Source organism: Leptodactylus fuscus, chromosome 2, assembly GCF_031893055.1.
Source record: "Leptodactylus fuscus isolate aLepFus1 chromosome 2, aLepFus1.hap2, whole genome shotgun sequence".
NCBI classification, from domain to species: Eukaryota; Metazoa; Chordata; class Amphibia; order Anura; family Leptodactylidae; genus Leptodactylus; species Leptodactylus fuscus.
The window spans coordinates 134,469,047-134,742,102 of record NC_134266.1 but is presented as its reverse complement, the minus strand read 5'-3'; the positions used below and the strand labels follow the sequence as shown (position 1 = coordinate 134,742,102).

The window sequence follows — 273,056 nt, the reverse complement described above, 5'->3', positions numbered from 1 at the left end:
GGGTAGAAAACCCCTTTTTCAAGTGTACTTGGACAAGCACTATACAGACATACACACTATAGGATTATAAATAGACAAAGACAACAGGAAGACACTCCCACCTGACCAACAAGTGTGTGTGTCTCTCCTGCTGAACCAAAATCATCATTGGTGATTTTCAAAATGGGAAATGCTCTTCTTATTAGACAGATAGTCATACCACCAAATTACATTAATAAATATTATCTACCATATTTCTACTTTGTATTATTGTCATATTTTAATTACATTTAATTTTGGATGTTACAAACCCATTTTTTAGGAAGTACTTCAGTTCTGAAGGGAATTTTAAAACCCTATATATTAGGGATACCCCTAAATCACCCCATGTTCAAAACTGCACCCATCAAATAATAGCATTTGGGAATTTTATTAGCCTTTTAGGTGCTTCCCAGGATTTAAAACAATGTAGGAGTGAAATTTAAACATTCCATTTTTTTTAACAGTACATTCATTTAGCCCTAAAATTTACACATTCACAAAGGAGAAAATACCATCTATTTATTAATTTGTTGCACAATTTCTCCCAAACATAGAAATACCCCATATGTAGATGTAAACTGCTGTTTAGGTAAATGGCACCACACCAAAATGGAAGGCGCAACATTGGGAGTTTCAAAAGCAGATTTCAGTGGAATATTTTTGAGGTTCCATGTCTCATTTGAAGAGCCCCTAAAGTAGGGGGTAAACACAGGCTGTGTACAAGGGCGGCTTCCGGGTGCCACATTGGTCATTATTAGAAGGTATAGTAGTCTGCAAACTAAGAGCAGCAGAGGAGGAAACTGGTGTCTACTAAATTGCTCCTTTGCCATGGCCCCAGGGTATGGGGTATTGCCGTGTTCAGGAGCAATTGTTTAACAAACTGTGGGGTGATACTTCTTCTTCAACCCCTTGTGAAAATTAAAACTTTGGGAATAATGTGACATTTCAGTCATTTTTCATCTATACATTCCAATGTTAATAAAATCTGTGAAACGGCTGTGTTGTCAAGATTCTCACTATACCCCTTGATAAATTTTGTCAAGTGTGTAGTTTACAAATTTGAAGTTTTCTTTTGTATTGGTACTCTAGGGGCTGTGAAAGATTGTAAAACATCCAGCACATCCCAATAAGTTAAAATATAACTTTTACTTCACATATTTAAAAAAGAAAAAAAGAAAAAAGTTTTTTTCTTACAGCATGGATCCAAGAATAAAAGCACGGAAGCCTACGCGTTTTGAGACCTGTATTGTGGTCTCTTAGTCATGACTCTAGGGGCTCTGCAAATGAGACATAGCGCCTGAAAACTATTCCAGCTACGTTTGCTTTCCAAACGTCCAGTGTTGCTCCCTTCCATGCACTGCCATGTGCCCAAACATCAGTTTACATCCACATGTGGGGTATTTTTGTGGTCAGGAGAAAATGCATAACAAACTGTCAGATGCATTTTCTCCTTTACCCCTTGTGAATGTGTTAATATTAGGACCAAACTAATGTAATATTATTATTATTAATAATACTAATAATAATAAATGTAATCTCTATATTGTTTTAATTCCCGTGAAATTCTTAAAGTTTACAAACTTACCAAATGAAGTTTTGAATTATTTGAGGGGTGCAGTTTTGAAAATGGGGTGATTTAAGGGGGTTTATAATATGCTACAGAAATAAAATGTTCCCTAACAAATGGGTTTGAAAATTTTCTTGTAAATCTGAAAATCGCTGTTATATTTGTAAGCCTTCTAACATCCAAAATAAATTAAAGGATGATTAAAAGATTATGTCAATATAAATCAGAGATATGGTAGATAAAATGTATTGATTTATTTGGGTGGTATGACTATCTGTCTGAAATGAAAAGCATTGCACATTTTGAAAATTGGGATTCTTCTTCCAAATTTCCTATTTTTTGTATAAATAAATACAAAAATGTTGATCAATGTTTAACACTAACAGGAAGTATAATTTTTTCACAAAAAATGAGTTAGAAATATTATAGGTAAACAGAATATTGACTTTATTTTGGTTTAACATCTTTACAGACTCAATACACATTTTTTTGGTTCCCTTGTACTGATACCGCTTGAGGACATGTTTTTTTTTTTACAATTCCATTGGGTACACGCGAGTCTCCTCTCTTCTGCATAATAACAGGTTGACGTAGGAGGGGGCACAACATGCTTCCATTGCAGTTCCTGAGATTTGTTTTGTAAAAGGACCCATCAAACATTAAATAGTTATGCCTAGAGATGAGCGAACAGTGTTCTATCGAACTCATGTTCGATCGGATATTAGGCTGTTCGGCATGTTCGAATCGAATCGAACACCGCGTGGTAAAGTGCGCCATTACTCGATTCCCCTCCCACCTTCCCTGGCGCCTTTTTTGCTCCAATAACAGCGCAGGGTAGGTGGGACAGGAACTACGACACCGGTGACGTTGAGAAAAGTAGGCAAAACCCATTGGCTGCCGAAAACATGTGACCTCTAATTTAAAAGAACAGCGCCGCCCAGGTTCGCGTCATTCTGAGCTTGCAATTCACCGAGGACGGAGGTTTCCGTCCAGCTAGCTAGGGCTTAGATTCTGGGTAGGCAGGGACAGGCTAGGATAGGAAGGAGAAGACAACCACAACAGCTCTTGTAAGAGCTAAATTCCAGGGAGAAGCTTGTCAGTGTAACGTGGCACTGACGGGCTCAATCGCCGCAACCCAGCTTTCCCAGGATCCTGAATGGAATACACTGTCAGTGTATTCCCGTATACCCGATATATACCCCGATACCCGTTCCAACGGTGTGCCCCCCCACCTTCACCCCAGAAATACCCTGCAAGTCCCCTAGCAATAGAATTGGGGCTATATACACCCACAATTTTTACTACTGGTATACAGTGCCATTGTCTGACTGGGAATTCAAAGAATATATTGGGAATACAAATACCCTCATTTCTTGCTACTGCCATATAGTGCCAGTGTCTGACTGGGAATTCAAAGAATATATTGGGGTTACGTGCACCCACAATTTTTACTACTGGTATACAGTGCCATTGTCTGACTGGGAATTCAAAGAATATATTGGGAATACAAATACCCTCATTTCTTGCTACTGCCATATAGTGCCAGTGTCTGACTGGGAATTCAAAGAATATATTGGGGTTACGTGCACCCACAATTTTTACTACTGGTATACAGTGCCATTGTCTGACTGGGAATTCAAAGAATATATTGGGAATACAAATACCCTCATTTCTTGCTACTGCCATATAGTGCCAGTTTCTGACTGGTAATTCAAAGAATATATTGGGGTTACGTGCACCCACAATTTTTACTACTGGTATACAGTGCCATTGTCTGACTGGGAATTCAAAGAATATATTGGGAATACAAATACCCTCATTTCTTGCTACTGCCATATAGTGCCAGTGTCTGACTGGGAATTCAAAGAATATATTGGGGTTACGTGCACCCACAATTTTTACTACTGGTATACAGTGCCATTGTCTGACTGGGAATTCAAAGAATATATTGGGAATACAAATACCCTCATTTCTTGCTACTGCCATATAGTGCCAGTGTCTGACTGGGAATTCAAAGAATATATTGGGGTTACGTGCACCCACAATTTTTACTACTGGTATACAGTGCCATTGTCTGACTGGGAATTCAAAGAATATATTGGGAATACAAATACCCTCATTTCTTGCTACTGCCATATAGTGCCAGTGTCTGACTGGGAATTCAAAGAATATATTGGGGTTACGTGCACCCACAATTTTTACTACTGGTATACAGTGCCATTGTCTGACTGGGAATTCAAAGAATATATTGGGAATACAAATACCCTCATTTCTTGCTACTGCCATATAGTGCCAGTGTCTGACTGGGAATTCAAAGAATATATTGGGGTTACGTGCACCCACAATTTTTACTACTGGTATACAGTGCCATTGTCTGACTGGGAATTCAAAGAATATATTGGGAATACAAATACCCTCATTTCTTGCTACTGCCATATAGTGCCAGTGTCTGACTGGTAATTCAAAGAATATATTGGGGTTACGTGCACCCACAATTTTTACTACTGGTATACAGTGCCATTGTCTGACTGGGAATTCAAAGAATATATTGGGAATACAAATACCCTCATTTCTTGCTACTGCCATATAGTGCCAGTGTCTGACTGGGAATTCAAAGAATATATTGGGGTTACGTGCACCCACAATTTTTACTACTGGTATACAGTGCCATTGTCTGACTGGGAATTCAAAGAATATATTGGGAATACAAATACCCTCATTTCTTGCTACTGCCATATAGTGCCAGTTTCTGACTGGTAATTCAAAGAATATATTGGGGTTACGTGCACCCACAATTTTTACTACTGGTATACAGTGCCATTGTCTGACTGGGAATTCAAAGAGTATATTGGGAATACAAATACCCTCATTTCTTGCTACTGCCATATAGTGCCAGTGTCTGACTGGGAATTCAAAGAATATATTGGGGTTACGTGCACCCACAATTTTTACTACTGGTATACAGTGCCATTGTCTGACTGGGAATTCAAAGAATATATTGGGGTTATAAATACCCTCATTTCTTGCTACTGCCATATAGTGCCAGTTTCTGACTGGTAATTCAAAGAATATATTGGGGTTACGTGCACCCACAATTTTTACTACTGGTATACAGTGCCATTGTCTGACTGGGAATTCAAAGAATATATTGGGAATACAAATACCCTCATTTCTTGCTACTGCCATATAGTGCCAGTGTCTGACTGGGAATTCAAAGAATATATTGGGGTTACGTGCACCCACAATTTTTACTACTGGTATACAGTGCCATTGTCTGACTGGGAATTCAAAGAATATATTGGGAATACAAATACCCTCATTTCTTGCTACTGCCATATAGTGCCAGTGTCTGACTGGGAATTCAAAGAATATATTGGGGTTACGTGCACCCACAATTTTTACTACTGGTATACAGTGCCATTGTCTGACTGGGAATTCAAAGAATATATTGGGAATACAAATACCCTCATTTCTTGCTACTGCCATATAGTGCCAGTTTCTGACTGGTAATTCAAAGAATATATTGGGGTTACGTGCACCCACAATTTTTACTACTGGTATACAGTGCCATTGTCTGACTGGGAATTCAAAGAATATATTGGGAATACAAATACCCTCATTTCTTGCTACTGCCATATAGTGCCAGTGTCTGACTGGGAATTCAAAGAATATATTGGGGTTACGTGCATCCACAATTTTTACTACTGGTATACAGTGCCATTGTCTGACTGGGAATTCAAAGAATATATTGGGAATACAAATACCCTCATTTCTTGCTACTGCCATATAGTGCCAGTTTCTGACTGGTAATTCAAAGAATATATTGTGGTTACGTGCACCCACAATTTTTACTACTGGTATACAGTGCCATTGTCTGACTGGGAATTCAAAGAATATATTGGGAATACAAATACCCTCATTTCTTGCTACTGCCATATAGTGCCAGTTTCTGACTGGTAATTCAAAGAATATATTGTGGTTACGTGCACCCACAATTTTTACTACTGGTATACAGTGCCATTGTCTGACTGGGAATTCAAAGAATATATTGGGAATACAAATACCCTCATTTCTTGCTACTGCCATATAGTGCCAGTGTCTGACTGGGAATTCAAAGAATATATTGGGAATACAAATACCCTCATTTCTTGCTACTGCCATATAGTGCCAGTTTCTGACTGGTAATTCAAAGAATATATTGGGGTTACGTGCACCCACAATTTTTACTACTGGTATACAGTGCCAATTTCTAACTAGGAATTCCAAATGCGCAAGGCTCCCGGAAAGGGACGAGGCCGTGGGCGAGGTCGGGGGAATGGTTCTGGGGAGCAAGGTAGCAGTGAAGCCACAGGGCGTCCCGTGCCTACTCCTGTGGGGCAGCAAGCATTGCGCCACTCCACAGTGCCAGGGTTGCTTGCCACATTAACTAAACTGCAGGGTACAAACCTTAGTAGGCCCGAGAACCAGGAACAGGTCTTGCAATGGCTGTCAGAGAACGCTTACAGCACATTGTCCAGCAGCCAGTCAGACTCTGCCTCCTCTCCTCCTATTACCCAACAGTCTTGTCTTCCTTCCTCCCAAAATTCCGAAGCTTTACAGAACAATAACCCAAACTGTCCCTGCTCCCCAGAGCTGTTCTCCGCTCCTTTCATTGTCCCTCAACCTGCCTCTCCACGTCACGATTCCACGAACCTAACAGAGGAGCATCTGTGTCCAGATGCTCAAACACTAGAGTCTCCTCCATCTCCGTTCGATTTGGTGGTGGATGACCAGCAACCCACCCTCATCGACGATGATGTGACGCAGTTGCCGTCAGGGCATCCAGTTGACCGGCGCATTGTGCGGGAGGAGGAGATGAGACAGGAGTTGGAAGAGGAAGTGGTGGATGATGAGGACACTGACCCGACCTGGACAGGGGGGATGTCAAGCGGGGAAAGTAGTGTGGATGTTGAGGCAGGTGCAGCACCAAAAAGGGTAGCTAGAGGCAGAGGCAGAGGTCAGCAGCTTAGGCGAAGCCAGGCCACACCCGGAATCTCCCAAGATGTTCCAGTTCGTACCCAGCCCCGAAAAACTCCCACCTCGAGGGCACGTTTCTCGAAGGTGTGGAGTTTTTTCAAGGAATGCGCCGAGGACAGATATAGTGTTGTCTGCACAATTTGCCTCTCGAAATTGATTAGGGGCTCTGAGAAGAGCAACCTGTCCACCACTTCAATGCGCCGTCATTTGGAATCCAAGCACTGGAATCAGTGGCAGGCAGCAACGGCAGGACAAAGGCCGCCTACCGTTCACGCCACTGCCACTGCCTCTGCCACTGCCTCTGCCTCTGCCACTGCCACTGCTGACTGTGCTGGCGATGCACTCCAGAGGACGAGCCAGGACACCACTTCATCTGCCTCCGCCACTTTGTTGACTTCTACCTCATCCTCCCCTGGTCCTGTCTTATCTCCTTCTCCTGCACCATCAAAGGCACCATCAGGCGTTTCTTTACAACAACCCACCATCTCTCAGACATTGGAGCGGCGGCAGAAATACACTGCTAACCACCCACACGCGCAAGCCTTGAACACCAACATCGCTAAACTGCTGGCCCAGGAGATGTTGGCGTTCCGGCTTGTTGAAACTCCCGCCTTCCTGGACCTGATGGCAACTGCGGCACCTCGCTATGCCGTCCCTAGCCGTCACTACTTCTCCCGGTGTGCCGTCCCCGCCTTGCACCAGCACGTATCACTCAACATCAGGCGGGCCCTTAGTTCCGCGCTTTGCACAAAGGTCCACTTGACCACCGACGCGTGGACAAGTGCATGCGGACAGGGACGCTACATTTCACTGACGGCACACTGGGTGAATGTAGTTGAGGCTGGGACTGCTTCCCAAACTGGCCCGGTGTACCTCGTCTCCCCGCCTAACATTCCTGGCAGGGACACGAGAAGAACACCCCCCTCCTCCTCCTCCTCTACCGCCTCCTCCTCCGCCACCGCCTCCTCCTCCGCCACCGCCTCCTCCTCCGCTGTTAGATTGACCCCAGCTACGAGTTGGAAACGTTGCAGCACTGGCGTTGGTAGACGTCAGCAGGCTGTGCTGAAGCTGATCAGCTTGGGGGACAGACAGCACACTGCCTCCGAGGTGAGGGATGCCCTCCTCGATGAGACGGCAATATGGTTTGAGCCGCTGCACCTGGGCCCAGGCATGGTCGTTTGTGATAACGGCCGGAACCTGGTAGCAGCTCTGGAGCTTGCCGGACTCCAACATGTTCCATGCCTGGCCCACGTCTTCAACCTAGTAGTGCAACGTTTCCTAAAGAGCTACCCCAATGTTCCAGAGCTACTGGTGAAAGTGCGGCGCATGTGCGCCCACTTTCGCAAGTCGACAGTAGCCGCTGCTAGCTTAAAATCTCTCCAGCAACGCCTGCATGTGCCACAACACCGGCTTTTGTGCGACGTCCCCACACGCTGGAACTCAACGTTTCAGATGTTGAATAGAGTGGTTGAGCAGCAGAGACCTTTGATGGAATACCAGCTACAAAACCCTAGGGTGCCACAAAGTCAGCTGCCTCAGTTTCACATCCATGAGTGGCCATGGATGAGAGACCTTTGTGACATCCTACGGGTCTTTGAGGAGTCCACAAGGAGGGTGAGCTCTGAGGATGCGATGGTGAGCCTTACAATCCCGCTCTTGTGTGTTCTGAGAGAATCCCTGATTGACATCAGGGATAACTCAGATCACACAGAGGAGTTAGGGATAGCATCCGATCTGTCACAGCTGGAGAGTAGGTCCACACATCTGTCCGCTTCACTGCGTTTAATGGAGGAGGAGGAGGAGGAGGAGGAGGAAGAAGAGTTGTCCGATGATGTGATGGTGATACAGGAGGCTTCCGGGCAACTTCGAATCGTCCCATTGTTGCAGCGCGGATGGGTAGACATGGAGGATGAGGAGGAAATGGAGATTGAACTTTCCGGTGGGGCCAGAGGAGTCATGCCAACTAACACTGTGGCAGACATGGCTGAGTTCATGTTGGGGTGCTTTACAACCGACAAGCGTATTGTCAAAATCATGGAGGACAACCAGTACTGGATCTTTGCTATCCTTGACCCCCGGTATAAAAACAACATCTCGTCTTTTATTCCGGTAGAGGGGAGGGCCAATCGCATCAATGCTTGCCACAGGCAATTGGTGCAGAATATGATGGAGATGTTTCCAGCATGTGACGTTGGCGGCAGGGAGGGCAGTTCCTCCAGTAGGCAACCAAGTTCTCACCGGTCCACACAAACGAGGGGCACACTGTCTAAGGTCTGGGACACCTTGATGGCACCCCCTCGCCAAAGTGCCGCCACGGAGGGTCCTAGTGTCACCAGGCGTGAGAAGTATAGGCGCATGTTGCGGGAATACCTTTCCGACCACAGCCCTGTCCTCTCCGACCCCTCTGCGCCCTACACGTATTGGGTGTCGAAGTTGGACCTGTGGCTTGAACTTGCCCTATATGCCTTGGAGGTGCTGTCCTGTCCTGCCGCCAGCGTCCTATCTGAGAGGGTGTTCAGTGCAGCCGGTGGCATCATCACTGACAAGCGCACCCGTCTGTCAGCTGAGAGTGCCGACCGGCTCACTTTGATAAAAATGAACCACCACTGGGTAGAGCCGTCATTTTTGTGCCCACCTGTGTAAAGCACCCCAACATGAAACTCCATGTCTGTACTCAACCTCTCCAATTCCTCCGCATCCTCATACTCATCCACCATAAGCGTTGCACAATTCTGCTAATACTAGGCTCCCTCCACCCTGATTTCCCCCAACTCTGCTGGTTAGAGGCTCCCTCCACCCTGATTTCCACCAACTCTGCTGGTTAGAGGCTCCCTCCACCATGAATTGGTCCAAACTGGGCTGTTTAGCGGCTCCCTCCACCATGAATTGGTCCAAACTGGGGTTTTTAGAGGCTCCCTCCACCATGAATTGGTCCAAACTGGGGTTTTTAGAGGCTCCCTCCACCATGAATTGGTCCAAACTGGGGGTTTTTAGAGGCTCCCTCCACCATGAATTTGCCCAAACTGGGCTGTTTAGAGGCTCCCTCCACCATGAATTGGTCCAAACTGGGCTGTTTAGAGGCTCCCTCCACCATTAATTGGTCCAAACTGGGCTGGTTAGAGGCTCCCTCCACCATGAATTTCCCAAAACTTGGCTGTTTAGAGGCTCCCTCCACCATTAATTGGTCCAAACTGGGCTGGTTAGAGGCTCCCTCCACCATGAATTTGCCCAAACTGGGCTGGTTAGAGGCTCCCTCCACCATGAATTGGTCCAAACTGGGGTTTTTAGAGGCTCCCTCCACCATGAATTGGTCCAAACTTGGCTGTTTAGAGGCTCCCTCCACCATGAATTGGTCCAAACTGGGGTGGTTAGAGGCTCCCTCCACCATTAATTGGTCCAAACTGGGCTGGTTAGAGGCTCCCTCCACCATTAATTGGTCCAAACTGGGCTGGTTAGAGGCTCCCTCCACCATTAATTGGTCCAAACTGGGCTGGTTAGAGGCTCCCTCCACCATGAATTGGTCCAAACTGGGGTTTTTAGAGGCTCCCTCCACCATTAATTGGTCCAAACTTGGCTGTTTAGAGGCTCCCTCCACCATTAATTGGTCCAAACTGGGCTGGTTAGAGGCTCCCTCCACCATGAATTGGTCCAAACTGGGTTTTTTAGAGGCTCCCTCCACCATGAATTGGTCCAAACTGGGGTTTTTAGAGGCTCCCTCCACCATGAATTGGTCCAAACTGGGCTGTTTAGCGGCTCCCTCCACCATTAATTGGTCCAAACTGGGCTGGTTAGAGGCTCCCTCCACCATGAATTTGCCCAAACTGGGCTGTTTAGAGGCTCCCTCCACCATGAATTTGCCCAAACTGGGCTGGTTAGAGGCTCCCTCCACCATGAATTGGTCCAAACTGGGGTTTTTAGAGGCTCCCTCCACCATGAATTGGTCCAAACTTGGCTGTTTAGAGGCTCCCTCCACCATTAATTGGTCCAAACTGGGCTGGTTAGAGGCTCCCTCCACCATGAATTGGTCCAAACTGGGTTTTTTAGAGGCTCCCTCCACCATGAATTTGCCCAAACTGGGCTGTTTAGAGGCTCCCTCCACCATGAATTGGTCCAAACTGGGCTGGATAGAGGCTCCCTCCACCATGAATTTCCCAAAACTTGGCTGTTTAGAGGCTCCCTCCACCATTAATTGGTCCAAACTGGGCTGGTTAGAGGCTCCCTCCACCATGAATTTGCCCAAACTGGGCTGTTTAGAGGCTCCCTCCACCATGAATTGGTCCAAACTGGGTTTTTTAGAGGCTCCCTCCACCATGAATTGGTCCAAACTGGGCTGTTTAGAGGCTCCCTCCACCATGAATTTGCCCAAACTGGGCTGTTTAGCGGCTCCCTCCACCATTAATTGGTCCAAACTGGGCTGGTTAGAGGCTCCCTCCACCATGAATTTGCCCAAACTGGGCTGTTTAGAGGCTCCCTCCACCATGAATTTGCCCAAACTGGGCTGGTTAGAGGCTCCCTCCACCATGAATTGGTCCAAACTGGGGTTTTTAGAGGCTCCCTCCACCATGAATTGGTCCAAACTTGGCTGTTTAGAGGCTCCCTCCACCATGAATTGGTCCAAACTGGGGTGGTTAGAGGCTCCCTCCACCATTAATTGGTCCAAACTGGGCTGGTTAGAGGCTCCCTCCACCATTAATTGGTCCAAACTGGGCTGGTTAGAGGCTCCCTCCACCATTAATTGGTCCAAACTGGGCTGGTTAGAGGCTCCCTCCACCATTAATTGGTCCAAACTGGGCTGGTTAGAGGCTCCCTCCACCATGAATTTGCCCAAACTGGGCTGGTTAGAGGCTCCCTCCACCATGAATTGGTCCAAACTGGGTTTTTTAGAGGCTCCCTCCACCATGAATTTGCCCAAACTGGGCTGGTTAGAGGCTCCCTCCACCATGAATTTGCCCAAACTGGGCTGGTTAGAGGCTCCCTCCACCATGAATTGGTCCAAACTGGGTTTTTTAGAGGCTCCCTCCACCATGAATTTGCCCACACTGGGCTGGTTAGAGGCTCCCTCCACCATGAATTGGTCCAAACTGGGGTTTTTAGAGGCTCCCTCCACCATGAATTTGCCCAAACTGGGGTGTTTAGAGGCTCCCTCCACCATGAATTTGCCCAAACTCTGCTGGTTAGAGGCTCAATCCACCCTGATTTTCAAAACAAATGTTGGTGCCAACCTCAACTTACTACAAGGGCCAAATTCACTGCTGGTGACAAGCTCTCCTCACTGCAAGTGCCAAATACACATGTTTCAAGGTGTTTTCCTACTGTCAGAGATGTGGTATTGAGTGTGTAAAGTGTGTAGTTGTTAGGCTGTGATGTTGGGGTAATAGAGGGTCTTTGGTGTGTTAGATGCCCCCAGACATGCTTCCCCTGCTGTCCCAGTGTCATTCCAGAGGTGTTGGCATCATTTCCTGGGGTGTCATAGTGGACTTGGTGACCCTCCAGACACGGATTTGGGTTTCCAAGCCAACGAGTATCTGTTCCCCATAGACTATAATGGGGTTCGAAACCCATTCGAACACACGAACATTGAGCGGCTGTTCGAATCGAATTTCGAACCTCGAACATTTTAGTGTTCGCTCATCTCTAGTTATGCCCCAACGTTGTAATATATCAATAAGGATGGAGTCATGCAGTGGGTTAGAACTTTTTTTTTTTTTTTTTTAATCAGGAAATATTGGGCTGCATTTACGCCAACTGTGTGCTATTCTCTTACACAGATTCCACATCCAATATTGCCAACAGTAGATTTTGCAGTACCGCCAACTTCGGCAATATTTGTAACAGTTGCATCAAGTTCTTTGTTTTTATTTGTGTTTAACCAAAATCAAGTGTGCCAACAAAGATCCTACTAATATTAATAAAAGTGTGTGTGTTTGGATGTTTGTGTGTTTGGATGTTTGTTACTCAATCACGCAAAAATGGCTGAACCATTTTGGATGAAATTTGGCACATAGATAGTTTGTAACCTCAATTAACACATAGGCTACTTTTTATCCACATGCTGGGAAAAAGATAGCCAGAATTCAACAGACTTATCCTCAAGTGGAGTTTAGGGGGATCATTGACGCCCACAACACACTTATTATATGGCATATAATAAGCCAAGCTGCTGAGATGCCAGAACAATCACTGGGACACAGTGCAAGGAACAAGTTCAGCGGCAGACCAGCTTGAGAGCTGCCGAAACACCGGAGCAGGCGGATCATCGATGCCAACAACATGCTAATTATATGGCTTCCCAGCTGGCTGCTGAGATGTCAGAACAATCATGGACACAGCACGAGGAACAAATTCAGCGGCAGGCCAGCTTGACAGCTGACAAAATGCCGGAGCAGGCGGATGATTAACACCAACAGCACGATCATTATATGGCGTCCCACCAAGCTGCGGACATGCCAGAACAATCACAAGCACAGCGTGAGGAACAAGTGCAGCAGCAGGACAGCTTGAGAGCTTCCGAAACACTGGAATAGGCAAACCATCGACGGCAGCAATTTGCTGAATAATAGCATCAATGCCAACAACACGCAGACAAAGTCGCAGGCAGAGGCTAGTTTCGTATATATTTTTTTCAAATACTGGGTTGAACGTCTCTAATATATGTATGCAACTTGCTCTTGTAAGCTTCTTTCTGTTTGCTATTGGTGGAGAACACACTGAACGACAACACACATATGCATACACAGAGACCTGGGAGTCCTGATATCTAAACATAACAAGCTCAACCACGGAAGACTGACTATTGACTTCTACATCTACTATACTATTTATTCTTCCTGTATCTGTTTTTCATGAAGACTTTAATAATTTTCCATTTTTTTATAAGAAACTGTGAGTCCTCCTGACATACCTCATGGGCCACATGTGGCTATGAATTGCGATTCTACATATTATTTTTTACATTCGTATGTCATCCAAAATAGGAACTGTTAATGGCAAAGCTGTTAATACTTGCTTGCTTTCCGTATATGCATAATAAAATTGTATTACGTTTAACCAGCTAAAGGAGGTTTTCATAAAATAATTTTATAATTCTTCATAACTAATGCTTGTGTAAGAGAGTGCAGCTATGATGACAAACCAATGATAGACAGTTCATCAGGATGACTCTTTATTATCAAAACTGAGTAGTTGAATAGTATATGGAACTGGTGAACAACGTGAACAATAATATATGAAACCCCAAGATCCAGATGTCTTAGGTGGTCACCTGCAGGAAGCAACGGAGGTATTGCATTGCTTCAAAGAGGTAAACAATAGAGATGAGCGAACACTAAAATGTTCGAGGTTCGAAATTCGATTCGAACAGCCGCTCACTGTTCGAGTGTTCGAATGGGTTTCGAACCCCATTATAGTCTATGGGGAACATAAACTCGTTAAGGGGGAAACCCAAATTCGTGTCTGGAGGGTCACCAAGTCCACTATGACACCCCAGGAAATGATACCAACACCCTGGAATGACACTGGGACAGCAGGGGAAGCATGTCTGGGGGCATAAAAGTCACTTTATTTCATGGAAATCCCTGTCAGTTTGCGATTTTCGCAAGCTAACTTTTCCCCATAGAAATGCATTGGCCAGTGCTGATTGGCCAGAGTACGGAACTCGACCAATCAGCGCTGGCTCTGCTGGAGGAGGCGGAGTCTAAGATCGCTCCACACCAGTCTCCATTCAGGTCCGACCTTAGACTCCGCCTCCTCCGGCAGAGCCAGCGCTGATTGGCCGAAGGCTGGCCAATGCATTCCTATGCGAATGCAGACTTAGCAGTGCTGAGTCAGTTTTGCTCAACTACACATCTGATGCACACTCGGCACTGCTACATCAGATGTAGCAATCTGATGTAGCAGAGCCGAGGGTGCACTAGAACCCCTGTGCAAACTCAGTTCACGCTAATAGAATGCATTGGCCAGCGCTGATTGGCCAATGCATTCTATTAGCCCGATGAAGTAGAGCTGAATGTGTGTGCTAAGCACACACATTCAGCACTGCTTCATCACGCCAATACAATGCATTAGCCAGTGCTGATTGGCCAGAGTACGGAATTCGGCCAATCAGCGCTGGCCAATGCATTCTATTAGCCCGATGAAGTAGAGCTGAATGTGTGTGCTAAGCACACACATTCAGCACTGCTTCATCAAGCCAATACAATGCATTAGCCAGTGCTGATTGGCCAGAGTACGGAATTCGGCCAATCAGCGCTGGCTCTGCTGGAGGAGGCGGAGTCTAAGGTCGGACCTGAATGGAGACTGGTGTGGAGCGATCTTAGACTCCGCCTCCTCCAGCAGAGCCAGCGCTGATTGGCCGAATTCCGTACTCTGGCCAATCAGCACTGGCTAATGCATTGTATTGGCGTGATGAAGCAGTGCTGAATGTGTGTGCTTAGCACACACATTCAGCTCTACTTCATCGGGCTAATAGAATGCATTGGCCAATCAGCGCTGGCCAATGCATTCTATTAGCGTGAACTGAGTTTGCACAGGGGTTCTAGTGCACCCTCGGCTCTGCTACATCAGATTGCTACATCTGATGTAGCAGTGCCGAGTGTGCATCAGATGTGTAGTTGAGCAAAACTGACTCAGCACTGCTAAGTCTCTGCATTCGCATAGGAATGCATTGGCCAGCCTTCGGCCAATCAGCGCTGGCTCTGCCGGAGGAGGCGGAGTCTAAGGTCGGACCTGAATGGAGACTGGTGTGGAGCGATCTTAGACTCCGCCTCCTCCAGCAGAGCCAGCGCTGATTGGTCGAGTTCCGTACTCTGGCCAATCAGCGCTGGCCAATGCATTCTATTAGCCCGATGAAGTAGAGCTGAATGTGTGTGCTTAGCACACACATTCAGCTCTACTTCATCAGGCTAATAGAATACATTGGCCAATCAGCGCTGGCCAATGCATTCTATTAGCTTGATGAAGCAGAGTGTGCACAAGGGTTCAAGCGCACCCTCGGCTCTGATGTAGCAGAGCTGAGGGTGCACAAGGGTTCAAGTGCACCCTCGGCTCTCCTACATCAGAGCCGAGGGTGCGCTTGAACCCTTGTGCAGCCTCGGCTCTGCTACATCAGAGCCGAGGGTGCGCTTGAACCCTTGTGCACACTCTGCTTCATCAAGCTAATAGAATGCATTGGCCAGCACTGATTGGCCAGAGTACGGAATTCGGCCAATCAGCGCTGGCCAATGCATCCCTATGGGAAAAAGTTTATCTCACAAAAATCACAATTACACACCCGATAGAGCCCCAAAAAGTTATTTTTAATAACATTCCCCCCTAAATAAAGGTTATCCCTAGCTATCCCTGCCTGTACAGCTATCCCTGTCTCATAGTCACAAAGTTCACATTCTCATATGACCCGGATTTGAAATCCACTATTCGTCTAAAATGGAGGTCACCTGATTTCGGCAGCCAATGACTTTTTCCAATTTTTTTCAATGCCCTCAGTGACGTAGTTCCTGTCCCACCTCCCCTGCGCTGTTATTGGTGCAAAAAAGGCGCCAGGGAAGGTGGGAGGGGAATCGAATTTTGGCGCACTTTACCACGTGGTGTTCGATTCGATTCGAACATGGCGAACACCCTGATATCCGATCGAACATGTGTTCGATAGAACACTGTTCGCTCATCTCTAGTAAACAACAATTCCCTCATTGCTCCATAGAGCTTGTTTGCATCTTAGCAAAAACAGAAACCCTAGAAAAATGCTGTTTGATTCAGGTGACCCTAAAGTATTTATCTGCTGGGCTAATATTCTGAATTTTGGTAGTATCCTCCCAGTTGTGCTGCCATTAGTTGCTCTAGGCAACTGCAGCTGCATTGGTGTTCAAAAATAAGAATCATTCTTCCCATGAGAGTGTCATATACAGTATATCCAGTACCAGAAGCACAATAATAGTGGTTGCTTATCTAATGCCATGTTTGTAAGCATTCTAGGCTGGGGTCGCACTCTCTCAGATGTCCTGACAGTTTTATTGAGTTTCTTTTTACTTTAGTTGAGGATCTTGAGAGTGAGAGGAAGTGTCTGGGTCTCTCCTGACACTGTGAGTCTAATGTTATGCAAATGTCTTCATCGGTCCTTCATCAGACCTTTGCTTGAGACCGAAACGTTCGGACTTTGACATCGAATATCCAGATGCTCTATTTTTTGATTGGCTGTGTGTTTAATTTTTTTATATGAAGATTATGGAATAAAGTTTTTTCATACATTGAATTTTGGTGTGCTAAAGTATTATACTACAATTTGTGACAGGACTTCCTAAATACTTTTTGACACCCATTTACAGAAACAATTGGTTCCCTTGTAAAGACTGCATATGTTTTGCATATATTTAATGTCTCTCTCCAGCTGCCCCTGTTTAATGTTCCCTTCTAGTTGCCCCCAGTTTAAACTGGGGAATCTGGAGGGGGACATTAAACTATGGAGCAGCTGGAGGGTGACATCAAACTGTGTGTGTACCAGGAGAGAGACCATATACTTTGGGGTCAATTTGAGGAGCATTATACTGTGTGGAGAGCACGAAGATAAATGGATGGGCGGAGTCAATTTAGAAGTGGGTGGGGCTAAAAGTGCCACAGCACGCTATGCATGCCACACATTTTGTCCCTCTTTCTGTCCTTTGAAAGTTGGGAGGTATTTATAAAGTTATAGAAAAATAAAAAACCTATGTATCACCAAATAAAGACATAAAAATTATTTAAATAATCTGAATAAAAAAAAAATATTATAGCCTTCAAAACCACATGTCCAAAAAAAAAAAGAACCAAAATGTGTCCAGTCATGACTGGGAAATGGTCTGGTCATAAAGTGGTTAAACAAAAAAAAAATATCAAAATGAAAATGAGGGAATGTTGCTATTTATTTCCAATATTTGTTCATTATTCCCTCTATGAAGAGTACTAGGATCAATGAAGAGGACCAGGGTCAAATAATGACTGCTACCTCTACTTGCCCTTGGTTGCGCCATTTTTAGCTGCACATAGAAAGCTGACATTGACAAGGTTAGAAAGAGGAAAATACACAGAATGAGGAATATAGATATTACTTAATAATGACGTTGAGTCATATACTGTTCCCTATTTTTTATGCAACACTTCTGAATCAACTTAGTATGTGCTGATAATCCATTTTGTGACGTGTGTATAGGTAATTCATAGGAAAATGTGATATATAGTGTATGAATTCAAAGTTCACAATTCAGAATAGCATGGATTAAAGATAGATTTTATGAAACTTTGGAAGAATGCTCCCTTTCTCTTTTCATTTTTTAAGAAAATGCACACAACCATTGAAAAGTTTCAAATTGCTCAGACAATTTGACAGTTTCCATGGAAAACATAATTTTTTGCCCTCAAAATTTGTAAAGTTGTTAATTAATAGAAAATGAAATTGGGACAATGATATAACCAGAAGTAATGATTCAATGCTTCCCATTATGGCAGAGCTTTGGCATTGTAGCTGTCAATTTCATAAGCTAATTTTTTTAAAATGTCACCCCATTCTGAATGTCCTACCAGTTGAATAGGCATATTTGAGACTTTTTTTTGTACCATAGTGGTCCTACAAAACAACAGGGTTGAGGTCTGATAACTAAGATAGTTGGAAAGCATCAGAGTTGGCTTTTCAATGTTGAGGATGTTAGTACTATTTGATAAAGCTACGGTCTGAGGACCTGTGGGGAATGTGTTTGTTAGACTAGAGACTCTGATATGTTTTAACCTGGTTAGATTCAGCATGTGCTGTCCTGTGAAGAACATAATGCCCAAATTCAGTTTATTGGAAATGTGTCACATTAACAGCCTTCAGAAAAAAGCTTTCTAGCAATTTGGAGACTGTTAAAACCTACAAATGCTGATGGTTCAGATACCTATGTAGGCCAAAACAAGGCCAGATTCATTGTTTAAATCAAAGGGCAGAAAATAGGGACACTAAATATAACTTTTATTATAATTTACTTAAAATAGGCATCATAATTAGTGTTGAGCAAATGGTATTTGATCGAATACCTTGCCGGCATAGGAATGCGTGTAATCCGCCGAACACCAAGGAGTTCAATGCTTCGAATATTTGATGCGTTTAACCCCTTGATGTTCGGACGATTCCTATACCGGCGAGGTATTTGATGGAATACTACTCACCCAACAATAAGCATGATGCCTGTTATCAAAAAACATGCAGAGAACTGTGAGTGCAATAGGCTCAACAGGATAGGGAATTGATTTACCATCCATCTAGTAATAAGTCTCCCTGTAGCCCAGGAGCAAAGCAAAAGCTCCCGCATAAATATCTATCACCAGTGCAGTTGGTCTAACAGTAATAGATGAAATTATCCTTAACTAGTTTGATGCATGCTATGTAGGTAACTCCAGGTAACAAAATTACGTTTCCGCTAGGTAAAAACTTCATCAGAGGTAAATAGTAGTGCAGCTTGATGTTGGTATTAAGGTATTTGTCCACTCTCATAGATCCCTGGCACTGATATCTGGCCATACAGAGTCCGGGTGAACGCCAAGGGACTATGGGGTTAATTAGACAAAGCATAGGCATTACTTAACACTCAGGTGGCCTGCAAAGTAAGTGCAATAAGTGTGGTGTTATTTTGAAGCAAAAAAAATTGTGGTACTATGAATTTAAAAAAAAATCTTCATAAAAATAAGGAGTGTGTGTGTGTGTGTGTGTGTGTGGGGGGGGGGTTATCTGATTTTTTTTATCTTGCCAACCGTGGCACCAACAGTACAAAACAGAATTTGATGGAGATATGGTGGTGGTAATGGCAATAATGGCATCATCAGAAATCCAGCTGTATAAAAGAGTAGCATCATCGGCATTAAGGCAAATGGAAATTGATAGGCAGGGAGACAGTATCAGTGGCATCATTGGGTTGGTGATAAATAACTAGTCGTAACCCCTAAATGTCACCAATGGCAGATTTATGAATTGGCATCAGCCAACATGAATATGGGAGCAGAGATGGAGGGGACATGAATCTGGGGGAAGAGATGGAGAGGACGGCATGACAATGGGGGCAGAGATGGAGGGACATGAATATGGGGGCAGAGATGGAGGGACATGAATATGGGAGCAGAGATGGAGGGGACATGAATATGGGGGCAGAGATGGAGAGGATGGCATGACAATGGGGGCAGAGATGGAGGGACATGAATATGGGAGCAGAGATGGAGGGGACATGAATCTGGGGGCAGAGATGGAGGGGACATGAATCTGGGGGCAGAGATGAAGGGGACATGAATCTGGGGGCAGAGATGGAGGGGACATGAATATGGGGGCAGAGATGGAGGGGACATGAATATGGGGGCAGAGATGGAGGAGACATGAATATGGGGGCAGAGATGGAGGGGACATGAATATGGGGGCAGAGATGGAGGGGACATGAATATGGGGGAAGAGATGGAGAGGACATGAATATGGGGGCAGAGATGGAGGGGACATGAATATGGGGGCAGAGATGGAGGGGACATGAATATGGGGGCAGAGATGGAGGGGACATGAATATGGGGGCAGAGATGGAGGGGACATGAATCTGGGGGGCAGAGATGGGTGACATGAAACAGGACAGAGATGGAGGGGACATGAAACTGGGGGCAGAGATGGAGGGGGGGACATGAAACTGGTGGCAGAAATGGATGGGCGGACATGAATCTGGGGGCAGAGATTGGGTGGGAGACATGAAACTGGGGGCAGATGAAGGGTGTATATGAAGCTGGGGGAGAGATAGAGGGGGGACATATAATGTACGGGTGACTGTAGGAGGATTATACTGTGTGCGGGCACATGAAAAATTAATGAGAATGGGCGGAGTCAACATAAAAGTGGGTGGGGCTAAATTTGCCGCAGCGCGCGAAGCGCGCCGCACATTTTGTCCCTCTTTTGGTTCTTCAAAAGTTGGGAGGTATGGGTACAGGGGGCAGTGGAAAGATGTTAGAAGGTGGACGGGGGGGGGGGGGAAGGGGGATTGTTGGGGCATCGGGTGTGCGGCACTGCGGAGAGGGAACGTCTGGGGCAATAATATATAATATATAAGTTTTTAGCTGGAGAACTACAAAGCACACAATAGCTCCAAAGGTATGTGTGCTTTGTATTAATAATGATGTAGGCTGCTATGTTACTAGCATAGCAGCCTGTTTGGGGGTGGGACTTTCACTTTAAAGGAGTGTTCACATTGCGTTTTTGGCCTCCCTTGCTGGGATACGTTGGTAACCAGACACAATCAGCTCCCCACTTATCCCTGCACAGAGAACTGCAGGCCCCCCTTTTTTTTAATGACCAGTTCTTCGTGCAGGGATAAGTTGACAGCTGATTCTGACTGGATACCAACGTATCCCGGCAAGGGAGGCCAAAAACGCAATGTGAATAAGCCCTGAGGATTTATTAGGAGGCTCTTATAGATGGTGTCGGCTCTCTATAGGCGCTGTCACACGTAGCAGATTGTACCTGCAAATAGAATCTGATTAAGCCTTGTAAAGCTGCTAAATAAAGGAAAATGTAATACATAATGGGTATGTCGCAAATTAAAGTAGTTTTAAAATGGTGGGGGGGGGGGCAGACACTTAGGCTGTATGGGGCCCCAAAATTCCTGATGGCGGCCCTGCAGCCAAAGGTCGTGTACAGTCAAAGATATGTGAAAATCCCCGTGGATTCAGGTGGACAGTTTTGACACCATCTGCAGTGCACCTAGTTCAATAGTGGTTGGCAGTGCCAAAAAAAAAATCTTCTTGACAATTTTGCCTTCCTTTCAAAGCAGGAAAAAAAAATACTTCATTTTGGCTTTATAGTGAGAGTGTAAAAGCACGGAGATCCAGTAGTCATGCCTTTGGTTAATGGCAACAATACACTTCTCCCAATGTAAGTAACAAAATAATGAAGGCTCCAGCTTGCCATGCTTGGTAATGGACCAAGCGGCCTGTCATTTTGGTTTTGGCAAGCATGGTTGTCACCAATATCACCATTATTATCTCCACACAAATAAGGGTCTCCTTCAGCCCCTTCTGCATCCACAATAAAGTTCTCTCTCTACTTTCCCTCCTCAGGTCCAAGACATGAAAAGGAACACCAGATCGTGCAAAACCATTAATAATTTAGAGGCACCAGATATTAAAAATGAGAGAATGACCAGTTGGCCTCTCTCCTGTGTTGGTTGTGACAATGACACAGCCACATATAATCAGCTGCATACAATTACTTATATTTTTAAAACATAGTTTGATATATTTTGCAGAAAAAAAGAAGAAATAAGATACATCTCAACTCTGTTCAAAAAGGTAAGCTGCACATAGTCTTAGCTAACTTTACTGCCATAATAACAAGAAGGCTTACTCTCAGATATTTCATGTTTTAATTTGGGCTATGTACAGCATCAAGACCTCTTAGAAAGAGTCAAACATTGAATTCTTTGTATGAGATATTTCACAGTGCATTAAAGCTGCTTGGTGTAAGGCGATGTAACTCCCAGTTACGGCAGTGTAAAAGTTATCCATCTGCCACTCTTTATATTTCAGGAAATAATCTCTTATAAAGACTCCTGTGAGACATCAGCATTTTCGTAGTTCAGGATTCCAGTGCAGTTATTTAATATTTCAGGAAATTACTAAATACATTTTTTGTCATCAGTCACGAGTGTCCTCAGTTTACTACAAAAAGACTCTGTGACATACTATACCCACTCACCAACTATGACTCACAGAGTGAAAAGGTTGTGAAGGTCAGCGTAATCTAGCCCCTTATATGATTCATACGTGTGTGCACAGTCAGCAAATGTCAGTGGAGTCATTTTTATTAATTCTATTGTACATTTCACATGCACATTTCCTGCCATCAACAAAAAGATACTGGCAACATTTCCTTAATCATGAATAAAACCACAACTACCATTTTTTATTATTATTATTATTATTATTATTATTATTATCATCATCATCATCATTAATATCCAGGGCAAAGTACATATACAGACAGTCTAAAGCCTGGTTCACATCTGCGTATAGAGGCATTGATAAATTTGCCCCAATGTAGTATTACACATTTTAAGATTATGACAGGGGTATTGTGTGCTAGGTCAAAAAAAAGGGATGTTATCCTATGTGAGGGCCAAATAAGGGGATTTTATGAACTGCCAATGGTAGGCATCTTTCGACTAGTTCGGCAGCAGAGAGGCTAGGTTCACCCTTGGACCCATGTGACTGCTGAGGTCCAATTACAGATTGTGGTGTCATTCAAGAAGCCTAAAGACACACACTAGAACCCATGAGAGGTGAGTAACGTTATTATTTAATGTTTGGTCACCTTCCGTGGACAGGGTTGGACACCATACATAACATTTTCACGATGTGATGTGCAATGCACAGGGTTCGGGCTGAAGAGAGAAGTGGAGAGGCCACGAGTAGGAGTGATGCAGCCAGGTTCACCACGGTTTTGCTAACAACTGGATCGCAAAACGAGTGTCCTGGTTCTGCTACTAGTAGAGCAGGAAGCCTGAGGCTACCACTCACAGACCTGTAGGCCACAGGCCATATTAAGCTGGAGATGGCTGGGGCCCCGGACCACTATGGTAGCGGTCACCTGACCGCTATAGATATTGTAAATAAAAAGGGGCCCCTGCGTGTCGTCGAGCCCCTTTCCAATACATGCTAGCCAAGAGGAGGTGACTTAAAATAATACTTATTCACACCTCTCCTGGGCTCAGCACCCTCTCCGGTGCTCTTCTATCATGTGACTGAGGCCTGTGATTAGGCCCCAGAGGTGACATGCAATGTAGTGGCGTAATGATGCCCCTACATGACCACTGACGGCCAATCACAGGCCTCAGCAGGGACATCTGAAGGTGGTTGAAGATGCTGAAGACAGCCGGAGTGAGGATGCCCAGGCAAGGTGATTATTAGTGTTTGTTATTTTTATTCACCTTCACTGAGCCTCTGATTATTATACTTTGGGGTCTGAAGAGACCCCAGAGTGTAATAGAATCGGAGCAAAGTGGAGCTGTTGGGAGCATATAATACTGTGTGGGGGCCATTGCTGAGTATATAATACTGTGGGTGGGGGGGCACTGCTGCGCATATAATGCTGTGTGGGGGACACTGCTGAGCAGATAATACTGTGTGGGGGATACTGTGGAGCATATAATACTTCACTATTCACATCACATGCCATCTGTTTTATAGGAGTCATGCACTCTTATTACAGGCTGTAATAACATTGTTTGGTGCTTATAAAACTGATGCTGTGCAATGTAAAAAGGTGAGACATAACTGAGCTCACAAAAGCACCACAGTAACTTCAAAGAATTGATCAGCAGGGGCCCCAGGTGTTGGACTCACTGATCTTTATATCTCTTAGACTGTTAGTATCCTACAGATCAGGTATTTCCCAAAGCACGCAGCCTCCAGTATGATTTTTATATGCCGGGCACTGTGCTGCTCACTCATCATATTCTTGATAACTGCAGTTGTGGGTACTACAGCTGTATCCCTTTCAGATACAGTCCTATGAAAAAGTTTAGGCACCCCTATTAATCTTAATCATTTTTAGTTCTAAATATTTTGGTGTTTGCAACAGCCATTACAGTTTGATATATCTAATTACTGATAGACACAGTAATATTTCAGGATTGAAATGAGGTTTATTGTACTAACATAAAATGTGCAATATGCATTAAACCAAAATATGACCGGTGCAAAAGTATGGGCACCTCAACAGAAAAGTGACATTAATATTTAGTAGATCCTCCTTTTGCAAAGATAACAGCCTCTAGTCGCTTCATGTAGTTTTTAATCAGTTCCTGGATGAAGGTATTTTGGACCATTCCTCTTTACAAAACAATTCAAGTTCAGTTCAGTTTGATGGTCGCCGAGTATGGACAGCCCGCTCTCAAATGATCTGAAAACAAAAATTGTTCAACATAGTTGTTCAGGGGAAGGATACAAAAAGTTGTCTCAGAGATTTAACCTGTCAGTTTCCATTGTGAGGAACATAGTAAGGAAATGGAAGACCACAGGGACAGTTCTTGTTAAGCCCAGAAGTGGCAAGCAAATAAAAATATCAGAAAGGCAGAGAAGAAGAATGGTGAGAACAGTCATGGACAATCCACCGACCACCTACAAAGAGCTGCAGCATCATCTTGCTGCAGATGGTGTCACTGTGCATCGGTCAACAATACAGCGCACTTTGCACAAGGGGAATCTGTATGGGAGACTGATGAGAAAGAAGCCGTTTCTGCAAGCACGCCACAAACAGAGTCGCCTGAGGTATGCAAAAACACATTTGGACAAGCCAGCTTCATTTTGGAAGAAGGTCCTGTGGACTGATGAAACAAAGATTGAGTTGTTTGGTCATACAAAAAGGCGTTATGCATGGAGTCCAAAAAAAACAGCATTCCAAGAAAAACACTTGCTACCCACTGTAAAATTTGGTGGAGGTTCCATCATGCTTTGGGGCTGTGTGGTCAATGCCGGCACCGGGAATCTTGTTAAAGTTGAGGGTCACATGGATTCCACTCAGTATCAGCAGATTCTTGAGAATAACGTTCAAGAATCAGTGACGAAGTTGAAGTTACTTCGGGGATGGATATTTCAGCAAGACAATGATCCAAAACACCGCACCAAATCCTCAGGCATTCATGCAGAGGAACAATTACAATGTTCTGGAATGGCCATCCCAGTCCCCAGACCTGAATATCATTGAACATCTGTGGGATGATTTGAAGCGGGCTGTCCATGCTCGGCGACCATCTAACTTAACTGAACTTGAATTGTTTGTCCAAAATACCTTTATCCAGGATCCAGGAACTGATTAAAAGCTACAGGAAGCGACTAGAGGCTGTTATCTTTGCAAAAGGAGGATCTACTAAATATTAATGTCACTTTTCTGTTGAGGTGCCCATACTTTTGCACCGGTCAAATTTTGGTTTAATGCATATTGCACATTTTCTGTTAGTACAATAAACCTCATTTCAATCCTGAAATATTACTGTGTCCATCAGTTATTAGATATATCAAACTGAAATGGCTGTTGCAAACACCAAAATATTTAGAACTAAAAATGATTAAGATTAATAGGGGTGCCCAAACTTTTTCATAGGACTGTATCTGAGATACTGTTGCAGTACCAATAACCATCACTGTCAAAAATTTGCTTTAGGGAGGGGGTAGAAGGCCCTGGACAAAAGTTTTCACCTGGGCCCACAAGACTTTTGTTACGTCACTAATTGAATAAACTAGCCAAGGCAAAATGACTTTTTTTTTTACACTGCATCGGGTACCCAGAGCACCTCTATCCCTTAAGTTTCAATTGACTGTTTTATTGTTGTGGCATGTGCTGGTCTCTAAACCCACTGATGTTTACTTCACTTTTGCCTACTAAAAGCTTTATCCGATTTGGCCTTGGTATGGGCATTCCTATTGTACTGCGTAGGTAAGAATTTATCTAGACTTTTTAGAGATGGCATCATTAGAAGGGCATCCTTCTTAGACCTTGAGTCAAGGGCTCAAATTTGTTTTCATATTGTAACTGGGCACACAACATTGTAGTAATTGGGCTGGCTGCATGCTTGTTTATTGTAGACTAAACTGAAAAAGCTTGGCAAATTAAAAGGGCTCTATCATTAGATTTTTGTAATTTCAGATAAACATATGCCTGAATAGCCCTTAAAAAGGCTATTCAGGTGCTACTAATTGTTTTCGAAACGCCCCCCTCCCCGCTTTTATCAATCACCGTTAAAACGTATATGCAAATCAGTCCTACAGTGCACCCTGGGCGTTCCGTGTACCCCCCGCATCATAGCTTGTTCACGCCCTCCTCTCTTCTTGTGCTCTGTAAGACTTCCTCCTCCTTGTGATTCATCTCCTCCAGCCACTGTATTCCTGGCGGTTTCGATTAAATCTCGCGCATGCACAGTAGCGCTCCCGCGTGATTTTTGTGTAGAGTCAGGTTAGTGATCACACCCTCCATTATACTACATTATGTTCTGCTTTAAAGCGGAGCCTATACAAAATATCCACAGGCATTTCATCCAGTTATGGCCCTCATAACTATTGCCAGGGTGACTGGAGCTACAGCGGGGTAACATGAGTTCCCCTAAGAACTACGCGAGTGTGCTGCATATGTGCAGTACAGTCACACAGTTCTCTACACAAAAATGGCGAGGGAGCGCTACTGCGTATGCGTGAGATTTCAATCAAAACTGCCGGGAATACAGTGGCTGGAGGCGGTGAATCACAAGGAGGAGGAAGTCTTATAGAGCACAAAGAAGAGAGGAAGGAGTGAACAAAATAAATTTATTGGAGTGGCCATATTCTGACACCCATAACACAGGATTGCATAATACAACGGTGAATGTTAAAGGGGTTATCCCATCACAAGGATCCTATCTATACTGCTTGTTAATGTGGATGTAAGACTTTTCCTAAATACATTGCTTCAGCAAAATTGCTTTGTTTGTCCACTATCTTACTTTATTTGACACAGCCCTTGACTTATCTGCTCAAAAGTCAAGTGATGTATCTGCTGCTCTCAGGGGGGAGGGAAGAGGGGCTAAGTGCACGGAGCGAGCCGGTGTATCTAGCTATTCCTGTGTCTACACCACGTGACCTAGCTTCCTGCTATCAGATAGGGGAGAGGAGCTGCTTTCATTTCTTCTGTTCTCCCAGTTATCAGGCTAGCTAATTCAATTGTGTTCATTATGGCAGAGACAGGCAGTCTATGTATGTAACACAGAATGGAGTTGCTGCTGCCTGTAATTCATAGTCCAATATGGGTGGGCGGAGTTACACACCAATTTGGGGGTGGAGCTAAACGGCAGGTTGCATGTGAAACCCCGCCCACCAAATGATGCAAGAAACCAGGAAGAAAGAAGATTTTACAACAGTGAAGACTGGTGAGTATGCGACGTGGGAATACCCCTTTAACAATGGGAAGCGGTTAATGTAGACAAATGTAAGGGTACTAATTTTCGTGGAAGAATTAAAATATATGTACTTGGTTGTTAGGAAATACTATTTTTTTCCTGGAGGCTGGGGAAGGTGAAAAAACAAAACAAAAACACTCATCTGTCTCCAATGCTCATGTATCACCCCACTGCTGTCCAGTTCCACAGCTCGCTGGGGCTTATTCTAGCAGAAGTCCTCGCTGCATGTGACCGCTGTGGCCAATCAGTGACCTGAGTAGCCTAAGGAAAAGACCTAGGACATCACAGCTGACGTATGTAAGTAAACAAGCCCTGCCCTGCCCAAGCTAAAAAAGACTTTGGGCAAACAACAAGGACCGAAAGTCTGGGGCAGGAGATCCGCGCATCTGGCCCGACATGACCTGTCTATTTGCATTTGAAAAAGGGCCTGGATTCAGCCCGAAACACGTCATGCTGACTTGTTTTATTTATCTCAATAAAGAGTTTTCTTCTTGGAAATTTTGGCTTGCACTTCATTTTCATTACCAGTGAACACGGATCTCCTGCCACGGACTTTTGGTCCTAGTTGTTTGCCCACTGTTTTTCCATCCCTCCGGTGCACAGGCTGAACCACTGCCACTTTCACCTGGAAATTATATTTACAAGGGCTATAGGGGGTTGTGACTTTTTCTCAACCCTTTCAGGCGAGATGCCAACTGGTTGCTACACCATTTATGTATAACACTATTGACTTGTATGGTTAAATACTACACTTAGTGCGCTCGGTGTCTCCTCTCTTCTGTTTCCCTCTGAAAAAGACTTGGGGATTTTGGTGGATAATAAGCTTACCTGTAGTGATATCGTCGATCCTTGAATCACCGCTGTAATTGAGCCTCAGGGATCACATGGGGTGCGCCAAGCTGAACACCCAGGAGAGGTGAATATAGCTGTTTGTTGTTTTAACTCATCTTCCCTGGTGCTCCAAAAATTCAGCTGCTGTCTATTGGATTATTCCACCTGGTAGCCACCAATGTTTTACTCACCAATACAAACTCCATGTCTGACCTCTGCTTCTGCCTCCAGGGCAGACACTAAAAAATGCTGCAGTACCATCTTCAGGAAAAAGTGAAGGCCCTGTTTTTCAGGGACCCAGAGGCATACAAAGTATAGAAAATAAAGCAAAAAAAAGTTTATCTGCTTTTCACAGACCACATAGAAAAGTGGAGAACGTGTGAATGAGACCATAAGACTGGTATACATAATTCCAGGCTTATATTTCCTCAATTATAAATCTGCATATGAATCCAGAGATAGACGAGGATAGTTTGCAGTGAGAATCACTGAGGATTAACCCACTGCAATGTACAGTAGTGCATAGGATTTACATAAATGCCATCTACACACAGCAAAAAACTGTATGATTCTCCTGGATTTGAACCCCCAGTATGTCAGTTTTTGCACAGTAGCACTTGGAAATTCATTTGCATACTGTGAGAAGGTGTGAGATGGTGACAGGCAGAATGCTGGAGTCACGCTATATATACCCCAGATTCCTGGTCCAGGGTGGGTCTTGAGTAGGCCTCAAACTCAGGTGCGGGTCCTAGGCTCATTACTGGCCCATAAAAGACTGCAGAGTCTACACTTCAGGGCAGATCCTGAAAGTTGGGAGGTGGTGCCTTGGTCTATCCTGGAAGCGGAGTTTCGGTGAGATCAGACGTGAACTTGTTGTGATTTGTTTGATCATGTGGCCAGTAATCAACATGCACAGTTAGCCTTATTCTGTTTTAGATAGAGCTCGGACGAGCAGGAGTTTTGTTTTGCTTTTTGCCTGAAGTTAAGGCTGCATTTTATTTTGCTTATTTTTGCCTGAGGTGAAGGCTTATTTATTTAGCTGTTTTTACTAAATAAACATGTTTGCACCAGATTTTGTGTCCTTGTCTCTGACTGGTTGGGCCCACACCTTTGCTGCTACCGAGCTACCTTCCCCACAATACTTAGGAAAAGCAGGTTTTTTTCAACATAGGAGGATCAGTGTGAAGCGCCCTACAGTACTATGGGGAGAATTAAATAAAGAGATCACACCAGTTTTCTGCAATAAAAGAGGAACATTTTTGGTGCTCTTTGTGGCTAATTTACTAATACTGTCTAAGGGTATGTTCACACAGCGGATAATGAAAAGGAATTACTCTTCATTTTCTGCCACTTACGGGCCTAATCAGAAGGGAGTTTCAAGTCCCTTCTTGGCCCAAATAATGCCAGAATTCTGGTACGCTTTGCTTGATAAATTGTCTTTTTTATCACCATGCATCCCACTGAAATATATGGCAGTCCCTGACTGGTGTCCCTGGCAAGATGTGCCAAACTTATTAAGAGGGTTGTTCACACGGGGCAAGAGGGGGCGGATTATGCCGCGGAATCCACGTCATGATCCGCCCTCTCACAATGGTGGTTTATGTAGACCACTAGTGTTCTTTTTCTCCGCCAGCGGCATGTTGCTGCTAGCGGAAAAAAGAAATGAGCTGCCCTTTTTTCAAGCGGAATCCGCGGCTGATTCAACGCAGCGTCTTCCTCGTGGCAGCACGCTCCAGGCTAGGCCCATTCATTTGGGCCTACTCCGGACTGGAGTGCCGCAACTGTCGGAAGTCGCGGCAGGCAGATTTTGGCCATACTCTGACCCGACTTCCGGCGTCAGAATCAGGACCAAAATCCGCCATCTGCGCCCCCTGTGAACGGGGCCTAATAATTCTGGGGCATCCCATACCAGTAAGGGAATTAAGACTGGTGTAGAAAACCCTAGTCTTAATAAATTACCCCCTATGTCTTTGTTTACAACTAATGTTCCTGCTTACAGACAATCTTTAACTCTTTCCCATCGCAATTATTTTTCAATTTCCTCCCTGGCTTCCACAATTTTTTAAATTTTCCTTTCACAGAGCTGTATGAGGGTTTAATTTTTGCAAGATAAATTGTATTTCACAATAATACCATTTAATTTTCCCGAGAAGCATAAAAAAAATCAGATTGAAATAGAGAAAAACTGCATTTGTACTTTTTTATGGTGTTCACTGTGCAGTCAAAATGACAAGTTTCCTCTAGTCTTCAGGTCACCAAGATTACAATGTAGTTTTAGGTTTTAACACCATAAAAAAATCGAAAACTGTGAACAAAAATCGTTGGGAAACAGTCCATGTGTGGTCAGTAGGACCATGACTGAACTAATCCATGTGTATAGGAGCCACTACAGTTATAATGCAGTGTGCAAAGGCCCTAAATGTGGTCATGTGCAAGGGCCCTTAGGCTCCAATTTTTTTGGGGGGGGGTTTAAAGAGATTTTTTCACAAATGACATTCACGGCCTTTCCACAGGATATACCATAAATTTCTGATAGATGTGGATCTCACCTCATGGACCTGTCTCTAAATTTAGCTCTCCAGTCTTCATGTTCTGCTCCTTACCTGACTGAAACCTCAATGACTTTCAGCTATGGTTAAACTGTATAGAAGCAATGTAGCTGTTAGCTACGTTGTTCCCATATTTTCCATAGATGTGAATAGAAGTTACGGAAACACCATAGCACAGTGACCTACGTTGTTTCCATGCTTCCTACTCTCTTCTATGGGAGATTCAGAAACATCTTAGAACTATGCTGTTTCTGTAAAGTCTGAACATATCTAAAAGCCTTCTCAGCGAGGTCGTTCCTTGGTAAGTAGCAGGCCATGGATTCTGGTGGGATTATTTTAGCCATAGATGTGGGTCCCTCATCTATCAGATATTTATGGTATATCCTGTGAATATGCCATAAATGTCTTTTGTGGGAAAGTGCCCAATGTATTGTGTAAGTAAATGTAGCGTTCAGGGCTCATTACACAATTTTAGAAAATTACAGAACCATTTTTTTAAGTTGCCATTCTGCTATTTATACCGTAGGCAAGGTCATCCACTTCCCCTACCAACAGTTTTTTACATGGTCATTGTCACACTGATCCACACAGCTATAAAATGTGCTTCCTGTGACCTCCCTGCATTGGTCACCGTAGACTCTCTTGTGTAACCCACATTCACGTACAACTTCTGCCAGAACTGCTGTAGCTTAACCAACGTACCTTTATTACTATGTGTAAAGTAGAATGAAATATAGTCTATGGACAGTAGCTGTGCTTATTTGTCCACTTAGATTAATGAGACAGCCATTGTACATGTATGAAAAAGCACAGGAAAAACAAATAACGCAACTTCAAGAGTAATCAGAAATTCATAAACTTTCCAGGATCCAAAATCTCAGTTGTGACGACTGCGGTAACATACAGTAACTTGGCCTTGGACCATGCTACAGACTTTATGCTTGAACTTTCTAGTGCTTGCTATGCTGGGCATAGAGCTGATAAATCCACAGTACAACAAAGATTAGGATAATTATTAAGTATCACAACATTTATCATAAAACAACATACAAAAGCTAGATTTGCTACCATAATAACCTTCGGGCCCTTTCACACTAACTACTTTTCTGTTTGCTAACCATGACTACTCATCTTAGCCAGCCAAGTCTATGGGTCAGTGAAAAAAAAATCTGCGGATATCTTCATACAAGATGTGTGCACCACTGCACTGGACTAAAGCCTAGAAGATGAATACATCCATCGGCGCTTGTTTGCATCGCTCTATTGCACAGGATGATATAAGCTAAATGGGGAGGAATGATCTCTACTGTGATAATTCCTCCCACATTTAACTACACTAAATTTAGCATTCTATTTGGCCTCAATGCATGTAAAAGAAATATAGCAATTTTTCAATTAATTTTTATTACAAATATCCAACCATTTCTGTATCCATTTCCTGTGCAAACTTATGTGTCTCCTTGCTTACAGACAACAATCCGTCCCCTTCTTCTTGGTATCTTTCAGATGTAAGCATGCCAAAAGTAGGGGTTGGATGGAATGGCATAGGATTAGACTACAGTGGGTTAACAAGTGAATTTACATGTTCAGGTTATGTTGATGTAGTTTATAAAACACAGCCAGTGGGTGAGAAAGTAAATATTACATGCACTCCTGGTTTTAGGCTAAGTTCATATCTCCAACAGAAATTCTGTTTCAGTATAAAAACAGCAGACCCCATTATAGTCGTCTGGTGGTATGGGGTCTGCTGTTGTCCAGGGGTAACAGCTATTTTGTTGGTCGGGCATTCTCTGACCCAAGCGATGGAGAGCCAGCACAGATATGAATCTAGCCTAAGCTTCAAGAATTGTATGAAAAAACCTAAATATGAAAAATGAACCATAACTGAAATCTTTAACCATAAAGATAAGAGAAAATATGCGCATCAATATTGTGCATGTCAGTTTAGTAAAAGGAAAGAAGTAACATGATGTTATGTGTTCTAGTATAAAATATTTCATACACGGTGGATTAACCAGCCATTGCTTCCCCATATTAATCTAGTTTGATCTTCAGCCTCTGGGGAAGGAAGAAATAAATCCGTAATCTTGTCCACTACAAAATATAAGTCCCTGCAGAGTTTTCCCACAGAATTTGCTGACTGATCATTATAACTCATGCAAACATACGGGGGGAGTGTTTGGTGTGCAGAACTAGGGGATACAATTCAGTCATGCATAAACATTGCTCTACACTGATGAAAATATGTCTCATGGATTCCCTTATTTGTTGTGGTGCCCACAGTCACTGTACTCATTCTGTTTGCCTACATGTAGGGGAAGCTATACAGCAGAAATAAAGCATTGTTAGTAATCACTTAGTATTATCAGGACAACCTCATTGTTGGTATCTCTTCTTCATCTTTCTGTTTATATTCAGTTCCTCACAATAATATCAGGAGTTATTAGTTTACTTGTTGGTCTAAAATTCTTATCTCCTAGTAATTCCATTTGTCTTCACTTGTCTCCAGTTATTCCCCATCGGGAACAGAAAATTTGGCTTAGGACAATTCCAAAATGTCTGAATATTTTACTACAATTTTGTTGCAATTTACCCTAACGTTTTTACCATTACATTACTAAGTGATACAAGTGCTGTGAAAACCATTCCTCTCCACTACTGAACTCTCAGGTCCAGGAATATTAACAGCATTGCATTGCACTTTCACCATGTGTCCTAGGGGTATGCTGCCCATGTTCTGTGTGCCTGTATCTCACACTGACATATTATGTCTTTTGTAGGTTCAAACTAGCTTTCGGGTGTCTGTCCTTCAGGTCCATATGGGAACCCGAAAGACGGAAACCCTGTCTGCAGTGTTGTAACTACCAGGGTAGCAGGGGTAGCAGCTGCCACAGGGCCCGGCGACAGCTGCTACAGCTGCGGTTTTTTTCTTTTTCTTAATAGGCCGGTAACGGGCCCTATTTACTTACCTGACAGGGGCCGGGATCAGTAAGTGATGCCACGGGCCCCACAAACATCATTATTATACTTAGGGGTCTTTCAGACCCCCGAGTATAATGATCGGAGGCCCAGCGAGGTAAGCGAACATAAAAAAACTGTGTTACTTACCTCTCCGGGCCTGTGTCCCGGGTCATGTGACGTCTTGGTCGTCATTGAAGATGGCCGACACCACCAAGGACTGCTGCAGAGCCGGGGATAGGTAAGTAACATTATTTTTTATGTTAGTATTCCCCCTTCGGTTTCCGATTATTATACTCTGGGTTCTGAAAAGACCCCAGAGTATAATAATTGTTCATTGGTGTCCACAGTGAGGCATAATACTGTGTGTAGGGGCCACTATGGGACGTAATACTGCGTGTAGGGACCACTATGGGGCATAATACTGTGTGTAGGGGTCACTATGTGGTATGATACTGTGTGCAGGGGGCACCATTGGGCATAATACTGTGTACAGAGGCCACTATGGGGCATAATAGTGTGTGCAGGGGCCACTATGGGGCATAATAGAGAGCGCAGGAATGTGGGGGGGGGTAGGTCGGGGTCTTCGGCAGGCGTAGGTCTCTGTCTCTCTAGCTATTCCGCCCACTACTAGCCCTTCCCTACCTACTCGGCCCAACCCCCAACTCCATTATGTATATATATATATATATATATATATATATATATAACCGTCTTCAGGGTCGGACTGGCCTACCGGGGAACCGGTGAATCCCCTGGTGGGCCCCGAGCTCCAACTGTTAAATCCTCATTGTACTAATGCAATCCAATCGAGCACCTGGCCAATGCATCTGCATTTGCCTCAACACACACGGGCCCCCGTTAGCGGATGCTGAAGCTGCACATAATGTCCTCCTGATATATAGGGAAAGTATATATGTGAGAACACATGTGCAGCTTCAGCATCAGCTATAATGGCTGCTCGTAATCCTCTCACTGATCTGCTTCAGCTATGACTGCTTTCCTGTGAGGACCTGCTGTGCTTCCTGGACTTCCTCCCTCCCCCTCCCCCTCACAGTGAGTCGTCTCTCACATCGAGCGTGTGGGGAAGACTGGAAGCAGTCTGCTGTGATGGTTCACTCTTCTGCAAAATGTGAGTATATTATTTTGGTAAAATCTGTCTATTTAATATGTATATATGTTTACATTTGTTTAATGTTTGTGTCTTGTATATTGTGTGAGTACTGTATGTTTGTATACAGGTATGTATACAGGTATGTATACAGTATACTATAATAATGTGTAGGAGTGAGTGTATGTATATATGTGAGTATATATAGTATTCATAAATTCATATAAGTATATATATGACATATATGGTATATGAATGTATATAAATGTATATGTGTGTGTATATATGCTATAATAATGTATATGGTATATGTATAAGGCCTGGTTCACATCTGCGTTCGGTAATCCGTTTGGGGAGTCCGCATGGGGGCCCCCCCGAATGAACTACGAAAGCATTAGCAATCAGTGTGCAGTGAAAGCACATGGACCCCATAGACTATAATGGAGTCCGTGTGCTTTCTACGCGGTCTCTTTACAGAACATGCGGACAGGAAAGTAGATCATGAAGTACTTTTCTGTCCGCATGTTCCGTGTGGATACCGCACGGAAAGCACACAGACTCCATTATAATCTATGGGGTCCATGTGCTTTCACTGCACACCGCTTGCTAATGCGTTCAGTAGTCTGTTCGGGGGGGTTACCATGCGAACTCCCCAAATGGATTACCGAACGTAGATGTGAACCAGGCCTGAGTGTGTAGGTATATAGTCTGTGCAATCCCATCCACACATTGCAGAAAAATACACGCAGTGGACACACTAAAATTTCCAAATCTGTTGTGGTTTTGGAAATTGCAGCATGTCACTTATACCTGCATAAACACTGGCGGTTTCCCTATAGGTATAATGGAAGCAGAAAGTCCTCAGAGGAAACCTCTCCGTAGTTTCTGCAATAAATGCTGTGGGAAAAACTGATGCCTTACCGCCAAGGTTTTTCCACAGCATTTTTTTCTGTGGGATGCTATATGGAGCCTTAGCCTTATAGTGTAGTACACAGTGTATATATAATTTTTTTATTTTTTTTTTAACGCAGATTGTGAGCCCCATATAGGGCTCACAATGTACATTTTTTCCCCTATCAGTATGTCTTTTTGGAATATGGAAGGTAATCCATGCAAACACTGGGAAAACATACAAACTCCTTGCAGATGTTGTTCCTGGTAGGATTCAAGCCCAGGACTCCAGCGCTGCAAGGCTGCAGTGCTAACCACTGAGCCAACGTGTTGCCCCTAGTACACAGTATATTGAGATGATCAGGATGAGGCCCAATAACGAGACGCAGCTCAAAAACCCTGTGGAATAAATAGCGGCGGATCTCAATGTATTTTTTTGGTCTTGTAAAACACAGAATTTTTTTTTTCTATAGTAGCCAAAGACATTGTGTTTCTGCAATGTGAGGTTTGAGGTATTTTTGGCTTATTCTGAGTATAGGCCATAAAAAAGATTAACCCTGCACAACCCCTTTAATATGCCCCACACATTTTAACATCCCCCTTCCTCAAAGGATGTCAGCCCCATCACTGCTCCAACACAATATAATGGCCCCATCATTGTACCCCATACATTATGGGGGACCAGTGAAGAGACCACTGTATTGAGGGAGACCAGTGAAGTGGCCATAAAAAACTTGGCCCATACATTCCCTTAAAAGAGGTTGTCTATAAACTGGAGTGATCACTGTGGTGGCCGCCAGGGAGGTGTAAAAATAAAAAAACAAATTTAAAAAAAAAAGTATATTCACCTGTCCCCAGCACCCCGTTGTCCCCCGACTGTGTCTGTTCGGTCTCATGGTCTCATTTCTGGAAATTCTTTACCTGACTAGTCTCAGCGATCACATGAGGTGCAGGACTCCCAGCAAGGAGGCACCAGCACGAGACCGAATGGACACTGGCAGCGCACAACACAGCGCCGGGGACAGATGAGTGTGCTTTTTTATTTATTTGTTTTTGATTTTACACTTCCAGCCCGGGACATGAGTTGCTCCAATTCCTGGACAACCATTAGGGCTCGTTCACACGGGGAAGTTGGCAGAGGTTTTTTAGGCAGAATCCGCCTCAAAATCCGCTGCCAAATATTGCTCCCAATGACTTCAATGGGAGCTGCTCGCTAGCTAGTAGCGAAAAAAAGAAGCGAGCTGCCCTATCTTGCCATGAATTCCGTGGCTGAGTCAGTCTCAGCATCTGTGGCACGAGGCTCCGGCCCATTCATTTGGGCGTAATCCGGAGCGGAATGCCACAACGGGATGCCTGGCATCTGCGACGGAATGTTCACACGCGGAGTTCATGTATCTCCGTGTGAACTAGCCCTAAAGGATTTATTCATCTTTCTAATATTGATGGTCTGTCCTTAGGATTAGCCATCAATATTACGTTTGTGATGACACAACAGCCAGGACCTCTGCAGATCAGCCTTTTCCAGGACCGAGCAGCTACAGGTAATAGTAGCATCTATAGGAATCATGCTGTTCACTTGCCATACAAGGTGTAGCAATACATTTAGGTAGTCACCATGGTATAGTGGGTGAGCAGCATGGCTCCCGATATGTTATTACCTTTAGTCGTCGTTTCTTGGTACCGCCGCTGATCTGCAGGGTCCTGGCGGTGGGCCCCTATAAACAATTCGACTGATGGGCCCTAGACACCCCAGTCCGACCCTGACTGTCTTCCTTCCAGGCTTCCTCCTGCGTGACGGCCCATCCTTCTTTACTGATTCTGCTGGTGTGTGCTGCTGTCCCAGTGCTGCTCTGTGCTCTGCAGCCGACGAGCCACCTCTACTGTGCAGGCATAGGAACTGTGAAGTAAAGAGGAATTATCAGCTGCAAAAGCACAGACCAGAGCTGGGACTATAGCGTGCCAGCAGTCAGAAAAGAGGGAGGAGAGGTCCCCGCAGGAAGAAGCCTGGAAGGAAGAGAGGCAAGTATGATGGAGTGGTTGGGGGGGAGGAGTAGTGGTGTTCAGTTTTTGGAAATGGGGAAACGCATTGTCACCAGATAACCAGCAAATGTGGGTAAATATACATTTTTGATAGATTATGTTATTTAGAAAGTACGCAGGGGGAGGGTGTTTAGATTAGTGTATGAAATGAAAGAATTTTTTTGAGAGAAGTCCTCAGTAGTTGATACCTTTTTTAATGGCTAACTCAAAAAGTTTTTTGATGACATATCGAGCTTTCGAGACTCTATAGAGGTCTCTTCATCAGGATGGTATAACACAATTTCTGAAGGTAGGCATATATATATACACAGAGAAATGGAGTGTTAGATGCAAAATAGATGGAGAACAGAACACAATGTAAATAAACATATATACCAGTTCCCAGGAAAGTTCTCTGGGTTTATAGCTTCTTTGATCAGTGACATGATGTCTAGTGGGTTGTAAAACGTCATAAAACCCTGGGCCTAAGATCTAAGATCTCATTCTTAGTGCTGGCAATCCCCATCAAAATGGCAGCGCCCAAGCACTGGAGGCCTTAATGCCTGTGATCAGTGTGGGCACTGATCATGGACACTACCATTGTGTCTTTGATGTATAATATATTTAAAAACCTGATACCTGCCGTACTATTAGGGCTCGTTCACACAGAGTAAACGCGTGTGTATTTTGGCAAAATACACGTGTAAAAATAAGACTCCCATTGACTTCAATGACATTTTACATGTGTATTTTGACGCGTATTTTGACGTGTATTTTTTTACACGTGTATTTTGCCAAAATACACGCGCGATTACTTAGTGTGAATGGGCCTGGTGGATGTCGGGAAGGGGTTAAGCATTGAAGGCAATTTGCAAGGTATATGCAGTGTAGTTTGACATATGATGATGTTTAGTCAGCAAATACAAACTTTACTACTTTAACTGGTATTCCCAGCTCAGCATTTATGGCTATATCCATATTAGGTACCTGTATCTATCTCAAGAATGAGGGTCTCTTGGTCGACATCTCACAGCTGTAGTGAAGGAAGACAAAGGCCATGCAGTAAAGGAAGAGATGGCCAGGAGTGTAATTTCAGATGATTACAGTCTCCAGTAGAGATAAGCGAGTACTATTTGAAACAGTAGTTTCGAATAGCACGCTCCCATAGGAATGAATGGGAGCGGCCGGCGCATAGGGGGTTAAGCGGCAGGACACCGGCCCCGGCTGCGTTTCGGCTGCATCCCTTGATTCCTATGGGAGCGTGCTATTCAATACTAGCGTTTCGAATAGTACTCACTCATCTCTAGTCTCCAGGAAGTGATGGGGTTCAGCTGCATTCACTATAGATCAGAGAGTGATAGTGGAGATATAGGAGATGTATTATTTATTTACTTAATTTGCTTACTTGCATAGCGCCATCATATTCCACAGTGCTTTTCAGCCATTGTCAGTCACTGTAGTAGGGCTCACAAACTGCATTCCCTATGTCTTTGGAGTGTGGGAGAAAACAGGAGAACTCGGAGGAAACCCACTCTGTATATATATGGTATTGTTATCTTGTTGCCTAGGTATCAGCCATACGATGGAGCTGTCATTATCTTGGCCATTGTTTAGATACTACTGGTCATATGGGTCATTTTGGCTAATCCCATCCACACACTGAAAAAAAATGTGCAGCGGAAATGCTGCAATTTCAAAAACAGTCACATTTTTGTAAATCACAGCATGTCAATTATAACTACTAGAGATGAGCGAACAGTGTTCTATCGAACACATGTTCGATCGGATATCAGGGTGTTCGCCATGTTCGAATCGAACACTGCGTGGTAAAGTGCGCCAAAATTCGATTCCCCTCCCACCTTCCCTGGCGCCTTTTTTGCACCAATAACAGCACAGGGGAGGTGGGACAGGAACTACGACACCGGGGGCATTGAAAAAAATTGGAAAAAGTCATTGGCTGCCGAAATCAGGTGACCTCCATTTTAGACGAATAGTGGATTTCAAATCCGGGTCATATGAGAATGTGAACTTTGTGACTATGAGACATGGGCTATGGGATAGCTGTACAGGCAGGGATAGCTAGGGATAACCTTTATTTAGGGGGGAATGTTATTAAAAATAACTTTTTGGGGCTCTATCGGGTGTGTAATTGTGATTTTTGTGAGATAAACTTTTTCCCATAGGGATGCATTGGCCAGCGCTGATTGGCCGAATTCCGTACTTTGGCCAATCAGCGCTGGCTCTGCTGGAGGAGGCGGAGTCTAAGATCGCTCCACACCAGTCTCCATTCTGGTCCGACCTTAGACTCCGCCTCCTCCAGCAGAGCCAGCGCTGATTGGCCGAATTCCGTACTCTGGCCAATCAGCGCTGGACAGTGCATTCTATTGGCGTGATGAAGCAGTGCTGAATGTGTGTGTTTAGCTCAACTACTCCACCGGCGTAGTTGAGCTAAACACACACATTCAGCACTGCTTCATCACGCCAATAGAATGCATTGGCCAGTGCTGATTGAAGCAGAGCTGAATCTGTGTGCTTAGCTCAACTACTCCACCGGCGTAGTTGAGCTAAACACACACATTCAGCACTGCTTCATCACGCCAATAGAATGCATTGGCCAGTGCTGATTGAAGCAGAGCTGAATCTGTGTGCTTAGCTCAACTACTCCACCGGCGTAGTTGAGCTAAGCACACACATTCAGCACTGCTTCATCACGCCAATAGAATGCATTGGCCAGTGCTGATTGAAGCAGAGCTGAATCTGTGTGCTTAGCTCAACTACTCCACCGGCGTAGTTGAGCTAAACACACACATTCAGCACTGCTTCATCACGCCAATAGAATGCATTGGCCAGTGCTGATTGAAGCAGAGCTGAATCTGTGTGCTTAGCTCAACTACTCCACCGGCGTAGTTGAGCTAAACACACACATTCAGCACTGCTTCATCACGCCAATAGAATGCATTGGCCAGTGCTGATTGAAGCAGAGCTGAATCTGTGTGCTTAGCTCAACTACTCCACCGGCATAGTTGAGCTAAGCACACACATTCAGCACTGCTTCATCACGCCAATAGAATGCACTGGCCAGCGCTGATTGGCCAGAGTACGGAATTCGGCCAATCAGCGCTGGCTCTGCTGGAGGAGGCGGAGTCTAAAATTGCTCCACACCAGTCTCCATTCTGGTCCGACCTTAGACTCCACCTCCTCCAGCAGAGCCAGCGCTGATTGGCCGAATTCCGTACTCTGGCCAATCAGCGCTGGCCAGTGCATTCTATTGGCGTGATGAAGCAGTGCTGAATGTGTGTGCTTAGCTCAACTACGCCGGTGGAGTAGGCGGAGTCTAAGGTCGGACCAGAATGGAGACTGGTGTGGAGCGATCTTAGACTCCGCCTCCTCCAGCAGAGCCAGCGCTGATTGGTCGAGTTCCGTACTCTGGCCAATCAGTGCTGGCCAATGCATTCTATTAGCCCGATGAAGTAGAGCTGAATGTGTGTGCTTAGCACACACATTCAGCTCTACTTCATCGGGCTAATAGAATGCATTGGCCAATCAGCGCTGGCCAATGCATTCTATTAGCGTGAACTGAGTTTGCACAGGGGTTCTAGTGCACCCTCGGCTCTGCTACATCAGATTGCTACATCTGATGTAGCAGTGCCGAGTGTGCATCAGATGTGTAGTTGAGCAGAACTGGCTCAGCACTGCTAAGTCTCTGCATTCGCATAGGAATGCATTGGCCAGCCTTCGGCCAATCAGCGCTGGCTCTGCCGGAGGAGGCGGAGTCTAAGGTCGGACCTGAATGGAGACTGGTGTGGAGCGATCTTAGACTCCGCCTCCTCCAGCAGAGCCAGCGCTGATTGGTCGAGTTCCGTACTCTGTCCAATCAGCACTGGCCAATGCATTTCTATGGGGAAAAGTTAGCTTGCGAAAATCGCAAACTGACAGGGATTTCCATGAAATAAAGTGACTTTTATGCCCCCAGACATGCTTCCCCTGCTGTCCCAGTGTCATTCCAGGGTGTTGGTATCATTTCCTGGGGTGTCATAGTGGATTTGGTGACCCTCCAGACACGGATTTGGGTTTCCCCCTTAACGAGTATATGTTCCCCATAGACTATAATGGGGTTCGAAACCCATTCGAACACTCGAACAGTGAGCGGCTGTTCGAATCGAATTTCGAACCTCGAACATTTTAGTGTTCGCTCATCTCTAATAACTACGGAAACGTTAATGTTTTCTGTATAGGTATAAAAGGGACAGAAAGTCCGTAGAAGAAAACTCTGCAGTCTTTCAGCAAAAAAACACTGGAAAAAACTGCAGTGCATTTCCGCCATGTTCTTTTCAGCAGCGCTTTTTGTCTGCTGCTTGCTACATGGGACCTTAGCCTTAAAGATTTAATATATAGCGACAATACTGCCAGGGATTGACTATAACAGCACCACAAGAGAAAGTTGGAGCAGGGAAAATCTAATCTGTCAACTTTTTTCCTGGTCCCAGTAGAGCCATTTGGTGTAAAATACAAATCACGCAGATGAAATCCCACAATTGTTCTTTATATGCCAGTACTCATGCTTGTCTTTTAAGCATATTTCAAGATGTGCCCCACCTCATTGTCTTTGCAAACAAGTGTACAATAGTATTCTGTTTTGTTTGGGTGGGAACGATTATAAGACTTTATTGTAGTTCAACCTTTTATCACATTTGGATCAATTGCGCTATGTGTGTTTTCTTCTAAAATATTGTTTATGCATTTTTGCTCATCTCTCATGTTCTCTAAAAATTTATAATCTGGGGTCTGTTTTGTTGTTTGACAGAGTCCTTCTATTCAGGGCATGTTAGGGTTTTCCTTGTTTCTAAAGAACTGACACAGAGGGAACATTTTATTTCCCTGACCATTATTTTTATTTTTTATTTTTTTAACCCTGAAGGTCCCATGTTTTGTTTTGATCCATTTCTTGATTCTAAAACGAGACACTTTGGCATATAAACTAATGAAAATGTGGCATACATGTCTTACACCCTATTTATGAATTGTTTTAGATGCTTTTTGTGCTTTGTGCCACCAAAAGATCATTCCTTAGCAGAAAGTGTAGTAGGGGTATGGTCGGCTCCTTAAGTACCAGAGCTCACCATCAGAGCTCCTGGAAATGCAGTTATCACTGCAATCCTTTATCCTTGAATAGGTTTACAGCATTTTGTCCTGTATACATAACCTGAACATTTATGCTCCTGATGAGCCCTGTCATCCTATTAATATTATAAATGTGAAAGTTTGTGAGTTTGGATGTTTGTGGGTTTGTGTGTTCGGATGTTTGTTAGTCAATCACGCAAAACCCGCTTGACCGATTTGGCTGAAATTTTCCACAAACATAGTTAATACACCCCATTGCGCAATAGGCTACTTTTCGTCACAATAGCGCACATACGTTTTTCCCAGGACCCCCACAAACCCCAAACTCACATCACTATCTCTGCAATCTCACACACTTTGGACCCCGATTTGGCTGAAATTTTCCACAAACATAGTCCCTACACTCGATTGCGCAATAGGCTACTTTTCGTCACAATAGCGCACATACGTTTTTCCCAGGACCCTTTGGATGTTCGGATCTTTGGCGGTCAATCACGCAAAAACCGCTCCACCGATTTGGCTGAAATTTTCCACAAACATAGTCCCTACACTCGATTGCGCAATAGGCTACTTTTCGTCACAATAGCGCACATACGTTTTTCCCAGGACCCTTTGGATGTTCGGATCTTTGGCGGTCAATCACGCAAAAACCGCTCCACCGATTTGGCTGAAATTTTCCACAAACATAGTCCCTACACTCGATTGCGCAATAGGCTACTTTTCGTCACAATAGCGCACATACGTTTTTCCCAGGACCCCCACAAAACCCAAACTCACATCACTATCTCTGCAATCTCACACCCTTTGGACCATAGCAAGCCACAAAATTCATATTACCCCCTACAGCAGAGGTCAGCAACCCCTGGCACACATGCCAAGAGTGGCACTCCTGCCATATTTCACTGGCATGCCAGCAGCACAGGACCTGCAAGAGTTAAATAAAGTCTCTGCTAGAGCTGAGGCATAAGGACACTCCCCTTTGAGAGGGGTGCAGGAAACCCAGGGGGTGGAGCTTAATCGCTCAGGTCTCTGCCTGCTATAGTGATAGCTCCTGCCGAAGCTGCTAGCAAACTGAAAGCAAGAAACACACAGCTCCCTTCCTTTACTTCCTATTCTCATTACTGTCAGGCATTTGGGGTTATTAGTTTAGTGTTAGTAACTCCATGTACCTCACATTAATAGGAATAAACCCCATCATGTCCCTCATATTAACCCCTGTGTGCCCCATATAAAGGTTACTAATATGTGAGACATATGGAGGTACTAATAAAAGACCTCAGTAATGAAGATACTTAATTACCACCTCCAAGTCTCTCACATATCAGTAACTAGAGATGAGCGAGTACTGTTGGGATCAGCCGATCTGAACAGCACGCTCCATAGAAATGAATGGATGCACCTGGTACTTCCGCTTGGACATAGCCAGCGCGCTTAACCCCCCACGTGCCGGCTACGTCCATTCATTTCTATGCGAGCGTGCTGTTCGGATCGGCTGATCCCAACAGTACTCGCTCATCTCTATCAGTAACTCTTACACTGGGGTTAATGTGAGGGACATGATGGGGTTAATTGCTATTAATAAGAGACACATGGAGTTACTAAACTGTCATGCACAGGGCCAGACTTTATGTTGCTTACTCAAGAGTATCCTGTGCCCAAAACTTACATGTACTGGCGGAAAATAACAAATCATACAATGTCGTATATCGAAGTATATTAACCTGAAATACCTCTGTCCCAAAGTCACTATGTACAGTTTATACCAACACCGTATAGCGGCTGAAATACAAATTACATTCAACACAAAAGTCTCATGTGCTCTCAGAATTACAGCAACAACAAGATACACAGTTACATTTTATATCCCATACCTTATACACAGTACGAAAACCTTACCCGCGCCTGTATATACCCACTTCTACAATCACCGCAGACGAAGTCGCGGGTACCAGCTAGTATATCTATATAGGGGGAAACGTGTTGAGCAGGGATTATTTTGAGCGTTACATCGGCTCTTGTGTATTGTGGGGATGACTGTGTTGCCAATCCACTTATGGCAATTCATTTTCATCAGTCTCCCTATCACTTTATTTCTTCTTCCTTATTATCAATAGCGGAAAACTGTATAGCTTAGGGGTGCAGCGGTTCCTAATTGAACAATCGGGGAAGACTGCCTTTCTCTGGACAGACTCCTAATTAGCATTGCTAGTTAATTATTTCGTGAATGATGAGAAAACCCTCTGGTTATTCACCTTTCTGGTGGTTTGCCTATGAAATTGTTCTGTGATGTTTGGTTTGAGCCATGATAGTGTTATAGTGGGGTAGGCACCATCACCCTGCTACCATCATCTATACCCTCCTCCTAGTTTCATCTGCCTCTATAGGGGCCATTAGAGGGAGGAGCTTGGTAGGTGTGAACACCTACCTACTGCACCATCATGACTCTAGCACCATAGAGTCATACAACCGTTATTGATCAACTAGCTGGTACCCGCGACTTCGTCTGCGGTGATTGTAGAAGTGGGTATATACAGGCGCGGGTAAGGTTTTCGTACTGTGTATAAGGTATGGGATATAAAATGTAACTGTGTATCTTGTTGTTGCTGTAATTCTGAGAGCACATGAGACTTTTGTGTTGAATGTAATTTGTATTTCAGCCGCTATACGGTGTTGGTATAAACTGTACATAGTGACTTTGGGACAGAGGTATTTCAGGTTAATATACTTCGATATACGACATTGTATGATTTGTTATTTTCCGCCAGTACATGTAAGTTTTGGGCACAGGATACTCTTGAGTAAGCAACATAAAGTCTGGCCCTGTGCATGACAGTTTAGTAACTCCATGTGTCTCTTATTAATAGCAATTAACCCCATCATGTCCCTCACATTAACCCCAGTGTAAGAGTTACTGGTAGAGATGAGCGAGTACTGTTGGGATCAGCCGATCCGAACAGCACGCTCGCATAGAAATGAATGGACGTAGCCGGCACGTGGGGGGTTAAGCGCGCTGGCTATGTCCAAGCGGAAGTACCAGGTGCATCCATTCATTTCTATGGAGCGTGCTGTTCAGATCGGCTGATCCCAACAGTACTCGCTCATCTCTAGTTACTGATATGTGAGAGACTTGGAGGTAATAATTAAGTATCTTCATTACTGAGGTCTTTTATTAGTACCTCCATATGTCTCACATATTAGTAACCTTTATATGGGGCACACAGGGGTTAATATGAGGGACATGATGGGGTTTATTCCTATTAATGTGAGGTACATGGAGTTACTAACACTAAACTAATAACCCCAAATGCCTGACAGTAATGAGAATAGGAAGTAAAGGAAGGGAGCTGTGTGTTTCTTGCTTTCAGTTTGCTAGCAGCTTCGGCAGGAGCTATCACTATAGCAGGCAGAGACCTGAGCGATTAAGCTCCACCCCCTGGGTTTCCTGCACCCCTCTCAAAGGGGAGTGTCCTTATGCCTCAGCTCTAGCAGAGACTTTATTTAACTCTTGCAGGTCCTGTGCTGCTGGCATGCCAGTGAAATATGGCAGGAGTGCCACTCTTGGCATGTGTGCCAGGGGTTGCTGACCTCTGCTGTAGGGGGTAATATGAATTTTGTGGCTTGCTATGGTCCAAAGGGTGTGAGATTGCAGAGATAGTGATGTGAGTTTGGGTTTTGTGGGGGTCCTGGGAAAAACGTATGTGCGCTATTGTGACGAAAAGTAGCCTATTGCGCAATCGAGTGTAGGGACTATGTTTGTGGAAAATTTCAGCCAAATCGGTGGAGCGGTTTTTGCGTGATTGACCGCCAAAGATCCGAACATCCAAAGGGTCCTGGGAAAAACGTATGTGCGCTATTGTGACGAAAAGTAGCCTATTGCGCAATCGAGTGTAGGGACTATGTTTGTGGAAAATTTCAGCCAAATCGGTGGAGCGGTTTTTGCGTGATTGACCGCCAAAGATCCGAACATCCAAAGGGTCCTGGGAAAAACGTATGTGCGCTATTGTGACGAAAAGTAGCCTATTGCGCAATCGAGTGTAGGGACTATGTTTGTGGAAAATTTCAGCCAAATCGGGGTCCAAAGTGTGTGAGATTGCAGAGATAGTGATGTGAGTTTGGGGTTTGTGGGGGTCCTGGGAAAAACGTATGTGCGCTATTGTGACGAAAAGTAGCCTATTGCGCAATGGGGTGTATTAACTATGTTTGTGGAAAATTTCAGCCAAATCGGTCAAGCGGGTTTTGCGTGATTGACTAACAAACATCCGAACACACAAACCCACAAACATCCAAACTCACAAACTTTCACATTTATAATATTAATAGGATGAGGCTCTTTTTTTGCCTGTAAGAAGGGTACCAACCATTTATGTGTGAATTTACTTATCATAACAGATATGTGGTCAACTGTATTCAGGCCATATAGAATGTCGGTTGATTTTGACACTATGAGGTTTTTAGCAATTATACGGACCACAGTGGAATCTATGAACTGCCATTTAGGCCCTGATGGACCTGCTCTGAGATTCATCGAATTTGTCTTGCTATATTAGTCTTTTACTCATACTCGCTTTTTAGTAGATGGCAGTATATTTACATTTTTACTTAGCATAATATGTTAAGCTTTATCAGTTTATGTTGATTAGATCAATAGATGCTATGACATGTAGTAGGGGTATGATTTAAGATGCCACACTGTGTAACAATGTGTGCACTGTCTGATATACTATAGAAACAGCTTGTATAACAGTGTAAATTTATTGTGCCATCAAAGTCCTCCTCCATGACAAAATCACGGAACTGGTGAATGTTAGAGACCTTGCATTCCTCCACCTTTTGTACACTGTCGACAAATAAGTATTTGAACACCCGTGGCAGAATAATAAAACAACATTTCTTCATATTCCATAGTTGGTAGAACCCAGCAGATGCTTCCTTACGGATGGTATTGATGAACACAATACTCCCGGATGCCTGTTGAAACTCCTGGTGTATGTGAGCCATCGGTTGGGTGTGATTCTTCCACACCGCACCCAAATGGAATTGTTACCATTACCTGTAGCTACACGGCCTTGGAAAAGCTCATCTGCAGAGGTCCTGGCTGTTGTAACCCTGCAGATATAATAGTGATGGCCTATCCTAAGTTCAGGCCATCAATATTAGAAACATGGATAAATCCTTTAAAAAGTTTGTCCAAATTGGAGCAACCCATGTGGCGAGCAGGAGGTGTAAAATTATAAAAAGAAAAAAGGAAAAAATTAAAAATCATTATAATCTGTCCCCAGTGCTCCGCTGTACACTATCAGTGTCCATTCGGTTTCATGCCGAGGCCTTCTTGCTGTGAGTCCTACACCTCATGTGACAACTAAGACCAATTAGGTACAGGATTTGTGGAAATGAGGCGCTGCCATGAGACCGAACAGACACAGGCAGGGACGGGTGGGTATGCTTTTTTTAATTTTACACCTCTATCCCTGCAATTGTGGTCGCTCTAATTTATAGACAACCTCTTTAACCCCTTAGTGACCAGCCTGTTTTGGACCTTAATGACCAAGCCAAATTTTTGAAATTTGCCCTGTGTGACTTTATCAATGAATAATTCTGTAACAGTATATTGCATCCAAGCGATTCTGATATTGTTTTTTCGTGACATGTTGTACTTTACTGAGAAGGTAAAATTAGACTGATATAACTTGTGTAAATTTATTAAAAAACTCGCAAATGCTGAAAATTTTGAAAATTTTTCAATGTTTTCCATTTTTAGCTGCGATATCTCACATATACACAATAATACAGGGCAAAAAAGTTAGTAGTTATATATTTCCAAATGTTCCTTTTGTGTTTCAAGCATATTTGAGATAATTTTAGCATATTTGAGTAACTTAGACAATTTACAAGTTTATCAAGTTTATAAGCAAATTTTGGAAATTTTGAGTGTGTGATTTTTTCCTGTACCAAGCTATGTTTGCAGACAGGAATAGGTGGCATAATGACAGAAACTCCCATTAAATGACCCAATTTGGAAAACTAGACCCCTTCAGGTATTCTTTGAGGGGTATAGTGAGCATTTTGATCAAACAAATATTGTTTTGCAAGAATTATTACAAATGATGAAAAAAATTTCATTTTAATTTTCTTCAAATATGTGTCATATTAAAGCCAGTTTTTTTGCACACAACACATCAAAAAGAAGAAACACACCCCAAAATATATCACCCCACTTCTCCCGTGTTAAAAAATGTTCACTTTGTGGCCTTAGTCCTATATACGCACGTACAGTAGGGCCTAAGAGGTAGGGAGGGCCAAATGGATTTCAAAACACAAATTTTGCTTGCAGATATTTTATGTCCATTGCACATTCAAACAAGATTTGAGTTACCAAAGCAATTGAAAACACCCATAAATGACACCATTTTATAAACTAGACCCCTTAGGGTATTCATTGAGGGGTATAGAGAGTACTTTGACCCTATAGGTTTTGAGAAAATTTGCGTCAAACAAAAAAAATTTCATATTTTTTACACAAGTGTCATTTTATAGGCCGTTTTTTTTGCACATAACACAAGAAAATGAAGAAAAACACCCCAAAATAGATGACCCCATTTCTCCCGTGGTCAAAAATGTACACTTTGTGGCCTTAATCCCATGTACGGACGCACAGTAGGGCCCAAAAAGAAGGGAGCACCAACTGGATTTCAAGACACAATTTTTGCTTCTAAATGTTTCAGGCCCATTGCGCATTCAAACAAGATTGGAGTTACCAAAACAATTGAAAACCCCAATAAATGACACAATTTTATAAACTAGACCCCTTGAGGTATTCATTGAGGGGTATAGTGAGTATTTTGACCCCATAGGTTTTAAAAGAATTTGCGTCAAACAAAAAATTCTCATATTTTTTACACAAAAGAGTAATTTTAAAGGCAGTTTTTTTGCACATAACACATGAAAATGAAGAAAACCACCCCAAAATAGATGGCCCCATTTCTCCCGTGTTCAAAAATGTACACTTTGTGGCCTTAATTCTATGTACGGACGCACGGTAGGGCCCAAAAAGAAGGGATCACCAACTGGATTTCAAGACTCAAATTTTGCTTGCAGATATTTCAGGCCCATTGCACATTCAAACAAGATTTGAGATACCAAAACAATTGAAACCCCCCATAAATGACCCCATTTTATAAACTAGACCCCTTAAGGTATTCATTGAGGGGTATAGTGAACATTTTGACCCTATAGCCGTTTCACAGATTTTACTAACTTAGGGATGTGTAGGTTAAAAATTAGTAAAATGTCCCTTTATCCCCAAAGTTTTCATTTTCACAAGGGGTTAAAGGAGAGAAAGCCCCCCACAGTTTGTTACACAATTTCTCCTGAACACGGCAATACCCCATATGTGGCCATAATCTGCTGTATGGGGACATGGTGGGGCTCAGAATGGAATGAGCGCTATTTGGATTTTGGAGGGCAGATGTTGCTGGAATAGTTTTCAGGTGCCATGTCGCATTTGCTGAACCCCTAAAGTACCAATACAATGGAAACCCCTCAAATGTGACTCCATTTTAAAAACTACACCCATCAAGGAATGTATCAAGGGGTATTATCATTTTGAGCCTAAAAATGCTTCCCAAAAATTAATGTACAAAATGAAAATTGAAATTTTTAAAGAAATATGCCATTTCGGTGCCCAATACGTTGCACCCACTTTGTGTTGTCAGAGACCTGCACTCCTAAAACTATTAAGGGGCCATCCCGAGGGTCAAAAAATTATATATGTGGGTGTAAACTGCCGCTTGGGCACACAGCAGGGCTCAGAAGAGAAGGAGCAGTGCGCTTTTTAGCTATTGGGGTACAGTGTTAGAGGGACTTTCGGGGCGCCATGTTGCTTTTGCAGAGCCCTGAAGGTGCCAGTAAACTGGAATTCGCCAAGAAGTGACCCCATTTTGTAGGGGAAATTTTAGGGTCTCGGCAAATATGACATGGTGTCCAAAAACCAACAATCTAAATCTGCACTCCAAAAGCACATAGCGCTCCTTCACATCTGCGCCCTGCTGTGTACCCAAATGGCGGTGTATGCCCACATGTATGACACTGGTGTACCCCGGATAACAGACTTAATGCCATATGTAGGTAGAAAGGCTGTTTGGACACAGCCGGGCACAGAAGGAAAGGAGCGCTATATTGGTTTTTGGAGCACAGTTTGGTTTTAGGACACCATACCACTTTTGCAAAGCCCCTGAAGTGGAATCTGCAGACATCTCACCCCATTTTGGACACTACCCCACTGATGGCATTTATCAAGCGGTGTAGCGAGCATTTTAACCCTTGAGGGTTGCATTTATTTGGTTTCCAGAAATGAAATTGCGGCTGATAATGAGAAGTTAAAAATGAAGTTTTCCAGAGATTCGCCATTTCAGTATCTGATATGTTGTTCCCAACTTATGTCAGCAGAGATACACACTCCAAAAACTGTTAAGTGGGTATCCCGGGCATAACAGCTTTCAGAGCGTTCATCTCTGATACGAGTCGGACACAACATATTACGCACTGAAATGACCGATTCTTGGAAAAATTGTCATTTTCACTTCTCACAATCAGCTTTGTATTCATTTATGGATAATATGTTATAGCAACACTTGGGGGTTAAAAATGCTCTCTGTACCCCTGGATAAATCCTTCAGGGGTGTAGTTTCCAAAATAAGGTCACATATCAGGGGATTCCACTTTACTGGCGCTTCAGCTCTGCAAAAGTGTCATGGCATCCAAAAACCAAACCGTCTGCGCTCCAAAAACCCAATAACCCTTCTTTTCCCTTCTGTGTCCGGCTGTGCCCTAATATCAGTTTATACCCACATATGACATTACGTCCGTTATCCTGGGTACACCAGTGTCATACATGTGGCATAAACTGCAGTTTGGGCGCACAGCAGGGCGCAGAAGGGAAGGAGCGCTGTGCGACTTTTAGAGTACAGATTCAGATGTTTGGTATCCGGACGCCATGTCATGTTTGTAGAGCCTATAACGTACCAGAAAACTGGATTCCCCAAAGGAGTCACCCCATTTTGAAAACTGCACCCCTGAAAGAATATATCAGGGGGTGTAGTGAGTATTAGTACCCCGGACGTGATTGCAGAGGGGATGGCGAAGAGGGAATATATAAGCGGTGTGGAGGACATTGCAAACACCAAATTCCCTACTATGTCCCATGATTGGGGGAGTCACTCTGGGGTCACTTAGGGGGTCACTTCCGGTGTCTTTTCCCTCGTAAGCTGTAAATCTGGGGTGTCCCCTGATATCCGCTTGCACAGCTTATATATTCCCTACCTGACGCAGCCAGTTGTATTCTAATGATTTGGCGATTTTGGGGTTGTTTGTCTTCACATTACTAGATGCTATATTTTCTTTATTTTTCTGGTGACGTGGCCATATAAGGGCTTGTTGTTTGCGGGATGTGATGCATTTTGTAATGACACCATTTTTGGGTGCCTACAACTTATTGAATACATTTTATTAACCCTTTTTTGCAGGATTTTTTAAAGAAAAATCAATCCTGGCATTGCATTCTACCTTTTAAATTTTTCGCCATGCAGCGTACAATATAAGTAACATGTTCCCTTTATTCTGCGGGTCGGTACGGTTACGGCAATACCTCATTTATAGTATTTTTTTTATGCGATACTAATTCTGTAGAATAAAAACACATTTAGGGACATAAATCAATGTTTTTTGCATCGCCATCTTATGAGAGGCATAACATTTTTATTTTTCGGTTGACAGTGTTGGTTGTGGGCTTATTTTTTGTGGGACAATGTGCGCTTTTTATTGGTACTGTTGTGGGGTGTATATGACTTTTTGATCACTTTTTATAGCATATTTTGTAAGGTGAGATGGCGAAAAATCACTACTTCCGGCGGGTTTTTTCCGGGTTTTTTTTTCGACGTTCACCGTATACATTAAATATTGTTGGAGTTTTATTGTTCAGATTGTTACGGATGCGACGATACCAAATATGTATTGTTTTTATTAAGTTTTAGGTTTTTTTTAATATAATTCATTTTTTATAGAAAAAAGGAAATTTTGGGGCTTTATAAGTTTATTCATTTTTATCAGACACTTTATCTATTTATTTTTCACTTTTTATTTTTTACTTTTACACTTTTTACTTTAGGACACTTGGATTAGTGATGCTTTGATAAAAGCATCACTAATTCTCTATTAGACGCTGCAGGACCCAGCTCTCAGTGTCTTGCAGAGTCTGGAGGAAGTCAGACGCAGGGGCTGCCTGCGTCTGACTTCCTCTTCCCCGGGCAGGATCAACCAGGTATTGGGGGTCTTTTGGAGCTTGGGGTCACTGGCCAGACCCCAGGCTCCATGTTAGAGACATCGGCACCCCTCGATCTCGCCGCGGGGGGTGCCGATTCGGCCGGCACCGTCACGGAACCGCTTCAGTTCCGTGATCATGTTTGATCACGGAACTGAAGGGGTTAAAACCCCCCGATCGGAGCCCCCTCCGATGGGGGGTAATGGAGCAGGGTCTTAGCTGTCAGATACAGCTAAGATCCGCTCCAATTACATCGGCACTGACAGGGAATCCTTCCCTGACTGCCCGACGTAATTTTACTATAGGGCAGTCAGGAAGGACCTGTCAGTGCCGACGTAATTTTACTATGGGCCGGTCGTTAAGGGGTTAAAGGCCTAATTTTTATATGGCCACTTCACTGTTGGGAACAGTGATAGGGCCATGATATTGTGGGGAGATGGCGGCTAACATCCTGTTGGGGGGCATTGAACTGTATGGGGCATATTAAAGGGATTGTCCACGCTTATTTTTTTTTTTTTTTTTTATGGCCCATCCTCAGGCCTTTTGTATGTGACTACCAGTGAGGACTTCCTGTAAAAGAAGACAGCAAAGCTGCAGGACCAGAACACTGGGGACAGATGAGTATTTTTTTTTTTTAAAGTTTTGTGTTTTTTTTTTTTTTTTTTTACAACTCCTGGATTAATTATTAAAAAAAAAGATTATGCTAGACAACCTTTTTAAAGTGTGGGGCTTAGGGGAGGTATATTAAAGGGGTTGTCCAGGCTTATTTTTTTGTATGGTCTATCCAGGTCTGCTGTCTTCTTTTACAGGAAGTCCTCACTGGTAGTCACATACAGAACTGGACCATAATGGGAGACACAGGGGAGTATGTTATGATTTTAGTTTTTTTTCACCTTACCTGGCCTAATTTGAAAAAAAAAAAAAGAGTGTTATCCTCTTTAATGTCCTCCACGGGATATTGGTCCCTTTCACTGCCCCCCCCCCCCCCAATATAATAACTCCCATATACAGTATATGGGACCAGTCTACGGGGCCAATCTATGGGGCTACTGTATGTAGGGGCAGGTGAAGTGGTCACTGTATGGGGGGGGGAGGGGAATGAAGGGGACACTGTATGGGGAGATAGTGAAGAGGATACTGTATGGGGGGAAATAGTTGAGGAGACACTGTATGACCCAGTGGGCACTGAATGACCCAGTGGGCACTTCCCTGACCCCCTCCCACATGGCAGCGTTAGGTCAGTACTCACCTGTCTCCTCCATAGTCCCGCTCCTTATTGCTCCGGACACATTATTGTAACATCATATGCGCCTGGAGCAGGAAAAAGCAGGTTAGAGCTGTCAGGTGAATATCAGAGCTTAGCTTGTAGGCTACAGGCTCAATAGGGTTTGTGGCCTACAAGTCTATGAGTGGTAGAGCAGGAAGCCTGTGGCTTTCTGCTCTACAACTATCTGAATCACCTCGGCAGTACCACTTCCTTCCGGTTTTGTTATCCAGTTGTTAAAACTAAACTGCAAATCCGGGGAGAACCTGGCTGCATCACTTACCTCTCCCTGCTCCTGCTCGCAGCCTCTTATCTCCCGTTCAGCCTGGGCCCTGTTCGTCACGATGATGTAATGTGCGACGTAAGAGAAGGCCCCCTGAAGACTGCAGAGGGAAGAGGAGAAGCCAGGATAAGGAGAGGGGAAAGGTATGGAAATAGGGGCCATTACCTCACCTCTGATGCCTATTAAAAAAAGCAGTGGGATTCTCCGGTACCCCAGTGGGCTAGTCTGATTCTGCCCAAAGATGCTGTGAAATGAGCAGGAGAGATTAGAGGTGTCTGGCAGTGGCTTATTTGCTTCTTCCCATTGTGCCAAGCATGTGTGTTCATTAGGGGAAGTTGAGTGAGAAGCCCAAACCTCATTGAACTGTCACCATAACAGGCTGCCTTATACTATTAGCCCAAACAGCACAAAAGATTGTGCAATTTGGTGACTAATTAGGAATATAACAAAATCAAATTGACAGATTCTAAATTCTGTAATCTACATCCTTCCACCTTTTTTTTCTACCCTTTCACTATTAACTCCATCTTTCTGTCTACATTCAGCGCACTCATCAGTTATTGGTGAGGAGGGTAGGGAGGGATAATAATAATAATAATAATAATAATAAAGTTTATATAGCACCAACATATTCCACAGCGCTGTACAATTTGTAGGGTTCAAATACAGACAGAAAGATACATTACAAAGAAAGTCATTTCACACACTGGGACTGAGGGCCCTGCTCGCAAGAGCTTACAATCTATGAGGTAGAAGGGGTGACACAAGAGGTGTAGGGGCGGCATTGCTTATACAGTGGTCAGACAATGTTGTAATAGAGGTTACTGTCATTACACAAACATAAAACTTTATGAGCCGTCACTAGTGGTGTCCTGTAACATGTGGATGGAGCTTGGATAGATAAAGTTAGCCTGAGATGGCATCCTATCATGTGGGGTAATGTGGGAGCGGGGAGAGAGGAGGGTTAAATTTTGGGGATTCTAATTATAGTACGAAAGGGTAAGGAAAGATCCCCTCATAGTTATAGCAGGCTTTTAAATATGAGTCTTCTGTATTTTGCATTAGGTGCTATTCACCAATATCACAACTTTTTTTAATGTCATTTGGGCTAGCAGTACATCTACCCTATCCATATAATATGCTGCATATTATGGTTATAGCTATGTGGTTAAGATACACCCAGCCCTAAAACATCTGTGGGCTAAGCACAAAGGAAACATGGGGCAGGACAACATAGCCCTACTGAGAGTTTGTCTCCACTCATGGTTTAGATCAGATGCAATGAATAAAATACTGCAAACAAAGTATGAGTGTGAATTGAGCATAAGTCTGCTGTAGTAGGTGAGAAGGAGTTAAATATTATTGGCATAGATGGTTTCCTAGAACATGAAACTTTAGAAAGAAAAGTATGTCCCCTTTGTTTTGAGTCCCTAGTATCAAAGTACTCAAGGCTCCATACAAACGGAAGAAATGTTTATTTCTTGGAATAAAGATCCAACAACGGAGACTTTTAGATTCCCAGGATCCAGCACAACATGTTTTGCTCATAATTACTCATAACTTCTAATTACATAATTTATTCTGTCATGTGATGTCACTGTGCACTTTCCTCTCTCTCTCATATCTCTATATGGAAAATACACAGCTGCCAATACAAAGCTGCCCCTTGTATTTGTGGAATGTCCGGGAGGAACAAGTTTCTACTTACACAGACTCATGTTTGTGGCATACAAATGGCTTATCTCACACACACATACATTTACACATTTGTTATATTTAGCAGTTGATGGGAATGAATGATGCATAACCACATCAGAAATTAAGTTAGGGGTGGGGTGTCCTGCGCACACAGCAAATGTCTGTTATAGTGTAGGTGAATATATTGCAACAGTTCCTTCAGGTATTTTTGGTTTTGTGAAGACACTGCAAATCAATATGGCTCATTGTTCTATAGCTTTTTCCTGTCTAACTGCTTTATAACACATTTGAACAAAAGAGATTTTCTTAGTAATTCTCAGTAATGACGTTTAAATATTTATTTTATACTGCCAGGGGTACAGGATGTTCTTTTTTACCTGTTTATTTAGGCTGCTGTATATGGATAAAACACAAAAACTTGTGTAGTAAGTAAAAACAGTAGAATTAGAATGATAGTTTTACAGGGGCTAGGTGCTGGGCAGAGAAGGATTGATTTTGTGCAAATGAAGCCAAGATTCATAAAAATAAAGGTATGATGGTGCTTGTTTTATAATCATCTTCCTGATAACAGTATATGCTACCCTCTATGTTTTCATTGGGACACAACAGAAAGCCTATATTCAGGTCCCCGGTCTTCCTGACCTTTGGCCCGCAAGGGCACATGCCAGCCAATCAGCCAGCCAATCAGTAATCAGAAATTCAAGATCTCCCCCTCCAGGATTCTCATCCACTGTTTCACCTTATGCTCTTTTAATCGTAAGATCAGGTTTTCTACATGAATCAACTATAGGAGAATAAAATGAAAACCAATCCTGCAATGTGCAATAAAAAAAAGGTTTCATTTCATATGCTCACAGTTACAAGTTACGGGCTGAATGAAAATGTTATGTAACACCAGCAAATGTGGCACATTTTGTCCTTGTTTACTGAATCCACACTTTTCCTCTGACTAGATACATTGTTGCATGTATTCACAATATGTAGCTACAAAAGACTATTGACACATGACATTTGATCATATCAGACAATTTTTGCTAGCTGTTTACTAGCAAAATTTCATTCATATGAGCTTTTCTATAGTACAATGCCTCATTACTATGACATGGTGGGATAAGAGAAAATAGGAACAAGTGACATCACTTAGGCTAAGCAGATTAGACCCTCTCTTTATTGATTTATTCTTCTCTTGTCAGCCACCGCTATACTTAGATCAATATTTGAGGTTGGTCACTACACCGAACCATTTCTGCCTATATTTTAATGCAGCTTCAACATAGCTAGTCATATGGTAGAGCAAATCGGCCAATATTTCAAGTTAGCTTGCTTTCAAACAGTGATATTTTTGGGTCTGCATTATGATCACAAACCCCAGGACAAAATTTTAAATAAACATAAAGTGTCTGTCAATGTACCCAGCATATCAATTCAGCCATGCAGATAGATAGGTTAGGGATGCCTGACTCAAACAGTGCTTCAGTGTTGAGATATTGCTGTTTATGTCAATATGAAAATAAGCTCTTTGTAGCAACAAGGGTGTGAAGGATATCACCTTGCTAAGCCACTTGACACATGCAATAACCCTGCCTGGGTTTATAGGATAATATAAAACAAGCTTTATAAATTTTATACCGTATATACTCGAGTATAAGCCGACCCGAGTATAAGCCGAGGCCCCTAATTTTACCACAAAAAACTGGGAAAACTTATTGACTCGAGTATAAGCCGAGGGGAGGGATGCAGCAGCTACTGGAAAATTTCAAAAATTAAAATGGTCGGAGTTTTTGGGTGCAGTAGTTGCTGGGTGCTGGGAAAGAGGAGGGGGTGTTTTGGTTGTCTGTCTGCCCCTTCCCTGAGCTTGAGGACTGTTTTTTCTTCCCCCACTTGGAATTCAGCCTGGCTGAATATAGGGTATCTGCAGTGCTCTTATTAACCCCTTCCCGATGGAACAGGAGCACTACCCTATATTCAGTAGACCGGGCACTCTCAGACACAGGATACCTAATGTGTATGTGTTTCACAGTAATTTTCTACTTTTGTATGTATTCTAGGGAAAGGAGTGATTTAAAACTTCTATTTTTTTTTTTTAAATCTTTTTTTTTTTTGCACTATTTTATGGGAGATTCTATACATTAATATTGTGGCTGGTCATAGACCTTCCCCCCTCCTTAAAAAATAAATATATATTTTTTTTCTTTGCTGACTCGAGTATAAGCTAAGGGGGGCTTTTTCAGCACAAAAACTGGGCTGAAAAATTCAGCTTATACTCGAGTATATACGGTATATTTATTAACCTGAGTGGGTCAGTACTAGCCACTAACATATACAGAAATACATATCAGTGGATGACCAGAAAATACAGATAAAAGCACAATACAATACATAAAATGGGAATTAAAGATAGAAAGAAAACGATACCAAACAAGTCTCTGAAGCCTGCCTCCTATGCCTCAGGGCACATGCTTAAGTCAGTAAGGAACTTCAATCTGCTCACATAGCTCCCATGGACAGAACTCTATCTGTCTCCTCAGGTGAGACCATTTAACTCTCCCCAGTCTCCTCCCAAGTTCCTTCCTGAGTGGTGTCATTAGGGGGAAGTCCGACCCTCCATCCTAGTAACCAATAACCATCTATCGTCATATTTTCTCACCAGATGACCGTAGAGTCAGATGAGGGGTATGATGAGGCTTGTGGCGAGATCCCCATTGTGTAGACACCCCAATTCCCTTTAGTTAATGGGTTCAGTGTCTGGACCTTTCCCCTGCTCTCAACACTACCGAGTTTGAACTGGAACTGTGCATCTCCATCTTGAGCACCCAGGGAATTTATCAGGGCAACTGTAGCCTGCTCCTAGGCAAATATTATCAGAAAACCATATTCCCTTTTAAGTCTGGCATACAGACCCCAGGTCAGAGGTCTTTCAATACACAACTCCAGGATGTTCACCTGCTGGTATAATGAGGTTAGCACAAGTATGCTAATGGAGCTAGGCATGGAACAACAAAGGGTTTGGTTACACAGCAGACATGCCACATTCCTGAAGCTAAACAGGTTTTGTTAACAGTCATAAACCCTACACTGTATGAGGAATGTGAACAGGTGAGAACTCACCAAGGCAAAATACATAAATGGAAAATACATAGCTGAGGGTCTTTCATCATCACAAAGGACATTGCAGCTTACACCTTTGAAGGATTGGCATCACGCTCATTGCTCCAAATAGCTCATTTACATATAAATGAGACCTCTACAAATCTAATATTGATGGTCCATCCAGAGATTGGCCATTGATTTTTATCTGGCTGGAAATTCCCTTTAATTTGTAATCATGAATGATCTGTGTGTCACTCAGTAGCACGAAAATGGTTTTCAGTGTTATGACTGTAATATGGTGACTTCAAAATTGTGTTATTTTCTAAATGTATTCAAACTGCAATACATTGCTTTTAGTTTCTTAAAGGGGTTGTCCCATCACAAGGATCCTATCTATACTGCTGTTAATGTGAATGTAAGACTTTTCCTAAATATACTGCTTCAGCAAAACTGCTTTGTTTGTCCACTGTTTTACTTTATTCAATTCATTGTGGACACAGCCCTGACCTAGCTGCTCATGAGTCAAGTGATATATCAGTCTTCTCTCAGAGGGGAGGGAGGAGGGGATAAGAGTCTACACCACATGACCTAGCTTCCTGTTAGCAGACAGGGGAGAGGAGCTGCTTTCATTTCTTCTGCTCTCCCAGTTATCAGGCTAGCTAATTCAATTGTGTTCATTATGGCAGAGACAGGCAGTCTCTGTATGTAACACAGAATGGAGTTTCTGCTGCCTGTACTTCATAGTCCAATATGGGTGGGCAGAGCTACACACGAATTTGGGGGCGGAGCTAAACGGCATGTTGCATGTGAAACCCCGCCCACCAAATGATGCATGAAACCAGGAAGAAAGAAGATTTTACAGCAGTAAAGACTGATGAGTATGTGAGGTGGGAATACCCCTTTAAAGTACAACTGTTTAGTATGATATAGGGAACATATGAACATATTCAAACATCAAAGTCCATGGTAAGAGATGGAGAAAACTTCTGTGTGACAAATGCTGTACTGTTTTCTAGAGCTGAAACTAGTGATTTGTAGTTTTTTTTTGTTAGGGGTGACACTGGTAGAAATGGGTAAAATCATGTAAATAGAAGGAAAGGCAGATACGGGCAGTTAGAACAACCTATAGCTATTACATTTACCTTATGACATCTAGAATGTAAGCAAATTCTAAACTTTTAATGTTACACTTGAGAATAGGAACAATTACAGAATTACATTGCAGAGCATTTTGGGAAATTAACTGTTGGCCTAATTATGCAAAATAGAACAAATTCTATTAAACTAATTTGCTTATTACTTTATGTAGAGCAAAATATACATATCTAATAGTCGAGATATATTCCCAGAAGAATATAGCAGATACACAATTTAAATTTACTTTTAATAAGGACAACCCCCCCCCCCCCCCCCAAAAAAAAAAAAAAAATACAAACAAACAATGCAAGGCATACGCAGGTATGGTCAAAAGGGGGAAAAACCTGGGTTGGTATATGGCTAAAACTGTTCACGTAAGATTAAGTGTGACAAGATAAAGACAAAAACAATCACAGCTACATTCAGACAACAATGGATCCTGACTATGTGGGACGTTCAGGTTTTTTTTTTTTAACAGACATCACAAGGCAGCATGTATTTCTCTGTCAGTGAATGGGGGCTATTCACATGACTGTTATTTTGTAATAGGGATCTGTGAACTCAGGTGCACCTTAAGTGCAAGACAGCCGTGAAAAGTGGATGTTTAATATGGCCATTTTGGACCTCTATCATGTCAATGTAGCCTTAGGTTGTCCTGTTGAAAGAAGCATATTATTAGAAATTTGACAAAACTGCTATAGATCAGTTTCCTTCCTATGACACAAGAGCAAATACAAGAGGTAAGCAGAAACACCCTTGTTGCTCCAAAGAACTCATTAGAATATTGACAAAACCACCAATATCTCTGCAATGGAAGCACGAATTCACAAGGTGAACCAATTCAGGTTAGATCTATCTGCGGGGCTGGGTTGATATGCTTGGTTCTGGTGACAGACTCCCTTGAAATGCAAGAGTATGTCTTTAGTTATATACTCGCCTTTATATAACAGCAATCAGCTGCAATACTCAAGTTATGCAACTTTATAGCAATAATAGGTTTATGTTCCCTTAAAGGGGACCTTTCACCACCTCCACCAATTCAAGTTTTTAGCATCTGTTAATAGGCGCCACTCCATTGAGTCCAGCTCAGTTGGAATTCTATCTTTAGCTTCCACCATTCCCAAAAACAAGCGCAGGTAGTTACGGTGCCTGATGTGCTATGTAAGCTCTGTAATGTCAGAAGGGCAGTGTCAGACTGGGGGTGTGATTCAGAGCTCCAATCAGAGGCAGCCAGTGTCAGAGCTCAGAATCACACACCTTGTCTGCTCCTGTCTGACATCACTCTCCTGACAGTACAGAAGCAAAACCGCATATGAGGCACCAAAACTGAGAACATTGATTGCTCTGGAATGGTGGGGGCAAGAGGAAAAATTCCAACTATTCTATAATCAATGGAGCAGTGACTATTAATTGATGTAAAGAGCTGAACTGGTTGATGTAAAGAGTGTGGGTGGAAATCCATGCAAAAACGGAGACAACAAACAAACTCCTTGCAAATGTTCTGTTTGGATGGATTTCAACTCCAGTACTGCAAGGCTACAGTGCTAACCATTGAGCCACCATGCTTCCTGTTAAAAAAAACCCCTCCAACATTCTCTGTATCCTTATTATGATAATATTATTATGATATTATCATTAATCAATAATACATGATGTAGCCTGGGAGTCTCACATGAAATACAGTAGATACTTTTAGAAGCTGACATTAGTATATAGATTGTGTGTTGGCGTATTGTTATATAGTGAGTGCTATCCCTTATATGTCAGTGGCTGTAACTTGATAAATTAGTTTATATAACAGGACAGAGAGCTGATGCCAGGAAAGTGGATTAAATCTGTATATGAGGAATTCCAGCGCAACGTCTGCATGCTGGATCTCCAGTGCTGGAATGCAGAGCACATGGTGAGTAATGATGAACAATCCACCTCTTTAACCCTTCAGTACTATGCAGGTGCCATGAAGTCATCCAATAATACTGTAAATTTACAGGAAATATGTCGACTAGTTTGTCTCACATCAGCAAGATGTAAATGGTATTGAGTTTCTCCAGTGTAAGAGTAAAACTTTAATTTCAGATTTTTAGGCCTTTGGTCCATTTAATACAATTACTGAACAGGAAACAGGCCTTATATTCAGTGATGTCATTTAACCCTGCATTGTAGTTTGGGGCTATAAGAATACTCATTGAGGTTATCTGATCCCCCCCCCCATTCATTGTAGCTAGTGCAGGGGGTGCATGTGAACAAAGCTGGTGCTGTAGATGTACAATATTCCTCAACAATAAAAATGACGCCTGTATCCGTGTTCTTCTGTGATAAAACCTATTACTGGGCCCCCTTGGAGCTGGAGTTACCTTTTGCTTAACTGGACTGACTTTATCTTAATTGTTTATCTTCATTCCTTTTATTTCCTTTATTGTGCAACAGAAATAAAGAAGCAAGTTAAATGTCACGTCTCTAAGGCTGCTCAGGAAACAGGGATTTCGGAGGGCGGCATAGATCTTGCCCCTGCAGGCTGGACATTTTTAGGGCAGGCAGGGACAAAGCAGTAAAGTTTTTTTCACGAGGGGCACTGCATTCCTGTAAAGAAACAGATGGGTTTTCTACTTTACCTGTTCTGGAATTATTCAGGAATAAACAGAGAGGAGGAGAACAGTCTACGGCCTCCGGCTTTCTAATGTCTGTATTCTTACTAGGATAATAAGCAGAAAATATAAATAACAGTGCAGGCCCATTATTATATATTCACCATCACTGGCCTGAGTATACATTGGACAGCATCAGTTTGGCTTTACGTGTAAATGCCAGTAACATCTTACTGCACACATTTTTAGCACTTAGGTTGGTGTCACTTAGTGATTGTGTAATAGATATATTTGTACCTGTTCTGTGTTTTTAACCCACCTCTAGTTTTGTCTCACAATCACTGATGAAAATCACCGACCAAACACTGACTGTGTGAAAGCAACCTATCCTTGCATATATGGTTTTTCAGTGTGGAATCCACGCTAGAAAGCAGGACTGTGTTTGTGAAGCAGTTCCTTAAAGGGGCTCTATCATTGGGAAAAACCATTTTTAACTAAGCACATACTTGCATAGCCTTTAGAAAGGCTATTCCACACATACCTTTTGTATGTTAATTCCCTCAGTCGTTTTTGAATGAGGCCGTTTTTATTCTACGCTATTTAGCCTCCAGCATGCCCCGGAAGTCTCAGCGAGCAGCCTCTGCTGTCTGTGTGAGAGCAGGGAGATGAGTCATCAGCAGCAGCTTCTCTGCTCTCACACACATGGCAGAGAGTGCTTGCTGAGACTTCTGGGTGCACGCTGCAGCCTAATTAGCATAGAAATAAAAACAGGTTCATTCAAAAACTACTGAGGCGATTTACATACAAAAGGTAGGTGTGGAATAGCCTTTCTAAAGGCTATGCAAGTATGTGCTTAGTTAAAAATGACTTTTCCTAGTGATAGAGCCCCTTTAAAACCAGATAAACAATTGACCTTCTATACAATGCCAAACATCAGACTCTTATATTTCTCATGTGTTCTCGCTTAGACTGGATTTGTACAATTATAATACTTCCATATTATACATAATGTATTACAGCCACAAATCTTGTTCCGGGCTGATTCAGGCAGTTTGCTGGAAGGCTTTTCCTCCCGTTTACTGCATCCTAGGTTTGGGGCTCCCGATCACATTGCATTCTTCAGGCTTATTTGGTTGCTGTTGCAGTATAGATATCATTGAATTCTCATGACTACATTTCTGTGATACAAGATTCATACTTACCATATTTTAACCTGTATGGAGCTGTGAGTATGGTATTGCTATGGCCACTTTATGTTGATGCATTTGACCACTGGACACATTTTTTCTGTATAATCAACTGTATGGGACCTTTGGATGTATTTCCAGGATATTATTATATGCATTGGGCTCTTGAACATCCATGAGCATACTATGACAGCCCATGATTTGCATTCATACTATGTATAAGAATAGTGTGCTGTCTCAGGTCCTACCAGGGTTATTTGCTGGCTTGTTTATATTGTGTATTATTTTGATTCATTGTCTTGTGATAAACCAACATGTTTTTGGGGAAACGCATCAGCACTAGAGATGAGCGAACACTAAAATGTTCGAGGTTCGAAATTCAATTCGAACAGCCGCTCACTGTTCGAGTGTTCGAACGGGTTTCGAACCCCATTATAGTCTATGGGGAACATATACTCGTTAAGGGGGAAACCCAAATCCGTGTCTGGAGGGTCACCAAGTCCACTATGACACCCCAGGAAATGATACCAACACCCTGGAATGACACTGGGACAGCAGGGGAAGCATGTCTGGGGGCATAAAAGTCACTTTATTTCATGGAAATCCCTGTCAGCTTGCGATTTTCGCAAGCTAACTTTTCCCCATAGAAATGCATTGGCCAGCGCTGATTGGCCAGAGTACGGAATTCGACCAATCAGCGCTGGCTCTGCTGGAGGAGGCGGAGTCTAAGATCGCTCCACACCAGTCTCCATTCAGGTCCGACCTTAGACTCCGCCTCCTCCGGCAGAGCCAGCGCTGATTGGCCGAAGGCTGGCCAATGCATTCCTATGTGAATGCAGAGACTTAGCAGTGCTGAGCCAGTTCTGCTGAACTACACCGTGTGCCAGTCAGCCCATCTGATATAACAGAGCCGAGTGTGCACACTCGGCTCTGCTACATCAGATGGGCTGACCGGCACACGGTGTAGTTCAGCAGAACTGGCTCAGCACTGCTACCAATAGGAATGCATTGGCCAGCCTTCGGCCAATCAGCGCTGGCTCTGCCGGAGGAGGCGGAGTCTAAGGTCGGACCTGAATGGAGACTGGTGTGGAGCGATCTTAGACTCCGCCTCCTCCAGCAGAGCCAGCGCTGATTGGCCAGAGTACGGAATTCGACCAATCAGCGCTGGCCAATGCATTCTATTAGCCCGATGAAGTAGAGCTGAATGTGTGTGCTTAGCACACACATTCAGCTCTACTTCATCGGGCTAATAGAATGCATTGGCCAATCAGCGCTGGCCAATGCATTCTATTAGCGTGAGCTGAGTTTGCACAGGGGTTCTAATGCACCCTCGGCTCTGCTACATCTGATGTGCCGGTCAGCCCATCTGATATAGCAGAGCCGAGTGTGTGATGTAGCAGAGCCGAGTGTGCACACTCGGCTCTGCTACATCTGATATGCCGGTCAGCCCATCTGATATAGCAGAGCCGAGTGTGTGATGTAGCAGAGCCGAGTGTGCACACTCGGCTCTGCTACATCTGATGTGCCGGTCAGCCCATCTGATATAGCAGAGCCGAGTGTGTGATGTAGCAGAGCCGAGTGTGCACACTCGGCTCTGCTACATCTGATGTGCCGGTCAGCCCATCTGATATAGCAGAGCCGAGTGTGTGATGTAGCAATGCCGAGTGTGCACACTCGGCTCTGCTACATCTGATGTGCCGGTCAGCCCATCTGATATAGCAGAGCCGAGTGTGTGATGTAGCAGAGCCGAGTGTGAATATAGGAATCCATAGGAATGCATTGGCCAGCGCTGATTGGCCAGAGTACGGAATTCGACCAATCAGCGCTGGCTCTGCCGGAGGAGGCGGAGTCTAAGGTCGGACCTGAATGGAGACTGGTGTGGAGCGATCTTAGACTCCGCCTCCTCCAGCAGAGCCAGCGCTGATTGGTCGAGTTCCGTACTCTGGCCAATCAGCGCTGTCCAATGCATTCCTATTGGAAAAAGTTTATGTCACAAAAATCACAATTACACACCCGATAGAGCCCCAAAAAGTTATTTTTAATAACATTCCTACCTAAATAAAGGTTATCCCTAGCTATCCCTGCCTGTACAGCTATCCCTGTCTCTTAGTCACAAAGTTCACATTCTCATATGACCCGGATTTGAAATCCACTATTCGTCTAAAATGGAGGTCACCTGATTTCGGCAGCCAATGACTTTTTCCGATTTTTTTCGATGCCTCCGGTGTTGTAGTTCCTGTCCCACCTCCCCTGCGCTGTTATTGGTGCAAAAAAAGCGCCAGGGAAGGTGGGAGGGGAATCAAATTTTTTTGGAGTTTGCCATGTGATGTTCGATTCGAATCGAACACATCGAACAGCCTGATATCCAATCGAACATGTGTTCGATAGAACACTGTTCGCTCATCTCTAATCAGCACGCCTTGTTTTAAATTGCAACCTAGTGGGAGTGATCAGACAGCATTTTGGTACCTTACCATCTATACTGATTAGACAGTGTATCTTTTTGGGTATGGTCCTTTTTGTGAATTTTTATGGTTTTGAGGATCTGCCTCATTATTGTCAACCTCTCAGTGATTTGTTTCATTAGATACAGTAGTGGGATCTGCAGCAATAATGCGTGCAATATGAACATATTGTAGGCATGCTGGCTATAAATATAACATAAAATAGCTAGTGGCCAAACGCTTCTTAGGCTGATATTCTGTTAGACCCATCATACATATGCACATTCAGCTGAGTATGCATGTATTTCAATGGGGTGAGGGGAATAAACAGAAATTCAACACGCCTGATCATCCTTTGCCCAGACATCTGACGTAAAGGGTCAATTGGGCAGCAGGACCCATATGCAGTAGATAGTTTGATATGCATTAATCTAATTTGTATGGCCATCTTTAATTGTTTTGTGCACTATGATTCTTCTGGAAAGCGCCTCGATGACATTGTGTGATCCAGAGACACATTCCCACAGCATCTTCACGTGTGACAATATCGGACAAAAGCTATGACAGTTACCATAATAGGATATGTTTTTTTTTCTGGTTAGCATGCATGTTGTTACTTGATAAGTATTTCATATTATATCACATTCACAGCACTTTTGCTTTTAACCACTTTCTTCTATCTCTATCCTTCTGGATAACAATGATATTCGTGAAATACCACAAAACAGGAAGTCGCTTTTATACCGTGGTTTTCCCTAGTATTGTTTGCAAACATTGAAAACTGAGGAGCTCAAATGGATGGCCAAAATATCATCTGAAGAGGCCCTTAGCACTTTAAACTCTTGTCAAAAGAGTTTTGTGCTTTGTTACAGTATAAAATTCATTGCTTCGCATTACCATTTCCAAAAGTAAAAAAAAAATAGAGAAATGGGAGAGTCACTACCTAATACTGGAGCACTAAAAGCTACGTCTTTATCGGTTAAAAGATTCTCATTTGTACAAAGCAACACTCAAAAAAATATTGATGGGAGTATTAAATATCTCACTAAAAACATATCATCACAGCAAAATAGTCGCATGTAAAGATAGAATGGGGACTAAAAGTGCAATAGAGTATGGCTCAGATCAAAATCATATACCAGTGTTATTTGTAAGGTCCATTCACACGGAGTTTTTTGGCAAGGATTTTGGCGCTGAATCCGTGTCCGAAACTACGTGGAAAAAATGCTTCCTCATAGACTTCAATGGGTTCCGCTAGCATTTATTTTTCCACTAGCAGAAAAAAGCTTCCATCAGGTGGATTCCGCCTGCAAAAACCAACGCAGTTAATGGGAGACGGAAAATCTACGTGGAATTGGCAAAAAACACCTGGAAAAAACGCTAGTGGTTTTTTCAAGGTCCATACACTGCGCTGGAGGAAAAAAACATTTCCTAATTCTTGAAGTGGATTTTTTCCTCAACAAAAACCTCTGTGTGAATGGACCTTAAGGGCTAATAAATTGCCGGGGTCTGTATGAGCACGGACCAAGCTTAGTAATCTTTGTTTATAAGTCAGAAGGTCCACTGCAAATACAGTACATCCTACTAGGCAATCACCAGACTAAATAATATTGTTTTATAACTAGCCAAGAAAACTAACAGATGTACAGGAATAGCTGACGCGTTTCCACCCTGTAATAACTCACAGGGTTAATGCGGCTGTGCATTAGTGCTGTTGGGGGTGCAGGGAAAATGTTTGCTCTCAAATATAGGAATCTATGGGATACTAATTTTTTATATTTGTATATTTTAGACACCTCTCATGAAACACTGTCACAATGGCAATGTGACCTAAAACATCCAATGTTTCTTAGGGAGCGTTCACATTACCATTGTAAATGTCCGTTGCTGTCTTCCGTCATTGGATGGCAGCAATGGACATTAAACTGTCACAAAGAACATTTCCATTAAAGAGGTTTTCCCATCTCAATGTTTTAGCAGTCTCCCTGCAGTCTGTTTTTCTCACTTCCTGTATTTCTCTCCCCCCTCCTGCTGAGCGAGCTTGAGAAGGATCTTCTCGTTCACACGTGAGCCCAGGGGAGGTTTTTGACAGTGGATTTCGCGTCAAAAACCTCCCCTTACAATGGTGGTCTATGCAGACCGCCAGGCTTCTTTTTTCCGCTAGCGGCGGGCTGCTGGGGTTGAGCTGCGCAGCTTCCGCCCCTGGCAGCACCCTCCTATGTCGGCTCATTCATTTGAGCCGACAGCGGAGGGGAAAGCCGCGACCGCGATGGTCGCGGCAGGTGGGTTTTGACCAGAGAGAGACGCGGCTCGCCGCGTCTCTCTCGGTGTCAAAACCCTCGCGGGCAGTTCACGTGTGAACTAGCCCTTATACTTCTGCAGATCAGATAGTCTGCAGATGCTTATACAGAATGGACTCAGTGAGGGACAACATGGTGTTTCAGTGGTTTGAACTGCAACCATGCAGCGCTGGAGTCCTGGGTTCAAATCCTGCCAAGGATAACATCTGCAAGGAGTTTGTAGGTTCTCCCGTGTTTGCGTGATTTCCTCCCATACTCCAAAGACATACTGATAGGGAAAAATTTACATTGTGAGCTCTATATGAGGCTTACAATCTACATTAAAAAAAATAGACTCAGTGACAGGGATCCCGACCAGATAGGGCCCCAAAGAGCTGGGTGAGTAACATTCCCACGTAAATAAAGGTAATCCATAGCTAACCCTGCCTGTACATCTATTCCTGTCTCACAGTCACATAGTTCACAGTCTCAAATGAACCGGATGTTAAATCCACCATTCGTATAAATTGGAGGTCACATGAATTAGCCAGCCAATTACTTTTTCTGATTTTTTTCCGATGCCTCCGTTGTCGTAGTTCCTGTCCCACCTCCCCTGCACAGTTATTGGTGCAAAAAAAAGCACCAGGGAAGGTGGAAGGGGATACAAATTTTTAGTGCGTTTGCCTCGTGGTATTCGATTGGAATCGAATACCTCGAACGGCCGGATATTCGAGCAAACAGTGTTCGCTCATCTCTAAAGGCTAGTACTTTTCTATGTCTCCCATGCTGCTGTTTCTTCTGTTTGTGTACTTGAGAAAGAGTTAAAGGAGCAGGAACTCCTTTCTGTGTCTGGGAGACATTATAGCGGCTAGTCTCCTTCATCCAGCTCAGAGAAAAAGATAACTAAAGGCAGGGAGAGCTGGTGAAACTGCCATATACAAAAGTCATATAATGGCCCCATAGAGTGCTACTCATCATGTACACACACAACAGCTTATTCTGAAACCCACATAAAAACAAGTGGACTTCATGAAAACCATCTACTTATCAAAGTATATACTTAAAGGAACCTGTCCCTAGGTTTGGCGCCACAAATTTATCATAAGCAGGTTTGGATAAGTAAATCCCAGCTGCATAAGGACATGGTGGTGGTTTAGTAGCCCCAAATATAGTGAAAACTTCCCTTTAAGCTGTCTGTAAAGTGGTATATTGTATAAGTGTATGTCCCAGTTAAGGAAGACCTATCACCAGGACTGAAAGCCCAATAACATACATCATATGGATAGACAATGTCACCTGAGCATTTTTTTTGTTTATAAACCTCCATTCAGCCACTACTAAGATCAAAGTTACATTAGTGTATACTAGTCAAGTAGGCGGTAACACTGTGGTTTCTCTGGGGGCGGGGTCTCTGAGTGCTGTTTGTCATATATTGAGGGCAACTATGAAATGATTTATGTCATTCAGGCCTGGTGACAGAAGATGAAGACTTTAAACCCCGCTTTTCTGTTACAATATTATTGCTAAGCATCTCAGAAGAAAAAGCTAAATTATTCATATGCAGTGGTGAACCTAGCCACTCTGCTGCCTGAGGCGGACGATCAAAAGACGCCCCCCCCCCCCCCCCGAGTGAATACCGTGAGGGGGAAGGGGGCGAGGTTCATCTTTCGATCGGCCTCCTCAGGCAGTGGGGGTGATAGTTGTAACATTACAGTGAATACGATGCAGTAATATTTTGTGAAGTAATACTCACAGGAGACGTCTTCCCACATTTCCCGTCTCCTTCCTTTGGACCGTCATGACCTCTTCTTCCAGCTGTTACTTGACTCTGTAAAGTTTACAACACAGACATCTTTGACTCCTCACTGGGAGCAGAGAGAGAAGGGAACGGGGAAAGGTGAGTATTAAGGTTTGTTTTTCTTTGGTATTTCTATTGGACAGCATGAATATGGGGGGCAGAGGGCATGATACTATGGGGGCACCCTGGGGGGGTCGGCAGAAATGATACTGTGGGGGAAACCTGGGGTGAGGACATGATACTGTGGGGAAAACCTGTGTGGGGGGACATGATACTGTGGAGGCAACCACAGAGGGGCATAACATGGTGGGAGGAGTGACATGGTGGAGGCAGCTAGGGGGGTGGGGGGGACATGAATTTGTGGGGGCAACTTGGAGAAGGACATAAATCTGTGGGGGGTAACCTGACCTGGAGGGGTACATTATAAGGAGAATATTGTATGGGGCCACTAGGGAGCAATTATACTGTATTAGAACAACTAAGAGGCGTTATACTATGTAGGAGCCATTGAGGGAGCATTAAAATTTGTACAGGTCAGGTATTTCTAGGTGGTGGTGATGGGGGGGCCAAATTATGAAATCTTTGCACAGGGCTCACGAATGTGTTAAAACGGCTCTGGTCTGCAGAGCTAGTATCCACCACTATATGATCACTGTATACTGTCTGCAGAATCCTGTGTAGAACTTGTATCTACCTCTATATGATGACTGGTGGTAATATTGGTATACTGGGGTTGGGGGCCCACTTAGTTTGTGTGTGCTGAAGCTATTCCTCTGATTACCTCTAAATGCATACAAAATTTTACACTTACTGTATAACACCAACATATTTCTGTCAGTTTATGGATAAACTTATTGGTTTAGGAGTTTGATGCTGAATTTGAGGCGGAATTTGTCAAAATCCACTGCCGAATGAAGGCAAAATGCAATGGTTCTCTTCTCCAAATTCCGCTTCAAATCCAATGTAAAAATCCTCTTCAAATTCAGAGCAAAAATCTGCATTGCTTGTTATCAAGCAGAAATAAATCTTCAAATTCTGAAGCAGAAATTCTCTGTTTGATAAATTTAGCGCTAAATTCCTTTGTGTAAACATCCCCACAGAAGCTGTTTTCTATTTTTATTGTGCAGTTATTGCATTTTTAGAATTTGTATTAAGTGTTATACTTTATTTTACTAAAGTCACATATAGCTCTAACAAACAGGCCAAACCCTAGTTATTCAGACTATGTGTGAGAAAGTATGACATAGGCAACCTGTTTCTGAAAACTTACATATAAAACCCCATATCAAAATATTGTTTAGGTAATAATTCAGATCATGAAAGTTTAGGAAAAATACTCTTGGTTACTGCTTTAAAGTTAGGCCTGGCTCACATCTGCGTTCGGTATTCTGTTCGGGTGAGCCTATGAAAGCACACAGACCCATAGACTATAATGGGGTGCGTGTGTTTTCCGTCTGGTGTGCACACGAAACATGCAGAGAGAAAAGTACTTCATGAACTACTTTCTTCTCAGTCTATGGGGTCTGTGTGCTTTCATTGCTCACCGCTTGTCAGTACGTTCGGTATTACGTTCAGGAGGGTCCCCAAGCGAGCTCCCCAAATGGAATACCGAACGCAGATGTGAACCAAGCCTAACTGTTTAGTGTTTATACATACATATGTAGCTTTATGCTACCACCTTGTGGCTAATACCAGTATTTCATCCTCCGGATAAGAATATGCCTTTGTGTATTAGGCTAAGGTCACATTTCTGTACATAAACTCTGTACTTCTCATGATCCATCATAGGATGAGAACAACAGAATTAAACAGCTCTGGAGTGATAGATACACGTCTTTTCTACCATTAAAAAAAAAAATGACGGAAAAAAGCTACACACGAGTGAATAGCAACAAGGAGGCTCCGTCTACGTCTGTCTTGCCATTCCAGTGCCATTGAAGTCTGTTAATGTCATCCTACAGATCAGAGCAACAGATTTTCAGAACGGAAATATTACCTTTATACGACCGAGTTGTCAAACGTCTTGAACCCGAGGGGCATCCGTTTTCCTGGATCCCCCCTAAATTTAAGTGTATGGAGGGGTCTGTGAAAATGGATAAAAATAGGGTATGACCTATATTTTAACAGTGCATTACAACGGATTGTCAAAACAATGGTCATGTGAATAGCCCCCATTGTCTTGAATTGAATTTGACGTTCGTCAAAAAGTAGGTATCACAAGGCCAAATATTCGGTTGTTTGACTATAACGTTAGGCATCTAGCTTAAATTATTAATTTAAATTATGAGTTGCATATTCCGACTAAAAGAAACAAACAGAAACATCCAACCTTTTAAGTAAAATTTTAATGAAATCAATAAATTAGTGAGGTACATATTTGTTCTATTGCAAACGCATCTATTTCCAAGTCAAGTTTCAGTAGCTCAAGCATTCTCCTAACAACGTTCTAACTACAGTAATTCTTCCCCTTAGGAAAATGATTCCCCTCTTTCTGGTGATCTTGCAGGTTGAGGAAGAAGCAGGAAGATGTCTCTTACTGGGAAAAGCCTCTTACACTGGATGCAGATCCTAGGTCCATGCCTGTGCATGCATAGCATTCAAGAAGAGGGTGCAGGATCCTATTGGAATCCCAACACCAGGATGCAGGGGACACCAACCAGAGAGGACACCTCAGAGCAAGTAAGGACTTGTTTGGATAACATTCACTTCAGATTTCAGTAGGAAATCCTTACCTTCCATTACGGACAACAATTCTGCATGGAGAACAGTATGCATTTTTATTAAAAATATAAAACTAGCTAGATTTTTGAGCAACAACAGCAATACACTGTCACAGCTTGCTGTCTGGGGCACTAATATCATACAAGCACAAGGTGCCCTTCTGAAAGGTTGAGCCCAATGTTGGAGCCATCTGCACTGCTTTCAGTTTCCAAGAGGTGGCAGCAAGTGCCCTATAAAATAAATCCTGGTATAGGATTTTTTTTCTCACTACAAATAATTTATAATATTTACAATGTGCAGTGCATTAATATGCATTATAATAATGCCCTAGCTGAAGGGATAGGCCACAAACAAGATGGTGGTGCCTTATATTCCCCCCCTTTACTACTCCTTGAGCAAACTCATGGACTGAACCTTTTCACTTTTTACTAGTAGTAAAAAAGATCTCGATCTAAGTGATTGCCCTGCACATAGTAAATACTACTCAATGTGTATAAAACCTCATGCCAGAATATATCACGTATGACCCAATGAAAACTACTAATTTGTTTCCCTTATTTAAAGAATGCATTTAACACAGTCCGGGTTTCTTTTCTGTAAGTCCAGTAACACCAATGACTCCGAACACTTCAAAAGACATCATAGGACTGCCTATGAAAGTGTACAGGCAACTATTGGAAAGGGCACCAGCCATAACTGTACAGTAGTTCATCAGTTTTAATGGGGCAATGCAATTTGGGCAAATGCTGTGCTAGATACAGATGTAACCCCACAAATAACATACTTCATCTGTACAATTTCCTGCTCAGAGGGGTTGTGACTTGTGATGTTTGGTTACTATCAACTTATGCCTACATATTAACCCCAATGTCCGCAGGCAGATCGTGGAGAAAAGCGACTGAAAAGCTGGTGACAAGCGGACAGGGAATATCCAGCTTACACACATCTTACCATATTAATGAATACATGAGGAAACACAATGGCTGGAATTTGACATTAACATTAAGGTCCAGATGTGAAGATGTCAGAAGTGCAAAGCTGACCGTGGAGGAAGCATTTTCCTTTGCACACCGAACGTCTTGAATGAATCCTATAGTAGAACACTACCGGAACCTTGTATCATACTGACAACAGAGGACAATAGTCTGCAGTGAGGTAGATAACAGGATTTCAGAATCTCTCAGACATTCACCTCTTACTATTTCCACTATGCACCAGGAAAGTACCACAATTCTTTCCTTTCTACACCAACATTGTTTAATGATGGGTTTCTGTAAAATGGGGGAGAATTTAGTAAACTTCAGGAAATAAAAGTACTAGACTGTCACTAGGGAGACATTTCGGTCAGTTTTGCTGAAAGGAAGATTTACCTTTTTTGTGTACTAGAGACTTTTGCAGTACATAGCCTCCGGCTGTCCCAATTTCAGCAAGACTGACCTAGTTTTGCGACTGTTTCAGGCCCCTCAGCATTCATCACGGGTTTCTGTAGTACTAGGATAGAAGTACATGGACTCGAGACCTATAACGGGGAGGCTGAGGCTTGCTATTATCAGACGACTAATAAATCCTGGGTTCTCTGACCTCGTGTCTCACAGAGGACTCCATAATGGTAGTCAGGTAACAGCTTGTAACATTAGGTGACATTTTGCCATTTTCTTCTGGAACCTGAGGACATACAAATTCCTGTGTTCCAGTTATGTATTATGAGATTAGATGAAATGTTTTTCAGGCTTTTTTTGGGCCAGATGTGGTGGAAACGACTAGTTAGCCAGCTCAACTAGAGGTAATCCTGTAGAAAACTTGAAGGGATGAAGCAGCTACATGCTTGGGATGTGGTACATCATGCTTTGTGCTATGGGAGGAGGACGGAAGACGGAGCAATGCAGGGAAGCACAATGCTTTGCATATATTTAAATATTGCTTCTCCTAGAGAGACAGCTGTGCAAATAATATTACTCATTGATCAGGGCACATACTCTATGTACATAGACATAATATATTACATCCTGCCATACACAATACCTTTGAACAGCGCTGCACACATAACAATCTCTCTCACACACACAAGTTGCAGTTCCATGCAGATCTAAGAAATGGTGTTTGTGTAAAGATATTTCCATTAACAGGGCACATGACAAATTCATAAGGTAACTGCACCCCAGATTTACAAAGAGTGGGTTCATGTAGGGGCATATCTTGGTTTAATAGAGGAATGTTTTTTGTTTTTTTTTCAGAAGATACAATGTAAAAAATATCCCTAAAGTACTACAAGCAGTGAGGGTCAAAATGCCTAAAATGGCAGGGATTTGGGAGTGGGTCCAGTTTTTGGATTCTGTATTTGAAGGGAATCTGTTACTGTTAAAGCAATCTGCTCTGCCGGCAGCATGCTATTGAGCGGAGGAGGAAAAAGATTCAGTTTAATGTGCGGGATTAACAAAAGTCTTTGCTCTTCCTGGATTCTAGTGGTTCTACCCAGGGACTGACAGAAATCTCATACAGGGAAGACTGTCAATCAATGAGTAGGATGGCCGACATGATGCTTAGGCAGAGATGTTACTCAATAACTTAAAGTTCTAAAGTTAAAATGACTGAATCTTTTTTGCTTAGTTCATCCTGTCCAATATCATGAAGCCAACGTGTCAGACTGTATTTTCAATTGACACATTCCCTATAGTGTCTTGTTGGCAATTTCTAGCTATATATTCAAATGAACCGTTTTCTACTGTGAACCGTCCATGAGCAGAGTAATTCTGCAGAGAAATCTAACTGGCAATATCCAGTTATATCTCCTGTCCGTGTACAGACCCCTACAATGGCAAGTAAACCCCCTCCCAAACAGAAACACACACTGCTTTGAGTGATCTTGGTATTACTATAGACTGCAGCAAAAATAAATAAAATTCAATGTGAACCTTTGTTCCAATGCACCATAAAGTTTGGTAGTCTCCCACCTAAAATTACCGAATAACCGATGGGACAAAGATAAATGCAATTGGACCTGAAAACAATCCTATTGATATCTTTATAATGTGAGCCCCGATCACTTTAATAGACCAAATGAAACAATGCAGATGTAATCCATGCAGTTGCATAGTGCCACTAAATGAACTAGTTTCTAAAAACATAATACTTCTGACCTGTAGGAGGAGCTATTCCAAATACTAAGGCTGTATAATGTATCAATAGCTGTTGGTTTGTAATATTTTTGTTCTATTTAAAGAGTAAATATGATACTATTATAAATTTGTCCCTGACGAGAAACTAAAGCAAGAAATTTTCCATTCTAGTATAATACTATTTACAGAATAACACTGCTCATCACTGAGATGAACAAAGCTCCTTCCTGTCTGGAAGCTGAGATCCTGGGCATGATGTTCTAATGTACAAGCAAACACAAAGGAGCCTTTGAGATACGTTACAATTGCTTGGCCTAATTTAAATAACATCGGTGTAAATATACATTTACACAAACACCCCAGTAAAATCCTAAGTCATCTTATATTTTTACATAAAGGTGATCCATTCATCACTCAAACAACCCCACAAGCACACATCTTACTAAGGACAAATGTAGACAGCCATTCAGCTCACACTAACAGTTCGATCCTCGGTCGTCTGCTTTTCTTCCGCTCCAGCAGGTGGCAGAAACTGATAAGGAAGATGCTCTTCTACCTCTGGAGATGAAGCTTGAATCACTGTAATCCATGCATAAATCAGTTTGTGTCAGTGTCTAGGCTGAGCAGAATACCTCACTGAACAAGGAGACCAGAAGTATGAAGCTTGAGTCTCGTGTGCACCAGTGCACTTGCTGCCCCACACTCAGGAGATGAAAGATTGACAGGAGCAGCATCTGCATAATAAGATCTTTGAGGCACTTTCTAGAGGCTGAGTGCTGGAAAACGGGCACTCGCCAACTTAGCAAGACATAAAAGCAAGAAAGGACAATGCAGAAATTCTGTGGATTGCTAACAGTGGCCACAGCACAGCAGCTCATTATTGTGACCATATAACTTGGTATCTCAGTCACTGAACTCCTCTCTCATAACCAGTGAACAGCACAGAGAGAATATATGGCTTTAGTAGACCTTCTCACCTCTCTGTGACCATCCTGGACGTCAGTTCCAGAAGACTTGAAATTGCATAATAATAACCTATGTTCATTGTGTTGTAAGACACAGAGAGTACTGGAGCCAATCCAGCCGTGAAATTGTGTCTGTTCTTATAGCTGTATTGGAAAACCTATGACTCTATCAATTACCAATAGAGAAGATGGAGGCACAAGGCAACTCTACCCCTGTACTGTGAGTCTGTCATTCCATGTTGGTGCTGTCGGAGCGAGAAATATTCAGCGTCTGTGCAGACACTGATATATCCACTTGATCCACAGGACTATGGTAATCAGATGTCATATCATGGTCTATTAGTGGTAATTGCATGGAGGTCAATGTAGAGGAGCTGGCAGGGCCCTTCTTTAGACACTGAGAATAAAAACCAAGGAGGACATCCAGTTTCTCTTCAATGGACTGAACCTGTAAACGAAATAACTGGTATTACTTCTGGCAGTTAAAGGGGAAAAAGAGCATCTGATGTAATCTCCATTAGCAATAATGTTAGCTAGTTATGATACATCATCAGAGCATTGTCTACAATAACATAAAGGAAAACTAGATCCTTGGTATATGCAAAAGAAGAATGACTTATATGCTAATCCAGTTATCACTGTAACAAACACAAAGCCTACATATCCTAAACTACTATTTTCACTATGGGAATAAAAATACAGGCAAGATGAAGAGTGTGTATGTTTATAAGGAGTCAGGAGGATAAAGCTATTTCTGTTTAACCACTTCCGGACTGCCCATAGACTATATACGTCCGGGAAGTGGTTGCCTAGTTCTGCCAGGACGTACCTGTACGTCCAGTCAGAACACAGCAGCTGCACAGAGATCGTGCAGCTGCTTTCAATGGGAGCCGGCTGTAACTTCAGCCGGAGCTCCCAGAGAGATGGCAGGGAAGATTTATTACCTCCCCTGCTATCTCGATTGCTGTGTATAAAGCGCTCAATGAGCGCTGTATACACAGCTATGGACGTTGCCATAATTCAGCCGCCCTCCGACCTGGCGGACACGTGATCCACCGGAAGCAGAGTCTTGCAAAAGCTGCTGGGTCCTACAGGACCCCAGATCAGCTAAGTAAGCTGTATATACAGCGTGCAGGAGGATGTATTTCTCCTGCAACTGGGGTTAAATGTAGGAGAAATCAGCCTCAAGTACAAAAAAATAAGTGATCAGATGTCCCCAAAAGTCTCTTATCACCTTATGGGGACACAATCTGAAAAAATAAAATAAAATAAAAATATAATAAAAAAGTTTTTAAAAAATGTAAATAAAATAATAATAAAAAATAAATAAATAATACGCTAATAAAACTCTGTTATTAAAGGTTATAGCCCCACCCCCGACGACACCATACAAAATAAAAATTACCGTAACGGAAAGGAAAAAATATATTATAAAGTTTTTCAGTGACACTTTGTGTTATTAAATAAAAAAAATAATAATAATAAATTGAAAACCAGACACAATTTCCCTCCTATTTTGTTTAAATTTTCCCGGATATAAAAAAAATTAAAACACATTCGAAAATAAAGATAACATAAAAATAAAGCCCTATGTGTCCCCGAAAAAAGAAGCAAAAATTAGTTGACTGAGACATAAGAGAAAAATTTTACAGACCTCAAAACCGCACTTTCAAAATAAACCTAAAATGTGTCTGGTCCTGGACCACAAATTGGCCTGGTACTGAAGTGGTTAAGAAAAACTGATACAATGTGTTACACCTAGAAACAGCCCAAGTGAATGGTACATGACACAGGGATTGTATTTTGTGTACTTTCAATCCCTGCGTTTTGCACTATATTATCACACAATACAGTAGGTGTTACAAAACATACAGTATATGATGTATGTGGGGATGTATTAAGAAGACAATTATCTTTAAATAGTCACTAACTTCTCAGAAAAAGAAAAACTTTGATGTGCAAGTGAATATAAGAATCTTCATAATGTTTCATCAGAGAAAAATGCTTCTTTCTCCAGTTAGAGGGAGAGAGAGAGACAGAAAGAGGCTGCTGAAAATACAATTCAACAAGTTGACTGTGTTTATTTGGGTTTTTTGCCTTGTTCACACAGTGAAGTTTTGATGCAGTTTTTGGTTGTAAGAAATGTACAAGCTCTTCTATTAGGCTTCTAATTTCTTTAATATTTACTGGCATATTTACTGAATTAAATGTACTGCAGGATGCTGTCCTGTGCCAAAACCAAAACAATATCCTTAGGGAGTTCCCTTTCTGAATTTCAAAATAACAAACAAAAGAGTAGATAGTCTGTAGACTACTATTAAAGGGCATGTCATTACAATTCACTTTATTTCCAAGTAAAATAGTTAATAAATAGCCCCAAAAAGACTAAAAAAATGTGCACATTGGTGAATAAAACACTGTTCACACCAACAATAACCATACAACCAGTCTTTTTGATGTATCAGCGTCCATTCACACGGAGGAATTTGGTGTGGAATTTTCCACGCTGAAAAAAAAAGCCTACTATTGATTTTTACGTTAGTGGAAAAAAAAGCTAGCAGAACCCATTGAAATCAACGGGAGGCTTTTTTCAGCGTGGATAATTCCACACCAGATTCCTCACCATTTTCCTTCATGTGAATGGACCCTCAGGCTGAGTGCACATGGGATTTTTTGGTCTGGAAACTGAGGCAGAGGACGCCTCAGTTTCTGGACTAAAAATAGGTAGCCGTGACTGGATGCCGATGCAGTGCGCTGGCATAAAGTCGCACACTCCACTCTGGATTAGGCCCAATGAATGGGCCTAGCTGGGAGGAGGGAGTGTCTTCAGGAGGATGTTGCGAGGCGAATCGGCCTGAAGAATGAGCATGTCTGTTCTTTTTTCTGTGAGCCAGAACAAACAGCTCCCGGAAAAAAGGCCTGACCGGCTCCCATTGATTTCAAAGGGGGCTGTCTTTTTGGTCAGGATTTTGAGGCAAATACGGCCTCAAAATCCTGACCATAATACCCCATGTGAACTCGGCCTAATAAGTCTGCTTAGGAAAACTCTTCAGACTTTCCATGAAAAATGCTATAGAAAAAAATGCAATGTGTTTTCGCCATGATATTTTCTACAGCACTTTTGCTGCAGCTGGCTACATGGGGCCTTAGCCAAAAGCAGTTTTTTTGTTTGCAGATTTAACTGAGGTTCTTTAAGCCAAAGTCAGGAGTGGATTTAAGGGAAGGGAGAAATATAAGTTCTTTCTATATATTTCACATTCGTTTTCAAGCCACTCTTGACTTTGCCTCAAAAAACCATAACAAAATCTGCAACCCCCCCCCTCCAAAAAAAAAAAAAAAACCTGTATTAATTTATGGCACAAAATAAATGGCATAAAAATTGCACAAACAATGGCAGAATTTTTTACATGCTACTCTCAATAAGTAGATTAAAGTTAGTCAACAAAGCATAAGTATTCCATAATAGCGGCAATAAGAATTACAACACATTCTGCAAAAAGCAGGCTACTTTCATGGGGAAATAAAAAATTGCCATTCTAGCGAATCCCATCCACTCTTTGCAGAAAAATTTGTGCAGCAAAAACTCTGCGATTTCCAAAACCGCCTTAGAAAATCTTGGGAAAATCCCTGTCATTCTCTGTGAAAGAAGTCTCTTGTATGATGCACTGAATTGCTCATTACAATGCAGAGTCTCTGGCTGCACATTATGCTAGATGCATTGTTTCTTCACCTGGAGCTGCTTTGTGTAAGTCATGTAATGTTTGCTTTTATTGCACATAATGTCGATTTTACCAGCCCATTCTTGTAAAGTTCCGCACTACATTTTCTTGCCACAGTTTACAGAGAACAGTGCACATTACACAGCAGGGAATCACTGTTAGCTTACATACACTAATCTTGAGAACATATATCTTTTCCTAAGGTTAACTGTCATGTGACAGGCTTCTGGAAACCATATACACTGTTTATCTTACAGCAATTCCATTCCTGGTCTACATTATTAGGAGGTTAGAGCCACACAATTCTTTTATAGAAACCAGCACTTGTAGAGTCTCCATTACCTGTTTCTCCACCTTCACCACTCTTCCCATCATGCTCATCTCATCCGCTGCATCTGCTTCAGATCCAATAGGAGGCGGTTTCTCCCCTTTTTCCCGTGGCTTCTTCTCCACAGGAATAGGACCTCGGCCTACAATTTGGTCCACACTACAAAAAAAACCCATTAAATCATTAATATACTGGTTATTTGTAAAGATTTTCTAAATGGGAACATAGAAAACTGAGTTGATATGTGAGATAACGTAAGATAGGTAAACTATAGCTATGCTTGCCAGCACAATTTTATGACAGTACTGCATGAAGATGTGTATAGAAGAACCCATGATGTCTTAAGTCTAGAGATGAGCGAATACTATTCGAAACAGCTGTTCCGAATAGCACGCTCCCATAGAAATGAATGGGCGTAGCCAGCACATGGGGGGGTTAAGCCCGGCCGCTTCCATTCATTTCTATGGGAGTGTGCTATTCGGAACAGCTGTTCCGAATAGTGTTCGCTCATCTCCCCAGATTTGCAATAACATAATGTACCACTGACCGACACTGCAAACTCTTTATTCGTCCAAGCATGTCTAGATGACCAGCAGAGTACTGCTCAATGACATCCTTCACATCGTATGGACGGAGAGTCTCCTTGAACTTTCTCTTTGCTACAAGGAACTTCAGGATCCTACATAAGAAAGAAGGTACATTCAAATATATATTAAATCAAGACTATCAGTTCCCTTTAGAAAATATCCTATGTTGGTAAATACAGTCATCAGATTGTAAAATAATAATTTCTTACTTTGCTCATTTTATATTGCTTTATGCATTGGATCCCAATCTTGTCAGAGGGAATTTGTGCTGTTATTGTTCTCTACCAAACAGCATTGACACGCCATGACTCCTCTGCGCACTCTGCTTACTGCTAGATCTTATCTGAGGAAGGTCTCAAATGACCGAAACGTTATGTTTACTACCATGATCTAGTGCTTTCTTTATGCTTTACAAACTAATACATGGCGTATATGTACCAATAAATTTTTCACTTTTCACGTCTATACGGTGTGCAGCAGCATTTATCTATACTGTACATGAGTCGCAGGACTCTTTGTCTGCTAGCACCCATACCTCTTTGTTTTGAAGTGTGCGGTTCCATTGCTTTCTATATATTGGCTATGCTTTGAATTAACATGTCATACTTAATATACAGCATTTATTATACCACCTATATTATACCGCAATGTAAAAAAAATGTGTTGGGTATATCCATGCCTAACAATTTCTAACATTTTTCAGTACAAAACAATCACCTAAAGGCTCTGATCAATGTTTTTACAGTTGGCATGATGTCTTCCATGGTAAGATCAGTGGGCAGTCTCTTCTCATCATTACTCTCATCTGCAGCGCCCTCTGCTGGGAGAAAGCATTTTGCATACATTGCTTTAAAAATGTTTTTCAATTGACATAGGTTTTAATAATGAAAACATATTTTTTTTTATATATAACTTTAGAGTTAGTATTGTATAGTGTCACATGTAATATAACAGCAGACGTACAAATAAATGATCTTTGTGAGAAGGTTTGGCTACTACAATTTGTATTCTGTAGAGACTTTTGGTTAAACAATGATCACTGTACCTCAACTCAAATGTTCTCCTTCAGGAAAAAAAATCTGAGGTTTTGCAATGACCATGTTAGGCTGCCTTCACACAGAGTAACGCCGGCTGCCATTCACAGCCGTACACGCGAGCGCTGCATAAGGCTCCCGAACACTTCCCATTAACTTCAATGGGAGCGCTGGTAACGCCGGCTTTACGAGCGCTCCCATTGAAGTGAATGGGAAGTGTTCGGGAGCCTTCCACAGCGCTTGCGTGTACGGCTGTGAATGGCAGCCGGCGTTACTCCGTGAGGCAGCCTTAAATAGTGTTGGAAGTTCTGTTGGATTAGTGGGGAAGTGGAAGAAGGTGGAGTACAAGGTTGTATCTGAGGATTTGTAAGGATTACATTTTGGTAACACAACATGTGTTTCTTTTAATATCACTGTTCATTTTCATTTATCAATTTTACACAGGTTCAGAAACATATTTTTGTTTGTCTGATTTTTTACAAAATTCACCTTCTTCGTTGTCATTATTGTGGATGGTCTGTCATATGTTTAGGTCTCTGACAGATGGGGATGGTGTTTGGATTTGTCTTCAGCTCTGGTTTAAGGATCTGTTTTTCCTCTTTCTATATGGAATGCTGTGAGTTCAAGTGCTGTTCAAGTGTTATCATTTCTATCTAGTTTAAAGATACTGCATGGTTTTGGTGTCATTAATGCACAAAATGCTCATCTGAAAATCCCTCAACAGCAGCAAAGAATGTTAAAGGGGAGGCATGTCCTGAACATGGCCACGTCAAGCTCCACATCTCTCAAGCTCCTACCAACTGAGCCTTCACGAGACATCTACTCAGCCGACCAAACTACCCCATGTACTGGGCAATGAGAGACAGACAGGCCAGCAGGTGGGGAACTCCTTTACAAATGGCGGAAGTGAAAATCGCAAAGTGCTTGTGGTTTCTACAGCTAGTGCTGCTCATGTTCCATGCCCTCAAGATGATGCCGGACCACCTCACAGCTACCTCTCCTCACTACACATGGCTCAGTCAGCTTCCTAGGGTAAGCCCTGCTTTCAGCCAACAGAAAGCCAAGGAGACTTGTGTATGGAACGCCCAAACCCCACAGATACCAGCCTCCACCATCATAAAGTGGAGTGGTTGTCCATCTCACGGCCTGCACATCTGGTGTCCTCACTGGTGAGCAGCATGGTGGCCGCCATTTGTACCACAATGATGGATCCGATGCTGCTGCACAGCACCACAGCAGAGGTATCAATCTGCCGCACTACCCTCTCTGACTGTGTGGCTCCCCTGGGTTCCAGTACAATCATGCTTCCCCATACCCCAACCAAAGCCCTCACCTTTTCCTGGGAGTCTCCACGCAAAACAATGATGCACAGACTGCCCTAAGCCTTTACCTGCACTTGAGAATGGTGAAGAACATGCATGCTCAGAGCCCTGCCAACCTGCAGTCTGTGAGACATACACACCACTTCAGTAAACAGCTGCTGAGCCCCTAGTCTGAAACACCAAAACAAGCAACCAGAGACGCATACCTGAAAACAGGCAAAAGTTCTGAAAACAGCAGGGAGTCATATTGGAGCCCAGGACAGGTGCATAACACAGATTTTTATGTTTGATCACCTTCCCTGGGCCTCTGCTTATTACACTCTGGGGTCTGAAGAGCAACCAATCTCAGGGGAAGGAGGTAGCCCTTAGCCTTCAGGTGATGCAGTCCAATAAAGTACCAGGCTCAGTTGGCCTACCAACCTCTTATTAAAAAGCCTTGAATTTTGTTGAGTATGGGCACATCCTGGGTTTCTCACATGTGTGATTTTCCCACTTTTTATAGTCTCAAATAACCTGCCTAAAACATTTTTAATAATGGCCCCTATTGTAGTTTGCTGACAAATTTTCCAACTTATTTTTGTTTAGAGAGCTGTAACACTTGTGCCAGCATTGCACCCTCTTCATTACAGCACGCTGGACCCTGCTCATACTGATAAACACCATATTTAATAATGCTTTTCAAGGTACTTCAACTTTGGTATAAATGATTGCTGTTATACGTATCACCAATTAAAAGTATTGGCTATGGCAGTATGAGCAGAGTAGCGCCTGGGTTCCACGTGGCATAAATGGTACGGCAAAATTAGCAGCATTTTCCAGTCCCTGCAAAGTGGATTTAGAGAATCGTGGAACAATACACTCAGTGGATACACTGTGATTTCCAAAACTGTTGTGGTTTGGGAAACTGCTGCATATCAATTATACCTACGGAAATGCCTGCGGTTTCCCTATAGGTATAATGGAAGCAGTAAGTTTCTGTGAAAAACGCTACAGGAAAAACCATGATGCATTGCTGCTGCGGTTTTTCCTGGATTGCTTTTTTTGCTGCGGCCCACTACATGAGGCCTTAGCCTAAAGAGCAATGTGAACAATCAAGAATCTGCATCACCCTAACAAGCGGAGCCCTGCATTATCTGATATCGAAAGCCTATTCAAAGGATAATTCATCAGTTTTAAAATGCTAGCTAACCCCTTTAAGAATTATGGTTCGGAAAGGTAAATTGTATCCACTAAATGCAATGTGCCACTAAAGGCATATTGGTGAAAGTGCTTTCTCAGGTAGACCGTACCATATAAGCTGCTGACAAAAATTTTTATGCGTATCCATTTCTGTATTACTCAGTCATTAACAGTAAATTGCTATTAAAAGACGCTAAACCACACCTCTAAATTGTTTCTTTATCTCTGTACTGCAGCCAAAACTCTCATCGCTCTTTGATGGAAGAGTACCTCTCCTCCCTCTGGCTCTGATCTTGTAGCCCGAGTTAAGGATGTCCGTAGCATGGAGAACTTGACGGCCACACTTAACCATACTGTTGAGGTGTTCCTGGCTATATGGTCATCTTGGGACGCATACCGTATTTTGAATGGTCTCTGACTCCTTCCCCTTCCCTTCCTCCCCCACCCCCTCATTTCTGCTCTCAGGTTTTTGTGATGTGTATACATTTCCAGTCTATTTGACGGTATATGTATTGCTTCATGTTCATGTTTTTTAGGTTTTCAACTCTTGTGTTGTATTGTATTGTATTTTACAAAAATCCTTTCAATAAATATTACAGTTTAAAAAAAAAAAAAAAAGACGCTAAACATATAGGGAAAAATTTAAGGGTTTTCTGTCACAAATGTTTCAATATTTAGCAAATTTTTGTGCTAATAATTATCACTTCTTGCCCTTATAGTGTCAGGCTTGTTGATTGACACGATACTACAGATTTACTACAATGTATGTCAGATATTGTAAATTAGAATGCATAGTTGGTGTAAATCTTATTTAGTGGTGTACAAACAGTCAAAGAAACCAAAGTAGTTTGTGCCACTTGATAAATTTGGCAATTCTTACTCCAGCACAAATTAATTCTGGTGTATATTGCACTCACCATCTGCTTGGGGTTTTGGTTTAAGTCGCAATGATGCTCGAAATCTTGTGCGATCATTAAAGCTCCAACTTTTCTGCACTTTGGTAGGACTGGGCGTTTCTGCAGTTAAGTCTGGCCCAGGAGATGTCTGTTCTGGAGGAGCCAAGTACTGTTTGCTCCTCGCACTCTGTCTTGGCGCAGCATTTCCTCGTATGCGATCTTTTAATCCTGCTTTATTACTAGAAAGGACAGGAGCGGAGAACACAGTCCATGAGACCGAAGAAGTGAAAAACTCTCAATAAAGAAGTCAAGGGGATGATAGGTGTGAGACGACAGAAAAGTTTCAAAGGGTAAACAAGCAAGTGAATGGGGTGAGAGGAAGACAAGGTAAAGGGACAGAAAGTTATATTCTCTATTCTATCTGTGAGGATGCTACTTCTTTATTAAAGGAATTATTTATTTGGTTATTGCTACAAACTGGATGAACATCCTGCCTTTAGCAAATAAATCATCCCCAACTAGAAGAAACTGCTGATGACTGAGTCCATGCATTATTGAGCTACATAAAATAAAACCAATCATTCAACATGGTGAAAAAAGTTTAAGGAGTCATGCAATAAAATGCTACTACATATTTCAAAGAATGGATTGATGCTAATGTATAGTACACTTAAAACATTTTTTTCTCACCATGTTGAGTACTCATGCTAAGAGCGGTCTAATAAACCATTAGACTTCTCCATTCCATTTCATCCAAAACCCCAAGACAGACTTGACACTTTAGATTCAATTGTAAAGCACCTGGAATACGGCACCCATTTCCCTCGGAGTAATCCTCTCGGAGTTTGCGTTACAACACAGTTCAGTACCACATGCTGCTAAGACAGGCGATCCTACACACCTCATTCCTCTACTGCGGGCCTTCACACCTCATTCCTCTACTGCGATCCTTGGAAATCATCTGCATGCAAACACATCTTAGCGACACTCTTAAGTCCTTGTCTGCCATGTGAGTGTTCTATGTTCTCATGGCAGTGAAGGGGTTTAAGAAATGTATCAGTTCCTCGATAATTTAATTCCTTGGGGGACCAGCAAATGCGTTTCTGTGATAAACATGTCATTTTCACAGCGACTTTTGTAAGGCTTGTGCTGGCCCTCAAAGAGTTAAATGAAGAAGTGACAACATTTACGGTAATATCATTAACTGTAACATAAATTCAGTAAAGTCTGCTGTGTATTAGGATAAATGGATGGACAGCTCCTGAGAAATAGAGGACTCTCAATTCACTTTTACATACCCAGCTCTGCACAGCAGTGAATACAATCAATAACCAAGAGCCCAGATAGAACACTACGGATACAAAGGATGTTCTGCAGATTTTAGACAAGTGTACTCTTCTTTAGTGTCGGTCTTGTCCAAACACTAGAAAAATCTCTCCCGCAGCTGGGAATATGTAAATGTCTATGAGTGTCTGTCATGACGGTTCATGCGCTCTTATTATCTTAACACACAGAGACGTTCAAGGGATTTCTTTTAATAGGCTAGGCTTACAATGCAGACTGTATTTTTGGTAAAGCAGGCTGGACTACTGTCTGCACAATCCAGACACACGCATGCAGATCATCCCATTCCAATAGGTAAATACCTGGGCTTCCAGCCAGCGTACAGACGAAAGAAACTCCGCTTATTACTGTAAAGAGGCCATGGGTTACTGTTACACATAGTCCAGTCTGACAAATGAAGACAATTGTGGATAATGATTTATACTCAATGCACCAGTTCTGATCATAAAACATTTCGTTTTGGGGGTACAGAAGGCAAACATCCTGTGCCAATGCAAAACTACGAGATTGTGATATTGTTATCCCAGCACTGTTATTTTCCTCTACCTACAAGCCTGATAGAAACATGGAGCAAAGGAAGAATCCTGCTGATACAAGTCAAAAGATGGTTGCACCAATACCAAAAAAAGAAGAGCACCCTAGGAAAAAGACAAAGCCCTGTCCAGAGATTCCATATGTCTATAGAAGTCGAAGGTGAAAAAACAGGGGTTGCAAAGTGACATTAGTGATGACAGATTGGGAGAAAATATAAGTGACATTTACAATAATGATACTGACAGGTACAAACAAACACAGAGGACACTAAACACTCCAGAGTCAGAGGGGCTGGCAAGGATGTATGCAGGTATACGCAATGCCCGTTACATACTCTCCACAATGGATAATGGCCTATCCACATTCTGACTGACCTGTACAATACACAGTGCAATGTGTATAAAGATGGAACACCTAGATGTATCCTACATGTGGACAAGTTAAGTCCCCACTGTAGCAGTATAGTATCACCATCCCATGCACATTCAGTTGAGTTGTCCACATCAGTTTTTATATTGCATAGAGTACAATTAAATGCTGAGCTTGGATAACAAGATATGTCCATAAATGCAATTTAATTGAGCTATAATATGCAAGTATAATTTAAAAGGATTAAGAATTGAACACTCATAGAACACTCATACTTCACAAACATACGCATTGCCCTGCCCTATTGCAGGCCCCTCTGCCCTGATCGACACTTTGACAAACACTGGGCTTGGTAACACTAGCAGGGACCCCTACCTTTCCCCAGCACAGAAAGGGGGTGCTGCAGATTTCAGAGCGGGGGAGACTGGGTGATATCGAGGAGACCCCTGACAGTGCCTAACCCCTCCATTTCGGCTACGGGTTCGATGCCAGGTATCAAACAAAAGAAGCAGCTCTCTGAAGGGGTTAAATATACAATAGCAGATTACATCTCTGAAAGGAATAAGGTGTCGAGGAACGCAGACATTATCTTATCCATAGTGCCTTTGTATTTCATTCTAGATTAGAAATGTACAGTCTGTGAGTCCTGGAGAAAGAAAAACTTGTTTAGGGGTCTCAGACAGTGAATTATATTTTTTGTTTTGGGGGATCTTAAACTGATATACTGACACTTGGCCTTCATACACCTATTTAGATGTCCATGGCAATGACTTTAAAATGGTAGGTGTTTGTGAGTAATGCACTTTACTATAAGCACTGACTGTCACGTATTTGTTGCAGATTTTATACAGAATTAAGATAAAGCTTTCTCCTGTGTACATGCAGCACTATACGGTAGCAATTTATGCACCGGACTATAAAATGCAACAGGTGATAAGATACATCCCAGTTTAGACCAAAGGAGATAAAGAAAAAAAATTAAGATTTCTTTGGTGGTCTAGGATAGTGGATAAGTTGAGATTTGATTCTGTTGTGGTGTATAGCAATCTCCCGTTCCTTGGTGGTCTATGGTAGAAGATGGGTTAATCATTTATTCCTTGATGGTCTAAGGCTAGCTCCACACTACAGTTTTACATTCTGTTGGTTTTTAGTATTAAGAAAAAGCACAGCCCTTTCCCTTTTCCTTCAGTCTAAAAAAACCTGAAATCGGATAGAACGGGCCTTCCGTCTGTTGTCTTAACACATGAATGGTGTCAATCACGTGAAGGTGTTTTACAGTTATAAGCCAGGGCCCCATGTTTCAAAAAACGCTGCGTTTTACACTACCTGTAGATGGGATCCTGGCTAATCACATCCATATAGGTATAATATAGGTAGAAAGTTCGCAGTGAAAAACTCTGCATACTTTTTGTGAAAAACTGTGGGGAAAAAAACATGCTGCGTTTTTACCACAGTCTTTTCCAACAACAATTTTTGACTGCAGCGCACTACATGAGGCCTTAGCCTTATGCTGATCTGATCCACTGTTGATCAAAACACCATACTGTATAACTGCAGTATGAAGCTAGCCTAAGGTAGTAGATGGTTCACTAAATGTTTTCTATTTGGCAGAACACTTCATCGGTCAGAGGGTCTGGCACTGGTCCCCTAGCCTGACTGAACTGAGATTTTAGAAATATTTTTTCTTAGGCTCTGTTCCCATGGAGTAACGCGCCACTCATTTAGACATGTATACAAGTGTCAGAGCGCGGCACTTCAAAACAGATCCCATTGATTTCAATGAGTGCCAGCATACGCGTGCTACACATTGAAATCAATGGAAGGTTTTGTAACCCATTGATTTCAATGTGTAGCGCACGTATGCCGGCACCCATTGAAATCAATGGGATCTGTTTTGAAGCGCCGCACTCTGAAACGTGTATACGTGTCAAAATGAGCAGTGCTTTACTCTGTGGGAACGAAGCCTAAGACTGCAAAACATGGTACATGTAAAATGACAGAATCTTTAGGTTGCATACAGCAATGTTATCACTGTGTGTTTTACCTGCAGTAGACAATACTGCTGTGGAAAGTTAAATGTAATGATAAAATAACATGTACGATCGTGCTGATGCTTCTATTTCATGATATTTTAAGTTTCTATTATTATGTATTAGAGTTACTGTTGTCCGTCATACACTTTCTGCTCTAAAGATGTCATTGCAGTCTCTATCCAGGGAGTTTCAACCTGTAAAAAAAATGTGTCAAAAGAAAGCAACAATAAAACAAACCATGAACAGCTTTAGAAACTGTGGGGCAGGTGCCTAAACCTAGGAGATTTAGATTGAAAAGACACCAGATATAATGCAGAGGTGTTTGCTGTTAGAGTGAACTGATTTTGTTTCATGATGAACTTTTTTCTGTCCAATTTCATAACAACCCAGATGCTGTAACAAAATCACCAGTAGCTACAATATTACTTGGTGAGGAACAGAATACATTTATATCAAAGAAGAGTTGGGCCAACCCCTAAAAATCTAACATTTTATTAAAGAATCAATTTAAAACTTTCTCCCAATGTGAATTGAAATAAATGTATTGATGTATTGAGATGATACATCGCTCACAGTGCTATCTGCCCCAGCATAGTGGTATTTACTCCAAATGATTAGGCATCCGCAGATGAATATTAATGCTTCTTTTAAGAGGACCTTTCATGTCCTCATTAATGTGTGGATTCAGCGTACTGTCGGCTTTCCCGGAATGTGCTCCAATACTGGAGATAGCGGTGCTGTTAATACTGGCACTGATATCTCCGCAGAATAATACATTAAAAAAAGAATAAAACCCCCTCAGCCTTATACTTGGCGGGGCAGCATATAAAAGCGGTCATAAAAAAGGAGGCTTATACTGTATGGGGGCCAAATATTGTTAGAGGGGGCAAAAAAACGTGTCAAATACTGTGAGAGAGGCAAAAAAGGGGGTCATGTACTGGGAGGGAAAAAAGAGGGGCCTTTCAAGGGGTCATATATTGGGGGGGGGGGATAGGTTCATAAACTGGGGAAGGGCCAAAAAAAAGTGGTCGTGTACCATATGTCAGCCAAAAAAAAAAGTAGTAGTGTACTATGAGCATATCTTTTTTGGGGGAGGAGGCATTTTTCTACACGTCACCTTTCAATTCCTGAAATGGCTAAATATGAATCAATATAAGACAAAATGTTATTAAATCGATTAAAACCTCAATATATGACTGTTATGAATTCACAAATATAAAGAATGGGGAATTTATGCTCAATATAGCAAAAAGTCCTCTACTGCAGCAACATTCCTTGATGTAAGTAGTATTATGCTATTTTGCCACAAAGAAGCAAATAAAAATCACTTGCAATAAAATGTTAATATTGCAAGAGAACACATAGGCGCTAAACTAGATATAAACTGAATGTTAGAAAAAGTATCTGCTATTCTAATATGAAAACTCTATTAGGCCAATTCCTCTCATCTCAATACAGTCACTAATTTAGTAAAGGAGCAAGGAGCACTAGGGCCTATGATATAAAACATCTCCGTCTATCAATGCTCTCATAGCCTCCTCTCAATCTCCCTACACATTTCCCCAAGTCAAAAACTAATTTGCCAGGGGAGTTCCAAAGTGTAGAAGCAAGACCTGACCCAAATTATAAAGATAGCGCTGTGAGAACTGCAGTTCTCAGTGCTCAGATGGTAGGCACCAATACTTTCAGTGTTAAAGGGGCTCTATCAGCAAAACTATGCTGATAGAGCCCCACATATGAGTGAATAGCCTTTAGAAAGGCCATTCAGGCTTTGCTAATGTTATATTAAAGTACACCCCCCCCCTCCCCCCCCCCCCCCCCCCGTTTTAAAATAATACCCTAAAAAAGAATATGATAATCATACCATATAGTGCACGCTGGGTGGGCATGCACGGTCCGACGTCATCTTTAGCCACACCTACATCTTTCTTCTTGCAGCAATGTCCGGATGTCCTCGGGTCCCATCTTCCTCGTCTTCTTCTTCTGGCGTCATTGCTCGTAATCCCGCGCCGGTGCAGTAGCAGGGGAACTGAGCATACAGAGCATACTCAGTTCCCCTGCTACTGTTCCCCTGCTACTGAAGACGAGGAAGATGAGACCCGAGGACATTGCAGCAAGAGGAAAGAAGATACAGGCGTGGCTAAAGATGACGTCGGACCGTGCATGCCCGCCCAGCGTGCACGATACGGTATGATTATCATATTCTTTTTTAGGGTATCATTTTAAAATGGAGGGGGTAGTTTAATATAACATTAGCAACCCTTGAATGGCCTTTTTAAAGGCTATTCACGCTTATGTGGGGCTCTATCAGCATAATTTTGCTGATAGAGCCCCTTTAAGCCTCCTCATTGGCTATAAAATATATGTACTATCTATCTCTCTATCCAAGCTATCATTTTCTGACTCATTTGATGAATTATATAATTCATTATTATTTTTTTATTCAACCAGAATGCAGCCACTACTACACAACAAGTGGAAGCCAACTGCAGAGGGATTTCTATAGGTAGTACTTAAACGGGTTGTCCTGGAAAAAAAATTTCATTCCAAAGACATACCGATAGGGAAAAAATGTACATTGTGAGCACTATGTGGGGCTCACAATCTACATTAAAAGATAAAATAAAATTTCTCAGGAGGCAAGGGAGGGTGACCCCCCCCCCCCCGAAAAAAAAATAAAAAAAATCATTGCAGTGCTCCTGTGTCCTGCAGCCCACCAGGGCTTGTTACTGGCAGAAGTTCCCATGTAACCACTGAGGCCAAGCCTAAGGAAAGGACCAGAGATGGTACTCACATATGTAACCTGTGACGTCCCGGGTCATCTCCTTAGGCTGCTGATTGGCCTTAGCAGCCATGTGTAGAGAGGACTTCTACCAGAACAAGCTCCACTGGGGCTCCAGGGACACATTTTTTTAAATTATTTATTTACTTACTTATATAACACTATTATATTCCACCACACTTTTTATTATTATTTTTCACCTTCCCTGGCCAACAGAGAAAAAAACCCTGTTTCTCCTGGATAACCCCTTTAACTTAATGGGAGCTCTAAAAACTGTACACACCTGCTGTGGGTTGCAGCTATGACAGTATCATGCAATAGGTTCGGTCCAGGGCCTTCTACAACCACAGCCACTAAGCAGCCCTGTGCTTTACCTTTATTTTACATTCATCACATCTACTATTTTATATCTGTGACATTGAATACTGCTTGTCTTGAGATTCTAATCTGCTTATAACAAAAAATATACCATCACTATAAGCAACTCATTATAGGAATAGAAAGTTTGATGGCTTGGCTATTACAAGTAACCTGCATAGGCAGAGCCATTTACATTGCAAGCAAAGCAGATACTCCTGTCGGCTGATATATAAATGCTGGAAGCATATTCACATCAATAGATGGTCTTCACTTAATCGTTCACTGTTGCCTAAGGCTCAATTTACAGTATTTAGCACAACAAACTGCTAGTGGTGAGGTATGACTGGGTCCTAAACCTCCTCAATGCAAACTATGTGGTGGCTAGTAATCATATCTCATCTCTTTCACATCTAATACATTGTAGAGGCAACAAAACTAAAAAATGTAAAGGAGCAATAAAACTAGAAATAAGTAAATATAAGTAAAGAAGAAACAGAGCACTGCCCTCATTTTCTGCCTGACCCAAACAGTGTTGTAGAAATCCTGCAGAAAACATTGGGTTAACCCCTTGCTGATTTGTTCCCTCCTCAGAAGGAAACTGAATTTGGGATAGGGACTTAGGGTAAGTTCACACGTAGTGTTTTGGTCAGGATTTTGAGGCTGTATCCGCCTCAGAATCCTGACCAAAAAGACTTCCCATTGAAATCAACTGGAGCCGCTCAGGCGTTTTTTTTTTCCGGGAGCTGTTTCTTCCGGCTCCCGGAAAAAAGAAGCGAGATGCTCATTCTTCCTCGCGATTTGGCCTGAAGACACAAACTCTTCCGGACTAGGCCCATTCATTGGGTCTAATCCGGAGCGGAGTGCGCGGCTGGATACCTATGCAGTGTGCCTGCTTTCAGTCGTGGCTACCCGGCTTTTGGCCCGGAACCTGAGGTGGCCTCCGTCATGATGATAAAGAGGACATGACTGAACACCTAAGAAACATAGTGAAGATTCTTACATAAAACATTGGAATATATAGTTTTTATATTGTAATGCACTTTCTAAAGAAGGTGTTCTTGGAGATGACATCCAAATAAGTATACAAGTTACTAAAATCACTACTTCAGAGATCCACATTTCCATTGCAGTACTTTGAAAGTAGTCTTAGCACTAGGGCACTGACTACATAGGCTTACACAATATGACTTGTATATTCTATATACGGTAACCAGTAGTGACAATCAATGTGTTTGGCCAGTACATAGAACTGTAACTGAACATTATTAGATATCTAATCTTGGTTCTGTGTGTTCTGTCAGACTTTCTGTGCACATTTAGGATCTTTTCAAATCTCTATTTAATGCTTCTTTTTCAGGGGTTCCAGTGTCTTGGACAGCAATAACAATGGCATTATTCCATCTGTACAATCTCATAAACCCCAATACAAGTTAAAGAGATCATTTGTGATTCATTTGCAACTAAATCCGTCATTGCTAGAATGGCTATAGCTGTTCTGAATGTAAAGCAAGTCATTTTTCCCTACAGATCACCATCTGAACTTTACATTCTTTTTTTCCCTTTTTATTTACCGGAAGTAACTGTTTTGAGACACATCCTACAGCATCGTACAGTTTACACAATCCTGTAAACAGTTTAGAAAACAACTCTCAGCACTGTGATATAGAAGAGGAAGGGTTGGATTTTCTTCCTGTGAAACATCCTGTACAAGTAATTGTTAAAGACAACGGAACCTCTTCAATTTGTGTAAAAACAAACTTCTGTACCTGGATTATAGATGTCCAAATATGCCATAAATAATTCTATGTAATGCTGACATTTCACAGCGTGGTCTAGTACAACTCACCTGAAAGATGGCAAGATACTGTCATAGTAATACCATGTAGCTGTGAGGTAGGAACGACTCACATCTGTCGAGTATAGACGCCAAGCGGCCTTAAAGAGAAAAAACAGAGGGTTATTGTCACAGTACATAGATACCACACACAGTAAAGGGCATGCATATGGAATAGAGGTCATGAATTGCTATTTTTTAGCCACAAACAAATCACAGAAAAGCCACATAATTGAAAAACTACCATGGCAGCGTCCCTGTGCATTATTAATGTTAATACATCATGACTACTTCTCCATTATCATATTACATTAACTGATGATGTAATACGCTTCTGTCTCTTCCTGATAAATGAAAGCTCTTCACGTGACATACCTGCATGGGCTGTGTCATAATAATATAATGTGAAGGGTGGAAGTGAAGAATACGAAAATGTCTGCTAAATGTATGTGATATTATGAGGGCGAAGGGCGTTGAACACTGTTGTGACAAATTACTTTTGATAATGCTGAAGCTGCATATAACACAATGGAACTGTGACTTACAATTTTTGGTCTTGATACTGAAATACAATATGACAGAAAGAGAATCAAATCATTTTCCCTGTTCAGCACTTCTAATAGTCTAGGGATTTTTCCCCTAAAATGTTGAGGCTGGCTTTTAAAATGAATCTAGTTCCAGAAAGCAAGGCGGCTTAATCTACAGACGTGTCTCTCACATATTTGGCTGTGATCGCAGTTATTTTCAATAGAAGTGTCATAAGGAAAATAAATACTGGAAAGATGGCTCGATGTAGGGGCATATGCCTGAAATCCAACTTGTATATCTTAAGTGTTTAAAAAGAGACATGCCATCTATACAAGCACAGTCTAAATTAGCAATGTAGCCAACTGTGTGTAACTTTAGTAATCCACAAGCTCCTGGGTTTTGGGAAGTGAAAGAAATATGTTTCCCACGCTGGCATTTTTGAAGTTTTCGTGACCATGAGAATAGATACACGCTCAGGGATTTAATATCATGCTATTCTATATATACTGTAGGGTGCACAGACTTTTAGAATCCCGCTGTTAACTTTATGGGGTGCTCACACTGGAATAAAATGCTGCAGTAGAAAATTGGCAGTTTTTCTGCTGAAAATGTAGAGCTGAAAGAAAGTATAAATTGTGCGGATTTTTACACTTCATGCTACAGTTTTGATATTCTGGCTCAAGTTAGGTTCACACTTGCGCCTGTACTCCGCCCGGGATTCCGTTTCCTATTCTGCTTGAAAAATGTGGAGAAAAAAATGCTGCAAGCAGCGCTTTTGTCTCCACATTTTTTGCCCTTTTCAGGGGAAAACCCGTCGGAGCCATAGACTATAATGGGGTCCACTGGGTTTCCAAAGGTAATTGCTTATTTAAGCGGATTGGGTTTCTGTTCACCCAAACGGAGGTGTGAACCTAGCGTAAGGAACATGTGAGCCACTATAGCCACCACAGTTCTACAAGGAAGTAAAGATTAGAGTAGAAGCAGGCACAGTCCAAACAAAAATGGCACAGATCAGAATGCCTTCTTCATTTTTGCATTTATTTTTTTTTTGTAGATTGTGAGCCCCACATAGAGCTCACAATGTACATACATTTCAGTATGTCTTTTTGGAATATGGGATGGAAATCCATGCAAACACAGGGCCCCACGAGCCCCACATAGAGCTTACAATGTACATTTTTCCCTATCAGTATGTCTTTTTGGAATATGAGATGGAAATCCATGAAACATGGGGAGAACATACAAACTCATTGCAGATGTTTTTTTGCCCTTGGCGGGAATTGAACACCAGGACTCCAGTGCTGCAAGGACCTAGTGCTAACCACTGAGCCACCGTGTGGCCCCTCATTTTTGAAAACATAAAAGGAAACTCTGTTTTCCTTATGCTAATCCCACTCCGGACTTTGGCTCAAAAAAAAGCAGCAAAAACGGAAACAAAAAAACAACAACAAACACTGTGTTTCCGCAATGTGGGGTCTTAGCTTTAAAGTGTGACTCCAATAATAAGAAACCTATTCTGAAATCAATAGTGCCAGTGAATATAAGAAAAAAAAAAGTCCAGCTTGAGTATATATGAAATCTGTCACTATACATTTATACTCTAGCAGCACGCTCATTTCTAAATTATTGATGAAGGATAAAAAGGTGATTTTTGGGATTAGGATATATCCCAAAATGGACAGTGTATGGTACAAAGGTCACATATTTGGACTGCTGCTTTGAGATACTGCTTATGTGTGGATTGTTATTGGCCAGGGTGCTATCAATAAATCACAGAAGATCCTTCCATACTTGCAGAAGTAATTGTGGGACATTGATTCACTACATCTACAGCTGGGACCAACTATCTTAACTGTTACCATTGGATCGAGAAGAGAGGCAGACGGACATGTTAGTCATGCATCCTTGTTCCAGTATTTTCTGTAATGATGGCGGTTGGTAATTTTATCTGGTATTTTAGGGGGACTACTTGATGCTGTTGATCTGATCCATAGTGCTATATATGTATGAAGGATACTGATGCATTGTGATTTTTGTGCATGTCCATTTCAGCTTTTGGAGTGTATAGTATGTGTCTGCCTGTTGAAGTGTCAATGATGCACGGCAGTTGTTTTTCTTTTATATTACTGTTACTTCCCCTTATACTATTGATTTGCAGGAAAAATGGAAATGGAAAGTTACTCATGTAAAAGGACTGGATGTGTTTGATAACTTTAATGAATATTGATCATTTTTACTTTGACATTAAAGGGGTATTCCCATAACTCTTGTTCTGCCACCTGGAGACTCTGTGCTCTCTTCAATTCCTGGATTTCTCGGCACATTAGTGGGGGGGTTTCACTTGCTCTGCTATCTGCTATGCATTTCCACAGTATGAAGCTGATGTGGAAACTGATGTAGCAGAGCTGGATTTGAGTCAGCTTGCATTACATACAGAGGTAACAGACTCCTTATCTCAGCCCTTATCAGCCAAATTCAATTAAACCGGCTGATAAGTGGAAGAGCTGAAGATAACAAACAGTGTTACTTACCTCTCTACGCTCTGCGAAGGCTTCGGGGCCAACTTGTGTGAAGTATCAGATGTCACATGACCGGGGCCTGTGTCTTTATGTGTCGCGACGCAGGCCCCCAGTCACATGGCGTCCCTGACGTCATTGAAGATAGCCAACAGCGGGGCGCGCAGGGATAGGTAAGTAACAGTGTTTACGTTTGTATCCCCCTCTCGGTTTCCGATTATTATACTCTGGGGTCTGAAAAGACCCCAGAGTATAATAATTGTTAATGAGTGTCCACTATGGGGCATAATACTGGGTGAAGGGGCCACTATGGGGTATAATAGTGCGCGCAGGAATGCGGGGGGTGGGGTGGGGGTGTTGGTTGAGGTTTTCGGCGTCGGTCGGGGAGGGCCCATGTCAAAGGTTTGCCACCGGGCCCCGCCATTCCTAGTTATGCCACTGCCTAACTGGGACTACCATTGCAGCACCCGCTACTGGGTAAAACAGCCAAGTCATTATGACAACTACCAGCGAGTATACCTAAAATGGGTCAGGTGACACGGCTAGTCTCTTGGAGATGACATAATCACGGTGACAAATAAAGCAATTGGCACTGCTGTTTACTCTATTGTAGGCACAGTGCTACAATAGAAACTGAACAAACACTTGCATACTGTTAAGGGGCGGATTAATATTACCATGGATTTGTATTAAGATTGTGGGCCCCACCAGGCTAAATTTTGCAGGGCCTTTTATATGGACTGATCGGCTAAATGAAGATTCATAAGAATGTTTATTCTCAATTAGTTCCCAGTTTTAGGTTGATTTATATATCACGCACAGGGGAATAACTAAAGAGGGTAGCAATCGCTTTGATTCCTGGAGGCTCTGACACATAAAATATACCAATATTCTAAATGGTACAACATAGGTAGGGTATGATTTTGTACCGGGGCCCAGGAGCCCGAGGTGGCTGCTGTATGATAATCTGCTACTGATACTGTTGTGTGTGTTTGATGTGCCCTTACATTATCATTTATTCTACGTTTTTTTGTTGATAGTGACGAAATCTAGAATGGTAACATTTAGTTTGCTGGTTCCTGACAAAACCCCCCAAAACAAACCAGAATGGTTGTTTTGTCATATCAAAACTCTTCCTCATTACAACAATGAAGACTGCAAACTTTCTAGAGTGTTGTCATACACCCATTACTCATCATATCACATTATTTTCCACTAATAGGTGAGAATCTGTTTTGTGTTACTGTCAGGATCCTAACTTCCCTTTCTCTGCTCTCTCGGAGTTTGACAGTTTCCAGCCTCAACAGAGCTCCCCCACCTTAAAGCATAACACCCTTCATACACAGAGAGCTTAACTTTTATAAACCAGCTGCTGCCAGGGATTGGGGAGGGGGAAGACCTGGCCCTTTTATTTTGATAGGAAAATAAATACCTTCCATAGCAACACTCTACTCTCCCCTAAATATTATGGCAGAGGAAAGAAAATTCTCTTACAAGTACAAAGACATATGCATCCAGAGAAGAGACACATTTAATAACATACACAAAGCAGTAAATAAACAGAGAATCTGTTAGTTTACGACAGTAACACATACACCTGAACACTGGAGCGCTGAGCTTGAGCATACTCAACAATGGATTTCTTTTCCTATGCTGACAAAACAGATCTGCTGTGCTACGTGCTATTCCTCTTACTTCAGAGGAGGCAACAGAGGAGGAGTCAAATCTATTATACTGAATAAAAGGGATTTAGTAAAGCACTTTTACATCCAAGCTCTCCTAGATCTAGAAGTTTGTTGAAATGTAATCAGGTGGACATGAGAGTGTAGTAAGCAAGGCCCTAGAGAGTCGCCCACAACACATTTACTGTATTTTTGGGATTACAATGTGCTATTGATGTAAATGATTATTTGGGAAAAAAGAGGTACAGTAGTTATTTTCATACCTTCTATGGTCCTGATTTATGGTGATTTTGGATACCTACCCTCCCCCTTTCATTCCACCATATCTGATACCTGTATAAGGTTGGCTGCTGGAGTCCGACGCTTCTCAAAATGTTTCTGTCTATGTTGTTCTTGAACTTTTAGGGCAAAACCAGATCCAAGAATACCCTGTTAAAGGATAAAATACACTTATTTTATCACTCACACAGAAAAAGCTGATTAATACTAAGGCCCCACGGACCAGAAACGCTGCGCTAAAGCGCTGTAGGAACAACCGTGACGTGAACACATTGCAGTTCTTCCCACAGCACTTTGAACAGAAAGTTCAGAGTTTTCCTCCGTGGACTTTCTGTTACAATTACATCTATGGGAAAGCTGCCAGCGTTTCCATAGATATAATTGACATGCTGCGATTTTCAAAACCGTGACAGTTTTGGTAATCGCATCGTGTCCGCGCTGCGATTTTTTATGCAAAGTGGGCATGGGATTCGCAGGTATCCCATCCACTTTGCAAGTACTGTACAACGCCACTATTTTTCCCGTGGCGTTTATGCCGTCACCAAATCGCGGCGTTTCCGGCTGTGGGGCCCCAGCCTAAAGCTAAGGCCACAAGTAGCAAGGCGCAACCAAAAAGTGCTGCAGGAAAAGCATTGCAATTTTTTCCTCAGTGCTTTTACAGAAAGTCTTTCTGTTTCAACTATACCTGTGGCATTTTCTGTACAGGTATACTTGAAGCAAAAAGTCCGCAGAAAAAAATTCTGCAGACTTTCTCTGAAAAGTGCTGCAGGAAAAACCACAATGCAGTTCCGTTGTGTTGTTTTTTCCCACAATGCTTTTTGACACGCTACATGGAGCCTTAGTCTAAGTCTGGTTAGATCAATTGAAGGAACTTACCGCAGGAAGTGCAAAAAAAGAGATGCCAAGAAGAGCAAACCCTGCTGCCAGGACTCTTCCAAGCCATGTACGAGGTGTCTTATCACCGTAACCAATAGTAGTAAGTGTAATCTGTCAAAATATGGAGATATATAAATAAATTTAATAAAGAGAAAAAGTTAAGCACTTTTGAATCATGCCCTCTAAAGAAAATATCCCCTTTCATCTGCCCTATTAGGACATTTTGAGCTGCTACTCCCTGCTTGGAATATCCCTTACTGTATTACCTCCATCTAGTAAAGAATGCAGGACTTTTCTCTCGGCAATTTTTAAGCGTATTGAGGATGGAAACCCCGAAGGTAGACTGAGCACAGGTGTGAACCTAGCCTAATTAGGGCCCCTTCACACGGAGTTTACGCTCCGTGTATTCTGTACATTTTACACGTGTAAAAATACACGTGTAAAATGTAGTTAGCCATTGAGTTCAATGGCATGTTCGTATAATGCGCGTCTTTTTGTGTGCGTGCACAAAGACGTGCGTTATACGAACATGCCATTGAACTCAATGGCTAACTACATTTTACATGTGTATTTTTACACGTGTAAAATGAACAAAATGAGCGGAGGGTATACAGAATACATGGAGTGTAAACTCCGTGTGTAGGGGCCCTTAGGTGTTTTTTTAATCCTGAAAGCGGTGGAGGAAAAAGTCCAACAGAGACTCTGGCACAGATGTGAACGGAGCCTGAGTTAGTCAGTTTTCTATACCTCCAAAACAAGCCAAAATCCGCTCCAAAAAAACTCTCCCGAAGCTAGCTGTGACTGGATGCCGGTGCAGTGCACACTGAGTTTTCCAGCATCTAGTCGCAGCATACCGCTCCAGATTAGGCCCAAATGAATGGGCCTAGTCGGGAGGGAGTCTTATGCCATGTATTCCAAAACTGAATCCGCGTCAAAAAAGGGCAGGTCGCTTCTTTTTCCACGAGTGGGAACAAACCACTCATGGAAAAAGGAACCCATTGAATTCAATGGGAGACATTTTTTGGAGTCGAATTTTGAGGAGGATTCTGTACCAAAATTCGGTCCAAAAACCCCCGTGTGAACCCAGCTTAACACAGTGCTCAGTGTCCCTTTCCTCTTGTAGTTAGTGTAGGTTCAATTGCTGTGTTATCCACCTTATGAATCAGAAATCAACTTTAATGATTAAAAAAAAAAAAAAGTGTATAGTAGGAGCTGAATTCTTCTGTAACATGTGTTTTGCTGGTAATTTATTGTGACTGCATTTTGGGAACACGTCCTATCAGCAGCTCTGCACCTGCATTTCATCTGGGACAGAGAGGGCTGTTTCATTTAGCCTTGCATGTACACCTTCAAATAGCAATTTAGGGTCTTGTTTTAGCAGTTCCAAATATATAAACTAATTTCCATGACCTACTATACTCCTTTTAGTATTTTTTATTTACTAACCATGGTTTGGCTGGATTTGCCTACAGTTACATTCAAGAATAATTTTATAGTACAGTTCCAAAACATGGGAAAAAGCAGACCCATCATATTTAAAGAACAAGTTATTTATTGCTGCAGAAGAAATTTGCTATATATAAATTAGTAAACTGCAGAGGTTTTGGATTATTCATATATTGTATAATAGTTGTTTCTTTAGTGATTCAGACCTTAAGTTAAAGGGTAAAAGTAATTTTTTTCCACAAATTCATGCAAAGGTTTCACATATGTACATATGTGGATTTCTCATTCTACATAAAGCTAAACACATTGTACAACTGATCTCACTTGTAGAAGGCAGGTGAACAGTTTTCTGACATTAAAAAATCTGTTGTGGTTTTGGAAATCCCAGCATATGAATTATATTGATGGAAACACCGGCAGGTATTGACTTCAATGGGTTCTGTTTAACGCGCGTAACACATTGAAATCAATGGGTTAAAAAGCCTCCCATTGATTTCAATGTGTAGCGCGCGTAAGACAGAACCCATAATTCCACTCATTTTATTGAATGAGGGGAATGCCAGCACCTTCCGAACCCATTGCTTTCTTATGTGAAACAATTGCTTGCTCACAGATGGTATTCCTGTAGAACAGCAAGATCAGCCCCATATCTCTAGAGCTGTTTAAGAGCCATTGTGCATTTGTGGGGTAAAAGTAGCTGCTTAGAATATCTAGACATGAACTTCATGTACCATCTCCTTTTCTGACATCAAACATTTTGAAAGTATTTGAACAAATGGTGTTATCTCATCCAAAATAGTGTGTGGCCCCATATATAGACCAACTGTAGCTTGCATACTGGGATACAGTTGGGGTGGATGACGCTCTGATACACCTCCTGCATAGATTGTCCACTCACCTTGATGGCGAGGGATCATTTGTTCACATTAAAGTCTTTAGCTTCAACTGTGCCTTCAACACTAGAGATGAGCGAACAGTGTTCTATCGAACACATGTTCGATCGGATATCAGGGTGTTCGCCATGTTCGAATCGAATCGAACACCGCGTGGTAAAGTGCGCCAAAATTCGATTCCCCTCCCACCTTCCCTGGCGCCTTTTTTGCACCAATAACAGCGCAGGGGAGGTGGGTCAGGAACTACGACACCGGGGGCATTGAAAAAAATTGGAAAAAGTCATTGGCTGCCGAAATCAGGTGACCTCCATTTTAGACGAATAGTGGATTTCAAATCCGGGTCATATGAGAATGTGAACTTTGTGACTATGAGACAGGGATAGCTGTACAGGCAGGGATAGCTAGGGATAACCTTTATTTAGGGGGGAATGTTATTAAAAATAACTTTTTGGGGCTCTATCGGGTGTGTAATTGTGATTTTTGTGAGATAAACTTTTTCCCATAGGGATGCATTGGCCAGCGCTGATTGGCCGAATTCCGTACTCTGGCCAATCAGTGCTGGCCAATGCATTCTATTAGCTTGATGAAGCAGAGTGTGCACAAGGGTTCAAGCGCACCCTCAGCTCTGATGTAGCAGAGCCGAGGCTGCACAAGGGTTCAAGCGCACCCTCGGCTCTGATGTAGGAGAGCCGAGGGTGCACTTGAACCCTTGTGCACCCTCGGCTCTGCTACATCAGAGCCGAGGGTGCGCTTGAACCCTTGTGCACACTCTGCTTCATCAAGCTAATAGAATGCATTGGCCAGCGCTGATTGGCCAATGCATTCTATTAGCCCGATGAAGTAGAGCTGAATGTGTGTGCTAAGCACACACATTCAGCTCTACTTCATCGGGCTAATAGAATGCATTGGCCAGCGCTGATTGGCCAGAGTACGGAATTCGGCCAATCAGCGCTGGCTCTGCTGGAGGAGGCGGAGTCTAAGATCGCTCCACACCAGTCTCCATTCAGGTCCGACCTTAGACTCCGCCTCCTCCAGCAGAGCCAGCGCTGATTGGCCGAATTCCGTACTCTGGCCAATCAGCACTGGCTAATGCATTGTATTGGCGTGATGAAGCAGTGCTGAATGTGTGTGCTTAGCACACACATTCAGCTCTACTTCTTCGGGCTAATAGAATGCATTGGCCAGTGCTGATTGGCCAGAGTACGGAATTCGGCCAATCAGCGCTGGCTCTGCTGGAGGAGGCGGAGTCTAAGATCGCTCCACACCAGTCTCCATTCAGGTCCGACCTTAGACTCCGCCTCCTCCAGCAGAGCCAGCGCTGATTGGCCGAATTCCGTACTCTGGCCAATCAGCACTGGCTAATGCATTGTATTGGCGTGATGAAGCAGTGCTGAATGTGTGTGCTTAGCACACACATTCAGCTCTACTTCATCGGGCTAATAGAATGCATTGGCCAATCAGCGCTGGCCTATGCATTCTATTAGCGTGAACTGAGTTTGCACAGGGGTTCTAGTGCACCCTCGGCTCTGCTACATCAGATTGCTACATCTGATGTAGCAGTGCCGAGTGTGCATCAGATGTGTAGTTGAGCAAAACTGACTCAGCACTGCTAAGTCTCTGCATTCGCATAGGAATGCATTGGCCAGCCTTCGGCCAATCAGCGCTGGCTCTGCCGGAGGAGGCGGAGTCTAAGGTCGGACCTGAATGGAGACTGGTGTGGAGCGATCTTAGACTCCGCCTCCTCCAGCAGAGCCAGCGCTGATTGGTCGAGTTCCGTACTCTGGCCAATCAGCACTGGCCAATGCATTTCTATGGAGAAAAGTTAGCTTGCGAAAATCGCAAACTGACAGGGATTTCCATGAAATAAAGTGACTTTTATGCTCCCAGACATGCTTCCCCTGCTGTCCCAGTGTCATTCCAGGGTGTTGGTATCATTTCCTGGGGTGTCATAGTGGACTTGGTGACCCTCCAGACACGAATTTGGGTTTCCCCCTTAACGAGTTTATGTTCCCCATAGACTATAATGGGGTTCGAAACCCATTCGAACACTCGAACAGTGAGCGGCTGTTCGAATCGAATTTCGAACCTCGAACATTTTAGTGTTCGCTCATCTCTATTCAACACCATCCAGTGTAGGCTGCTGTCTAAAAAACTACAGAAGATGGCCATTGCTGAATCCTTAGTGCACTAGATCGAGGACTACCTCATGAACAGACCCCAACTGGTCAAGCTAGAGAAGTGTTTTTCTGATCCAACAAGGAAGGAACCATGCTATCTCCCTACCTATTTAACATGTACAGTGATGAGCAAAAGGGTAACAATGTTTTGAACTTTTGATTTTCAGGCTCCATATCGCACCATCTACTACAGATGTGAAAGTGAGACTACCATCCCATTATAAACAATCACCTTGGCTATCTCATATTCAATTTCACTTGAAACTAACATCTGATTAGTTATGCAGATTCTTCGCATGTAACTGCATTGCTACTGCTTTGCTCCCGGTGGTGAAAAAATCTTTTTCTTCTTGCATACTACAAATTACAATCTATTCTCACATTCCCTAATAGCTTAGTGACCTATTAGGTTAATTCCCAAACAAAAGGTAACTGGTTCAAATGGAGAATGAGCCATGAAGATTTCCCAAGAAAAGAGAAACAGCATCATCCAATTCATCGATAGAGGTCTCTTGATCAAGAAAATTGCCAAACTGCATCATCTGAGTGCTATGACAGTTGGAAGAATACAAAATGAAGTCGTTCATCCATTCAAAAGCCAAAAGGTGTACAGTATGTTCAGGCAAAATATCAGAGTCAACAAGTTGGTTCATCAGAAGGTCTATCACTTTTGGTGCGACAAACACGGCAGTGGAGGTGACTCATATGCTTTGTAATACTGAGATTACAGATGTCCATGCACTATGTGAGCCGTGTTACACAAAAATGGAATGGTGGTCTGAAAAACGGTGAAGATGCATTTATTATTTATTATCATCATAAAAAGTGTCAGTTCGAGTTTGCAAAAACCTATGAGTAGTGGACAGTAGAAGATTGGATAAGGGTGATTTGGAGTGATGAAACAAAAGTCAATAGGTTGGGCTCTGATGGGTGCAAATGGATCTGGCCGAACCAAGGGAAAAGTGGGTTAAAAGATCAAGATATTGAAAAAACTATCAAGTTTGGTGTAGGAAGCCTGATAACATAATGTTGTTACACAGCCAAAGGGGTTGGATACTAAGCCAAAATCGGTGGTGGTCTCAGTGCTGAGCTATATGAGAGTATCCGAAAAAAACAGTTACTTTGTGCACTGGAGTACTATGGGTATGAAAATGGTGACAGAGTTCCAGCAGGATAACATCCTGAAGCATATATTGAGATTAGTGAAGAAATGGTTAAATGAAAAAATAGGTAAAGTTGAAGAAAAAGTTGTATTCATTCCCAAGTGAATTGACCAGTATGCACCAACCCTGGGAAAGTGTAGAAGAGTACTGGGCTCGGATTTTGTTTGCGACATGCTTGAATTTAATCATGAGCTTGCCCAGAAGGATTCCGGCAGTGTCGAAAACCAAAGGTGGATTTAAAAAATGCTAACAAAATAAAAATGGAAATTTTAATTTTTAGGAGACAAACAGTAACAATGCAGCTATATGACAAAAGTCTGCAGAACTGTACATATTGTGAGAAGGTAACAGGCAGAGTTCTGGAGTCCAGATATATCAGCCCCAGGTTTCTGACATATGTGTAGTCCAGGGCATATCTTGAGTAGGCCTCAGCCCAGGTGTACATCCTTGGCTCATTACTGGGCACGAAAAGGCTGCAGCTTTTGCATTACAGTGCAGTTCCATGAGGTGAAAGGAGGGGAGACAATATTGCTCCTGTTTTGTTTGTGTGGCTGAAAGTAAGCCACATGTATAGTTAAGTTATCAGTTCCGTTTAGCTAGTGGCTCAGACAAGCAGGTATTTATTTTGTTTTGTTTATTTTGTGCCTGAAGTCAAGGTTTATTTATTTTCCTGTTTTGTTTCTAAATAAACCAGTTTGTTGTACATTTTGTGTCTCTGTCTTGCCTGTTTGGGTTTGCACCACTGTTTCTACCGAGCTAATTTCCCCACAATATGCTAAATAGTTGCAAGTCAAATTTATGTATGAGAGAACCAAGATGGTTGTCTACAAAATTTATGGTAGTCTCACATTCGAAGCCGTAGTGGATGGTGAGATATGGTGCCTGAAATTCAAAAGTTAAAAGCATTGTTACCTTTTTCCTAGTCAGTGTTTACATCCGATTTTCAATATGACTCCAGCTCCTGTTTCCTCCAGAAGTTCCTCGATGACACAGCGGTCATGGGCTGTCTAACAGAGGGTGGGGCAGATGAGCTATTTTACAATATTGAGGAACTTCTCTTCTTGGTGTACTGATAATGGACTATTTTTGAATGTAGCGAAAACCAAGGAGATGAATTAATGACCTTAAGAAAACAAGGAAGAATGCTACCCCACTCTCCATATACAATAAGAAACTAGAAATACCTGCACTTATATTTGGACAACAATACCTATTGTTATAATGCTGATAATGTAAAATGTACCCCTCCCTGGTTGTTATATTATACTTTGGAGCAGGTGAATACTGAATTTCCTGATGGGGACCAATAAAAATATTATTCTATTTTATTTTTTTCAGAGATGGCCCATTTTTGCTATCACCCAGCAACTAACCACGTATAACAATGGATGCTTCGTTCTAGTTAACAAAAGCAGTCCTATATATACTTTAGAAACCAATATGTGGGGTCCTGAGTCAAACTGCCACTAACTTCATTAAATGTGTTGAGTCCCTTAGCCACAGATTATTGTGTAAGTTCAGGTCTTACAGATATGGTGTTATAGTGCGTGAAATCCTTGAGGAGGGGGTATGCAAAGGTCCTGGGAATGCGCTCTATGTTACAATATGCAATAAGGGTTTAAATTTCTATGATAACAGTGAAGGGGGAGAAGAGGAGGGTCAGAAGGCAACTAATATGGAGCCAATGTCTATTATGACAGGTTGGCAATATTGACCATTAGTCCTTAAATGTGACCATCTCATATATACTCAGACCTTCTCGCCTTTGGTATCTTCTTGTCACAGAAACCAGTGGTTCCAGTAAAGGCTTTGGAGATAAAGTGCCAGAGAGCTTGGAGGGGGACACTTGAGAGTTCTGATTATCCATTAAGGCTGATTCATCTAACTGTAGATTGGTAACGGTATGAATAGTCCCATCGATATATGAGACTCAGAGAATTGTTGGGTACTGCAGCTGAAATATCCATTTGTGGAAATATAGGTTGGAACACACCTTAGTAAACGTCTAGCGATTCTTGAAAAGCTCTAGTGTAGTCAGAAAATAAAAGGATTGTTGTTTCTAAGTGGAATGGAGTTGCCAGGCATCAATATGCTCCCAAGGAAGGCTTATTATTTGTCTATCACTTGTCTTGGTCTGGGAGTGTTTTCATTACGCTGAGATGCAATGTGAGGGGCCTATGGTATTTGAAGTCCAAGATAGTGGGCAGTCTCAACTTTATAAGGTCCCTCAAGCCCCAGTTGAAACAGTAACTGGACTGAACAAATATGATATAAAGCGCTTGTCGACATTAACTTCAGTAAATGGATTAGAATACTTGCTTCTCCTCAAGCGGTTCTAAGTCATCTTTTAAGATTCTGTAAGCTCATCCTCCAAGGAGTTCTGTTGAGATAGTGGTTGCAGCAGTCTCCTGAATGCTGGGACCTATAATGCGAGCAAGATCGCTGGCTAACCTTTTACAATTGATCCGGAGGTACTGGGAGACTGCATCAGATTCCTCCGGCTCTCTGTCAGAGTGGTACTCTCTGTCCAAGAGTGGCTCCATCACATCTTACTATTTGGTTGGAGACTGCACAGAAGTAAGTAGGATGTAAGTTTCTTTTCCACCAATGTCATGCTTAGGTGTTGGGAGTTCAATGGGGTATACCAGGCATTGTTCCTGGAAAGTAGTGAGATTTAAATTAGCAGCAGTACTTGGAGCTTCCATGTCTCTACTTGTTGAAAATGGAACCAAAACTCTTGCTGATTTGGACTCTGTTATTCTTCTGCTGTTGTTTTGGATACTCCTGTATTCCTCTTTTGACCATGCTTTTATGTAGTTTAGCTGGTCTAGTCTCAAAATCCAGAACTGCATCTATTCTCTGACAACAATTTAAACAGTTTTGGGGTGTAACCTGGGTCCTGATCTGCAAAGTTCAACTGCCTTGTGGCAGGCTCTGGTGAAAACCTTGAGGGTGCCTTAGGCTCTACTAACCAGAATGGTGTGGAATTCTAGGTAGTAGTTTTGCTTGCTGTCTTTGATCTGCCAGTTGCCTACAGCATAGTGGCAATGCTTAAAACAGCAATTCCATCACTTGGAAATTAATTAATGGACATCGACAGGTCTACTGCAACACCCTGATTCTTTATTTTTACAGCCATTTTGTAGATTTGCTGATATGCTTTAGTTCATTGTCCTGTCATACGATCCAGTTTTGGCTAAGCTTTAGCTGATAGTTAGATGACCTTGCATTTGGCTCTAGAATATATTGGTATACAGAGGAGTTGATGGTTGACTCAATGGTGCACAAGTCTTGTGGCTGCAAACAACCAAATCATAACTCCCCTACCACCACTGTGCTTGAAAATTGGTATGAGGTCTTATTGCTGATATGGTGTGATTGGTTTTCGCCAATCATGGTGCTCTGTATTATGGGCGAACCTCTCCACTCTTGTCTGTCCAAAGGCATTGTTCAAGAAGTATTTTGGTTTGTTCATATGAAAATATGCAGACTTAGTCTAGGTTCACACTAGCAATCGGTCTCCACTTGGGGATTACGTTCCTCATTTCGCTTTAAAAATGTGGAGAGAAACGATCTGCAAGCAGTACTTCTCCCTCTGCATCTTTCTGCCCTTTCTGGGTGGGAACCGGGACGAAAACTGGCAGGACCTATTATAATTCCCCATAGGTCTGCAGGTTTTCAAGGGTAACCACTTTTTTAAGCAGATCAGATTTACAATCAGGGGAGAATCCCCAAGTGGACCCCCTGAATGGTGACCCAAATGCTAGTGTGAACCTAGCATCAAGCCATGTTGCCTGTTCTTTTGAGAAAGAAAGTGCTTCTTCTAAACCAGTGGTTCTCAAACTTTCTGACAGCAGACCTCCATTTTGGGCAAAACTTTTGTTCGGGAATCCCCACTACCATACTTAGTTTCAATTGAAAAAAAAAAAGTTTGCTATATTCAATCTCTATTCTGCTTTTCAGCTGTATACTGCCTCTGTTTTGCTTAGTCTTTCTTCACACATGCCTGTTACCCACACACTTAAATGATTTTCCCTGCTACCGTCACATTCCCTACATGCTCAGCTCTGCTGTATGCATGTTCTCTACACCCACAGCTAGTTGTACTACCTTCATGTTTTCCTCCTCCACACACAACACTGAGGCCCCTCGTTTTCCTTCCTGCACACGATCGCTCCGCCATACACTCTCAATACACTCAGCGCTACTGCCCACATTGTTTTTCCACACACTCATCTCTGCTACATCCACTTTACTTCACACACTCAACTCTGCTACTTGCACTTTCCCCTACACACTCTGCTACATCTACAATACCCCACACACTCAGTCTACAACATACACTTTCCACTAAGTCTACATTTCCTACTAGTTAGACAGTGTTAACTCACACTAGACAGTCTTGAAATGTGCCAGATTTATCACAGTTCCTGATGTTGGATGATAAAACTGGTGGATCTTTATACTGTCTAGTCAAAGTATATAGCTATTATATTTATAACTATTAGATGGTTTACTTATGCTATGTTTATACTAACATTGCATCCCTATAAGTTTGGGTAAGGCGATCTGAACAATGGAGAGGCGGACCTCTAAAACTGGTTACACACGAAACCTGGCAGACCCCATCGTCGTATTTAAACTAAAACTGGCAAAACTGATTTTCAGATGGAGACTCCGGCACAGGTGTGAATGTAGCCTTAAAGTCAGAATCTCTGGCACAGTTGTGGCACATATTGTTGCAAGATGACTGTCAAACTAGCCTCTAAAAAGGGTTTAAAACTAGATGTCTCTAAAATGTGCCTATTTATAAAAAAAAAACAAAACCAAAAAACAGAATATAGACGCAGCCAGCAAATGTCCCTCACATACCATGAAATTCATGAATATTCTTCAAGCGTTTTTTTTTTTTGGGCCTATTCACACGGTGTAAATGCGTGTGTATTTTGGCAAAATACACGTGTAAAAAATACACGTGTAAAAATAAGACTCCCATTGACTTCAATGTCATTTTTTTACACATGTAAAAATACATGTCAAAATACACGTGTAAAATGTCATTGAAGTCAATGGGAGTCTTATTTTTACACGTGTATTTTTTACTTGTGTATTTTGCCAAAATACACGCGCGTTTACTTCGTGTGAACGGGACCTTTGTGATATTTTTAAGTCACAAATCTTTTGACATGCATTTTCTTGAGTCATTTTTTTTTTACCTAAAGAGAAGTCCATGACTGAACAAAATGCCATATCCTGAGCATGCTGGGATTTGCAAAAAATACTGGAAACAAAATCGCCGAGGAAAAAAAAACTGTGATGTACAATAGCAACATAGTGAGTGAGATCTAAACAAACTTCATCCACATGCTGAGATTAAAACCTGCATAGTAAAGTATCTTGCACAGGAGATTTTAAACCTGCAAAAATAATTAATAGGTAATTCAAAGGCTGAATTCTTTAGGGGCTGAAATCATTAGGTACGTGTGGGTGGCTTGTGGAGTAATGCAATTCAGAATTTTCCTGATGAAAATTCAGAAGTGTGTTCATCCCATATGACCCCAGCCTATGGCTCAATTCATATATGTGCTGTACCCAAACCCAGGAGTAAATCATAGTAGTAAGGGGCAATGCATCCTTTGTTCTGTTTGGACTGTGTAAGCTTTCCTCTTTTATAATCTCTGCTATGATCTAAGAGACCATAAGCATATAGCTAAGGAAGCCGAACAGTCATCTTCTTCATTATAACTGTGTGACAGAACTTGTATAATCATCATCAGTAACTGTCATAGACATTTCTGTCCCTCCTGAGGAGAACTTGTGTGAAACCATCCACACTATTTCATCATATGGTGACTAAGATTGTGACCCCTGGAAAGAACTGAAAGACATGTAATTTTTAGGGGTGGGGTCACCGTAAGACTTGATGAATCAATAGCAGCAAAAAGTCCCATTAATTTAGAAGGGAAAAAGAATAACTAAATAAGGTAATATTAGCTAAATTATATATATACATTGGTGGAATAGTTACATAATTTAAAAAAAAATTGCCAGTGCTGCTTAAAGAATAAAATTGCCATAGACTAGGGGTAATATGTGGCTATGAAACTACAGTCGCTAGTAATCCAAACCTGGAGCACTAGAGACAGTCGTGTCACACCAACTTGAAGGTTGCAAGGCAAAAACATTTACTTTAATATCATGTAATGCAGCAAGTGAGACCTTGGTTATACAACATGCATTGCAGTGATGGTTACCATGTAGCACTAACCTTAGTCTGCACAGTAGAGAAAGTTTTTACTTACCGTTCCCCACCAAAGTGAGTCCGCATACGTTGAAAATTCATTATTTGCATCTTTCTCTGCCAGGTATACCAGGAAGGAGGCAAAAATTAGCACCAGAAAACCAATGTACCATGCAGTGATGAGCTCCTGCAGTGCAAGGAACATATACAAAATGTTTGACAAGTGTTTCCGAAAGTCATATAAGAATTGATTTATTTAGTAAAATAACAATAATATAAAAATATATATATTATGTTGCGTTCATCTGGAAATGTACAAGAGAAGAAAAATCGCACTTTTTTTTTTTTTGACATTTGCAGTAGAATAAGGGAATGGCACAGCAAGAGTTACGCTCTAAAACAGAAGATTTTCTGGCTTAGGCTTTAAGGGTGCATGCACACGATGTAACGTGGCACTGATTCTTGCATGACAACTCATATAAGGATCAGCGCTGCAAAACAGAATCCCATTGACAATGGGTTCTGTTTAGCGCAAAACAGATTGAAATCAGTGGGTTAAAAAGCCTCCCATTGATTTCAATGTTTTACGCACACTAAACGGAACCCATTGAAATCAATGGGATTCTGTTTTGCAGCGCTGATCCTTACATGAGTTGTCATGCAAGAATCAGTGCCACGTTACATTGTGTGTATGCACCCTCAGGCCCAACAAAAACATTCAATGTGCTTAAAGTCATATGGCTACCTCACCAGGAAAATAGAAAAAAATAGCTTGTACAATACAACAATCCCAAAATCAGCAAAACTTTTTACGACAAAACTGACTTAGGTTGGATGGCAATGTAAAAGCTGTGCAAGTGTAAATGTCCAAATTAGGTCTCAAATCGCATGATGCTCTTTTACTTCTGAGTCTTGCTGTATTTCCAGTCAAAAGATCATTGTCCCATAGGGTATTTCCAAAAGAGGAAACAGAATAACAGGAAAGCTGACTTTTTCACAGTTCCGCAAGCTGGGCATGACAAATTGGGCACTGAAATAACATATACCTGATACACCTTTCAATTTTCATTTTGTATCATCCATTGCATTTTTTTTGTAAACCATATTTTCGGTCAAAATGCTCATTATACCCCTTGTTAAAGGGTGCAGTTTCTAAAGTGGGGTCACTTTTTGGATGTTTCTGTTGTATTGGTACTTTATGGGCTCTGTTAAAGCAACATGGCACCCAAAAATATCCCAGAAAAATCTGCCCTCTAATAGCCAAAGGGTCAGTTCACACGTGAACTGCCCGCGCGGGTTTTGACACCGAGAGAGACGCGGTGAGCCGCGTCTCTCTCTTGTCAAAACCCGCCTGCCGCGACCATCGCGGTCGCGGCTTTCCCCTCCGCTGTCGGCTCAAATGAATGAGCCGACATAGGAGGGAGCTGTCGGGGGCGGAAGCCACGCGGCTGAGCCCGCGCGGCTTCCGCCTGAAGAAAGGGCATGTCCTTTCTTTTCTCGGCCCGCCGCTAGCGGAAAAAAAAAGCCCGGTGGTCTACATAGACCACCATTGTAAAGGGGCGGATTTTGAAGCGAAATCCGCTGTCAAAATCCGCCCCTTTGCCTACGTGTGAACTAGCCGAAATAGTGCTCTTTCCATTCTGTGCCCCGCCATGTACCAAATACGGCGGCTTATGACCACATATTGGATATTGTCATGTTTAGAAGTTGTGTAAATGGGAGAATTTTTTTTAATTGGGTAACTTAAAGAGAACTTTTCATGTCCTCAGGCACATGCGGTTTTATATATTGCTAGACAGCCGACAGTGCGCTGAATTCAACGCACTGTCGGCTTTCCTTTTATGTGCCCCAGGGCTGGAGATATTGGAGCCGTTATAGTGGCAATGGTCTCTGCCCAGTGTCAGAAGGGCGTTCCTGACTGTCTGGCTGGGCTGTGAGGAAAGTACTGAATTCAGCGCACTGTCAGCTTTCTAGCAGTATATAAAACCGCATGTTCCCGAGGACATGAAAGGTCCTCTTTAAAGCTTCTCAAAGTTATTGCCACATAAAAATACACATGTCAGTTTTGAAAAATTATCCAACATTGCAGAAACGCAGATTTTTTAGTTGTTATTGCAGATTTTCCTGCAGTTTTCTGAGCCATAGCCAGTAGCTAAGGCCCCATGCAGTGAATTGCTGCAAAAAATGCTGTGGAAAAGACCACAGCATAAACTAATCACATTTTGATTTGCATCTCCATAATAAGGTTATTTCTGCGTTTCTTCATTGGTTACAAAGATTTGTTCCAGTTGCTATTAATGGCTCTTAGAAGGCTCTATTACTGGTTTAGAAGGCATTTTGGTTGGGGCTCACTTTCTTAAAGCCTTACTGCTCTGCGCTATACTATTGTGTTGGGCTGAGCGTATAGTTAATGTTCCCTTGGAGTTTACTGTGTGAAGTTTTAGAAAATTGTCTGCATATGTAGGTGCTTCAATATGTTTTTTTTTTTTTTTTTTACAAAATATTAGCAAAAATAATACTTAAATATAGACATTTACGATATAAATGCACCATAAATGACATTTACACATTGGGAGCTACCATACAGTTAGGGACCAGAGGGTTTCTTGGATAATATAGTAAAGATTATTAATGAACATTTATTTCCTACATTAAAATGAGGGATATTTTAGGTGCAAAAGGAACAGACGAACTTGGGTTCCTTGGTATGGACTGTCCCTCCAAGTACCTTTGGGAGGGGAGGATTTAATTTTGTAAACCTAGAAAACCACTTCAACTGTCCGCAATATTCTAAGGGCCTTACGTTTTAGAAATAAAAAACAGTGCAAATTAGAAGTATCAGCTAATCAAGGGTTGTTTCACCTTCCAACCTGCACTGAACATCAAAACTAGAATCTGGATACTATGAATGAAACGCGCTTTGTTAAAGGGGTTGTTCAGCCTATTGATACTGGTGACCTCTTTAAAGGGGTTGTCCCGTCACAAGGATCCTATCTATAATGCTTGTAAATGTGAATGTAAGACTTTTCCTAAATACAATGCTTCAGCAAAACTGCTTTGTTTGGCCACTATCTCACTTTATTCATTTTTTTGTGGCCACAGCCCTGACCTAGCTGCTCCTGAGTCAAGTGATGTGTCTGCCTGCTCTCAGGGGGGAGGGAGGAGGGGCTAAGTGCACGGGAGCGAGCCTGGAGGGGGGGGGGGGATAGTTTACCCTTTGGGGGACAGGTGAAGCCTGCAACATCTCTATGCTTCTGCCCTGCATGAAGCAAGCAGCGGCAGAAGCGATGCTGTTATTCCGGGGGGGGGGGGCGGAGGAGTGGAATAACAGCATCTCTTCTGCCGCTGCTTGCTTCATGCAGAGCAGAAGCACAGCGATGTTGCTGGCTTCACCTATGCCGGCATCTAACTCCCCGGCATCCGCTGTAATAGGCGGATGCTGGGGACTGTTAAGACGCCGGCACAGGCACATCGCTTGAAGACAGCAGCGGCAGAAGCGATGCTGTTCCGCTCCGCTCCGGGGTCACATATGCAAAGCCAAGCGGCGAGATGCCGCCGGCCCTGCGTGCAAGATCATACACCAGTCTAACCTTCACAATGCAAATACAGACCCGCAGGGTGTTGGGTCTGTATTTGCATTGTGAAGGGTAGACTGGTGTATGAGCGCGCACGCAGGGCCGGCGGCATCTCGCCGCTTGGCTTTGCATATGTGACCCCGCCCACCAACGACGAGACAAAGCCGGAAGACAGAAGATTTTAGAGGAACGAAGACGGGTAAGTATGCGACATGGGAGTACCCCTTTAAGATAAGCCCTCAGTATCAAAAGGCTGGAACACCCCGGAACAAAATGCAGCGTTTTACAGTCACTGCAATCTGGTTGGAATTCTAGCGAATTCCATCCACACCTTGTAGTAAAATACATGCAGCAGACATGCTGTGATTTCCAACACTGTCAAGGTTTTGGAAATTGCAGCATGTCAATTATACATACGGAAACACCAGCAGTTTCCCTGTAGTTATATAACAGAAGCAGTAAGCCTGCAGAGGAAACCTCTGCAGACTTTCTGTGAAAAGTACTGCGGGAAAACTGTGATGTGCTGCTGTCTCGGTTTTTCCCGCTACACTTTTCTGCTGCAGCCCGCTATGTGGGGTCTAGGCCTAAGGGGGGGGAGGGGGGGGGGAGTTTCCAAGACTTGAATATTGATGCTCTGTGACCTCTTTCCTGTGCTGATGATGTTGACGTTTAATTCTCATTAAAGTGAATGGGGCTATGCAGCTATGCCATGCACAGCTCCTATCTAATGTACGTTGTTGTCCTTCGTATTCAGTGAAGTGACTGAAATGTTCACCAGAATGATGTGGCCTCTTCAACCAGCTAATCTCTGGCAGTTCTGGATATCAGATCCTTACTGATCACATAATGATTTCCAAAGGACAGGTCTTCAACATACAAGTCCCAGAAATTCCCTTTAGGCCGGGGCCCCACGGGCCGGAAACTACGTGATTTGGCCGCGGCGGAAACGCCACAGGAAAAATTGTGGCATTGTACAGTACTTGCAAAGGGGATGGGATTGATGTGAATGCCAAGCCCACTTTGCAGAAAAAATCGCAGAGTGGACACGCTCCGATTTCCAAAGCCATTGCGGTTTGGAAAATTGCAGCATGTCAATTATATCTACGGAAACGGTGGTTTTCCCATAGATATAATTGTAACAGAAAGTCAGCGGAGGAAAACTTTGTGAACTTTCTATTCAAAGCACTGCGGGAAGAACCGCAATGCGTTTACGCCGCGGTTGTTCCGGCCCGTAGGGCCTTAGCCTTAGGCCCCACATTGCAGAAACACAGCTTTTTTGTTTGCGTATTTTTTAACCAAAGCCAATAATGGCTACAAAAGGAATGGGAATTATAATGGAAGCTCTTAGGCTCCGTTCCCACGGACTTTAGAATACAAACATTGATTGACCTTTTCAAAGGGAATTGTATGACTATATGATGTATTTTATATTCCCTTGATACCATGCTTGTTTATAGAATTATGCTATCATGTTACCTATGGAGATTATCTACTATTAAGCAGCTTTCACTCTGTGGTTTCCTCCTGCTTTATATACCTTTGGTTTGTAGCCATTTGATATAGTATATATGTTCCCATAGCATGTTATGACACTTAGCTTAGGCTTTATATTAAGTCAGCTTGATGTTTTAAAATACTCTGCTTTTGATAATATTTATAGGACCCATATACCGTATATGTGTAATTCCACGTGGTCTTATGTTGACTTCATTTGCATATGTTTTTCTGGGTCTTATTATTATATTGCATTTCCCTTGAACCACACTATCGTGTTTTTTAGGAGGCATACACATATATGTATATTAAGACTTTAGGTCTGTAAACTTTTTGTACTACAGCAGGGGTGCTCACACTTTGTCAGCATGTGAGCTACTTTATAACATGACCAAGTCCAAAGATCTACTACCCACTTCTTGTGGGCGGGCCGAGGCGTTTCTGTGGACGGGGCATGTCTGTGGACGGGGCCGGATACGTGGCAGACACCAGAGATCCCTGGCTGCATCTCGCGATCGACCCATACGTCCATTGCGATCGACCAGTAGATCGCGATCAACGTATTGGGAATCCCTGTACTACAGCAACTTATCGGTTACTTACTCATAGATATTTACTTACCTTGCCTGTAAAGTGCCCACGCCTGTTTGATGGTTTTGTGATACTAGAAACCAATTTTAATCATTTATGTGTATTTGTGCATTTATAATAAAATTTATATGTTGTTATATAAACTTTATAGTATTCTCTGGTTCGTTTTTCTGTTTATCCGTTCCCACGGAGTAACGCGCCGCTCATTTAGACATGTAAACAAGTGTCAGAGCGAGGCGCTTCAAAACAGATCCTATTGACTTCAATGGGTGCCGGCTTATGCGCGCTACCCATTGAATTCAATGGGTTATAAAGCCTCCCATTGATTTCTGCAATGTGGGGCCATAGCCTTAAACACAGGTTATTATACTTTACATAAGTCTTCATTAATTTCTACTTTATATTTGGTTAACTGTGATATTTTATATAAATACAGAATATTACCTAACATGCTCCAGCTCCTTACCTTACTGTGAGCATACACCACCGAGCCCAACAATTTCCAGGTTCCTCCCCTTCGGTCCATACGCACCATACGCAAGATCTGCAAAAATCTCATGCTGCGTAGGGCTGAAGTTGCAAAGATGTTACCTTGTGTCCCAGCAGCGATGACTGCCAGTGATGCTATTAAGACTATGAAATCTACAACATAAGGAATAATAAAATAGTTAAACGATATTACTTCACACTTGCTGTTTCATATATAATAATAATGTTTACAAACTTAGGAATAGCTAATGTCAGTGTCTGGAAACAGAGTTGAGAAACATCACCTAAACAGCTGCTAAAGAAAAACAATTACCTTCCAGGGTCAATGCACACAGAGTTTTTGGAGAGGAAAAAATCCGCTTCAGGAATTAGTGTTTTTTTCCTCCAGCACAGTGTATGGTCCTTGAAAAAACCGCTAGCGGTTTTTGAAGCATTTTTTCCAAAAACTGTCAAAAACCGCTTCTGAAGGTTCATATAAGTTGAAGTACTGTCAAGAGCTTATTGGTATAAAGCATTGTCGACAGCAAAGAGAACTGATGTTAAGAGTATAGTTACACACTTACATATCCTGGAGACCTCAAAAACACCACATCAAACAGTACAGTTCACGAGACTGGCACCTGTACAGCGCATTTTACCTTCATGCATCATATATGAAAATCTCAGCTGTGACTTTTCATGAAATATGCATGTCCTGACTAACACCTGCAGATTAAAATAGGTCACACACACATTTAAAATACAGTATTCCCAGTGGGCTTCTCTGCAGATTTGCTGCATTAGCCACATAGCTGGTCACAAACTTCTCAGGGATATTGTGTTTGCCTATGCTTAGATCAACAAAATGAAGTAGTTGCGAATACTACAAAATCACTATCAAGGATTTATTACATTCTGTACAATTCTGAGGCAACTTTACATGACATACATGAAGAAGTATAATGTTACAATACTATGCATTAGCACCACTTTATATACACTATCGGTTAAAGGGATTCTATCATTAGAATCCTTTTTTTCAGGCCTACCACTTCGGAATAGCCTTAAAGGGGCTCTATCATTGCGAAAAGTCATTTTTAGATAAGCACATCCTTGCATAGCCTTTAGAAAGGCTATTCCACTCAGACCTTTTGTATGTAAATTGTCTCAGTAGATTTCGAACTAGTCTGTTTTAAATCATATGCTAATGAGCTCCCACCATGCACTGGATGTGTCTCATGTGTGCATTGTCTGCTCTATGTGTACAGTCCTATGAAAAAGTTTAGGCACCCCTATTAATCTTAATCATTTTTAATTCTAAATATTTTGGTGTTTGCAATAGCCATTTCAGTTTGCTATATCTAATAACTGATGGAAACAGTAATATTTCAGGATTGAAATGAGGTTTATTGTACTAACAGAAAATGTGCAATATGCATTAAACCAAAATTTGACCGATGCAAAAATTTTGGTACCCTTATCATTTTATTGATTTGCATACTCCTAACTACTTTTTACTGACTTACTGAAGCACAAAATTGGTTTTGTAACCTCAGTGAACTTTGAACTTCATAGCCAGGTGTATCCAATCATGAGAAAAGGTATTTAAGGTGGCCAATTGCAAGTTGTTCTCCTATTTGAATCTCCTCTGAAGAGTGGCATCATGGGCTACTCAAAACAACTCTCAAATGATCTGAAAACAAAGATTGTTCAACATAGTTGTTCAGGGTAAGGTTACAAAAAGTTGTCTCAGAGATTTAACCTGTCAGTTTCCATTGTGAGGAACATAGTAAGGAAATGGAAGACCACAGGGACAGTTCTTGTTAAGCCCAGAAGTGGCAGGCCAAGATAAATATCAGAAAGGCAGAGAAGAAGAATGGTGAGAACAGTCAAGGACAATCCACAGACCACCTCCAAAGAGCTGCAGCATCATCTTGCTGCAGATGGTGTCACTGTGCATCGGTCAACAATACAGCGCACTTTGCACAAGGAGCAGCTGTATGGGAGAGTGATGAGAAAGAAGCCGTTTCTGCAAGCACACCACAAACAGAGTCACCTGAGGTATGCAAAGGCACATTTGGATAAGCCAGCTTCATTTTGGAAGAAGGTCCTGTGGACTGATGAAACAAAGATTGAGTTGTTTGGTCATACAAAAAGGCCTTATGCATGGCGTCCAAAAAAAACTGCATTCCAAGAAAAACACTTGCTACCCACTGTAAAATTTGGTGGAGATTCCATCATGCTTTGGGGCTGTGTGGCCAATGCCGGCACTGGGAATCTTGTTAAAGTTGAGGGTCGCATGGATTCCACTCAGTATCAGCAGATTCTTGAGAATAATGTTCAAGAATCAGTGATGAAGTTGAAGTTACGCTGGGGATGAATATTTCAGCAAGACAATGATCCAAAACACTGCTCCAAATCGACTCAGGCATTCATGCAGAGGAACAATTACAATGTTCTGGAATGGACATCCCAGTCCCCAGACCTGAATATCATTGAACATTTGTGAGATGATTTGAAGCGGGCTGTCCATGCTCGGCGACCATCAAACTTAACTGAACTTGAATTGTTTTTTAAAGAGGAATGGTCCAAAATACCTTCATCCAGGATCCAGGAACTGATTAAAAGCTACAGGAAGCGACTAGAGGCAAAAGGAGGATCTACTAAATATTAATGTCACTTTTCTGTTGAGGTGCCCATATTTTTGCACCGGTCAAATTTTGGTTTAATGCATATTGCACATTTTCTGTTAGTACAATAAACCTCATTTCAATCCTGAAATATTACTGTGTCCATCAGTTATTAGATATATCAAACTGAAATGGCTGCTGCAAACACCAAAATATTTAGAACTAAAAATGATTAATATTAATAGGGGTGCCCAAACTTTTTCATAGGACTGTTTGTATAGCAGAAGCTGTTGTGCTGATTAGAGTTGAGCCGATCTTGACTTTTCAGGATCGATTTTAAAATCCGATTTCCGATCATTTTTCATTCGAACCCGATCTCGATCCCAATTCCGATCCCAATGTAAGTCAATGGGATTTTTTTAATTAATCGGAGATCGGATTTTAAAAGCAATCCTACCCCCTGGTGTCCACTTACCTCCAGAGATGGCTGGTCCTGTGCCCCGTGCCTTTATTCTTCGCCTCGCTGCTGCTCCACGCTGCTCTTCTCTCTTCGCTGCCCCTTCCCTGCCAGGTTAGGAGAGTGTGGGCGGGTTAGGAGAGTGTGGGCGGGTACTGGGAGGGGAGACGTCACGTCTCCCTGCCCTGTACCCGCCCACACTAAGTCACAAGCCCCGCCTACCTAGCGCTTTAAACACTAACCTGGGAGGCGGGGCAGCGAGGCAAGAAGAAGGAGGGCACTGTAGCAGTCATCTCTAGAGGTAAGTAGCTGCTAGAGATTTAGTTTAGCCTTCCATTCGAATGAATGAAGGCAGCCGGCGCGCAGGGGGTTAAGGCTGTGTGTCGGCTGCTTCCATTCATTCCTATGGAACTGCAGCGGAGCCTTCACACTGAATACACATTGTATACTCAGTGTGAAGGCTAAGCATTGCATTGTGGGAAAAAATCACCTATCTCGATCCCACATAAAAAGATCGTGTTCGGAATTCCGATGGCGATCGTGAAATTTTCTCGATCGCCGATCGGAATCCGATCTTTTCCGAACACGATCGCTCAACCCTAGTGCTGATGGCTCATCTCTGCTATACATACACATAAAGCAGACTGCGATCACAGAAACGTCTGGTGCACGGCAGAAGCTCATTAACATATGCATAAAAACAGATTTATTCAAAATCTACTGAGGCAATTTACATACAAAAGGTACGTGTGAAATAGCATTTCTAAAGGCTATGCAAGGATGTGCTTATCTAAAAATGACTTTTCCCAATGATAGAGCCCCTTTAAAAAAGGCTATTGTTCCCCTACCTTTAGATGTTTTCTCCACGCCACCGTTCCGGTGATATTCACGGTTTTCACTGTATGCAAATGAGTCTCCAGACAGCACTGGGGGCGTCCCCTGTGCTGCCTACAGACTCTCCAGTAACGCCCTCCATCTTCTTCTCATCTTCAACCGAAAGCGCCGACTGTGCATGTGTGGCGGCCATCTTCCTGTGGCTGAATGGACAATCGAGTAATAGGCCACAGGAAAATGGCTGCTGCACATGCGCAGTCAGCACTTTTGGTTGAAGACGTGGAGAAGAGGAGGTCGTGAGAAGAAGATGGAGATTATCGCTGGAGAGCCTGCAGGCAGCACAGGGGACACCCCCAGTGCTGTTTGAGTGCAGGGCGACCGCCCCCAGTGCTGTCTGGAGACTCATTTGCATACAGTGAAAACCATCAGCAAGTGAAGACATCTAAAAGTAGGGGAAGAATAGACTTTCTTAAGGCTATTCCGACGTAGTAGGCATGAAAAAAAGGATTCTAATGATAGAATCCCTTTAAGGCAAACCTCCATACTGGAATAAAAAAATATATAAGTGCCTATAGGGGATGATAACCTGCTATTAAATTTCCTACGATCTTTTATCTTGGCTGCTTTTTAGCTCCACTCCACTAGGGCAGGGTTGTGATCTGTGGTTACAGTTTAGCTATAGTCTAGAAGTATGGTGTAGTCTGTGACAGGCCCCATCTCAAATCATTGGTTCCGGCTGGTGTTCTCCTCCAAAAGAGCAGGAAAAAAATTGATGTATAATTTTTTGACAGAAGATTGAGTTATTTGATCATTGAAATGTCTGCCTTTTTCTATGTTAAGAAGTGTGGAGCTGATGCTATCAGTGAGATAGCCTCCCCTCCATGACTGTGCACACAGAGATACTGTTATGTCAGTCCAGGTAGCTGCAACGGGGCTAAGGGATAGCAGTAGGGAATCTCGCCCTGCACTACTCCCACTAGCTATCCCGGTCCCTGCCTCACGGGTGTGGGTCGGCTGTACTCAGGCTAAGCCTGACCCCGACAGCTCCTCTCTCACTGACACCGTAGGCCTAGAGGGAAGGGGGAGAAGGAATGCCCTATAAGATCTCTAGGGACTGGAGACTAAAGGGGGTCACCCCTAACGAACAAGTGAAGCTGCTACTGACAGGGACTGACAAGGGTGTGCGCTGACTAACAACACAGGAAACATGTAGGAAAGAATTCCCCAAACCAATATGGGAAGGAACCATACACTAGGAAACAAACACAGGGAAACTGAGTAGAAATCAAAGGATAAGGCAATTCACTCACACAGTCAATTATACACGGAGGGAGGATTGGTGAACACAGAAGGGAAAACACACACACCAACTTGTTCACCCAAAACCTCCCAAAAACCAACCACGGAACTTCCTCTATCCAAGATAACCACCTACTCCTCCTGCTAAGGCCTAGCTCTGTAAAAGCGACACTCAGCACAGAACCATGGGAGGCATGGGTTTAAATACAGAGTAGAGACCACTCCTCCCAGGTGCAAATGGGAGGACAGACTAATTAACCAGGAAATCAAGCTGCCTACCAACAGTGCGTGCGAGCAAGTCAGAAGGTGTGCACCAATACCCACGACAGAAAATACTCCTAACAGGATCCTCCCCTCAAGGAGAAGACTCCGGATTCTCTAGGAGCATCCTTCTTCGGGAACTCCTTGTGGAATTTCTCCACGAGTCTGGGGGCTGACATATCCGACTCCAGAACCCAAGAATTATCTTCAGGACCGTATCCCTTCCATGCCACCAGATACCGTAGCTTCCCCCGAACATATTTGCTATCCAGAACGCGGGATATCTCATACTCCCCGGACTCAGAAACTGGTGGAACTTTAACTGGAGACGTTCCCTTCTTGGCCTTCTTTAACAAGGAGACATGGAACACCCGGTTTATCTTCCACCTTTTAGGTAGTTGCAGCTGCGCCGCCACTTCATTTACCATCTTGATAATCTTAAAAGGACCCACAAACCTGGGACTCAGCTTCTTGCTAGGAACCTTCAACCTGATATTCTTGGTGGACAACCAAACCATCTCACCAGGGAAGAACTGCAACTCTCCTCTCTTCCTATCCGCCTGGACCTTAGCCTGGTGCGACGCCCGCACCAGATTCTCTCGGATACGGGACCATACCCCTTGCAGCTTTTTAGAAAATAGCTCCTCCTCCGGAACTGGGGACGAAATGGAAGAAAATACTCCGAAAACAGGATGTCTACCACCGGAGCAAAAAAAAGGTGTGGTACCTGTGGCGTTGGAATCATGGTTGTTTAAGGAAAATTCTGCCAGGGGAAGAAAGTCAGCCCAATTATTCTGATTCTCTCGAACAAAACACCTCAAAAACTGTTCCACATCCTGATTCTTCCTCTCTGTTTGCCCGTTAGACTCCGGGTGAAACCCGGAGGAAAACGACAGTGTAACTCCCAACCTGCTGCAAAAAGCCCGCCAGAATTTAGCCACAAATTGCGGACCCCTGTCCGAAACGATCTCCTCGGGAAGACCATGCAACCTTACAATTTCTTTAATAAATGCCCCTGATAGTGTCTTGGCACATGGCAGCCTGGAAAACGGGATCAAATGGCACATTTTCGTGAAGCGGTCAACGACTACCCAAATGACCGTGAAACCCTTAGACACTGGAAGGCCCGTGATGAAATCCATAGACAGATGAGTCCAAGGTGCCTTAGGAGGTTCTAACGGATGTAGAAGACCGTGGGGACGGGTATGCGACGCCTTGGCTCTTGCACAGACCGAACATTTTTGAACAAACTGCAAGACATCCTTACTCCACCCTGGCCACCAAAAATTCCTAGTCACCAATCTCATGGTCTCTGAAACCCCCGGGTGACCAGCAAGAACCGACTCGTGACACTCCCTCAGGAGACTTTGTCGGAGAGTAGTTGGGACAAACAGCTTGTTTCTAGGTATCTTGGAAGGTGCAGCGTGTTGCGCTTCGATCAAGGCTTTCTCCAATTTCGTGCCCAATACTGCTACCACCACTCCATCCCCAAGAATAGTGGCAGGCGCCTCTCGTTCCTCATCGGTCGACATATACCGGGATAAAGCATCAGCCTTAACATTCTTTGAACCCGGCACATAAGTCACGGTAAAATGGAACCGCGCAAAAAATAGAGCCCATCTGGCCTGCCGTGCATGTAATCTCTTCGCCGACCCAAGATAAACCAAATTCTTGTGATCGGTAAATACCTGGACTGGCCTTCTGGCCCCCTCCAGGAAATGACGCCAATGTTCGAACGCTAGTTTTATTGCCAGTAGTTCTCTATCTCCGATGTCATAATTCCGTTCAGAGGCAGAGAATTTCTTAGAAAAGAAGGCACAGGGATGCGTACCCTCCTCGAACTCCTGAGAAAGTACTGCTCCCACCCCCACCGAGGAGGCATCCACCTCCACTCGGAAGGCCAACCTCTCATCCGGCTGTCTCAAAATGGGAGCGGAGGAGAATCGCTTCTTCAATTCTTCAAACGCGGCTAGCGCCTCTGGCGACCACTTAGCACAGTCAGCCCCCTTCTTAGTCAAGTCCGAGATGGGTTTCACAACCTCAGAAAATCCCTTAATAAACTGGCGATAATAGTTGGAGAATCCCAAGAACCGTTGGACCGCCTTTAGGTTCTCAGGTCGCGGCCACTCCAAGACTGCCCTGACCTTCTCAGGATCCATCTCGAACCCCTTGTCCGATAGGATATAGCCAAGGAAACATAATTTATTGACCGCGAACACACATTTCTCCAGCTTAGCACTTAATTGGTTAACCCTCAGGAGATTTAAAACCTCTCTCACTCTCTCCCAATGAGTCTCCAAATCCGGGGTGTAAATGAGTATATCGTCCAGATAGACCACAACCCCCCTCCCTATGACGGCACTTAGTACATCATTAATAAAATTCTGAAAAAACGCGGGCGCATTGGTTAGACCGAAAGGCATCACCAGATTCTCAAAGTGTCCTAGGGGTGTGTTAAACGCTGTTTTCCACTCATCCCCCTTCTTGATTCTCAGCAAGTTATACGCCCCACGTAAATCTATTTTACTAAACCAGCGAGCTCCCGTAATCTGGCTGAAAAGATCCGAGATCAACGGGATGGGATAGGGATTCCGCACCGTGATTTTATTAATCTCCCTAAAATCCAAACAAGGGCGCAACCCTCCATCTTTCTTCTTTACAAAGAAAAACCCCACTGCTACTGGGGACTTAGATGGGCGAATATGCCCCACCTCTAGACTCCCCTCAATATACTCTTTGAGCGCCTCCCTCTCCGGAATAGTGAGATTGTACAACCTTGTCTTGGGTAACACTGCATTAGGTATAAATTTAATCGAGCAATCATAGGTGCGATGTGGTGGTAATGTCTTGGCTGTCCTTTCCTCAAAGACCTCCCTGAACTCACATATTTCTTGAGGCAAATTGTCTATAGACAAAGACATAACGGATATGGGCAGACATCGACCATTACACCCCTGCCCCCAAGAAACTACTGTCTCGGTCTCCCAGTTGATAATAGGGTTATGTTGCTTCAGCCAGGGCCACCCCAAAACTACTTGTGCTGGTAACTTAGATAACAAGAACAAGTCAATCTCTTCCCTGTGGCCACCCACAATAAACTCCAGACCCTCCACCTGTTTGGAGATGACAGATTGCTGTAGAGGGGTCTTATCAATAGCCCACACCGGTATCTGAGACTTCAAGACCAAAGGACTCACCCTTAGTTGCTCGCAAAACTCTGAGTCAATAAGGTTGACTGCCGAACCACAATCAACCAAAATCCGGCACTTCTGCCCATTTACCCATCCATCAAGGGTCAACCCGGCAGTCTGAGTACAGGAAATATGCACACCTCCCTCCTTAGTAGGTTTTCTCCCTTTACTCTCAATAGACCTGGGGTTAATACCCTCCTTGGCGAACCATTCTCTGGAGGGGCATACCCTTGCTACATGTCCCATCCCTCCACACACAAAACAGCGTACTGTGCGGGACCCTTCACTCTTGGGTCTAGCACTTCGCACAGTGGCCCCAATCTGCATGGGTTGGTCCCCCGGGTCCTCTCCAAAAACAGAGAATTGAGGAGGGCTAACCCCCCCAGGACTCTTGTCTCCACGCTCCCGGAGGCGCCGTCCAACTCTAATTGCCAGCTGCATGGCCTCATCTAGATCTCCCGGAACAGGGTGAGAAACTAGATGGTCTTTAACCTGGTCCGAGAGCCCTGTCTCAAACTGACTAAGTAGAGCGGGGTCATTCCAGTGTACTTCTGCTGCTCACCTACGAAACTCTGTGCAATATTTCTCTATAGCGTGATCCCCTTGCACCACACGTCGTAGGTTATACTCAGCCGTGCGTACCCTGTCTGGGTCGTCATACAGTAACCCCATTGTGGAGAAAAACGCCTCTACAGTTAGTAAGCAAGCTGAGTCGGCTGGTAACGAATGTGCCCAGATGAGGGGATCATCTCTCAATAAAGTAATAATAATCCCAACTCTCTGTACCTCAGAACCGGAGGAAAACGGCCGTAGCCGGAAATACAAAAGACAGTCCTTTTGAAATCGGAAAAAATCTGACCTCTTACCTCGGAAGGGTTCAGGTAAGCTGACTTTTGGCTCCAGAGGCCGACCCACAGGGGCGCTACTCACCTGCCTCTGTATGCCCTCCACCTGAGAGGCTGTGTGTTGAGCCAACTGCTGTACTTGAGATACGCCAGAAGCTTGGATGGCATCCATTCGTAGCTTGATCCCCTCCATTTCAGTGGAAATCTGCTGCACCGCCTGGTACAACTGTTTCAGGTCCGTCATAATGCAAACGAACCCTTTTTTTTTTTTTTTTTTTTTAACCGGCTGAGTGTACTGTTATGTCAGTCCAGGTAGCTGCAACGGGGCTAAGGGATAGCAGTAGGGAATCTCGCCCTGCACTACTCCCACTAGCTATCCCGGTCCCTGCCTCACGGGTGTGGGTCGGCTGTACTCAGGCTAAGCCTGACCCCGACAGCTCCTCTCTCACTGACACCGTAGGCCTAGAGGGAAGGGGGAGAAGGAATGCCCTATAAGATCTCTAGGGACTGGAGACTAAAGGGGGTCACCCCTAACGAACAAGTGAAGCTGCTACTGACAGGGACTGACAAGGGTGTGCGCTGACTAACAACACAGGAAACATGTAGGAAAGAATTCCCCAAACCAATATGGGAAGGAACCATACACTAGGAAACAAACACAGGGAAACTGAGTAGAAATCAAAGGATAAGGCAATTCACTCACACAGTCAATTATACACGGAGGGAGGATTGGTGAACACAGAAGGGAAAACACACACACCAACTTGTTCACCCAAAACCTCCCAAAAACCAACCACGGAACTTCCTCTATCCAAGATAACCACCTACTCCTCCTGCTAAGGCCTAGCTCTGTAAAAGCGACACTCAGCACAGAACCATGGGAGGCATGGGTTTAAATACAGAGTAGAGACCACTCCTCCCAGGTGCAAATGGGAGGACAGACTAATTAACCAGGAAATCAAGCTGCCTACCAGCAGTGCGCGCGTGCAAGTCAGAAGGTGTGCACCAATACCCACGACACAAAATACTCCTAACAGATACCTGTCAATCAGCGTGGAAATTTGGGCATGTGTACTATATATAACAGGGGCACATGTGATCATTGTTACAGCATAGACAAATACAGACCTTGCTGGCAATTCTAATATCTAGGAAGAATTTGTAGCCGTGTAGGTAATATATAAATGTAGGAGGTTTGTCTATGCTATTTATCAAAGCCATAAAATTGTAGAATGCAGCAAGTTAAGTCTATTCATCCCATACAAATATTGACTGTATGCTTTATAAAAGGACAAAGTCAATGAATGTGAAAATATTTCAGTTGTTCTGTTCATCACACAGCTTACTATACCAAACACAATAAACTAAAAATGCTACTTTCAGCACATTTAATGTGTTGTGTGAGATCATGTGAATAGCCCTTTGGGGACAAATGATCCCTATTTCATCTTACATGTCACTGCTAAGGTAAAGGACTAAACACAGCGCACCTTTGTGACCTGAAGAAAATGTGTTTTTGTGCCAAGCCTTTTATTGATTACACAAGTCAGTTCAAGCAAGAAATGTATATATATATATATATATATATATATATATATATATATATATATACTGTATATATGTATTTTTCGGATAATAAGACATGTATTTTTTTAAGATGGATTACAATGGCTAGTCATCTGTTTGTGTCCGTTTTGCAATCTCTTTTTCCCTTTGCGCATGCTCAGAATGAAGAAGAAAAAGAAAAACAGATTGGTCAAAATCAGACGCAAACTGAAAAAAACTGACAGCAAACTGACACAAACGGTCCTGTTTTTGATGGGTACCCATCGACTAGCCTTCTAAAAAGACATATTTGGGTATCCGCTGTGTAACCTTTTGAAATCTGACGGCTGATACAAAAACAACCAACACACAGCCGTTTTTCGTGGTTGTGTGACTAAGCCCTAAGACTGAGCTTATGCTACTAATAAAACTTACAGTCAAGTTATTACAATGAATAAAACTAATTATTATACTATTACAATTAAAGATGAAAGTAAATAATAATACACAGTAAGAATAAAAATGCACACAATAGTATTCACAATACTGCAAAAAAGCATCTTCCCTTTCTTGTTGCTCAGATAAAAAGGGACTGGAATAAATAACATTTTTGAACTATAATGTATGCACCAAAGTTATCAGATACCTTTTGATCTATGTAAAAAAATAACTGGTTACACCATTTTGGGCGGTCATAACTGTAAGCAAACTACTGCAATATTATAATACAACCTAACTGTCTGAAATGGGTTTTAAAGCCATTTCTAATGTTCTGGAAGCACAGTAAGAGCCATTATGTCCAATAGTGACAGCTTGTAACAGCAGCAAATACTTCCAGGAGTAGATGGTCTTGCCAAATTAGGCTTTGTGCACACTACATCTGAGAATTTCACTGGCTGCGTACGTCAGGAAATCTTCCTGAGGCATAACTCCAACAGAAGACTTCAACATATGCAACTGTACAGGCATACAGTGGCATACGTTGTCCATAGGGTCCCATTGTAAAAAAAAAAACCAAAAAAACAATATCTATTTATTTATTTTTCAGTGGCTTTTTTGTATAGGAAACAGCATTGTTCTCCGCTATTCTATATGGTTAACAGCAGTCAAAGGGATAAACTTTTGTGAATGGAGTCCTATGAATATGATTAAGGCCAATTGCAGGCGACCATGTGCTTTCCTGCAGCCGTGAATTAAAGGCATGGGCGGCACATGGAGAACGTGCGGATTTCACCCACGTGCCGCCTGTGCACCAGCCATGCTTCCATGGTCCTTTTGTTAAAGGAATAGGAGGCACGGAAGCAGGGCCACAAAATCAGACAGGAATAGGACTTGTTCTATATTTTGTGGTCCGGACCGTCCTGGATTATATATAACCTAGATGATTGTAAACAGTATTTGTAGCTCTTTGACCCCTGCCCTTCCACTCTGACAGGATCTTTTGATATTCACTTTAAGTGTTTTTAAATGTATGTCACACACTATGTTCCATGTACTGTTCTCTAATGGATTGATAAAGGGTTCTGCGTAGCCTGAAACACGTTCCTATTGAGACTACAAAACGAATCAATATTATTATAACACTGATACCAGCCAACATCATTACGTAGCTTCCACCACGTTGGCTTTGCACCTTCAGTGGGGCTTTGGGATTTATTCCATTTGTTTCTAGTTTTAAGGTATATACACCAGGAGCTTTTCCAGCTGTATACATTAATCATACAACTCTGAGGAAATGCACACAAAGGCTACTGATACTCATCCAGGAAGGATGTTTAACCTATTCCATATTTTATATGTTTAATCTATTGCACATTTTTCATGCTGTTCAGCTATTTCTCACAATTAAATAGTTAATATTTATTTTCCCTAGCTGTAAAATATCTCTTTACTAAGATTTACCACATTCATGGGTTAATTGTCTTGTAGTAACTGAATGGTAAAGAGAGATGTATGTTTAACATTCGGGAGTCTGAGAAAGATGGGTGCCAATAGTGACTGCACTCAGCTTTACAAGAAATTAGTATCAGAATTTGTATGCCTGACATTCACAATATTTACAGGTGGGACAGAGGATAAGGACACTGCTTTCTGGTACTGTGTTCTCCTCGTAAAAAGACGTGGTGACGCGTATTGTTTAAAACTTGCTGAACAGCCTTTTTCTCTTTACACAGTCCATCTATTAGCCATGACAATGCTGCCGCTGCAATATCTTCCCTAGCCCACCTCTCCATGTTCTCCAACACTACTACAATGGGAGACAAAACCCCATTCTGCAGCTGTTCTGCTGACGGAGAAGATGGAGAGAGGAAAAAGTCTTTGTCCCTTAGGAATTATAACATCTGGAGACATACAAAAAGGGGAATGGAAATACAGAGTAAAGGTACAGACTGGAAACAATATCATACAGAAATGAAGAATGTATAATACTGAGGAAGACAGGCCAGTGTCATATGAGATGCGTGAAGAAGAGGTAACCGGAGATAATCGGATTCGTATAGGTAACTGGTAATATTGAACTTCTTACCGATAACACAAAAAGGTTTCCTTGCAAATCTCAGACGTCCCTTCCATCCTCTGTAACGACAGCAACACCCAGCAGACCAAATTCGGATCACATACTCCATGCCAAACACCACAATCATCACAAATTCCTGATGAGAATAGAGAACATAATGTAAATGTTAAGTAAAAGTACTATACCTGCATTCTTAGACTCTATTGCTTACATATAGGATATGCAGAATATACAGTTTGTCAAAATAGGATGTGACTAGCAGCTTTGAGACACCCCACTTATCTAAGCATCAAATTCTGTTGGATTCTTGTTCCGCTTGAAACCCGCTCTAAACCAATGGTCTTTCAGGTCTCAGAGAAGTTTGAGTATCAAAGGATCCTGCCAAAATAAGCAGGATCTGCTAACAAAGATACATTTTTTTATGAGCTGCTAACTCAATGATAACATAACATAACAATGCTTAAGTGGGTACTTAAGTGGATAAGCAGACCAACGGTTTTTGGATCGTGTAGCAATAACCAACTGTTACATAAAAATGACAACTTTTTCATAACTGTAGAAAAGATTCTGAACATGCTGGATTGTAGATGAACAGGTTGTGTGAATGTGCCCGAGAAGCAAACAACATTACCATATCCCAAATAGATGTGATGATTACACGAAAACAGCCATGAACAAGCAAAATAATAGCAAGTACTAAACAAAGCAAGGCTTTTCATTATTACTGATCATGATGAATGATCATCATTTACTCCAGGAGTTTTAGAATAGAAGTTGCAGGTCTCTAGGAAGCCTTACTTTCAGAAGACAATATAATACATGTAATGTGATCTTTTGGGATTTAAAAAGTAAGTACAATAAGTCCTTTACTAAAGATAAAAGCCATCCTACTCCTCAGAATACTTTAAAAGTATGTCAAATTGTCAATCCTTTGTGTAAGCTATCAGCACCTCCTTGAGGACCACTTTCCGAACATAAGCCCCACCACCAAAGACCTAATGAAGGCGAAACAATCCCTGGTGAAAACAAGCGTTTCCTTTGTGAAATGTTGCCTGGACTGTTTCCTTACTTATTTTGCTATCATATTCCTTTCAGTACCCCGAAGGAGTTGTCATGTACTGAAGCTGTCACACGACTGCGGCGAGAGTGAAGACTATAATGACATGCAGGGGTGTAGCTATAGGGGTGAAGCGCTAGCAGTAACTACCAGGACTTGGCTCTCCTATATAAAATATTACATTATTCTAAACAAGGTGGGTAGGGGCGCCTTAAGAGATTTTACATTGGGGTCTAGGGACTTCAAATTCGCCTCTGAAGCCATATAACCTCTATTTTCCCCACAGCAGGAAATAGTGACTGTCTGAGTATTAATGCTACACATAAGAATTAGTTAGAAAATAGTGACAAAAAAAATAAGTACTGAGTATCTACTAAAACTAGACATATTATTACTAGGGAATGTTTAACCTACCTTCCAAGCTTCAGCTCACCCCAGAACATACAATGGGGCAAATGTACTAATATTGACGCATTTGATTTAGTGAAACTTAAGATGGTCATACACTTCAGGTGTCTATTGACTGTACCCGCCATTTTCAATGGGTTTGTAGAACCATCTAACGTGTATGGGGGACTCCTGACTTCTCTCTCATGGCAGATGTTAAAATAGTTAAGGATGGGGCATATGAAATTAAACTGCTCAATTCTTTGGTTCTCAGGGAGATAAGCTATTTCCCTCTCCCAGTTCAGTACACATGAACTCTTTAGATAAGCCAAGTGTGCATGTGTATGATGGAGTCGGGTAAGTAAGCTGTCAGTCAAAAGAATACTCAACCTGACGCTATCTAAAGAATGGGGCAAGCTTTAGACTACACTGTTTTATCACACTGGTCTGTCCTGGATGATAAATTAGTTGCACCTTTAAAATGTCCAGTCACATTTATATCGTTTATTAGTTGCTTTACTTTGCACCAGAATTTTGCTACATATTTTTGCATCAGTTTCTATCCTAATTTTGTGTCCTAAAGAAACTGATCCATTAGCAAATGCAGTGCAAGCAAGCAGTCTGTTAGTAAGTAAATCCAATAGCAAGTACAGGAGTAGCCTGGCAATTAGTGGCCATATGTATTATCGCTTAGTGTGGGCTGTGTCTGTACTTGCCAATGCTTCAGATAGAAAAGTACTGGCGTGTCCTGGCAATTACGCATACGCATGTGACTGGCAGCACTGTATGGCAGCATCCTAAGGCTATACTCACATGACAGTGTGTCAATATTACTTTCAATGACTGTGAAATGTTCTGCTCACATGGCTGGTATTTTGACAGACTGTTTTCAAGGATACCTCAATACATGGCCATATTTAAATACCAAACATCCGCCATACCATTACCACGAATATCGGGAAGCGGATACATGGAGCTGCCTCGCGACCTCCTAGGGTTCCATGATCGTGACTTCTAATTGCAAAAAGATTGAACACTGATTGATTTTTTGGGACTAGATGTCTCAGTGCTGAAATTCCACACCAAATTCCTCACCATTTTCCTTCGTGTTAATGCACCAAGAGAGCCTCATGTTTCCTCCTCCATGTTTGACAGTTGGTGTCACGTACTCAGGAACCATCATTTCCCCTACTCAAAAACGTACAAAACTGTCCCAAGCGCTGCCCTAGAGGGGTTTTTTGCGTGTTTTTTTTCAAGATGGCAAGCATTGTGTTAATCACAAAAATAAGTAGAAAGTACTTAAGTGAAACTATCAGTGGCCACATTCTGCACGGTACATTGCATGCCGCTCTCAATCTTGATTAACAATCCTTTAACCCTTTTCTGACATCCAATGTAATAGTATAACAGATGTTGGTTATTAACATATGGTGGCTACTTAGGAGCTGTATAATACAGCGGAGGAGCAGGAGGAGCTGTATAATACAGCAGAGACCTGGAAGCGATGCCTGCACTGGTCGCAATTTTACACCCCCAGTGCCTTGGTTGAAGCTGACCAAGTTGCCATGTTCCTGATGGCACTGCAATTTTGGGATGGTCACCAGGATCCGGAACATGACAGTCGGGAGCCTATTGTATTTTCTAATTCTTGTTGAATTATCTTCACGTGTCAATACCAAACTCCAGACTACTGTAACTGGAGACAAGTTTTACTTATTTTCAGATTTATCCAGTTGATGTGGTAAAGCAGAGTAACTTGACAGACACTGATGTTGGCTATAAACAATCATTGCTTATATATTGTGGTCCGTCCAAAAAATTTTTAGATACAGGTTACTTTCATTGTACATAAAAAAAGCTATATGAGCTGTCATCAATCAGTGTCCTTTAAATGGGCATATGGTGCCAGGACATATAAAGTTACAGTCCAATACAGCATTGTATCCTGTGGGGTAATGCAGCAGCATGAACAGAGGAGAGTTCATTTTAGGGATTCAAACTGGGGAAAGGTTTATGTTAATTGAGATAGGCCTATCTGAAAAGATGCATTTTTAGTTTGCGCTGTAGAAATTGGGAGTTAAAATCTTATTGTCCGGCATTCCAGAGAAGTGGTGCAACTCGGGAGAAGTCTTGGATATGGAAGTGGGAGGGTCTGATAAGAGAGGATGTTAGTCTTATGTCATTGAGTGAATAGAGTGCAGGGGTTGGGCAATAGACAGAGATGAGGAAGGAAATGTAGGAAGGAGCAGCATTATGGAGAGCCTTGTGGATGAGGGTGATAAGTTTATATTGTATTTTTTTTTTTTTTTTTAAATGTAGATTGTGAGCCCCACATAGAGCTCACAATGTACATTTTTTCCCTATCAGTATGTCTTTGGAATATGGGATGGAAATCCATGCAAACACGGGGAGAACATACAAACTCCATGCAGATGGTTTTTAGCCCTTGGTGGGATTTGAACACCAGGACTCCAGCGCTGCAAGGCTGCAGTGCTAACCACTGAGCCATCGTGTGGCCCCAAGTTTATATTGTATTCTATATTGATTAGGCAGCCTGTGTAGTGACTAACATAGACTAGAGGCATCGCTGTAGCGTCTAGAATGATAGATGAGCATGGCTACTGCATTCAGAATAGATTGTAGATAGTAAAGTTTAGCAATGGGTAGACTAATTAAAAGGGATTTACAGTAGTCCAAGCAAGAGAGAATCAGGGCGATAATAAGGGTCTTTCCCGACATCCGACGTACTAGAAAGGATGCCAGGTGTTTAAAGATGGAGGCCGTAATAGCCGATGCTGTTTTATACAACAGACACACGGCACTAATGGTTGCGATCAGTGCCCTCACAGATCGCAAGCATTAACCTCTCTGGCGCCTCGGTCAAAGCTGACTGAGGTGCAATTTTACAAGCGGTGTGTGGGCGCCATCATTTTGCTGGACACTGATGCTGACTATAAAACAACTGCAGTATAATCAGTATAAAACATATTAATTGGACACTACTTAAGAAAATATAACTGAAATAAAACCTGTATGCAATCCTTTGCATGCAGTCCAATATAGAACACCTAACGCATACTTTGAGCTCTCATTGAAGTGGCTTTGCATTATATAGTCATACCTATGAATCTCCTAAAATTTCTTTTCGATCATATTTCTTGCCACACTCCCTGTACAAGTCGAGACATTGCATAATATTCTGCAGGATCCATTTGAGTCAGCGACATCTAAGCTCTGACAACCGATATACATTACATTTCTTTGGTATATTCAGCCCCAACATTCAACTGGAATGCTCCTTTGAGATTTTCTTTTTTATTCAACTTTTAAAAACCTCCCGAGCTATTTCCCATCTACAAATACCTTGTCTCAGCACAATCTCCTGCAGCTTTTTAACATAATTACCGTTTGAAAAAAGTATTTTCTCAAGATGTTACTTCAAATTTTTAGAACATGGGCACTTTTTTAGTCTAAAGAAACTACAGCTCAAGGAGAAAAAACTTTATTACTGTCCCATGTGAATACCTAAAATAAAGTTTACATGTTCATCACCTTTCAAACAAACTATTTTCATTTAATAAGCCAGGGAATTCTGGATCAAACTGTAATGTACTAAAGGGTGTCTTTGTCTGCCTTCTAGCTAATTTGCTGTTCACTTCCTGTTACTAAGGAAGTTCCATCCTAAGCTACCTGCAAAATCAAGACGGATTAACAGTGAAAGGACGCTGGGCTCCTTTCTCACAGTGAATGTAGATGGGAGGAGCTGGTCCCTCTTCATGGACTGTACATGTCTGCATACAGATTCTCTGACTGTACTCATAGATTTGTCTATTTTTCTGTTTCTGGGATCTGTTTAGCTGCATCATGCCCTGTATTTGAAGTACAATATCCCTGGATCTGCTATGTTATGTTAACTTGGACTTTTCTCACGTAATTGTTTACTATTTTCCAGTTGCTCCAGAAAAACTGATAGGGCAGGATGAAGGCTGACGCTAAAGAAAAGTCCTGCAAGCATTAAGCCAAGGCTTATTGTGGTGTAATTGCTGCGGGAAAAAAGTGGCATTTTAAAGTATCTGCAAAGTGTACAGGATTCTAGCAAAACCCATCCATACAATGCATAAAAACATATGTGTAGTGAACACGCTGTGATTTCCAAAACCATTGTGATTTTTGGAAATCACAGCATGTCAATTATACCTACGGAAATGGAGTTTCCCTATAAGTATAATTAAAGCAGAAAGTCCGCAGAGGAAAACTCTGCCAACTTTCTGTGAAAAATGCTGCAAGAAAATTGAGATGCATTACCACCACAATTTTTCCCATGGCGCTTTTTTGATGTCGCAAGACCCTTTTCCCAGCGAGACCCTACAGATATTTCATGAGACCTCAGGTATTCTTTAGTTCATATTCAGATGACAGGGCCATGTACTTGATTGTGAAATAAAAGCACCTTTTCACAGCCAAGTGCACATCCGAATCTTCATCCGTTTTCACAGATCCTTCAAAATAATAATAATATATTTTATATATATATATAGCGCCAATATATTCCACAGTACTACAAAATGTAGGGTTCAAGTACAGACAAAAAGATACATTTTAGAGAAATAGTAAATTCACAAAATGGGATTGAGGGCCCTGCTTGCAAGAGCTTACAACCTATGAGGTAGAGGGTGTGACACAAGAGGTAGCAGGGGTAGCATCAAAGCTATAAAAATATTCTTCCCGTACGGTAAACGCCGTAGCGAAAAAAAAAATCTAAAGTGCCAAGCTGCCGTTTTTTCACTGTATTGCCTCCGATAAAAATTTGAATAAAAAGTGAATTTGAATCAAAGCCAATAGCAATTCCCAAAGTGGTATAACTAAAAAGTACACCTGGTCCCGCAAAAAAAGACACTCTATACATTCCCGTAGATGGAAGTGTAAAAAAATTTATGGGTGTCAGAATATGGCGACTTTTAGAAAAAAATTTTTTTAGTACACTTTTGGATTTTATTAAGGGGTTAAAATGTAAATAAAACCATATAAATTTAGTATCCTCGAAATCGTACCGAAACATAGAATACAAATAACATGTCATTTTGGCTGCACCGTGAACGCTGTAAAAACAAAGCCCATAACTTTTTCTTCAAATCCACGCCATTCTGAATTTTTTGCTAGCTTCTCAGTACATTGTACAGAATAAGCAATGGTAGCATCATGAAGAAAAATTTGTCTCGCAAATATGCTCTCATATGCCTCTGAGAGGGGAAAAATATTAAGGTTATGGGGTTTGGAATGAAGGGGAGTAAAAAACGAAGATCGAAAAATGTCCACGGCTGGAAGGGGTTAATGTCTCTGTAGTAAAGAGAGGGTGGATTCTGGAGATGTTTTTGAGGTGGAGATGACATGAGATTGGATATGGATATGGAGGGGTGGGGGTGGGGGGGTGAAAGAAAAGTCTGAGTCAAACACAAGCCCGAGGCAGTGGACATATACTGCCTAGTAGTTATAGTAAGGCTGGAAACTGCAATGGAGATATCAGAGATAGGTCTATTAGATAGTGGAAACAGAAGTTCCACCTTTGAGAGCGAAAACATGTTATTTGAGAAAGTAGAGAGATAGTCACGGGTGTTCTGTATTAGTGCAGGGGTGATGTCATGGGATGACGTATATAATTGGGTGTCATCAGCATAAATATGGTACTGAAAGCCAAAATTGGTGATGAGTTGTCCAATAGGGTCTGTGTATAGAGAGATGAGCAAGGGGCTTAGGACTGTCCCCTGAGGAACCCCAAGGGCAAGAGGGGAATAGACAAAGCCTGCAAATGATACACTGAAAGTGCAGTCTGAGGAGATCCAAAAGAGCACGGTGTCCATGAGGCCGACAGAGTGGAGCATAGTGAGGAGGAGTTGATGGTCAATAGTGTCAAATGCTGCTGAGAGATCCAGAAGAATAAGAAGAGAAAGGTCACCACTAGATTTAGCCACCAGGAGAGCATCATTGGAGAGTTTTGTGAGGGCCTTTTTAGTAGAGTGTGGAAGAGTTACTGGAAAGACAGTGGATTAAACGAGAACAGGCCAAGCATTCAAAGATTTCGGAGATAAAGGGAAGGTTAGAGACAAGTCGATAGTTAGTAGCACAGGACGGGTCAAGGGAGGATTTATTTAATAGCGGGGTTATGACAGCATGTTTGAAAGAGGAGGGAAAGATTCCAGAAGAGAGAGACAGGTTAAATATCTTAGTAAGTTAAGTTGTGACAACAGGCAACAGAGACTGTAAGATGTGTGAGGGGAAAGGGTCACTACTGCAGGTCGTAGGGCGATAAGGAATAAGGAGCTGAGAGACTTCCTCTTGTGAAACTAGTTCAAAAGATGAGAATGAACAGGATGAAGTATGGTAGGTGAGGGGATCAATGCTGCCTATGGATTGTTATGTATGGCAGTTATTTCCTGACGGATCTTATCAATTTTTTCATGGAAATCAGTGGCCAGGTCTGTGAAAGGCACCTGCACTTTCCTCCATGTGAACTCCCCCTGAGAGTGAGAAAGAAGTGAAAAGTTTCAAAGAGCCTTTTAGGGTTGCTAGAGAGAGAAGAGATGAGAGAGGTGAAATAGGCTTGTTTGGCAAGGTGAAGGCCAGAGATATAGGTTTTGAGCTTAAACTTGAAGTGGAGGAAAAAAGATAAAATAATCCTTTAATAGTCCCACCACGGGGAAAAAAGTGTAAAAGTGTGTTACAGCAGCATGGATAATACAGAAATATATTCAAGAAAGAACTCATACAAGCTTAGAGCAGCAGATAGAAAATATACTAGGAGTCATAGCATCTAGGAAGAAAAAATCTGAAGGTGAACATGATTTTCTCCACAACGTTCAACACACCTAGAGCACCGCTGAAGAAAACGCGTGTGTGGCATGTGCCAGGGTTGCTGCCTCCTGAGTTGAAATTTTCGAGTGAAGGGGGAGCCGCCTCATCTAGTGCACTTTTACAGGTTTCTTTATAGTGACTGGTGGCCAGATTTAGGGCTCATTCACACTACGTATACGGCAGCTTATTCTGAACGTAAAACACGTTCAGAATCAGTGGCATATAAAGCAGTCCCATTGAAGTGAATGGGAAGTGCTGGCGTGTACGGATCGGCATGAGCAGAGCTAGCCGTACACGCGGGCACTTCCCATTCACTTCAGTGGGACTGCTCGTAGTGAAAAAAGCAGCCCATTCATTTCTATGGGGAGCGCTCGTATGCCGGCTCCCATAGAAATGAATGGAACTGCTTTATACGCCGCTGATTCTGAACGTGTTTTACGTTCAGAATAAGCTGCCGTATACGTAGTGTGAATGAGCCCTCAGACTGGAAATTGAAGAGATGGGGGACAAAAAGGACTGTAGAGTATCTGAGAGGTGCTGGACGTTAATAGCATGTAAATTTCCATGTGTATGATGGGTAGGTGTATCCTATGAAGGGGAGAGGGCACTGATGGTGAGAGACAGAAGGCCATGACCCGAGAGGGGCAGAGAAGAGTTAGTAAATTTAGAAACTGTGAGGAGTCGCCGGAAGACAAGATCGATCGTGTTGCCATCTACATGAGTGACAGAAAAGGAAAGTTATGAAAGACTAAAAGAAGTGGTTATTTAGAGAAAATGTGAGGTACCCGGGGAGACAGAGGTGTTAATGGGGATGTTAGAGTCACCAATGAAGAGGGTAGGAATTTCAGTGGATAAAAAGAGGGGATGCCAAGAAGAGAAGTGAACCAGAAATTGGTTGGGTGAGCCAGGTGGATAGTAGATCATGGCTATGCGTAAGGAAAGAGAGTGAAAACGTCTGATGGTATGGACCTCAACTGAGGGGAATGTCAGAGTGGGTACTGTGGGAGTGATCTGAAAAGTTGGGTCTATTGAGGGATCCATGAAAACGGCCTAAGAAATGACATGTTCTTTTAGTTAATGGATTAGTCACATGTTGTGTGAATTTAGATTATTTTCCATAGGACTGTGTGTTGTTAAAAAAAAAATGGCACATAAAAGCTTGTTTTGTGGATAAGCTCTTAGGCCATGTTCATATCAGTGTTCGGGTTTCCGGTTGGGGAGTCTGCTTGGGGAACCCCAAACAGAAACCTATACACATTAAAAGGTGGTTACCTAAACAAATCACACGGACCCCATAGACTATAATGAGGTCAATTTGGTTTCTGCACGAAACATGCAGAGAGAAAAGTACTGCAAGAAGCACTTTTCTCTCCAAGCAGAAAGCACACAAATCTCATTATAGTATATGGGGTCCATGTGGGTTCTTAAGTAACCGCTTTTTAGCGGACTTCCTGAATGGGAACCTGAACGCTGATGTGAAGCGGGCTAAAAACGCAATTTTTTAGAAGACATCTAAAGGTAGGAGAAGAATAGCCTTTCTTAAGGCCATTCCTACGTGTTAGTCACAAAAAAATGTGTTTTAATCATAGGATCCCTTTAAGGCTGAGGCTAAAGCTTGCAGTACAGCTGTGTTTTTATTGCAGATTTTGCTGTGTTTTCTTTTTGAGCGTGGCTTCAAAAGGAATGGGAAATACAATGGAAGAGCTTCTACTTCTCCCTTCTGCTTAATACTTTGGCCCAAAAAACGAAAAAAAAAAAAAAAAATATTTCTGGCAAGTTAAAAGATTTTTTTTTAACAGCTTAGAATGGAAGAAAAAACAGGACCAGTATCTCAGCTCACCAATCACCCGCTGGTCTTGTTTTGACACTGCCCAGGACCCCCACTGGGATATATCCCCTGGTCTTTTCGAAACAAAGAAACTGCAACACACAGCAGTGGGATACCATACTTCCTGTGTGTCCCGAGGGAGACGGGTTCAGGATCTGGATGGTGTTAGAAAGGTAAAAGAGTGGATTTCTGGGATCCAGCAGAAAAATGAACCCATTGAACTCAATGGGAGGCTTTTTTTTTCAGCGCTGAAAATTCAGAGCCAAATAAAGCGCCATTATCCTCTGTGTGCATGGACCCTTAGGATGAGAGCACCAGGGCAATGATAATGTAAGTATTAACCTTTCTTTCTTTTTTTTTAACCCATAGGTGTCAAAATAGAGAATTTTTCCTGTCTGGAAAAATTAATGTCATGGTTCTGTTGTTCACGTGTTTTCTGTTTCACTAGCACACTGCATGTGAACATCCCTTATACAAACAAAATACAGCAACTTTACTAAGGGTCAGATGGATAACATTATAAGGTCATGTCCTCCTTTAACAATAAAATAACTATATGTAGGAATATTAGGACAGTCTGTGTTATGACGGACAAGTAGGTGACACTGATCCATTCTCTCAATCTATTGATCTGACAGTTCAGGGTGGGTCTGGTTTCCTAAACATCAGCAATGTGTCCAATGCTATCTCCAGCACCTTTCCACAAACAAAGACAACTGTGCTTAATCAAAGGAGAGACACAAGGACTTCTTAATTTAGACTTTACCTCCGGAGTGAGTACTCCTGACGTCAGCTGTTTGGGACAAAGAGATAGGGGACCGGAAGCATAATGCAAACCATACAAAAGGGGCTTGTGCAGACAAGTCGCCATGAATAAATATCAAAGGTTTCTAATTCTTTAGATAAAGTCATATAAAGAAGGATGGACGGTAACATACCACAAATAGGTTCACTTTTTTTGTTACATTTTTATGGCTTATAACAATGTCACCTTTATATCTCTCACAAATTGGAATTTGTTGATGAAACGTTCACAGGTCATTACACTAAAACCCAATGATGTCACTTTTCCTATTAAATGGGGTTGTACTATGTTTTAAACTTACAAGCCATCTACAGGATAAGTGATAAGTACGTGACTGATGGAAGTCCCACAGACCATACAAATGGAGTAATGGTTACGTTGACCTGCAGTGAACCCTGAGTTTATTTTTCTGTTTGCAGGTTTGGATATTTTTGTAGTGTTTTTGGTGTGTGATACTAGTTCTGTTTATTCTATCCCTTTTTATAGTGTCAGTATTTCTGAGTTTCACATTTATTTTCTGCACTATACTTTGTGTTCCTCATATTCCCCATCAGTCCAGTCGGACACCTGTGGGGGGCTTTTTCTGTATCTTTTTCTTTTCCAATAAATGTGAAACTAGTCAGGGGTTTCTGTTTCACTATCAGGTTAGTTATTTCTCCGGCTGTGTCCGCGCCCACTCTGACAAGTCAGTCGGCCCCACGGCTACTTCTAGTTGTGCAAGACAGGGGTAGGAGTATCACACACTAGTATTCCAAACTGCTCATACTCCTGATTTTTGTTTTTTCTTTTATGTTTTCTCTTACTTGACTGAGAAGTTATCAGTCAGGGGCCAGTCTATGGTCAGAGATCCCCAGACCATAACAATACAAGACTTTTTAACAGTAGTTTCATTCAGACTGAAAACATTAATATTATACGTTGGGGTCTTTTTACTGTGTGAAAATGGGCGTAAAAAAGTCAATTTTTCAAGGTCGTTTTACACTTTCACGAAACTTATACGTTGCACAAAAATAGTGATTGGTCTATATTTTGATGGTCCATTACAACAGAACACCAAAATACCGGTTTTATGAATAGCCCCCATTCACACAGGGAAATTAATGCGGCAATGTGACAGCCATTAAAAAACATCTAATCTTCACTTTCGTGTGAATAAGGGGTAACTACTTACATAAAGCCTGATCCTGAGTCTCACTAGGAATCAGAGAGGGAGTCGGGCCCAGAGGAATGTATTTATCGTCCATTGTGTTATCCTTTATTACAAATCTGTAATGTTTTTTTTGTGTGCTATTCGTTATTAAAGATCTATAATAACAGATAGCATACAAACTTATTCATTTCTTTGGCCCCATTAAGACAACCAATTTTTTTTTTTTTTTTTACAGAGCTGTGTGGGGGCCGTAGGCTCCACATACAAAAGATGCAGCAGGTACTTTCCCTGTCTGTTTTTGCCACTTGGTTTTGTCTATTCTATTGATGGAACCATGGAAAACACAGACTACATGTGGATGCCATCTCTGTGCTGTCCATTCTATTTTCCATGGATCCACACTATGTTCATGTGCACAGGCCGTAAGAACAGAGAGACAATGTATAATTTGTGTAAAATAATGTAAAGGTGGTGTATGGTACATTTATAAATACTCAAACACGTCACATGAAAGGAGATCCCCAAAGAAAAAAAGATCTCTCACCAGTATGAACAAGCCCTTGTTGGCTAAGTTTTGATATTCAGGAATTGTGGAGAATACAGAGAGCACCAGACAGCTGAACACGAGCAGGAATCTGTAAAGAGAAGAGGGAGTGAGGTTAAACATACCAACAGACTATACAGATCCTTGTGTGACATTCACGAGAACACATTTTTTTACAGTTGGATCTCACAACAGACTATTCAGAGTGTTTGAATGAACAGAACTAGGTCCATTGTTTCATTTTTGGGAAGTGTTTGCGCGCACCTTCTTATTTTTTATTTTCAAGCATACTTCAAACACTTCTAGATGCCTAAAATTATATTAAGGAGGTGGTTCTAAAGCAAAAAGTGTACTATGTGCCTTTAAAGAATAACTCCAAAAACCACACACATACAGTAGCAGCTATGTGACCGGACATTTCTAATGCTGTTGTGTGCTTTCAAAATCATCTGGCTAGTAAGAACTGAGTGTAAACTAGTAATCTACTGAGCCTGCATTACACATCAATGGTCAATAGAGGGAGCACAGAGCGTGATCTATGTCATGACACCTTTTGGTGGTGCTATATAAAAATATCCCCCCCTTTGCCCAAAGCAAACAAGTTACTACTGTCAGCTGACTAATTCATATACTTTAAGTAAAATAGTATCTGTACACATATTATATGTTACATTGCATTCATAGGGCCTTATTCACCAAATGGATACCAAAAAATTGTCTTGTTGGCATCTGTCAGACAAGTATACATGTATCTGTCTAACTTTACTTACAGGCACCCCATAAAAATATGGTTAGCACAAGGTATAAATTTTTATTAACATGGGAAATTACATACAGTGATATAAATTAGGGCCTTGTGTCAGAAGTATACATCAGGAAATCCACCTGACATATACCTAAGATGGCAGGTTTAAATATAATGTGAACTAGGCCTAAATTAGGTTCGGGATAATGCTGGAAACTGTAGAAGCCAAAAAGTTGCATCTAAATGCGGCTAACATTATGCTAAATTTGCATTCTCAGAAATACTGAAAATGTACAGCTGCTCAAAGCAGGTGTACACAGAAATAAAAACAGACAAGTCCAGATGCACCAGGTTTTTCAATAAGCATTAGTCTTTTAGGAAGTTAGTGTCTATTCACACAAACTGCTCTCTCCACTTTTTCTGGTGCAAATTACGGTATTATTAAGTAATAAACTTAAGAGACAGAGCTCTATGCTCATGGGGGCCCCTTTAGCCAAGCTGAATTAAGCAGGACAGTCCAGTATTTTGGGTGTTGTTCCATTAATCCAGACGGCAGTTCCCAATTTCTACTCTAGGTGCATTCTCTGGTCGCAGATACAGTCTGTGGCTGGGAGATATTTTGAGATCTGAACTGGACACTGCACTATAGTCCGGGCCCACATTGCAGAAGCACAACTTTTTTTGTTGCATATTTAGTTGCAATTTTTAAGCCAAAGTCAGCAGTGGATTGAACAAAAGGTAGACGTAGAAGCATAGCTCCCAACTGTCCCGAATCCCGTGAGACAGTCCTGATTTTAGAATGCTGTCCTGCAGTCCTGTCCCGCTATGCCCCTGAAGTGTTTTGCTTGTTAACAAGCTTTTCCCCAATCACCCGCTCCTATCTCAGTTAAAAGGCAGAATACTGTATTCAGAAGGACCTGTCTGACATCAGAGGCTCACGTGACTGGGTGGGCGTGTCTTTGAGAAGTGGGGTGTAAGGTGCTAAGGGGGGCGAATGAGGTGCAGGGTGTACTGTGTGGCGGAGAGTTGTGGGGTGCAGGGTGTACTGTATGGTGGAGAGATGTGGGGTGCAGGGTGGACTATGTGTGAAGAGGGATGTGGAGTGCACGGTGGACTGTGTGGGGGAGACATGTAAGGTTCATGGTGGACTGCGTGAGGGAGAGATGTGGGGTGAAGGGTGGATTGTGTGGATGGAGAAATGTGGGGTGTAAGGTAATGTGGAGGTAAGAGATGTGGGGTACAGGGTGGAATGTGTGTGAGGGTGAGATGTGGAGTTCAGGGTGTACTGTGGGGTGCAGGGTGTACTGTTGGGGATGTGGAATGCAAGGTTGACAGTGTGTGGGGGAGATGTGGAGTACAGGGTGGACTGTGGGGGAGAGATGTGGAGTGTCGGGTGGATTGTGGGGGAAGGTGGGGTGCAAGGTTGTCTGTGTATTGAGGGGAGAGATGTGGGGTACATGAGTTCTCTGGGGGGTGTATGGGTGTACTGTGGGAGGTATGTGGATGGGAATGGACGGAGTTAATTTAGAAGTGGGTGGAGCTAAATTTGCCACATTCCACCCACATTTTGTCCCTCTTTCTATCCTTTAAAAGTTGGGAGGTATGTAGAAGTACTTTCTATATATTTCCCATTCCTGTTGTATCTATTCTTGGTTTTTAGCTTAAAAAAAAGAATTCACAATGGTGAGGCCTTAGCCTAAAACTGTTTTGTTTTATTTCAGTTTGTATGTATTACAATGATTAAACAGGCATTGAGGTGATAGGGTGCATGTGGGGACCACTATGTGTGTGGGGTGTCCACTTTTGCACTGAGCTCACCAATGTGTTAAAATGACCCCGAACAAGGTGCCTGCTTAGGCTAGTATTACCGTATATATTCGTGTATAAGCTGACCCGAATATAAGCCGAGGCCCCTAATTTTACCACAAAAAACTGGGAAACATATTGACTTGAGTATAAGCCTAGGGGGTGAAATGCAGCAGCTACAGGAAAATTTCAAAAATTAAAATGGTCGGAGTTTTTGGGTGCAGTAGATGCTGGGAAAGGGGAGGGGGTGTTTTGGTTGTCTGTCTGTCTGCCCCTACGCTGACTCGAGTATAAGCCGAGAGGGGCTTTTTCAGTACAAAAAGTGTGCTGAAAAATTCAGCTTATACTCGAGTATATACGGTTATAAGTCAGTAACATGGACCAGTGAGACTGTTTTATACAACGATATTACTATACATAAGAGACAATTGCTCGCTACTCTTAGCATTCTCTTAGATTTGAAAGATTTTCTCAATATAAACATGTTTGTGCCAACTGAACTCACTAGGGCCTTATTGAATCTAGCATCCTGGCTTTTGTTTATAACAAAGCCATGAGAATTATACCAGATCAAACTGATAACATGAACCTTGAAGTCCTGTTAATACTTTATGGAAACAGTAACATTAATATACTAAATACAAAAATTACTAGAAAATAAAGTGTGAACAGTGCCCTGTATGGGAAGTTCAACTTGTATTTATTTATTTATTGTAAGAAATAATCTAAATTAATTAATGAACAAATAGTTTTATATTAATTATTTTAAAATGTTGTTTCTACAGTAACAGGCTACAAGCAAACAATATGTGGTTTAATACTTCCTTCCATGTGCACCCTAATATACAATTGATAACTTGTCCCTGATACAGTTGATAGGCTAGTTCCCCTGACAACAAGTAGCCTGATCTACATATTTACTTACTTGGGACTATCCTGCGCTGGTTCTAATATCAGATGTACCTGTGCTGTTTTTATTTTTGTAAAAGTCCATTCATAAACCTACTTACCTCAAGAAACATATATAAGTGTTATATCAGTTTATTGAGTTTTGTCACAACCGAGCTATTCCTCAGCATAGGCCTTGTAGGTACGTGCATTTGGGGCATGTTGCCATTAGTGTGCAGTTATTACCCCAGCATTATATTAAAAGTAAACTTAAGTACACTTATTGACAAAATAAATGCACCAAGAAGGAGTGGCTGGAATTAAATGAAAAATTCTATATGTGAATGTAATGATGATATATATAAGTGATTACAAAGGAGGCTCTAGAAAACTGTTCGGCATTTCCTAGCCAGGATACAAGAAGAGATACTGTTGGCATACAGATTCTGTATGGTATCCTATGAGAGCCTGGTGGATCTGTAGATTTAACACTTTTGTTGGTTGCTGAAGCTGGTGCCCCACCTGGTCCCATAAATGTTCAATTGGTGACAAATCTGGTGACCAGACAGGCCAAGTAAGTGTAATTTGGTGGAGACATTACTGGGAAATCTTTACTGTGTGTGAATGAGCATTATTCTGCTGTAAAATGCAAGCTGGAAGTTCTGCCATGAGAGGTAGCACAAGGCTGCAGGATGTTCTGCACATACAGTATCACTGAAATGAACTGTAATGGCTCCACAGATCATTACACTAGCAGAGTCTAGTAAGTCCCATCTATACCTTTCGGAAAAATACGCACTGCGGACATGCTACAAATTTCAAAACCATTGCGGTTTTGGAAATTGTTGCATGTCAATTATACCTACCTAAACATTGGTGGTTTTTCTATAGGTATAATGGAAGCAGAAAGTCTGCATAAGAAACCTCTGTGGACTTTATGTGAAAAGTGCTGTGGGAAGAATCGTGATGCATTGCTGCCGCAGTTTTTCCTCCAGCGCTCTTTTGCTGTGGTGCGCTGCGCGTGGCCTTAGCTTTGCATTCACACTGAGTAAACACGCGTGTATTTTTGCAAAATACACATGTAAAAATACATGTGTAAAAATAAGACTCCCATTGACTTCAATTACATTTTACAGGCGTATTTTTACAGGCGTATTGAAGTCAATGGGATAGCAAAATTTACAAGTGTAATTTTACTCTACAAAATAAGCTAGCGTTTACTCAGTGTGAACTTACCTGTAAAAAATGGACATGAACAGGCTAGTATGACAGTAGATACTGCAACAAAACCATAGAATACTGGGAACAAGGGAGACAATACTCCAAACGACAAGTGTCACCCAAACTGTATAGGCACAATAATGCAACTTGTACCTCTACACGAAAAAAAACCGAAACAAATTACTCAGCATTATATGGAAATAAGTAAAATATAAAAATGTTATCAATCAATAAATACAAGAAGGGACACATACAAATAGACAAAAAAGGCCATAGATAGAGGTGTGGATATAAGTAACATACGTATTCCAATGGGTCACAAAATACTTTACGGAACAAGGGTAAGCAATATAACAATAAAAATGAAGGCAATGGCGAAATGCAAACCTAAGTTGTAAAGCATACAGTGGTGAATATAAAGGTAATAAAGACCATCCCAAATTGCCACTAACTTACCAGTGACTCATATCAGTCACTAAATGCTGAAAAACACAACAACAGTGGTCTAACCTGAATTGGCTAGATCCCTAATCCCTAACTGTTGCTAGATTACTGGTAAGTATACAGCAGATAGACAGTCAGTGACAATAAGGGTCAGTTCGCCCGCGTGGGTTTTGACACAGAGAGAGACACGCCGAGCCACGTCTCTCTCTGGTCAAAACCCGCCTGCCGGGTCGCGGCTTTCCCCTCCTCATTCATCTGAGCTGACATAGGAGGGTGCTGCCGCTAGGCGGAAGCCGTGGTCCAGCGCGCCGCGGCTTCCGCCTGAAGAAAGGATATGTCGCTTCTTTTCTCCGCTAGCAGCAGCCCGCCGCTAGCGGAAAAAAGAAGCCCGGCAGTCTGCATAGGCCACCATTGTAAAGGGGCGGATTTTGAAGCGAAATCCGCTGTCAAAATCTGCCCCTTTGTTTACGTGTGAACTGACCCTAAAAAGAACAACCATAGGGTACGATAAACATACAAATAAGGAACATACCGTGATATAACAGTACAATCCACAGCTCTGTCAGATGGCTCACCATCACAAACACCACCCCATCGTCAGATCTCAGTCCTCGTGCTGTATAGCATACTGGTATGCTATACAGCACGAGGGCTAAGATCTGACGAAGGGGTGGTGTTTGTGTTTGACACTAAAACCCCGAAACGCGTTATCTGTTATCAATAAAAGTCACACCATTATGCTACTTTCGGCTTCGGTTGTTACTGTCAAAGGAGCGTGCTCCAACCGGGTTTTGTCTTTTGTGAACCATTTCCGATTCCACATACTGTCCAAACCGTAGACATGTTATTTCAGAATTTTCGGTGATGTTTTTATCTGTTTGTTGCTCTTTTGATAGTTAGTTTTTTATTTATTTATTTATTATTATTTTTATCCTAAAAATTTTGCAATTTCAATTCTTGCCTCTTAGCCTAAAATAGTTTGTTACTTTCTGTCTCCTGGAGATGCACCATGAGGCATAGACAATGATCTGGAGCAGACTATTGACTTCTATAGAAGAGTTTTCTAGGAATGCTCTGTGACCTCTGCAAGGGTGGGGTGGGGGGTCTAGAAAAGCTGTGAAATCCTCAAATTGTGACTGCTGGATTTTGTGTCTTATCTACATGATACTGTGATCATCTATGTAGTGAGCAGTAGGGTGGCAGCTACAAAGAAATCTCCTAAAGAAAATAGTAAGTCTCTGCATATTTTTGGCTTAGAGGCCAGAGTCAAAACTGCAGGATTTTTAGGATTTAAATATATATAAATATATATATACACACACATGTAATAACATGGATTGAAAAGAAAAAAAAGACCTCACTAGTACCAGTCAAATAGATGGGATTAAAGAAATCCAATCTATATACTACTGAAAAAATGTGCAACACAAAACATTTTATATTTGTTTTAAACACATAGCTGGTTAATTCCTTTCTGCGGTTTCAGAGCAGTTTTTAACTGCAATGCAACGGCTGAAAACCAGCCCAGAGGATTTATAAAAAAATATATGGCATGGCAGTGAATTGTTCACAGAGTTAAAACAGAACAAGTAATGTATATAATATAGGAAACATAGGTGCAATTAGTCAAGTCCTAAAATAGCACACAACAGTATCTCCCCCAGGGGTACATGCTGCTGCTGTGAAGGTACCAGTTGGGGGGTGGGGTGTCCATGCACAGTCTACAGCTTGGCTCACACATTGCTTTTTTTTTTTTAATTAAATGGTCACTAACTTTTAATACAACTTACCGTATATAATCGAGTATAAACCGACCCGAATATAAGCCAAGGCCCCTAATTTTACCACAAAAAACTGGGAAAACCTTATTGACTCGAGTATAAGCCTAGGGGGGAAGTGCAGCAGCTACTGGAAAATTTCAAAAATTAAAATGGTCGGAGTTTTTGGGCGCAGTAGATGCTGGGAAAGGGGAAGGGGAGGGGGTGTTGTGGTTGTCTGTCTGCCCCTTCACACTTGGAATTCAGTCTGGCTGAATATAGGGTATCTGCAGTGCTCCTATTAACCCCTTCCCGACAGGACAGGAGCACTGCAGATACCCTATATTCAGTAGACTGGGCACATTCAGACACAGGGATACCTAATGTGTATGTGTTTCATAGTAGTTTTCTACTTTTGTATGTATTCTAGGGAAAGGAGGGATTTACAACTTTTTTTAAAAAAATTTTAAAGCTTTTTTTCCCCCACTATTTTATGGGAGATTCTATGCATTGATATTGCGGCTGGTCATAGAACAGGAGGGGGCCCCCTCCTAAAAAAAAAAATAAAAAAATTATTTTTTGTTGCTGACTCGAGTATAAGCCAAGGGGGGCTTTTTCAGCACAAAAACTGTGCTGAAAAATCTGGCTTATACTCGAGTATATACGGTAATCTAATGTTATATAGCATGTGATACTGGACCAAAATGTAATGCATGTTAATTTAAAAATATTGCTGTTTTCAGTCTGCCACTAGGACTCTAATTTGCTGTTCACTCCCTCTTACTAGAGAATTCCCATGCATAAGCTTAAGACAACTTCACAGTGAGTAGAAGGAGGAGGGACTGTTCAGTTCTTCACAGTTTTTCTTACAGCAGCTCTTCATATTGTTGTCTCTTTGCAATGTACTGAACATTCTACAGCATCTTACATCTTGCAATATAAGGGTCCATTCATACGGAGTAAACGCGCACTCATTTTGGCAAAATACACGTGAAATAAATGTACAAAAAGAGAAAAACATGGCCCGCACATCCCAACCTTATACATTGATCTAGTGCTTCTCAGCAAATTTTACAATACCGAACATGAGGTTCTTAGTATACATATTGATCAATGTGCATAAGCCCACTAGCCACTTCACAGCGACCTCTTTATAGTGGGTCCCTACTTTACTGGGCGCGGCGCTGCACAGCGACCGCCACAACCGCAACACAGCGCCCACAGGGCGAGCAACCCAGTGGTCCGGCAACACCCCTGCCACCAGACCAGGCACCGGGCTGCGCCACCCCACGGGCACAGCGCCACAGAAGCAGCAGACACCACGCAGCACCGCACCGCGTGAACAAATCTCAAAAATTCACTTTACCATATTGCCCCAGTCAGAGGACTGAGAGCTGGTAGGTGGGTCCCTTTTTGCAGTCTCCTGCTAATTAAAAACACCTGGGCAAAATGAAGGGAGTACTGGTACCAAGGCAAAAAACAAAAAAAAATGGTGAAGGAAGAAACTTACCATATGTGTACAAAAAGAGCCTGGGGGCTTGGTCTGGTGGCAGGGTTCTTGCCGGACCACTGGGTTGCTCTCCCTGGGGGCGCTGAGTTGTGGTTGTGGCGGTCGCTGTGCAGCGCCGCGCCCATTAGAGTAGGGACCCATTATAAAGAGGTCGCCGTGAAGTGGCTAGTGGGCTTATGCACATTGATCAATATGTATACTAAGAACCTCATGTTCGGTATTGTAATACATAAATATATGTGTAAAAATAAGACTCCCATTGACTTCAATGACATTTTTTACATGTGTAAAAAAAAACACGTCAAAATACATGTCAAAAAACACGTCAAAAAACATGTATCACATTGAAAGCAATAGGTAAAAAAGCCTTCCATTGATTTCAATGGGTAGAGCGTGTATGCCGGCACCCATTGAAGTCAATGGGATCTGTTTTAAGCCGCTCACTCTGAATGAGTTTACATGTCAGAATAAGCGGAGCGTAAACTCCGTGTGAAAGCTGCCATAAAATATCATTGAAGTGGATTTTGTCAAAAAGCGTTTACTCCGTGTGAATGGACCCTTAGAAAAATCTACTTATGTACTTGTATCTACTTTTAGCTGCTTGTGTGGTTACAAATGGGATATTATTCACAGACAGCAAGCAGCTCTGTTGACTATGGTGGTAATAGATTGTTCTTGACTTGTGCCAGGAATCTTTTTAGATGCATCATGCCTGCAGGTATTTGCTTTGTATTTGCAGTACAGTATCTCTGGATCTCCGATATTATGTTCTTTTGGACTATTTGTTTTGTATTTAACCATTACCCCTGGCAGAACTACATGTTAAACCAGTAGTTATGGATAGGGAAGAGGAGTAGACTTCTCCTTATACACCACCTGCCTGAAAGAAATGTAAAATGTGATGCAGCCATAATGTGATTATTAGCAATAGAAAAACCGATGAGAAACCATGTATGAAGGCTAAGGAAAACCACAGCACATGTACACAGACCTGCTATACAGTCATAACAAAAATGTTCATCTTCATTTCAATGTGGTAACTTTAGAACTTCTCCAAGACTTTCACACTGTGGCCAATATTAGCGTGAAACAAGTGCTTTTCCTATCCCTCCCACTCTTCTGATGTTTGCAATTTCCTTATTAAAGATTGTAGAAGAGAAACATTTGGTATAATTAGCCAGAATTATTAAATGGAAGTCTTTATCTCAGTGGGTCCCCAAAAACTACTTCCTGCAATAAAATGTAATTAAATCTTTCCTTCTACCCTTAAAAGACATTGCAAATCGCTTGATTCAGCTTAAATCTGTGATCCACTTGTCACTCGAATGGATATCATGGTCTCTTAGCAAGCTATATTCAGTGGGCTGAGCCTTGCACAAGGTGGGGTGAGGGGAAGATAGCAGCTCTGCAGACGTTGCAGCTCACAACTGCTGAGCATTAACAGAAATTAAGACGGACATTTATTTGCCGGCTCTTGAAATGTTTAAACTGGGGTTTTAAATATTTAATAAGGAGCGAGCCTGCCGCAGAGAGCAAGAGAGAGAGACGGAGAGAGTCACGCTGAGAGAAAGGATGGGATGGTGCTGTAGGCAAGAGGGAGACTGCGCATTGTGTGTTAACCCCTTACAAGGAAGTCATTACATCTGCCAGGGCCTATTAATAATGTATATTTCATTTATATTGCTGGTTTACTTGGAATGTTTCTGTACATCTATAGGGTTTGAGGGATTGATAATCACATCACTATTGTCTTCATTTGCAGTTTACATAACAATCTAAGGGAATGAATCCCTGGGAACAAACAGGTGTCCCCCAGCTCGATGCGCATGTACATCTGGCCTATGCCACCCAAGGGCTTGAGCTGGTGAACATGGCAGTATTTAAAACCACTAGCTATACTAGTCCAAGCCTACAGTGAAGTTATGTTTTAGGCCTCATGCATACGTCCAAGTGTGCCATCCAAGGGGTCTGTGAGGATCTGTTCCTTTCTGATGAAAATAGAACAGGTCCTATCTTGCTCCGCATTATCAAGCAGAATGGGTTGGAAGCCCCCCAGAACGGAATGCACTCAAATGAGACTTTAAGTGTCACACGACTGCATTCTGCTGCAAAATCGTCCCCAACTCAGATGCACATTCAGTTGTGTGCATGGGGTCTTACTGTATGCATCCAAAATATTTCCAAAGCATGAGAAAAAGGGTCTATCTATCTATCTATCTATCTAAAAAATAGAAATCATAGCAGCAGTGTCAATTAGTAAAGGAACTTGGTTGCTCGTCCCTGGCGATCAATTTAAAGGGGCTCTATCACTGGGAAAAGTCATTTTTAACTAATCACATCCTTGCATAGGCTTTAGAAAGTCTATTCCACACTTACCTTTAGTATAAAGATTGCCTCAGTGGTTTCTGAATAAGTCCATTTTTATTCATATGCTAATTAGACTGTTGCACGATACATCGTGCACTCCTCTCCTGTTGTTTCCTATCTGAGGCTGCTGCTGCTGATGATGACTCAGCTTCCTGTTTGCCTCACACACATAGGAGATAATAGGAGAGAGGAGGCTGCTGGGAACTTCCTGTACTGGCTGGAAGCTCATTAGCATATGAATAAAAATGGACTTATTCAGAAACCACTGAGGCAATTTACATACTAAAGGTAGGTGTGAAGTAGCATTTCTAAAGCCTGTGCAAGCATGTGTTTAGATAAAAATGACTTTTTCCAGTGATAGAGCCCCTTTAATATTCCCTTGGAAATAGTCCAGAAAAAATGGACAGCACTGCAAAAAAAAAAAAAAAAATACAAAAAGAAAGTGCAAAGTGGATCTTCGTACCATTAGAGTCTTTTTAGTTCATACCGGAAGGTGTGTAGTGTGCAGAATGATCATTTTGGCACTTTATAATTATTCACATATTAAAGGGTTTGTGCAGGATAACATATTTTTGGCAAGGAGGTTGGAGAAGATGGAAAACAATTAAGAAATAAAGCCATTCATACTAACCCATTCCAGTGTCTCCCATCGCGATCCAGTCCTGCTGCTCCTGCTGAGGCCAACCAGTGGCTTAAGGAAAAGACATGGGACTTCACTAGTGACATATGCTAGTGCCGTCCCACTTGTTTTACTTAGGCTCTCGATTGGCCTTAACTGTCACACATGGCAAGGACTTCTGCCAAAACAAAATCTGGGAGTATGTATTGATATTTACACTGTACCTTGGTATTGAAAATTGTAATGAATTCTATTACTATATTACCTATATATACTCGTACTTGCATCACCTCAGAACTTGCTTGAGAAAGGTTTCTATAGGGACCAAAACATCACTAATGGAATAAATATCCACTTTCCATCCATCCTTCAATCTGATCCTTAATCCATCACTTTCCAAAGCTTAAAGGGAGTCCACCACTTCCCGCCAAGCATACTCAATTGCTGTCATTGTGTTACAGAGCACATTACAGTTAAAGGAAACATACCTTTATGTTATTTATGTCACTTGTGTAGCTGTGGAGAAAAACAACTTTGAAATGATATGTAAATGAGGTGGTTGGTGCACTGGCGGCAGGCCTTTAGCTCTGAGGACTAACTTGTATATTATAAATGTATATTTGTAAAGCTGAATATACAGAATTGCGGGAATAAAGTCAAACAACAGGAAGTAGAACGGTACAAACTATCCCAGCCTACTCCGATCAGCACAATGTTAAACAGCTGCCTGGAGGGATGAATATGACTTACACCTCCTCTCATTCTGATATCACTTACCCCCAAGAGATGTCTTACACACCCGTCTTGCTTACTTTGCACTAGTGTGGTACATGTGTGCTCAGCCATTCTACTTATTTAAAGCAGACGATGTGAGGTTAAGGTACATTTGATCTCAATACAGTAGAAAATTCCCAAATATAATACAAATATTATTGTATGAGCCATCAAAGACTATAGTTTTGAAACCTACAGATGACTCTCCATTTAAGTGTCTTACTCAATGAATGAGTGAAAAAAACTGAACTTGTTTAACATATCCCTATTTATTCTTCTAGCAGCCAATAAGTTAATATAGTCTTCTGGCAGCATCTGTTCTAAAACACTATGTAATACAATCCAGGTACAAAGCAGTTAAGTGCTTAGAACAATGAGAGGAGGGGTTGGTGGGATCACGCTACAAACTCCAAATTTGTGTTTTTTAGACATTTTCCCTTAACCAGCGTTTCTAAATGTAGAAAGCTCTGAGAGCAGTCATGTGATCTCTAGATTATACACCAGTGCCTGCACAGGAATCAAGAAGTCACACCAACATAGTGCTTACAGGAGGGCACCAGAGAACAAGACTACTAGTCCACACAATACAGTCTCCGATTCAAGAACACATTTATCAATAGATACCGTAAGGCTCAGTGCAAGGCTGGTCCAAGCCTGTTTTCTCTTAAAGTGCTTGGATTTTATAGGAATGTCAGACATCTCATGCATTGCTTACCCTGGCAAGAAGCATTAGACAATGATCCACAAAACTGTAACCTAGGCACTTAAGTCTGTCCCTAGAATAGATGGGATGGGAGTTTACAAGCTCCATAGACATAAAACGATCTGTGGAAACTTTAAAGGGAAATGACCTACTTTTTATGTTAAACATATTTCTTAAGAAATTTTTAATTTTGTTTTACATTTTGCAATTGACTATAGATACTGAAAAAAATATTATATCCTGCAATTTTCACTCTGGCCTCTAAGCCGGATAACGGACATACTTGCGTATTCTGAGGTTTTTTTTGGAGTGGAAAGCTGATTTACATTACAGGCAGGATTACAATAGAAGATAACATCTCTATAGTAATATCACATAACACCCATCATTGCATCTACTACTGATAATAGTTGATGTCACATCGTATTTACTCCCTCTCCCTATTCAGAACACGTCTAGAAAACTCTCCCATTGGCCTCAATGAGTTGGCTGCATATGGTCATGGCTATGTTGTAAGACATTACTTAGGGTCGGTTCACATCTGCTTTTGTATTCCGTCTGGTTAGAGTCTACATGGAGAACCCCCAAACGGAATACAAACACAATTGCAAGCGCTTTGCTGTAAAAGCACACAGACCCCATAGACTAAATGGGGTCCGTGTGCTTTAACTGTACAGTGCTTTAACTGTACAGTGCTTGCAGTTGCGTTGGTATTCCATTTGGGGGGTCCTCATGCGGACTCCCCCGGACGGAATCAAAACGCTAATGGGTAAATGTTGTTAACAGTGCAGAAGGAAAGCTTTGGCAATGGCAACCCCCATAATCATGCACAAAAAACAGCAACATCACCACGCAAACTTCCGGAGGTACAGTCAACTGCAACAACTATAACACTACATTCACACTAGTGGTTGAGCTGCCATCCTTTGGGTTCGCATGGGGACCCAGTCTGCTTAAAAAGCGGTTATAGATTATAATGGGATCCGCCCGGTTTCCACCAATTGGAGGGTCCATTCACATAGAGTAAACACACGCTCATTTTGGCAAAATACACGTGTAAAAAATACACGTGTAAAAATAAGACTCCCATTGACTTCAATGACATTTTACACGTGTATTTTGTCAAAATGAGCGTGCGTTTACTCCGTGTGAATGGACCCTTATACTGAAACTAGCGGCGAGAAAAGTCCCCTGTGCAGTACTTTTCTCTCCACTGTTAGCTTGAATCCAGCCTTACTAAGCAGTGACTAAGGAATCATTTATTGAATGATTGCCAAGTTTTGTGCAAATAATGCTAAGCACAGCTAAAATTTATATAAGGTAAGGGATTACTTCAATATTAATAGCCTTCCTTTAGGATAGGTCATCAATATCTGAACAGTGAGGGTCTGACAACCAGCAGTTGTACAGTACACGCGGCGCTATTTTGCGGCCGTCGCAAAATCACGGGCGCAAAATAGCGTTGCGTATACGGCCCGCAAAAGATCCCATGGCGTCTACGTGGCACATTACGTGCCAAAATACATCGTGTGAACCCGGCCAAAGAGGACCTTTCACCACCATGTTTCACCGCCGGCATCTAAGGGGTTAAAACCTTCGCTCGGAGACCAGCTCTGAGCGGAGTACATCGGGCACAGTGTTAGCTATAAGATATAGCTAACACTTGCTTCCGATGCCACCTGCAGGATCATCTAACCTGCAGGTGGCATCGCATGTCAGGGAAAGTTTGTTACTCCAACAAACTTTCCCTGACATGGCCGCTACATGATCTCCGTGGACCCCAGCAGCTATTAGCGCTGGGTCCACGGAGCTCCCGACCCTCGGGGAGACCCTATCCCCATTTTAAAAGGGTCCGTTAATTAACGTCAGCGCAGCACAGAGCCCAAGCCGCGCCGACGTTAATCTACAGGGGCCGGTCGGGAAGCAGTTAAATCTTTTTTTTTTTTTGCACTATTTTATGGGAGATTCTATACATTGATATTGTGGCTGGTCATAGACCCCCCACCCTCCTAAAAAAAAAATATTTTTTTTTTTCTTTTGCTGACTCGAGTATAAGCCGAGGGGAGCTTTTTCAGCACAAAAACTGTGCTGAAAAATTCGGCTTATACGCGAGTATATACGGTAATTGAAATATAAAATTTAAGATTGTGGATATTTCAAGAATGGAGGGTGATACAGAAAAATGGTTTGCATATTTGAAATCAGCATGTTCAAATTGACTAAGATCGATTATTGTATACCAAGATATCCACGGAAAGCTTTTTTTTAATTTAGTTTTATATGGCACCTGGTGGTGCTTTTTTAATAAGAACTCCACATACAAATACAGGTGATTTTGGTTTCGATAAATCAATCGTACAAATGCATATATGAGAAGAAACATTATTTCTGGTCATAATATGACTTACATTCTGAATTTTTTTGCAATTTACCTCTCTGCAGGCTAAATCTGTAGTTTACATTCCTCTCTGAGATGGAGGGGGGGGGGGGCACTGGCTTCCATAAACTGAACACAGTGAGTACCGGAGAATCTGCTCTATACCTGTCTCTTGCTCTCGCTCTTAAACAGCCACAGGATCATACACAACATAAATATTGAAAAGTACGGCGTCTCACCTGTACTGATATTGAAAGCTATTTAGTTCCAGAATCACAAAAAAACCTTTGTCTCTGCTATGTTTCAAAGTGAAACTCAGAGATTTGGGAAGGGGAGCAGAGAAACAGATTGATAAGGGCAGAAAGAAGCATATTTCTCAGATAAGCTATATTACCAAGTTTCTTATTATCACCGCTACTATTTACTTATGTTTGATGTTAGTGACCATTCAAGCTTGTGTAATAACAGTAACAAAATACAGCTAAGGACCCTCTCCCCTGAAGATATATATATAACTATAACTTATATATATATATATATATATATATATATATATATATATATACACACACACACGAGAATTTTTCTCTACAAACACAACTTTTCTATATAACGCAACCTATTTGTGCCTAAAATCTATTGCACTCATTTTTTTCACCTATTTTGCCACATCCTTCACTTATTTGCTTCAATATTGAATTCTGGCTTCTGTTGTTTAGCTAAACTCCCACAACGTACAACGCTAATTCTATATAGACTTCAATGTACCTTGACGTCCTCTACATCCAAGCTTATCATCAGTAACTGCTGAATCTGAATAAATTAAGGTGCAGCCATACTAAGGGGTCCCTTGGGGCAAACATTTTCATTTGGATCTTGGCCCTCTATGCTGTAGAGCCCAATATCAAATGCATGAACTACTCTAATGTACCCTTGTGAATGGATAAGCTGCTCTACTGGCTCCCAAAGTAATCATTTGGCTGCTGAATGCCATCTACATGTATTGTGTATTATTTTGAGTAAATACTTAATGTTTTGTGGAGTCTGAAATGCTGTACAGAAAGTCCTGTTTCAGTATGTTTGGCAAAATACATGTGCCTGTATAGTATGCACATACACTAAATCCATGGTGGTGAACCGATGGTGTGTGTGCCAGAGAGATGCTCAAAGCCCTCTGTTGACAAGCGTGTCATTGCCCCATCCAAGCTCCCTGATCACTCACTAACGGGGAATCCGATCTTTTTTGTCAGTTTAAGCTTACACTGACAGAAGAGCGTGACCTCTGCCCAACGCAGGCACAAACAACGTAATTCATCAGCGCCTGCACTGTGATAGATGAAGGCGGACGCTACTTACCTGCTTTTCGTATGAATGTACGTATGTAGCATATTATGCTGTGTGGATGCATTGTGGAGTATATTATACTGTATGGGGGCGCACTGTGGAGTGTATACTACTGTGTGCTGGTCCATTGTGGAGCATATAATACTGTGTGGGGACTACTGTGGGCATATAATGCTGTGTGGGGACCCCCTGTGAAGTGTACAATACTATGTGGGAGCCCACTGTGCAGTGTATAAAACACTGTGTGGGGCCACTATTAAGCATATAGTATTGTTTTTTTTTTTAAATGTAGATTGTGAGTCCCACATAGAGCTCACAATGTACATTTTTTCCCTATCAGTATGTCTTTTTTGAAATATGGGATGGAAATCCATGCAAACACGGGGAGAACATACAAACTCCTTGCAGATGTTTTTTTGCCCTTGGCGGGATTTGAACACCAGGACTCCAGCGCTGCAAGGCTGCAGTGCTAACCACTGAGCCACCGTGTGGCCCCTGTAAGCATATAGTATTGTGTGGGAGTCCACAGTGCAGCATATAATACTATGTGAGGCCACTGTGGAGCATATTTCACTGTGTGGGGGCCACTGTGAAGTATACTTTACTGTGTGGGGGCCACTGTGGAGCATATTATACTGTTTGGGGTAACTGTGGAGCATATTGTACTGTGTAGGCGCCACTGTGGTTTGTATCATTGAAAGCTCTGGTACTTCCCATTCACATGACCATATCTTGCGGGTCCGTAGCTATCTGCGAATTGCAGACAGTTACCAACACATTCATTCCAATGGGACTGTGCACATGTTGAGGTTTTTTTTTTGGATATATCATTATACGGACCACATTTTCAGAAACGCAGTTATTGAGTTTTTCTTTTAAAGGAAAATATATTAATGTATGAGTTGTGCTTTCTAAAATAAAACCTTAGTATTAAGGTCAAATTGCCATGTTGGCACTTTGCGATAGAATAGTGGTTTTTGGGTTGCAGTTTAGGCACTTGGTCTCTAAAAGGTTTGCCACTATATGAAGAAAAGTATTGGGAAACAACTCTAAAACCTTGAATTACAAGAGCAAGAGCGGCCATTTTTGGGAGGCCGCTCTTGCTCTTGTAGTTCAATACAGGAGCCTACTGCACAGACGTCGGAAGTTGGACCGAGACGGAAGAAGACAGAAGAGGTGGGGTTGCAGCTGAAGATGGAGGCGGCGCTGGAGTGAGCTCTCCGGCAGCAGTAGGGATGCTCCCATCGCCGTTTGAGAGCTAGGGCCCGCCCTCATTGCTGCGGAGAACTCATTTGCATACCGGTTAAAACAGGTATTTCTAAGGAATGTCGCCACGGAGACCACGTCTAAAGATAAGAGACGAATAGCCTTTCTTAAGGCTATTCCAACGTGGTAATTAGAAAAAATGTTGCTTTAGTGGTAGAATCCCTTTGAAAGTCCAGTGAGTCCACTCCTCAGAAATTGACAGCTATCTCTGAGTACACAATCAGACTAGAAATGCTGTCAATCACTGCGTGATACCGCCTATAGGATTGCTAATCCCAGAAAGATCAGAGATTTAAGTGTAACATGTTTGATTTAAAATCTTTACCCTACATTGAAAAATGATAGTTCTGTTGTCAATAGTTTAAAAATAAAGTCAGAAAATTGTGTCATGTCTTTTTGCATACTATCTGGAAAAGAAAAAGTACCATTGTTCTCCCTAACCTCTGCTGGGCTGTACAGACCAGTGTAATAGTGGGGCAGTACTTGGAGAGTGCTAACACATTATGTACTACTGGCTGATGTATCAAGTGTGAATATAGTAATATATTGTCAGTGATAAAGAAAAAACACTTTTACTCTTATAGTAGCGATCGCTTGCTGTCTTTTAATGGCATCTGGTGCAGGTGCCGAGTTTACAGCAGTGTCTTTTGGTGTCGCTGCAGTTTACTATGCAATTAGCAAGAGCAGGTCGGGTCTCCTGCTGTCAGAGATAGCAAGACACCCAGGGGAGAAGACAGAAGCAGGTTATTACAGCTTCTCTGTTCTCCTTTACATACTATATAACACCGAATGAGCGCTATGTAGTCAACAGCAGAGCCACTGTCTCTATTGGACCTGATGTGATCACTAGGAGCCTTCAAGAGTATCAGGGCTGATAAGTTTTAGCAGACCCAGATCAGCTCTGCCGGTGACTAATGGTGGTTGTTTTCATTTAGGGCTTCTATGGATAAAAAGAGAAATTGTAAAGTGTTAATGTTCCCCAGAGGTGTTGTATGACCTCAAAGGGGGCATACTATATAAGCAATGTCTAAGGGAAGCTTTCTGGCGAACAATGTGAAAATAAGAGTAAACGTGTTTTCATAAAGAAGGTGACTTTTTTTTCCCTCCTCCACTATGTGTAAAACCTGGAAAATGGCTGGTGTGTTACATGGAGAGGCACCTTCTCTTTTCCTTCCATTCCAGAAGGGAAGTCCAAGGTTTGGTGTCAGCTGAGGAGATGCCTGTATAAAGTCCAGTGAGTCCACTCCTCAGAAATTGACAGCTATCTCTGAGTACACAATCAGACTAGAAATGCTGTCAATCACTGCGTGATACCGCCTATAGGATTGCTAATCCCAGAAAGATCAGAGATTTAAGTGTAACATGTTTGATTTAAAATCTTTACCCTACATTGAAAAATGATAGTTCTGTTGTCAATAGTTTAAAAATAAAGTCAGAGCCAGAACCAGTTCAAGACTCTAATCATAGGAAAGGAGAGAGTGCTGACTATTCCTGCAAAAATGTAAGTAGGTTGCTGCTCACATTATGACCTAAGATATGCTCAGCCCAGTCTAAGTAGTCAGGAACTATTTTCTCATTAGTTAGTGCCTGGACAAGGCTAGGGCTTTGTGTTTATGGTTTGTTTTGGTGCGCAACCTGTGGAATAAACTGGTTGAAGATAATTAAAACCAGCATATGCTGAGTTCTATAGTGAGCTATAGGAAAATGGCGCTCGGGCAAAATTGTGTCATTTTACAGTAACTGAAAAGTGAATGGGATTCTTTGCAATCCCATGCCCACTTTGTGTTTAAAATCGCAGTGTAGACATGCTGCGATATCCACAGCAGTACAAAACAAATCATCCACATACAACACATGACCCAAAAGTGAGTGGTATATTGTGCTGTCAATGTCTAACACGGACATACGTTTGCTAAAAGCATGTGAATAAGTCCTCAAGTTATAGTATTGGTGGCTAACTGCTTTAATTGAAAACCAGAATTGCACAAAAAAGAAGGCACACTGTATAGAGAAAACAAGGGGTTTAGCTAGAGCTGGTCCCCTGGTGCGACTCCTTGTTCTCTTCAGATCTTCTGACATTAGGGACCACTTGGACCTGTGATTAAGCCTCAATAATCACATGGTGCCATGATGTACAGAGACAAGTGCTGCGACATTGAGTGGCCCATGTGACCTCAGCAGTTCCGGACATCAGTCCGGAGAACTAAAGAGAACAGGAAATAGACCCGGAGCCCAAAAGAGACAAGTAACACTGGCTTTTTTTTTTTCTTTTTTTGATAACTTTCCATGGGCCTCTGCTAATCTAAATCTGAAGAGACATTTGAATAGCAGTTTTGGTTTGGATAGATGGAACTTTGGATAGAATATTGTAATAACAGATGTATAAAATATTGGTTGACATTCAGTTTTGTTTGTTTTTTTTTTGATTGTTTGACTAGCCCCAGGTACCGCATAAAAAAATCCCTACAGTTTTGTGACACACTGTGTGAACTGGATTTTTCCTATCCTGCTCATTTAGTGCCGATGCCAGAATACATAAGAAAAATGCAAATGTGCTAAACTCTCGCTGCAGTAGGGAGCCTTCACACGGAGTAAACGCGCGTGTATTTTTGCAAAATACACGTGTAAAAATAAGACTCCCATTGACTTCAATGATATTTTTTACACGTGTAAAAATATGCCTATAAAAATACGCCTGTAAAATTACGCCTGTAAAATGCCAATGAAGTCAATGGGAGTCTTATTTTTACACATGTATTTTTACACCTGTATTTTGCAAAAAAAAAATACACTCGTGTTTACTGTAAATGTGCCATTGGTGATAACATTTTCAATACACTAAAGGCCCTATTAGACAAGGCAACTTTACAGGCAATTATTGGAAACGAATGCTCATACCAACATTTGTTCCTGATCAACGTGTCTAATAGGACCAACAATGGAGCTGGGCAATTAATCGCAAAATAACAAAAATTAAAAGTCTTCTCAATTACGGTAATCGAAATTAACTTGCTTACATTGATTATTACTGGTTAAAGGATTATTATCATACAGGTTAACAATTATTGGTTAAAGGATATTTCACTAATTGTAATTTGACCACAAACCACGCTGTCTTGATACCGGTGACCTGCAGTGTTTTACAGTCACTGAAAAGTGGATTGAATTGTAACGAATCCCATCAACACATTGCAGCAAAATACTGTACATGGCTTCCATATAGGTATAATGAAAGCAGAAATTCTGCAGAGATTCCTTTCTGTGAAAAGCGATGCGGGAAAAACTGCAGTATGTCCGCTATGTGGGCCCTTAACAGTAAAACTAATTTTTTTTCTGCCTAAGACATAAGCATAGCCTTAAGAAAGGCTATTGTTCTCCTACATTTAGATGTCTTCTCTGCGCCGCCGTTTGGTATATATTCCATTTTTCATCGGTATGCAAATAAGTTCTCTCGCAGCACTAGGGGTGGCCCCCAGCGCTCAAACAGCCCTGGGGGCGTCCCCAATGCTGCGAGAGAACTCTCCAGCGCCGCCTCTATCTTCTTCAGGTGTGGGTCTTCTTTGCGTCTTCTTCCAGCGGAAGCTTCAAACTTCTAGGCCTCGGGCCTAGGGCAAAGTCGTAGAAATGGCCGCTTACATGCGCAATCGGCTGCCCGAGGCCTAGAAGTTTGAAGCTTCCGCCAGAAGAAGACGCGAAGAAGAAACGTTCCTGAAGAAGATGGAGGCACCACTGGAGATTTCTCTGGCAGCATTGGGGATGCCCACAGTACTGTTTCAGCGCTGGGGGCCGCCCCTAGTGCTGTGAGAGAACTTATTTGCATACCGACGAAAAACGTATTATATACCGAATGGCAGCGCAGAGAAGACATCTAAAGGTAGAAGAAGAATAGCCTTTCTTAAGGCTATTCCTACGTGTTAGGCAGAAAATAATGCGTTTTAATGATAGGGTCGCTTTAATGTGGCCATCTGACTTTAAAAAAAATACTGTTGTCACTTATCCTTTTAGATATAATCCAGGGGTGAATGAACTGGGTTGCCTTAATGTGGTAATTAGAACTAGGTGTGAGTTTGCCAAGATCTTAGTGAGGTTACTTGTCTTTCGTGAGATTTGTTATCTATTTTAGAGTGAGAAAAGCAGGAACCTTGGACAGACATCTAAAGGGTTCTAGTGGAGTGTCTGTCTTCTAGTTCTACTCTTGGCAACGGAGCTGCCATTTCTTTAAGAGGCTCAGAGTAATCCTAAGCAGGTGACGCCGGATTTAAATATTTCTCACCCTTCTGGGTTATGAGAATGTGCTATAGCAAGTCTCAGTGTCTCCTTTACTAATCCAACACTGCTTTTGATGATAGTCCTTGGAACTCAGTGCAGATAGTCCTTGGCACATGATAAAGTTCTGCAATGTATGAAAATGGCATTTAACAAAGATGTCAATTTAAAAACCTAGCAAACATAAAATAGTTGTATCTTATAATGAAAGCTATAGACAACTTGACTATATACATTTCCCACGGTTTATTTCCCTGTACATCAGCATATCTGACCAACAAGTTGTGCAGGAAACTATTGATGCTCCATCAACTTAAAGGGATCCAATCATTGGAATGCCATTTTTTTCTTCCTACCACGTAGGAATAGCCTTAAGAAAGGCTATTCTTCTCCTACCTTTAGATGTCTTCTCTACGCCGCCGTTCAGTAGAAATCCCAGTTTTCTTCTGTATGCAAATGAGTTCTCTCGCAGCACTGGAGGCGGTCCCCAGTGTTCAAACAGCACTGGGGGCGTCCCCAATGCTGTGAGAGAAATCTCCAGCTCCGTCTCTATCTTCGTCTGGAATACCTCTCTCCGTCTTTTTCCAGTGCTGGGCTTCAACCTTCTAGGCATGCGCAGTCGGCTCTTCCATCAGGCCTCAGGCAGAGCTGACTGCGTATGCCTGCGGCCATTTTCTTGTGGTCGCTTACACCAGCTTACTGTGTAACCGGGATTTCTACTTAGCGGTGGTGCGGAGAAGACATCTAAAGGTAGGAGAAGAATAGCCTTTGTTAAGGCTATTCCTACGTGTTGGGGAGAAAAAATGAGATTCCTTTAAATGATTGGATCCCTTTAAAGACAGCTGTGATGCAGCTCCCTGCAAGATGCAGATGGCCGGTAGCTCTGTTGTGCAGGATAACACAGTAAAAGGTGTGTTAACTTTGCAGCCCCCTTATTCTCATAATCAATAGAGGTCCGAGAGATCAGACACCACCGAATGAGGTAGGAATATGGGTTTATTACTATATTCGGCTAACTCTAAGATGGTCAACTATAATACACCAGGATATGATAAAATAATAGCTGTTTAATAAATGAAAAGACATAATACTTAGCTATGATTATAAATGATGGTTCACAGGATGGGGAGTCCCAATATATCATGCACTTGCACTAATACATACCCATCATTCGATGTCTTTCAAAAGTTTTGTTGCGTATCCTATGATCTCAACTGAAGTTAACTAAGACAATAGTACTGCGAGGGAGGGGCTTCCTGAATGTGTATATGTGTGGTCAACTCATAACATGACTATTTGAAGGAATGTTTAGCAGCTGATCAATAACCGAATAGTATACATAAAATAGAGGGTAATCAATGATCAGTAACATATGGACAGCAAGAAATACATACAGGCTGACATAAAGCCGGAGTGCACACGACCGTGTGCTAGTCGCCTGCCATGAATGAACAGCACAGTCGGTGCACGGGCAACAAACAAATGTGATCCGTCTACTGGTTGTGCTTCTGTGGCCCCATTCATTCGATGAATAGGGACCGCAGAAGCACGGCTGCAAAATCAGACAGGAAAAGGACCTGTTCAATATTTTGTCATTTGCTATTTTACAGCCACTGCACAAAAACAACACAGTGGACACGGTGCAATTCCCAAAACCTCTGCGTACTTTCAGCAAAAAGCACTGTGGAAAAACCGTGATGCGTTGCTCTTGTCGTTTGTCCCTTTTTTGCATCTGCCAGCTATGTGGGGCCTTAGCTTAAAAGTTAAAATCTCAAAATATTGTTCCCTTTTTCTCTTCAGTGTATGTGGGTATACACTGCTTTTTGGACACAGAAGGGAAGGAGTGCTATTTGGACTTTGAAGCACAGTTTGGTTTTTGGACAGCAAGCCACTTTTGCAGAGCACCACATTTTGGAGACTACAACCTCAAGAGATTTTTCAAGCGGAGTAGCAAGCATTTCTAACTATAGAATGTTGCAATAATTTTGTTTCCAGAAATGAATGCGCAGATAATTTTTTTCCAAGGGATACAGTGGCTTGCAAAAGTATTCATACCTCTTGAACTTTTTCACATTTTGTCACCTTACAATCACAAACTTAAAGAGGACCTTTCACCATATCTGGGCACAGGCAGTGTTATATACTGCCAGAAAGCTGACAGTGCGCTGAATTCAGCGCACTGTCGGCTTTCCCGATCCGTGCCCGGTGTAAAGCGCTATCGGTCCCGGTATCGTAGCGCTTTACAGTCAGAAGGGCGTTTCTGACCATTAGCCAGAGACGTCCTTCTGCCTCGCGGCGCCAATCGCGCTGTGCTGTGGAGCGGGGAGGAACGCCCCCTCCCTCTCCTGATAATGCTAGTCTACGGACAAGCTGTGTGAGCAGAGGGAGGGGGCGTTCCTCCCCGCTCCACAGTACAGCGCGATTGGTGCCACGAGGCAGAAGGATGTCTCTGGCTAACAGTCAGAAACGCCCTTCTGACCATAGAAGAGCTACGGTACCGGGCCGTAAGCTCTTCACATCGGGCACAGATCGGGAAAGCCGACAGTGCGCTGAATTCAGCGCACTGTCAGCTTTCTGGCAGTATATAGAACTGCCTGTGCCCGGATATGGTGAAAGGTCCTCTTTAAAGAAGCACTTTCATGTCCTCGATCACATGCTGTTTTATATATCAGTGCACTGAATTCAGTGCACTATTGGCTTTTCTATTATGTTCTCCAGGTAAAGAGCTATCAATTTTCCAATTTACCTTAATTACAACCTCCTGTTCAACTGTATCACCATCAGCTAATCCCCAATCATGAGTGTCTACTGCTCCTTCTGATCTGCTGTTTTTCCTCAAGCAATGAGCCATTTTAGGCCTGTGACATGCAAGTAAGTGCAGTGGCACAAGGAAGGGAAGTGAGGTGAATATATGTTGGGCAAACCTTACAAGATTTGTCTCACAAATATTTGTAAGGTTTGTCTTGCAGTTTCCTTTGGAACATACACATCTCTTCAGACCCCAGAGTATAGTTAGTGGAGTAAATACACTGAGTGGCCAAAAGTCATGGGAAGGTACCAGATGCGCCGTTAATAGTGGGTCGCCCCATGCGAGCCCTGATAACTGCATCAAGACGACGAGGCATGGACTCCATGAGGTGATGGAAGAGTTCTGGAGGGATATTGATCCACACAGTCTGCACTGCAGCCCACAGTTGGTCCTGTGTAGTTGGCACTGGGTCCATGGAGCGAACACTGGTATCCACAGCATCCCATAAATGCTCTATGGGGTTGAGGTCGGGCGAGTGGTCAGGCCAATCGAGGGTCGTGAAGTCACTGGTGTGTTCATTAAGCCAGTTCCGGACCACCAACGAGCGATGAAATGTTGCATTGTCCTGTTGGTACACAGCATCCCCATCAGGGAACTCCAACACCAGAAAGGGGTGCAGATGGTCTGCCGTAAGTTGCACATATCAAGCACCGGTCATTGATCCCTGCACCCGGACAATGGGGCCCAACTGCGACCATGTGAACACAGCACAGCCCAGACCATGATGGAGCCACCTCCCGCCTGGACATGTCCCTGTTGGCATGCAGGATCCATGGCTTCATGGGGAATATGCCACACTCTCACCCGCCCATGGGCTCTGTACAACTGGAACCGTGATTCATCAGAGCATGTCACATGCTGCCACTGTTCCATGGTCCAATGACTGGTCACAGGCCCATGTCAGTCTTCGAGCTCTGTGTTGCTGCTTCAGCAAAGGGACACGGGTCAGGCGCCAACTGTTGAAGCCTATGCAATGCAGTTCTCAGCGTACTGCTGAAATGGGGTCCTGGCGCCCCACATTCAAATCGGCAGCGATTTGACCCACAGTAGACCGTCGAAAGCCCCGTATGACTCTGCAGAGGTGACGTGACGTCCATTCATTGAACACTTGTGTTCGACCATTGCGCTGATTTACGCGGCTGCCAGCATTTTCTCTGCGATATTGCAGGTCCACCCAAGACCTGTTGACCTCGGAAACCCAAATTCCCGAGTAATCTCCAAAATGCTATGCCCCATGCGTCTTGAACCAATTATTATCCCATGTTCAAAGTCACTTAACTCGCGACGTGCTGCCATGTTCACCAGACATCTGTCTGCATCACACTGCTCAGATATCCTGGTGACACTAGTGCCATAGGCCACATCGCGTCACACTGTTTCAGCGTCATATCATACACAACCGGCACTGGGACACACCTCCCCACGACTTTTGGCCACTGAGTGTATAACAGTCTTATTCACCTTTTCCTGATCTCGGGTTTGGAGTGGTGGAAATGCAAGGAACCTAAGAACATGTAACAAGACCGCATGATAGTCTAAGGGCACTACATGTACTCTCGGTATCCTCAAATTTGTGGAGCACCACACATACTCCCACAATTTACAATATAAACAAAGGTTTACAAATCAAGCCATGGTTAATGGTTAACTTGTAAGCGATAGCTTATAGAGGGTAACAGAAAAGGGGACATTTTATACATCGATATAGAAGAAAAAGGGTCATTATACAAGGATACAGAGACTGAGGAGAGGAACTTTGCTCAATGAATATAATAGAGGAGTGGACACGGAAGGGGTTGTCCAGGTTTAGCAGATAAATGATATTGTTATACAATTTCCCAATATACTTCCTGTATCAATTCCTGTTGCAACAAGCAGAGCTATAGAAAACCATGAGGATTTGATACAGAAAGTATATTGGAAAAATTATATAACTTTTCAGCCTACGATCGGCAACATTTATTTGCTGACAATGGGCAATTGCCAATACTGTGCCAGTACTTCTCCCTCCCGTCACTTGTTTTTGAACAACTGAGATTATACAGATTATACACTTTTCATTTGGATGATCCTCCAGACTCCAGTGGCCGCCATCCAGTCCCTCAAGGTCTTTAGTTGGAGTTGGCAGCTGCTGAGTAGGTCACTTCTTCCGACAAGTAAAGGAAAAGGAGCAGGTGCGCTGCTCGGATCTAAGATGGGGCACCAGAACTCATCACTGCACTGTGACTTGATACCAGTCCTGCACTGGTGCAAGGAGCTTAAAAAGTCCATATAGAAATTAGAATAATTATGTGTAGTCTGCAAGAAAACGGCTCCAGTGACTAGTATATAGAAGAAATGTGATCTGAGGGGCATTGACTATAAAATGATTGTTAGCGATATGTGATATAAACTTTTGATTTTCTGGAAGCATTTGTGACATTAATAAATATCCTTATTTATATTTTTCCTATTAATAAATATCCTAATCTACTTCATTAACAGATTTCTTGGCTCCTTTCTGTGAAATCATGAGCTTAAGTTCACTCTGTCCCCTATGTATTCTTTGGCTTGTTTCTCTCACTGGGGTAAGGGTGTACAGTTGTTGTTTTCTGTGATAGGATTTCACGCTGTATAAGTTTTGGTTAATTCTGCCACATCTGCAAATCTGCCCATCTCGACGGCTTTTCAAATGGAAATATCTCTGTTAATTATAAAAACAATTTTTGTGTCATATGAAAGTTGATTTTCTAAATATGAAATCAATTGTTCCACATTTTATAATGGTTGAGATATGTGTTTAAAGTGACCCCCCTTCCCCCATAAGGCTCAGTTTCTCTGCTTTTATTAGTCTCTAGAACTTTACGTGAGTAGCCAGGGAGAGAAACCAGGCAATGAACATTAAAGGGAATGAAGTGAATTTCAGCGCAGAATTTCAAGAATATTACATATTTATTAATGTTACAAATGCAAAAAAAAATTATAGTAGTTTGAGAGGGGGGACTTAAACTAGGAACTCTGAGGAGGGCATAATTTGTAAAGCAGCGGAAATATACTGTAGATGGTTAGAACCATTAATAACAACATGAAGAATAGGGATAAAGTAAAACTACTAAGATGCATGTACACTAATGCCACGAGCCTTAACAAAACTGAGGCACTAGAAGCAATAATGTTGGAAGAAGGATATGAAGTAAAGGGGATAAGCCAGACATGGCTGGATGATAGTCTATTCAGACAAGAAGGCAATGCTTTTACTTATATGTAGAATCCCGCCTAAAGTCTGTACTGTAAGATGACACCTGTGAAGAAAATAAACATGGAAAGTTCCTATGGGTATAAATAAGTACTTTTCACAGCTTATGCAGGACCTAACTTCTAGACATAATTGTAACCAACCGATCTGACAGAATATCAAAATTAGAGATTGGGGTTCAGCTGGATAATTGCGACCACAGCATATTACATTTGCAAGTATCTTTTAATAAAATGTCTAAACTTCATGTAACACAGTTTTGGGATGACCTTAGAGTCATATACTGGGACAATGTCCTTAAAAACAAAAGTACATCATTGAATAGTTACTGCTCTGTTGATTCTGGCACACTTGGGATTTTTTTTATCTAGCCCCCACTATTCCTGAGCAATCAATGCTGTTATTTTTGGCACCTGACAGGCTATTTAGGCTCTATATTGTCAAAAGGGCAGTGTCAGGCAGAAGCAAACAAGCCTCTGATTGGATCTCTGAATCACACCACTGCCTGACACCGCCCTTTTGACACTACAGAGTTTAAATAGCACATTAGACTCCAAATCTACCTGCTTTGGTGCTCGGGAATGGTGGAAGCTAGAGAGAAAATCCCAACTGCGCTGGTAACAGATGCTTAGCAATTGAATTGGTGGATGTGGTGATAGGTCCTATCATTCAAATGATTTTTTTCTGAGTAACACGTCGGAATAGCCTTAAGAAAGGCTATTCTTCTCCTACCTTTCATTGTCTACTCCACGCCGCCGTTTGCCAGAAATCCAGTTTTTTTTCTCAGTATGCAAATGAGTTCTCTCGCAGCACTGGGGCAGGCCTCAGTGCTCAAACAGCACTGGGGGCGTCCCCAATGCTGCCAGAGAATTCTCTCCAGTGCCGCCTCCATCTTCATCAGCATCGGCCTCTTCACCTTCTTCTTCTGGCGTGTGGTGGGTCAAACTAAACGCATGCCCAAGTCGGCTCTGTCAGCGGGCCTCGGACAGAGCTGACTTCACATGTGGGTGGCCATAGAACTACAGGAGCATACTGCGCATGCTCGAGTAAGCGGCCACAAAAAAATGGCCTCCCATATGTGAAGTCAGCTCTGCCCGAGGCCCACTGCATTTAATTCTAACGTGTTAGTCAGGAAAAAAAGTGTTTGAATGACAGGATCCCTTTAAATCTGTCCTGTGAAAGATATTGTATATACTATATGGGAAAAATGTGTTAGGAAAACATAGAAAACCACTGTGATTACACAAAACTTTTAATAAGAGAGTTTAAACTAGTCAAACAGGGAAGTGAAGAAGCGATAAATAATTGTAAAGGTAAAAAAAAAAAACTGATTTGTAAATTAATTATACAAAAAAATGTAGCAAAAATTGAGTCAAAATGGTCCTTTACCAGGAAGAGGATGAGGAAAAGGCAAATCTATTACATGCCTTTACCAGTACTGTATTCACTCAGTAAAATGCAATAACAGTTAACGTGACTATCTCTGCATCTGTATCCTAGTAGGAAAGGCGGAATATTTAATTTAAATTATTAAATGAACCTTATCCCTTCCTATAAAAGGGGCAAAAGAGATTTCCCCAATCTTTTTTTTTTTTTGCTTGGTGGTACTGATAGTGGGAGGTCTCTTTTGTCCTCACTGTGCGTTACAGTGATGTGCTATAATTTAATTAGAATAATTTGGAGACAGTGCCTCTGTTATGCTGCCCTCTATAGGAAGCACTCTGAACATCATGCCCGACTTTCCCAGAAGCCTTTACTGTATAATGTGGGATTTTTACCAAGAGAGTTTCTCAGCTATGGACGGCCATTTTGGTCTGGTTGGACCTCGTCAGCGCAGCGTAGAGAGAACTGACTTGGTAGAAGTGAGAGGCTGAGAAACCAGATTATGGGGATAATGTCACTCCTTAAGGAGAAACCACCTATTTATTAGGTGTGTGGAGACATATACAGCCATAGTCGCTCTACTGTAAGGGATAATGGGAGGAATATGCAAATCTGTCTCTCAAGATGTAAATAGGGAGACAGTGCCTCTGTTATGCGGCCCTCTATAGGAAGCACCCTGGGAGACAGATTTGCATATTCCTCCCATGAACCCTTACAGTGGAGCGACCATGGCTGTATAAGTCTCCACACACCTAATAGGTGGTCTCTCCTTATGGAGTGACATTATCCCCATATTATAGAATATTTTGGGGCAGATTATCCGGTTTGAGCCCTATGCCTATGTCAGTCCCTAATTAGGGGAGGTCCTTTTTATTGCCTTGTGATTTACATAAAGATCCTGTTTACAGGGATCCTGGCTTATTTAGTTTAGAAGAGCCCTAGCTGCTTGACTGTGCCTGAACAGTTTTTCCCTGGCAGTAATATTTTTTTAAATCTCTATTTTTGGTCAAAAATTAGCACAACAACCTTTTTCTTTGCTTTCTTAATGGGTTGGTCTCTTGATTAAATACCATTTTTCTTGTAGCAATCATCCTGTACATCTGCCGGCGGAGAAGAAGGAAGAATATTCCTAAGAGGAAATAACTGTCTTACAAAGACTGTGATATTTGGATGGATACAGCTATAATAGAAGTCGCCAGTGTTGTGGGAATCCATCAGAGGTACCCCCTATTCGAGACTTGGTTATCTGGGTAAAAGAATACATGACAGATTCCATAAAAGAGATCAGGGAATCTATCTCCCAGAGTGCAAAAAAAAAAAAAGAACAAAAAGCGGGGCAATCAAAGTCGGTTATTCTTTTGGAGGAGGAGTGACCCATTTTGGATGAGACTAATTTATCATATGATAAAAACCGATCTGAGGGAATCGTCATGCCCCTTTTTCCACTGGAAAAAATAGAAAAGTTGCTTAAGTCCATCTAGAGAGACGGTCGTGATGTTGACGCAGGGAAAGCCTCAAGTTCCACCTCTAGGGAGCATAGGGTCTTCCAAGTGGACACTATGCTTGAAAAAGAGATGACGGCTGAATTGAAGCATTCTGAGAAGGCCTTTATTCTATCCAGGAGGTTCAAGAATCTCTACACCATTAAAAAAAAGATCAGTATGATAGTTAGGGTCCACCACCCAGGGTCGACATGGTGGTAGCCAAGTTATCCCGACTATCTTTTTCCCTCCTGCAGATGGTGACATCCTAGTAGGAGGATGTTTGTACACACTCGGCATCTTCTTGTACAAAAGCAAGAAGTACTTTAGAACGCTATTGCAGTATATTTTCAAAAACCAGTTTAGAGGAGGTACATTTTCCTCAACGGGGTCTAGGTTTTTATTCTTCGATCTTCCCTATGCCAAAACCATCAGGGGACTGAATAATGATAATAGAAATAAGGTACCTCAATCACTTTATTCTCAAGAAACATTTCCGGATGGAAACCATAAAATCTGTCACCATCTCCATGTGGCCCAGGCAATTTCCTAGCCACTCTGGATTAAAAGGAAGCATATCTCTATCTACCTATGTATCTTCCGCACAGGAAATGCCTCAGGATTTCTGTGTTTATTTCCAGACACAGAAAAAACCTACAGTTCACAAGCTTACCCTTTGGCATCTCTTCCACTCCCCTCACCTTCTCCAAAGTGGTGGCTCCTGTGGCTGTTGCCTTCAAACATTAGGGGCTCTTCATCATCCCCTATCTCGAAGACTGGCTCATAAAGGCTCAGTCGGAAGAGGCTCTGCAAACTCATCTTCAGATAGCTATGGCCCTTCTCCAGTGTTTAGATTGGCTAATAAAGTTGGAAAAGTCAAACGTCCTTCCTTCTACACCCCTCTACTCTGGGATGCATTCAACTTTGCACAATTAAAGTTCAGATAGCTAAACTGTACAGGTGTTTCTGCGACCTCTGAATGTCACAATGCCAGCTTATGCCTGATATGATTCCCTCTAATTTCCCACTCAGACAATCCTTAGTCATACAGAGTCCCAAATTAGCTGGTTCTGTACATGATGCAGTGAGCGTCATAGACACCACCATCTGTCCTGGTATGAACACAGCAGCTCAGATGCCCTAAATGTATATACTCAAGCAGAAAAATAACATATGAGAAATGAGTATTAAAGGCGATTTCCCACAAATCAAGCTATTCTCTAACAATAGAATAGGGGATAACTTAACAACCAGTGGGGGGGTCCAACCACTCAGGCCCATACTGATCAAGAGAACAGAAGCGGAGATTGGGCAGCATGCAAACGCATCCATTCAATAGGAGCAGCAAAAATAGCCAGGCGTTGTATCTCAGGCTCAACAACTGGAGTGGTGCATTCTCTATTCAGCAAAGGCTTGCCTAGATTCTAGATTCACAGCTCTGCCGAGCCTACAGTGTGCAACCAAAAAAACATCATATTCCCTACAACCATGCTTATGCAAGGGCGTAACTTAAGGAGCTGCAGAGGTAGAATTCATACCAGAAGCCAAAGTCTTCTCTACTACATTACAGATACAGCATGAGGTGGACTTCTTGTTGCAGAATTTGCACTGGGACCCAAGAGCTTCACATATGTTTTCATAGCACACCAACAATAACATGATTTTAGGAAAATGACAATACAATTTCCTAGAACATTACTGCAATCAGCTATAGCGGTGGCGCGCCACTTATTTTGCCTCCTGCTAACATTGTTATGTATTCCCTAAGCTGCCAATTGTTTTTACACTGTATTGACTGTTAGACAACACTTCACTAGCTTCATTATACATCAGGAAAGCATTTACGGCAGACATTCAATGTGTAAACCTGTATTAATTAGTCTAGACTAATAGAGATGTAGTGGGAGCAAAGTGTGGGGCATGTTCTAGGGAACAGACAAGGAGGAGTGAACAGAGCTGGGTACCAAGAACAGTTGTGAGGGGCAAGTATAGTCATGTATCTCTATATTCTCCGTTTTGTTGTATAAACTCAATTTCGTATATGTCATCTATTTTGTATCCTAACACATATACTATGAGGTGAGGTCACTCAGAGTATGAAGGCATGTAGATACAGACTTTCTGTAGGCCATTGTTTGTTATCATGAAGGCTTCAGACTGGGAGTAGTCTGGCACCCAGCATGTCATCTTATATCTCTTGCCATGATGTATAAATCTAGGATGTCAGCTCACACATAAGTATTTTGTATCCTTCTTTGTTTCATGAGAAAGTCCATCCAAGTTTGGAAAGTTATAATGAGATGCAGGTTACATTAGGCCTCATCCAATAGTCATGTGCCAGCCTTATCTTATAACTCTACAACCAATCATGTTATACTAATTAGAATAGCCAAGCCAGCTCTTTGTCTGAATTGTACTTAAACTACCTTTTTCCACGCCATTAAATGAGATCACTTGAATACAGCATCTGGGTGTATGTCTGTGTCTGTGATTTTCCGAGCGCTCGTACCCAACTTTACCAGATTCAGATACGGGCAACATCTATTCCCTGGGGCATTCCCCCATCACAGTCCTACTAGAACAACTGCAGAAAACAAGTTATGGCCACAGATCGAGACAAGCACAGTCTTGTCACAGATTCTTCAATGTTACAAATGTGAAAATGCTGAGTCCAGAAATGGACTCTGAATAGATATGTCTGGCAATTGGCGATAGACTAGACATTTTTGCACCAGTCTCTGCTCCCTCACACTCCGCTAACGCATAGGGCTTCAGTCTAGCAATAGTCAAAACCAAACCTCACAATTTAGTGGGAAGGTCTTATGTAGTGTCTTATAACTTTATTTTAACTTTGCCATACTAGTCTCCACTAACCAGCATGTCTAGAGCCAAATTTTCTAAGCACAAGCAACATGATCTTTTAAAGAATTTATAAGAAAAAGAATCTCCCTTTAGGAAAGGAAAATATCTTAAAGGCAATATAGTATTCTGAAGAATAGAAAATTTATATTCTATATATGCTTATTGTTTCTGAATTGTTCTGCTGTACCTAGCAAATAAACCTGATAAGTACCTTGTGGTGCTCAGCTTCATAAATCCCTATTGCCCTATCCCCTAATTAATCTGGTGGGCTGATGAAACTAATTGCAAAATATGCCCTATGGAACAGCAGGACTCACACTTCTATCACACACAAATGGTGTTCACACCTCTGTAACATGGCTACACACGAGAGTCATAGATTTAGCGCCAAACGGCATCAGACACCTCATGGAAATGTAGGAAATTCTTTCCAGAAAACAGTTGCAAACATAGTTGTTTTCTATTTCTCATGAAGGATCAGTCAATGGCTAACTTTAGGCTTCCTCCACAGTTTTATTCTAGTGTTTTTTCTGGAAAAATTTTTCTTTTTTCTTTTTACCTATAATGGAATTTATAGAAAAACGACTGTAAAAGCACCAGAAAATGTTCATAAACAGTAAGAAAACACCTAGCAAAAATCAACTGAAGGCTAGTGGAACTGGTGGCTAGAGGCAGCGCCGCAACTCTAATGAGGTGAGGTGTCCGCCTTGGGCGGCGCACGGGAGGGGGGCGGCAGCCCGGGCAATTTTTTTTTTACTTTTTTTTTCTTTGAACCAGCGCAGGAGAGCTGCCCCTCTCCTTGCGCTGGTTTAGACATCTACGTATCAGCGTAGGCGGCGTCATCACGCTGCCTGGGCTGGTTTAGATGTCTACGTATCAGCGTAGAGAAGAGGATCATGGAGGATCATGGAGGCAGCAGGAGCAGCAGCAGCAAGATCGGTAAGTATAACATTTTTTTGTTTTATAATAGGCCGCTACCTGCGGGAGGTATCTCCAGCAGGTAGCAGCCTATTTACCAACCTCCCCTAACCTTCTCACTGCCGCCCCCGCTTCCCCTTGTACTATAGGCCGCGGAGGCCTGCAGTGAATAGGCCCAGGCCAGGCCGCGATCCCATTGCCACTATTATTATACTCGGGGGTCTTTTCAGACCCCCGAGTATAAAAATCGGAGCCCCAGGGGAGGTGAGAAAACATAATAAAAAAAATGTTACTTACCTCTCTGGGATCTGATGTTAATCCTAGCAGGCTTCAGGCCTATATGGTAATGTCCAGACGTCATGTGGTTTGGGATATTACCATATAGGCTCAAAGCCTGCTAGTATTAAAGAGGACCTTTCATGGGTTTGGGGCACAGGCAGTTTTATATATGAATTGAGCACACTATCGGCTTTCCCGATCTGTGCCCCGGGTTAAGAGCTATCAGTGCTGTACATCGGTACTGTTTGATCGTCCGCCTCAGACAGCAGAGAGGCTAGGTTCACCACAGGCTAGAGGATATTATATTGATGATTATGACAGGTTTAAACTGAAATGGGGTCATTTTTTAACACACTGGCATCCAAGATGTTTATATTCAATCAATAATGGAATTACAAAATGTAGCTAATGTCAGATTATGAGAGACTGAAGGAGTGTGGGTTTCCTCCCACACTCTAAAGACCTATTTATAGGGAATGTAAATTGTGAGCCCTATATGGGACAGTAATTGACAATGTTTGTAAATCATTGCGGAATATGATGTGTCTATTTAAATAAATAAATAAACAAAATAAATAACAAGGATTAGGGTTGGGGAGGTAAATGGTTAAATACGATCATTTATTCTTTCTGTATAGCATACTTTTTTATATAATGTTACATGAAATAGGGCCACATAGTTGGTTACTGCACCCCCTTCACCAGTTTGGACAAAGCTAGGCAGATCAGGGATGGCATTGAGCTGCAATACACAATGTAGGATGCTGTGCTTGGTACATAGTGAAGAGGCAACAGCCTTCTCCTTAAAGAAAAAAACTACCTTAGTAAAGTTAGAAAAATGTATTTGCTTGTAAGGTCACCATAGTTTTATATACTGCTAGAAAGCTGACAGTGTACTGAATTCATTTTTTCCTGGTATTTGCCCCAGGGCTGGAGATATTGTTGCTGGTAATTGTGGCAACAATATCTCCCCACAGTCAGAAGGGCATTCCTCATAGTTCAGCGTCATAACTGGGCTGTGAGGAATCCCCGCAGATTGTTCTGGGGATTGTTCCTCACAGCTCAGCCTCATCACTGGGGGGGTAAGAAACACCCACCCTGATAGTACAAGGCTATGTAAAGTACTGTAAGGGAAGGGCGTAGGCTGGGAGGAATGCCCTTCTGACAGTGGGGACGTATCGGAGCTCTTAGTTTCGGCACCGATATCTCCACCCCCCGGGGTACATACTTAATTCAGCGCACTGCCGGCGTTCTAGTATTATATAAAACCACAAATTCATAAGGACATGAAAGGTCCTCTTTACTAGAGATTACAAGTCCTATTTGAAAGCACTGAGTTTGCATTCATTTCTAGTTACACTGAAGAGCAAAGAAATACAATACAATCCACTTTAAAGTAAGGAAAGTGGTCAGCTGCCATCACAGGAGGAACCACTGTGTAATGGCTCATTTTCCCTGCAAAAACAAATTAGGATTTCAATGAACATTAATGGTCTTCTACAGCTGAGGCATTCGCTCGCTGTGGTCTCAGCACTGGCTAATAGACCCAGAGACCCTGCTCAGTCAGCTTATACTACCATACAGCACACTAGGAGGGGTTTGGTAACCAGGTGATAGCATTTCTTGTTTAACTAGCATAGCAGGAATTTACAGTATGGTGAGGCTAAATATCTCAATGATATAGAGCGCATCATCAATCTTATGTGGTCAATAAACATGATGGCAAAGAAAAACACTATTAGTAATAGAACAAACAGGAGAAAGTAGTGTCCACACACAAAAAAAAACAAAGATTGAGGGACCAAAAAAGAGTAGATATTATCAAGCACATACACATTATTAGATTAAGAGATAAGACAGTGGACGGAGTGTGAGAAACCCAAGGGCCCATCTGGGTCTGGCATCAGCCTTCCTATATCTGATGAACTGTGTCATAAACATCCCATTGGGACCAAAGCTTTTGGAAAGTATCATTTGATTCTGGGCTATAGTGGTAAGGTGTTAAAGGATTCTAAATTCTTTAATGCTAGAGGACAAGTCCACAACTTGGGGGGAGAAGGGTTATCTCCAGTGACAGGCAATGAGGCATTTTTTGGGTGCAAGTATCTGAAGTTTCAGCTTCAAATATTTCTTCCACACTAGGTGAGATGGGACATAAAACAAATACATTTGGGGATCTCGCAAGAGGGTCAAGTGTAACACCCACTCAATCAACCTCTGCCCAAAACAACTGGATGAGTGGACAGATCCAAAATACATAGAATATTGTGCCGAATGATAAATGACATCCCTAACATGTGGCAGGGGTGGCTGGATTCAGGTGGTGAAGTAGTATCGGGTTGCGGTACTGATGGAGAATGGATTTGTTGCCCTATTCCAAATAATTTTCCACAATCCAACAGGAATAAGTACGCCCTGATACTCCTCCCATTGGGCCATGTAGTGGTTCCTGGGAGGTTGCTCTGGTAAGGGATTATTAAAAATATGGTAGATAGCAGATGTAAGACCACTGGAGTGGAATAGATACTTGGGAGCCCTGAAAAATGGCCTCCATTAAGTGTAGGTGAAGAGAGACAAAATGTTTGGACACAGAGCCACCATGGGTCCCAGGTAAATGCAATGATGCCCAGTAGTTCAAGGAAGGGTTGATGGTATTGGATATTCCAGAGGTGGGAGATAGACTGAACAGGGGCAAGCCATGACTTCTCAGTTTCCATCAATTTTGCATAGGCTGAGAGGTGAACCAGGCAGAAAGAGGTTTAATAGTGTTTTATTACCACCCCAATACACATGTGCAACATCGTCATTATCCAAAATATATAGTAGATCAGTGTCTCCCAAAATTTCTAAGCTATATATTCTGTAATGAAGGAAATTTCAACCGAGTAACCACAAGTATATACTCCCTCCATAGCAATTAGCCACCTCACATAACAGAAAAAAAACACATTGGGGCAGATTTACTAATACTGTCTTATGCAGGGGCTCACATGTGAAAAAGAAGTTATTGCCACAGTGGCTATATTGTAAATTTGATCAAATATTTAGTACAGGGGGGCATGTCCTGGCATGGGAGTTGAGTAGAAGTGCTACTCCAGAGCTCCAGTCCTGGATCTTCTATTTTGGGGGATTCACTGCAAACCATAGGCAAATTACATACCTACAAGACAGAGTGGAGATCTCCGATGTGTCAGGCATCTGATGAGCCAATAGCTAAACGTTTCTTCCTGCGAGGGGACTCGTGGCCATCTTCAGAAAACAAGGTGGGCTCAGGCATAACAGCTGCAGCTCCTTCAATGGATGATTTAGAATCATTATCTGCCTAGGTGCGGTCCCTGCCGCAAGCTTCCTGCTCTGCCTAGTAAAGAAATCTGCGGTCGCATGTGGATAATATAAAGAACCATGAATGCCACAGTAATACTCGTATTGGTAGCTTTCCTGAAGCTACTCCGTCAAAATTTATGACCACCCCGACTGGGCTACCCAGTGGAAACTCAAATTGAAATTGACTGAGGCAATTGGGCTCTCAAGACCAGTAACTCTGACCATGCCAAACCGGGATTTGATATGCAGAATACATTATTTTGCTGTTGAAGAGTAGATCATGCTAAAGGACAGAGGGCTTAAAACTATCAACTTTGATAGAGCTCAGCCGTCCCTCTTCCCTGACCTATCACGACATACATTGCTGCAAAGATTTGCCCTGAAGTCTCTTCTATCCATTCTACAGGAATACGGTATACCATACTGCTGGGGCTTCCTGTTCACCCTTCAGGTCCAAATGAGGGGTAGACTGTTGATCCTCGTGACCCCTGATGACCTCCCTGCCTTCTTGCAAGCTCTAAACCTGCCTCAGATGAAGCTCTCACATTGGGAGCAACTATTGGATGATGCTGTTCCTCCTCTGCAGCACCAAGTTGTTGGGGCCTACACTTACGACTCTCGCCCAAGCTCCAGGATCCCGCCGCAGGCACCGCACAAACTCAGAGCAAGACCAGTACACCTGATTTGGTTAGTACCCAGTGATATTCACCCACTGGACTGTTGTTGATATTTGCACTGTTTTGCCTATGTACTGTTTCTTTCTTTGCCCTGGTTCCTTTGAGTGTTCTCCAAATACTCTCTTAACCCCCCCCCCCCCCCCATCCCCTTCATTCTGGGCTTGGAATGGCGCAGGTGCTTCTTATACTGTCTATTGTTCCAGGGACTCTTCCTGTGCCTGCCACAACTCCACTTAAGTACAAGGGGATTTATACTAGTCCACTTTGGAATGCATACTATATTGGTTAGTCCCAATGAATAGCCTTTTTCTTCTCTCCCTCACCTTTTCTCCTTTTCTATTTCATTTTACAGCTCCCTTCCTTTTTCCTGACTCCTTCAATGTAAAGGGTCTGAATACCCCAGAGAAACGATCCAAGGTACTGTATGACAATCACAAATGTACAGCTCACATAATGTGTCTGCAGGAAACCCATTTTCTTGACTCCCGCATGATGGTAACTAAAAATCACTACTATCCAGAGTCGCTCTATAGCAGCATCTCCCAGGGCAAAACCAAAGGGGTAGTGATTTTTTTCCACAAGAACCTCCCACTCAAAGTCCTTGACACTTTCTCTCTGAAGCCCCCTACCTCTTTGTCCGGTGCAAAATTTATGGGTACATATACTATTACTAGCTACCCTTTCTCCTCTCTACTCTCATCACCCTTCAGTCTTTTGCTATAGGTCATTTTATTCTTTGCAGGGACGTTAACCTGACGCTTAATCCCCTCATTTATTCCTTCATGGGTAAATCCCAGGTACCCTATGGTGTCCTTAACAAATTTCACAAACAGCTACACTCTTTGCTTCTGTGTTACATATGGTGCATTCTGCACCCAGATAACAAAGATTATTGATTCTTCTTCCATGCACATAAATCATACAGTAGACCGTACTATATTTTCCTATCCCATTCACTGCCCACTCCCAGATTACTCCCCGGTCGCCTGCTCTCTTAAACTTCTTGTCCCCACTCGGCACTCTAACATTTAGCGGCTTAATGAGTCATTGCCTCTTGATGCTCAATGCCTGGCTGATCTTAAACAGACTACCTCTGGCTTTGGGTGGGACCATCTATCTGATACCCCCCCCCCCCCATCAAACTAGTGGTAATCTTGGAAATGCATTCTGAGGGGGTCCTGATGAAACATGATGCTAGAATTAAGCATGATGCCAGAGTGAAGCTTAAAGGGATTCTATCATTGGCGCTAGTGATTTTTAACTAAGCATACATTTGCATAGCCTTTAGAAAGGCTATTCCAGACATACCTTTTGTTTAGTAATCCTCTAAGCCGTTTTTGAATTAGCCTACTTTTGTTGATATGCTAATTATCCTCCAGCGTGCACCCGGGAGTTCAGTGAGCACTGTGTGCTGTGTGTAAACGGGGGAGGTGAAAGCCAGGAAAGGCTGATGAGTCATCAGTAGCAGCAACCTTCCCCGACTCTCACCTCCCCCCTGTTTATCCCCCAGCAGACAGTGCTCAGTGAACTTCTGGTGCTCTATGCTGGTTAATTAGCATATCAATAAAAGTGAGTTAATTCAAAAACAGCTGAGAAGATTACTAAACAAAAGGTATGTCTGGAATAGCCTTTCTAAAGGCTATGCAAATATATGCTTAGTTAAAAATCACTAGAGCCAATGATAGAATCCCTTTAAGTCTCTTTTGCAAACCCTGAGCTTGCTTGAAGCACAGTGTAAGAAAACCCTTCAGCACTCTACTCTCACCAACTTGATAATGACGCACCATGAAATCAGGCCCCTCTTTGAACACAAGGGGCTCAGCTAGAAATCCTTTTACAATTGAGGCAACAAGGCTGGTCGCCTTCTTGCTTGCGCAGTCCAAGAACGACAAACAGCATCTCACATCATTCATCAGGCCGCACCTCTCATCTCACTTCTGACATAGGCCCCACATTTAAAGAATACTATGAATCCCTTTATAGTCTGCCTCCTCCATACATTTGCTCTAAGACCTGACCCCTCCCCCCATGCGACCTGTCCCAATATATTCATGACACAGGTCTCCTGTCTCTAGAGGCAGGTGATGCGACACAGCTGGAGACTCCTTTTTCCAAAATTGAGTTGGAAACGGGGGTCTCAGGTCTCCTGGGTGGTAGAACTCCCAATCTCATACAGCCAGTTATTAGAAAAATCTTCTGCAGGATCTGATGCCCAAATTCAAGTTACTCCCCTGAGCATTCACAAATGCCCCCTCTCTCCTCTCCTATAAACTTTTGTCATGGTGCACCTGCTGATGGCCATTCAACGTGATCCGAATAAGTTTTTTTTGGATATTGTATCCTAATGATAGGTCATAAATATACTTGGCCAGAAAAACAAAAGGGGCTCTATCAGCAAAATTATGCTAATAGAGCCCCACACATGCGTGAATAGGCAATGCTAATGTTATATTAAACTACACCCCCCACCCCGTTTTAAAATAATACCCTAAAAAAGAATATGGGAATCATACCGTATAGTGCATGCTGGGCGAGCATGCACAGTCCGACGTCATCTTTAGCCAAGCCTACATCTTCTTTCTTTTTGCAGCAATGTCCTCGGGTCCCGTCTTCCTCATCTTCTTCCGGCGTCATTGCTTGTAATCCCGCGCCGGAGCAGTAACAGGGATACAGTAGCAGGGGAACTGAGCATACTGAGCATTCTCAGTTCCCCTGCTACTGTTCTCCTGCTATTCCTCGGGTCCCGTCTTCCTCGTCTTCAATCAATGTGGGACTCTATCAGCATAATTTTGCTGATAGAGCCCCTTCAAGGCTAAGGCCCCACGGGCCGCAATCGCAGCGGTGCGGAAAAAAACGCTGTGTGATCGCATTGCGGTTCTTTCCGCAGTGCTTTTAAGAGAAAGTTCACAGAGTTTTCCTCTGCGGACTTTCTCTTAACATTATATCTACGGGAACTACGTAGATATAATTGACAAGCTGCGATTTGCAAAGGTGCAACGGCTTTGCAAATCGCTGTGTGTCCGCGCTGCATTTTTTTCCGCAAAGTGGGCATGGGATTCGCATGAATCCCATCCCCTTTGCTTGCACTGTAAAACACCGCGGGACGTAAACGCTGCGGGCAAATTGCGGCATTTACGTCCCGTGGGGCCCTCAAAATCTCTAGAACATCTCTTGGGAAGCTTTTTTTTGGAGGCTGTTTTTTAGGCGGATTCAGTGTCAAAATCCTCACCAAAAAACTCTGTGTGCATTGATCCTTAAAGATCTAAGACGTTCAGAACATGATAATGTTAGAGAAATGGACCAAGTGTAGTTAGAGTAGTTAGAGAAATGGACCAAGTGTCAAAAACTATTATGCTATATGATAGTTCCAATTTAACATGGCAGAAAACTATGTTATTATTATTATTATTATTTATTTATATAGCACCATTAATTCCATGGTGCTTTACATTTGGGGGTTACATACAATACACAGAATATTCAGATAGATATAATACTAACAGTGACCGATTGGCACAGTGGGGTAGAGGGCCCTGCCCGCGAGGGCTTACAATCTATGAGGGAAGGGGGGTAGAGACAGAAGGAGAGGGGGAGAGTTATTAAGGGGCAGCACAGTGGCTCAGTGGTTAGCATTGCAGCACTGGAGTCCTTGGTTTGAACCCCACCAGGAACAACATCTGCAAAGAGTTTGTATGTTCTCTCTGTGCTTGCGTGGATTTCCTCCCATTCTACAAAGACATACTGATAGGGGAAAAAAAAGTACATTGTGATCCCTATATGGGGCTCACAATCTACATTAAAAAAAAAAAAAAAATTATGTTATTCAAGGACATGTGGAACCAATTCTGTCATGGGACAGATCTGTGTGATGAAAAGAGACCGGCAGAGAACATTCTGCATTGTAGCGCTGCTTCTTCTATTACATTTCTTTTATTCTTCCCTCATAAATTTTGCCAGCTAGGCCTTTTCTTGTACCTTTTATTAGCTAAGTAATGCCTCCATAGAACTCAAGGACAATTAGCAAAGCTGGAAATACTCAATTCAATTAGAAGATACTCAGAGAATGTGGGGAAGATTCCTTTTTCTCCTGAAGTACTATTAACCCGCTTATATTTTGGCACTGCACAGTGGTAGTTACTGGCATAATTCTCAACTTTGCACTATGGTCATGACCTTTCAAGGGTTAACAGATTGAAGACATATTAAAGTCCATGGCTTAAAGCTCACCCATGTACACTTACAATTAGCCAGAATAATTAGTCATTTTCAAGAAGCAAGCCTTTGAGATCCTGTTCTGAAACGCTCTATGGACTTAATTACCTGTCAGCGGAAAACCAGGGGAAGTCAACGCAGAAATACACAGTGGAATGATCCCTTTTAGGGTTAGTTCGCATGGCTGATTTTACTGCAGGAATAATTGCTCTTTTTTTAAAGACAACAGTATGGCAGACAGTTGTGGCTGCTCTCACTACAAAAATAAACTTTCATGGATCTTGACTTTTTCACTACAGTTTATTTTACATTTAACCAATGGATGGCTTGTGACTGTTACAGCCACTGATTAATAGCAGTGGTCACATACTTGTCGCCTGCAAACAAAGACTGGGAGGGTCAAAGAAACATCAGCAAAATATTGCCAGGTAAGTACAGCTTTTTGTTTTGTTTTATCACAATTTTTTTTTTTTTTTTTTTTGTTGGATAACCTCTTTGAAGGGAAGTGGATGATTATAACTACATACTGCTTATGCCTGCTATTACTGCTTCAGTCCTATTTCATAAATGTATTTATATTTCACTATTAAAACAAAGATCAGGAGGACTGAAGGCTACGTACAGCGTCCCAGCCTTCTTCAGCATCGGTAACAGCGCACCCTGGAGGTGGCGGCGGAGGGCGTCCAGGTCCAGAGCGTGGACAGGTGAGTAAAAAGTATCACCCACTACTCTGTGTGGGGGTGGATAGATAACAGGGGGTCATATACTGTGGGTGGAGGGGTATAAAAGGTGTCAGAAACTGTGTGAGGGCCATAAATATGGAGATCATTTGCTGTGTGGGGGGGGGGGGGATAAAAAAAAAAAGGGGTTGATATACTGTGGGGGGCACAAAATAGGGTAAAAATTGGAGTCACCATGTGAAGGCTAAATAAAAGGGGGTTATATGCCGTATGACTGGACAGAAAAATGGGGGTCGTATACTGTGTGATTGGCCAGAAAAAGGGGTCATATACTGTATGATGAACCAAGATAAGGGCATCATATACCGTGTAATTTGCCAGAAAAAGGGGGTTGTATACAGTGTGATTGGCCAAATAAAGGGGGTTGTATACCGTGTGATTGGCCATAATAAGGGGGTCCTATACCGTATGATGGGCCAGAAAAAGGGGTCATATATTGTCTGATGGGCCAGAAATATATATCCTATTAATATTATAAATGTGAAAGTTTGTGAGTTTGTGGGTTTGTGTGTTTGGATGTTTGCATGTTCGGATGTTTGTTCCTCAATCACGGAAAAACCGCTCCACCGATTTGGCTGAAATTTTCCACAAACATAGTCACTACACCCGATTAAACAATAGGCTACTTTTCATCACAATAGCGCACATACGTTTGTGCCAGGACCCCCACAAAACCCAAACTCACACCACCATCTCTGCAATCTCACACACTTTGGACCATAGCAAGCCACAAAATTCATATTGCCCTCTACAGCCTCGCCCCTAACCCCACACAATCTCATAAACATATACTTTACCACTTTGCCCCTCACCTTAACGATACTCCAGGAGGCTCTCTTTAATGCTCCGGAGCAGCCATGTTTGCCGACCCCCACCGCTCTGACAATCCGTGACACCCCCCACCCATGTCATTTCCCATAGGCGGTCTAATACATGCAAAAAAAAAATTTAAAAAAAGTATAAAAAAATAAATAAAAAGGATTAAAAATTCAAATCACCCCCTTTTCCCTAGAACACATATAAAAGTACTTAAAAACTGTGAAGCACATACATGTTAGGTATCCCCACGTCCGAAATCGCCCGCTCTACAAAGCTATACAAATATTTTTCCTGTTCGGTAAACGCTGTAGCGGGAAAAATGGTCAAAAGTGCCAAACCGCTGTTCTTTCACTGTTTTGATTCTGATAAAAATTTGAATAAAAAGTGATCAAAGCAATAACATTTCCCGAAAATGGTAGAACTACAAAGTACACCCGGTCACGCAAAAAAAGATGCCCTATGCATCCCCGTACACGCACGTATAAAAAAAGTTACGGCTGTCGGAATATGGCAACTTTTCAAAAAAAAAAATTTTAAACACAGTTTTGGATTTTTTTTAAGGGGTCAAAATGTAAATAAAACCATATAAATTTGGTATCCCCGGCATCGTAACCAAACACAGAATACAGGGGACATGTCATTTTGGTTGCACAGTGAACGCCGTAAAACCAAAGCCCGTAAGAAAGTCGCAGAAATGCATTTTTTCTTCAAATCCACCCCATTCTGAATTTTTTCCCTGCTTCCCAGTACATTATATAGAATAAATAATGGCGGCATCAGGAAGAAAAATTTGTCCCAGGAAAAATTAAGACCTCATATGGCTCTGGGAGTGGAGAAATAAAAAAGTTATGGGGTTTAGAAGGAGGGGAGTCAAAAACGAAAAACGAAAATCAACAAATGCCATCGACGGGAAAGGGTTAACTTCAAATACTTCTGTCCCAAAGTCACTATGTAAAGTTTCTCACAACACCGTATATATAGCAGCTCAAATACAAAGTAACTTCAACACAAAAGTCTCAAGTATTCTCTGAATTACAGCAAAAACAAGATACAAAGTTACATTTCATATCCCATCCCTTATACACAGTACGAAAACCTTACCCACGCCTGTATATACCCACTTCTACAATCACCGCAGACGAAGTCGCGGGTACCAGCTAGTAATATAATATAAATAAATATATCAAAAATATAACTTTTTTTACTAGAGCTACAAATATCACAAAATTATGGATATTTCTAGATGTGACACGCCATCTGTATTAAGCTAGGTTAAAAAATTATGCACCGAGCTTAAAAGGTTAGCCATCACTGGTCTAGCCTATCGCATCTTCACTTGAGATTTAAAGTAAGAGCTTTTTTCCTAAAGTTATTGCACATGTTTTTTTTTTGTTTTTTGTTTTTTTTATAAAGTCCTTGAAACTGGCCATATATCAGTAAATCCAAAATTATAGCCAGAATTTGGTTGTATGGGTTATTTTTTTTGTTTTTTTAAACATAGCTGCTATAGAATTGTGCGTAAAAAGACATTTCTAATATATTATTTTGCTCTGGACCTTATACTAGATTAACACTAGTACTGCAGATCTGTTACTCAGGTCCATCGGCGACACAGAGCCCGGCAGACGCCATTGACTATAATAGGGTCTGTTGGGTGCCCATCGTTTTTAGGGGTAGCTCACATGGAGTAAACGTGCGCTCATTTTGGCAAAATACACGTGTAAAAAAAATACACGTGTAAAAATAAGACTCCCATTGACTTCCATGACATTTTTTTACATGTGTAAAAAAAAAAACACGTAAAAATACACTCTGAAAAACACGTCAAAATATTGAAGTCAAAGGGAGTCTTATTTTTACACATGTATTCTTTACACGTGTATTTTGCAAAAATGAGTGCGCGTTTAGTCCGTGTGAACTACCCCTTAAGCTGAAACCAGTGGATTGCAAGACTTTTTCATCTGCCAATTTTCGGTGGAATCTATAACAAAGACTCTGGCACAAATGTGAATGTAGGCTAATTTTTTTTTTTTTGTCAAAAATCTGTCAAGACTACAAATTAGTACATGTGGTTTTGTTGCATTTACATTATTACTTTTTTTTTAAAAGAAATGGCTCTAAAAAAGAACCCTTGAACTGCTTAAATGCAAAACAGCATTGCAGTCCTACATCTAAAACACCCTTAGGGCCCCTTCACACGGCGTAAGTGCGCCGCTCATTTAGACCCGTACAAGCGAGCGCTTCAAAAAACATCCCATTCACTTCAATGGGAGCGCGCATGAAGCCGGCTTTACTTGCACTCCCATTGAAGTGAATGGGATGTGTTTTGAAGCGCTCACGTGTACAGGTCTAAATGAGCGGCGCACTTACGCCGTGTGAAGGGGCCCTTAGGCCAAGGCCCCATGGATGGAAATGCCATGATTTGTCCACGGTAGAAACACCGCCGGCGTTTTACAGTAAGGGCAAAGTGGATGGAATTCTAGCGAATCCCATGCCCATTTTGCGGTAAAGACCTCAGTGCAAACACGCGGCGATTTCCAAATCCAGCGCGGAGGCCGGTGGTTTCCCCATAGGTATAATTGTAACAGAAAGGAAACTCTGCAGACTTTCTGTCTAAAGTGCTGTGGGAAGAACTGCGATGCGTTGTCACTGCAGTTTTTCTCGCAGCGCTTTTTTGCTGCGGGACGTCTCATGGGGCCTTAGCCTTCTACGTAATTTGTTTTACATATAATTATCAATTCTGAGATGTTTTTGTTTCAAAGCAATAAAAGAAAAAACATGGAGACACCTGAACAGAATAGGGCAAATTATAACAATCATTAAAAGCCATGTGGTTTATTAATGTAAAATATAGATGACATGTTGATGCAGATTAATAATAATAATGTAATACGGTTATGGAGCTTACAAAATGTACCAAGTCGTTGAATTTGAGCTTGGACCTACTACTTATTAAGGTCTGTAATAATACACACAATCTTTCAATGTTACTAAATGGCCACTTCTGTTCCCTCATACTCACATAATAATAAACAGATGGATACAACAAACCACCATTTATATTCTGTCCCTGCACTCAGATTTATAGACACAGAAGGAAATTCTTACACAGGCTGCTCTGAAATATATCTGACCTCACATATGCACTCCCTCTCTATGTGCTTATGAGTTTAAAGTCTTTGCCCTGGTATTAGCTGTCAAACTGTTGTTACTCTAGACCTGACTGTCCCCTAACCCTAGCACATAGTGCAAAATAAGGACGTAGTAAAACAGATGGACATGTTGCTCTTTAGTGAGAGTAATGATCTATGCTCCTTTATGTGTCTGCCAGCACAAAGGGCACAACATGATTATCCATGAATCCTGTAAGATTCCTGAGAAGTGAGTATGGGGATCAGGATTACTAAGAGCTTTCAGCCAGGAATCCCTCACAGCTACAAATGTCCCTATGAATGCAAACAGCCTGCCAGACAGACATGTATGCAGTTGTCTACATGTTGAAGACATGCGTCCTCAGAATATTAGTTGACTGTGCGTGGAAGCAAAAAATAATTGAATAATTTTAATAGCTATTTAAGGGAAAGCTGGTACTTCCCAAGACTGAAGTGGCCAAGAAATGACAAAAAAAGTGAACGCACCATGGAAGATTTCCAGACACAAACTACAATAGAGCACAACATCCTATATATAGCCCAAAATGCCATCAATCACTAACACTTAGTAGAAATACTGTGGAATTCACCTTTGAGGTTATATACACACACGTATGGAACATCACAAATATGGTTGAAGTGAATTATGTCAACATTCTGATACAGTACAGTGAAGCCTCTCCAAAAGACCACTCTCTTACCCAGAGCAGATTCCCGTCACACATTTTCAGTTCCACTATATACTGTATATGTTATACAATTTGGCTATGTTATTTGAGAAGACCAATCCCCCTTTTTAATTCAAGTATGGAGGGGTGAGGTTTCACTATATAGAGGCAAGGGTCCTAAAACTATGGCCTGTGAGCTACATGCAGCCCGCCAAGGACATTTGTATGGCCTGCCGCATGTGGCCTGCGCGCCGTCTCCCGAATCGCTTACTAACGGGGAATCCGGTACAGGATTCCCCAGGAGGACACCCAGCAGCTCTTCATGGGTAAATATAAGTGTGTAAGTGTGTACTGAAGAGCATATAATACTGTACGGGGGCCGTACTGAGGGGAATATAAAACAGTGGGAGGGGGTACTGAAAAGCATTTAATACTGTGTGTACTGAGAAGCATATAATACAGTGGGGGGTGTACCGAAGAGCATATAATACTGTGTGTGTGGGGAGGGTGTGTACTGAGGAGCATATAATACAGTGGGGGGTGTACCGAAGAGCATATAATACTGTGTGTGTGGGGAGGGTGTGTACTGAGGAGCATATAATACAGTGGGAGGTGTACCGAAGAGCATATAATACTGTGTGTGTGGGGAGGGTGTGTACTGAGGAGCATATAATACAGTGGGAGGTGTACCGAAGAGCATATAATACTGTATGTGTGGGGAGGGTGTGTACTGAGGAGCATATAATACAGTGGGGGGTGTACCGAAGAGCATATAATACTGTGTGTGTGGGGAGGGTGTGTACTGAGGAGCATATAATACAGTGGGGGGTGTACCGAAGAGCATATAATACTGTGTGTGTGGGGAGGGTGTGTACTGAGGAGCATATAATACAGTGGGAAGGGGGGGGGGGTGTAATAGAGACCCATAGTGAAAAAGAAGTTGGGGAACTGATGAATAAGCAGCACAAAATCTATGATAAAAAGACTTCCGTTATTCTAAGTTTCTAAAAGATGTTGATCTTTATCTCTTTTTAGACATACCCATATTAATGTGCTTCTGAGACACTTATGTTACTCTGATACTGACAAGGTCGTAGCCAAATTCTTTTAGCTTGTTTTTAGCTAAACTATGCTCTTGCTTTAACCTGCCTCTTTTTAAGATACGGCATGATGGTCACATCCATTGTATGAAGGGTCAGCATGTTGCTTTTCAGGAGAAAAGCTACAGCTAAAGGTGCTGCTAGAGCTTTCCATTGAGAACATAACCATGCACAACCAACCCAAGTATGCATGTCTATGAGGGAGGTCACAAGGAACAGCTGTCAGCCAAATGAGTGGTTATGTACTGAAGCCACTTCCGGACTTTTTCTTTGTAGCGGAGCCTTATGTGACAAATTTATCCAAATGTTGCATGCTAGTTCATAAATTTGTCATGACTTGAGATCAAATTCATGCTTCAGAATTTTAGACGTAGAATATATGTGCACAAAAATTATGCAACCTTTTAAAGTCACCTATAGTGAATTAGGCATATACCTGTGGGGTCTACATTTCAAGTAACTTTTGAAAAAATAAGGCTTATTAGGTGCAAAACATTAATTAATGGAGTTAATAAACTAGGCACAAGAAAAAAAGCACAAAATAGGAAAAAAACACACCATAATTCTAGGGAAAAGGCAATCATAAATTGTCACGCTACAGATTTAAGATACTATAGCTAAACCTGAATTGTAAGCATTTTTAAATTTTTAAAGGGGTTGTCAAGGCAAAAATGGACTACCACTGTAAGTTTTAAATAGGCTGGCAGCAGTAGGAAAAAAAAATCATGCTCACCTTTCCATGGTGTTTTGGGGCCTCCCTACGTGGTCCGGTATTGTCCATCCTGTGCTGATGTGGGGTGGAAGTCCCAGTCACACATGACCAATTAGGCCAATCAGCAGCCTCAGTGAAGGGCATGCGATGTCACTACCTGTGAAATCACAGGTCTGTTCCTGAGGCTACTCATTGGCCTCAGCTCTCATGTGACCAATGAAGTCAATCAGTGGTTTCAGAGGAACTCAGGAAGAGATCTGTGAGAAGATGCTGAGGCAGAAGTATTGGACTGCACTGGGAGGACACCGGAGCATCAGAGACAGGTGTGTATGATTTTATTTTATTTTTTTCACCTCCCCAGTTGTCCAGGTATTAAAAAAAAAACTGCCTGGACAGCTTCTTTAGTAAGGAAGCACATAAGCTTAGACAATAATTGTCTTAAAGAGGACCTTTCATGGTTTGGGGCACAGGCAGTTCTATATACTGCTGGAAAGCTGACAGTGCGCTGAATTCAGTGCACTGTCGGCTTTCCCGATCCTCCTGGTACCGTATCTCTTTAGAGTCAGAAGGGTGTTCTTGACAGTCCGTCAGGTATGTCCTTCATCAAAGCAGTGCCTATCGCGCTGTACAGTGTGAGCGGGAAGGAACGCCCCCTCCCTCTGCTCGCAGTGCTCATCCATAGATGAGTATTATCAGGAGGGGAGGGGGCATTCCTCCCCGCTCACACTGTACAGTGCGATAGGCGCCGCTTTGAAGAAGGACATACCTGACTGACTGTCAAGAACACCCTTCTGACTCTAAAGAGATATGGTACCGGGGCTGAAAGCTCTTTACCCGGGGCACAGATCAGGAAAGCCGACAGTGCGCTGAATTCAGTGTATAGCAATCAGCCAATCAACGGCTGGCTCTGAATCAAATATTTACTGCGAATAGCTAGTAGTATTCGATCGAGTATGAATACTTCGAATACAGTAGAATTTGATCGAATACCTACTCAATCGAATACTACTCACTCATCTCTAGTCCTCTTTAACTGGTGAAATGTTTTAGAGGTTCCATCTAAATAATTTGGTTATTTTGCTATTAATTGTTCAACCATAACCATAACTATGCCAGACTGCAGTGGGGTGGAAATGGAAACTAGAATAAAGAGCTAACAGGAAACATTTTATTCAATCCTGTAAAGAATAAAAAGCATTAAGAACAGCAACTGTTTGAGGCTATGATCCCATGTAGCAGGCCAGAGATAAAAAGCGCTGTGAGAAAAACCGCAGCGGCAACACATTGGGGTTCTTCCCACAGCACTTTTTACAGAAAGACCGTGGACTTTCTGCTTTCTTTATACCATTCCCGAGCAACAAACGCAGTTAGTTTTAGTGCCTGATGTGCTGTTTATGTTCTGTAATGTCAGAATGGCAGTGTCAAGCAGTTGGTGTGATTCACAGATCCAATCAGAGACAGCCAGTGTCAGAGCTCAGAATCATAGCTTTTGTCTGCTCCTGCCTTACAATGCTCTCCTGACAGTACAGAGTCTAAATAGCATATCAAGCACTAAAACTAACAGCATTGATTGCTCAGGAATGGTGGGGGCCGGAGAAAAAATTCCAACTGTGCCACAATCAGTGGAGCAACACCTTTTAAGGCTAGGTTCACACCTGCTCCTGATCTCTGCTCAGGAATTCCATTCCTCCATTCCACTCTAAGGCTAAGGCTCCACGGGAAGACCCGCAGCTATAAAGCACTACCGGAAAAACCACGGCAGCAACGCATCGCGGTTCTTCCCACAGTGCTTTAAACAGAAAGTTTGCAGAGTTTTCCTCTGGACTTTCTGTTACAATTATATCTATGGGGAAACCGCCGGGGTATCCGAAGGTATAATTGACATGCTGCGATTTCCAAAAACGCAATGTGTCTGTTTTTACCGCACAGTGGGCATGGGATTTGCTTGAATCCCATCCACTTTGCAGTTACTGTAAAACGCCGCAATTTTTCCTGCTGTGTTTCCACCGTGGACAAATCGCGGCGTTTCCAACCCAAGCCTAAAAATGCTAGCAATGCAATGCAAGTGGGATTTTTCTCTGCTGTTTTCCACCCTTTTCGGGTGGAAGCCTGGCAGACCCGATTAAAGTCTATGGGTGAACCTAGCGTAAGTAGTGTAAAGAGCTGGACTTGTTGGAGTAAGTGAAAGACTCTCTTTAAGATATAGAAAATCAGACTTGGGGTAAGTTCACACGGGGTTATTTGGATCCAAAAACCGGGCAGCCGCGACTGAAAGCCGATGCACTGTACGGGCATCCAGCTGCGCACTCTGCTCCAGAATGGGCCTAGTCCAGAGGAGGGAGTGTGTTCAGGCCGAATCGCGAGGTGACTTGGCCTGAAGAATGAGCATCTGGCTTCTTTTTTCCAAGAGCCAGAAGAAACGGCTCCCGGAAAAAAGACCTGAGCGGCTCCCATTGATTTCAATAGGAGCCGTCTTTTTGGTCAGGGTTTTGAGGCCGTATTTTTTTCTTACATACAGTAAGTGGATTTATATTGTGAATTTCAGTGTTTTTTTTTTGTTTGGTTTGGTTTTTTTTTATACTAAAAGGATGTATTCCAAACCCACCCAGCGTTTTGCATACTTATGAACCTCCACAGGATAGGTCATCAGTATCTGGTTGGTGTGGGTCCATTGCCCAGATCCCACAACAATCAGCTGCTCTGGCTCCCTTCAACTGCCAGAAACTATAGAGACAGATGGAGCCAGAAGACCTGTCGCCACCACCATTATTTAAATGGCATCATAGCTGCTTCTGACTTCGTCTGTCTCTGCAGATAGTTTGATCAGCTGATCTGTGTGGGGTTTGGGTCTCAGACCCCCACCAACCAAATACTGATGATTTGCATACAGTAGCAACAGTAAAACATAACCGTAACATACATCCCATTCTGAAAAGGTGAACCTTCATAATAAATCATTTTAATACGGCATTTTCCACAATCCTAAATGTACTGGCACATTGGTTATGAAAAATCAGCTCTTCTACCTCAATGTTCTTTAAAAAAAATACAATTACTGGACATCCAACATAAAAAATGCATATCAACACTCCAGCTTGATCCAAATGTGATGCTTACCCTTCAATACCCACTGGAATGAAAAGATGTATCAATGCATTTGGTCAGCAATGTACTCTCTAAAGTGGAATATTATCATACAGATACCTGTAAATCTAGAAAGATATGTATGATAATCTAGAAAGTGGTAGCAGACTTAAATCAGAGAAGTGTCATCAGATAGCACTTCAAGACACCTGCTGTACTCCAACATCAAAGCTTCAATCAGAATTTCTTATCAACGTTGCTTCAAAAATCATATCTGGCCTTTACAGTCATCACAAGAGACGGAATCAATTCTCCCTGAATACATAAACCCGTCTCTCAGTAACATCTGCAGTAGAAGCTTATAGATTTTTGGTACAGGATGTGCATGTAATATACATCAGCATCTTTACTATTTGTAAGGTGGTCATAGAATGACAATCATTCCAATACTGGACCACATACATTCAAAGATATGTTTGAAGAAGGGAAAATAGTATAAAAACGTTGTAATTCAATCTTTTTCCCTACTATATCACAAAGTTAGGACAGTAGTAACCAGTATTTGAAGCTAACAGCTATTTTAAAGGATGACCTGCCACATCTGTTTTAGTAAGTATTTCTGTGCTCTATGAAATGACAATACAAGGTCATCTTTTCTAACAACTCTGCTAGAAATGTATTTATGGATAAACTGAGATCTAGAATCTATATTCCATTTGTCAAAGGGGTCTCTGTCCACACAGACTGCAACTGATTGGTCAATGCCAGACTGAGTAGGGCTATACTCACAAGGGGTCTGTCCACACAGCCTGCAACTGATTGGTCAATGCCAGACTGAGTAGGGCTATACTCAAAAGGGGTCTGTCCACACAGCCTGCAATTGATTGGTCAATGCCAGACTGAGTAGGGCTATACTCACAAGGGGTCTGTCCACACAGCCTGCAATTGATTGGTCAATGCCAGACTGAGTAGGGCTATACTCACAAGGGGTCTGTCCACACAGCCTGCAACTGATTGGTCAATGCCAGACTGAGTAGGGCCATACTCACAAGGGGTACCACTCAGCTGTCAGTTTTTTCATAAAATTCTAGGATGGATAACAATGTAGAATTATTAGAAGAGATGTTCCAGAATTGTTAATTATTAAGAATTGCTTTGACCAATACATGTCTTAAATACCATGTATTGGTCAAAGCAGATGAATGTTATTGGTTAATAGGTTAAAGGGGTTGGCCACTTTTAGGCCAATATTGACAAACAAATGTACAATAAAAAGTTAAACAATTTTCCAATATACTTTCTGTATCAATTCCTCACATTTTCTAGATCTCTCCTTACTGTCATTCATTCTGTTACTTCTAGAGGATAAAACTCTGGTCATGTGATTTACGGTCTGTGGTCATGTGATGAGCACACAGGTGCACAGCTGATTACCAGGCAGATGTCTGATTACTGTGCTATGACTATAACGAGCAGCACCTGTGTGCTCATCACATGACCATGGACCGTAAATCACATGACCATGGCCAGAGTTTTATCTCCTGGAAGTAACAGAATGAATGACAGCAAGCCGAAATCTAGAAAACCGTGAGGAATTGATTCATAAAGTATATTGGAAAATTGTATATCTTTTTATTTTACATTTGTTTGTCAATATTAATCTCAAAGTGTCCAACCCCTTTAAGATTGATGGAAATTGTATCATTTGATAAATTGCCCTACTTATCGCTAAAGATAGAAATACATATCAAACAGTAGGTCTTTGAGCATATTCCGTTCCAGAGAATGTTGCTGAACCACATACTTTAGGATATGAGGACAAAGACGAGATTGACAGTTCTTGGTAGGGAAGGCTAATGAATTATTGATCACCTACTATCTGAATCTGTCTATTCTTCAGGGCGCCAATAAGTCACCAAACGGAAAAAAAAAAATTAAAGAGGATATGTCAACACTCTTGACGGGTCTGTTTCAGTAAGCACTTGTATTCCCCATAGAACAACAATTCTGTAGCATTGTTTCTTACAAATTTGTGCTGTACCTTCTGTAATTCCTTCTAGAAATGTATGACTACATTGACAACTTAGTTTTACTATTCCCCTTCCCATAAGGGTGTGCCCATTCACTGACTGGACAGCGTGAGAATAGGTAAAGCTCAGTTGCCAATAAATTTCTTGTAGGAGTAACAAAGAGTTATAAAACACTGGTGATCCAGAATTGCTATATGATGGAAAAATAATTTGTTTTCTATAAGAGACACACCAGGAAAGGTGACTAGACTTCTTTAGAGCATGTGCACAGAACAAAAGAGCAAATTTTACTGACTTAAAAATCCAGAGCTCATTTAGGCTAAGGTCCCACGTAGCTCGAGACAGCGAAAAAGCGCTGCAGGAAGAAGCGCTGCAGAAATGCATTGCAGCTTTTCACGGAAAGTCCACAGAGTATTCCACTGTGGACTTTCTGCTTCAATTATACCTATAGGGGAACCACCAGCATTTCCGTAGGTATAATCGACATTTAGCAATTTCCAAAAATGCAACGTTTTTGGAAATCACAGAATTTCCCCTGCAATGTGTGTATGGGATTTACTAGAATCCCATCCAATATGCAGTGACTGTAAAACACCACAGTTTTTGCCGCTGTGTTTCTGATATGGCTGAACCGCTGAGTTTTCACCACTTGGGGCCTGGCCTAAATAAATTTACAAAAAAATAAAATGTCACTTTATGGTATAATATTTGTCAGCTTTGAAACATATTATCATGAAAATATTATTTGTTATCAAACAGCCAAAATGTTTGCTAGGTTCATGTTCTTCGAATCCGTTTGGGACCCTTAAAAACAGAAACCCAATCTGCTAAAAAAGCGGTTACCCATGGAAACCTGTGTAGCCCATAGACTATAATGGGTCCATATGGTTTTCGCCCAAAATCGGCAGTAAGAAAAGTCCTGCTTTTCGCTCTGCATATTTCAAGTGGAATTGGGGATGGAGTCAATACACGTGTGACCGAAGCCTTATCTGTAGAATAACAGTTATATAAAACATGCTCAGGGTAAGGACACATGTTCAGGTTTTCTTGACGGAGTTTCTTAAGCCAAACCAGGTGCGGATCATAAATGGTGAGAACAGAAGTGACAGTTTGTACTATTCTTTATTCAACCCACTTCTGATTTTGACTTAAAAAATGGCATTAACCTGCCGAGCCAGGCATTTATCTGCACTGTGTGTGGTTATGTTACAAGATATTCCTCTTTTGGTCAGAGGTAGAGACATTTCTCCATGATCACTATGACTTCCTTTGGATTCTTACTGCCCAGGTTTTCCCCCTGAGTATTACTAAGGATGTGGTGCAAGGATATTAAGATATTTTCTCGCTTTACTTTTTTCTATACAAGGAAAATTATTGTTATGGTCTGGAAGGCAACTGAAAAACCCTCTTTGGAACGTTGACTTCAACTTATTAATAAGTTGTTAGGAAATTGCTTTGATGACAATTCCCCAGTAGCTGCTGGAAACCCTGGAGAAAAGGGCACAAGAGACAGTGAGCCCTAAGCTGAAGCCCCCCACTGTCCCTTCCTCTTGCCAGGCCCTATCCTATGTAATAGGCGGCAACTTGGAGATAATCCCTTCCTATATATGTGATACACAAAACACAGACAAGACAAATAACAACAAAGGGAGGTCAACTAGCCGAGGGTCCAGTAACAGTCGAGCAACGCAGTGTTAAAATCGAAATCCAAAAGAAGCGTCAATAGGGAAACCCAGAGGTCAAGAATCAGAATACAAGTAATTAAACAGCAAGAGAAGCCAGCAAGCACGACGCAATAACAGGCACCAGTGTGAATGTGAGCCAAGACTAAATAGGGGAGGATGAACCCGCCCTGGACCTGACAGGAAGGCAGGCTGTCAATCACAAGGAAAGACCATATTTAACTATTTCATGGACAGAGGCAGACAAGGGCAGAAGATGGGTGTGGTGCAAATTCAATTACAGAACTAAAGCCGTGTTCACACAGTGCAACCAAAAACTCTAAGCAAGGAGCTAAACTGCACACGCCTCCTGCACCACCACATGTGAACAGAGGGTGGCGCAGTGACCTGAAAAGGCAGAGATGTTACATAAGTAGGTCCCCCTGTGTTGCAGTTATTCCTATGCTGTACCATATATTTACATACTGTCATGCATATGGTTTCTCTAATACCTTACTACCACAGCATCTGTTTTATTTATTTTGAAAGAACAGATACTACAAAAGTCTTTTTAAAAAAGTGTGTCAACAATATGATTCCATTCACTAACATAACTGAAAAGGTTGTAGGGCAGGGGTGCTCACACTTTTTCAGCGTGTGAGCTACTTTATTAGCTACCAAGGAAAGATCTACTAGGGTGGGGCCAGGCGGGCTTGTGGGCGTGCATGTGGACGTGGCCGGGCGGATCGTGAGAGCAAGACAGCGGTGTTCTGTGGCTGCCCGGGGATCCCCGCTGTCTGCTTCTTCACAGTGCAGGCTGAGAGTTATCTCTGGACACTGACAGGCTGGGGCTGCGGCAGCCAGTGTCTGGAGATGACTCTCAGCCTGCACTGTGAAGAAGCAGACAGCGGGGATCCCTGCATCCTGCGATCGACCCATACGTCCTTTGCGATCTACCAGTAGATCGCGATCGACGTATTGGGCACCCCTGTTGTAGGGTAACGTGGTGATCGTTGGTTGCGCAATGAATAAGAGTTGCGGCCAAAGTCGCTGTGTGGCCCTAGCCTAAGGCTAAATTCACATAACAGAGTTTCACTCGCGTATTTGCCCTATTTACCGGGCCTGAACTAACCAGAAGTGGGATTTCTAGTGTCAGAGTTATTTATGATGCTCGGAGTCCCTGCCTCCCAGAAACATACTGTCCTGTACTATTATTGTCAAGGGACAGTATGTAGCTGGGAGGCAGCATAGATAACTATGAGTCCCACTCCTGGCATGAAGTTCAGTCGGTAAATCCGCCACACACATGGATAATGCTCGATCATGTGAATCTAGAGCAAGTCTGAAGATACAAACTTTGATTAGCTGTACTATGTAATTCCTTAGTGGTTAGAAGCTGCTCATACTAAACTCGCATTAATAAGACTTCCTAAGGGGCCACACGGTGGCTCAGTGGTTAGCACTGCAGCCTTGCAGCGCTGGAGTCCTGGTGTTCAAATCCCGCCATGGGCAAAAAACCATCTGCAAGGAGTTTGTATGTTCTCCCCGTGTTTGCATGGATTTCCATCCCATATTCCAAAAAAAGACATACTGATAGGGAAAAATGTACATTGTGAGCTCTATGTGGGGCTCACAATCTACATTTAAAAAAAAAAAAAAAAAAAAAAGACTTCCTACATGGATAAGGATGCCTTTAGACACGGCGTCTCCATCACACCTGCCATGTGCTACTTGCCAGGATGCATCTCTACTCACCTTTTTAAAGGAAAAGCCATAATACAGGTGCAGCCTGGCAACTAGCGGTAAGCGCATGCAGACACTAACTTACAGGCTGCACCTGGCTATGGCTTCAGATGGGAGATTACAGGTCACGTGTTTACCACTAATTGCTGGTCTGCACCTTTACTGTTGGTATTGCGTCAAAGAGTACAGGGGCATGCCGGCAACTAGCACAACTGATGCAACAGGGACACAGTAAGGCAAACTGGTATATTGTACACCAGTCTTAATAAGCCACCCCACTGGCGCAGGGAACCAGAGATTTATGAAGAGGCTGCAGTCTCTTAATCAAAGGGAGTCTGTCAGCAGCAAAATCAGTATCAAATGACATTACCTTGTGGAGCAGTTTCTACACTTTTCAAAGATACCTTTCTTCTTCTGCCGTGCAGCTTAATTTTCACAAAAATCTGTAATTTAGTCTTATGCATATTAGCTGAAAAGGGGCTTCACTCTATGTTTTAGATAACTGTCCCAAACTGCCCACACTCCCCCATTGCTTGAGTGATATCTTCCACTTTGTCACACTTTGTCTACAGTTATACAGTGAAGAGCAAAGCCTTTGCAGAAGAAGACATGCACCTAAAGCGCTTTTTAGCTATAAATAAAGATCAGAATAAAATGCTGATTTTAATGAAAATGGAGCAGCAATGCAGAAGAAGAAAGGCATCTTTAGTAAGTGTAGAAGCCGGCCTACAAGGTACTGTCATTAGTTTGATAGCAATTTTCCTGCTCATGGATTCCCTTTAATCTGTCGGCCATACTGCTGCCAGAATGGACATCAACACCAAACTCACAATGAATTTGCCCCAGTTTCGAAGGGTACCCTAATACAAGACTAGAATTTTGTAAAGTAGACAGTCCTGGAGATCTGTATCACCTCTTCTCCAGTGACAGTAAGAGAACATCTGAGGTATAGAAAGTGTCAGACCTTACAAATCTTCGAAAATGCTAGACAGCTTTACAATGCTAAGTCTGGAGCTCTTTAAAGTTTAACACTATTGTCTCAGTACTCTGTAAATTCTACACCATGCAGGCAGGTACAGATGTATTTGGACTTATTATGACATGTTCATGTGGTGTTTTTTTTACATGGATTTATATATATATATATATATATATATATATATATATATATATATATATATACACACTCACCGGCCACTTTATTAGGTACACCATGCTAGTAACGGGTTGGACCCCCTTTTGCCTTCAGAACTGCCTCAATTCTTCGTGGCATAGATTCAACAAGGTGCTGGAAGCATTCCTCAGAGATTTTGGTTCATATTGACATGATGGCATCACACAGTTGCCGCAGATTTGTCGGCTGCACATCCATGATGCGAATCTGCCGTTCCACCACATCCCAAAGATGCTCTATTGGATTGAGATCTGGTGACTGTGGAGGCCATTGGAGTACAGTGAACTCATTGTCATGTTCAAGAAACCAGTCTGAGATGATTCCAGCTTTATGACATGGCGCATTATCCTGCTGAAAGTAGCCATCAGATGTTGGGTACATTGTGGTCATAAAGGGATGGACATGGTCAGCAACAATACTCAGGTAGGCTTTGGCGTTGCAACAATGCTCAATTGGTACCAAGGGGCCCAAAGAGTGCCAAGAAAATATTCCCCACACCATGACACCACCACCACCAGCCTGAACAGTTGATACAAGGCAGGATGGATCCATGCTTTCATGTTGTTGATGCCAAATTCTGACCCTACCATCTGAATGTCGCAGCAGAAATCGAGACTCATCAGAACAGGCAACGTTTTTCCAATCTTCAATTGTCCAATTTCGATGAGCTTGTGCAAATTGTAGCCTCAGTTTCCTGTTCTTAGCTGAAAGGAGTGGCACCCGGTGTGGTCTTCTGCTGCTGTAGCCCATCTGCCTCAAAGTTCGACGTACTGTGCGTTCAGAGATGCTCTTCTGGCTACCTTGGTTGTAACGGGTGGCTATTTGAGTCACTGTTGCCTTTCTATCAGCTCGAACCAGTCTGGCCATTCTCCTCTGACCTCTGGCATCAACAACGCATTTCCGCCCACAGAACTGCCGCTCACTGGATGTTTTTTCTTTTTCGGACCATTCTCTGTAAACCCTAGAGATGGTTGTGCGTGAAAATCCCAGTAGATCAGCAGTTTCTGAAATACTCAGACCAGCCCTTCTGGCACCAACAACCATGCCACGTTCAAAGGCACTCAAATCACCTTTCTTCCCCATACTGATGCTCAGTTTGAACTGCAGGAGATTGTCTTGACCATGTCTACATGCCTAAATGCACTGAGTTGCCGCCATGTGATTGGCTGATTAGAAATTAAGTGTTAACGAGCAGTTGGACAGGTGTACCTAATAAAGTGGCCGGTGAGTGTATATATATACTGTATATATGTACATATGAAATGTGTTTCTGATTGATTTCATTGGAAATCTGCATTATAGTTTGTGGCGGTTAGCCTTATATACCGCAACATAAGGTCACTATAATGTAAGGTCTTTACAAAGATATCCCCAATAACATAAGGACAGCAGTTATAAAGGTTTAATGCAGGTCATTGCCATAAGTATCCTCGTGATTAATCTTCCTTTAAGGTTACTAATCTCAAGAATTATCTCAACTGAATGCACTGGCTGTATGGCCAGAGTTGTTATGAACAAGTACATCAAATCAAGGGAAAGACAGATGCATTTTCGATCTGGCTGTCAGAGTTAATGGGACGAACCCGTAGCATGTTTTCCCTTGAGATCTGATTCAAGGAGTCTATGTCCACCTGCTTGTGTGCACTTTTCTACTCTACAGACTCCAGTGCACAGACTTCTGGCCTTTTCTGATCTACTGACGGGAAATTAGAAATGGGAGGAGGGAGAGGACAGATGAACTCTTCCAGACTTCTTTGACAGGACTTCATGGGTTAACAGCTTATTCCATTCCGTGAGCCAGGGGAATAGAGATGAAAGCTTGCTGTTCATTCAGATCTGGTAACAGAGCCCTCTCTGTACCCATTTTAATACTGAGAGGCCTCCGGATGAGACGTCGCAGGCACAGCAGCTATTCAGATGTTTGTGGGGACTCCTGGAGTAATCCTAACACTGTGATTTGTGGAACAGTGAAAAAACCACGTTCTAGGCATCTAACAAGCTAATGCTATTAAGTTGTGAGAAAGGACTACAACTTCTGGTGGAGAAATTAGCCAAGGCAGCACAGTGTGAAAAGGTGGGGAAAAGGCAGCAATATTTTGATGGATGAATTATTGAAGGGAGTTTCTGGAATCTCCATTTCAATGTGATAAATATTTCATAGAAATATTGCCTCCCATGCGTCTGGATATAAAGCCAACTTAGTTGTATCCCTTAAAAGGCAACGTCTGGTGCCATGCTGTCACTACATGCCTCATCCTTCGAAGCCCTGGACATCAAAAATGGCCAAATGACGTAGAATGACTAGGACAGGTCTCTAGTTAGGTGGAAAACCATAACACAACCGTATAGCTGTAAAAGTCATAGCGATGAAAATGCCTTAAAAATAATTACATGGAGACAATATACATTGAGAACGAAACATCACAGTCAGCATCTGAAAGCCACTTTATTCAGGGTGTTTATGCTGCAGTTTGGTCAATTCAGTTTTTTACAACGGTAGTCAGATTTATGAAAATAATAAATTCTAAGAATTTATGAAATGAAAATGCATAGAATAAATTGTCTACCACTGAGATTCTGAAGCCTGCTTTTTGTGCGTTTGGTTAAACTGCGGCAAGCTTTACGTGCATCATCTTCACACTTGCAGGTTTTTTTTCTGTTTTTGTGTTAACCTAGACAATTTTAAAAATATTCTACTACTGTGTATACAAACCTATCGTCTCCAGTGTTGCAGACCACAAGTATGGAAACACAAAGAATATAGCATGCTAAAATCCAACACACCTCATGCTTTTATTCCAACCAGCATGTCATTGTAAAATGTTAGACGGCCTCCTACGTCAGATTGTCAACTGAGTTTAACAAAATCTAGCACTTCTAACAACTTTAACCGTATATTTTTGGCCATCCGTGTCCCTATATCCTTAACCATACCTTCCACCTTCAAAAACCTAGAGACAGTAAGTATAAGTGTGAGCAGAGTAAAAGGTGTAGCAAATGACTAAAGGATCAGACAATGCACATGGTGCACAATTTCTTTGAATAGGCTGTTTTTAGAAATATGCAAATGAGGATTAAATGCTATGGGGCATGTCAGAGCCTCCAAGGGCTATGTATTCAGGACTGGAAATCTGAGGCTGAAACATGCCCAAATTCTACTTTGAGCCTAAATGCAGATGTCTATTGACTATATCTAAATGTATGATGTGCCCTACAATGCACAATGGCTGGTTTGATATTGAGTTTCCTGCTAACAGACTCTGTTCAACCCCGTGAAAAGTGTGCCTTCCTTTTCATTTGATTTTTTTGGTTACTGACTCTATAGAAGCCATTTTAGTAGCATTTTTTTTAAGATTAGGACTTACAAAGAGTGTGAGGGCTTTCCTAAGAATAGTTTTTGCAGCTGTGTGTTTGGTCTGTAGAAAAGAACCGAAAAATATAGAGCAGGTTCTATACCTGTTTGTTTTTCATTTTTCAGGCTCTGCCCATTCATTCAAGCGTATAGGTCAGTGAAAATCACAAACAGCATATGTATACCAATCCATTGGCCATCGGATTTGGTTCCACTGACCCATACACTGCACATAGTCGTGTGTATGGGGCCTTTCTTATTGGTGCAGTAAAATAGAGATGCTCTCAATCTTTAGCAATCTCCATTCAATAATCTATTATTTGCTACACAGACATAGAAATGAAGAACTATAACAACACACAGACCATCAGAATAGCCCCGAGTGTTTCCTTAACAAGATTTTATCGTCATTTTCGAAGATATATTTGTTTTTGGTTTGGTTTGTTTTTTTACAGCTACATAGAGCCAGGCACAATTTAGAGTTTTCCTCCCCATTAGGTCTTGCATTTCTTTCAGTCAACACATTTGCAGCAGCTTTTCCTTCTTACATCATGAGGTCACTGGAAAATTAGTCTTTAAATACCTGTCTAGAAAAGAAGACAATACACAGAGGTGCTGTCCTAACGCGATTCAGAGGATACACAAGTGTTAATATGTTCAGTCCTTGCCAACACAGAAATGGAAGCTAAATATAGGAGGATCATATTAGAACAATTCTTGTTCTTGTTTAATATTAAAAGTACAGTCTGTGTTAAAGTCTAATTATTTACCACAAGCCACTCCAAAAAGAAGCAGATTAAGAGCTCGGGCCATCACCTTTCATGCCGGACCTTCCACTGTAGTATGGCCGATGGAAGAACTTGGTGATGAAGCCAAGCCTAGGAAGTTTAGTCCCAACCCTTAGTGCTGAGAATGATCAACAATATAACACTTTACAGCTGCAGCATTTCTTTCATATTAAGGTCCCTAGGCTATAACTGAGGACTGTCCTCCGCTGATAACATAAAAAGGTTTGTACTTATTATTCAAAGGAGCTTCTCCGAGACTATTAATTTTTTTTTTACAGATGGACAAAAAAATGTGCCAAAATGGATTTTTGTAATTGAGACCACATAAAAATATTTTACCATTTTGAATGGTAGCAATGTAGTCACTGTTACAATCACTTTCTTACTGATACTAAGATGTTAACAGATGTTCTATAGGTTTTGAAGTAGGGCCTCCGCATTCGTTTTTCTAGCACATCCCACAGACGCCCAATCAGATTGAGATCTAGGAATATCCCTGGGAAAATCATAACATTTCTTCCTGGACAGACATAAAGTGATGCATGGAAGATAAGTTTGTCATAAGTTTCCAGTTTGGGTGTAAAATAAAGCAAAGATCCTCTCATTTTGTAAATATGTCTCTTATTTAATATATGTATTACTCAGGTGAATAGAACAGTACATAGAAAAAACAGAATCTGAAGATAAGAACAAAACAGAATTGTCAGTGTCTTCAGCTTTTGATGGTAGATTGCTGATAGTAGGCAACTAATTCTGAACTCCAGATTATTGTAAACCTCCAGTGCTAATTTCTAGTAACCTGAATTATAGTACACTACATTGTGAAGCTTTGGTGCCTAAAGGGTTAAAATGCTTTGGAGGGCAATAAGTGGGAGGTGAACAGATCTGTATGCTTTTTGGGGAAAAAAAACACTGCTAGCTATCAAGTCTCTAATGACTATAGTATAACTTTAGCTATTGGTGACTAACATGCTAGATTTCAAATTAAGGTACAGAGCAAAAAAACATTTCTCTTTTAGGGTCCATTCACACAGAGGAAAATGGTGAGGAATTTGGTGTGGAATTTCAGCGCTGCAAAAAAAAATTGCAGAAAAAGGAACCCATTGAAGTCAATGGGAGGCTTTTTTTTCAGCGCTGAAATTCCACACCAAATTCCTCACCATTTTCCTCTGTGTGAATGGACCCTCACATACAGTTTTCAACCCACTTTCTAACAGTTGCATATTGCTATTAAGTAGAGACTCATTCAATCTAAACACCTCAGAGACGACTTATTTCAGAGGAAACTGCAGCTGCCACTTCCTCCTTCCTCTTGTGAGCAAAAACCTAACAAGTTGTCTTCTACATGCATGTGATGTTCTCCACTGATCAGCATATGTGAAACAAAGAAGTGAAAGAAACAAAACACTGTAAATACTGCACTTTCTTGGCACAAACTAGTTTGAACCAAATATACGTATGTCTGTATTGTGAAACAATTTCCTGCTCTTCTCTGATATTACTCTTTCAGGAGACAAGAGGAGAGATAAGATTTTAAGCACAAACCAAGCTGTAGAAAAGCAGTGTTCAGGAAGAATGGGCTCTTATGTACTGTAGAAACAAACTATTACACTATTTACAAAGGTTAGAAAAGACGTTTCCTAGAGTAGTTTTCAATTAGTAAAAGCACGTGTTACTATAGTATATTGTCGAAAAACTAAGGACAAAGCAAAGTTATCAATGACAAGAATTGTGCTTAGACCAGATGTAAACCTACAAGAAGTATAACGGTGCCATCATAAAGACTACAGTTATATATTTTACTTACAAGACACAAAGAAGTTACAGTTATTTAAACGTTCACTGTCACTTCATGTGCTCATATGATGTGATCGCCAACAAACATACTAGTCATTCATTTACCTAATATAAAGTTTTGGGCTGAAAAAATGCTTCAAAATGCAGACCACTAGGTCTAGATCTCCCTCTTTGTATAAAGCGGGTGCTGACATACCCTGCGGATTTCTGTCTCATGCAATGCCCTCTGGAAAAGATATCAAGCTTGAGAGGAAAAATGGTTTTGGAAGAGGGTGCTGCAGAGAATGGTGGACACTTTACTGGTAAAGAAATGACCATCAGACACTTCAGGAGGTATATGTAGATGTACCAGAATGAATGAAAGTCCATTCTCTAAACTATGCTCTATGAGTTATGGGACACATGGGTATTTTTAGCAAACTTTGCCTAAATCAATAATTCATGCATATATAAAACACTTTGTAACATATCCTATGAAAGAAAAAATGCTTCTTTTTCCACTTATCCTACTATTCTCCTCCATCTTCCCTCTCGGTTGAATTTTATCCTCCTCTCTCAAGCTCAGAAAGTTACATGACAGCTGTCAAATGACAACTGTATATGAAGGTCTATGTAGAGGAACGGGCAGAGTAAGCAGAAATCTAGTGAGAGAAAAGGACATAGAGACTGCAACAGCTAATAGGAAGTTTCTATCTCATCCCAAGTGTATTTGGCACATGAAAACAACTAAGAGTTAAAGATAGAGCCTTTGTAGGGGAAAAAGACTAAAAATTCAAAATATAAGTCAAATAATGGCTAGAAATAGTGTTAGGGGGCGTTCACACTACCGTCGGTGTCCGACAGCTAGTGTCCGCTGCTAATGTCCGTGCAAAATCTTGTGCGGACATTAGCAGCAGACACTAGCTGTGTCTGTGACATTTTCCATTCATTTAAATGGACATCGGGTGTGTTCTTTTACTGTCTGTGGGTGTCCTTAAAGAGGACCTTTCATCAGATTGGGCATAGGTAGTTCTATATACTGCTGGAAAGCTGACAGTGCGCTGAATTCAGCGCACTATCGGCTTTCCCGATCTGTGCTCGGTGTAAAGCGCTATTGGTCCCGGGACCGTAGCGCTTTAGTGTCAGAAGGGCGTTTCTGACAGCCAGGGAAGCCCTTCTGCCCAGCAGCGCCTATCACGCTGTACTGTGGAGCAGGGAGGAACGCCCCCTCCCTCTCCTGATAACACTCGTCTATGGACGAGCTGTGTGAGCAGAGGGAGGGGGCGTTCCTCCCCGCTCACACTGTACAGCGCGATAGGCGCTGCTGGGCAGAAGGGCGTCCCTGGCTAACTGTCAGAAACGCACTTCTGACACTAAAGCGCTACGGTCCCGGGACCAATAACGCTTTACACTGGGCACAGATCGGAAAAGCCGATAGTGCGCTGAATTCAGCGCACTGTCAGCTTTCCAGCAGTATATAGAACTGCCTGTGCCCAATCTGATGAAAGGTCCTCTTTAACTGTCCGTTCCCAAAGATGTCCGACTTTTCAAGTGGGCAGCAAAACCTAACATGTAAAAGTTGGATATCTTTGGGAACGGACAGTTAAGGACAGACACGGACAGTAAAAGAACGCACCCGATGTCCATTTAAATCAATGAAAAATGGCACGGACACAGCTAGTGTCTGCTGCTAATGTCCGCACAACATTTTGCATGGACATTAGCAGGGGACACTAGCCATCGCACACCGAAGGTAGTGTGAACACTCCCTTAGTCTTTATATGCACATACTGTAATTTTTATTTATGCACCATCTGTTGAAAGGTTAGAGGTGATTTAAGGCTTCAGAAACTGTGTTGCAAGGGCCGCCTAAACCACGTATGGAAAAGTCCTGTACACAGAGGTTTTTCATCCAGCACTTTCAGTAAAAAAAAACAATGGACACAATAAAAAGTGGAAAGGCTGTGTGCGTTTTTAAAAATCGTAGTACATTCATCTTAACTTCGGAATCGCAAATGTTTTCCTTATAGACTTAATAGAAGAAAAAAGAAGGAACCACAGCAAAAACACAGTGAGAACACAGAGGAAAAAAACACACATTTTGGCTGGGTTTTTAAGCAGCTTATATTTTAGCTGAATTTCTCTACATGTGGCCATAGCCTAAGCTGTAAAGCAATCAAAAGTCGTACACAAATCAAGATGACAATGCAATTTTAGTAATGTGATCTAACAAAAACTATCGCCAGATGACAGACACTGGGACTTTTTTCCCCATTAGGAATATTTGACATTGTATTGACCATGATTCCTGAGAGTCCTTTAGTCGCCATGCAGCCTAAGCCTACCTATTATTTTGAATTTCCAAGGCTCATAATAAATGTCTCTAACGTTAACAACTGTTCTAAAATAAGCTTGTACTCAGATCTGTCAGACAAGTACTTCATTTTTCTAGCACAAAATTTTTACTTTAGACATTGATAAATATGCCTTGTAATTGCAGATAAAGAAATGACATTAAGACCGGGGCCCCACGGGCCAGAGATGTTGCGATCGGCCCACAGCAGAAACACCGCGGGAAAAATCGCAGCATTTTACATTAACAGTGAAGTGAATGTTCAAAGCGCTGCGGGAAGAAACACGATGTATTTCTGGCCATTCTAGCGAATCCCATCCACATGTTGCAGAAAAATACAAGCAGCAGAAACGCTGTGATTTCCAAAACAATTGCAACTTTGGAAATCGCAGCATGTCAATTATATCTACAGACACGCTAATGGGTTTCCCTATAGGTATAATGGAAGCAGAAACACTGCAGAGGAAACCTCTGCGGACTTTCTGTGAAAAGCACTGTGGGAAAAAATGCAATGTGTTGCTGCCACGGTTTTTCCCACAGAGTTTTGTTTTGATTTTTTCTGTGGCCTTAGCCTAAAAAGGCACCATTAATAAAGTGTTTAAAAAGGTTTTGCAGCCCAAATCAATATGTGAATCTGGTAATCTGAGTTCACATGGGGTTTTTTGTTCAGGATTTTGACACGGATTCCGCGTCAAAATCCTGACCAAAAACTGCCTCCCATTGGATTCAATGGGAGCCGGTCCTTTCCTTTTTCCGCAAGCATTTTTTCCCGCTTGCGGGAAAAAGAAGCGACATGTCCTTTCTTCAGACCTTTCTCTGATTCAGCCTCGCACGTCCGCCTTGCGACTCTCCCTCTGGACTAGGCCCATTCATTTGGGCCTAATCTGGAGCGGAATGCAGCGACTGGATGCTGATGCGGATACCCATTTTTTGGACCGGATTCTGAGGTGGCTTCCGCCTCAAAATTCAGACAAAAAAACTCTGTCTGAACCCTGCCTTAGGCTCCGTTCCCATGGAGTAACGCGCCACGCATTGAGACACGTGTCAGAGTGTGAGTGCTCAAAACAGATCCCATTCACTTCAATATGTGCCGGCTCACACACGCTACACATTGAAATCAATGGGCTAAAAAGCCTCCCATTGATTTCAATGTGTAGCGCCCGTAAGCCGGCACACATTGAAGTGAATGGGATCTGTTTTGAGCGCTCACACTCTGACACATGTATACGTGTCTGAATGCGCGGCGCGTTACTCTATGGGAACGGAGTCTTAGGGTCTGACATCCAGATCCTGCACAGATCAGCTGTTTCAACAGCACCAGAGTTCAGAAAGCTATAGAAGCAAATAGGGAACGTGTGCAGACTCTCTCTTTCTAAGAAATAGAAGTGGTGCAGCAACCCTGTTTATAGCAGAGGTTGAATTGAATAGGAAAATGTGCAAATGCCACCCAACCACTACTGTAATTTTCGATGCTCAGAAGCTGGAGGAACAGCTCATCTCTGTGGGTTCTGGGTGTCAGACCCCCACAGATCACATTCTGATCTTGTGGCTAGGTGATCATGAAAAAAGTGATTTTGACAACGATGTAACATATAGACTGAAACATTCCCCAAATGAAAAAATAAACACGATCGGGAGAAAGGTTCCATCTTTTTTAACATTTCAGAATGCTTGAAGGATAGCACAGGGCTCTGCTTAAAGCTGGACAATGACTTAGATATAATTTTCAATTATTTGAACATTTTAACTTAAAGAGGACCTTTCATAAGATTGGGCAAAGGCAGTTCTATATACTGCTCACAAAGCGGACAGTGCGCTGAATTCAGTGAAAAGGATATAGGCATAGGTCAGGAGAGTTACTATGTGTCCTTAAAGGGATTGTTCAGTTTCAAACCAATATTGATAGACAAATGGTATTGTTTCTATAATGAAAAGTTCTACAATTTTGTAAAATACTTTATCATTTCCTCACGGTTTTCTAGATCTCTGCTTGCTGTCATTCATTCTGCTTATTTGCAGTAGATAAAAATCAGTCTATGGTCATGTGATGATCACAGAGGGGCACAGCTTATTATAGTCACAGCACAGTAATCAGATGTCTGTAAGCTGTGCACTTGTGTGATCATCACATGACCATAGACTGATTTTTATCTATCGCAAGTAAGCAGAATGAATGACAGCAAGCAGAGATCTAGAAAACCATGAGGAATTGATATAGAATAATATAAGTCTCCCAATATTGATTTGAAACTGGACGACCCTTTTTAAGAGACTGTTCTTGCAAGTTAGTGTCCTACAGAAGATACCTGCTCTGCTAAAAATTCCTGAAAAGAATATGTAGAGAAACTCTAGAAAGTCAAGACCAGTGGGAACTTGGGCAAAGTCAAAATTACAATATAATGGTTAGGCTTCATACAGATCACTCATAATATAGAAATATTAGACCTTTAGGTATTCTTAAGGTTCCTTATGGTATAATGACTTGCTTAATACACGTGTTACAATATACAGTCAGAGCTAAAAGTTTTGAGACTGACACAAGTTTGTGGTTGAAGTATTTTTAATATAGTTTAGTCAAATGCTATACTAAAGTACTATTATAAGCAGAAAAAAAGCTAGCAGAACCCATTGAAATCAATGGGAGGAATTTTTTTCAACGTGGAAAATTCCACACCAAATTCCTCACCATTTTCCTCCTTGTGAATGGACCCTTTCTTGGCCGTGGAGCCAAAATTTCAATGCAAATAAATGAAGAAAAAGTTTCGATCTCATCATATAAATATGCTCCAATCCCTTGGGTGCACGGCCTTTTACCTCTGGACTGAACGAGGCAATCTTCGTGACTTGAATATTCCACCAAAAAATATAGCAGGTCCGACTTTGTGAAGGGGCATGACTAAGGGGCTGTATAGCCTCGAAACCCGTCGGCGGTTTTAAGCACTATGTTTTCTTTTTTCTGACTTTTCACGTTTTGGTTTATGTTGTGTGAGTTTTAATGGCTTATTAAAAGTTATTTTTTACCAAGCCCAAGGAGTGCGGACCTGCTATATTTTTTGGTGGAATATTCAAGTCACCAAAATTTCAATGCTTTGCTCACCATGCCAGTTTTACTTTGTCACATGCTACTCCATCATTGTTCATCACCAAATTTGTCCTTGCTCATTCAGAAAACTCGCCCTTGGGGGATGTTTAGATACCAATTTTTATTTATGGTAGTGTTTAGGCAAAAATATGAATGAGTCCACTCTCCTTTGAATGAAAAGCAACCATAAATAAGAATGGTCTAAGAATGCTTTTCTGTCCTCAGGCACATGTGGTCTTATATACTACTGGAAAGCTGACAGTGCACTGAATTTAGCACATTATCGGCTTTCCCGTTATGTGCCCTGGGGCAAGAGATATCAGTGCCATTACCGATCTCTGCCCTCTGTCAGAAGGGAGTTCCTGACAGTCTAGTTCAGCTGTGAGGAACGCCATAGACTTGTACTGTCAGGGGGGCGTTCTTTACCACCTAGCGATGACGCTGAACTGTGAAGAACACCCCCCCAGTACTAGAGTACCCTTCTGACAGTGGGCAGAGATTGTGCTGTTATAATGGCACCGATATCTCTAGCCCTGGGACACATAACAGGAAATTCAGCGCACTGTCGGCTTTCTAGTGGTATAATAATAATAATAATACATTTTATTTATATAGCGCCAACATATTCCGCAGCGCTGTACAATTTATAGGGTTCAGATACAGACATACATAACAAAGAACGTCATTTCACACAATGGGACTGAGGGCCCTGCTCAAAAGAGCTTACAATCTATGAGGTAGAGAGGGTGACACAAGAGGTAGCAGGGGCGGCATTGCTTATACAGTGTTCAGACAATTTTGTGCATTAGGAATTGTGATAGGCATGTCTGAAAAGATGCGTCTTTAGTTTGCGTTTGAAACTGTAGAAGTTGGGAGTTAATCTGATTGTCCGGGGTAGAGCATTCCAGAGAAGTGGTGCAGCTCGGGAGAAGTCTTGTATACGAGCATGGGAGGTTCTGATAATAGAGGATGTAAGTGTTAGGTCATTGAGTGAGCGGAGAGCACGGGTTGGGCGGTAGACAGAGATGAGGGAAGAAATGTAGGGAGGTGCGGCATTATGGAGAGCCTTGTGGATGAGAGTAATAACTTTATATTTTATTCTATAATGAATAGGCAGCCAATGTAGCGACTGGCACAGACCGGAGGCATCGCTGTAGCGTCTAGCCTGATAGATGAGCCTGGCCGCTGCATTCAGAATAGATTGTAGAGGAGAGAGTTTAGTGAGGGGAAGACCGATTAGTAAGGAATTACAGTAGTCAAGGCGAGAATGAATCAGAGAGACAATAAGTGTCTTTAGTGTATCTCTGGTAAGGAAAGAGCGTATTCTGGAGATGTTTTTGAGGTGGAGGTGACATGAACGTGCGAGTGATTCAATATGAGGGGTGAAGGAAAGGTCTGCGTCAAATATGACCCCAAGGCAGCGGGCATGCTGCCTAGGAGTTATAGTAAGGTATATAAAACCACATGTGCCTGAGGACATGAAAGCTACTCTTTACATTTCTCACAGCCACTGAGGAACAATTTAGGAATGAATAATGGAACGCGATGTCAAGATGCAATAGTGATAACTAAGTTAACCATACACTCAAATTTTGAGTCCATGGCCAGCAAACTCCCTGGATCTCAATCCCATTGAGAATCTGTGAACAGTCCTCAAAAAGTGGGTGTACAAAAAAAGACAAGATTGGGTTTATATCAGTCAGGATTTGGTCCAGAAGATGACAACCCATGCCAGGGAAAATTGCAGAAGTCTTGAAGAATAAGGGTCAACACTGTAGATACAGTTTTTGCATAAACTTGATGTCAGGACGGGTTCACACCCGCGCCCGGTCTCCACTTTGTAGGTTTCCGTCTTCTGCCCGAGAAACTGGACAGGAGATGGAAACCCAGCAGTCAGTGTCTGCCCGTGAACGCCTTCTGGTCTCCACGGCGAGACCGCTTTTTTTTTTTTTTTAACTGGACACAAAGTTCTGCATGTCCGACTTTGTGTCTGGTTAAAAAAAAAAAAAAAACGTTTTTTTCCGCGAAGAGGCAGAAGACGCTCACGGGCGGACACTTTGCAAACCCATTCAAATGAATGGATTTGAAAAATGACTGCCAGTTTCCATCTCCTGTCCAGTTTCTCGGGCAGAAGGCGGAAACCTGCAAAGCAGAGACTGGGTGCGGGTGTGAATCCGCCCTCAACAAAAGCTTGAAAACCTATGAAATGCTTATAATACCTACACCACATATACCACAAGAACACCGGACTAAATGATCTAAAAAGACTGAAGTAGCAGACTTTGTGAAAACCACAATTTGTGTCAAAACTTTTGGCCACAACTGTATAGAGCAGTGGTTCTCCACATGTGATATGTAAACCTCAGGAAGTATTCCACGGAGTCTCAGAGGGTACACACCATGGCTGGGAACCACTGTTATGGAAGTGGCAGATTTAGTGAGTACAGGTTCCAAAAGATGTCAAGTTAGGGTAAAGGGTGTGGGTCTCCTCAATAGTAGTGGGTAGTTTGTGGTGAATAAACAGATAACTTCTGATCTATGATATGTTGAGTCAATAGCTGGTCAGATTTTAAAAGACCTTTTAGTGCGTGTTTGCCACAGACTTGCTTGGTGCGATATTTGTGCCAGTTTTTCTTTCTCACTCTGTCACATGACAAACACTGGACTGAGGTTATGTACTGGGCCTCAGTTAACCAGATCTGGAACATAGACATCGTACAAAAGGAAATGAAAGTGTCTGCATGTAAGCGCGCGCTGTCACAGCTGTGCTGTTCTTCTCTAGGTGCCAATAATGTTCTATTATTGTGCAACGGCTAGAAGCAGCCACAGCCAGAACAAGATCATTTTAAGGACTATATTAGCTATCTTAGCTTGCAGAATTTAAGAATTGATGTTTTAGACATGCTACAGGGTAATGTTACAAAAGTCTAGTCTGAGTTCACACTCCATAGAGAAACTCTATGTAAATTCTTGGTAAAGCTGCAGTATATTGGCATCTATGTGGATTGAACTGCAGATTCATCAGAGTTTGTGCCATAGACAACACCGCTTCTAAGTGTAAAGATAAAGAATAATAGTAGTGTCCAAATCTCCTCTGCTTTATTTTCTATTAAAAGGGTATCCCTGTACATATAAACCTTATCGAGAGGGGTCCAGCTGCTTGGGACACCTCTCTATGAACTAGAATAGACACTTCTGTATGAGCAGCCCATTCTGATGATTTTTTTCTGAATGGCTGCCATGTAATTCAACATTAGCGACTCACCCTTGAGGACCAGTGACTGGCTTCTTCCCATTATACAGACACACTCAGCAACGTATCTCAGCAGTAAGAACTGGAGTCAAGGTCAACATTTCCATGGAGTTTGTATGTTCTTCGTGTGTTTGCATGACTTTGTCCGTGTTCACTGGTTTACTCTTACACTTACAAAGCATGATAGGTATATTAAACCTCTATGAATATAGCCCCAAATTGTGCATGTCTGAAAAATGAAAATAAGACTGGGTTCCACCGAGGACAGGGACTGATATGATTAATAAGTCTGTTCGCTACATCAGGAATTATACTAGAACTATCATGCTTTCCTCTAGTAGAAATGATAATTTGCAACTAGCTTGTCATGGAAAGGGTATGACAAAAGAAATGTTGGATTTACAGTTTGGAGAATGGCTTCTAACCTTGTACAATGACTACCTGCTACTCTGAAGTACTCCTGTGTTATGCTGGATGTCACCCTTTGCTTTAGCCAAATAAAGGAGAATGGGAAGGAATATAACAAATAATGAGCATGCTTAGCCGAAAAAGCCCTTTTAGAAGCCAATGAGGTATCGAGTAATACAGGAGAAAAATAAGAAAAAGTCTACCAATGATAGCAAAATGCAGCTGACTTTGTCTCATGCCATTTTTGCTGTGGTCTTATAGTAAAGCAGTAATAGTACACATGAATGAGTCAGGACAGCTATTGTCCTAACAGTGAAGTGCTACAGTATCGGCACAGATAGCTCTTCACTGGGGGGGGGGGGGGGCACAGAACGTGAAAGCCGATAGTGAGCTGGATTCAGCGCACTGTCAGCTTTCTAGCGGTATATAAAACCGCATATGCCCCAGGAGGTGAGAGTTCCTCTTTAAAGTAGTATTCCAACAACTACTATTCATGCCATATGGTTATGATATGGATCAGATAGCTGAATTCTGCTCTGGATCCAACATCTGGAGCCCCTACCAATGAATAGAATGAAAATGCTCTAGCAGTCTCTTTATCTGTTCACCCACATACAGTGGTGCCACTTGGTGCTTTACAAAAACTGCAACTAGTGTGTTTCAGTGTCAGTCAGTATGACGCAGGATAGTTTGGACATTAATGCTCGGCAACTTTTTTCATATTTTCCTTCCCCGCTTTCCAAAATGTATAACTTTTTTTTATTTTTCTGTCCACTTAGCTATGACGGCTTTTTCTTTGCATGACAATTTGTACTTTTATTTGGACCTATTTTTTGCATATTGTTCCTACGGCGTTCACTCTGCATTAACAATGACATAGCAACCCCATGGCGATAGCATATTTTTTTTTGGTTTAATCGTGTTTTACCACATTTACTAATAAAATGTAATTTTTCTAAATTTTTCTTGGGGGGTCACCATATTCTGACACCTAGAAGATTTTTAAACTGTTTTGTTGATAGACATATGTAAGGGCTCTTTATTTGCAAAGCAAGATGTAGTTTTCATTGGTACCAATATTTAATATGTATGGCTTTTATTGCTAAGTGAGGTGACCAAAATACATAAGACGTGCACTGTATGGCATAAATAATGATATTTTCGGATAGTGCAGACTTATACACACATGGGGATACCTAAGGCTAGGTTCACACTTTCGCCTGATCTATGTTCAAGATTTCCGCCACCAAATTCACTTAAAGATGACCTTTCACATCTTCAGGCACATGCGGTTTTATATACCGCTAGAAAGCCGACAGTGCGCTGAATTCAGAGATCTGTCGGTTTTCCAGTTATGTTCCCAAGGGCTGGAGATATCGGTGCCATTAGTTCAGGCACCAATCTCTGCCCTCCATCAGAAAGCCGTTTTCAGAACGAATTCCCTGACTGTACTTGTCCATAGACTAATACTGGGGGCGATCCTCACAGTTTAGCGTCATGGCTGGGTAGTAAGAAACGCCCCCTCTGGCAGTACAGGGCTATGGACAAGTACTGTCGGTGGGGGGGGCATTTCTCACAGCCCTGCTAGACTGTCAGGAACGCCTTTCTGAGTCCTAACAGCACCAATATCTCCAGCCCCAGGGCACATAACAGGGAAGCCGACATTGCACTGAATTCAGCGAATTGTAGACTTTATAGCAGTATAAAAAACCACGTGTGTCTCCGAGGATATGAATGGTCCTCTTTAAAAATTGTGGAGAAAAAAAGTCTTGCCAGCAAGATTTTTCTGTCCACATTTTTCATCCCTTTTTGGGTGGAAACCGGGCAGAAACCAGGCGGACCCCATTGTAGTCTATGTGGTCCACAGCTTTCCGCTGGTAATTGTTTTTCTAAGTGGATCAGGTTTCTGTTCATGGGTTCCCCAAGTGGTCCCCAGGAATGGAAACCCAAACACAGGTGTGAACCTAGTGTAACATGTTTTTTTTTATTTTAATTTGTTTACATTGTGAGTTTTTCAAATTAAAAGGTGGTGTTTTTAACTTTGTATTATTTATTTTTTAGACCTTATTTTTAACTCTAATTTTTAAAAAAAAATTTTCCTTTTTTCCTGTCCCACAACAGGGCTTGAACTTGAGGTCTGCTGATTTCCAATGCAATGTACTGCAATATACATTACACATAAGCTCCCTAAGGAAAGGCAGTCAGTAGGCCGTTACCCGCAACCCCTCTAACCCTACAATCTCATCACGGAAGATCCAAGGGTTTATGGGTGGTGGTGGGGGACAATCTTGCCCACAAACCACCCAGATGCCGTGATTGCTGTTGATCACGACATCAGGGGGAAGGAGTTGGAGTACTTTCTGACTCCAGCAGCCAACTTTATGTGGAAGTAATGCCACAGACACAGTTCCGGTGACCGTAGCATTTAAGCACTGTACTATTATGGCGCTGAGTGTTAAGTATATGCTCAAAGTGACATAACAGTATGGTACTGAGCAGGTAGAGGTTAAAGAGGTTTACACCTCGCCCCTATCCACAAGATAATAGATAAATGTATGATCAATGATGATCCAACAGCTGGTACCCCCAAAAATCAAGAGAATGGGAACCTGCAAGATCTATATCGGTGGCCAGCATGCCTTTCACTTCTATTCACTACCAGAAGTCATCCTTCCCAGCAGTTCCATAGTAGGGACTGGAATGATGGCCACACAACTCACTTTAATGGAGAGTTCATAGGAAATTACAGGTGCCCATTCTCATAATGGCCAAGGGATAGAAGACAAGTGCCATTGTTGTGGAGCTGTTTCTACGGTATGGCCCAGGGGCTTAGTCTGGAAGCATGGGGGTGGGTTAGGCTACTGTGTCCTTCTACTTGTGGGTACTGTGCTGTGTTGGTTGGAGTTGATGTGCGTAGATCCATCCATGTATCATATTTGGATGTGTGGTCCATGTCTTTTTTTCTAAAATGGTGCTATATATTATGCCTACTTGTGATTTTTTTTTCCCCAGAGGACAATTTTTCAATCCAATTTCAGTAGTTATTATCTCAAGGAAGTATATTACTATAACATAAAGGACTATAGAATTAATGGTGCTATATAAATAAACAATAATAATAATATTACTATAAAATATATACTAGTATCTATCTATCTATCTATCTATCTATCATTTATATACTACTAGATAGATAGATAGATAGATAGATAGATAGATAGATAGATAGATACAAATTACTGAAAAGGAAATTAAACATTGTCATATTTTCCACTGGCAGACAACTACTATATTTTGCCCTTGGTTGCTATGGTAATTCTTAAAGGGGAAAGTAAGTCAGAATTGTATCTTATCTCCACGTGTAGTTGAGGAGGCCTATCCTTGGCACAAACTTTCAATATTAGATCAGTGGGTGTCTGATTGTAGGCACCCTGCAGATCAGCTCCTTAAAGGGTAGATCTGTAGTAACAGCTTTGCCTGGCATTGTAGTTTAGTCCCATCCTATGGAATGAGGCAAAGCTATAGTAAACTGAAATACCAGTCATAAACCCTACTGAAAATATGGAGCAATGCCTGGTAAATAATAAATGGATAAAGAACTGAACAGCTTAACAGCAGGGATGCCAAGAGCTGGACCTCCACTGATCAGATCTATTTGTGGCATATCCCATAAACACAAGCTATTGTCCTCTGTAAGCAGCCATTTCAGAGTGAGAAGAGACTGACTATAGTCCAGGTATGTCCCTAGCCCATGGTGACTACTTTACCTCACACTTCTGCGAATGGCCTGTACCTGGAGTTACCTCAGTAGTCTCTGGAAGTGACGTGCTGTACAGTATATAAATAGCATATAATAATGTATGCAGACACGACGATAAGTACAAGTGTATAGGACAAGTCCCACATGGTGTATTCCTATAAGCCATGCAATGACCTAATGTATAGTGTCATGGCAGGCATGACAAGGTTGCAGGGAGCTGGTACACGCCGTCTACACCAGCGGGTACTCACATGAAGACGTGGTAGATGAAGGCCCATCCCCGGGGTCTCTCCAGCACGTTGTACAGATAGTTCTGCAAGCGCCGGTATCTCTTGTGAGACGCTGAACTCCGCGGGGGTCCCGGGAGCGGGGTGCCCAATAGTCCCAAGCGCCGGGGGCTGCCGCTCTCTGTCTGGACAGCTGTGAGGGCCACGAATTCCATTTCTTGGCCAGTGATTGGGGCCATTGAGAGTGACGGCACCCGGCCATTGTCTGTCTGAGGCTGTGCCCCCACTGCCATGCTCCCTTTGGGACACGAGGTCTCAGCTCATCACAGGGTGTCCGGGCAGCGGAGGGAGGAATGGATGAGGAGAGGTAGCCGCGGTCACGCTATGTGAAGGCAGGCAAAGTTCAGCAAGGAAGACGGAGCTGACAGGGGAAGCGGTGAGGAAAGTTTAGCTTCCATTACAGAGAAAAGTTTCCTATATAGTCCACATAGGCTTAATCCAGCCAGAGGCGCTGCCACCCGGTGCCCACCCGCGCTGCCTACATAGTAGTCTCTCTATCGCATAGCGTGCCCGCTCTCTATCTTCCCGCTGTCCCGAGTGCGTTCTCTCGTCTACCAACCTCCTCATTACTGAGCCCACCCCCTCTTATTACAGTCTGACAACTTACTCCCAACCCACTCATATCTAGTGCAATGTTACCTGCCTGCCGGGCATTGCCACAGCAGCGCCCAGGTCAGCACATCCTCTCGTCTCTTCTTCATAGACATAGGCGCCCTTTCTAGTACACTGACTGGCACAAGCTTCCCCATCACTGCTCTGTGCCTTTAAGTCTAGCAGATTGCTGCCCGGCATTGCAACTGTATGAAGAAGTCGAAGAGTACGAGCTAGGCGGCTACAGAGCAATCTGCAAGCGCTGCCCAGTGGCCATAGTATTCGGGTTTCCCTCAGGTAGACAATTATTGACCACGCTATTTAGCCTGAGTGAGCTTTTACTGCCCATGCCAACTCCTGTGTGCCAGCTCTGGGAGCAGCTGTCGGCGTCTGTTAATGGGTAGGGGGAGCAGCATCATAATGGCTTGCTGCTGGGTCACTCCTAGTTGCATGGCTGTCATTACACTGAGTGTAGTCTCTGGAAGACTGACATGCTGTTTCCACCACTTCTGCAGAGTGTGCTGACACCAATAAGGACATTGCTACCTTTTATACATTAGCTATTTCATAGAAGCCATTGTCTTATAGCCATCCAGCTGTATGGAGGAAGGTCAAATTCCTAATGTCATAACAGACTGCGGGCGGTGTCAGCCACTAACAGGCTCCAGGGAAGTCAAATATATTCCTGTCCAGACCTGACCTCAGCCCCATGTAAACCTCATCCTTAACTTGAAAATTACAAATAATATTTACCTAGATTGCCAGGGCCCCGCTCCGAACCTTGTGAGCCCTGGCATCTGCCCAGGTTTGCCTGGTACTGATGCCAATTCTGATCATATCCAGAATATACTGTCTCAGTCTAATAGAAGATGTCATTACATAGAACAGACCCTCACTGTGACAGCCCAGTCCTGGTAATAGCAAAATAAAATAATCTGTTTCTTAACACCAAAACAAGCACTGGGTCATACACGTGGAAGTAGTCACTTCTACATTTAGGAGATTTCTATGGTCATGCATTCTCCTTTGTTGTTGAGGGTGCCAGGTACTGTAGTTACAATCAGATAAATGCCATATTCACTGTTATCCTGCGATTCTGCAGAATATTTAGAAAAGTAAAGAAGGTTCCCCATTTGAAACTGAGAAAACATTAAAATCCCACTTATCTTGTAAAATGTAAAAATGGTTGGACATAGAATGACTCTGGTATCCAAATTGTTGTATAGAATCTGTATAAAATCTACAGCAGAATATAGGACAACACTGCTTACACATTTCAGGCCATTAAATGGCCCCTACTCATTGCAGTCATGCTATGACTAAAGGTCATTTCACATAAGCAGTAGTCGGCTATGGGTTTGATATGTTTTCAATAAAACTAAAACTTTTTAATCATCAAAATTTAGATTCTGGAATCACTCCAGCCTGGCACAACTGTGTTTCTTTTTGTCATCACTACAGGTGAAGTGAACTTTGGTCTGGAAAAATTATTTGGGTAGAGCAGATAAATACCGTATATACTCAAGTGTAAGCCGACCCGAATATAAGCCAAGGCCCCTAAATTTACCACAAAAAAACTGGGAAAACTTATTGACTCGAGTATAAGCCGAGGGGGGAAAATGCAGCAGCTACTGGAAAATTTCAAAAATTAAAATGGTCAGAGTTTTTGGGTGCAATAGTTGCTGGGTGCTGGGAAAGAGGAGGGGGTGTTTTGGTTGTCTGTCTGCCCCTTCCTTGAGCTTGAGGACTGTTTTTTTTCCCCCACTTGGAATTCAGCCTGGCTGAATATAGGATATCTGCAGTGCTCCTATTAACCCCTTCTCGACAGAATAGGAGCACTGCAGATACCCTATATTCAGTACACCGGGCACTTTCAGACACAGGGATGCCTATTGTGTATGTGTTTCACTGTAATTTTCTACTTTTATATGTATTCTAGGGAAAGGAGGGATTTAGAACTTTTATTTTATTTTTTTATTATATTTTTTTAAAGCTTCTTTTTTTCACTATTTTATGGGAGATACCATACATTACTATTGCGGCTGGTCAAAGACCAAGGGGGGCTTTTTCAGCACAAAAACTGTGCTGAAAAACTCGGCTTATACTCGAGTATATACGGTAAGTTAAATTATTACAAATAATATCACTTTTAAAATACATAATTCCAAATGAAGTGTTCATAACATTCACGTGCCATGTTCAAGAAAAGGTTAATGCAATGTATATTTTAAACGTTTTGACTGTTGTAACTTTATTCATCCAGTATGCATTCTAGGTACCAAGTGCTCCAAGAGTGGTCCCAATTCTGTTAAATCCTCCCAATCTTGTAAACTGCGCCTAATGCCTCCTCTTAGGCCTTGATTTATTACATCACTTTTATCGGTATTAAATTTTCAAGCAGGGAATGAACGCTACGTGTATATGCTTGATGCTGTGGACAAAAGCCTTACACTGCACATGTCCCACATGCATCATCCATAAACTTCAGGCAACTCTTTCGCCTCTATTATATTTATCCCAATACACCCGCCCCACCCCACCTTCAACCCCACCCCCCCATATAGCGGTCACCAACGAAGAGGAAGATGAGACTCCATGGACTGTTATAACCCAAACCACCCCCCCATACCCACCACCCACCCAACCCAACTCCCCCCCCCCGCCCACTTTACTAGCTTTGGCAATGCCAAATACCTATTCGGACGTGCCAATAAAGCATTTTTGATTTGATTTGAAATACTAGTGACACATTGCCAAATAGGTATGTGTCCACATTTCTGAGCACTGGGTGTCAATTAGTAGGCATAAATCATCTGACAGACTTTAAAGAGTACCTTTCACCATCTCCAACAAGTTCAGTGCTTTACATAATTTTATCGTTGCTACTCCACTGATTCTGGCACAGTTGGAAGTTTTGCTCTAGCCCACAGCCTTCCCAAGCAATCAATGCCATTAGTTTTGGTGCCTAATATGCTATTTGGGCTATTTATTGTAGTGTTAAGGGGAGTTCACACAGAGTAACGTGCCGCGTGATGTGGCACGTATACGGCGTGTGAGACTTTGCGGGCCGTATATGCTCCCATTGATTTCAATGGGAGCCGGGATCGTATACGCGGCGTTATTTTGCAGCCATGATTTTGCGGCCGCAAAATCACGGCTGCAAAATAGTGCCGCATATACAATCCCGGCTCCCATTGAAATCAATCGGAGCATATACGGCCCGCAAAGTCTCACATGCCGTATACGTGCCACATCACGTGGCACGTTACTCCGTGTGAACCCCCCCTTAGGAAACTATGGAGACTCTAGCCTTAAATAGCACATTAGGCATTAAAACTACTTGTGTTTGTTGCTTGGGAATGGTGGTGACTAGTTAACTCCTCTGCTGCCTGAGGCGGACGATGAAAAAGACAACCCCCCGGACTAAAGACCATCTGCATCAGGCAGCGGGGGGGAGTTGCTAGCGGTAACATTAACCCCTTCCTGACATTCGCCGTAATAGTACGGCGCTGCTGGGAAGGGCTTCCCGCAAACCGCCGTACTATTACTGCGGATGCATGGTGCGCACACAGAACCTGTGTGCGCACCATGCACAGCGGGTGTCAGCGGTAATACACGGCTGACAATGCCCCGTAACACCCGTGGTCGGAACCGGGTCCAATCGCGGGTGTTAACCCCTGATATGCCGGCGATCAACATGACCGCCGGCACCTCCGGGGTTTGGTTAACAAATGGTGCCGATCGGCACCCCCCGCGCCGGTTTCGGGGGGTGCCGGTGTTCGTAGGGGGCAGCCCGGGGTCTGATCAGTGACCCCGGGTCTGCCCCATCACTTACCCCGTCCTCGCACCTGGCTGATCCTGCCGTAAATGAAGCTGTCAGCCTGTGCGTCTACACAGGCTGACAGCTTCCTATACAATGCAATACACGTGTAACACGTGTATTGCAGCGTATCTCTATTGAAGCAGTGATCAGCCGATCACTGCTTCAATCCCCCATGGGGACAGAAAAAAAAAGTTGGACAAAAGTAAAAATAAAAAAGTTTAAATAAGTTTAAAATAAAATAGAAATAAATAAAGCCCCAAAAAATCCCATTTTCCCCATATAAAATGTTTTATTATGTAAAATAAAGAAAAATAGAAAAAAACATTACATATTTGGTATCGCCGCGTCCGTAATAACCTGAACAATAAAATTAAAACATTATTTAACCCAAACGGCGAATGTCGTAAAAAAAAAAACGTAGAAAACCGCACAAAATAATGATTATTCACCACCTTTCCCTTACAAAATGTTCAATAAAAAGTAATCAAATGGTCAGATGAAAACCAAAATGGTACCAATAAAAAGAAGAGGTCTTCCCACAAAAAATAAGCCCTCAACCAGCTCTGTCTAGTGAAAAATAAAAACGTTATGCCTTTCAGAAGATGGCGATGCAAAAATAATTGATTTTTTTCCCTGAATTGAATTCTATTCTGCACAAATAGCAACGCATTAAAAAATCATATAAATGAGGTATCGCCGTAACTGTACCGACCCGCAGAATAAAGGTAACATGTTACTTATGCTGTACACTGCACGGGAAAAAAAAAAATGCTAAAAAGCAATGCCAGAATTGATGTTTCCTTTTACATCCCACCCAGAAAGAGTTAATAAAATGTAGTCAATAAGATACAGGCCCCCAAATGGTGGCATTGAGAAGCACATCTAATACCGCAAACACTAAGCCCTCATATGGCCACATTGCCAGAAAATAAAAATAAAAATCTACCTTGTACAATGTGAAGACAAAAACCCCAAAAGTCGCCAAATCATTAGGACATAAGTGGCTGCGACTAGAAGGAAATGTGTAAGCGGTGCGAGCGTTTTCAGGGGACACCCCATATTTAGAGCTTATGAGAGATAATACACCAGCGCTGACCCCCCAGAATGCCCCTCTTCCCCGTCCACGTCATAGGAGCTGGTGGGAAAATAGAATGGGATTTGGTGTACCCAATTTACTCCGCACAGCTTACACATTCACTTTGGGGTTACTAACGCTCACTACAGCACTTGATAAATTCTTCAAGGGGTGTGGTTTTCAAAATGGGGTCACTTTCTAGAGGTTTCCACTGTTTTGACTCCTCAAGGGCTTTGTAAATGCGACATGGCTCCTGAAACTGATCGCAGCCAGATCTGCCCTCTAAAAGCTCTTTGGCGCGCCTTCCCTCCTGCGTCTCGCTGTGCGTCCATATATTAGTTTACACCCACAAGTGGGGTACTATGGTAGTCGGGAGAACTTGCCTAACAAATTGTGGGATGCGTTTTCTCCTTTAACCCTTGTGAATGTGCAAATTCTAGGGCTAAACGAAAATATTAGTAAAATAAATTCAAATTTGAAAATTTCACCTCCATTTTGTATTAATTCCTGTTAAGCACTTATAAGGGTTAAATTACTAGGTATATGTTGTTTTGGCTTATTTAAGGGGTGCAGTTTTGAAAATGGGGTGATTTATGGGGGGCTTTAATACAAGGGTCTTTCAAAACCCCTTCATAACTGGATTAGTCCCTTAAAAATGGGTTTTGGAAATTTCTTGAAAATTTTGAATATTGTTGTTTCACTTGTAAATCTTATAATGTCTGTAAAAATTAAAAGGGTGACTAAAGTTTGATGCCGACATAAAGCAGAGATCTGGGACATGAGATTTATGATATAATTTTGGCGGTCTGACTATCTGTATGTAATGTACATCATTTCAAACTTTATAAAATGCATATTTTTCAAAATTTCCACCAAATTTCCAATTTTTTCATAATTAAACACAAAACATATCAACCAAAATTTACCACTAACATGAAGTACAATGTGTTACGAAAAAACAATCTTAAAATCACTTTGGTAAGTTAAAGCGTTCCAAAGTTATTGCCACATAAAGTGACACATGTCAGTTTTGAAAAATCGAGCTTGGTCAGGAAGTCAAAAAGTGCCATCGGCGGGAAGGGGTTAAAGTGAATATATTGCAGTAATATTTTCTTACTTACAGGAGATGTCTTCCCACATTTCCAGGCTCCCTCATTTCCAGACGTCTTCCCTTAGGACCGCCATGACCACTTCTTCCAGCTGTAAGTTTACCCTATAAAGTTTGCAACACAGACATCTTTGACTCCTCACTTCTCCACGAACTCAACCCCTATATCATGTACCACAGCAGCCCCCTGCAACCACTATTATACCCCACAGCGCGGCCATGAGCAGGCACGGGGAGGTAGGTAAATAGGCCGCAATCTGCTGGCGGAAACTCCAGCAGGTAGCAGCCTATTAAATAAAAAAACAAAAGTATTTACTTACCTACCTTGCGATCCCTTGCCATTGCTGCTCCCACGCCGTCAACTTGCAATTCGGCATCTATCTAGGTCCTAGATAGATGCCACATTGCACATCAGCTAAAGGACCTTTGATGACATCATCACAGGTCCATTAACTTGAGTTAAAGGATCTTTGATGATGTATAGGTTAAAAAAAAAAGTCCTGTGGCCGCCGCACCCTCCGAAAGTGCCGCCTTACCTCGCCTCATTAGAGGTGCAGCCCTGCTTAGAGCCTAGCGTCATCACTAGGATGTGAGAAATGCTCCCCCGACAGTATTCATCCATAGCCTTGCATTACCGGGGGTGGGATTTTGTGTTCCTGACACCCCAGCGATGGTGCTAGGCTGTAAGACTCACCTTTCAGATAGTAGGGAGATACGGTACTGTAACTTACAGCACCAATATCTCCAGCACCAGGGCTCATGCCAGGAAAGAATTAGCTGCTTCCTAGCAGTATATCATACCACACATCTAAGAGGACGGGAAAGGACTTAATCCTACAATGTTTACTTTGGCCACTATTCCTAATAATATACTAACACTTGTCAGTTCTGTAGGAGTTTTCTTTGCAACAGTCACTTCATTTACATCACACGTAGTATTACAATAGTAGATAAACCCACTGTAGATAATATAAATAAGCCATCATTGCATGAACTACTGACAGTAGATAATGTCTCAACTTATCTACTTTCATCTCTGCACAGAGCTTGCCTGGAAAACTCTTCAGTAGACCACAATGAGCTGACTCTGGTGTATTGCTGCCTATGGCCATGAGAGTGCACTAAAGCATGTCAATAAATGATATTAGAGGTAGTCTACCTCCTCCACTAAACTTATTCAACTGCTACTGCATGTTACTTAGCTCATTACAATGACTTACCATTCTTGTGTATGTTAGTTTTGTAGATTTGGAGAATAGCAACTTTGAAGTCTTATGTAAATGAAGCAGTTGATGCACTTGGGGGCAGCCTTCAGCCATTGCTACTTAAGTAGGATGGTTGATGTCATATCAGTGGGAGTATCAACTCTAACTGCTTGTGGTGGCACAGACAGGAGATGGTAGGGGCCTAAAGCTGTTGTTAAGGGAGCAGAAAGCCCATCTCCAGTGCACCAACAGCGTCATTCACATAAAACTTCAAAGAAGTTTTTCTCCAAATCTGCAAAAGTGATATTCATAACAAATGTTTGCTATTTATCATTGTAATGTGCGCTATAACACAGTGGTGACAGTTGAATATGTTTGGAGGAGGTGGCAGACTCCATTTAACAGAGCAGAGGAGAATGTCAAGAAACATAGCGACCCTCATAATCATGTAGACAAAATAGAATTAAAAACAAATTAGAATAAAGTGACATATTTCACCAAGTGTGTGAACTATAATAAATCTGTGTATCTAACCTATCTGAATGGGTGAAGCGCAGTCCTTGTTCTTCGGTACCCTACATTTACCTCTACACCAGACCTGGGCAAAGTCCGGCCCACGGGCCATATCCGGCCCTCTGACTGATTCAGTCCGGCCCGCACAGCTTTGACTAGGGAGGCATGTCTAGGGGGGCGTGTCTTAGTGCCGGCCGAAGATGGAGACGTGGAGCATGTCAAAGTACTGAGAGATGTAAGGTGAGCTGCAGGGGAGAGAGAGAGTGTGTCTATATGTGTGTGTGTCTATATGTGTCTGTATGTGTGTGTGTCTGTCTATATGTGTGCCTGTCTATATGTGTCTGTGTCTATATGTGTCTGTGTGTGTGTCTGTCTATATGTGTGCTGCCTTATGTGTGCCTGTCTATATGTGTGCCTGTCTATATGTGTGCGTGTCTATATGTGTCTGTATGTGTGTGTGCCTGTCTATATGTGTGCCTGTCTATATGTGTGTGTGTGTCTATATGTGTCTGTATGTGTGTGTGTCTGTCTATAAGTGTGCCTGTCTATATGTGTGTGTGTGTCTATATGTGTCTGTATGTGTGTGTGTCTGTCTATATGTGTGCCTGTCTATATGTGTGTGTGTCTATATGTGTCTGTATATATGTGTGTCTGTCTATATGTGTGCCTGTCTATATGTGTGTGTGTCTATATGTGTCTGTATGTGTGTGTGTCTGTCTATATGTGTGCCTGTCTATATGTGTGTGTGTGTCTATATGTGTCTGTATGTGTGTGTGCCTGTCTATATGTGTGTCTGTCTATATGTGTGTGTGTGTCTATATGTGTCTGTATGTGTGTGTGTCTGTCTATATGTGTGCCTGTCTATATGTGTGTGTGTGTCTATATGTGTCTGTATGTGTGTGTGTCTGTCTATATGTGTGTGTGTGTCTATATGTGTCTGTCTATATGTGTGCCTGTCTATATGTGTGTGTGTCTGTCTATATGTGTGCCTGTCTATATGTGTGTGTGTCTATATGTGTCTATATGTGTGTCTGTCTATATGTGTGTGTGTCTATATGTGTGTCTGTCTATATGTGTGTGTGTGTCTATATGTGTCTGTATGTGTGTGTGTCTGTCTATATGTGTGCCTGTCTATATGTGTGTGTGTGTCTATATGTGTCTATATGTGTGTGTGTCTATATGTGTGTCTGTCTGTGTGTGTGTGTCTCAGTAACCTAGGGGCAGAGATGGAAGGGGAATGTTATACTAGGGCAGAGATGGAGGGGGGGGGGGACAACATGAAATGGGGAAAATAAAGGGGGATATGAAACTGAGGGAGAAATGGAGGGGGGACATGAAACTGGGGGTAGATGAAGAGGGCACAGACTGGGGGGACATTAAACCATGGAGGAAGCTGGAGAGGGACCTGTCTGCCTCTAGTTGCCCCCAGTTTAATGTCACCCTCCAGCTACCCCTACGGTTTAATGTCTGCTTCCAGCTTCCCCATTTTAATGTCCCCCTCTAGTTGCCCCCAGTTTCATGTCCTGCTCCAGCTGTCAATTTATTGCCCCCCTCCAACTACCCCCACTGTTTAATGTCCCCCTCCAGCTGCCCCAGTTTCATGTCCCCTCTAGTTTCCACCAGTTTATACTGGGGCACCAGGAGAGGGGCTTAATACTGTGGGGCAGTTGGAAGGGAACATTACAATGTGGGGGCATATAATGTACGGGTGACTGTAGGAGGATTATACTGTGTGGGGGCACATGGAAAGATGATTGGGAATGGGCGGAGTCAACGTAGAAGTGGGTGGAGCTAAATCTGTTGTGGCACGGCCCTCTAGCATAGTTTCAATTTCTTATACGGCCCCATGGGAAAATTAATTGCCCACCCCTGCTCTACACCATTGGTGATTGGGCACTGCAGCTGAACACCCTCCAGGGAGGAGCCCCCTAGTAAACGGTTCCATTGCCTTATTGACAGTTGTGATCTCTCACAACCTAAAAAGGTGAGAGTAAACACTATACTGAAATTATTCACCATTATACTACACCATATACAGCACAGTGCTGTCTACTTTTTGTTTTCACATATTTCACCATCTGGTTTTAATAACTACATTTCAAAAATTGCCAATACATTACCTTTAAATTGTGAGTAAAAAATCAATTTCGATAACAATATATAAGGCAGTGTTTTTTTCCACACAGGGTTCTCTGGGACTCCAGATCAGGATTTCCCCCGAACACAGACTGTCACTTCTACAACACGCAAAGCAAAGTGATCTTTGCCTGCTCAAAGATGCTTTGCAAAGCAGTAATCATATCCAAACTAAATTGTGGTGCTGAATTTACAGAATTCTGAAGAAATCTGGAAGGCTTTACCTGCCCCAAGCCGCTTCGGGGGCAGCAATGGCATTAGGAATTCTCCAATAGTAGAAACATATTCAGGGGTTCCCTTATGGTACTAAGTTTGGGAATCTCTAATATAAGGATTTTTGTTCAATACAATTTCTTCTAGCTCAGTAAAATTGAATCTTTGTCAATTTCCAACAAAATTCCATCTGGCGTATCTAGCTTTAGCAGTATATGAGGTTATTATACTATATCTGCCTTCTACTGTTTATACGGACGAAAGTGCCCTTTGATGTGACTGTCTGCGATGTGAACTTGTTAAGGAGATACAGTATATCCGTACCCTGCAGATACTGCACCAGGTGAGCTGGAGATTTAATGAAGAGATTCAACTAGATGAAAATCTCTATATTTGCTTGCTGAGAATCTCCAGCCCTCTCTAGACTAATATCTGCAGGCATCTGGGGCCAGAGCTCCCCCTCCCATCTCCTGCTGTTACCTCTGCTCTTTAAATGTGTTTAGTAATGCTAACGGGGCATTTACTAACGAGTAGTATTGCTATTCCCTTGATACCTATAATATGTACTTCTCTTTCCTTCCCCCCTCCTCCCATTTCTCTTTCCTACACAACCTTAATGCATTTCTTCAATTTTGCATTAGTGTATTTCCTTTTAATAAAATCCCAATTTACGCACACGCACACATGCACACACACACACATTTAAAAAAAGTATATATTTGTATATATCTAAATAGATAGATATTAATTAAATATTAATTATACAAAAGAGCAGCACAGGAAGCCAAAGTTACAAAATATATGTGCAACTCCCTCAAGTTAGTTAACAAAAAAAAAAACTAACAATATACAAAATAGAATCTAGGGCAGCACTTTTTTTTTTTTTTTGTGATAAAAATAAGATATTACAGTATTATCCCACAACTGCAGTGTTTCAGTTCAACAGAACTGTTATCAAGCATTAGAATAAAAACAATGATACACATTTATTATGCATCACACAAAAAGCTTCGTACTAATATTATAAATGTGAAAGTTTGTGGGTTTATGTGTTTGTTACTCTTTCACACTTTCGGACACTGACTTGGGAACAAACACAAATTGTCAGTTTCCCAATTTTAAACATGCCGAGGAAACGAGACTTAAATTTGTTGCAAATTTCCCCCAAAAAAACAGCTATGATGGTATGATGATCAACAGACTTCTGCTCAAGCCAAGCTGAGGAGGAATCAGCAAGCTAGGCGTCAAGCGGCTCTTAGAGCAGCCGAAAAACTGGAGCCGATTAATCATTGATGCCAACAACACGCTCATTATATGGCGTCCCAGCGAGCTGCTGAGATGCCTGAACAATCACAGGCACAGCGCAAGGAACAAGTTGAGTGGCAAGCCAGCTTGAGAGCTGCCATAATGACGGAGCAGGCAGATCACCGACGGCAGCAATTTGCTGAATATAGGCAGATCATATACGATGAAGTCGCGGGCAGAGGCTAGTAACTAATAATTTCACAAATCCATAAAAAAAATCTAAAGAAAAATCTATACAATGGGAATCCATAACTCTAAGCGTGACTCAAAAATACAAATGTCATCTCATCGCATCTAGTGTAAAATTATTGTACAAAAATAATATATATAGCATTCAAATAGTGTAATATATAAGATAATAGTATCATAAGTTAATAGCATACAGTGCATACAGGTGTATAGACTGAATTCATAAACAAATATATCTAAGGTTAAGGCCCAACCTTGTAGAAAAGCAGCTTTTTTGTTGCAGATTTTGCTGCCATTTTTGAGCCAAAGCCAAGAATGGCTACAAAAGTAATAGAAAATATATAGGAAATACAGGTATTTATACTTCTCCATTTGGCTCAATCCACTCCTGGAGTTAGCAAAAAAAAAAAAAACACACAGCAAAATCTGCAACATACTTATTAATACATAAAGGTTACTTCGGCCGGTAACGGTCTATTTAAAAAAACTAACAAAAACGCAGCGGTAGCGGCTGTCGCCAGGTCCCCTAAAGTCCCGGGCCCTGTGGCAGCTGCTACAACTGCTACCTTGAAAGTTACACCCCTGCCCAGACCACATTTTCTAAGACAAATTTTCAGCTTTCTATAGTAACCATCTTCTTTGAGAAGACTCACCCCCAGGAGAAAGCCACCCTTTAATGCAATTTTGGGTGGTTGTTTTACTGCATACTTATTTTTGTACACAAAGGGGGAGCCATAGAGATTGACAACTTTTGGCAAGTGATGGTATATATGGCATATATTATTATATAAAGTTACTTTTACAATGTAAGTCACCATTGCTAGATTACCACGCTATTCCCTTGACATTCTATATCTTTTGTCCCCATAATGTGGAGGCAGATTCAAGACCTGCAGGGAGTCAGGGTAAGGCTTAAAGGGGTTTTCTACTTTCAGACCAATATTGAGAGACAAATGTTATACAATTCACCAATATACTCTATCCTCACACCCTATCTATTCCTCACATTTTTCTAGATTTCTGCTTACGGTCATTCATTCCATTTTCTTCCAGTAAAAATCAGTCCATGGTCATGTGATGAGCACACGGGTGCACAGCTGGTTGCCAGGCAGATGTCTGATTACTCCCGATTACTGAGCTGTGACTATAACGAGCTGTTCACCTGTGTGTACATCACATGACCATGGACTGTAAATCACATGACCATGGACTGTAAATCACATGACCATGGACTGATTTTAATCCAGTATGAGTAAGCAAAATGAATGGCAGCAAGAAGAGATTTAGAAGACCATGAAGGAATTGATACAGAAAGTATATTGGAAAATTGTATAACTTTTTACTTTACAAACAATAATATTCATCTCTTAAGATTTGTCTGAAAGGACAACCCTTTTAATGCTGCTTACTTCTGTCCAGTGTGACTGCAGTATAAGTACATGATTGAGGAAAGGTTGTGCTATCATCTACTGATACTGCAGTAATATGCCTATGTCTCAGAAATCTTGTCAGGATGCTTGTCAGCCTGACTACAATCAAACAGTATTAAACCCTCCACTGCCAGTATTAAGACTCTGGACAGGTTTCTCATAGAACAGCATAGGCAGTCATTTTAATTTACTGCAGTAATGCCCCTAGGCAAAATGCGCTACTGTCTAACTAATGGTATTTTGGAAAGTATCATTGCAAGCACCCCCAAATGTAAAGCACCATGGAATTAATGGTGTTATATAAATAAACAATAATAATAATAAGTATGGTGACATGTTTGGTTTTTTTTTCACCCAGTTCCCTGAAAATCCATTTAAGGGCTCATTCACACTACGTAAACGCCAGCTTATTCTGAACGTAAAACACGTTCAGAATAAGCGGCGTATAAAGCAGTTCCATTCATTTCTATGGGAGCCGGCATACGAGCGCTCCCCATAGAAATAAATGGGCTGCTTTTTTCACTACGAGCAGTCCCATCGAAGTGAATGGAAAGTGCCCGCGTGTACGGCTAGCTCTGCTCATGCCGAGCCGTATACGCAGCGCTTCCCATAGTGAAAAAAGCAGCCCATTCATTTCTATGGGGAGCGCTCGTATGCCGGCTCCCATAGAAATGAATGGAACTGCTTTATACGCCGCTGATTCTGAACATGTTTTACGTTCAGAATAAGCTGCCGTTTACGTAGTGTGAATGAGCCCTAAGAAGAAGTCTAGAGAATATTTCAGAAAAATACCATTGGTTACCTACCATATGAAACTGCTGTCTTCCATAAAAATATTAAATGTAGGTAGATCATGAAACCAGACTCAATTTTCACACTTTCTTGTTTATGAATCAAATTTGAAAAAATAGATATAGGCTAAGGCCTTACATAGTTTAAAATAACACAGCGGTAAAAAAAAACCTAGCAAAAACATGTCACTTTTTTCCAGCAGCATCCTTCTTTGAGGCTTTGCTCTGTTTTTCTCTGCATTATCATTTTTCCCCCCTATGAAATATATAGGAAAAATGTTCACAATTCTGCTAAAATTAACATGCTGCACTTTTCAAAAATGTACATGTTTTTGAAAACACAGCTTTTTTTCCCCTGCAATATATGAATGAAATTAAACAAAATCTAAATCACTTTTATGATACTGTAAAACCCTGCATTTTTGCAACATCGGGCCTCAGCAATAAATTTAGAACAGCAACAATATGGAAGTCCCACGCCCAGGAAGCTTCTATTGACTTCAGTGGAAGCGGAGTTGCTGTAACAGTACTGGATCACTATACAGGGCAAGGAGATATCTGCTACCATTACCATGCACTGTATAGTATAGTGATGAACCCTCGAACAGCTGAACTGTAGTACAATTCCACCATCAAGTAGATGAAAAATTAACTTTTAACTGTCATATTAAAAAAATTGACATACAAAAGGTTTGAAATTAGTTGTCGCTCATGCGTTTTGAGGCAGTTTGCCTCTTACTCATAGCATACAACTTGGTGTCGACATAAGAAATTTGAAACCACATAACCACACCCAAACTAGTCTCATTGAAAATGTAACCCTTGGTCAAACACAAACAAGTCTCTACAATAGACATATTAATATGGAAAATCTTAGCTCTTATTCAGACACAAGCTGCTTTCAATACATAACACACATCACACAAAATGTGCACAGAAATAAGAATAAACACCAAAAAACTAAATATATCACAAAAAGAACAATAAATAAGGATAGACCATAACTAGAGATGAGCGAACAGTGTTCTATCGAACACATGTTCGATCGGATATCAGGGTGTTCGCCATGTTCGAATCGAATCGAACACCACGTGGTAAAGTGCGCCAAAATTCGATTCCCCTCCCACCTTCCCTGGCGCCTTTTTTGCACCAATAACAGCGCAGGGGAGGTGGGACAGGAACTACGACACCGGGGGCATTGAAAAAAATTGGAAAAAGTCATTGGCTGCCGAAATCAGGTGACCTCCATTTTAGACGAATAGTGGATTTCAAATCCGGGTCATATGAGAATGTGAACTTTGTGACTATGAGACAGGGATAGCTGTACAGGCAGGGATAGCTAGGGATAACCTTTATTTAGGGGGGAATGTTATTAAAAATAACTTTTTGGGGCTCTATCGGGTGTGTAATTGTGATTTTTGTGAGATAAACTTTTTCCCATAGGGATGCATTGGCCAGCGCTGATTGGCCGAATTCCGTACTCTGGCCAATCAGTGCTGGCCAATGCATTCTATTAGCTTGATGAAGCAGAGTGTGCACAAGGGTTCAAGCGCACCCTCGGCTCTGATGTAGCAGAGCCGAGGCTGCACAAGGGTTCAAGCGCACCCTCGGCTCTGATGTAGGAGAGCCGAGGGTGCACTTGAACCCTTGTGCACCCTCAGCTCTGCTACATCAGAGCCGAGGGTGCGCTTGAACCCTTGTGCACACTCTGCTTCATCAAGCTAATAGAATGCATTGGCCAGCGCTGATTGGCCAATGTATTCTATTAGCCTGATGAAGTAGAGCTGAATGTGTGTGCTAAGCACACACATTCAGCTCTACTTCATCGGGCTAATAGAATGCATTGGCCAGCGCTGATTGGCCAGAGTACGGAACTCGACCAATCAGCGCTGGCTCTGCTGGAGGAGGCGGAGTCTAAGATCGCTCCACACCAGTCTCCATTCAGGTCCGACCTTAGACTCCGCCTCCTCCGGCAGAGCCAGCGCTGATTGGCCGAAGGCTGGCCAATGCATTCCTATGCGAATGCAGAGACTTAGCAGTGCTGAGTCAGTTTTGCTCAACTACACATCTGATGCACACTCGGCACTGCTACATCAGATGTAGCAATCTGATGTAGCAGAGCCGAGGGTGCACTAGAACCCCTGTGAAAACTCAGTTCACGCTAATAGAATGCATTGGCCAGCGCTGATTGGCCAATGCATTCTATTAGCCCGATGAAGTAGAGCTGAATGTGTGTGCTAAGCACACACATTCAGCACTGCTTCATCACGCCAATACAATGCATTAGCCAGTGCTGATTGGCCAGAGTACGGAATTCGGCCAATCAGCGCTGGCTCTGCTGGAGGAGGCGGAGTCTAAGGTCGGACCTGAATGGAGACTGGTGTGGAGCGATCTTAGACTCCGCCTCCTCCAGCAGAGCCAGCGCTGATTGGTCGAGTTCCGTACTCTGGCCAATCAGCGCTGGCCAATGCATTCTATTAGCCCGATGAAGTAGAGCTGAATGTGTGTGCTTAGCACACACATTCAGCTCTACTTCATCAGGCTAATAGAATACATTGGCCAATCAGCGCTGGCCAATGCATTCTATTAGCTTGATGAAGCAGAGTGTGCACAAGGGTTCAAGCGCACCCTCGGCTCTGATGTAGCAGAGCTGAGGGTGCACAAGGGTTCAAGTGCACCCTCGGCTCTCCTACATCAGAGCCGAGGGTGCGCTTGAACCCTTGTGCAGCCTCAGCTCTGCTACATCAGAGCCGAGGGTGCGCTTGAACCCTTGTGCACACTCTGCTTCATCAAGCTAATAGAATGCATTGGCCAGCGCTGATTGGCCAGAGTACGGAATTCGGCCAATCAGCCATCAGAGCCAGCGCTGATTGGCCGAATTCCGTACTCTGGCCAATCAGCACTGGCTAATGCATTGTATTGGCGTGATGAAGCAGTGCTGAATGTGTGTGCTTAGCACACACATTCAGCTCTACTTCATCGGGCTAATAGAATGCATTGGCCAATCAGCGCTGGCCAATGCATTCTATTAGCGTGAACTGAGTTTGCACAGGGGTTCTAGTGCACCCTCGGCTCTGCTACATCAGATTGCTACATCTGATGTAGCAGTGCTGAGTGTGCATCAGATGTGTAGTTGAGCAAAACTGACTCAGCACTGCTAAGTCTGCATTCGCATAGGAATGCATTGGCCAGCCTTCGGCCAATCAGCGCTGGCTCTGCCGGAGGAGGCGGAGTCTAAGGTCGGACCTGAATGGAGACTGGTGTGGAGCGATCTTAGACTCCGCCTCCTCCAGCAGAGCCAGCGCTGATTGGCCGAATTCCGTACTCTGGCCAATCAGCGCTGGCCAATGCATTCTATTAGCTTGATGAAGCAGAGTGTGCACAAGGGTTCAAGCGCACCCTCGGCTCTGATGTAGCAGAGCTGAGGCTGCACAAGGGTTCAAGCGCACCCTCGGCTCTGATGTAGGAGAGCCGAGGGTGCACTTGAACCCTTGTGCACCCTCAGCTCTGCTACATCAGAGCCGAGGGTGCGCTTGAACCCTTGTGCACACTCTGCTTCATCAAGCTAATAGAATGCATTGGCCAGCGCTGATTGGCCAATGTATTCTATTAGCCTGATGAAGTAGAGCTGAATGTGTGTGCTAAGCACACACATTCAGCTCTACTTCATCGGGCTAATAGAATGCATTGGCCAATCAGCGCTGGCCAATGCATTCTATTAGCGTGAACTGAGTTTGCACAGGGGTTCTAGTGCACCCTCGGCTCTGCTACATCAGATTGCTACATCTGATGTAGCAGTGCCGAGTGTGCATCAGATGTGTAGTTGAGCAAAACTGACTCAGCACTGCTAAGTCTGCATTCGCATAGGAATGCATTGGCCAGCCTTCGGCCAATCAGCGCTGGCTCTGCCGGAGGAGGCGGAGTCTAAGGTCGGACCTGAATGGAGACTGGTGTGGAGCGATCTTAGACTCCGCCTCCTCCAGCAGAGCCAGCGCTGATTGGCCGAATTCCGTACTCTGGCCAATCAGCACTGGCTAATGCATTGTATTGGCGTGATGAAGCAGTGCTGAATGTGTGTGCTTAGCACACACATTCAGCTCTACTTCATCGGGCTAATAGAATGCATTGGCCAGCGCTGATTGGCCAGAGTACGGAATTCGGCCAATCAGCGCTGGCTCTGCTGGAGGAGGCGGAGTCTAAGATCGCTCCACACCAGTCTCCATTCAGGTCCGACCTTAGACTCCGCCTCCTCCAGCAGAGCCAGCGCTGATTGGCCGAATTCCGTACTCTGGCCAATCAGCACTGGCTAATGCATTGTATTGGCGTGATGAAGCAGTGCTGAATGTGTGTGCTTAGCACACACATTCAGCTCTACTTCATCGGGCTAATAGAATGCATTGGCCAGCGCTGATTGGCCGAATTCCGTACTCTGGCCAATCAGCACTGGCTAATGCATTGTATTGGCGTGATGAAGCAGTGCTGAATGAGTGTGCTTAGCACACACATTCAGCTCTACTTCATCGGGCTAATAGAATGCATTGGCCAATCAGCGCTGGCCAATGCATTCTATTAGCGTGAACTGAGTTTGCACAGGGGTTCTAGTGCACCCTCGGCTCTGCTACATCAGATTGCTACATCTGATGTAGCAGTGCCGAGTGTGCATCAGATGTGTAGTTGAGCAAAACTGACTCAGCACTGCTAAGTCTGCATTCGCATAGGAATGCATTGGCCAGCCTTCGGCCAATCAGCGCTGGCTCTGCCGGAGGAGGCGGAGTCTAAGGTCGGACCTGAATGGAGACTGGTGTGGAGCTATCTTAGACTCCGCCTCCTCCAGCAGAGCCAGCGCTGATTGGTCGAGTTCCGTACTCTGGCCAATCAGCACTGGCCAATGCATTTCTATGGGGAAAAGTTAGCTTGCGAAAATCGCAAACTGACAGGGATTTCCATGAAATAAAGTGACTTTTATGCCCCCAGACATGCTTCCCCTGCTGTCCCAGTGTCATTCCAGGGTGTTGGTATCATTTCCTGGGGTGTCATAGTGGACTTGGTGACCCTCCAGACACGAATTTGGGTTTCCCCCTTAACGAGTTTATGTTCCCCATAGACTATAATGGGGTTCGAAACCCATTCGAACACTCGAACAGTGAGCGGCTGTTCGAATCGAATTTCGAACCTCGAACATTTTAGTGTTCGCTCATCTCTAACCATAACCCTTCACATATCAAAATAAAAGTAAGTTTATCTGTGTATAGACAAAAAAGCATTTCCCCATGCATAATATAATAATAGAATGATATTGTTACATCTAGCTCTTGGATCTCTACAAAGTATTAGGAGGTACGCTTTTAGGCTAAAGCCCCACGTTACAGAATCACCACAGTAGAAAACACAGTGTGGTACAGTACCTTCCAAGTGAATGATATTCTGGTTTATCCCACCCACTCATTGCAGAAAAAATCCCAGTTCCGAAAAGCTCAACCACTGTGGAAAAGTGAATGATACCTGTGGAAACTCTAGCGTTTTCCGTATAGGTTTAATAAGGTAAGAAAATCTGCAATGAAAAATGTGATGTATTTCCACTGTCTTTTTTTCAACAGCGTTTTTTAGCTGAGTTTCGCTACATGGAGCCTTAGGGCTCATTCACACGGAGTAAACGGCAGCTTATTCTGAACGTAAAACACGTTCAGAATCAGCCACGTATAAAGCAGTTCCATTCATTTCTATGGGAGCCGGCATACGTGTACGGCTCGGAATGAGCAGAGCTAGCCGTACATGCGGGCACTTCCCATTCACTTCAATGGGAGTGCTCGTAGTGAAAAAAGCAGCCCATTCATTTCTATGGGGAGCGCTCGTATGCCGGCTCCCATAGAAATGAATGGAACTGCTTTATACGCCGCTGATTCTGAACGTGTTTTATGTTCAGAATAAGCTGGCGTTTACTCCGTGTGAATGAGCCCTCAAGCTAGGTTCACACTTGGGGACCTGAAAAATGGAAACCCAGTCCACTTAAAAAGCAGTTACCCGTGGAAACCCGCAGATCCCATAGACTATAATGGGGTCTGCCAGATTTCCACCCGAAAAATGTGGAAAGAAAAATCCTGCTTGCAGGAGTTTTCTCCCCGCATTTTTCAAGCGAAATGAGGAAGGGAATTCCCAATCATAGAGCGAGAACTAGTGTGAACCCAGCCTTAGCCTTAAGGTCTAGCAGGGAAAAATTGTCTCAACACATAAAACAAAAAAATATTGGGGGAGATTTATTGCTATTGTATTTCGTGTAGGCAATATAAAATTAGACCAGTCAAAAGATGTGCCAAATTTATCATGGTGTCAAATGTTTTTTGATAGACACTTTTTTTCTTTCTTATTCCATCCTTTTATACATTATGGGAAATTTGAAAAGTGTGAAGTTGATGCAATAAATGTTTACACATATCTGTCACATGGCACTTATGCTACTTTTTGGCACGAATTGAAGAATTCAAGTCAGAATTCTGGCACATTTATCTTAGTAAATTTTCAGTATTGTGGAATGGAAATTTACATTATCCGCTCCCTCAGTTAGCATCCATATTTTACATTCTATCAAATAAATTAAATTAAAAAAAATCTAACCAACATGAGTGAACCCAGCCCTGTTTACATGTTTACAGCCTTTAGGTGCCATCTTTGCAAATTCTGTCAAAATAATTTCAGGCCCTATGACATAAATCAAAAAACACCATTATAATCAATTGAGTCTGTCTTTGAGTGCTTTGTGTCAAGGATCCAGCCCTTACTACATTATGGAATAACCAAAACAAACATGAGCACAACCTAAGATCTGCTTCTGCGGGGGGGTGGGGGGTGGGGGTGGGTGGGGGGGGGGTGTTTATTAAATGGTCTAGGTGTGCATGAGCCTGCAAACACATGTATTCTGACCCAGATTAATAAATTACTAAACCTTGATGTTTGGAATTACTTGGAATATTCACACATTCACATCATATTTCTCGTACAGTATAATCACCTCATTTTACCTGGTTTGATCCTTTTATATATATGTTTCCTTATTTGGCTCACATCCTTGCTAGTCACTGTTTCTTTCTCAGTCATTCTGCTTCACCACCCCCCACTCTGTTATTTTTGCTCTTAGTCCCTCAGCATCTATACCAATGCACACGCTAGGTAGAGCACACACTTCTTAGCCGTATTTGTAACAATAACCCTGTGTGCCTGATATTTTTACCTCTGCACATAAACTGCTGACTGTGTATTCTTTGGCTTAAACACTTTTTCACACAGATGGGGGCCACCAGCCTCACTCTTCCCCTCTCTTATTTTTCTTTCCGCAAAATAACATCATTTTAATCATTTCTTGGCTGTGATGCTTTGAGTAAAGCCAATACTAACAATATATAGCATATAAAATAAACTATTCATTTTTGCTACAATACATGCAATGTCTTTAAGAGCTTGTGACAAATTTATGCTATTTATTCCCTTATGGAACATGCTTTGCCCCGATTTAGCCTGTTCTCTGTACTCAAGCATTTTAACAAGCTGGAAAGAAGCTATGAAAAGCCTTATAATACAATAAACCCACTAGTTATCTTAATTATTATTCCAGTATAGGGTTACTATGATTTATATGTATAAATACATTACAAAAACCTACAAGCATTGCAATTGTGAAGGTGAAATTAAATAAAGAATTTATTACAGGAGCAGACACAGGCAGATGTGGGCCACGTTCAAGAAAAGTCATGGACTCCTTGTTTTCCAGTATCTCAGCATAGCCTCCTCTTACATCTTTCTAACAATCCACCAGTAATTGATAAGCATGAAGTTCTTTAGTTTAAGCATTTACCCACAAGCCAATAGATGGAAGAAAGCTGCTGTTAATTCGATAGGGTCCGCTGACCTACTGGGCTTCTGGGCAACTGGTTCCACCAATGGTATGTCCTCCCATTGGATATTTTAGTCTTTTGCTGACCTCCTTTTCTGGTCTACTCTCAGAAGAGAAGTGTTTAAGAGGTATGGAATATGGAGCCCCTGATGCTAGGCTCACACTAGTATTGGGGCTTCTGTTCTTTGGCTCCTCTTGGGGACCTGAAAAACGGAAACCAAATCCCTTAAAACGCAGATACCTGCAGAAGCCCCCGGTCCCCATAGACTGTGTTGGGGTTTCCATCTGGTTTCCGCCGGACAAATTGCATTTTTTAAGCAGGAAGGGGGACAGAATTCCCTAATGGTCACCAAACGCAGGTGTGACTAAGCCTAAGGAGATTGTGTACATAAGACTTTGTCATGCTATCAGATTGCTATCAGATTTATCTGTATTAATATTAACATATGGATATGACTTGGATTTGGTGATGTTTATTTAGAAGCCACCCTCTTTTGACATTGTACAGGGAAGTTGGTGTAAATTTCCTGTGTCAGAAACGCAATACTTTCCTGCCATCTAGAGCTCCCATACAGGGCCGCCGATAGGGCAGTACTACCGCTACTGGCGTCAGGGGCCCGGCCAAATTGAAAAATTGGGGGGGCCCGGCCCCTGGCGCCAGCAGTCCAAGGGCTGGATTGGGGGACGGGGACCGATCGGGGCCCTGACATTTCGATCGGGCCCCCTGCAGTGCCCACTGCCCAGGCCCCAGGTCAGAGGAGGTTGTTTAAGCCAGTGTGCCGCGGGGAAAGTTCCCCAAATGCGTGCCAAGATTGGCACGGGAGACCTACTGTATATTGCAGGCACAGCAGCCAGTCCCCGTGTACTTGTAAATGTAGACGGAGCGTCCCTTCACTGCTATGCTAGAGCTCAGGTGTAGGACACACCCCCTTCTCTCCCTGCCCACCAATCAGAGATGAGCCTCTCACTGCACAGGATAAGGGCTCCTTGGACCTGCTGCTACATGTGAGGAGCTCCTGCCGTCTGCAGCCCTGAGGAGGAGAGGAGGAGAGGAAGCTGAACAAAGTGAAAGTAAAAGAAAACACCAGGTTAGTAACTATTCTTATTAATGTCAGGCATTTGGGGTTATTAATTTAGTTTTAGTAACTCCATGTACCTCACATTAATAGCAATTAACCCCATCATGTCCCTCATATTAACCCCTGTGTGGCTCACATAAGAGTTAATAACGTGTGACATATGGGGGTACTATATAATGAAGATATTTACTTAATTATCACCTCCATATGTCTCACATATCAGTATCCCTTATGTAAAGCACACAGGGGGTTAATGTGAGGGACAGGATGGGGTTCACTGCTATTAATATGAGGCACATTGAGTTGTAACCTGTAATATACATGACCAGACTCTTTATACACAACTGTGGATAAAAGTACAAACCTATACATTTCTAAGGACCCATATATACAGCCATTCTTTTTGTGGCTGTGTATCTGGGCCAAATTGAAGAGCTGAAAATTATAGAGCAGGTCCTATATCTGTCCTATACATTCCCTATATCTGTCCTATACAACACCTATATCTGTCCTATACGTACCCTGTATCTGTCCTATACACCTATATCTGTCCTATACGTACCCTGTATCTGTCCTATATATACCCTATATCTGTCTGCATTTGTGGCCCTGTCAATTAATTTTTAATGTTTATATCAGTGAAAACCAAATGCGTGCCACTTGTATGCAGGAGGCGTAAGTCTGAGGCCCCACGTTGCATAAACGCAGCATTTTTGTTGCAGATTTTGCTGCAGTTTATTTCAACCAAAGATTCAACCATTTAGAATCTATATTATTAACTATATGTATAATATGTACTGTTTTAGTGTCATTTTGTGCCATTTTGGTTGGTGGTGTGCCCCGGGATTTTTTAAGTGTAAAAAGTGTGCCGCGGCTCAAAAAAGGTTGAAAATCACTGGTTTATTGTCGCAAAATGAAGTAGTCTTAAAATGGGGGGGGGGGCCCAGACACTTAGGCTGTATGGGGCCCCAAAATTCCTGATGGCGGCCCTGCTCCCATACTTGTACAAAGCAAATAATTTTCTGTTATCAAGTTCTCCCTGGTTTCTAAAGTATGGTATATGTACTAAAGCAACTTGGGTTTTAATATTTATGTTCAGTAAGAGAAGGGCAGGCTGGGTGGAACAAGCAGCTCAAATCTGTCATAACACACTATGCTTTTCTAGAGCCAGGATTTCCCATACCCACCAAACCACAGCAATTGTATTTTTAGGTTGTATCCTCCATGCAGACAGTGATTCATTAAAGCAAACACTACATTTCAGTACAGCAGAAACTTGCTGAAACTCTCTTTTTGTCAGGAGTATTGGATTTCCTGTCCATTACTGAGAAACAAAAATACAATTTAAATGGAGCTGCTTCAAAGACTTTACTATGAAAATGCAGAAATGAAAATTCCCTAAAAATGTTATCATTCACTACTGATCACCCAACAGAAGCTAGAAGCATAATACAAATATAATCACCATTTACGCCTACTTGCGTGTTTCTAAGGTGTGGAAGTCATTGCCTTCCACAATTTGGCTGTAGATGGGTGACTTTGCCAGGTTTTTTCCCAAGATTGACATGTATATTTGTTTTGTGTGGTTTCTTGCGTTTTGTGTGTTAATTTTAAGATGTGTAATATGCTGCTTATTTCTGTGCATAAACTGATGACTTACTGCACTGTATAATGTCACTTCAAGGCTGAAGCCCCATGTGGCCTCGGCATTATATATAGCATGTTTCTTTGTCTGCGAAGCAGAACCTATAGGAGTTGAGCGCAAATCTCTGTGAGTACACTGTGTGTTGCCTTATTAACATTGCTCTCACACTGCAAGAGGTTGTATTCAGAAAACCTAAGGCCAAGTTGAACTGTTGTTGTTGATCCTTGTTGCAACTGCGCAACTTCTTTGAAAAGGGTTGTGCCATTAAGGACACTTCTTCACTTTCCACAGGTCAGGGGATTAGTGTCTAATTGCTGGAGGCCCGATCACCAGGTCCCCTAGTGATCACGAGGATGGGTGGCAGAAAGTCCTCCTAAACCCTCCTTGTGAATAGAAGTGCACTGGCGATCCTTTTACTTCATTGGGGCTGCCGGACAGAGAAGTGAATGGAGTATCGGTCATGTAAGCACACTGGCACTCTATAATGGGATGCGGCCATAATAGGACAACCTCTTTAACTAATATCTATCTGAAAAACTGCTACCTCAGAACACTCAAGTAATGGGGACCATCTGCCCTGTCCTTGAATGGATCAGGCTAACAGATGGTAAAAGAACAACTTTTTGGACATAGTCCACTACTGTGCCTGTTAGATGTTGCATGCTTCTTATTAGATCACTCATGTAGATATCTTGGAATGTTACTTTAAGGCTTTGTTCACAGTCTGTTTTACACTCCTCTAAAATGTTGATAGTATTCCCTATTGTACACCTCCAAAAAAACCTCTCCACCGTATACACACTGGCATACAGTGACATATATCATGCATTGCTTTCAACTGCAAAAAAAATAAAGGTATACTGCATGGTAAACATCTTTTATCGTGTCCTCCCCTATAAGAAAGTTCAGTAACGTATGTTTTTCTGTACAGTGTAAAAAGGTATGCCATACTTACTGATCCAATATAAACCAAAAGGCCACTGGATATGACTTATGGATATATTTGGCATATGCACTATGACCTTTCCAATTGCATATACCATATAATGTTGAAAAAACCCAAAATGCAAACTGAGCCCTAATATATTCAGGTTTAGTATGTTCATCACTCAACTTTTCCGTGCCAAGATTCACACTCTGTCTCCTTTTATGGCTGGTCTTCTGCTGAACATTGACTGTTCCATTAGTGCTCACCACACATTGATTTTACAGAATGGGCAACATTTGTGCAGGATAAAGGAACTTTATAGCAAACCCTCAAACCTGCTCCTGTGTTGTTATACGGTTGCTAATTTCAGTTTTAGTGTGATTGGAAAGCTTTTATTTGTCACTCAGTTGTACTGTTTGTCTGCTCCACTCATCCTTATATCGCCACTGTTATTCTTTACACTAGGCATTTCAACACCATTGACGAACAACAGTCATTTAGCCCATGTTCTGCTTCTAAGAATAATTAGAACAAAACAAAAAATCATTTGCGTGTTATTTAGATATTATTTCCTGCTGAACTCACTGGACCTGACTAAAAATGCCAGCCACATAAGAATCAGAATCTGGCCCTGATTCAAGTTACTCCTACTCAATTGGAATAAACAAGCTGTAGGGAAAGGTGACTACCCTCAGTTATCAACTGTGCCACTTTATGCGTACACAGTTGGGTGAGGGCTTGCTCATACTGTAACTAGTCAACAGTGTGGGAGCGAGTCCAGCTCCAAATAATACTATTTACAACTTTATTCATTCCATTTTGGCATAATTGTTATTGCATGGACTCATATTTTTCTTTCGTAAAATAATTCTGGTAGCAATTTTGACCTTTTAAAACCACTGACAGCACTATATAGGTGAGAGGGAGAGTAGTCTAAACATACCTGCTTGGTCACACAGGTTGCATGGCTGAAAAGTCCAAGATTTACTCTGACAGTTGAGATGATCTCAAGGGCCCAGAAGGCAGACCCTTTATATGCACTGCCCTGTTGTCTCTGTCCTGAAGGATCCCCGAGGCCCACCCAAGTTGTAGTGTCTAGTCTAGAACCATCACCCAGCACAGTGTAGAAGAACTAGGAAGCATTCAATGCAGAGAGCCCAGGGCTCAGATTGTGGAAGGTCTGCCTTGTAAAAATACCAGGGAGATTAAAACATGTATTTCTCCGTCATGCATCCTCCATGACTATTACCCCATGTTTGCCCTGCTCTTACATCACTTACCGTATATAGTGCTGTCAGCAGGTTTGAGGGATCAGAACTGCTGACAAACACCCTTTTATGTGCTGCACATGCTGACTGTAGAGATAAGTAACATTTATATACCTGAAGTCTTATTACTATTGCCTATTAATAATGAATATGTAGATGTTTAGATAAATGGATGTATGGCAAATTGCTCCTACATTATTGGATACATCTGTATATTTTAGGCTGGGAGTAACCAGGATGTCATTTAAAAGCTTGTATACCAGAAGCTATATACAATCCACCTACATGTAAAAATGGAATCAACATATCCTTTTCCTTTGTATAATGGACTATATAGCATACAGACCATAATTGACAGTATTGGATTTCCACACTCTTGACCCTGTGCTACTTGTGCTTCTGGACCATGGTGTCAAGATGATGGCGAAGGCACCTGAAACCCAGCTCTGAAGAATAATTTATATAGTGGCAACATATTTGATAGAACTTTGCAATTCCGTAGGTCCATCCACAAAGTAAAGAGCTAAATAATGATAAAACAAGAAGTGCTGACAATAGGTTACAATATAATGTCTAATGCATACACTGCCTCATTTTTTTTTCTTCTTCCCAATGGTTATCTCCATTTCTGAGATATTTACTTTTTTCCTGATTGGCTAATGAGCTGGTTGGTGCAACAAGAGTGTCACTGTGACTCTTGTCGCACCTCTCTGTTATGACTAACAGGGCCAGGCAGTGTACATGTCAGTCATGGGATGGAGGGCCTGGTTGCATAGCATAGCTTTTTGTTGTAATGAAAGCAACAGGGATGCCCTCAATGCACTATATAGCTCATTAGCATATCAGGAAAAAAATCTACTATCTCAGCAACAGAAGCACCAAGCAGGAGGCAGAGAAAAATGTGAACACTGTCTCCCTGACTGTGCTTATAGTTTGATAGCCACTGTTCTGGTGACAGACTGCCTTGAAAGGTTTCTCTAGTGAACTTTGATCAAATTTGTTTTGGCTTGACTTGTTCCATCAGTTTGCCAAGACATTTTCAGCAGTTTTCATTTTCTGACATGTTTTAAATGCCACTATGGTTCACTGAATTTCAGTGGTAAAAAACTCTTTCTTTCTCCAAACAGATATAAATATGCAATAGGACTTAAAAGTAGGAAGTCTATGTGTTTATGCACAGATCTTGCAAATGGCCTGCATTATTATCCCTTAAATGGATTCCCTTAGGATGACTACCCTTGCTTGCCACTGTAGGACTTAGGGTCCATTCACACGGAGGAAAATGATGAGGAATTTGGTGTGGAATTTCAGCGCTGAAAAAAAAAGCCTCCCATTGTCTTCAATGGGTTCCTTGCAGAAAAAGGAACCCTCAGGGTTCTCATACTGCACCACAATGGTCTCATGGTTTCAGAGAAACAACTATATTACATGCATTTCATGCAATACTGCATTTCCATCCTAAATGATATCCCTGATTCTTTCACTTAGGATACAGCAGAAGCTGTACTGCATTCTACTAGAAATGCATGATCAATAGAATCTCACTAGAATGACATGTACAACTGGGGTGCTATTAAAATAATTTTTTTTTTAGATAATATTTTACAAGATTACTCTGTACCGCATATTCAGTTTACTTACCATTTGTATTGATGACTCAACACCTTTTATTGGTGCCATATATTACAGGACACCTTCAGAGGACTTATGAAGTCCATGCTTTGACAGATCAGAGTTCTTTTAGTTACATGACAGATATCTACTAAATATTTTCAAGGTGGTCAGATAAAAAATAAACAAAAAAAAAAACCCCTTCAAAGTCAGAAGTACAGAAAGTACCTTCAAAGTCAGTATTTATGTACAGAAAGTATCTTCAAAGTCAGTATTTATGTACAGAAAGTACATAAATTGAATATTGCTGTAGAAAAGAAAATTAGAAAAATTTTGAGAACATTCCACTGTTCCAATTACATTAGACTTTAGAATATGCCTTTTTTTTCTAGACAATTCCTTAAAATTAAAGGTATTTGTTCTGCTTTGGTAACATAGTAAAAGACGTACCTGTTTACCAGAGGTGTGTAACCTGAAGGAAAGACACATAACTTAAAAAGTAACCATATTACCAAATGACATAAACAACAGATGGGCACATCCTAGTAAGCACATCCAAGGGGTCTTTCTTGGCAGTTCACATGACATTATTACATCTTGTTTGGCATTTTATATTTTGTATATTGTTTGGCATGCTACATCCTGTTTGGCATTTGCTATGTGCATGTTACTTGGCTTATTAGATGTTGTTATGCTTATCACTTGGCATATTATGTCATGTTCTTTATAATACTGGCATGCCTTGTAGAGAATATTTTTATTAGGCAGTGTTGGCATGCACTATGTACTGTGGGCACTGAGCTGTGATTCTAAGCATAGAACTGCATGTGGTAGGCAATGAACTTATTTGCATAGGATTTTCTTCTTTTACCCCACCATGCATGTTAAGAGCTTTCCATTTTACTTGAATTTCCTCTGTCAAGTATGTCACAGTTTAGCCATATTTAGATACTTCACATGGAGAGATTTTATACTTGCGAATCTTGTGCTTTTGGAAATCAAATGCAATGTTAGAAAACTGCTTTTAGAATTCTGAAAACTTTGGGGGAGATTTATTAATCTCTCTATGCCAGCTTACAATTTGGTACAAGGCCCTTTTTTATGTAAAACGTGAGACACAAGTCACATTTTGGCGGAAGGCGCTTTTTTTGTGTAAAACATGGGACACAACCCACATTTTGCGCCAAGCTTGCCGCATTGTGCACGTGTGGGTGGAGCAGGATGAAGAGTGGCAGGCCAGGCTTTGACACCATGGCCTGAGTTATTCATTATAACTCACTCCAGTTTTGTGGCATGAGCTGGTGGGGTGCTAGAGGAGGTGTGCATCTCACCCAGACTGCCCAGGTGGGTGAGATGAGAAAAGTCCAGAAGGGTTTGTTTTTAGCGGACACCTTTGTCTGCTGAGCATTTTTTGGGTGCTGTGCACTGGGCTGGATTTTTGGGGAGTGGTGGGTAGGTTGGTGGTGGGGCTTGTTGTTCCTGTTCCCACCGGTCCAGACCTTGTTGACATTCAGGCAGCAACCCAGCTGTCTCGGGTTTGGCCTCATTGGCGAGGCGTGGGAGGTCTGCTGGGAGAAAAGACTTTGGCAGAACTTAGCTGGAAAGCCACCAAAGAGGTTGCTGTTGTTGGAGATGATCCTGACAAATCTGAAGTTGGTTTCTATTCTGGTTGAGGCAACCAACTTATGTTTAGTAGAGCAAAGACAGGCAGGTGTTTGTTTTGTATTTTCTTTTGGTACCGCACATGCCACTATTTGTTGGACTGAATAAAGCTTAACATTTGGACTATTACCTTGGAGTCAGTGTCTATGCCAGCCACCCAGCACCCCCAGATTCTGACACGTTATGTATCTGATACATATTGAACCTAGATCCCATCATATGTACCATATCATATACAATGCAAAATATTACTTTTTCACCTGACATATCTATAACTCCCTTTGGGCTATTGTAAGTATACAATTTTATGTAACCACATATACTATTTTATGTTTTTCTAATTATGCACTTTGATTTATCTTATAGTGACCCTGGTGAAGTTCGGATATAACCTGAAATGTCAGAGTTACTTGGTCAAAGTTAGTGTTGTCACTTTGCTGTCACATTGAATATATTGTAATTGGACACAATTAAAACTTGCACCAGCAACCATATTAAGTGTACCGTAGTTTTTCTTCATATATCTCATCAGTGCAGATCAGGGTACTTGCTGGCTGTGTGAGAAGTCTTGATGTTGCTCAGAATGGAAATGGTACAGGGACAATGGTGCCCTGCTAAGAATTCTGGGTAAGGAATATGCAATTAAAATTTGTTTTTTTACATTTCTATGAAAACCATACTTTAATCTATAGGGAGCTACCTTCTAAAAGGTGACTCTAAAAGCAAGTTCCTCTTTTTCACCATTGAGGTTTTTTCACTCTGAGGAGGTGACAGGCAGAGTGCTGGAGTCCAGATATATCAGCCCCAGGTTTCTGACATATGTGTGGTTCAGGGTGGGTCTGGAGTAGGCCTCAGCCCAGGTGTAGGTCCTTGGCTCATTACTGGGCCAGAAAAGGGATGCAGTTCCATGAGGTGAAAGAAGGTGTGTGGTTCTGTCCTGTAACCCTTAGGGTACATTCACACTGAGTAAACGCTAGCTTATTCTGAACGTAAAACACGTTCAGAATAAGTGGCGTCTAAAGCAGCTCCATTCATTTCTATGGGAGCGGGGATACGAGCGCTCCCCATAGAAATGAATGGGCTGCTTCTTTCACTCCGTGCAGTCCCATTGAAGTGAATGGGGAGTGCCGGCGTGTACGCTCCGGCATGAGCAGAGCTTGCCGTATACGCCGGCACTCCCCATTCACTTCAATGGGACTGCACGGAGTGAAAGAAGCAGCCCATTCAATTCTATGGGGAGCGCTCGTATCCCCGCTCCCATAGAAATGAATGGAGCTGCTTTAGACGCCGCTTATTCTGAACGTGTTTTACGTTCAGAATAAGCTAGCGTTTACTCAGTGTGAATGCACCCTTAGTCTGGTGAGACTACTTTATATTGCTCCTGTTTTCTTCATGTGGCTGGAAGTAAGCCACACATATAGTTAGGTTATCCGTTCTGTTTATCTAGTGGCTCAGATGAGCAGATATTTATTTTGTTTTTGACTGAAGTTAAGGTTGTATTTTGTATTTTGTTTAATTCATTTTGTGCCTGAAGTCAAGGTTTATTTATTTTCCTGTTTTGTTATAAATAAACCAGTTTTCTGCATATTTTGTGTCCCTGTCTTGACTGTTTGGGTCCGCACCACTGCGTCTACTGAGCTATATTCCCCACATTACATATTTCTTACCCAGAATTCTAACCCACCTCGAGACCTCTCAAACATCCAGCCAGTACTCTACTCTACACTGATGAGAGGCAACAACCCCAAACAGCTGCAGATGGGACCTTCTTCCTTTTGGAAGATTTATTCTTTCTTGGCCATTATTCTCATATTATGCCTTTAGATTTTTTTCTTGAAAGCCATGCATTATTCTACAGAGAGCTACCTTTCCAAAAGGTGGTGCTAGGAGTAAGTTATTCTTTTTCCCCACTGAGATTTTATTTGCATTTTTCTTAACATAGGCCATCAATTTTAGATTGGTGAGGTTGGAACCCTCACAGATTACGCTGGGTTCACACCAGCATCTGGATTCCTTTATCAGGTATCCGTCTTCTGCATGCAGAAAATGGAAACCTGTCATGCTGAGTCCGGCTGTGAGCACCGGTGAGTGTTTTGAGCTCTCCACGACAAAACCAGTTTTTTTTTTTAAACCGGACACAGACTACTGCATGTCTGACTCTGTGTCCGGTTTACAAAAAATCGGTTTTGCCATGGAGAGCATAAATCACTCACCGGTGCTCACGGCTGGACACTTTTCAAACCCATTCAAATGAATGGGTTTGAAAGATGCCTGCAGGTTTCTGTCTCCTGCCCTGTTTTGTTGTGTTTTTGTTGCGTTTTTTTTTACAAAAACCGCATCGAAAACCACAAGCGGTTTTTTAAAAAGAAGTTTCCAGGTACATACAATTTGCTGGAGCAAAAAAACCACGGCAAAAAACTTGATGAAAACTGTGACAAAAACACAACAAAAACTGTATCATGTAAATAAAATGCATCAAAAATTGTTTCCTAATTCCTGAAGTAGATTTTTTTCAGCCTGCAAAATCTTTGTGTGAACATACCCTTAAGGGCTCGTTCACACGGTGTAACGTCCCGCGAGATTTGGCACGTGTACGCCGCGTGACCCATTGCGTGCCGTACACGCTCCCATTGAGTTCAATGGGAGCGGGGATCGTATGCGCCGCGCTAGTTTGCGGCCGTGAATAAATGCACGGCCGCAAACTAGCGCAGCGCATATGATCCTCGCTCCCATTGAAATGAATGGGAGCGTGTACGGCACGCAAAGGGTCACGCGGCGTACACGTGCCAAATCTCGCGGGATGTAACTCCGTGTGAACGAGCCCTTAGGGTCCATTCACATGGAGGAAAATGGTGAAGAATTTGGTGTGGAATTTTCCACGTGGAAAAAAAAGCCTCTCATTGATTTCAATGGGTTCTGCTAGCTTTCCACTAGCGGAATTTTTACTAGTGGAAAAAAAAAACTAGCAGAAACCATTGAAATCAATGGGAGGCTTTTTATTCCAGGTGAAAATTTCACACCAATTTCCTCACCATTTTCCTCCGTGTGAATGGACCCTTATCGAGAGGCAAATTGTTATTGTTTGTATAATGAAACGTTACACAATTTTCTATCAATTCATCTGTTTTCTAGATCTCTGCTTGCTGTCATTCATTCTGTTACTTCTAATGGATGATATTCTGACCATGGTCATGTGATTTATGGTCCATGGTCATGTGATGAGTGCACAGCTCGTTACCAGGCAGATGTCTGATTACTGTGCTGTGACTATAACGAGCGACACCTGTGTGCTCATCACATGACCATGGACTGTAAACAGTGTTCGGGAGTATTTAAAATACAAGTAATTAAAATAGTATTTAAAATACTTGTCAGCTATTTGTATTTTGTAATTAAAATACTTTTTTTTTATTCAGTATTTGAATTTGTAATTAAAATACTTTTAGGAAGTATCTTACATATTTTAATTACTGTCAAAAATTGAAAACAAATGTTGTAATTTAAATAACCCGCCTCACCACACTTAAAAAAAACAACAGCGTGCGTCACGTCATCATTCTCGTTTCTCGTATCTTGTGCGAGGTGCAACGAGAGGAGGGAAAATTCCCGCGCCTTCCAGCAACGCAAGTCCGCCTTGTAGTGAAGCGTGATTTATTTTTAGTTTTTAATCATCCCGATCGCGTAATCCATTCCGTAAAATTACTTCAAATATGGAGGAAAATCATAATACCAGTGAAGGGGACGCAACCAACAATGATTCAGATCTCATAGACACACATCTCCCTGCAATTTTGGATGGAACTTTTTTCAAAATTAACATGACTAAATCCGAAGCAGCAGGGGCAGGACAAAAAGTGTCTGCTTACTGCAAGGCCTGTAATCAGGGGTCAAATAAACTCAACTTCCTCAAGCACTTAAGGGTAAATAACTTAATTACATCATGGTTTGGTTTTTATTTTACAATCCCCAACCCCGAAGCAAATTTTTAAAACCAGACGAGCGGTTTAGGGGTGCGTGAGCTGAAAGTGATAAAAGCCTTTTCCTTTTTTTTTTTTTTTTGGATGATTTATTTTTTCAACATTAAAAGTTTTATTGAAAGTTTTACAAATTTTTACAAAACCAGGGGAGGGAGGGTAGGAGGGGGAGGGGGGGTAGGAGGGGGAGGGGGGAGGGGAAATAACGAACAAAGGAGTCAAATAAAGGCAAAACTTGGGGGTGAAGGGAGGGGGGTGGGGAAAAGGGGGGTTACAAGGTGGAAAATGAACAAAAGAAAAAAAAAAAAAAACGGGCTAACGCTCTGGCGCAGCAGAGCTGAGAAACAAAGCATATGCAAAAACCTCAGAACAAATGGAAATCAAGTATCAGAGGAAATAGGGACATGGTGAGCAAACAAAACGCACAGGGGGACACTACACAGGGGACACAGAAGGGAAGAGGGAACGTAAGTCGGCAGAATAGTAAAAATGGTTCCAAAGGAGCCAAGTCTGTCGATGCTTAGTATCATCTTGGCGGAGCTCAGCAACCAGGGTCTCCATCGTTCAAAGAGCTAGAACCTCATTCAGCCAGCAAATGAGCGAGGGAGGGGTTGTGGACTTCCATAACCTGGGAATGACAGAGCGAGCTGCCACCAACAAAAATCCAAGAAGTCTACGGGTAGGTTTAGAAAACGTCCGGGAGAATAGGGAAAGAAGAAGCGGGGCCGGGTCGTCCTCTAAGTCAATCCCCGTCACCTGCCGAATAACCTGTCTGACCCCAGTCCAAAAAGGGCGTAAGAGAGGACACCCCCACCAAACGTGGGCCATCGTGCCGCGGTCGGATAAACATCTCCAGCACCTATCGGAGGTGGAGGGGTAAATATCATGCAGGAGGGCTGGAACTCGATACCATCTGGAAAGTATCTTGAAATTGGTCTCCTGCGCCCTGCATGATATAGAGAAAGTATGACACGCATGAAATGCCGAAGACCACACATCAGGAGGGAATGAGGCCCCCAATTCCCTCTCCCACCCGCCAGTAAATGACGGAAGCGAATCCCCAGCCCCGTCCAGCAAGAGACCATACAGAAGGGAGACAGTGTGGGAGGGAGGGGAGGAAGAGATACAGAGACGTTCGAACAGCGACAAGGATCTATGAAGGTCCCGAGAGGGCCGTAAAGAGGAGTAGAAATGAGAAAGCTGGGAGTATTGCCAAGAGGAGAGAGGTGTATCTGAACCAGAGGATTGAGTCAAAATCTCAGAGTGGGAGAGAAGTGAAGAGGTAGAAGTGACCTGCTTAAAGCGAAGGGTGGGAGAACCGATGCGATAAGATAAGAAGGAAGAGCCCAACGCTGCAGGAAAGTCCGGGTTACCCGATATGGGAGTCATGGGGCCATCGTTCGTATAGAGGAGACGCATGGCACTATATCTGCGGCACACTCCCATAGTCTGGCGCGCTATATAGGGAAGCGAATACTGTTTATCATCGGTCCAATATTTCTCATGGAGCCAGGGAAGTGCAGTGAGGGGGACAGGGCTCAACGAATCCTCGAGGGAAACCCAGAGCTTAGTCTTAGCCGAGTGGTGCCAGTCAAGAATACGCGTAGCAACCGCCGCTAAATAGTATTTCACACAGTCTGGAGCCGCCAGGCCTCCTCTTCGTTTGGAACGAGCTAGCGTACTGCGAGCAATACGGGGGGGTTTCGAGGCCCAGACAAATTTGGTAAAGGTTTTGTTGATCACCGAGAAAAAACACGAAGGCAGGATCACCGGGACAGTCTGAAAGAGATACAGCAACCTAGGGAGGACATTCATTTTCAATAAATTGATGTGTCCCAGCCACGAGAGGCCCTTGGTGTCCCAGCACTCAAGATCAGACCGCAAAGTGCGGAGCATGGGAAGAAAATTCAGCATGTAGGTATCTCCCAAATTACGGGGCAGCTGCACTCCCAGATACTTAATGGATCTGGGGGACCACGAACATGGAAAGGAAGAACGCAAGGCACCAAGGGTCGATGGAAGCAGTGAGACATCTAAGGCTGTGCTTTTTGTCAAATTGATCTTATAATTACTAAAAAAGCTATAAGTGCTAATCTCCTTAATAATGGACGGGAGTGAAGTAAGCGGGCTGGTGATGAACAGGAGAACGTCATCTGCAAAAGCAGACACCTTAAGATGACAGTTACGAATCCGCAGGCCTCGGATATCAGGGTTGTTCCTAATAGCGACTAAGAGATGCTCCATTACTAGTGCATATAAGAGAGGGGAGAGCGGGCAGCCTTGCCTAGTACCATTATAAATAGCAAAGGGGGAGGAAAGAGAGCCATTAACCCGGACCCGAGCCATAGGAGAGCTGTAGAGAGCCTGAATGCGCGCAAGCATGGCTGGGCCAAGGCCTATTTGAGTCAAGGTAGCCTCTAAGAACTTCCAATCCACCCTGTCAAAAGCCTTCTCCGCATCAAGAGACAACAGCATCATGGGGGTTCGAGAGCGCTGTGCATGATGAATTGCAGAGAAGGCCCGCAGGGTGTTGTCCCTGGCCTCCCTACAAGGGATAAACCCCACCTGATCAGGATGTACAAGCTCTCCCATGAACAGGCTCAGGCGATTGGCAATCAATTTGGCATAAAGCTTAGCGTCAGTATTCAGGAGCGAGATTGGCCTATAATTAGCACAGAGCAAATGGTTCCTGCCTTCTTTGGGTATTACAGTAATATGAGCTTGGAGGAAAGCAGGAGGGAAATGGACCCCGGAGGTAGAGGATTTAAACGCGCGCAGGAGCGGCTGCGCCAAATCAGCCTTAAGCACCTTAAAAAACCGTGCCGTATAACCATCAGGGCCCGGACTCTTGCCCCCAGGGAGGGAGGCAATACCCAATTCTAGCTCACTTGCAGAAAAGGGAGTTTCCAGTACAGCCACATCCTCTGGGCGCAGAGACGGAAGGGCAGTACTAGCGACATATTGAGGGAGAGAGGTTCCAGCGGCAGGAGCCGGATGAACCAGACCTGGTGGGGGTAAATGATAGAGGGAACTGTAATATTCCTGAAAGGCCGAGGCAATGACAGATGTGGTATGAGTGATCGAGCCCGAGGGCGTTTTGAGAGCCATGACATGTTGGGCAGCATGGCGCTCCCGAACTGCCCTCGCTAGCAGGCGGCCCGCTTTGTTACCCCATTCATAAAACGAGCGCTGACCTAATAGACGAAGCCGCTGATGTTTCCGTTCAAGAAGAGACCTAATCTCCTGACGAGTAGCAGTCAGAGACGCCAAAGTCGCCTGCTGGAGCGTACGCTTGTGCTGAGCTTCTAAAATTGCCAGATCGCTCAAGAGGGAGTGAAGTTTCAGACCAGCCTCTCTCTTTAGACGCGCACCATGTTTCATCAGCACTCCGCGGAGAACGCAGTTCAGAGCCTCCCACTGTATTGATGGGGTGGTGACGTCACTAGAGTGATCCTGTACAAAGTGAGAGACAGAAAGTTTCAGCTCCGCCAAACACTGCGGATCAAGAAGGAGCGATTCATTCAATCTCCAAGTATTAGACCGCGTGCTGGCAACAGGCGAACGAAAAACACAGGAGACTGGAGAATGATCAGAGAGGAAGGCAACACCAATTGAGGCCGCCGAAACAGAGGGAAGAAGATTATGAGAAAAGAAGATATAATCAATCCTACTGTACGAACCATGGGGATGGGAGAAAAAGGAATAGTCCTTGTCGGTCGGGTGGAGGATTCGCCAAACATCACACAACAGCAGAGCGTTTAACGCCTTCCGGACCTTATTTAGAGCGCCATAAGAAATCTGGGACCTACCCGTGGAGGTATCCAGCAGAGGGTTAAGAGGATGATTTATTTTTTACCACACTATTAAAAATTAAAATAAAAAGCCGATTTCAAATTAGAAATTAAATATAATTAAATATAATTATATATAAAATATAAAAAAAATTAATATCCTTTTTTAACCACTTCAGTACCGGGCCAATTTGTGGTCCAGGACCAGACACATTTTAGGTTTATTATGTATGTGCGGTTTTGAGGTCTGTAAAATTTTTCTCGTATGTCTTAGTCAACTAATTTTTGCGTCTTTTTTCGGGGACACATAGGGCTTTATTTTTATGTTATTTTTATTTTCAAATGTGTTTTAATTTTTTTTTATATCCAGGAAAATATAAACAAAATAGGAGGGAAATTGTGTCTGGTTTTCAATTTATAATTTATTTTTATTTAATAACACAAAGTGTCACTGAAAAACTTTATAAAATAGTTTTTTCTCTCCGTTATGGTAATTTTTATTTTGCATGGTGTCGTCGGGGCTGGGGCTATAACCTTTAATAACGGAGTTTTATTAGCATATTATTTATTTATTTTTTATTATTATTTTATTTACATTTTTTAAAAAACTTTTTTATTATATTTTTATTTTTTATTTTTTTACAGATTGTGTCCCCATAAGGTGATAAGAGACCTTTGGGGACATCTGATCACTTATTTTTTTGTACTTGAGGCTGATTTCTCCTATAACTGGGGCTGCTACATTTAACCTCAGTTGCAGGAGAAATACAGCATCCTGCACGCTGTATATACAGCTTACTGAGCTGATCTGGGTCCTGTAGGACCCAGCAGCTTTTGCAAGACTCTGCTCCCAGCGGATCACGTGACCGCCGGGTCAGAGGGCAGCTGAATTATGGCTGCATCCATAGCTGTGTATACAGCGCTCATTGAGCGCTGTATACACAGCGATCGAGATAGCAGAGGAGGTAATAAATCTTCCCTGCTATCTCTCTAGGAGCTCCGGCTGAAGTTACAGCCGGCTCCTAGTGAAAGCAGCTACACGATCTCCGTGCAGCTGCTGTGTTCTGACTGGACGTACAGGTCAATTGACGAGAATCTCGCCCACGCTGCATTAACTTTTTAATTTATTAATGATAAAAACAAACAATTTCTACAGTTTTAACATGTTATTTACTTGTTTTTTTTTTTTTTTTTAAGTATCCAATTGGGAATATATTACTGTATGATTATGTCATGAAATAAAGTAAATTAGCTTCTTTTAGCCTATGTTCAATTGTTCCTTTTTTTTTTATTATTACATTTTTTGTTTAAAAGTATTTTAGTATTTTTTAAAATACTTTTGAAGTAGTATTTAGTATTTCTATTTAAAATACTTCGGGATGAAAGTATTTTGTATTTAAAATACTCTCCCAAAGTACATCAAATTTATGCAAATATCCAACATTAAGGGAGCGTTCACACTACCGTCGGTGTCCGACATGTAGTGTCCGCTCCTAGTGTCCGCTCAAAATCTGTCACGGACACTAGGAGCGGACACTAGATGTGTCCGTGACACCTGTCATTCACTTGAATGGGCATCGGGTCCGTTCTTTTGCACTCCGTGCCCGTCCTTCCTGTCCGCAAGAGAAGATGTCCGACTTCTCAAGCGGACAGAGGAACCCTGCATGCCAACAGGGCACTGAATTCAGCACACTGTCAGCTTTCATGATCTGTGCCTCAGGTGAAGAGCTATCTGTACCCGTACCGTAGCTTTTCACCATCAAAAGAGTATAGTAATAGTATAGTAGTATAGCGCTGTACTGTGAGAGCGGTGAGGAACGCCTCCCTCCCCTCCTGATAGTACTCGTCTAAAGGTTGTTATAGTTGGCTGTCATTGGTGGGAGTTTACTGCATATATGTATTTATTATTTCTAATGGGCATACAATCTAAAAGTAAAACTGTCTTAGTTGTCCACAGAAATCAAAGTGCAGATTTTATTTTTTATTCTGCTCTTGAAAAATGACAGCTGAATTGTGTTGGCTTGATGTGGGCAACTAATACAGTCCAGGCTATTTAATAAATCTGTTTAAATGAGGTTAAAGGGGCTCTATCAGCAAAATCATGCTGATAGAGCCCCACATATGCGTGAATAGCCTTTAAAAAGGCCATTCAGGCACCACCGCTAATGTTATATTAAACTACCTCCCGTTTTAAAATAAAACCCTAAAGCAGAATATGTTCAACTTACCGAACGTGCATGGGGGGCGGGCATTCAGGGTCCGACGTCATCTTCAGCCATGCCTCCTCTTCCAGCGATGTCGGGTGCAGTAGCATGCTGCTTCTACTACTGCTACTGCGCATGTTCCTGCGCTATTTTTTAAGGCTATTCACGCATATGTGGGGCTCTATCAGCATAGTTTTGCTGATAGAGCCCCTTTAATGGCAACTATAGATTTCAGCTTGCAGCCAGCTCCCCCCAGTGGAAACTACAGGCAGCCAGAATTTATTTACCTCTAATGCTGTATTTTAGGTTTCCAAGTCTTTTCTACTCAGGCTTCACCAAATGGAAAATGTTGATGTCTGGCCCTCATCGCTGGTCAAAATATATACCAACATTTTTAAAATTACATTAGATTATCTTGAATCTTATGAATATAAAAAAGAACGATGGAGTCAGTTTTGCTGCTTTAACAATAATTGTAGCTAGCCACAGACAGGGGTATACACAGTTATCCTGGAGCCCCATAGCAAAACTTTGTACAACCTCCCCTACCAATTTTTATTTATTTTTTATCAGTGTAATACAGGCAAAGTTTTACTTTGACTGGTTGGGTCCGCATCACTGCTGCTACCGAGCTACCTCCCCCACTCTATCTATCTATCTATCTATCTATCTATCTATCTATCTATCTATCTATCTATCTATCTATATCAGTGGTTCTTAACCTTGTTTGAGGTACCGAACCCACCAGTTTCATATGCACATTCACTGAACCCTTCTTTAGTGATAAATCAAATATGATTTTTTTTCCAAATTCAAGACATAGGTATATATTTTTTAACTGGTACACAAAATGAACCGTGCATATGGCCTAGGGTTCAATTGAACCCTGGTTTAGAACCACTGATCTATATGTATGTTGTGGCAATGTTCCCCAACTCTGAGGACTGTTTTTTCCAGCAGGACAATGCACCATGCCACATAGCTAGGTCAATCAATGTGTGGATGAAGGAGCACCACATCAAGACACTGTCATGGCCAGCCCAATCTCCAGACCTGAACCCCATTGAAAACCTCTGGAATGTGATCAAGAGGAAGATGGATAGTCCAAGCCATCAAACACAAAATAACTGCTTACATTTTTGTGCCAGGAGTGGCATAAGGTCACCTAAAAGCAACGTGAAAGACTGGTGGAAAGTATGCCAAGACGCATGAAAGCTGGGATTAAATATCATGGTTATTCCACCAAATATTGATTTCTGAACTCTTCCTAAGTTAAAACATTAGTATTGTTGTTTCTAAATGAATATGATCTTGTTTTCTTTGCATTATTTGAGGTCTGACCGCACTGCTTCTTTTTTATTTTGACGATTTCTCATTTGCTGCAAATAAATACAAAATTTTTTGCTTTGAATTTCAGAGACATGCTTGTCAGTAGTTTATATAATAAAAGAACAATGTACATTTTACTCAAAGATATACCAATGAAGAGAAAAATCAGAGAAACTGAAAATTTTGCAGTGGTCTCTTAATTTTTGCCAGAGCTGTACAGTATATATATATCTGTATATATATATATATATATATATATATATATATATATATATATATATATAGGATAGTGTCTATCTACTATATCTCTATATATATCAGTGGCTACCGCACACTCTATAGCTGTTTAGATGCTAATTCTCTGAAGTACTCCCTGAAGAGCCATAAATCCATGTCGTGAAACGTAGAAAGATAGGGAAAAGCAGCAAATTTTATACACAGGGAATTGATGAGCAATTATAGGAAGAGTAATTTTGGCTAGAATAGGCGATTGCTCTTTTCTCAGTGCCTAGAATAATCTGTTGGCCTTTCAGGGCAAGATGGAGCAATCTTCAGGACAGGGGTAGAGCTAGGATGAATATCCTCTTAGGGTGCATGCACACTGAGTAACGCCGGGCGTGTATGAGAGCCGTACACGCCGGCATTACAGCAGACTGCCGAACACTTCCCATTCACTTCAATGGGAGCGCTCGTAACAGCGGCGTTTACGAGCGCTCCCATTGAAGTGAAAGGGAATTGTTCGGCAGCCCTGCTGTAACGCCGGCGTGTACGGCTCTCATACACGCCCGGCGTTACGTAGTGTGCATGCACCCTTAGTAACGTTTCTAATTCCTTGCCTGACCACAAGGGATAGAAAGCTGAAAAGGAATAATTCATCTGTTAAGGAACAGCTAGTGTGGGATGGCAAATCTATCCTATAGAGAAATGAAAACTTTGGCGCTAAAGCAACATTTTATTGAAATCAAATCAAAAAAACTTTATTGGCATGTCCGAATATACATTTGGCATTGTCAAAGCAAAGAGAGTGGTTGGTATGGCGGGCGGAAGGGATTGGTTTGGGCGAGTTGGATGGGTGATTAGGAGGGGGTTGGGATGCACAGGGATGGATGGGTGATTAGAGGGGGCAGTAATAAGGTATAACAGTACATGGGCTTTCATCTTCCCCTCAGCTGGTGGCAGGTGGACACGTATTGGGCAGCGATCTCCACAATGGACTCCTCTTTTCCCAGTAGGATGTAGAGTTTCCTCTTCTCGTCTACAGAGGTGAAATTCGGGATGTGGACAGAGAGTCTTTGGAAGTATTTGGGGCAGTGTAGCAGGAAATGGGCCTCGTCTTCTAGGGCCCTCTGTTCACAGTCTGTTCTCCCGTGGCCTGTACATCTGTCTGTCCCGTCTTCATCTCCAGGCTGTCTGTGTTTGAGGTAGGGTATATTTTCCAGGTAGGCGGCCATGGTGTAGTCCCTCTGCAGTGACTGGTACACGGTGAGCTACTTGGAATTATTTATTGCGCTTCTTCATTCCTCGATGTACCGCTCTTTGCTGCTCTCAATGGCCCCTTTTATTTGAGCCTTGTTCATAGCATGCTGGGGATTTTGGCTGGGCAGGCAGTTGATGCTTGGTTGGAGGGCACCAGGTTTGCTCTAGGCTCTGTGACTTAGCCAGGCTTGGTGGTGATAAGAGCTGGGGTTGCTGCCCTGTATGTGTGCCAAGAATGATAATGCCCTCTTCTGAATGGTGAGCCTTAGGGGGAGACTGCCTAGTTGTGCTCGGCATGCCATGTTGGAGGTGCTGTGATGGACATGGAACAGGTATTTGCAGAACTCTAGATGGAAGGTCTGTGTTGGGTTGGAATCACACTTTGACTGGTCTAGGTAGGTGGCTGGGACCCAAACCTCACTGCCATAGAGAAGGATCGGAGTGATGACTGCATCAAATATCTTCAGCCAGACCCGGTGGTTTAAGATGGTACAGTTGCCTTCTGATGGCATATAAGGTTCTGCTGGCTTTTCTTTTCAGGGCTTCTATTGCTGCTTTGAAGCTCCCTGATTGGTTGAGCTCCAGCCCCTGGTAGGTGTAGCTGCTGATTTTAAATGGCGTGGAGCCATTTAATGTGAGGTGGGGGATGGAGGCTTTATTGTGGCCCTTCTTCTGGAATACAATGACTTTGGTCTTCTTTGGGTTGATGGGTAGTCCCCATGTGGTGCTGAACTTTTCCAGTACTGCCAGGCTGTCTTGGAGGCCTCTCTCAGTGGGGGCCAGAAGCAGGAGGTCATCGGCGTACAGCAGGAACTTCACCTTGCGATCATGCAGGGTAAAGCCTGGTGTTGGTGAGGCCTCCAGGGCTGTAGCCAGTTTATTGATGTAGATATTGAAGAGTGTTGGGCTCAGGCTGCAGCCCTGTCTGACCCCTGGGGCCTGCTGCAAATACGCTGTCCTCTTCACCTTCAACTTGCATTGGTTTCTTGTGTATTGTAAGAAAAAAGTAATTTTTCATTTTCACATCCCAATGTTTCTGAAATCTGTGAAAGATCTGTGCAATCAAAATATTCACTATACCCCTTCATAAATTTCTTGAGGAGTGTAGTTTCCTAAATGGGGTCACTTGGGGGGGGGGGGGGGGGTTCCATTGTACTGGTTCTTTAGGGGCTTTTCAAATGGGGCATGTCACCCTAAAATCAAATGGTGCTCTTTCTATTTTGAGCACATTATGTACCCATTCATTAATGTATGACCAGATATGCATGGGAGAAATTTACTAAAAGATTGTGGAGTGCATTTTGTCCTATAACCCTTGTGAATGTATACATTTTAGGGCTAAATGAACATATTAAAAAAAAAAAAATTGTTATGTTCACCTACATTTTGCTTTAATACCTGTGAAACGTTCAAAGGATTAACAAACTTTCCAAATGATGGTTTGGATGATTTGAGGGGTGCAGTGTTTAGAATGTGATAATTTATGTTTGAGGGGGGGCATCCTCACTCTGTCTGGCTCTCTACAGCATCTTCTTAGGTCCTCTTTTGCCTGCAACTGAGGTGACATGCCCAGACGTCACTACTGGGGCTTGTGATTGTGCCTCAGCAGTCTTGTACACCATATCACCTCAGTCACAGGCCTGAAGAACCCTGGAGAGAAGACTGGAAATTGTCAGAAGCCCAGAAGAGGTGAGTATAAATATTTCATAATTTTTAGTCACCTATCACCTACCCTTGGCTGTCTTCTATTGGACATGTTGGGGCCCTTTTCATTAACAATACATATAGTGGTCAGGGTTCCAGGCTTTCCCCAACTGCTATCATGGGTTTTCCAGGGCCCTTGTCAACTTCAGCTGTCCGCAGGACCCATACTCCTCTGGGCCTGGTCTTTATGGCACTGCTTTGTACTGAAAAGCCAATAAAAATCTTTAATGCAACAAAAAAAAAAAAAAGAAAAAGCAGAGATTGTATGAATACAAAATAAACAACAAAGCAATGTACATTATGAACCATTGAAATTTTTTTTTTCAAATTTTCGCGAATTTTCCTATTTTTTTTTTTTTTAAATAAATAAATGCAATAAATATTGGACCAATGTTGAACAATAACATGAAGCATAATGTATCATGAAACCCTCGGATGTCAGGGTTTAAAGAGAGTCTGTCACCAGAACAGTCTCTGTTGATCTATAAGCACAGATAATTTTTTTTATATAATATTTTTTTTTCAGAGAAAATGGAATTTTGCTGTCAGGAAGGGGTTAATATACAAACTGGTGACACTTATATATGATAAACCGTTGGTTTCAGCACAAGCAGGAAGCGAACCATCAGATCTATTCATAAACCACAGATAAAAAAACTGAAGTATAATTGAACTCCAAAAAACCAGAAATAACTTGTTCAGTAAACTGTTCTGGGGAGTTTTTTAAAGTTTGGGGCATATTTGTATTTATATTATACAAGCTAGCTAAAAATGTTGTATCATCAACTGAATTGAGTCAAAATTGGTTTATGTTTTTGACGACACCATATAGTCATTCAACACCAAATCTTTGGCCTCATTCACACATCTGCATCCATAGACATTTGAAGTCCATACTTTTCAGAGACAGCACCCCATCCTGCTCATTTGTTGTTGGTGTGCTGTCGATGGTTGATTCGATTTTCACACTTGAATTTTTTTTTTCTTTCGCTCTTTACATTTTGTATATCTCATAGACTTTTATTGATGTGATGTATCCTTGATTCAACTGCATCAGTAACCTCCCCCCCAAAAAAAACAAGTACATGCTTCCATTGTGCTAACGTCTGAATAAACACATTGCTATAAATGGGTACATGAAATGCAGACATGTGAATAAAGTCTTTCTTGCATTACAAAGTATTGTATTGTAGTGAGCAAGGGGGTGCACTATGACAGTCAGTGGCCTAACTAGGAAAGGCGGGGCCCCGTGGCGAACTTTTGACATGGCCCCCCCGACTGATGCCGAAGATCTCGACCAACTGAACACTAACACCCCCCCCCCCCCCCCAGTGTCGGACTGGGGTGTCTAGGGCCCACCAGTGGAATTATTTCTAGGGGCCCACCATCAGCACCCTGCAGACTAGTGATACTGAGACAGGGCGGCTAAAGGTAATAACATGTCGGGAGCCACGCTGTTCACCCTTCATACAGAGTGCACCACTTCATTACCTAAACCTATTGCTACACCCCGTATGGCAAATGAACAGCGCGGTTCCTAGAAATGTTACCATTACCTGCAACCACACTGTCCTTTAAGAGCTGATCTACAGAGGTCCTAGCTGTTGTTTCACCGCAGATGTAATATTGATGGCCTATTCTAAGGACAGCCCATCAATATTCGAAAGGTGGATAAATCCTTTAAAGATTTGTCCAGGAATTGGAACAACCCATGTGCCTGGCGTGAGATGTAAAATTTAAAAAAAAAAAAAAAAAAAAAAAAGAAGCACTCATCTGTCCTTGGCGCTACGTTGTCTACAGGATTTCCAGAAATGAGGCTCTGCCATGAGACTGAACAGACACAAGCGGGGAACAATGTGGTGCTGGGGACAGGTGAGTATGCTTTTTTTTTTTCTACACCTACCTGGCGGCCGCCACAGTGATCGCTCCAGTTTGTGGACAACCTCTTTAAGCTAAAGCCTCACACTACAGAAACAGCGTTTTTGGCTACGCCAGAAAAAAAAATGATATGTTTTACAAAACAAGCAAAGTGAATGAAATTTAGTCAAATTTACCTCATCCGCACATTGCAGGAAAAAAAAAGACATGGAATATGCTGCAAATTCTAAAATGTGTGTTCTTCTTAAAACATGGCTGGTTACTTTCAGCTGCACAATCAGGAGAAAGTGCCGGGAAAATGTATTAAAAGCTCAATGAAATACACTGTGGAAAAAAATACGCTGTGCTTCACCGCTATTTTTTTCCACAGTGTTTTTAGCTGCATTTCGCTGTTGGGCCTCATTCTTATTATCTCAATACATTGTGTGCTACACTATAAGTTTGGCCAAGGCCCCATGTAGCAAGCCGTAGCAAAAAAGCACTGCGGGAAAACCCCCGGCGGCAACACATCAGTTTATCCTGCGTTTTTTGCAGAAACTCCACAGAGGTTTCCTCTGAGGACTTTCTGCTTCCATTATACCTATAGGGACACTGTAAGTGATTCTGTAGGTATAAGTGACATGCTGCGATTTCCAAAACTGCAACAGTTTTGGAAATTGCAGCATTTCCGCTT

At 42.3% G+C, this 273,056-nt stretch overlaps 1 protein-coding gene across 4 annotated transcripts; it reads right to left on the bottom strand.

Annotated features, from left to right (window-relative positions):
- Positions 1-76,869: 76,869 nt before the first annotated feature.
- KCNQ4 (potassium voltage-gated channel subfamily Q member 4) lies at positions 76,870-226,302 on the bottom strand. Of its 4 annotated transcripts, XM_075264677.1 has the most exons (15): positions 226,210-226,302; positions 225,535-225,931; positions 146,362-146,452; positions 133,751-133,877; positions 120,160-120,335; positions 114,095-114,220; positions 102,114-102,224; positions 101,292-101,387; positions 96,245-96,333; positions 89,599-89,739; positions 86,998-87,215; positions 83,263-83,365; positions 82,506-82,637; positions 81,973-82,117; positions 76,870-78,359 (listed from the first exon to the last, which is right to left on the bottom strand). In XM_075264677.1, the coding sequence occupies exons 2-15, from the start codon at positions 225,801-225,803 to the stop codon at positions 78,141-78,143; spliced, it is 2,043 nt and encodes a 680-aa protein (XP_075120778.1). In that variant the 5' UTR covers positions 225,804-225,931; positions 226,210-226,302; the 3' UTR covers positions 76,870-78,140. The 4 variants fall into 4 exon arrangements, with proteins under 4 accessions (XP_075120778.1, XP_075120777.1, XP_075120780.1 ...); XM_075264676.1 differs by lacking the exon at positions 226,210-226,302 and having other exon boundaries at positions 225,535-226,008; XM_075264679.1 differs by lacking the exon at positions 226,210-226,302 and having other exon boundaries at positions 83,263-83,362; positions 225,535-226,008.
- Positions 226,303-273,056: the final 46,754 nt, after the last annotated feature.

What these genes read in the sequence shown, in the direction of transcription:
- KCNQ4 (XM_075264677.1), bottom strand. Translation starts at nt 225,803, where the DNA reads ATGGCAGTGGGGGCACAGCCTCAGACAGACAATGGCCGGGTGCCGTCA. An exon ending in TGGTGTATGCTCACAGTAAG is followed by an intron (nt 114,221 to 120,159) that starts GTAAGGAGCTGG and finishes CTTGCACTGCAG; the next exon opens with GAGCTCATCACTGCATGGTA. An exon ending in ACATTGATCAGAGCCTTTAG is followed by an intron (nt 82,638 to 83,262) that starts GTGATTGTTTTG and finishes TTTCTTATGTAG; the next exon opens with GATCCTGAAGTTCCTTGTAG.